The sequence below is a fragment of the Pan troglodytes genome, chromosome 3, assembly GCF_028858775.2.
Source record: "Pan troglodytes isolate AG18354 chromosome 3, NHGRI_mPanTro3-v2.0_pri, whole genome shotgun sequence".
NCBI classification, from domain to species: Eukaryota; Metazoa; Chordata; class Mammalia; order Primates; family Hominidae; genus Pan; species Pan troglodytes.
Window position 1 is genome coordinate 186,267,209 of NC_072401.2, and position 288,358 is coordinate 186,555,566.

At 43.3% G+C, this 288,358-nt stretch overlaps 4 protein-coding genes and 1 long non-coding RNA gene across 64 annotated transcripts; 1 reads left to right on the top strand and 4 right to left on the bottom strand.

The window, feature by feature from the left end:
- Positions 1–2,068: 2,068 nt before the first annotated feature.
- On the bottom strand, positions 2,069–23,883 carry CASP3 (caspase 3). Of its 7 annotated transcripts, none has more exons than XM_016951003.4 (9): positions 23,750–23,872; positions 22,798–22,965; positions 22,548–22,651; positions 12,728–12,795; positions 9,615–9,739; positions 6,596–6,724; positions 6,093–6,268; positions 5,376–5,496; positions 2,069–3,868 (listed from the first exon to the last, which is right to left on the bottom strand). In XM_016951003.4, the coding sequence occupies exons 4-9, from the start codon at positions 12,778–12,780 to the stop codon at positions 3,639–3,641; spliced, it is 834 nt and encodes a 277-aa protein (XP_016806492.1). In that variant the 5' UTR covers positions 12,781–12,795; positions 22,548–22,651; positions 22,798–22,965; positions 23,750–23,872; the 3' UTR covers positions 2,069–3,638. The 7 variants fall into 7 exon arrangements, with proteins under 7 accessions (XP_016806492.1, XP_016806493.1, XP_009446812.1 ...); XM_016951004.4 differs by having other exon boundaries at positions 22,837–22,965; positions 23,750–23,863; XM_009448537.5 differs by lacking the exon at positions 22,548–22,651 and having other exon boundaries at positions 23,750–23,883.
- Positions 23,884–23,989: 106 nt separating this feature from the next.
- On the top strand, positions 23,990–69,407 carry PRIMPOL (primase and DNA directed polymerase). Of its 26 annotated transcripts, none has more exons than XR_679936.5 (15): positions 24,020–24,285; positions 26,397–26,474; positions 31,331–31,566; positions 33,578–33,675; positions 36,010–36,139; positions 40,137–40,284; positions 46,403–46,690; positions 52,598–52,760; positions 56,629–56,717; positions 59,786–59,875; positions 59,953–60,061; positions 65,951–66,033; positions 66,118–66,164; positions 68,662–68,822; positions 68,977–69,407. XR_679936.5 is itself a non-coding variant. In XM_063809227.1 (14 exons), exons 4-14 carry the CDS (start codon positions 33,645–33,647, stop codon positions 69,232–69,234), a joined length of 1,362 nt encoding a protein of 453 aa, XP_063665297.1. In that variant the 5' UTR covers positions 23,990–24,285; positions 26,397–26,474; positions 31,331–31,566; positions 33,578–33,644; the 3' UTR covers positions 69,235–69,407. The 26 variants fall into 26 exon arrangements, 24 of the variants coding, with proteins under 24 accessions (XP_063665297.1, XP_001162592.4, XP_009446919.4 ...); XR_010156372.1 differs by having other exon boundaries at positions 59,789–59,875; XM_063809227.1 differs by lacking the exon at positions 68,662–68,822 and having other exon boundaries at positions 23,990–24,285; positions 40,211–40,284.
- Positions 69,408–69,456: 49 nt separating this feature from the next.
- Positions 69,457–108,575, bottom strand: CENPU (centromere protein U). Of its 5 annotated transcripts, none has more exons than XM_001162336.8 (13): positions 108,450–108,575; positions 105,366–105,414; positions 103,368–103,485; positions 99,416–99,521; positions 91,612–91,672; positions 90,873–91,109; positions 87,427–87,496; positions 84,528–84,636; positions 76,826–76,904; positions 76,552–76,599; positions 75,283–75,344; positions 72,109–72,265; positions 69,457–69,856 (listed from the first exon to the last, which is right to left on the bottom strand). In XM_001162336.8, exons 1-13 carry the CDS (start codon positions 108,497–108,499, stop codon positions 69,743–69,745), a joined length of 1,260 nt encoding a protein of 419 aa, XP_001162336.4. In that variant the 5' UTR covers positions 108,500–108,575; the 3' UTR covers positions 69,457–69,742. The 5 variants fall into 5 exon arrangements, 4 of the variants coding, with proteins under 4 accessions (XP_001162336.4, XP_009446917.4, XP_063665315.1 ...); XM_009448642.5 differs by having other exon boundaries at positions 107,732–108,454; XM_063809245.1 differs by lacking the exon at positions 108,450–108,575 and adding an exon at positions 107,681–107,797.
- Positions 108,576–129,702: 21,127 nt separating this feature from the next.
- ACSL1 (acyl-CoA synthetase long chain family member 1) lies at positions 129,703–201,220 on the bottom strand. Of its 25 annotated transcripts, none has more exons than XM_063808448.1 (22): positions 200,297–200,479; positions 177,700–177,926; positions 162,757–162,871; positions 162,545–162,653; positions 158,073–158,137; positions 154,488–154,589; positions 151,033–151,132; positions 150,633–150,811; positions 147,993–148,025; positions 147,808–147,859; positions 147,226–147,299; positions 144,543–144,620; positions 142,464–142,598; positions 140,756–140,890; positions 140,025–140,120; positions 138,974–139,046; positions 137,286–137,374; positions 136,529–136,645; positions 134,476–134,619; positions 131,922–132,023; positions 131,738–131,809; positions 129,703–131,368 (listed from the first exon to the last, which is right to left on the bottom strand). In XM_063808448.1, the coding sequence occupies exons 3-22, from the start codon at positions 162,808–162,810 to the stop codon at positions 131,228–131,230; spliced, it is 1,950 nt and encodes a 649-aa protein (XP_063664518.1). In that variant the 5' UTR covers positions 162,811–162,871; positions 177,700–177,926; positions 200,297–200,479; the 3' UTR covers positions 129,703–131,227.
- Positions 201,221–265,720: 64,500 nt separating this feature from the next.
- LOC107974504 (uncharacterized) lies at positions 265,721–270,550 on the bottom strand. The gene is made up of 2 exons (XR_001717323.3): positions 270,048–270,550; positions 265,721–266,855 (listed from the first exon to the last, which is right to left on the bottom strand). It is a non-coding gene; the product is annotated as an uncharacterized LOC107974504 (long non-coding RNA).
- Positions 270,551–288,358: the final 17,808 nt, after the last annotated feature.

Consider the following 288,358-nt stretch of genomic DNA (forward strand, 5'->3'; position numbering starts at 1 on the left):
CCGATATTTCACATAGGTTCTTTTCTATTTCTCTAAGTGTTGGCCGGTCTAGAAATAAAGGGAAAGAGTACAAGAGAGAAATTTTAAAGCTGGGTGTCCGGGGGAGACATCACATGTCGGCAGGTTCCGTGATGCCCCCTGAGCCGTAAAACCAGCAAGTTTTTATTAGCAATTTTCAAAGGGGAGGGAGTGTAAAAATAAGGTGTGGGTCACAGAGATCACATGCTTCAAGGGTGACGAAAGATCACAAGGCAGAAGGTCAGGGTGAGATCACAAGGTCAGGGCAAAACTGGAATCACTAATGAACTTCTATGTCCCACTGTGCTCACATTGTCATTGATAAACATCTTAACAGGGTTCAAGAGCAAAGAACTGGTCTGACTAGAATTTGCCAGGCTGGAATTTCCTAATCCTAGCAAGCCTGGGGGCGTTGCAGGAGGCCAGGGTGTGTTTCATCCCTTATCTGCAACTGCATAAGGCAGACACCCCCAGAGCGGCCATTTCAGAGGCCCCCTCCCCTCCCCAGGAATGCATTCTTTTCCCAGGGCTGTTAATTAATATTCCTTACGGGGGAAAGAATTCAGCAATATTTCTCTTACCCATTTTTGGTAATAAGAGAAATATGGCTCTGTTCTGCCCGGCCCACAGGCAGCCAGACTTTAAGGTTATTTCCTTTGTTCCCTGAAAAATCGCTGTTATCCTATTCTTAAGGTGCCCAGATTTCACACTGTTCAAACACACATGCCCTACGAACAATTTGTGCAGGTAACACAATCATCACAGGGTCCTGAGGCAACACACATCCTCAGCTTACGAAGATGACAGGACCAAGAGATCAAAGCAAAAACAGGCATAGGAAACCACAAGAGTATTGACTGGGAAAGTGATAAATGTTCATGAAATCTTCACAATTTATGTTCCTCTGTCAGAGCCTCAGCAGGTCCCTCCGTTCGGGGTCCCTGACTTCCCGGAACACTTCACAGCTGAGTTGCTGCCATTTTTTAACACCAAAACAACGTTGTGATGAAAACCTCATATATAATTTTGTACACACACAGGTGTATGGGTAGGCTGGATTCCAAGAAATGGGACTGCTACTTCAAAGAATAATTTGATAGGTATTGTCAGATTCCCCTCCACAGAGTATTTTACCATATCATACTCCCACCAACGGGAGAGTATACATTTCCCACATCTTGCCAAAAGAATATGTTACCAAACTGGGGTTTTTGCCGGTCTGATAGACAACAGATACTTTAATGTGCATTTCTCTTATTATGATGCAGATCAAGCTGTTTATTGAATTTAAGGGACATTTGGGTTTTCTTTTCTGTGAACTGTTTGTTCATGTCCTTGGCTCATTTTCCTATTGGGTTGCTGGTCTTTTCCTTTGTATCTGAAACCTCTTTACCTAACAGGGAGACTAGAATAAGCCAGATTTTCCTCAACACTATAGAACCACTGCTTTCATATGGCCTTAAAGAACTCATTTATGCTACTCTCTACTCCTCAGAAACAGAAGTCCCCTTTTCCTAGTTAGGACAATTTATTTTGTTTCTGATTTAAAAGTAATATATTTTCATTATAGAAATATTGGAAGAAATTTAAAACCACCCACAACCCCACTTTCCTATATTCCTTTTCTAAGCATATGAGGTAAAAAGACAGCAAATTCCTCTGTCAAAATCCCAGTGCCCAGAGGAGGCCATCAGTAAACATCAACGGCTTGTTGTATATCCTCTTAGGTTGTTCTTCCCATTAGACACTTATCTTGTGGAAAAAGTTTCAAATTCACACATATGGTCATATTTAAGGCCTGAGATCTATGCAAACAAAGTATCTTCCTGGCATTGTGGTCATTTCAGGGTCAGGAACTTCTGCGAGGACTTGGGAAGCATAAGCGATCTGTCTGCCCTGATCTAACTGCCACCACCTCAAAAAACTAGGCTAGGGTTCTGGTGCTTCCTCTTTGACTCTTCCAAATCAAGCTTCTGATTAAAAACATTTTAACTTCCAATTAGTGGCACAACATCAAAAACAACAGCAACAAAAAACTCAACGACATTGGTAATTTTAAGTTTGAATGTATATTTTGAAATAAAAATGGAAAATAACAAATTTGTACAAAATTGTCACATAGAAACACGCTTTAAGATACCATTACATGCTATGTGTATTTACAAAAGTTACAGATCTAGTAAGAAAAAAGAAACTGTCATTGATAAATGCGAGCTCATTTTTTGAGCAACAAGAAATCTCCCGTGAAATGTCATACTGACAGCCAGTGAGACTTGGTGCAGTGACGGCTCCGCACCTGCTGAGGCCTGGAGCTTGCCTCCTGGGCTGGGTGCTCAGCTCTGGCCTCCGGCTGGATGCCGTGTAGAGTCGTATGTGCTCATAGGTCTTTTTCTTTCAGTAAACAGTATAAAACATTACTATTTTCCTTTGATTGTAAACTTCAACAGAAAATAACATACTTAAGAATTTTGCTACAAAGAGTACTATGATTTTTATTGTGACTCACCACCTTTAGAACATTTCCACTTCACAAGTTTCTGATTTGCTTCACTTTCTTACTTGGCGATGGCGCCCTGGCAGCATCATCCACACACACCAGTGCGTATGGAGAAATGGGCTGTAGGCCCTTCCTGCATGGTCCATGGCTCTGCCTTCACGGAACAGGCTGAGTCATGTCTCTGCTCAGGCTCAAACCATCTACTCTCAAGTTACAGGCAGCTCAGCCCATTCATTTATTGCTTTCCTTATATTCCACTGTTTATTATTTAAGTTGTATTTTCATATGTTCCTATAGAATTTATTCACATTACCTGGCTAATAATCAACAGTTTGGGGTTTTTATATAATAGCTCTTCAGATATATTGCTGGTACATGAAGCTCAACTGATATGCATAGGGACAAATCAGAAGATATTTATGCTGGTAGATCAGCTGCATTGTAGCACCTTACAGTTAAAACTCCACCCCTCTATGAATGTTAAGTTTTAGCCTTAAAAGTCAAGTTAGTTTGCTCACACTTTCACATAAAATATTAGTTTCTTTCTCAATATTAAACATTATTATTTTTTTTTACAACAAAAGTGTTCAGGACAAACATCACAAAACCATAATCCCAGATAAATGGTCTAAAAATGCAGTTAAGTCATCTGTGTATATCAATTCTAAAATAAAGGTTTGAGCCTTTGACCATGCCCACAGATGCCTAAGTTCTTCCACATCATCATTTCTATAGTTTGACAAAACTAGAATACACAGTCTTAAGTGGGGGGAATATCATAAAAATTCATTACTTCAATGTTTAACTTTTTCACAATTACTTGAATTCATAGCACAGCATCACTGTAACTTGCTAATCATGAAAGCTGTAAATTAACAATCATTGCCTCTCATAATGACTGCACCAGTATCCATTTTTATTTATTCCTAATTTAATTCAATTGCAACTACCTGACTGGAAGTTTGAGGTAGCTTCATAGTGGTTCTATTTGATGGAAGGAGTATATCTTAAAGTACCCTCTGCAGCATGAGAGTAGGTCAAAATGAGAGGGAAATACAGTACCAAATATACCATCTTCTCACTTGGCATACAAACTAAAAAAAACCACCAACCAACCATTTCTTTAGTGATAAAAATAGAGTTCTTTTGTGAGCATGGAAACAATACATGGAATCTGTTTCTTTGCATGAAAAGTAGCGTCAAAGGAAAAGGACTCAAATTCTGTTGCCACCTTTCGGTTAACCCGGGTAAGAATGTGCATAAATTCAAGCTTGTCGGCATACTGTTTCAGCATGGCACAAAGCGACTGGATGAACCAGGAGCCATCCTTTGAATTTCGCCAAGAATAATAACCTAAAAGGCAAAATACAACCAAAATACCACGGATAGCTGATTTTAGTTGATTCTATAAATTATTATGTAGTCATAAAGGCAAAAATAAGCATAAACTTACATAAGTCTTATTAGTCATACAAATAAAAAAAAAAGACACCTTTGGTTTCAGAAGAAATGATGCTGAAGAAGGAAGAATGTGTGCTATGCATACACCCCCTGCTTTCAGCAAAGCTGGCCGGGGACCAGCTTCACGAACACTGAATTATTGAAAGTTTTACTTTCTGGACTCCCCTTTCAATAGGCAAGAACAGCAAACACGCAGAAGGTAAGATGCAAAAGTAAAGATGTATAAAAAGGATCATTGTAAGTAGCACAGTGTTCCAATCAGATTTCACCTTATTTTAATACTGACTTAGCCAAGAAACAAATTGCTTTGAGTGTCCTACTTGTCTACAGAGCATCTGAATAAAGTATAATAAACACACTACCAAGTATTGGTCCAAAAAGGGAAAATAGTATATTTATCATACTTTTTTTTCTAGGTTAACTATTAGACCTATTGCTTTTAACTTACTTTGCTTGGAAAGATGCCTAGAGGATAAGATAAACCATATTGAGCATATTTTAAAATGCAACACTGCTTAAGAATACATTTACCTAAAGTTTCCAAACTCTCTGACACCCTTAGTTGTGTGAGTAAATGGTGGTATAATCAACAAATGTTTATTTAGATGATGACATGTGCAGCAGAACAGTAAAAACGTGGAGGTGAACGGCATATTCATGTATCGTTTTTTACCTTCTTTATTTTCTCCCACTCCACATCTATCCTCTTGTATACATGTTTATCTTTTTTATTTACTACCTTTCAAATAACTCCTGAGAAACGTACCTCTCTTCTTCTCTAGGATGCAGGAGAAGCTCTGACTTGGCCTCTGTTGCCACATAATATTCTACCTGATATTAAGTTCAATGAATGACATCGTGCTAGTCTACTCTACATATGCATATTTTCTTTTCTTTTTTTCCTTTGAGACGGAGTCTCACTCTGTCGCCCAGGCTGAAGTGCAGTGGTGCGATCTTGGCTCACTGCAACCTTTGCTTCCCAGGTTCAAGCGATTCTCCTGCCTCAGCCTCCCCAGTAGCTGGGATTACAGGCGTGTGCCACCACGCCCAGCTAATTTTTCTGTATTTTTAGTAGAGACGAGGTTGGCCAGGCTGGTTTTGAACTCCTGACCTCAAGTGATCCACCTGCCTCGGCCTCCCAAAGCGCTAGGATTACAGGCTGAGTCAGCGTGCCCGGCTATATATGCATATTTTCTAGCCAAACTTTTGGCTAAAGACAACTTTTTGAGACTTCTCTTTGATGAAGGTTCCGTAAAATATAGACAAGTTTTGATATCTTTAGGGATATCAAAATCTTGACAGTCTCTGAAACACACTTTTCATTGTATAATTCTATAATCAGTCACAGTTAATTCATTTAAAATCCACATGTAACATTCATTATGTGTAACGTTCTCACCAGGTGCTGTGGAGTATGCATACAAGAAGTCGGCCTCCACTGGTATTTTATGACACGCCATGTCATCATCAACACCACTGTCTGTCTCAATGCCACAGTCCAGTTCTGTACCACGGCAGGCCTGGGTGTTAGAAAATAAATATTTATTTATAAAGATTTGTGTGTGAACATATAACTTATTTCTAAAAAATTGAAATGCTATGTAAAAATGGATGTTAATTGGCCGGGTGCGGTGGCTCACGCCTTTAATCCCAGCAATTTGGGAGGCCAAGGCGGGCGCATCACTTGAGGTCAGGAGATCGAGACCATCCTGGCTAACATGGTGCAACCCTGTCTCTATTAAAAAAAAATTTAAAAATTAGCTGGGCCTGGTGGCGGGCGCCTGTAGTCCCAGCTACTCAGGAGGCTGAGGCAGGAGAATGGCGTGAACCCAGGAGGCGGAGCTTGCAGTGAGCGGAGATCGCGCCACTGCACTCCAGCCTGGGCGACAGAGCAAGACTCTGTCTCAAAAAAAAAAAAAAAAGGATGTTAATTATGCTGAGCCTTTTTGATATAAGTATAAAATTAAAATTTACTCTATCTTTTAAGTGGTAAATAAATGAAAAGTAACAATAGTTCATTAGCTTCAGGAAAAAAATTATCCTTTGGATAATTTACAGTTGAGAATAGTAACCCCTGCTTAATCGTCAAGAACCAAATCACTCAGTTAGACATTACCTGAATAATGAAAAGTTTGGGTTTTCCAGTTAGACTTCTACAACGATCCCCTCTGAAAAAGTTTGTTATTTTTTTCAGGTCAACAGGTCCATTTGTTCCAAAAATTATTCCTTCTTCACCATGGCTCAGAAGCACACAAACAAAACTGCTCCTTTTGCTGTGATCTTCTTTAGAAACTGGAAAGACATTTGCAAATAAAAGGAAAAAAAATCCATGACTTTATTCAACAACTTCAGATATACTGTATGGGAACATGATGAAGAAACTGAGACTAAAACTAAGAGATCATCTTAACCTAACCTGGGGCACGGCAACACATCTCAAACCATTTTAGGAAGTTGGCATAAATAACTTTTTTTAAACTTCTTACTAAAGTATGTAAGATTAGGGTTATGTACAGTATAATTCCACAATTCTCATATTTTATTATACATATAATTATTGCTAGACCATAGTATAAAATTAATTGTACAATGAAGTTCATTCTAATTGTTTCTTCTTACCATCACGCATCAATTCCACAATTTCTTCACGTGTAAGATCATTTTTATTCCTGACTTCATATTTCAAGTTTCTGAATGTTTCCCTGAGGTTTGCTGCATCGACATCTGTACCAGACCGAGATGTCATTCCTTGGAACAGAAAGAATTACTTTTAATTGTATGGAAAACAAAGAATAACTACTTTGAAATGAAATTAACCACTCAGCAATTCAGAAGTCCACAATAAATTCTTCCTTTTAAATGGTAAGAGAATTCTAACTATTTTGAACATGGTGAACAAAATTTCTTCAATTTTGTAGCTTATAAGATACTTCATAATATAAGCTCATCAGTGTTATAGCCAAAATGATGTCTTTCACAGCTGTTTAGGTAGTGAAAAACACAAATGTCTAACAATAGGGGTTTGGTTAGACAAGCTATACTAACTTATATAATGGGATATACTATGTTGTCATTTTCACAGATAAAATGTTGCCATGGGAAAATCAGTTTAAAAAAATAAGACTAGAAAACAATACGATCCTATAATACATACACACATCTGTCACACTCAGAGGAAATGCGTTTCTCTGACTCTAACTTCCCAACAATTTTAAGATAGCATTACAACATTTATAGTGCCTTCAAGGAAAACCCCCAAACATTATTACTGTTCATCAGATATTCTGCTATGGCTAATCTCTAATCCTTCCAATCACCATGAGAGTCATATTATTACTAGTTTCACTTGTGCAGATGTGGGACATGTAGTAGAGTTAACAAACCAGTCCAAAGTGACAAAGCTATGCTGGGCCTGTATCCAGGGCTCCTGGACTTTCTACCACTCCTTTAGAGAACCTTCCACATTAACGTACAGATTGACTGCATGATGCACTCAGATTTCAAAATGCTAAATCTTGGTGGGAAACATCCCTCAGAATTGAGTAAATTTGATGGGTATGAAGATTAAATACAGAAAGTCTACACATATCTCCAAAATGTTGTTGATTATCTCAGCTGTGTGACAAGGTCACTGGCTTCTGGTGCTGATGTGTTGGCTGCCTTTTAATTTTTATTTATTTTTATTTTTTACACAGGATCTTGCTCTGTGGCCCAGGCTAGAGTACAGCAACCACAGCTCACTGCAGCCTCAACCTCCCAGATTCAAGCTATCTTCCCACCTCAGCCTCCCGAGTAGCTGGGACTACAGGTGCGCACCACCACACCCTGCTACCTTTTTTCTATTTTGTAGAGATGGGATTTCCCTATGTTGCCCAGACTGATCTTGAACTTTGGTGCTCAAGGATCCTTCTGCCTTGGCCTCCCAAAGTGTTGGGATTACATGTGTGAGCCATGGCACCTGGCCCAACACCAGCCTGCCAGAGATCTCATGAGAACCTGACCTTTACATTGCAAAGTAGGAAAGGAGCTCACTGGGCAAAACCCAGACTGCTGGTCTAAATATGTGGGGGGAGGTGCTGGTGGTAGTGGAATGATATGCTTGTTTTTGGTTTTTTAAACAATAGAGCCAACAGTGCAAAATTCTATAGGAAGGAGGTATCCTAACTAGAAATGTGAGGCAGAATATCTAGAAGTAAATTTTCATATATGCGTAAAGCAAAAGTAAACAAGGTGTTGTGTTTTTAAGTTAATGGTTGAAGGTGGCATCTCAACTTACAGCCAAAAGCAATAAAACTGATGCCATTTAGAGCTCCATTTTCAACTATTCTCTTCTCACTCCTTATAATTAATCTGACACAAACCCTGCTATCTTCCCAGTGTAATCTGGCTTCCTTCCATTTCCACCACCACTCTGATAGGTACTGGCCCACGTTAGATCTACTACAGCTTCTCTAATTAAAAATTAACTCTAATACGATTAATAGGCCAATTCAAAGAATTATCATAGCATCAATTTAAAAGGGAAACAGCCATAATGTTCATTCATACAGTAAATTATTCAAATTAAGTGAATGGTAGTTTTGGGGATGCAGTATTATATAATCATTATAACAGATATGAAAATTATGCAGCAATATGAAAAATGCTATTCCTTTAAGTGAAACAAGCAGAAGACAACATTGCTTATACGTTATGAATAAAATCAAGCTTTAAAAAGAACTGCCAAGAAAAAATAACAATACACCAAATATTAATTAGCTTTTTTGGCACTGTGAAGGATTTTATTATCTATATTTCTAAAAAAACATTCTCAAATGTAGTACTACATTCAAGTTCTACATAGTACAGAAATCGAGAAGGGATCTGGCGACAAGGCCATGGTAAATTTAAAGCAAGCGGCTTTAGTAGTAGAGACAGAAAATGGAAAAAGACTCAAGAAGGAATGGAAACAAATGAAGAGTACAAGCTTGAACTACATGTATTCAAAATTTAAGGAAGAAGGGAAGGAGACAAAATATCAAAGGAATGAAAAGGAACAGAGTAAAAGAAAGGTCTCTCTAAGATGGGGAGCTTTGTAGGGTAAGGGAAGACAGGCAACAGAGCACATGAAGATACAAGGAAGTGAAGCAGAACAGATGGATTCAGAGCTTGGGCTTTGGAGCCACACAGACCTAGCTCTGCCGCCATACTGTGTGACTGTGCGAGGTCTTTAACCTTTCAGAATCTCATCGTTACTTTCCAGGTTGTCATAAATTAAATAAGGCAATGCTTGTGATATGTCTTGCAGTTTCTGGGGAAAAAATAAATACTACCACTTAACTGTTTTTTTGAGAACCTTCCATTGGGATCAAAGAGGGAGTAGAAAGAAGAAAAAGAAGCAAGGGCTACAGAGAAGCCAGGGCAGAAGCAACCAAGCGTACAGATGGGAGGCCAGCAAGAGGAGGCTGTGAAGTTGCGCAGAAGAGTGAAGCGTTCACAGTGTATCAGAGGACCTGTAGGTCCTGCCCAATCTCTACTTCACAGCTAGTCTGTGTCACAGTTTACTGTCTAATACCTCAATAATACTGCTTTTAATATTATATCAAATGTAAATGGCACAAACATTTGAAAAGGATTAAAAATTATGTAAGACACATACCAGTGCTTTTATGAAAATTCTTATTATTAATGATTATACATAAACCCATCTCAGGATAATCCATTTTATAACTGTTGTCCAGGGATATTCCAGAGTCCATCGATTGGCTTCCATGTATGATCTTTCTGTTTAGAAATCAAATAATAGCTTTACAAAGGTAGAAATGACCACGCCTTCTGTTTATATTAGTGCAATTTTTATAACTCACAGTAACAGTTAACACTTGTTGAATGTTATAAACCAGGCTGTCTTCATTTCAATTTCACATCAACAGTTATACAGATGAGAAAATGACCTGACGTGAGGCTAAGTAATGTGCTAAAGGTTATGCAAATATTGTGTCACAGCCAAGAAGGAAGGAAAGCATCTGTTGGACTTCAGAGTTCAGGCTTTTAACTTCCATGTTTTACATTTTCCTCTAAATTCTTCAAAATTTCATCAAATACCTTTATAATTTAAAAATTACTTATTAACTTTGTGAAATATTTTATCCTTTGAGGTAAGAGTAAAAATCTTAAAAATTACCCTGAAATGATGGGAAATCAACAAAATGCAAATATAACTCAAAGCACAATATTTATCACAATTCATAAATTATTCCTTAAACCCCATGAGCTAAACAAATTAGTAATTTATTAATATATAAAAGCATTATTGTAAATAATTGAAAATATCTGTCTGGAAGTCACTTATCTAAAAAAACCTCTGCTATCTAGATTGGGGTCAGTAAACTTTTTTTTTAATGGGCTAAATATGAAGTGTTTTAGGCTTGTGGGCCATCTGGTTTCTGTTACAGCTACTCAATTCTATTCTTTTTTTTTTTTTTTTTTTTTTTGAGACATGGTCTGGCTCTGTCACCCAAGCTGGAGTGCAGTGGTGCCATCATAGCTCACTGCAGCTTTGAACTCTTGGGCTCCAGTGATACTCCTTCCTCAGCCTTCTGAGTAGCTAGGACTACAGACAGGCATGCCCCACCATGCCCAGCTAATTTCTGTATTTTCTTTTTTAGAGACAGGATCTTGCTATGTTGCCCAGGCTAGTCTTGAACTCCTGGCCTCAAGTGATCCTCCTGCCTTGGCCTCCAAAAGTGCTGGGATTACAGTTGTGAGCCACTGTGCCCAGCCATAGCTGCTCAATTATCCTGGTGAAACGGGCTTAGGACAATATGTAAGCGAATGGATGTGCCTATATTCCAACGAAAGTTGATAAAAACAGGCCTTAAGCTTGATCCCTGATCTAGACCAAGAGTCAGGCAAAAACAGGTCTAGGAACTACCAAACACTAACACCTACAGTCCATATACTCATGCACTTAACCTTAAGAGTATCTCACATTATACACAATTCCAAAAATACTGTTGGAAAAAGATTAAATGTAGTAAATTAAAGGAGTCAAGGTGAGAAAACAGTTATGATTTTTAATCAGAGGTGAACAGTCTCACATTTACAGATTGAAGTTAAATCCTGAAAGCGTGACTTGACCTTTGAGTCCTACAGATGATGGATCATGGGACTTACGACTCCCAGCTCCCGACACCCCTTCCCCACGTGCTCTGGGTGCCTCCTAAGGAGGTAGGTACTTTGCAAGCATATGAAAGCTAGTCCACGAGGGGATACTCCTAATAAAAGGCAGAGGCTGTGAAAACCGGGACTGTGAGGGCAACTTACCAAAGGATCGAAACAACCCTAAACCTGTCTGGGGCTCCCGTGCAACTTGTTATTGAAGTGGTGTTCTGCATGACATGAAAAGGTAGGGCCAGGCAGGGTGGTTCATGCCTGTACTCCCAGCACTTTGGGAGGCCGAGGCAGGAGGATCCCTTGAGGCCAGGAATTGGAGACCAGCCTGGGCAACACAGCAAGACCCCCATCTCTACAAAAATGAAAAACAAAAATAACCAGGCATGGTGGCACATGTCTGTAGTCCTAGCTACTCAGGAGGATTACTGGAGCCCAGGAGTGCAGTGAGCCATAATCACATCACTGCACTCCAGCCTGTCTCAAAAAAGAAAGAAAAAAAAAAGTAGTAAGAACATGTGTAAATCACTTTCAAAGGATTTTTTTGAAGAGATGGGTCTTACTTCACTGTAACCTCTGGCGTGTAGCTAGGACTGACTACAAGCACACACACCATGGTGGACTAATTGTTTTTTGTTTTTTGTAGAGACAGGGTCTCGTTATGTTGCCCAGGCTGGTTTCAAACTCTCCACCTCAAGTGATCCTCCTGCCACAGCTCCCACGTAGCTGGGATTACAGGAGCAAGCCACTGCACTGGCTAAAATGATTTAAATGACAACAACAACTCTCTAAAATGGGACTGCATTTTAAAAGTTTACTGTCTAGAAAAATCCCTTTGCTAAACAAAATTGTGAAATCTTTAGTGGTAACTTGTTAATAGTATTTCTGTAATCATACTGTTTAGTAATAAAATTAGTTTGTAATTTTCAGGGCAGCCGAGAATAACAATACTGGGTTTCAGAAATAAACTTTCAGAATTTAAAGTATTACGAGAGATCCCAAATGAATAATAACAGACAAGAATTAAAAAGTGAATTTGAGTTTTATCTTTTTCCTTTTTCCATCTGCTAGTTATTGGAAGCATTAATAAGCAGAATATTCCAAAAAGACACGGGGAAAAAAAGGGTAAAATTCATCCATAACTAGGCAGTTTGTCCCCAGACTGAAAACTGGCATTGCATTTTAGTCGTAAAAACTCATAAACAAGAGGTCAAGAAACTCATCCCAAACCTAAACCCTCTAATCCTATAGAGCGATTCGGGAGGGTAGAAAGCACCGGCGCTTGGGAGTCCTGCCTCCCCTGTGGTGTCCTTTTGGTTCCAGGACTAGGTTTCCAACTATGGGTCACACACCCTACTAGGCCTTTCCTTTCATCTTCCCTTCAGTTCTGTGAAAGTTTTAGCCCCATGTTAAAGACGAGGTTCAGAGAAGAAAAGTCAGTTTATGCAAAGCCACACAGCTGTCTGAGGTAGGAAGTCACTTGGTCTCTCTGGCCTGAAAGAGAGGCCACTCTCTTTCCTCTTTCCCCACTCCTCGAGGTTTGCTTATTACACATCCCCATCTTTCTCTGATTATAAAGAATTCAATTTAAATACTCACGGTTCCAAATTTTTAATGGATTTTGAATCCACTGAGTTTTCGGTGTTCTCCATGGATACCTTTATTAACTAGAATACAAAGAAAATAGAAGTTAATAAAAAATCAGCCATAAAACCACTGCATTATATTAATTATCCCAGTGATTATTTTTCCAAATTAATACCTCAGTTCCCCCTCTACTGTTAAAGGTGTATGTGAGTCAGTTCTGGGGATAATGATTTCTTTGCAATGGTACATACAATTTAGCCTCTCTCTCTCTTTTTAATTGAGCTATGAATTATATATAGTGAACTACATAAAGCATATAGAAAGTATACAGCTCGATTTTTTATATTTACATACCCTCATCAGATCAAGATACAGATTACAGTTTATTTCTTTTGTAAGACAACACGTCGGGTCATTTCTAAGAACTGCAACTCAACACAGTTAAAACAAAAATCAAAAACTTCCCATCACAATGGTATAACTCACATAACACAATTCTACAATGCTTAGATTCCCAAGATACAGTATCAAGATGTTCCAAATCTCCATTAATCTTTATTCTTTTTTTTTTTTTCTTTTGAGGCAGGGTCTCACTCTGTCACCCAGGCTGGAGGGCAGCGGCGCAATCACGGCTCACTGCAGCTTCGATCTCCTGGACTCAAATTCTCCCACCTCAGCCTCCCGAGTAGCTGGGATTACAGGCATGCACCACCATGTCTGGCTAATTTTTGTATTTTTTGTAGACATACGGTCTCGCTGTATTGCCCAGGCTGGTCTCACACTCCTGAGTTCAAGTGATCTGCCCACCTAGGCCTCCTAAAGTGCTGGGATTACAGGCAAGAGCCACCGCACCCGGCCTAGTCTTTACTTTTAAACTGGGTTTTGGAAGCCCAGCTTCTCATTTAGGGTAGTAAAATGGCCCAGGAAATGTAAAAGTAGAAACTAAAGTTTCTGCTTTCATTCTTCCGTCACACAATTATATCTCACAAGGTGAACCAGTTCTTAGAATCAAAGCAACTATCACTTATTGAGCACTTAATATATACCAGGGACTTTGCAAGGCACTCATTTTTAATCTTTTCAAAATTCTAAAAGTCAGAAAACCCAACTTCTGGTGGTGAAGTGACTTTGTCGACAGTCACAAGCTAAGTGACAGGGCCCTCTTCCCACTCTGCTATGCTGCCTCTGAAGAAGCCAGCTCCTTACTACTTTTCTGGAGTTCTACCAGGCATTTTCTGGCTTTTCAAAGCAAAGGTACTTCCCATGGCAATCCACCTCCCTAAACAGAGGAAAACAAGAACAAAGGCAAAACAAAAAACAAAAACAAAAAATACTGAGTGACCTTCTCCACACTCTAGAAACCGACAATGTCAAAAATTCCAGTCAAAATACAACTTTAACCTCACTCCTATGATACAATCAGAAATACCAAAATAATACACAAGCCTATAACAGAACTTGCTCACCCTCAAAAGTCCTTCTAGAAAGTCCTAGGTAACTTCCCCCACTTTTAAAAATTTTAATCTTTAAAACTGTGGTAAAATAGACATAAAATTTACCACTCTTAAGCGTACAGCTCAGTGGCATTGAGTACAGTTACACTGTTGGAATCCATCCCAGGACTTTTTTATCTTCCCAAACTGAAACCTTTACCAAGGTCCCCAATTTCAAGGTATCTTGGAAAACATCATTTCTTCCCTTCTATTAAGACAAAGCTAAGCTCCTTCCTCCCCTCTCTCCCAGTTTTGTGTGCACCCCTGGTGAGGAAAGCTGCAGCAATAATATAGAAGACAGCCAGTGCCACCATCTCAATTTAACCACAGGAGAGGGTGATGTTTGACCTTCTCCAAGAGCCAGTCTATGCTCTGCATTTCTACGAAGACTTTGCTTTTCTACCATCTTACTTCCCGTAGGCTTTCTGGAAAACCAAGGGAAGATGTGAGTATAATTGGGATAAATCATCTTTTAGTTTGTCAGTAAACAAATACTTTGTGCCAGGTATCATCCTGGGAAATAGGACAGAGTGGAAGACAAGACAAAGTTCCTATCTTCCATTAGATCTTACTTTAGATAGAAGAATAATTATACAGTAGTATACCTGTGGGGCAGGGGCAGGGGGTACCTCCCAAGTCCCCCAGTAGATGCTTGAAACCAAATACAGTACTGAGCCTATATGCAGCATATTTTTTCCTATACGTACATACCTATGAAAAAGTTTAGTTTATAAATTGGGCGCAGAAAGGGATTAACAACAATAACTAATAAGGGTACCTGAACATAAGCACTGCCATACCATGACAGTTGATCTGATAATCGAGACAGCTACTAAGTGACCTGCCATTAGTCACTCAGTACATATTACATATTAGTATGTCTTCACATATTAACATATTTATTAACAGTGGCTGTCTGGGTGATGGCATTACTGACAACTTATTTACTCCTTAACATTCCTCTATATCTTCTAATTTTTCTATAACATCTGCATTTTTTTAAAGTGAGAAAACAGTAACAAATATTATTCTATAAAATAATATCAACAAAGGTCAGGATTGTTCTAGCCAATTTCAACTCTTGGCCCTGTTTCAAGAGTGACAAAAATAGGGGTATTCTCCTATCAAAGTAGCCACCCTTCCTTGCCTCTATCATGCTCAGTACCATGTTCCCGTCTATCTGCCTTTTTTTCTTTCATATGTACAATAAACATGTATTAGGTACCAGGAAATCTCAAACTTCCTTGAACCATGAATATCATAGAGACCAACTTGCCCCATGCACATCAATTCAAAGCGGACAGACCACAGACAAAATCATTAGCCACCTGTGGTTGAGAAACAAATTGTGGTTAACTTGATTAACTGAGAGAACAGTACAGGGTAGCTAACAAGTCTGGAAACGTAGGTGAACACATAATAGTTTACTGATATTGCATTATAATCCATGAGAAAATATCTTTGTTTCAAGACTTTATGGCCAATCTATAGAAAATCTAAAGTGAAAATCCAGTGGGCCTCATCAAAGATACACAGACTGCAAATAATGGGAAATGCTAATTAAAGCAACAATAAGGTATCACTACACACCTAGCAGAATGGCCAAAATCCAGAACACCATCAACACCAAATGCTGGTGAGGATGTGGAGCAACAGGGATTCTCAATCACTGCTCGTGGAAATGCAAAATGGTACAGCCAACTCGAAAGACAGTTTGGCAGTGTCCTACAAAACTAAACATACTCTTACCATATGATCCAGCCATATGGTAAATACGCACTCTTTGGTATTTACCCAAAGGAGTTGAAAACTTATGTTCGCACAAAAGCCTGCACACAGATGTTTATAGCAGTTTTATTCATAACTGTCACAACTAGAAGCAACTAAGATGTCCTTCAATCGGTGAATGAATAAATAAACCGTGGTATATCCAGAGAACAGAATATTACTGAGCACTAAAAAGAAATGAGCTAGCAAGCCATGAACACTTTAAATGCATTACTACTAAGTGAAAGAAGCCAGTTTGAAAAGGCCATATATACCGCATGATTCCAACTACCTGACAATCTGGAAAAGGCAAAACTATGGAGACAGTAAAAAGATCAGTGGTTGCCAGTGGCTAGGAGGGAGGGAGACAGCACAGAGAATTTTTTTTTTTGTTTTGAGATGGAATTTCGCTCGTTGCTCAGGCTGGAGTGCAGTGGCGCGGTCTCGGCTCACTGCAACCTCCGCCTTTAGGTTTCAAGCGATTCTCCTGCCTCAGCCTCCTGAGTAGTTGGGATTACAGGCGCCTGCCACCATGCCAGGCTAATTTTTGTATTTTTAGTAGAGACGGGGTTTCACCATGTTGGCCAGGCTGGTCTCGAACTCCTAACCTCGTGATCTGCCCGCCTTGGCCTCCCAAAGTGCTGGGATTACAGGCGTGAGCTACCGTGCCCGGCCAGCACGGAGAATTTTTAAGGCAGTGAAACTACTCAGTGTGACAATATAATGGTGGATACAAGTCCTTGTAAATTTGTCCAAACCCATAGGATAAACAGCACCAAGAGTGAACTTGATTGTGAACGATGGCGTTTGGGTGATGATGACGTGTCAGTGTAGGTTCCTTTATAAGAATGTACCACTCTGGTGCAGGATGTTGATAATGGGGGAGACTATGCACGTGTTGGGGGGCAGGTGGGATACAGGATGTCTCTGTACGTTCTTCTCAATTTTGGTTTGAACTTAAAACTGCTCTAAAAAATGAAGTCTAATTTAAAAACTGGGAAATAAGACTTAATAACTTTGGAAGCTGAACCTGGAGCTCCTGGCAGTATCCTTTCTAGCCCCCAGTCTGCCTCAAATTGGCTCTCTGAATGCATGTGCCAAATGCAGGGTTCACAGTCTGTGCTCAGGAACCCCTAAATGCTGATGAGCTTCCACAGACAACCAAGGACCTAAAGATCTCTTTTGAACACTTCTGCAAACAGTCTAGTAACTCTTACACTGAAATACTGACTTTTAATAAACTTGTGTCTTTTGCCAGCAATAAAATTGTGGGATAAAATTATTCTCTCCTTGTGACTGGTAATGGAAACTTTAAATAGTGACCAGCTTTTCAGAGTACTATAATATACAAATACTATACAAATACTATAGTGGACTTCATTAACTTCATTATTAGTATCTGAACAACATACATTGCCTCAGTTATCAGTTTATTTTGATATACTTCTAAAAATTTATATGATGGTAGATGAAATCCTTACAGCATCAGACATGCGCACATTTGTTCTCTACTTGTCATCATCCGCTTTTTCCATATGAAAGCACCAAACCCACACTCCTGGGAGCAGAGCTTTGGTTCCCGCAAAACTCACTGAAGTGCTGCTTAGCATGACATCACCTCCATTAGCTAGTGCCCAGCGGGGTACAAATTATTCTGAGGATGGTGATCTCATCTTAGAAGGATAAAAAAATCACATCCTAAGGGAAATAGTCACTGCCTTAAATGAAAACAGAAATTTTGCCTGTAATCCCAGCACTTTGGGAGGCCGAGGCGGGCTGATCACAAGTTCGGGAGATCAAGACCATCCTGGCTAACACAGTGAAACCCCGTCTCTACTAAAAATATAAAAAATTAGCCAGGCGTGGTGGCGGGTGCCTGTAGTCCCAGCTACTCAGGAGGCTGAGGCAGGAGAATGGCGTGAACCCGGGAGGCGGAGCTTGCAGTGAGCCGAGATCGCGCCACTGCACTCCAGCCTGGGCGACAGAGTGAGAGTCCGTCTCAAAAAAAAAAAAAAAAAAAAGAAAACAGAAATTTTGGTTTTTAGAACATTCTTATTTGACAAAATATAAATAGGAAAAATAATTGGGATTTAAAAAATTTATCCTGGCATAGCAACAGACTTAACATGAATTGTTTCTTACTGGGCTGATGTGTGTGTAATTCTGTTCATCAATTCAGGATGCTGCTGCTAAGAAAGGAAATTTCTGAACACATATGTTTATGGCAAAGTTCTCAGTAGACCAACTGCTATTACTTAGAAACCTGGAACTCAGGTCTCAGAATCACTTGTCTAGTTCCTGGATCCCTTAACACTTGCCACCAACGCTGTAACAGTCAGGTCTTCAAACACACAAAAATATTGTCAGTATAAATTTACTTCACTCTAAAATAGATACTTAGACATTTCAAGCTGTGTTTTCCTACACAAGTAAAAAACTAGAATGTTCTCCCTATTTACATGGTGGTTAGCCAACTACTCATTACAATACTGAAGTAAAGCAGACTACAACATCTATAGCATTAAGGCAGAGAAATAAAAATTAATTTCTAAAGTGAAATTTCTATATTAAGCTATAAAGTATTAACAATTTGAAACAACCTGTTATTAAAGAGTGAATGTGTGAAAGTGTGCCTGTGGTGGGGAATTCAAAAGGAGATGTTAAATTAGGATTGCCAGTCTCTAAAACTGAAAGAAAAAATAAATTATTTTACAATAGGATTTAAAATATTGTCTATTTGATAAAGATTTCTCAGGGACAAATACTATAGTGGACTTCATTAATTTCATTATTAGTATCTGAACAACATATATTTTCTCAGTTATCAGTTTATTTTGATATACTTTAAAAATTTATATGATGGTAAAGGAAATCCTTACAGCATCAGACATGCGCACATTTGCTCTCTACTTGTCATCATCCGCTTTTGCCACATGAAAGCACCAAATCCACACTCCTGGGAGCAGAGCTTTGGCTCCCGCAAAACTCACTGAAGTGCTGCTTAGCATGACATCACCTCCATTAGCTAGTGCCCAGCGGGGTACAAATTATTCTGAGGATGGTGATCTCATCTTAGAAGGATAAAAAATCATATCCTAAAGGAAATAGTCACTGCCTTAAATGAAAACATTTATGTGCCAGTCTCTAAAACTGGCAATCCTAATTTAAATTTGAAATCTCTAAAATTCTTAATCAGCTCATTAGGCTGTTGCTGGTTCCTGTCCTACAGGGAAACTCTGAGGTAAGAAATAAAATCTGGTCCCTGCCCTAAGGGTTTTTAAATCTCAAAGTGAGACCTAAAAAACAACTGTTAGTTTCTGAATCATGTCCATGAATGTAAATGCTTTTAAGAAACATTTACTAGTAAAGATTTACCAAAACAGTAGCCAAAGGAAGAACAGTGCTGCATGTGGCGTGAGAGCTGTGTGCAAAGCGCTGCGTGATGACTGTCCCTCTTACTGCTGGCTCATACAGGCTAGGTACTGAACTCAAAGTACAAGCGTATTTTTCGTGAGTCCTCCCAATGACACTCTGAGGCATAAGGATCCCCACTGCAGAGTTCAGGTGACTGAGGCTAAGAGAAGTTAATGAACTTTAAAGTGGCACAGCCAAGATTCAAACTAGGATCTTCCCAACTCAAGAGGGCAGACTCCCACTATTCTGTAGACAGCTTAGTACTATATAGGAGTGATAACACTTAACTTCAGGGAAGGAAACAAAAATCCATAATCTCAGAAGCTTTAAATAAGACAAAGAAAATAAATAACATGATAGAAAGTTACTGCAGAGATAACAAAATAACATAATGCACTGAATTCTAATGAATGAAAAAATGGCAAAAATGACTATGGCATTTCTGATGCGACTAGGTAGTTTACTTTTGTGTTTTCTTTCCTTTTCTTAAAAAATTTAACAAACTCCGCATGTGGCATTCAATTTACTTCTAAAGTGAAATAGGCCAGACACAGTGGCTCGCGCCTGTAATCCCAGCACTTTGGGAGGCCAAGGTGGGAGGACTGGTTGAGATCACGTGTTCAAGACCAGTCTGGGCAACACAGAGAGACCCCATCTCTATAACAAAGTAAAAACAAGTAGCCTGGCATGGTGGCACACACCTGTAGTCCCAGCTACTCAGGAGGCTGAGGCAAGAGGATTACTTGAGCATAGGAATTGGAGGCTGCAGTGAGCTATGATCGCACCACTGCACTTGAGCTTGGGTGACACAGCAAGGCTGTTTCTAAAAATAATAATAATAAAAGTAAAATAACTGGTTTCGTGTTCAGCGTTAGGTATATGTCATTAAAACATATTTCCTGTATCTCTGTGTTCCTCCAAAGGAAAAGTGAAGCCTGTCCAGCAGGACTTCTGGGGAGATTACGCTTCTGTCAAACAACTTGAAAAATATCAGGATTATATTTATTACCTGTCAGAGAGGACAAAGTCTCAAAAGCAGTCACGTTTCCAGATTTAGCAAATGAAACAGAAAGAACATCTGTTTCACAATAGTTTGGACAAGAAAAGACTTCAGTTGTGATGTACCAGAGGTTTTATCAAAATCTTTTCCCATCTGGTCTCTGAATTCATTTGAGTACATATAAGAATTATCAAACTGGCTATTGTAACTGGGCCTGGTGAAGTCAATCTTTTAATATTTGTTATGTAATTAAGGTAAAAATATGAGAACAGGAATGTAAAATCAAATACAGAATACATTGAAATAAGTTCCATTGTACTATACAAACAAACCATCCTTTCCTTTCCTCTGGCAAGGGCCACGTGACCAGGAAGACAGTACAGAGCACTCCCCACTATTCAAAGCCTCTGAGTTTATGACACAAGTTAGAAAGAAGGGCGCTTACTATGTGCAAACGATCTGTCTTCCCTGTGCCAGGTGAAGTCCTAGGATGGTGTTTTTGGAAGGACAAAAGGAGAAAATGGGAAAGCCTTCACAGATCTAAATGATTTGTATAAGTGTAAAATGGAGGATCTCGGATGCCTTTTTATAAAAATTACAGATGACTTTAAAGCCTCAGCACTCCCACCAAGGATGACTACTTTGCAGAATCAGATTCAGGTTTAAAACCGCTTGAAGAAATCCTGCTGTCAGGAAGACTGAAACTGCCAAAACTCAGATTCAGTAGCATTTATTCATTTGATATCTGCACCATAACAATTTACTGAACACCAACTGTGTGCAGAGTACTATACTAGACCCTGAGTGTATCAAGCCGTGGAAGAGACAAATCCTATCTCTATGCAGGGCTTATACCGATGCTCACTGGTATTCAAAAGTGGCTCAACAAGGCAGACGCCAGACGGTGTCCAATACATATCAGGTAGCTTGATTTCATTATTGTAATGCAAAGAAGCTCTACAGGCAACATGTGAAGGTAAGAACAAAACATGCAGAGAAAGAATATTATATAAATCTAAGAATTCTCCCATCTTTATTTAGGCCCAAACACCAGTGCTTCCTATCTTTGGGGCAGAGCTTAAAGATCTAATAGTAGGCACCAGAAGCAATGTAATATATCATTCATCAAAATAAAGACTGCTTTGTAGGGGGATGAAGCAGTAGGAGATTGTGTTATACGAGGTTTGAAAACAAAACAGTAAAGAAGCATTATAATTGCCTATATCAGATGCCAGTCTCTTCAAATGGCAAGAGGCAAGGCCTTTATTCAGGATAGCAAAAGCAAATCTGATTTAACTAGGTACAATGTCTAATGTCTCTTACTTTGAACAGGTTTTATTGCCATACTCCAATAAACTGTTCGTCCATTCACTAAAATATTTTTCACTTTCAAAAACCTTCTTTTGCAAAAAGGCAAAGCAAAACCAAAGTCCAAGCATCGGGCTGTGATAGAGATGATTTAAGCTTTATATTTCATTTTTAGAGATTATGTAACCACAGCACGCACATTCACAGTGGCTGAGCCCATTTTGATACAGTCTGGTCTAACACCTTGCCTGGCCCTCTTTCAGCTATCTTGCAGGTTTACATCGTTTCAGTGACTCCGTATGTCACCTCTACCATTTCTTTTCTAATTATTATTTGCTGAATAATCCTAAACCAGGTCTACTTTTTCTAGATAGGGCATAAAAGTAAAAATGCAATGGATGGGCATTCACTGTGTTATGCCAGGCCCCGCATTTGGGGCAAGACACTAAGGATACCAAGATAAACCAAGTCCATCCCTCCTGGAGTTTGCTTGCAAATCTAGCAGGGAAGATAGTAAACAAGCAACTGCAAAGGATATGACACATCTCTCTTAGGGAATGCTGGCTGCAGAAAGAACACAGCATAGGAAGATTTAACCTTAAACTGTTTAATGAAAACAGAAATTTAAGTAGCAGCTCTTCTAATCAAATGTGGTGGCGGGAGAAAGGGAATGCAGAGGTGTTGCAGGCAGACACTAGGTATGAAGGTCAGCATTGCCGTGCAGAAATCGAATTGGTGCTAAAGATAAGGAGGGGTGGGGGCACTCAGGACCCAACACACGCAGGGGTTTGTTAGCCATATTAAGTGCTGGGTTTAACCTAAGGGCAAAGGACGAGCTTTCTAGACTTACATTTCATAAAGATCCCTCTGCCTGTGCTGTAAAAAGTGGACTGCAAAGGAGCAGGCGGGTCTGGAAGTGGAGAGACCAGGGAAGAGGCTGCTGTGGTCAGACGGCTGAAATCAGAGATGGAGAGACGCGGACAGATCTGGCAGACATTTACAAGGTCGACAAGGCTTGGTGACTAAGCAGGAAAAGAAGTGGGTGGGCGAGAGGGGGCTGCGAACGATGTTTTCCGGTTTCCTGCTTGGGTGCCACTTACTGAGAATGGGGGAAAGACGCAGGTGCAGGGCACACCCACCGAAAACCAGAGCGCCGAGTGTGAGCAGGGCTCGCTAACTCCTCACGGCCTGGGATTTCAAGGCGACGCCAACCAGCTGTGGCCACGGATACACAGCCACAGGTACGAGCTGCGAGCACTCACGAAACTCTGCAGGGCCGAAAAGGAATTGGAGTTTAAACCCTGCAACTAGCTCTCTGGAAGAGCTAAACCACATTGTCAACCCGGGATAATCCAGGCCCCAGGCATGGAAGGCAGCAGAGACGGAAGCCTCGTCCAAAATTGGAAGGATCAGCCCCCAGGGCGAGTATCTCACAGTCAGCACCCGGCCGCCCCAGCCCTCGCAGCACCGCTTCCCGGGGACACTCCTCCGCCGGCGGTAGCGCCGTCCGTTTCCCAGCTTGCCGCTGCCTTCCGCCGCCTGACCCGGCCTTCCGGCACTCGGCCGGCCGCCAGGTCTCCCGCCCTCGGAGCTCGGTGCCCCGTGCCCGACCTCCCGGCCCCGGGCTCGGTTCCCCTGGCCAGGCCTCCCGCTGCCTGGCCTCCCCGGCCCGGGGCTTGGTTCCCCCGGCCCGGCCTCGCGCTGCCCGGCCTCCCCGGTCCCAGCCCAGCCTCCCGCCCCCGGGCCAGGTCTCCCCTCCGATGACCTGAGGCCTTTCCTTAGGTTACTCCCAGGTCCCTCTCCCTAAATCAAAAGCCTTAACCCGCTGCCTGGCTTCCCCGGCCCCGGCCCAGGCTCCCGCCTCCGGGCCAAGTCTCTCGCTCCGCGGGCTTCACTGCTCGCCCCCGCCCGGGTGAGGTGGCAAAACAAACACTCCGCCGCCCAGACCGGGCAGGTCCCCGGGCGGGCGCCGGGCCTGGGAGGACGCCGGGAGCGGGGGCCGGGCTGACGGCCCGGAGCGAGGGCGGCAGTCACCGCACAGCCTCCTCATACCTTCCACAACCGCCTCACAATAGCAGCCATCCGCTAGGACCCGCGTCTGCACTGCTTCCGCGGCTCGCCGCCGGGAGATGTGCTCCAGCGCCAGCCCCGCCTCCCGCCCGCCTCCCGCCCGCCTCCCGCCCGCCCCTGTCGGCCCCTCGCGCCTCCTCCGCTGGGGCCCGTCCCCTAGCTCCCGCCCGCCCGAGAACCCAGCCCCAGGCTGGGCCCCGGGAGGCGCCCGCCCACTGCAGCAGGCCCCGCCCCCGCGCTCCGCGTCCTCACGCCCTGGTCCCGCCCCCGCGTCCCGCGCCAGTCCTCACGCTTTGGTCCCGCCCTGAGGCTCGGCCCGGCTCCCCCGCCCCGGATTTGAAATCTAGGTGTTCCTGAGAGGCCGCGGGCTTCCGTTCCCAGCGCGGGATTCTGGAGGGAAATTGAGGGAGACTTGGAAACCGCGCCAGGCCCAACGGGTACCTAGAAGGGAGACAAAGCCAGGCCTGCTGCCCAGTTTGAGCTCTGGGAAGAAGAGGAGCAGGCCGGGACGCCCACCGGTAATTTCTGTCTCCTCTGCGATGACCTGAGGCCTTTCTTTGGGTTACCCTCAGGTCTCTCTCCCTAAATCAAAAGCCTTAACCTCCTGTCACCAGGGTGCCAGGCTAGAAATAACCAGGTCCACGCATGCTGTGTTTTCCACCATGTCAGGCTGCTATGGACGCTCTTTCGATCACAGAAGCCACGAGCTGCGTGGAGTTCCCAAGGAGGCAATTCTCAGCACTTGCTGGTCACTGGGTAGTCAGAGCCTGGACACCCAGGCTCAGGCCGCTCCACGCATCATAGTAGTGTACTTAATCCACATATAAATGTTACAAGTTAAGCATCCCACAACAAAGTAGCATTTAACATCATGAGGAAAAAGAGATGGGACAAAGAGATTAACGAACCAATCCAGAGGGAGTGAAGAAGAGGAAAAGAAGCCTGGTTGGGGCCGAGAGGTCCTTCTGCAAAGACGGCGTCAGTTAAGCCGGCTGTTGGGAGCTGCCCAAGGCCTCATCTTTTATAGTCAGAGTCCTGTGGTGAGAACTGGTAATGGAAGAGAGTGCTTGTTTGTGTCCTTACCTGGTTGGATGCGGACTATTTTTTTATTTGTTTCTTAAAGTATAGTATGCTTGTTGGCAAATGCCTTATGAAATATAAAAATGGGGTCTTCTCCTAAGATGGAGTTATTAATGGTTACGTCAAGGGTGTGCCATACACTGCCCTACTGATCCCCTTCCTATTTTGGGTCATGAACTCATTTCAGACCCTGAAGCAAACTGTGAATCGTTTTCGCAGAAGAATTCACCAACACATGTGAGCACGACATTCTGCATCAGATTTCAAAAAGTTCTTGACATTCAGAAGTCAGATCAGGGACCCCATGGCGGAGCCTGTTTCTAACACTTGCGCCTATTCGACTATAGGGACTATATTCTGCACAGAAATATACTTAGTTTTATATATGGTTACCCCTTGCTGAGTTTATTGCATGCTTTTACATTTTCATAATACATTTGTTTGTTTCATCCTTTCAACAATCCCTCGGGATAGGAATTCCAATTTAAAGAGGATAAGGTTTAAAGAGGTTAAGGCCGAGTTTAAAGAGGTTAAGTCCCGGCGCGGTGGCTCATGCCTGTAATCCCAGGACTTTGGGAGGCCGAGGCAGGTGGATCACGAGGTCAGGAGTTCGAGACCAGCCTGGCCAAGATGGTGAAACCCTGTCTTTACTAAAAATACAAAAAAAATTAGCCGGATGCAGTGGTGGGCGCCTGTAATCCCAGCTACTTGAGAGGCTGAGGCAGGAGAATCGCTTGAACCCGGGAGGCAGAGGTTGCAGTGAGCCGAGATTGCGCCACTGCACTCTAGCGTGGGCAACAGAGCAAGACTCTGTCTCAAAAAAAAGAAAAAAAAGGGGTTAAGTAGTTTGCTGTTGCTAAAAAGACAGTCACAGGAGTTAAACTCAGATCCCACAAATAAGACTTAGGCCTTTCTTTATCCCTCCTGAATTGAGTGAACACCAATGTTTGACAGTCCTTTTTCTGCCTCAATAAAACTGAGAAATAGGACCCACTCCCAACCTTAACAGTGGCTCTGCAGAGCAGTAATTTGCAAAGAGGGGACTAGTGTGGTTGAACTAGTCCTTATCCTATTGTGATGCCCAAACCCCTTCCTGTACTAAACTTTCTTGCCAAATTAGCAAGCATTAGCAGCAGTTTTCTGGTTTCCTGTAAATCACACTAATTTACTTACTCTGTGAACTTTTTTTTTTGAGACGGAGTTTCACCCTTGTTGCCCAGGCTGGAGTGCAGTGGTGCAATCTCGGCTCACTGCAACCTCTGCCTCCCGGGTTCACATGATTCTCCTGCCTCAGCCTCCCAAGTGGCTGGGATTACAGGTGCCTACCACTAGGCCCAGCTAATTTTTGTATTTTTAGTAGAGATGGGGTTTCACCATGTTGGCCAGGCTGGTCTCGAACTCCTGACTTCAGGTGATCCACCCACCTCGGCCTCCCAAGTGCTGGGATTACAGGCGTGAGCCACCGTGCCCAGCCAAACATTTTAATTATAGCCAAACAGTAGGCTGGAGGCAGTGTCTTCTGGCTGAAGCCAGTAATTTCTCTTTACAGAGGTATCCCAGAGGTGACAGAACTTGATCTGGGCCTGGAAGGGGAAGAATTCGGGAAAAGCAACGTGGGGCATTCCAGGTAAGAGAAATGTGTGCTGGGTGCGGGGGGAGGTTTCTGGAGTGGCTCAGGAGAAAGGAGAGGTCATTATCAATTCATTTGGTGAGATGGTGGAAGAGTAAGAAATGAAATAGGTAAATGATTTAGGGCCAGATTCTGGAGGGGAGTTTAGACTTCGTGACGTTAGTTTACCTGTGTGAGTTGAATGTTGCTATGAATCATTATCCCTGTGAAAAGTGATGAAAATGGTTTTAAGGGTGATTGGGCTGGCAGAGTTATGCTGTTTGGACGGGAGATCCTGTGGGGAGGATAGAAAGGAGGAACTGGAAAAAAAAAAAAAAGCACAATATATCGCTGTGTGTTTTCTTACTCCTTAAAGAGGATTTGGGGAAATTTAAATATGAGTTACCTCTGCTCAAGCATAGAAAGGCAAAGTGACTGAAGTGGGAGAAAAAAAGAAAATCCAGTCACTTATACTTAATTTCTTGAGGTGTTATTCATCCAGAAAGTGAACTTATATAATAATATTTTTGTAAATGCTTTTTGATCACATACTTTATAATAAATACTTTAGCACTGGGAGAAATAGTACGAATGCATTCCAAGAGGCTAGAAAAGGGATTATATTAAGAAAATATTGTCAAATACCAGGATATTACCAAATCATAGAACTAGAGTATTGGCAGAAAATGCAAAATACTGATGAATCTAATCTCAGGGTAGAGGGAGAATTTGGAGTTGGGGAATAGGAATTGACCAGTGATGAGAAAAAAAGAAAAAAGAAAAGGGAGGAAGGAAGGAAAGAAGGGAAGGGAGGGAGGGAGAGAGGAAGGAAGGAAGGGAGGAAGGAAGGAAGGAAGAAGGGAAAGAAGGGAAGGAAGGAGGGAAAGAAGAAGGAAGGAAGGAAGGAAGGTAGGTGAGAAAGAAAGAAACTGAGAGAACTAGGCTAGGAAGAACCATGGCCAGGCTGGCTTCAGGTCCCCCCAGAAACTGGTAAATAGGAAGCATGTGCCCCCTCCTTCAGCTGCTCCTGGAATCCAGGCCATCAAGTGTCACAGCTGGGCAAGGCTGGGCATAAACGCAGGGAAGCTGGGGCTACTTAGGTCTGCGTCATCTCTCCCCTTCCATCCCTGCTGCCTCTTCTCCCACTATAGTTACTCGAAAAGAACTAACATAGCCTTTTTTCTAGCTTGACCCCCTTTGTTTGAAAGATCAGTATCAACCATGCTTAAATAATCAAACATGGTTAAACAAACATTCTGTGCAATGTTAAGAATTAAATAATAGAAACTCTTTGAGCCCAATCTTTTATTTTATTTTTTAGTAGAGATGGGGTTTCACCATGTTGGCCAGGCTGGTCTTGAACTCCTGACCTTGTGATCCGCCCGCCTGGGCCTCCCAAAGTGCTGGGATTACAGGTGCAAGTCACCGCACCGGGCAGAGCCCAATCTTTTAAAATACAATAAAAGTTTTCCTTCGGAACTTGGAAACTTACCAAAAATAGTTACAGTCCCTGAGTGGAAAGGAGCTTTGATACACAATTATGTAAAAGAAAGACAACACTCTTTCACCACCGGGAATGAAAAGCATTTCTAATATGGTGACATATTCCCCCAGAGGGGAGGGATGAGGAATGTGATAGTCCCAGACCAGAATGCCAGATGCCTTACTGTTCTCCATTTCCTTTGCTTTTTGTAATTCAACCCTCCTGCTGGACTACACCAAGCCCCAGTTGTCTTCTGATGCTCACCCCAGCTGTTAAAATTTTCAAGCTGTGCAGATATGAAGGGGGCATGACATATACTGAACTTCTCTTTCTTCTTCTGTTGATGCTCATGGTTTCCCCAGTTCAGTGAGTCTTAAGCTGTTTTTTCATTGTGACTCCATGATGTTCCTGTATGACATACTCCCGTGGTCCTACCAAGATTTTTACGAAATCAAACAATTTTTCATGATAAAATTTCAGTGTCACGAAGTACGAATATCCACATAGTCATTTGTAGTCAATTATTGGTAGATACTAGCTAGATTCAGATGTGATTGCATTCTGTATTTATTTTCTTCACTAATAATCAATGGACTTTGTTAAAAGTTAATAAACTTCATGATAGAAAGTCAGTTTCTCAATTAGGTTTATCTAAGTATAGCAGATTTTTAGCTGCATGTGAAGCAGATCAAAGTAACTGAATACTCAGAATCTAGCAATAAGGAGCCATATCACTTTGTATTGACAAGTTAAAGCAGTTTTTTTTTTTTTTTTTTTTTTGAGACAGAGTCTCGCTCCATTGCCCAGGCTGGAGGGCAGTGGCACGATCTTGGCTCACTGCAAGCTCTGCCTCCCAGGTTCACGCCATTCTCCTGCCTCAGCCTCCTGAGTAGCTGGGACTACAGGCACCCGCCACCATGCCCAGCTAATTTGTTTTGTATTTTTAGTAGAGACAGGGTTTCACTGTGTTAGCCAGGATGGTCTCGATCTCCTGACCTTGTGATCCGCCTGCCTTGGCCTCCCAAAGTGCTGGGATTACAGGCGTGAGCCACCGCGCCCGGCTGAAGCAGTTTTTAAAAAAATTGCTTCATCTCCTCCATCCAGTGAATTGATATTTTCCCTAAGCATACCTGTTATGAAATTTATGTTAGTACCTTTAGAATTATATTTCTGTTTCCTAGTATATACTTTATATGTGGATTAGGTATAACTCTGAGAGAATAATCTTTCTTAGGTCTGTTACGATTGATGTCAAATTTGAAATCTGCGGATAATATGCCTTTGTTTTTTTTCTAACAAGGTCATGATGTACTATCCCCTTTTTTTTTCTTTTCTTTTGAGATGGAGTAGTCCCAGCTACTCAGGAGGCTAGAGTGCAGTGTCATAATTTCAGCTCACTGCAATCTCTGCCTCCTGGGTTCAAGCAATTTTCCTGTCTCAGCCTCCCAAGTATTTGGGATTACAGGTGCCCGCCACCACGCCTGGCTAATTTTTGTATTTTTAGTAGAGACGGGGTTTCACCATATTGGTCAGGTCTCGAACTCCTGACCTCAGGTAATCCGCCCTCCTCTGCCTCCCAAAGTGCTGGGATTACAGGCATGAGCCACGGCGCCTGGTCTACCCTCTCGTAATCTTTTTTTTGTTTGTTTTTGAGATGGAGTCTTGCCCTGTCACCCAGGCTGGAGTGCAGTGGTGCGATCTCGGCTCACTGGCACCTCCACTCCTGGTTCAAACTATTCTCTTGCCTCAGCCTCCCGAGTAGCTGGGATTATAGGTGCCCACCACCATGCCCAGCTAATTTTTGTATTTTTAGTAGAGACGGGGTTTCACCATCTTGGTCAGGCTGGTCTCGAACTCATGACCTCATGATCCACCCGCCTCAGCCTCCCAAAGTGCAAATACAGGCGGGAGCCACCGCGCCTGGCCCCCTTTCTTAATCTTCTAGGGAGATTCTGGTTTTCCTTCCAGGAAATACTCATTTGCCAATGAGTTTGTGTTGCTGCAAAGTTTTCTGCTAAAATTCAAGACAATGTTTATCAACTCAATAAGCACAAATGTGTTACCAAAGAAATAGGACTTCACTGTTAAATGATTTAGTACATATTATTTCACTTCAAAAAAGCCCCAATATATCTATTTTCCACATAGGTAAATTATGGCAGAGATGATATTAATGAAGAGAGGAACTCTATTAATTACCTATTTCTATGTCAAAGCCAGCCCCAAACTTACTGGCTTAAAAAAGACAAAACAACCAAATTAATTTTTTTCTTATAGCTCTGTGGGTTGGCTGGGCAGTTTGGTAGGTATCTCTGGGACTCAGGCTTACTAATGAGTTGAATTCAGATGACAGCTGGATGTCCGGAATGGCCCATCTCACATATCAGACTGCTTATGCTGGCTGTTGGCTGCAATTCCTTGGTTCTTTTCCATGTGGGCTTTCATCCTCTATGAGGCTAGAGTTATGGCATGGCAATCTCAGGGCGGGACTCTAGGATAACCGAGTCTGCTGCAAAGGCACTCGTTAAACCTCTGCTTGCTTCACTTTTGTCAATGTGATGTTGGCCCAAAACAAGTCATATGGCCAAGCTGAGAGTCAGTACGAGAGTGAGTTTAGGTGCCATCTCTTGATGGGAAAAATGGCAAAGGGTTTGTGGCTGATTTGGCTGTTTTTAATCTAGAGTGAAAGTTTTCCCACTCTTCTAAAAACCTATTCTTTTTCTTTTGTAAATGAATTATAATCCCAAATTGGAAAATTATTGCCTGGCCCCCTTACTCTGGCGTGGTTGACATGGAAGTATTATATAGAAAGAAAAATCATCCATTACTACAGACATCCAAAACTAGCCCAACTAAAAGTTGTGTTGAGAGAGAAGAGGAGACATGGACAGAAACAGAGGAAAAGGGAACTAAGAGCTGTACATTGCTATCTAGAAATGAATTCTACACTGAGAAATAATAGCACAAGAATGGGTGGACAAGGTCATAGCACGTGATACAATAAAATGGTTATGGTAAAAACCATAATGATACAAAAAGCACATATATTTACATGAGGCTTTGTAATTTAGAGATTGCTTATGTCTTACCACATTTATCTTCAAGCTAAGTATATAAAGTACTCAAGATGATATTGATTCCCATTTTTCAGTTGATTAAACTAAGATTCAGGGCGCTTCATTAACCTGTCCAAGGTCATAACACCATTAGATGAAGAACCAGGATCTAAGAATTTCTGATAACCAGCCTTGCTCTCATTCTGTGGTAAAACTTCATGCAAAGAATAAACAAGAAAATAAGTGTCAGGAAGTGAGTTTTGAAACTTTATCAAACAAAATATATTCTAAACAAAGAAATTAATGGCCTTTTTGTTTGTTGTTTGTTTTGGTAGTAATTGATAGAAATATTACGTGGGATAGGATTTATTCTCTCCACACTTCTGAACCAATGAATAGAAAATGGGAAGCAAAACTGAAGCAAATTGAAGAACGAGCATCTCATTATGAGAGGAAACCGTTGTCCTCAGTGTATAGACCAAGATTGTCCAAGCCAGAAGAACCACCCTCCATCTGGAGACTATTTCATCGACAAGCTCAAGCTTTTAATTTTGTTAAAAGCTGTAGAGAAGTAATTTCCTCCTCTTCCTCTTCTTCTTCCTCCTCTTCCACTTCCTCTTCTTCTTTCTTCTTCTTCTTCATTATAATTTCAGTTCTTTAAAAAAAAAAATCTATTATTTGTCTTCATTTCAGGCCATGTATTCTACCAAGAAAATTTAATGGCAATCTTAATGGCATTTGATTTAGGAAAAATATTCCTGTGAATCATTAACCATTTAATTTATATTAGTAATGAAAAAGAATGACACATCTAGTACCAATTAGTTTTTAAAAATTGTGATGATATTTAAATGAAGCTTTATGCTTAGAGGGAGGGGAACCATATTTATTTCAACACAGTAAGCAAGTAGGAGAAAGAAGTGTCAGCCTTTCAAAGAACATGGTGCTGAAAAATAAAAACCACTGGCCGGGCGAGGTGGCTCATGCCTGTAATCCCAGCACTTTGGGAGGCCGAGGCGGGTGGATCACCTGAGGTCCGGAGTTTGAGACCAGCCTCACCAACATGGAGAAACCCTGTCTCTACTATAAATACAAAATTAGCCGGGCGTGGTGGCACATGCCTGTAATCCCGGCTACTCCCGAGGCTGAGGCAGGAGAATGGCTTGAACCCGGGAGGCGGAGTTTGCTGTGAGCCGAGATCGCGCCATTGCACTCCAGCCTGGGCAACAAGAGCGAAACTCCGTCTCAAAATAAATAAATAAATAAATAAATAAATAAATATCACTAAATCAAGCAACAGATGTGTATTGCACATTCTTTTTTTTGGGGGGCATTGTGGGGAATATAAAGAAATATGAAAGAAACGATAAGATGCTTATATGATAGTGTAAGTGTGCTGTGAGTCTGATCACTGTTGCTGTATAAAATCTCCAAGTGCTGGAAGTTTTAGAAGGACCTCTTTTTCTCTAGTAAGGGTAGGCTTACTCAAATCTCATGAGAATGGTTTAAGAAATACCTTTCTTAGGCATTTTGGGTAAACCTAATTCAAGCAGCAGAAATTAAAATACTGACAGATTCATTTGAACTTGAATTTTAAAAAGATATAGATAGGGGTATGCTTGTTGGACTTGCTAATCACCAGTCTATAAAATTTATTTCAAAAAGATTTTTGTTAGGGTTAAGCAGCTGAGTCCTGTGATTTTTCACTCATGAAAAGAAAAATATGCTCACCAGCTACCTTTAGCTAAGAGGAAACAAAAGAACTTGTGGATGTATTGCTCTATTAGAAGAACCCTTATGGCAGGAGGCATGAGCAATTATATTTAAACAACTACCGCAGTAATTAACCTTTAAAAAAATGGTTCCGGCTGGGTGCGGTGGCTCACGCCTGTAATCCCAGCACTTTAGGAGGCTGAGGCAGGCAGATCACTTTGAGGTCAGGAGTTTGAGACCAGCCTGGCCAGCATGGTGAAACCTCGTCTCTACTAAAAATACAAAAAATTAATCGGGCGTGGTGGTGGGCGCCTATAATCCCAGCTACTTGGGAGGCTGAGGCAGGAGAATCGCTTAAACCCGGGAGACAGGGGTTGCAGTGAGTCGAGATCACGCCACTGCACTCCAGCCTGGGCAACAGAGCAAGACTCTGTTTCAAAAAAAAAAAAAAATGGCTCCTACATACATTTTTTTATGTACTAGGGAATTTACTAATCAATTTTAGCCCAAATCATTTATAATAATAAGTAGTTTTGAAAAATAAGTTTAATTTCATAAACTAAGAAATAAAACTATCATAGGAAGTCATACAAGTAATATTTTAAAGAGTGGTTTCTCTCCTTTTTTCTCTTTGGTCTGCGTATTCTAATTGTTTTCACCTTTTGTATGAATGATTAAAAAATAGGTATAATTAGATTTTGAATGGCATAAACCTAGTGACTATTTGTCTTGTTTTTAATAATACAAATGTTCAAATTACAGTTTCTGAAAACTTGAATGAAAAATTCTTTATGAACATTCAATAGCTACAGTTGAGTTTAGGTTTGCATTTTGTGAATTTTTCTGAATTCTTTTTTGATTTTATGCAGGACGTTCATGTATTTGCTTTGGAATGCAAAGTAGGAGATGGACAACGTATTTACCTTGTGACAACCTATGCTGAATTTTGGTTTTACTATAAATCCAGGTAGGTAGCATGGAGCAGAACCACACATTAAGCTAGAGTTCCATTTCCTTTGCCTAGGAATTTTGGTGAAATTAGTTCAGGCTGAATTGGCTTCCATAGTTCGTGACCACACTATTAGTTGCTCTTAGAATTGAATTCTGGAGTTTTCTTGTCATAGCAATGCTTGAGTATCTCACCAGGTGCTGGGAGAAAATAATCATGCACATACACGAATATATGCGTGTACTCAAAGGGAGTTTTGAAATTTCTCTTTTGCAAACAGGTATTAAATTATACTATTAATCACAAAGGAATATTTATGTTACTTACCTAGTAATGAAATATCTGCTTTATCTTGACTTTATTATTACTATTTTAAATTATTTGTTATTAGCTTTAGTTTTAATTTTTTAATTTTTTTGAGATGGAGTGTTACTCTTGTTGCCCAGACTGGTCTGCAGTGCCATGGTCTCGGCTCACTGCAGCCTCTGCCTCCCGAGTGCAAGTCGTTGTTCTGCCTCAGGCTCCTGAGTTGCTGGGATTACAGGTGCCCACCACCATGCCTGGCTCATTTTTATGTTTTTAGTAGAGACGGGGTTTCACCATGTTCACCAGGCTGATCTCGAACTCCTGAGCTCAGGTAATCCACCCACCTCGGCCTCCCAAAGTGTTGGGATTACAGGTGTGAGCCACCGTACCTGGCTTATTAGCTTTATTTTGACTGAGTGATCTATTCAAGTATTTCTTTTTTTTTCTTTCTTTTTTTTAATTTTTAAAATTTTTTTTGAGACAGTTTCACTCTTGTTGCCCAGGCTGGAGTGCAGTGGCACAATCTCAGCTCACTGCAACCTCCCTGAGTTCAAGCAATTCTCCTGTCTCAGTCTCCCAAGTAGCTGGGATTACAGGTGCCTGCCACCACGCCTGGCTAATTTTTGTATTTTTAGTAGAGACGGGATTTCATTATATTGGTCAGGCTGCTCTCGAGCTCCTGACCTCAGATGATCTGCCTGCCTCGGCCTCCCAAAGTGCTGGGATTACCGGCATGAGCCACCGCACCCCGCCGTATTCAAGTATTTCTCAGACTTGAGTAATGTGTGGAAAAGGAGAGTAAATTGTTAGCATGCCCTATATTGATTTAGAATACTTTTATTCAAATGTTGCTAAGTAGCTTCAAATATGAAACTGGATTTATTTATGTTTATATACATGCAACACCAGTTAGAGTTGAATGAAAATCATTAAGACAACGTGACAGATGTTTTGCTGAAACTCAGTCTCATCTTCCCATGTAAATATGGAGCTGACTGCTACAGGGTGTGTATGTATGTATGGGTATGTGTGTGTTGAGTTCCTCCACTACCTGTACCACCTGATGATACAATTTTCACAAAACTTTTCCCTTTTCAAATTACTAGAAGTCCTTAATTTGTATAGGATGCCATCTGAATATCACTTAGCCCAAATTATCATTTGCAAATTAAGTCAGCATCTCTCCCTATTTAACCCATGTCAAAGTCATTCCTCTTAATGCCAGAAAGAATGTAACTGCAAACATGATCGTTGGGAGCTTATCAAAGTCAGGTGATTCAGAATTTTTTAAGCAATTTTTAAAATATTATCTTCCAATGAAAATACAGAATTTAAAAATTCTCATGGAAAATTCATGGAATCCCAAGAATATGGAATCCTGAAAAGAACATTTTTTTTCAAAGAAAATTTGTTTCATGGTGACACTAAAAACAAATATAGAGGTATTACACAATATCAAACTCATCTGTGAATAAATAACACTGTAAGATTGACTGTATTTTCTAGTTAAATAATGTTACAGGATATAATTGTTGCATTTTGCTTGATGGAAACCCTTGATAAGATGAGCCGTAAACCTATGGTGAACAGTTCATTTTATCATGTTCTTATTTCATACTTGGATGTAGTGAAAGCACAGTTAACACAGTACTTGCAATGTAAGATAGACTGCCATGATTTAAAAGGTATAAGATAGAGGCTGGGCGTGGTGGCTCATGTCTGTAATCCCAGCACTTTGGGAGGCTGAGGCAGGTGGATCACTTGAAGCCAGGAGTTCAAGATCAGCCTGGCCAACATGGCGTAAACCCCGTCTACTAAAAATGCAAAAATTAACCAGGCGTGGTGGCGCGTGCCTGTAGTCCCAGCTACTCGGGAGGCTGAGGCAGGAGAATCGCTTGAACCCAGGAGGAGGAGGTTGCAGTGAACGGAGATGACACCACTGCAGTCCAGCCTGGGCAACAGAGCTGACTCAGTCTCAGTCAGTCAATCAATCAATCAATAAAGGTATAATATATCAATTTAACAATCTTGAATTATTCAATTTAGAAAAAATCTCTTACACTGCTATGAAGTTATTCCTGAAAATGCTGTGTGCAAGCTTTATTTTGATTTGGAATTTAACAAACCTGCCAACCCAGGAGCTGATGGGAAAAAGATGGTTGCATTACTCATTCAGGTAAATGGCCAACTCAAGTTTTTCTTATTTCTATCTATTCATCTCTTCATTGGCTTATTCATTCAGTGAATTCAGCCTACATAATAGTAGGTTCTGTATCTCTTCTTTTTCTTGCTACTCTTCCTTTTGACTTCAGGATTTTTTAATATTACTTGTATGAGTAAACTGTGAAAAGGAAGGAAAGTTCAATTTGTGTTCATATAGTTTGCAATTTTACTGTCTGGTAAAAAAAAATGCTTTGAAAAAGATGTCAGTTTGAAAATTTTCTATATTTTAAAATTATATATTAATTCTCTGACTTCCATTACGAATAGCTGACTTTGGTAAAAGCCAGGCAAAATAATTTTTACTGTAAAAATTGGGTACTGAGATGAACCTCAAGAACAGTGACTACAAATAGTATTAGAATTTTCGAGCTTGCAGGAATTTTGGAAATCATCTTATCTTGTCCCTTTCAAAATGAGGAAATTAAGGCCCAGACGAAACTAATTCCTATTCAAGGTCCTACAGCTAGTAATGGTAAAATCTTGTCTAAAAATATAGTTACTATTTGTAACTAAGAGAAAAAATATTGTAGTTCTTTATTTTTGATTTAGCTGTGTCAACCAGGAAGTTACTAATAAAAGGAATAGCATGGACTTGTGCAGCTAAGTTCTATTAGGATTATTTCAAAAAAAATTTTCAGATTGTATCACAGGAAGTTGTGTTAAAATTGTATTGACTATTATTCAGCCTAAGTGTGGGTACTGACACTTATTGACTAGCTATTTTTCTTTTAAATGTTAACTGAATAATAATGTTATAGATTACCCATTTTATAACTTTTAAAATATATCCAGATTAAAATGTTTTTGATAAAGAATATCTGCTAGTATTCTCTGTTGGACCTCTACATGCTTGATTTTAAATCTTTGTGAAAATGTATGTGAATGCTATTTAAAAAATATATAGAATGTTAGCTTTTTCCTGGCTTTGAAGCAGAAGAAATATATATAAAGTCCCCCACCACCCCCCAAAAAAAACCTCAAATTATATTTTTCTTCAAATAGCCATTGAACCCTTAAAAATAAATTTAGATGCTTATTTCATTGCAGCTGGTAAATTCTGTTTAATTTTAAACCTTTATTATTATTATTATTATTATTATTATTGTTATTTCTCAGACAGAGTCTAGCTCTGTCGCCCAGACTGGAGTGCAGTGGTGTGATCTCAGCTCACTGCAATCTCCGCCTCCCAGGTTCAAGCAATTCTCCTGCCTCAGCCTCCCGAGTAGCTGGGATTACAGGTGTGTGCCACCATACCTGGCTAATTTTTGTATTTTTAGTAGAGATAGGGTTTTGCCATGTTGGCCAGGCTGGTCTTGAACTCCTGGCCTCAAGTGATATACCCATCTCCGCCTCCCAAAGTGCTGGGATTGTAGGCGTGAGCCATTGTGCCTGGCCTAATTATGTTTTTAGTAATTCATAAGTATTGACTTTCTTCTGCAGTCTAAAGTAAGATTTCTTGTGTAGTTTCTCCGTGGGCTACAAGGAACCTCGATTCAGAGATTTTCACTGCCACTTAACACTGCATATTAGCAAAGAAGTACCACATTGCATTAGAAACTAGAAATATTTCTAATGAAATGAACACTGGAGCAAATTTCATTTGTAACACATATTAATAAACACTGGTATGGCAAAGACCATGTAGGTGTTTAGAATTTTTTTCTCCTTATTCTTTATACTACTTTATCCAAATGAGTCTTGAGCAGCTAATCTTCTGCATCAGCAAAACTGTTGGAAGAAACTGTAGAAATCGAAGTTCAAAATTATACAGCATTTTTATTTAACATGTTTACCATGTTGATAGAACAGTTCTCATTGGATTACTTTACTTAATTTAATGCTTTTTATAATGATTACATTGAAATTAATTTCATTTATTGGTTACTTTGTATGCAATAAGTTTATAATCCAGTAAGTACTTTTTCCTTTGAGTCTTACTGTGAGGAGGCATAATTAGGTTAGCTCTTATGTTAATTTAGCAGATGGTTAATGATAATTGGTGATAATGTAAAATACCCTTCGGTTCAGTGGCTAAACTGACACATTTCAATAAGCCCCTTCTCCCCAGTTAGAATGAATTCTGGTGCTAATGTATTTTATTAGGACCACGTTTCAGGGCAACATTATCCACTCACAGAAATTTAACTTCTGGATTTTATAATTTAATTATTTAACTTAAAGTTTTAATTAAAGTTAATCTTGGGAAATAGAATTTAGGAGAATATGATTACTTGTCCTACCTAAAGCATCACTAAATTTATTCTCTGTAGCTCCGAAAGTACAGAAGTCGACTTCATTCATCAAACAGTTTTTAGTCCCTACTAAGTGTCAGGCACTGTGCCCAGGCACTAGGATTACCAAGTGGTAAGTCAAAGAGACATAATGTCTGATGGCATACACTTTGTAGTCTAATGGAGGATAATACATTAGGATAGATTTAGCTGCCATAATAAAGACCCAAAATTAAACTGGCTTAAACAAGACGGAAACCTATTTCTCCCCCAAGTAATATCTAATGTGGCTCTGAAATGTTAGGGACGAGGCTTGTTGCTTTGCTGTCCCTAAGATGTTGCCTTCTTCCATTGTCCAAGATGGCTCATACCACTGTGTCTGCATTCTAGTCAGTACAAATGGAGAAGGGGAGGGCATGCCCTTTGCCTGTTAGAGGATCACTTAGAAGTGGCCTACTTTCCTTCTCACGTCCCATTGGCCAGACTTAGCAGCCACACCCTGCTGTAGAGGAGCCTGGGAAATGTAGTCTTTGTTCTGGATGGCCTCCAATCTAGCTAAAAAATTGGGATTCTGCTTCTACAGAGGGAGAGAACAAATATGGAGGAAGAGCCCCTGTAATACAGAGGAAACATGTCAAATTAATCACATAAATCAACCTAAAATTGTAAGTCTATAAAGAGAAAAAGAGTATGTAGGGGGAATTTGATGTAGAGAGGGAAATCAAGGAAGCCCTCTCTGTGAAAGAATTTACAGAAGAGTAAAGCCAGAGGGCATGAGGGCAGTGTGGTGTTGGAAGAATGCCAAAATATCATTAAAAATACAATTTATTGCATAACTTTTAGGTATCTAAACTGACGGCAGTTCATAAACATTTTTGCTCATGTCAAGATAATATTGCATGGTAGTTCTTAGTAGCTTCATTTTGCAAATGAGAAAATTGAAGCTTTAGGGACTTGTCCTAAGGCTGCACAACCAAGGCTTTTTTAAGCAGTTACATGTGCTAAAAATTTCATTTTCTTGTTTATTCCTTAAAGCAACTCCAAAAGGTAGCTGCTATTATTATTCCTGTTTAGCAGCTGGGAAATGTTAAGGTTTAGATTTGACCAGAGCCATAGAGCTGGCAGATGGCAAAGCCAAAACTGACACTGACCTGTCTCTGACTCCAGCCCCCGTGCTTGCTGCCTTTCTATTGTGCATGGCCTTCATGCCCAGCGCCTTGTAGTCTCAGAGGCTGTATTCTTAGAGCTGGAGTCAGGCTCAATATGAACTAGACACTTTCTGGTAATTAAAACCATTAAAAAAAATGAATTAATGACTTTTTTTTTTTTTTGAGATGAAGTCTCACACTGTCACCCAGACTGGAATGCAGTGGCACCATCTTGGCTGACTGCAACCTCCGCCTCCTGGGTACAGGTGATCTTCCTGCCTCGGCCTCTTGAGTAGCTGGGACTTATAGACACCACGCCTGGCTAATTTTTATGGTTTTAGTAGAGACTGGGTTTTACCATGTTGGCTAGGCTGGTCTCAAACTTCTGACTTCAAGTAATCTGCCCGCCTTGGCCTCCCAAAGTGCTGGGATTACAGGCATGAGCCACCGTGCCTGATCAGAAATTAATGACTTTTTAACTCATAGATGATATATAAAGAGATGCTTATTGCTTATAGAAAAATTTTAAAACAAAAAATATAAATTATTTGCATTTTACTTGTGTTTTTAGTATGTGCGTAAAGCACTTCAAGAGTTATACGGTGTTAATTGCTCAGCTGAAGATGTTTTGAACTTGCATTCTAGCACTGATGAAAAATTCAGCCGGCATTTAATATTTCAGCTCCATGATGTGGCATTTAAAGATAATATTCATGTTGGTAAGTACACGGCTTTTTAAAAATCATGGAGTTGTATTCAAAACTCATATGTTCTTATTCCTCTTAAAATTTTGTATGTACTTATCAAGTTTTATGGTCATTAACTTATCCTAAAAAATGCGATGTAGGCTGAGTGCAGTGGCTCACACCTGCAATTCCAGCACTTGGGGAGGCCATGATGGGCGGCTCACTTGAGGCTAGGAGTTTGAGACCAGCCTGGCCAAGCTGGCGAAACCCTGTCTCTACTAATTAGCCGGGCATGGTGGTGCATGCCTGTAGTCCCAGCTACTCAGGATGCTGAGGCACAAGGATTGCTTGAACCCAGGAGGCAGAGGTTGCAGTAAGCCAAGATCACACCACTGCACTCCAGCCTAGGCAACAGAGTGAGACCCTGTCTCAAAAAAAAATCATGGCAATGTGTTTCTTCATGTTTTCAAGATGTTCCCTTAGCTTTGGACCTGTCTTTCTGTCCTAGACACATCAACCTATTCAGGACATCTTTGGCATTTGCATCTCTAATCCTAGATACTGGGATGGCCGTCCATGTCCAGATAGTGGTTTCTGCTCCAACATGATTTATTTCAGTTTCCTGGAAAGTGCATGAGAGGCCTTTCCATTTCAAGCCTTATCTGCAGTCTCATTTCTGGATTTCTGACCTTTGCTTCGGCCTTGCTTTGGGGCTGCGGTCCCAGGTCGTATCAAAGATGGCTTGTTTATTGTTCCAGGCAGAGCTTCAGGGTTGGGATAATTCTAGATGTACGAGTCTGAAAGTGAAACCAGATTATTTATCTCAGGCCTGGGCCCAGGTGTAAAACAAAGTCAGTCCAAAGGAGAAACACATAGTTAGAATGGGAACACCATATGGAGGTCTGAATAAAAGCCAAATCCTGAGTGCTTATCAAAGCAGGGGTGGGGCAAGGGTCCAAACAGCAGATGATTGACTGAAGCTCAGGTAGCAGGTAATTCAGTTCAGAGCTACTAGTGTCTTAGAGTTTCACAGCCACCTAGAGTAAAAGGCGTGGACATGGTCACTAAAGCACTGGCATGAAAGCCAGGAACCTGATTTCTGGATTAGGGGAAGGTGGCCACAGAGACCCAGCATGCTGTTTTCACAAGGCTCTCGTCACCTGCCTGTTTCCTGGTAGCTCAGCTGGACGTTCCTTCTCAGTCTCTCTCCCTCATCCTGTGAGAAACACAGTCACCCATCCAAACCCAAAGAATGGACTTAGAGGCATGGAGAACAGTGAAAGTGAGACTTTTTTTTTTTGAGACAGAGTCTCGCTCTGTCGCCCAGGCTGGAGTGCAGTGGCACGTTCTTGGCTCACTGCAACCTCCGCCTCCCGGGTTCAAGCGATTCTCCTGCCTCAGCCTCCCGAGTAGCTGAGACTACAGGCGTGTGCCACCATGCCCGGCTAAGTTTTTGTATTTTTAGTAGAGGTGGAGTTTCACCAGGTTAGCCAGGATGGTCTTGATCCCCTGACCTTGTGATCTGCCTGCCTTGGCCTCCCAAAGTGCTGGGATTACAGGCGTGAGCCACCGTGCCTGGCCGAAAGTGAGACTTTTAATAACGGCCTTACAAGATTGGGTGTCTGGTAGACAGGCACATTCAGGGCAGTTACAGCAGGTAATTTATCTCCTAGCACGCAAGTCCCTCCCCCAGTTCCTCATTGGCTGAGTACTATGGGGTTAACAATCTTTCCAGACATCGCCTAAGTTTCATTATCCCCCTTATAAGGTTATACCCCATCCCCTTCCCCACTTGAGTTTTGATTTTCCAATAACAAACTTCCTTTTTATGGGCTGACCCCTCCTCTACATTCTGTTCACTTATTATGACTTTCTAGGTGCATGAGCCGTGTGGTTTGTTACATTTGCAGGCTGGCTGCCGGTACTTAGATTTATCATGGCTTGAAAATGAACCATTTAAAATGTTTTCTCACAATCCTTCAGATATTAGTAATGGTAGAGTCCATCTTTGACCCTCTTCCCACTCTGTCCTCACCCTTGATGATCAGCCACCATCATGGCTTTGATATGCATCTATGTTGATGACTCTGAAATCTTTGTCTTCAGCCCAGATTGTTCTAGACGTCAGACCCATCCAGCCAACTGCCTCTAAACACTCCCCACACAGATGGTTCCAACTTGGCATGTCCTGTGCTGAGCTCCTCATCCTTCCCCAGAGTCACATCTTCTCCGTGATGTGTGTATCAGTGAGTGGTGTCACCAGTTACCCAAGTAGACACGTTGGTATCATCCTTGCCCTCTCTGTGCCTCTCGCCCTACTTAGCCAGTCAGCTGGCTAGAGTGCGCTGATTCTGCCACCTGTGTGCCTCAAACCCTCCAGTGATTATTTGCTGCCTTCAGGCAAAAGCATGGATGCCTTAGCTTGCAAAGCGAGGCCCGCTGTGCTCCAGCCTCATCTTCTGCCACCCTGCCCTTTGCATTCAGCTCCTGTCCAGGGCCACATTTCCTCTAGTCCATGGGCCTTTGAACTTTTTGATGCTGCTGTCTAAACCGTTGTGCCTCCAGATTCACCTGGCCTGTTAGGATTCTGTAGACATCAAGCCATGTGAGAAGCTGTTTCTGTCATATCTCAAACCCTAAGCCTTACTTGGATTAGTGTTCCTCTGGGTTGCAGAGAACGTCCAGGGCTTATGGTGTCAAAGCATTTACCACTTCCTGAGGTCATTTCCTGTTTTCTTTGTCATCTCCTCTATTCTACTTAATGTTTCTCTAGGGCAGGGACTGTTTCTTACTTTTGTATTTCCAGAGCTTAGCCCATAAGAAAAATATCATTATCAATAATATTACTAATAATATTAATTACTAATATTATTAATTATTAAAAGCGATTATAAATACAAGTCGGCATCCTCATCTCCTGCCACCCTGCCCTTTTCATTCAGCTCCTATCATGGGCCACATTTTCTGTAGCGCTTGGGCCTTTGCACTTGCTGATGCTGCTGTCTGACACGATGTGGTCTGTTCACCTGGTCCTCCTTACCATTCGTGCATTCATTCAGAAGGCATTAATAAATACCTTTAGGGGCTTGTCCTAAGGCTGCACAACAAAGGCTTTTTAAGCAGTTACATGTGCCAGGCACTGTGCTAAGTCCTTAGTTTCATTTTCTTGTTTACTCCTTACAGCAACTCCAAAAGGTAGGTGCTGTTGTTACTCCTGTTAAGCAGCTGGGGAATGTTAAGGTTCAGATTTGACCAAAGTCACAGAGCTGGCAGATGGCAAAGCCAAAACAGACACTGAGCTGTCTCTGACTCCAGCCCCCGTGCTCGCTGCCTTTCTGCAGTGTGTGGCCTTCATGCCCAGTGGTATCTGAATAAATCCCTTCCAAATGAAGCGTGAATAGTGAGGAGGGACTGCCGTCAGGGTGTGGAGGCAGAGTGCCAAACAGGCTGTTTCTTTGCTTGCCATTTACTGGTCATCGTCTGCTCCATGGCTACTAGCCACAGGCCGAAAGCTGAGAACCTCTTGCTCAGGAAGAAGGAGGGAATAGAAATTTGTGAGGTACCAGCAGTTTCTGCTACAGGTATCTTCTGAAAGCAGATGGCATTCATCTGGGCTTTCAGTAAGATTTCATTGTATAGTCAAAGGTAAGAGAAAGCCTTTACAGTCAGAACAACATAAGCAAAACTATAGAGATAAGAGTGCGTGGCTAATTTGGGGACAGTGAATGGTCTAGTGTGGCTAGAGAGATGCGATCAGGCCTTGTCCTGGGCTGTCAGCTCAGCCCCTTTCCCCTACAATTAGGAGCTGCCAGAGCCAGAGGTACAGAGAATATGAAGTAATTCAGAATTTTTCCTTGTTTCTTCCCTTAGTGTGTCTTTTGATGACATTTCTAGTTGCTGTTGTCAGCCTTTCAGAAAAGAGAATTCAGTTAAATGTAAGAGATCATAGATCTTGATCTGCCTAAAAATACTCTTCTGCCAGTTTGCTGTCATACCTGAAATTTCTATGACTGACTAGTCTTTTGAGTTATTTCCAGCAAATTAGATAGTTCCTGTCCTCATGAGGGTTGGGGGCAATAAGATCCTGGAAGGGAAGTAGAAAGCAGTGTGGTTTGCTGGACCAGTGTGTTAGCGTTGATGCTGGTGACAGTCATCACGTCATGGTCCTGGCCATGGTCGCTCCATGCCAGGGTTCCAAGACCTGTGGCCTCCCCAGCACTGCCATTGCCACCATTCCTGCAACCATGCACTCTCTTCTCTTATTGTCTGGGGTCAAGTAGCTGCAATGTTAAGTTTTCAGGAAAGTTAGCTTTATCAGTTTAGGTTTATATCGCTTTGTTGTCCTTTGAGATGTTGTGATTTCTTTTCACTTGGTGTTTACTTTCTATCCCTCATTGCAGAAGTAATCCATCCTGTACCAGCATATCACTGCAAGGACCAAATGCTTTTGCTTTGATTTTGACATTTAGTGCTTTAGAAGAAATTGGATTTGTTTCTTTGAGTAGGGAAGTAATTTTTTTTTTTTTTTTTTTGTGAGACAAGAGTCTCACTCTGTCACCTAGGCTGGAGTGCAGTGGCATGATCTTGGCTCACTGCAACCTCCACCTCCCAGGTTCAAGCAATTCTCTTGCCTCAGCCTCCAAGTAGCTGGGATTACAGGTGCCCAGCACCACGCCTGGCTAATTTTTGTATTTTTAGTAGAGACGCGGTTTCACCATGTTGGCCAGGCTGGTCTCAAACTCCTGACCTCAAGTGATCTGCCCACCTCAGCCTCCCAAAATGCTTGGGATTACAGGCATGAGCCACCACACCTGGCTGAGTAGGCAAGTAATTAAATCTAATGTGAAGAAATAAAAATTTGAATTTAGAGTATGCATTTGTTATAATGTAAGGGCCCAAGCCTTTCTGGTAAATAAAGTGAAGAATGAATCTAAACAATAACAGTTCTACAGATTAAAATTAAATTTTTCTTACAGTATTGCATTTCTTGAGTATTGTTACACATGAAGCAACTTAATAGCCACATTATTTGATTTCATGGTGTAAATAATATGTCTGAGTTTGAAGAAGTTCTGGATTTTCTTACCAACTTTTCATGGTACAGATAGTACTGCTGTTACTCCGAGTTCTTAGAATAAATGTTGAAGTGCAGTAAATGTATGGAATTGCTTTTGTTGTGGATGTTAGCTCCGAGGCCCTAGTCCATTGTGTGCCCAGTTTGAGGCAGAGGTAGGAGCAGCAGCCTAGGGGCTGACGGCTGTGAGAGCCAGGGTTTGCAGGGCGTGTCGTGGCAGGTAAAGGAGAGCAAATAAGCTCTTGAGAAATTTGCCAGCGCCCTAACTCCCCGAGATTTCCTCAGTGCTTCTGTCTGTTAGCTGAGCAGCAGTTTCTTCATATAAACCTTCATTCTTCGTTATTATTATTATTATTATTTTTATGATCTCTTAAGGGCACGAGAGCCCTTCATTCTGTAATCATTGAATGTGAAGATGAGTCCTCCCAGTATGTATTAATAAGTAGTGTTTTCTTGATGACAGCCTCTTAGGCTCAGGCCCTACCGGCAGCATTGACGCATCTTCTCAAATGAACTTTCCCTTCTAAGATAATTTGTTTACATCTCACACCAGGCTCCCAAGTCAATGGAATTGAAAAGGTAAAAGATTTCACAAAAGGAAGTCACAGGAGTGGCATGTAACAATTTATAGCAACTCGGTTTTTTTTTTTTTTTTTTGGTAAGATGGAGTCTCGCTCTGTCACCCAGGCTGGAGTGCAGTGGCGCGATCTTGGCTCACTGCAAGCTCCGCCTCCCGGGTTCATGCCATTCGCCTGCCTCAGCCTCCCGAGTAGCTGGGATTACAGGCACCCACCACCACGCCCGGCTAATTTTTTGTATTTTTAGTAGAGACGGGGTTTCACCGTGTTAGCCAGGATGGTCTCGATCTCCTGACCTTGTGATCCGCCCGCCTCGGCCTCCCAAAGTGCTGGGATTACAGGCGTGAGCCACCGTGCCCGGCAGCAACTCAGTTTTGAAACCAGAAATCAAAAAATGGTTTTCTGTGTAAAATTGTCATATGTGGATTCCTGGCTAGACCTTAAGATACGGTGTGTGGAGAAGAAGATCCAGGTGAATGATAATAGCTTTTTTCCTTAGGTAATTTTTTGAGAAAAATTTTGCAGCCTGCTCTTGACTTGCTTGGCAGTGAAGATGATGATAGCGCTCCAGAGACAACAGGCCACGGATTTCCCCATTTTTCAGAAGCACCTGCAAGACAAGGATTTTCTTTCAATAAAATGTTCACAGAAAAGGCTACAGAGGAAAGCTGGACATCGAATTCAAAGAAACTGGAGAGGCTGGGGTCAGCTGAGCAAAGCAGTCCTGACCTTTCATTTCTAGTTGTGAAGAATAACGTGGGAGAGAAGCATCTTTTTGTAGATCTCGGTAAGTAAGATTGACAGCTTTCTCCATCAGACCGCCCTGGTGCTTTCGTGAGAGACGGGTTGGTGCCCGCTCGTCACCGTGCTCGGGATTCTCGCTTCCTCCACTGCCCAAGTCGCCAGCAGGATGCAACCAGCGAGTTCAGGTGCTGGGAATCTGTGAGGTTTTTCTCCAGAGATCTTAGAGGGGTCCAGGCCGGCCTGAGCTCCAGCAGAGGATGGCTGTGGCTGGCTTCTGCTCTGCATGTCCAGAGGATTCCTGCTGAGGGAGTTTTACAGGGGACAGTTGGACCAGCTTCCTCCAGGACTGCTTAGAGGTTAAGTCAGAGTACAGAAATTTAAAAAACAGACTCGGTATAAAAGCGGTACTCGTGTGGCGCGGTGAGCCTGGGTGTTCTCCTCACCGAAGATCTCAGTGGTAGTGGCAGGGCCCATTTCGTCAGCTTTCTTGCTGTGTTCAAACCAGTGATTTCTTAACCCAGTGTGGTTTGCTAGGCCCTGGTCTCAGAGCCTGAGGATGTCAGAAGCCCTGGGCTGACAGGACTTGAGCATGATTCAACAACAGGCCAATCGAGACCCTAACACAACAGCTCCCATTGGTGAACTGCACCTCATTTTTATACTGAGGCTCTAGCTTGTGATTTCAAAAGCCATGACAGCAGCAGGTTTTTTCTTTTTCTTTTCTTTTTTTTTTTTGAGACGGAGTCCCACTCTTTAGCCCAGGCCGGATTGCAGTGGCACAATCTCGGCTCACTGCAAGCTCCGCCTCCTGGATTCATGCCATTCTCCTGCCTCAGCCTCCCGAGTAGCTGGGACTACAGGCGCCCGCCACCGCTCCCGGCTAATTTTTTGTATTTTTGGTAGACGGGGTTTCACCGTGTTAGCCAAGATGGTCTTGATCTCCTGACCTTGACATCCGCCCGCCTCGGCCTCCCAAAGTGCTGGGATTACAGGCATGAGCCACTGCGCCCAGCCTCTTTTTTTTTTTTTTAAGATGGAGTCTCGCTCTGTCACCAGGCTGGAGTGTAGTGGCATGATCTTGGCTCACTGCAACCTCCACCTCCTGGGTTCAAACGATTCTCCTCCCTCAGCCTCCTGAGTAGCTGGGATTACAGGCACGCACCACCACGCCCGGCTAATTTTTGTATTTTTAGTATAGACGGGGTTTCACCATGTTGGCCAGGCTAGTCTCAAACTCCTGACCTCGTGATCCGCCCGCCTCAGCCTCCCAAAGTGCTGGGATTACAGGTGTGAGCCACTGCGCCCGCCAGACAGCAGCATTTTTGCTGTTGGCTGTGAACACCTTGGAGAGCTTCAGTGTGTAAAGGTTGAGGGAAAGTAGGTTTAAATTATAGGTCAGATTCCCAGGCCAACAGTGGTACTGAGATGAGGGACGTGTTTCTGCTGGATTGCATGTTTTTCTAGCACCTCTGGCAATCAAGCACCAGAACTTGGAAAGACAGAGGAGTGCGAGGTCGAGCAGCCACACGGGCAGAGGCACCTTCTTCCAAGCCTGACAGGTTTTGCTTTATTAGCAGAATATCATCTCTGGGTGGGACTAGCCTGCAGTCAGTGAGGGAGAGTGCGTAACAGGAAGTTGATCCAGGGAGAGCGGCAGTGGCCAGTACCTGTCTCTACTTCTACCCCGGTAGAACACAGTACCCCCGGTCACAGCACACCTGACCTTGAAAGTCAGGCTACCGGACTAGCAAGGAAACCTCCCTGGTACTCTTGATACATGTGCCTGGATTTATTTACATATCCAGAGAGGATGGGGAAATCATTTCCTAAACCATCCTTGGAAAAGTTCAGAGATTTCATAATATATGCTGAAATAAGAAACTTTTTTTGTTGAAGTATGTAACATTTATACAGAAAAATATATAATTAATTACAGAATGAACACCCCTTGTCACCACACCACCCAAGACAAGAAATAGATTACCATTACCCCCAACTTCCTCCATCCTCCTTCCAGTCAGGACCCCTCCCTCTGTCCCAGGGGTAACAACTGTTCTGTCCTCTAACACTGTGGGCTAGTTTTGCCTGTATTTTTACTGTGTAATTGGAATCATATACAGTTGACTCTTCAACAATGCAGGGCTTAGGAGAACCAACTTCTCTATGCAGATAAAAATCGGTGTATAACTTTTGACTTCCCAAAAACGTAATTACTGATAGCCTACTCTTGACCGGAAGCCTCACTGATAACATAAACAGTTGATTAACCATGTTTTGTATACGTATTATATACTGGATTCTTACAGTGAAGTAAGCTAAAGAAAAGAAAATGTTGTTAAGAAAATCATAAGGAAGAGGGAACATATTTACAGTACTGTACTGTATTTATCGATACTGTAAGTTTAGGTCATCTGTTTACACGACGAATCATTCATCTGAAACGGCGACAACAGCAGCTGAAACCTCAGTCTATGTACATGTCAAGCAATTCAGCCTTTTCCTGTAAGGTCATGACATTTCTCTGTGTGGGAGCACCTCCAGCATCACGAGTGGCACTTCATATGGTCCCATGGTGTCACTCGAGGTTTACAGTATCGCACTAAACACGATGAAAAATATGTGAGAACTGCAAGGATCACTTTTGACTGTGAAACGCAATTGATTGGTGCGATGACCTGCTCACATGGAGATGATTGGCATCACACTGTGTTGTAAGCAGATACCTGAGCTCACCGCAATAGCAAGAGGAGGCGGCTAAGAAATTATTTTGGCAGTGTAGTATGTACTATGTTTAATCTTATGCAGTTATGATTTAATACTCTATCTTTAAAACATTTGTTTAGATTTTTCCCAACTGCAAATGGCATTATGTACAGTCAGCAAGGGTGTGCGTATGTTTGGATAAATTTTAACTTTTTATAATAGACTTATGTACATTTTATGACAGTAAATGATAACTTAGACTATCCATCTACATATATTTTATGCATTCATGACACACTTAACTTTTTCTAATTATTTTTAATTATTTTCTAACATTTTCCAATATTTTAGGCTATACGGTTCATCTGTGAGTTTTCTCAAATTGTTGTAAGTCCCCCCAAAATTTTCCAATATCCTTATTGAAAAAAATTTGGCTCACGCCTGTAATCCCAACACTTTAGGAGGCCAAGGCAGGTGGATAGCTTGAGGTCAGGAGTTCAAGACCAGCCTGACCAACGTGATGAAACCCCATCTCTACTAAAAAGACAAAAATTAGCCAGGCATGGTGGTGCATGCCTGTAATCCCAGCTACCCGGGAGGCTGAGACATGAGAGTCACTTGAATCCGGGAGGCAGAGGTTGCAGTGAGCCGAGATCATACCACTGCACTCCAGCCTGGGCAACAGAGTAAGACTCAGTATCAAAAAAAAAAAAAAACCAAACAAACAAACAAAAAACCTCACATATAAGTGGTGCCATTTAGCTCAAACCCTTGTTGTTCAAGGGTAAACTGTAGTGTGTGTTTGTGGTTGCCTTTGCACCCTTAGTTGTGTGTTTGAGGAACATAAGTCATTAAATAATAGTAGTAGTCTGATTTTATCAGTATTTTCCTCTGTGGTCAGTGTTTCTTGCATCTTGTTAAAGAAACTTGGCCTATCCCAAAGTCATTCTTTTGCTTTTCTTCCTTATCTTCTAAAAACTTATTGTTTTGCCTTTTATGTTTATGTTTAATTTATTATTTTTTAGAGACAAGGTCTCATTCTGTTGCCCAGGCTGAAGTGCAGTGGTGCGATCCTGCCGCCTTAAACTCCTGGGCTCAAGCAATCCTCCTGCCTCAGCCTCCCCAGTAGCTAGAACTACAAGTGCATACGACCACACTTCTAAATCAATCTTTCTTCCCTCCCCTCCCCTCCCTTCCCTTTCCTTCCCTTCCCTTCCTTTCTCCTTTTCCTTCCCTTCTCCTTTCCCTTCCCTTCCTTTCCCTTCCCCCTTCCCTGCTCCCTTCCCTTCTCCCTTCCCCCTTCCCTTCTCCCTTCCCTTCCCCTCCCCTTCCCCTCTCCTTCCCCCTTCCCTTCTCCCTTTCCTTCTCCCTTCCCTTCCCCCTTCCCTTTCCTTATCCCTTCCCTTCTCCTTTCCCCCATCCCTTCCCTTCCCCTTCCCTTCCCCCTTCCCTTTCCTCTCCCTTCCCTTCTCCCTTCCCTTCCCCCTTCCCTTCTCTTCTCCCTTCCCTTCCCTTCTCCCTTCCCTTCTCCCCTCCCTTCCCCTCCCCTTCCCCCTTCCCTTCTCCCTTCCCTTCCCCCTTCCCTTCCCCCTTTCTTTCCCTTCCCTTCCCCCTTCCCTTCCCTTTCTCCTTCCCTTCCCTTTCCTTCCCCCTTCCCTTCCCTTTCCTTCCCCCTTCCCTTCCCTTCCCTTTCCTTCCCCCTTCCCTTCCCTTTCCTTCCCCCTTCCCTTCCCTTTCTTTCCCCCTTCCCTTCCTCCTTCCCTTCCCTTTCCTTCCCCCTTCCCTTCCCTTCCCTTCCCCCTTCCCTTCCCTTCCTTTACCCTTCCCTTTCCTTTTCCCTTCCCTTCCCCCTTCCCTTCCCCCTTTCCTACCCCATTCTTTTCCCTTCCCTTCCCCCTTCCCTTCCCTTCCCCCTTCCCTTCTCCTCCCCCTTCCCCTGTCTTCCCCCTTCCCCCTTCCCCCTTCTCCCTTCTCCCTTCCCCCTTCCCCCTTCTCCCTTCCCCCTTCCCTTCCTCTTTCCCCCTTCCCTTCCCTTCTCCTTTCCCCCTTCCCTTCCCTTCTCCCCTCCCCTTCCCCTTTCCCTTTCCTTTCTGTTTCCACCTCTCTCTCTGTCTCTTTCTCTCTCTTTCTTTCTAAGTATCATAGAGCAACACAATTTTCTTATTTGTTTATTTTTTGTAGAGACAGGATCTGCTATGTTGCCCAGGCCTCAAGCGATCCTCCTGTCATGGCCTCCCATAATGCTGGGATTACAGGCACAAGCCACTGCACCTGGCGTGGCTTTTATGTTTAGATCTACAGTCCACTTGGAAAGGATTTGCTTATTGGGTGAGAAGGAGTCAAGATTCACTGTTTCGTATGTGGATATCCGGTTGGCTCAGCACTGTTTGTTGAAATGACTGTCCTTAACCTACTGCTCAGCAGTGCTACCTTTGCCATAAATCAGTGGCTATATATATTTTGATCTGTTTCTAGACCCTGTTCTGCTTCATTGTTCTATTGATCTATTCCTGTCTAATATAGTTTTATATATTAGATAGGCACCACACTGTCTAATATAGTTTTGTTATAAGTCTTTATATCTAGGAAAAACAATTCCTCCAAATTTGTTCTTTGAAATTTCTTGGTGGTTATTGACCTTTTGCACTTCCATTTAAATTTTAGAGTCAGTTTGCCGGTTTACACAAACAAATCCTGCTAGAATTTTTATTTGGATTGCCTTGAATCTATAGATCAAGTTGGGGAGAATTGACATTTTTATAATATTGAGTCTTCCAATCTATGCACATGGTAGGCCCATCTGTTTACTTAAGTATTCTCTAATGTTTCTCTGTAATGTTGTATAATGTACTGAATAGAAATCTTATCCATATTTGTTAGATTTATTCTAGATATTTGTTGGTTTTGGTCCTTCCCTTTTCTCTGGAATTTAGCACTGCACAGCTTCACTGTCTTGGAAGCTCTCTGGTTGTCTCAAACTTTCTAGTACCTGCGTCCAGCTTTTCCATTTGTTTCAGTTGCAGAATTGCTGCAGAATAATTGAGTTTGCTGTTTCAGAATGTGGCATTCCTCCATGCTGACTGCAATTTGTTTTAATTTATATAGTGCTTTAATTTTATTTTGTTTACAGCTATATTTAGAAAATAATTATTTTTTATTAATGCTATATAAAAATTTAATATTTGCTGACTATGAAACTAATAACAGAAAACATGCTTTCATATTGTTTTATCAATTTTTAATGTAGGAGTTTATACAAGAAATAGAAACTTTCGGCTATATAAATCATCAAAAATAGGAAAGCGTGTGGCTTTGGAGGTTACTGAAGATAACAGATTTTTTCCTACACAGTCAAAAGATGTTTCTGACGAATATCAATATTTTCTCTCTTCTTTGGTCAGCAATGTCAGGTATGTAGTAGCAGCATCAAACAATTTTGTATTCATGAATATTTATTAAACAGTGAATGGCATTGTATATTACTAAAATGTAAATCATCTAAATTCATTCTACCTTAAGAAAATGTCAGTTCTTACAGCTCCTTTTTTTTTTTTTTTTTTTTTTTTTTTTTTTTTTTTTGATACAGAGTCTCACTCTGTCACCCAGACTGGAGTGCAGTGGCGCTATCTCGGCTCAGTGCAAGCTCTGCCTCCTGGATTCACGCCATTCTCCTGCCTCAGTCTCCCAAGTAGCTGGGACTACAGGCGCCTGCCACCACACCCGGCTAATTTTTGTATTTTTAGTAGAGATGGGGTTTCACCTCGTTAGCCAGGCTTGTCTCGAACTCCTGACCTCAGGTGATCCGCCAACCTCAACCTCCCAAAGTGCTGGGATTACAGGCGTGAGCCACCGCACCCAGCCAGTTCTTACAGTTCTAAGTTAACTTTTCTCTTTTCTCCATTAGCTAAAAGATAATAGTAAAACGTTTATTTGAACACTTAATTTTCTCTATATATCTTTTTAGGATTATATTTAGTATATTTTCCAATTTTTCTAAAATGATTATCACTTCTGTAAAGAAGAAAACAATACTACTGGTATTGCATTTGGAAATATTTTACTATTAAAATGTCTCATTTTCTTTTCATGTATGCACATACATATAATTTGTATAGCTCCTTTAATCAAAAAATATTCTGAGATTATTATTTAAATGATTGTCATTTGTTTTTTCTACTTGATTTTATGAATATTTGTTAAGAATTTGCCAACAATTAATTGTAAATAAAACTTCTAATGCCTATGTAAATTTCCATTATATTGACACTCTGGAATTTATTGTGAGTTCTATTGTTGAGCCTTTAGGTTCCCATGTTTTGATCATTTTTTAAAAGTGTTAATGTTGGCTAGGCACAGTAGCACGTGCCTGTAGTCCCAGCTACCCAGGAGGCTGAGGTAGGAGGATCACTTGAGCCCAGGAGTTCAAAGCTGCAGTGAGCTATGAATGCACCACTGCACTCCAGCCTGGGTGACAGGGTGAGACCCCATTGCTAAAAACTAAAATAAATAAATAAATAAAAATAAAATCTGTGAAACTCATCTTTCAACAGAAATACTATAGTAAGTCTTCATTTGATGTTGATAAGTTACTGGAAACTGAACTTTAAACAAAGTAATGTATGATGAATCCAGTTGTTTTTCTCATCCATGTTAGAAGGCAGTGGTCCCTGAGTCACAGACCAGTGGTCTGTGGTGGGAACTGGACCCCACAGCAGGAGGTGAGCAGTAGGCGAGTGAGCGAGCAATACCACCTTCCCACCTCAGCTCCGCCTCCTGCCAGATCTGCAGTGGCATTAGATTCTTATAGAAGTGCAAACCCTGCTGTGAACGGCACATGGGAGGGATCTAGGTTGCACACTCCTTATGAGAATCTAATGCCTGATGATCTGAGGTGGAACAGTTTCAGCCTGAAACCAGCCCACCTTGCCCCTGCCCCACCCATGGAAAGATTGTCTTCCAGGAAACCGGTTCCTGGTGCCAGAAAGGTTGGGGACTGCCGTTATGAGGAAATGATGTTGAACAAAACAACATTATTCAAAGACCTGCTAGATGTCATTTCTCTTAGAGTTGCAGTTTCCAAGAATCTATCCATGGCCTTAAGTGAGGACTTACTGTATTTGCCTTCATTCCCCGTTTTTCTAGGCTGGCAACTTTTTCAGCCCAAAACATGGTTAAGGTTCAGACTAAATTACCATCAACTTGCCATAATTCTTTTCCTTTTGCCTTTCTAAATATAATTTTTTTTTTGAGACAGTCTTGCTCTGTGGCCTAGGCTGGAGTGCAGTGGTGCAATCTCAGCTTATTGCAACCTCTGCCTCACAGGTTCAAGCGATTCTCCTGCCTCAGCCTCCCAAGTAGCTGGGACTACAGGTGTGTGCCACCACGCCCAGATAATTTTTGTATTTTTAGTAGAGACGGGGTTTCCCCATGTTGGGGAGGCTGGTCTCGAACTCCTGACCTCATGTGATCTGCCCACCTTGGCCTCCCAAAGTGCTGGGATTACTGGCGTGAGCCACTGTGCCCGGCCACTTAAATATAATTTTAAGGAAAGATTCTCTAGAAATTAGTAATTGTCTAAAATACATTACTGTAGGTATCAGGTTATACAGTTAACAGCCGTTACCCAGGAGGATGGAAGATGGATTGTTTTTCTTCATATATATGTATATGTATATTTGTACTCTTTGAGTTCTTTAATAACATGTCTCAGAAGTAAGGTCTGAGTTTCCTACCTTTAAATGGAAGTGATACTAACACCTATCTTACGGAGTTGTCGAGAGGATTTAAAAAGTTAAAACTGCACATAAAACATTTACAGCTGTGCCCAGCCCGTGACATCTGCTCAGTGAATGTTGTTGGTAGCAGTAGTAGTATCCGAGATTCTGAAGTGCAAAGTGCCATAGCAGGAGTGTAAAAACTGTGTTATTCCTGCCACCCCGTTGGCACCAGAATAAGGTCACATTCTTTCTGCCACGTATGGAGAAGTGCGAAAAGCAACATTGTTAGTTCTAGCTCATATGGGAAAAGCAACTACAGCCCGAAGTGCAGGTAATCTCCCGATTACCCAATCTCGTTTCTTTCGCAGTTTCAATATGAATCTTACAGAGGTGGAGGGTTCTTCTACTGAATACAGTTACCTTGTCTTTTGTGTATTCCAAGTAAATACCAGGTAGTTTACTTCTTGAAATAAAGGCTAAATCCTTTATGGTTATGAATGTACCTTTTCTTTCCGTTAATTTTAATCTGTTTTTCCCCTTTGCTCTCACCCCTCCTTCTTTCTTCATTTCTTCCTATAAGTCACACCTCTAAAATTGTTGTAACAAAAAATTCACAGGCTTTTTGTGTTTGGTGCATAGAGTTATATAGTCGTCTCCTGGTGTCTGTGGGTGATTATTATTCCAAGATCCCTGTGGATACAGAAATCTGCAGGTATAAAAGGATGTAGTATTTTCACATAAGCCACACGCGTCCCCCTACATAATACTGTAAATCCTTCTAGACTACCTACACCTAACATAGTGCACGTGCTATAGAGTTGTTATACTATATTGTTTTTAATTTGTATTATTTTTATTATTTTTATTGTTTTTTTATTTTTATTTTCACTTATTTACTTATTTTTTTGAGATGGAGTCTCACTCTGTCTCCCAGGCTGGAGTGCAGTGGTGCAATCTCAGCTCACTGCAACCTCTGCCTCCTGGGTTCAAGCAGTTCTTCTGCCTCAGCCTCCCATGTAGCTGGAATTACAGGCGCTTGCCACCATGCCCAGCTAATTTTTGTACTTTTAGTAGACGGGGGTTTCACTATGTTGGCCAGGCTGGTCTCAAACTCCTGACCTCAGGTGATTGGCCCATCTCAGCCTCCCAAAGTCCTGGGATTATAGGCGTGAGCCACTGCATCTGGCCTATTTTTATTGTTTTTTAAAAAACATACTTTTGATCTGCGGTTGGTTGAATCCGCAGATATGAAACCATGGACACAGGGCTTCAGCAGTCCTAGAGTCCCCTGATCCATTCTGTAATTAAGGATAGTATTATAAGTAATCACCAACCTACTCTTTTAAAAAAATTATTTTCTTTAATTGACAAATCATATTTTTTTATATGTGTAGGGTTTGTGGTTTTATGGGCAAATGTGGCATAAATGTCCTAGAACAATTATCTGCTGAACAAAGGATTTTAATGAGGAACTATTAGGAATTCAGTGTCCTTTCTGTAGCCAGGCCTTGTTAGTTCCAGTGTAATGGTGCTTTGTTTCTTTTACCTATTTCTTCTTCAGGTTCTCAGATACTTTACGAATTCTTACATGTGAGCCATCTCAGAATAAACAAAAAGGAGTTGGATATTTTAACAGTATCGGCACTTCAGGTAAATTTTTTGATGTTTGTTTTTCTTTTTGAGGCAGCATCTCTCATTGTCACCCAGGCTGGAGTGCAGTGGTGCAATCTCGGCTCACTGCAGCCTCCTCCTCCCAGGCTCAAGCCATCTCCTGCCTCAGCCTCCGGAGTAGTTGGGTTTACAGGTGTGCAGCATCACGCCCAGATAATTTTTGCATTTTTAGTAGAGATGAGATTTCACCATGTTGCCCAGGCTGGTCTCGAACTCCTGGGCTCAAACGATCTGTCTGCCTCAGCCTCCCAAAATGCTGGGGTTATAGGTGCAAGCCACTACACCCAGCTACTTCAGGTAATTTTTAAAAAATAATTTCCTATCAAAATGTAAGGGTACAGAATCTGTGTTGCCTTTAAAATCTTCAGTGTTAAGTGTTCATAATCACTGACCTTTCAAAAACTACCTCTAGCCAAGCACAGGAGCTCACACCTGTAATTCCAGCACTTTGGGAGGCTGAGGCGGGAGGATCACTTGAGCCCAGGAGTTAGAGACAATCCTGAGCAACTTAGCAAAACCCTATCTCTACAAAAAATCCAAAAATTAGCCAGGAATTGTGGTGCATGCCTGTAGTCCCAGCCACTCAGGAGGCTAAGGCAGGAGGATCTCTTGAGGCCAGGAGGTTGAAGCTACAGTGAGTCTTGTTGGTGCCATTGCACTCCAGCCTGGACAGCAGAATCAGACCCTGTCTCAACCAATCAATTAATCAATTAATCAATCAGTAATCTACTTCAGGTTTTCTATCTCAAATGGAAAAAGTATGAGAAAGATGTTTATTAAGAAGTATTATTCACTGGGCGTGGTGGCTCATGCCTCTAATCCCAGCACTTTGGGAGGCCGAGTCGGGCAGATAACCTGAGTTCAGGAGTTTGAGAACAGCCTGGCCAACGTGGTGAAACCACTAAAAATATAAAAATTAGCTGGGCATGGTGGCGGGTGCCTGTAATCCCAGCTACTCAGGAGACTGAGGAGGAGAATCACTTGAACCTGGGAGGCGGAGGTTGCAGTGAGCTGAGATTGTGCCATTGCACTCCAGCATGGGCAACAAGAGTGAGACTCCATCTCAAAAAAAAAAAAAAAAAAAAAAGGATTATTCACTAATTTTCATTTTATGGTGTTTTTCAAAAAACTACAAAAATAATGTAGGTTAACAAAATGAAAACGTAAAGTTCTTTTTCACTCTTCTGTCCATGATCAAAGGCAGGTAACCACTGAAATCATTTGCTATTTAACCTAGAAGAGCGTTTCCTATATTTCCTATATATAGAGAGAGATCTTCCTCAGTCTTTTAATGGTTGTATAGTTTTTCATGGTATAGCTCTGTCATAACTTACCCATTCCTCTACTGAAGAACATAGAGTGTTTTTTTCAAAGATTTCTTACATAAACCCTCCAGTAAACATTTTTATACACATATTTTCGTATATTGTTATTTATAATAGCAAAAAACTGACAGCAATCTAAATGTACAACAAAATTGAATTGGTTATATACTATGAAATCCTCTAGCTGTTAAATTTAAATTTGTGAAGCCTGTATAATGTGGAAAACACCCATTTGTGATGTTAAAAGAAAAACTAGTCTCTAAAATTATGTGTATGGTATGATTACAAGCTTTAAAATATGGATAAGTTTTCTTATGTTTATTTTCTTCTGTCTTATATGTATTTATAGACATTGATTTAGAGTCTGCTTCTCACATTTCCACATTAATATATTTTTCAATATTTCTCCAATTATATATATTATTTTAGTAAGTGAAACATAAACTTCATTTAAAGCAAACTAGATTCTTGTCCTTAAAAGTTAAATGATACTGGCTGGGTACAGTGGCTCACGCCTGTAATCCCAGCACTTTGGGAGGCCAAGGCAGGCGGATCATGAGGTCAAGAGTTCAAGACCAGCCTGACCAACGCAGTGAAACCCCGTCTCTACTAAAAATACAAAAATTAGCAAGGCGTGGTGTTGCATGCCTGTAATCCCAGCTACTCAGGAGGCTGAGGCAGGAGAATTGCTTGAACCCAGAAGGCCGAGCTTGCAGTGAGCCGAGATCGCGCCACTGCACTCCAGCCTGGGCGACAGAGCAAGACTCTGTCTCAAGAAAAAAAAAAAATTAAATGATATTTAAAATAGGTCATTCTAAATTACTACAGTAGCTTTTTAGATAGAAAATATAATTGGATTGTCAGTACCTTCCAGCTAAAGGTCTCAGGGCACACACCTATAGCAGGTCAGCTGAGTGTATTGCCAGGAAAGCAATGGTGAGCACACACCACGGGAAACTTCAGTAAAGTGGGGCATCTTGGGAAGAGGGGGTTGGAAAGGACCGGGAGGATTGGATTTGGGCTTGGAATGGGTGGCTTGGGGGAGTATACCAGGAAGTTTGGGGTTTGTTCTGAGTTGGGTGTTGTTAGGGACAATTCTAGGACTGGTTTTCTTAGTAAAGCTTAACTGAAACGAAATCAGAATAGAAATTAACACTGTAATTTGTTAAAAAAACAAACAAAAAAACCAGCAGTTGCTTCTGTTAGCTGGGATCGGGGGTGTTGGTCATGTTTGTGGTTTGGAAGATGTTCCTGTTTTGCCTGTGTTGGGACATGATTACAGAGTGGTTATCTTTGTGCCTTGAGTCCTCATGACCACAGGGGCCTTATCTTTTGAAGTTCTGTGAGATTGCCTGTGTTCACAGGAGAATGCCCGGCTGAGGTAGGCGTGCCAGGCTAGTGCATGGCAACACCAAGACCTGGCTGATGGAGCTACGCCTGTTCTGGATGTGAGGGACTGCCTTTCTCTTTGCCAAAATAAAGACAGCAGTTGAAATTATTTCAAATGCTTTTTATGAAATTAGTTAACATTTGACCTAATTGAGAGGTTTGAATTTTACCTGCTTCCTTGTAGTGTCACAAACATGAATTGACTGAAATTGCAAAGAGTGAGGGAAGGCTGAGAGATTGCAAAACCCGTAATTGTGCTCAACAACATTTAATCAAAATTTAACTTCTCAACTTTCAGCTATTGTAATTTATAAACCATTCTCTCTGTTGCAGTAGAAACCATTGAAGGTTTTCGGTGTTCTCCCTATCCTGAAGTTGATCATTTTGTTCTTTCTTTGGTGAATAAAGATGGCATTAAAGGAGGTAAAGTTAATCTCATCCTTTGTTAACTGTTATATGATAGAGTGATAGTAGCTTTAGAAACATTATTTGCATTTTAGGAATTCGGCGTTGGAACTACTTTTTCCCAGAAGAATTACTGGTTTATGATATTTGTAAATATCGGTGGTGTGAAAACATTGGAAGAGCCCATAAGAGTAATAATATAATGTAAGTAATATTAATGATTTGTGTGTATTTAACCAATATTATATTTTAAATATTTATAACTTTTAAATAAAGTTGCGAATATGAAAACTATTTTGTTTTAAAAATAAATTTAGTTGTGTTAAATTTCTTTTTTTTTTCCAAGACGAAATCTTGCTCTGTCGCCGAGGCTGGAGTGCAGTGGCGCGATCACAGCTCAGTGCAACCTCCGCCTCCCGGGTTCTAGCAATTCTCCTGCCTCAGCCTCCTAAGTAGCTGGGATTACAGGCGCCTGCCACTACACCCAGCTAATTTTTGTATTTTTAGTAGAGACAAGGTTTCACCATGTTGGCCAGGCTGGTCTCGAACTCCTGACCTTGTGATCCACCCACCTCAGCCTCCCAAAGTCCTGGGATTACAGGTGTGAGCCACTGCACTCAGCTGTTGTATTAAATTTCTATTTGTTGTATATGGTTAGCATTACATAATATTTAATTTAAATGTTGTGATTATTGCGTTGCTTCTAGCATGTCAGCTTTATGTATACTTTCTTTGCTAAGATAACCCCTTAGTATATGTGGAGAGGACAAAGGTGGGGTTGAGCAGGGCTGGGAGAAGGCTGTGGGCAGGGAGCAGTGAGGATGGGAAGCATGCCTGTCCTTCCTCTTGCCATTGGCCCTTGCCACCTTATGGACTCTACGTCGAAAGTGCACAGGTTTGGGCAAGAAGGGATCTCCTCAGTTAGTGTTAAGAGCTGGAGCTAGGATTGTGTTAACTCGTTCAAGACACAGCGTGGTACTGAGGGAACTAGTATTTATTGAATGCTTGCTGTATATGCCAGGCCCTGTTTTAGAGATTTTCTTTAAAACGCCCATGGGAAGAGGAGGGAAAGTAAAGGATAAAGTAAAGCCAGAAATAGAACTTTAAAATATAAAAGGATGTGATTAGAATAGAGAGAAATAGATACCCAGTAGTTATCAGTTATGAGGTGAGAAATTTTGCTGTTTTTTATTTCATGTCAAAGCAACTCCCGTATCCTCAAGCATATGCGGCCTGTGTGCTGGCCATGGGGAATGATTGGGAAGCTCTTGCTGGGAAGCTGGAAACACATTGGGTAGCATGGTTCAGTGCCATACTTGATATACTTAGATTAATTCAATTTAAAAAAAGCTTGCAAAAACTATATGCTCAATACACAAAGCTATAACGTAGAAAACACGAAGGAGATACAGTGCCACAGCCGGGGCGTAACTGCAGCTATCAGTTGACGTTTCTTCTGTTCTTTTTTCTATGCGTATTAACTTACCAAAAAATCATTATCACATGGTGATCATAACACCTTGTATTATGTCTCCATAATCTATTCTGTTTTTTAACTGTGGAATATATCATACATACAAAAGTATAGATAACACACTTTTTTTTATTTTCTGAGATGGAATCTCACTCCGTTGCCCAGGCTGGAGTGCAGTGACATGATCTCAGCTCACTGCAACCTCCGCTTCCTTGATTCAAGTGATTCTCCTGCCTTAGCCTCTCAAGTAGCTGGGATTACAAGTGTGTACTACCATGCCCGGTTAATTTTTGTAATTTTAGTAGAGATGGAGTTTCACCATGTTGGCTGGGCTGGTCTCAAACTCCTGACCTCAAGTGATCTGCCCGCCTTGGCCTCCCAAAGTGCTGGGATTACAGGTGTGAGCCACCGCACCCAGCCAATAACACACTTGTATACGCACATTTTAAAGACTAAAGTGACCACCTGTCGTATCTGCCGCCCACCTTAACAACCAGAAGCTGATCAAACCTCAGAAGCACCTGTGGGCCCAACCCCAATTTCCTTCTCTCCCTGGCCCTCAGAGATGGTAGCCAGTATCCCGATTTTGTGTTCATCTTTTCCTCGCTTTTATGATTTCTCCCATATACGTTCATATCTCTAAACAATATACTGTTTTCTTTTTCTTTTCTTTTGTTTTTTGAGACAGAGTTTCGCTCTTGTCACCCAGGCTGGGGTGCAATCGCACGATCTCGGCTCACTGCAACCTCTCTCTCCCGGGTTCAAGCAATTCTCCGGCCTCAGCCTCCCGAGTAGCTGGGATTACAGGCATGCACCACCATGCCCAGCTAATTTTTTGTATTTTTAGTAGAGACGGGGTTTCTGCATGTTGGTCTGGCTGGTCTCGAACTCCTGACCTCAGGTGATCTGCCTGCCTTGGCTTCCCAAAGTGCTGGGATTACAGGCATGAGCCACCGTGCCCGACCATAAACAATATAGTGTTTTCTTTTGCTTGTTTTCGAATCGCATCCTTTCCCTTGCCTTGCGGTAGCATATCTGTGATTTTCACCCATGTTGCAGCATGTAGCTGTTGCTTATTTGTGTCACTATTGTGCAGCATGCCATGTATATAAATATAAATATGCCACAGTTTATCTGTTTCCCACAGTGGACATTTGGGTTGCTATTATAAACCATGAAGGTGGGAACCGTCTTGTACATATCACCTAGTATACATGTGCTAGAGTTTCTCAAAGTGGACTTGCTGTGTCATGGAATATGCACATAATTAATTTTACTAGATCATAAATTGTTTTCCCAAATGGGTGTGCCAGTTTATAGTCCTGCCAGCAGTGTTTTGAGATTTTTCTACTGTTCCATATTCTCACCAACACTTTAGTATTGTTAGGATTAAAAAATTGGTTTTGCTAATCTGGCAGATGTAAAACAATATTGTAGTTTTCTTGGGAATTTCCCTGATTACTAATGAAGTTCGGGATGGATAATCAAATTACATCCACACAGATCAGAAATCCTGCCCAGTGTCAAGCTTTACTAATAATGTAGGAATACAGTGAATGAAAAGGCACAAATGGGGCAGAGTGAGGCCCGGGGCATCTGGCCCGGCTCCCCTGGCCCTTCCTGCTCTTTCTGACTCAGGAGGAAACCCGAGGCAGGCGTGAGCAATCCATGCACACAGCAGGAAGCACCGAGGTTGTGAATCACCTGCATTTTACACTCAAGTTGCATAGCTGGGTGACATTTCCGGAAAGCATGCCTCATAATGCATTGATTCTAGACTTTTTACCAAATGCAGTTCTAAAGTCAGAAACGTCCTACGAAGAGCATTCTGTAGGTAAGGACTGAACTCCTAGCGTTTGGTCCAGACGTTCCCCGATTTTCTTGGTTCGTGGTTCCCCTGGTGTCTTTGTTTCTTCACATTTTCTCTGAGGCCGACAGAAATACCCGAGCTCTGGTAATGAATTTCAAACAACTTGGTAAGTGTTTATGTCCGAACAGTTTAGTAGCAGTTTGAATAATAGTATCCATAAACTAAAAAAAACACCACTTTTATTTCATTCTTAAATATGATTACTTCTTAATGGGATGTATCCTCTCCATTTTTTCATTTTTTTGAGACAGGGTCGCGCCCTGTCGCCCAGGCCTGAGTGCAGTGTGATGGCCCAGGCTTGAGTGCAGTGTGATGGCCCAGGCTTGAGTGCAGTGTGATGGCCCAGGCTTGAGTGCAGTGTGATGGCCCAGGCTTGAGGACAGAGTGCAGCAGCTCACTGCAGCCTTGATCTCCTGGGCTTGAGCGATCTTCCTGCTTCAGCCTCTCACATAGTTTAGACTACAGGTGTGCCACCATGGCTGGTTAATTTTTAAATTTTTTGTAGATGGGATCTCCCTCTCTTGCCCAGGTTGGCCTTGAACTCCAGCCTTCAAGCTATCCTCCCACCTCAGCCTCCCAAAATGCTGGGATTACAGGTGTGAACCACCTCACCAGGCCTATGTATGCACTCTTAAACCCTGGAATCAGATTAGACCCCACCCTCCCCAACTCATACCTTGTTCTCCATTGATGTTAATGGTGCTTTTTTTTTTTTTTTTTTTTGAGATGGAGTCTTGCTCTGTCACCCAGGCTGAAGTGCAGTGGTGCAATCTCGGCTCACTGCAACCTCTGCCTCCTGGCTTCAAGCAATTCTCCTGCCTCAGCCCCCCGAGTAGCTGGGATTACAGGTGCCCACCACCATGCCTGGCTAATTTTTGTTGTATTTTTATTAGAGATGCGGTTTCACCATGTTGGCCAGGCTGGTCTCGAACTCCTGACCTTGTGATCCACCCACCTCGGCCTCCCAAAGTGCTGGGATTACAGGCGTGAGCCACCACGCCTGGCCTGATGTTAATGGTGCTTTTTATTACAACCACACCCCAAAGCCCAGCTCTACAAAGATGGAGCATGAATGAAAGGAATGAAGTCACATGTGAACTGCAAGCAAGGAGTTTTCAGATTGCTCAAGAAATGTCAAGTATCACTGTGTTTTCTAGAAGTATTTCAATATCCTGCAGTGCCCGGGGCACTTTCCTGTAGAGTTTGGGAGCCACAGCATTATTAGCTCATTAATTGGGAGGCCTGTTACTAGAATGTTTAAGGGAAGATTAGACTAAGTCACCTGCCTTTTTTTGCTCCTGGGTGCAGGTCCCTTACCACCTCCCCATCCCACACCTCACCTACTGCCATGGGGAGTGTTAACCATCTTATTTCCTTTTCTGTAAAATGTGGGAACATTTTCAACTATTTAATCAAATCTTTAAGAATTTTAGTGATTATAGGATTGTGTAGGTTTTCTGTTGCTTTTTAAGTTTGCTTAGTTTATTTTTATGTAGTACTTTATTTTACAAAAATTTTCAAAGTTACTGGCAAAAGTTGTTCACAATATTGTTTTCTTAAAAACATATGATGCATTTAATTTCTAATAACATTTGTGTCTTTGCCTTATTTTTAAATCAATTTTACCCTAATTTCATTTTCTTCAAATGTAGGCCTCGTTGATTCTTTTTACTTTTGTCTTTTATGACTTTCTGCCTTTTATTTATTTATTTACTTATTTATTTATTTAGAGACAGAGTCTCACACTGTCACCCGGGCTGGAGAGCAGTGGCACCAGCTTGGCTCACTGCAACCTCCGCCTCCCAGGTTCAAGTGATTCTCCTGCCTCAGCCTCCCGAGTAGCTGAGATTACAGGTGCCCCCCACCACGCCCAGCTGATTTTTGTATTTTCAGCATAGACAGGGTTTCACTATGTTGGCCAGGCTGGTCTCTTTATTCAGTTCGTTGTTTTCTACGTTAGTTACTTAATCCATGTATCTTTAGCTATTCTTCTTTCATAACACAAGATTTTAAGACTATAAATTACCCTCTAAAGGTGACTTTAGCTGCATTTCACATATTTTAATATGTACACTTCCAGTCCACTCAGGTCTAAGCATTTTCTAATTTCCACTATTTTTCCTTGAACCATTGGTTGTTTCAAGTTGTTCTTAATTTCCAAATTATGGATTTCTATTAAGTTTTATTTCTAAAATTTGCTTTATGCTCAGATAATGTGTTCTGTATGAAGTGATGATTTTAAATTTGATAAAATTCACTTTATAGCTAGCATGGAATTGGTTTTATAAAGAACTGCTTCATATTTACCTATTAGATCAAACTTCTTAATTGCTTTTTGTCATTCATTTTTTCTGTATCCTTATTGGACCTTTTTTGTGGTTATTTGATCTATAAATTACTGAGAGTATGTTTTTTAAAAACCTTGATTTATGGTAGATTTATCATTGTGGTCCTGTCCATTTTTGCTCACATATTTTGCAGCTGTATTATTTGGTGAGTACAGGTTGAGAATTGTTACATCTTCCTGGGGGAACTTTCATCAGTATCTACTTTTTGCCCTGCAGTTCATTTTGTGTGATTTTTGGCAACCACCGTTTTGGTTGGTATATATCTATCCTTATCCTTTTACTTTTTAATTTTTCTCCATCTTTAAGTCTTAGGCATATTTCTTGGAACAGCATGCAGCTGGATTTTGTTTTCTACCCAGTCTTGGTATTAATACTACTTTTTTTTTTTTTTAAACATAAAGGATTCTGGTTGATCTGAAAAATGAAGTTTGGTATCAAAAATGTCATGACCCTGTATGTAAAGCAGAAAACTTCAAATCTGACTGTAAGTTACTAATTTTTACATTTACCACAAAGTAAAAATTAGATAGCTGTAATATGTAATAGTTCTGCTATCTTTCTGATTCAGGTTTCCCATTACCTGCTGAAGTATGTCTCCTGTTTCTTTTCAAAGAGGTAAGTACAGATTTTAGTGTCTTTCTCCTTACCAGGGAGTTCTTGGTACAATAGTATACCTGAGCCATGAGTAGTGTCCAGATAGCTTTGAAACCCATTTGGTACCTTGTTTTCACTTATGACTGTATTATAGGAATATATTGTAGTGATTTTCCCATTTCAGCACATATCTGATAATACAAATCTTTTTTTTTTTTTTTTACTGCTGCTTGAGGTGTACAGTTTAATCAGTCCCAGACATTTAAGAAGTTTCCCATATTTTGCTTTTCAAAGTAACAAAATACCCATCTTTGTATTTCTTTGAACATCTGTATCTGTAGGATGAATTTCTAGAAGCAGAATTGTGTCAAAGGGCATATTCAGTTTTAATTTTGGTAGGTATTACCAGGTTGTCAAACCAACATTTTTCTCTTAAAGATTTTTTATTTACCCAAATAATTAACGTGCATTGTAGAATGAATTGAAAATACATAAAATTAGGTCAGGCACAGTGGCTCAGGCCTGTAATCCCAGCACTTTGAGAGGCCGAGGCAGGCAGATCACTTGAGGTCATGAGTTTGAGACCAGCCTGGCCAACATGGAGAAACCCCATCTCTACTAAAAACACAAAAATTAGCCAGGTGTGGTGGCCTATGCCTATAATCCCAGCTACTCAGGAGGCTGAGGCAGGAGAATCCCTTGAACCTGGGAGGTGGAGGTTGCAGTGAGCTGGTATCACGCCATTACACTCCAGCCTGGGAGACAGAGCGACTCTGCCTCAAAAAAAAAAAAAAAAAAAAAAAAAGAAAGAAAATACATAAAATTAGGAAATACACAAGAAGCAAAGAGGAAAGAATCTTCCTTACTCATTTGACCAGAAATAAATGATACACGTTTTGGCACGTACCTTCGAGAATTTATGTATGCTCATTTTTTTTTTGAAGTGATAGCACACATACTATTTCAGTTTTTTTTCTAAAGTATCACAAATATTTTTAGTACCTATTATCAAATTGCTCTCCATAAAAAGTATAGGATATTAGACCTCCACAGATAATTTATGAGAGCACCTATTACCTCACACTTTGCCAGCAGTGCTTGTTTACCTCGAATCACTACCAATCTGGTAGGCAAAATGCAGTACCTCAGTTGTTTTAATTTGCATTTCTGTAATGAACTTTTTTCGGATTCACTATTAGTATTTCTATAATGAAATGCCTGTACCTGTCCTCTGTCCATTTTTCTGTAACTTTTTTGCAGTAATTAAGTACTGTTTTTGACGTATTTCACTTTTAAATTGTAGTTTGTGTTTTGTTTTTTGTCACATCTGTCAGCTTTCTCCTCTATAGTGTTAGTAGAATAAAAGAAGTTACCTGCTACAAGCAGAACAGGTGATTGGGTTTATATTCTAGAAAACTCAGTCTTAACACGTCTCTCGAAAAAACTCCATACGTTTGAAATGGTGGAAATTCCATTCTTGGTCTGCAAGAGCTGGACATAAAATAACTGATAGCCAGATTCTCTGGCAAAATACCAGGTTAAAATGTGTTTTGAAATAACCAAGAACAAAGTAAATTTTAAAAAATAAACTGTCTCCAAGAGGAGGAGGATTGCATCGCCCTTGTTGGTCTGGATTGTGATTTAGATATTCGTGGTTGCAGTGGATTTTTAAGCTACTTTTTCCGCTTATCTACTAACACCTCAAAAATACCAAGTTGAAAGTACCATTGGTCAGTATTACCACTACTTGGACATAACTTGTTAAAGTAAGATATATAATGAACACACATGTAGCTGTCACTTAGTTTTCAGTTAACATTTTGCCTCTCCTGCTTCATCTTGTTTTTTAAAACAAATATTTTAAATTACCAGTTGGTGTTATTTATACCTGCTTTTCTATTGCACTGATATTTCATTGGTCACCTGATTTTAAATTTACTATAAAGGCCTAACCTACAGAAATGTACAAGAATAAGGAACTCTGCTGTCTGTCCTCTATTGAGATCTGCCATTTGTTAACACTTGGCCACATTGGTTTTCTCCCTCTTACTGTATACATACGCATTATTTTTGATGACTCTCTTAAACTGCAGACATCAAAACCCTTCATCTAATATTTAAGCACGTAGCAGAAAGAATAAGACATTCTGTAGCTTTTTTAATGACAGGGGGGTATCATGTTGCCCGGGCTGGTCTCAAACTCCTGGCCTCAAGCAGTCCTCCCGTCTCAGCCTCCCCAGTAGCTGGGATTACAGGCACGTGCCACTGCACTGAATAAGGACATTCTTTACATAAATAATGTATTGGGCGGATCAACTAAATGTCTATACTGAAGACATTCTATGGTAAAATAATTGAGACAATACTATTATGTAATATACAATCCAGTCATATTTTGGCAACTGTTTTTAATCTTTTTTCAATCCATGTTTACGATTTGCTAAATACTTTAAAATTTAAAGCATGGGTACTAAGTCCATTGTCAAGATAGCAAATTTATCTTCTGATTTGTCTTCAGCTGGACTGTCCACTTGTTAAAAAATTAAATCCACCCTTGCTCTTCCGTCGGGGAATATTGAAAAGTATGTGCACAGAACTGTAGGTAATTTCAAATTTGGAGTTTCAAGTGTGTCTGAGCTTCAGTGCAGCAACGTTTGAATCAGTGCACTCATTCCCACGGTGAGATATCGGAGACAGCATTCCTCCTGCATATTCACTTTAGTATCTGTCACTTAATACCTTACTTCAACATAGAGTATAAGGTTAAATCACATATCCTGAGTAAATATTTTCCTATCCCACTCCTCTCTATCCCTTCACCACTGAAATAAAGGAAGAAGAGTTTACAACAGATGAAGCAGATGAAACTAGGAGCAATGAAACCCAGAATCCTCATAAACCATCACCTAGCAGGCTGTCAACAGGTGCATCTGCTGATGCTGTCTGGGATAATGGCATTGATGATGCTTATTTTTTAGAAGCTACTGAAGATGCTGAATTAGCTGAAGCTGCAGAGAACAGTCTTCTCAGTTATAACAGTGAAGTGGATGAAATTCCTGATGAACTAATTATAGAAGTATTACAAGAGTAACTAATTCACTATGAACACTTTTGTCACCAGGCTATAATTTGCCTGATGTCTGTGAGATTTGATAAATATATCATTCAACCTGTTTATATAAACTAAGTTTTATTACTTTGCTTTCCAATTTTTGTTTTTTACTTCTGTAAACCAATTTCATTAAAAATTAGCTTTGGTGTAAATTCAGGAGAAATCGCCTTATTAATTAATCAAAATTATGTTCACATCAACTTAATTTTACAAGTTTATTATAGCTCATACCTGGGACCAATTAAGGTGTCAACATTTTAAAATTACTCAAGATATTAACCAGAAAAGATGATTATGGCCTTTAAAACTATTGGACAAACTGATGCTATTTAACATTGTTCACAGCCATTTAATTTGAATAACAAATTTTAGATTCTAAGTAGGCCATAACTTCTTTGCAAAACAATTGATTTATAAAGGTACAGTTTCAGAAGGTAACAGCATGAGACTAGTCTTCCTATAGGCACATTTTAGTAGACTGCTCTTCTCATCCCTGGTCAAGGAGCTTCTCTAACTGATGGTTGATATTTCGCAGATGGCTTTCGGCTCCCAGAAGTGTTCTTGCTTTAAATAACAGAGCTGGAAGGCTGGATGAATCATACTGTTGAAAGAAAATTATATAATTAGCAATATCAAAAACTTGTAACCTTGTCCTTAGATAGCCCAATCTTATGACCAATGCAAATTTTGATTGAGCTTTCCATTAACTCCTCCTCCTCTCATTTTTAACTAGGACCATTAAGACAATTGGTTTTAATCCATTTCCCTTAGAACATAATTGATCACAAAGTTGCTAGGGAGCTGCTCTGCAAAGCTTGAACTGATCTTCTTATCCCAGAAGACCAGCTGATTCAAAGAACTGTATCATCTCTATTACTGGAGACAGGAAATCACATCTGGGACACGTCAAGGCTTGGTTTGGGCAGGTCTGCTCGTGCTGTGTAGAATCTGCTTGATATCATGTCTATTTTAAAACACAGAAAACTGTAAGACAGGTTTTACTTTAACTGAAAGAACTAATGGAATGAGAACACCAGATCCATAAAAGTTCTTAAGGAAAAAAGAAAACCCAAATCTATCATCTCAAGAAATTATTTATTGGGAGAATCAATTAAATGTCTCAAAGGCTGCCAATCCAAATGTTCTTAATGATTCATGTTAAAATTAGAATACAAACCCAACATAAAATACAATATCCAACTCATGATTTTGAAATAATTAACAAAGTCAAACTTCCAGTTGCAAATTGTACCTAAGGGTGCATGATTAAATTCCTCTTACAGAATTTTGTCATACTTTGATAGTTTGCTGTTTAATAGCATGTTTTCAAGATGACAGCAGAAAAGGTGTCATGCTGTGACTACCACACACATGATAATGGAATTTTATACAAATATTTGACAAACTAATGTGTTCAAGCTCCCACGGGCACCTGCTCTAGGGAGGAATAAAGGGGAAGAAGTCACATTTGTCACTAAATGTTTAGAGTAAGACATATGCCCAAATATCTACACTTAATAAGGCAAAAGGGACAGTTACTACAAGAGGAGGGCAAGAAGGCATTGAGCTCACTCTAAGAACAGGACGCTCATCCAGTGGTGTGTTCCAAACAAGGCAGAGACACTAAACCTCGCTTTTAACCAAAGTATTATGTTCAAGCTGAATCAATGCTACAGATAACTTCCCCAAATTTAGTAACAAACTCCAAATCATAAGCTTTGGACTACTTAGGTAATTAAAAAAATACCTTTAAAAGCATTCTATTTCTGGATCTCTAATATATACACAAACCTTAGGCTCAGGAAAATTAACTTAGATCAGTGTCAAAACCTTAACATTGAATTTAGAAGTGAATACAAATCTGATCATAAAATATGTATACATTACATATAATTATATATATATATTATATAAAATTATATTAGGGCATACAAATACAAATTTCTTTCCTAGAACTTAAACATTTCTATTAATCTGAGGCAGATGGCGTAACAGTAGCAAAGTCTGCAGTAAAAATCCAGAAGCAACTACAAAATGTATTAAAACAATGAATTTGTTTTCCCATTATATTCCTTTTTAATGTTCCTTAACTTTTTTTTTTTTTTGAGGCAAAGTCTTGCTCTGTCACCCAGGCTGGAGTGCAGTAGTGCGATCACAGCTCAGTGCAGCCTGGACCTCCAGGGCTCAAGCGATCTTGCCACCTCAGCCTCCTGAGTAGCTGGGACTACCGGCATACACCACCACACCTGGCTAGTTTTTGTATTTTTAGTAGAGATGGGGTTTCACCATATCGCCCAAGGCTGGTCTTGAACTCCTGGGCTCAAGGGATCTACTTGCCTCAGCCTCCCGAAGTGCTATGATTACAGGTGAGAGCTATCACACCCGGCCTGTTTCTTAACTTCTAAAATCCTACCTACCACTTATATGGGAAAATAGCTTGTTTTTCATATGCAAAAGATGCTGTGAACATGGGCTAGACGAAACAGAAGAGGCTGGTCTTTCGAACATGGCTGAGTGGTCTTACATGAATGAAAACTGTAATACAGCAGAGTGTGATTTTTCAATTGAGATTTATACACAGAATAAAAACTTCCCTTGATGAAATTCAGCTGTCCGAGTGAAAATACCTTACACAATCAGCAATTCTAGACATTACTCCTCCAGCCTTCATTAAGTAGCTAAGAAAAGTGCTGATATAATGAAGTTTCACTGGCTTATAGTGATACTATTTTAGGTGGACTCTGTAATTCTGTATCTGCATTTGTCTTTCCCCAAAGCTTCTGATACTCTAGCATGAAAATGCCCTCCCACAATCATCTTCTGAAGCATGGTAAAAAGTAAAATTGGAGTTACCGTTTCCTTTACGTTTGGTTCTTGAGCTTGAACATCTGAATAATCTTGATAAAGCTGTTTTAAATTAGATAAGAAATATGCTGCATTCCTAAGGGAAGACTTTCTCTCTTTAAGTTCATCATATTTTGTTTGTAGTTGTTTCAGCTGTGGCTCTAACCTAAAACAAAAATAAGTGACAAATAATAAAATGTACCAGCCTATCGTGGTGAAACTGAGGTTGTAAGAACGCTGAGCGAGTGTGAAGAACCGGGGCTGGCCAACTAGATGACTTGCTTTGGCTCTGAAACTACGAATGTGTAAAAGATTCTGGGTTTCAGTTTAAAATGTAGGAAAAAAAAAATCTCTGAAATACAATGCACAATGAATAATTAGCAGTGATATCCACAGAAGAATATTCCTTATAAATGCTGAAATTCATCAAGCCATTCATGTCTTGGGAACTACTGGATCAAATGTATGCCTGGTTGACATTCAGAGGCTCGCGCCAGCGGAGCCAGGCACTACAGTCTAACACAGAAACCATGGAGAAAAAGCCTTCCCAGTGCTCCTTCCTCTTATCAAATCTTGTCCACTTTCCAAAGTCTAATAAAACCAGTGGAAGACTGTCAGTGCCTGGATGAAAATGTGTGACTTGGGGCAAACTGTTTCATCTCTCAGTGGCTGAGTTTCTTCATCTATAAAATAAAAAGGGATAACTTGGGTTTTATGGACCAACAAAAAAATGAGGGGCAAAGGCGGCAAATTTTGTATTTTGCCAAATAAAGATATAAAACACAATTCTCTAATATAATTTCATAAAAACGTCTTTTTTGTTTGTTTTTTTGAGACAGAGTCTTGCTCTGTCACCCAGGCTGGGAGTGCAGTGGCGTGATCTCAGCTCACTGCAAGCTCCGCCTCCCGGGTTCAAGTGATTCTCCTGCCTCAGCCTCTCGAGTAGCTGGGATTACAGGCGCCCACCACCACGCCCGGCTAAGTTTTGTATTTTTAGTAGAGACGGGGTTTCACCATGTTGGCCAGGCTGGTCTCGAACTCCTGACCTCAGTGATCCACCCGCCCCAGCCTCCCAAAGTGCTGGGATTACAGGCGTGAGCCAGGAAAAGTCTTCTTTAACAATTCTTTACACTGAACAAATGCAGCGCTGGGGAAAACTCACTACTGAACTGGCAGCCGTGGTCAGGAGTGCTGGATTTGGAGTCAGTCAGCTGACAGTGAATCCTGGGCTTCCTAGGGCTGCACCTGTAGGCAAGTTACCTCCCTGTGCCTTAGGTTTTCATATGGCAAGTTAAAATAATGATATACCATAGTTTTTCTTATTATGCCTTTTCAAAATACACTTCTCAATTTCTAAATTTATATCTAGAAAAGAAACAAAAGTCAGTCTTTAAAACACGACTCAGGCTGGGCGCGGTGGCTCACACCTGTAATCCCAGCACTTTGGGAGGCCGAGGCAGGCGAATCACGAGGTCAGGAGATCCACAGCATCCTGACTAACATGGTGAAACCCTGTCTCTACTAAAAATACAAAAAAAAAATTAGCCGGGCACAGTGGCAGGCGCCTGTAGTCCCAACTATTCGGGAGGCTGAGGCAGGAGAATAGCGCGAACCCGGGAGGCGGAGCTTGCAGTGAGCCAAGATAGCGCCACCGCACTCCAGCCTGGGCGACAGAGCCAGACTCCGTCTCAAAAATAAATAAATAAATAAATAAATAAAATAAACTTTGTCTCAGTAGTCTCATACTGAAGACAAGTGTAACCAGGCACGGCCTGACTATAGCTATAACCACTTATCTCATAGGACTGTGATGATGATGAGTTAGCATAGAAAGCGTTTAGGAAAGTGCCCTGCCACATAGGAAGCTTGTAAATGTTAGCTTTCCCTATTATATTTACCTTTAGTTTTCTTATTTTGGCCTGGGTCAGTGAAAACCTTACCATAGGCCAGCACCTGTCCAGAGACTCAATTTAGAAACCAACAGATTAGACAACTGCTTTCTCTCACTTAAACTCCTGTGGCAGTCTCTCTTTTTTTTTGAGACACAGTTTCACTCTGTCACCCAGGCTGGAGTGCACTGGCACAATCTCGGCTCCCTGCAACCTCCGCCTCCCAGGTTCAAGCGATTCTCGTGCCTCAACCTCCCGAGTAGCTTGGATTACAGGTATGCACCACCACACCCGGCTAATTTTTGTATTTTTGAGATGGGGTTTCACTATGTTGGCCAAGCTGGTCTTGAACTCCTGACCTCAAGTGATCTGCCCACCTCGGCCTCCCAAAGTGCTGGGATTACAGGCGTGAGCCACCGTGCCCGGCCTAGCAGCCTCTTTTTTAAAACTTAGTTTTGACTGAGTTTTTAAAAGTTTCAACTTTTCATTATACACATTCTTTTCTGATAATATCACTGTCTTTCTCAAGCTATTTTTAAGCTCAGGAGCAGACACCACATCTAGCACTGTTTTACTACCAAGCCTCTAGCTCTCACAACAGCCCTGGCCTCAAAACACACTTGGGGGCTGACAGCTGATGTGCACTCCAGTCTTCCTAACCAGAAACTGGGGGCAGCCCTGGCCTGCAGGGCCTGGTAAGTTCACCTGGCCCACACTTGGGAGTGGATTCACATGCATGTCACTCCAAGGCATACCCTTCGACAATAACAACATAAACAATTGTCAACACTTACACAGCACTTACTGTGTGCGCCTGTCCCTGTGAAGCACCTTCTATATATGTACTCATTTAATTTCCACAACACTCTGTGAAGTATAGGTATGATTATTATGATGCCTATATACAAAAGAGGGAACTGAGACACTGGGACATTAAATAACTTGGTCAAGGTTGCGCAGCCAGTAAGTGGCAGAGCTTGGGTTCAACCCAAGCAGTTCAAGCAGTTTAATGCGTAGATTCTAGAATTCAACCCAGGCAGCTGAATTCTAGAATCTAGGCATTATATCTCTTAAGGCCAGAGCTGAGAAATCTGTGGAGATAGATGAGTGTGGAATTCTCCTTTGCCAAAAGGTGGGGCAACTAAGCAGCATACCCTGCCTTCACTGAGTATCGGAGCTTGAAGATAACCTGGGGCTTTAATACATCACAGCAGCAAGTGTCACTCCCCTAAATGACACACCATCATTACATCCTTTTAGGTAAGTGCTCAAACAGGATTTGACAGTATCTTACCGAAGCAGTTCATCCTGGACTTCAATCATACGCTGCCTTTTCTTTTCGATATCTGAAATCATCTAAGTAACACAATCATTTGTGTTAAAATTAATTTGTAACTGTTTGAGCACTGCCACATAAGCTGCCAGGTAATGAAGTGCAGTGGAAAACAAGACAGACCCAATTCTTACCATCACAGACTTTGGTCTAATGGGGAAGACAGACATTACATAGAAACAGTATGTATTTACAGCTTGTGATATGTAGGAAAAGAAGAGAGAACTCTGGAAAAGAAAAGCAGGGGTATCTACTTCAGAATGACCAGAGGAAGGAAAGCAGGGGCCAGGTCTTTACTGGACCCTGTGACCTGTAAAGTGAGGAGATTTTATCTAGGCATACTAGGAAACTATCAAAGCAGGGGGGTGTTGTGATCCACTCTGTATTTTAAAAGAAATATTTCATATTTTATTATCTCGGCCATTCAGTCACTTTTAGTGACTACCTAATTCTCCATTGTTAGACATTCATAATGTTCCCACTCCGTAATAAGCAATGCAGAGATGACCAATAAGAGATTAAAACTGAAAAACAAAAACATCCCAGAGCTTGCAATCACTGGAAGGAAAACGTATGTATTTCAAGTCCACTTCTACTTTAAATGTAGAGGTGGACTTCCACTCCTGGATTCACCTCTGACGCTCAGAGGTCATTTGGTCCAACCATTTCCAGGTAAGCAAAGGAGACTCTCATGCTGGCTGGCTTGTCACCCACTGCAGACCCAGTGGTATACAGCTTATAGGTGGTATAGCAATGAAGCAGCAGAGCCAGGACTAGACATGAGGTCTCCTGACCCTTAACCCAGTATTCTTCCCAGGCTGTCCTACCTGGGACAGTTCTTTATTCTAAAAGGTTGTGCTTTTCGACATCCACAAAAGCAATAAATATAGATTAATATTTATCCATGTAAGTGGTCATTTTGGACTGGGTAGTTTTTTTAAAGCTAACTTTGTGACATTAATAAAAGGCTTAAATTTCTGTCTTTAATTATAAAAACAATTATTTTGACACTCGTGCAGCCTTAGGAAACAAAAGTGACTAGGATCCCCATTCCTTACCTTGCATTAATAATACCAACCGTATCGACCACAAGATCAACCAAATAAAAGCCTGACAAGATTATGAAATCTACTCACACTCTAAAGGCTGTAAACCCAGAGTCAAGTCTTTGCATAACTCTACATTAGTATTGTGTTTGACTCTATGACTCTAATCACATAAATAATTTACCTTAGCATTCTTCCTTTTCAGATTTGTCAACATCTGGCTTTCTTTAAGCTACACAAAACAAAAAATACATATGTACATTAGTTTCCAAAAGTAAATGTTAATTAGTTTCACATGTGTCACATTTAGTTTAAAAACAGTTATGTGGAATATGAATAGTTCTAATGAGTTTATTACCATACTGCCAGCAAATGCAAGCTTTTCTAAGACAGCAATATGCTGCTACAGGATTAGTGAAAAAAACCTTAGACCAACAAATGCATGTCAGTGAGCTTACCATTTTGATGAATTGTTCTTTCACATTAACATAAAATGTGGCGATGGCTGCCTTACAAACTTTAGATTCTATTCTTTGTCTGTAGAGGAATTAAAAAAAAGTCTAAGTACCATGATGGATTTTGAAAGGTGTTTCATTTGCTTAGCATACAAACAAACATACACATACAATTTGGCATATACCTTTTTTTATTTTAAAAATATCTTTAATCTCTTATTTTTAATAATCTCCATGTTTTAGATTAAGGGGTTTGTTATATGGGCATACTGCACGACACTGACGTTTGGGGTACAACTGACCCCACCACTCAGGTAGCGAGCATAGTAGCCAACAGGTTGTTTTCAGTCCTTGAATCCCTCTGTCTCTCTTCCCTCTAGGAGTCCCCAGTGTCTATTGTTGCCATCTTTATGTCCATGTGCACCCAATGTTTAGCTCCCACTTATAAGCAAGAACACGCGGTATTTGGCTTTCTGTTCCTGCAATAATTCACTTGGGATAATGACCTCCAGCTGCATCCATATTGCTGCAAAGGACATGATTTTGTTGTTTTTTATAGCTGTGTAGTATTCCATGGTCTGTATGTACCATATTTTCTTTATCCAACCCACAGTTGATGGGCACTTAGGTTGATTCCGTCTTTACTATCATGAATAATGCTGCAATGAACATATGAGAGCACCATTTTAAATAACTAAGATGGCAATGTTCAGCCTGAAAAAAATACTGGAAACATGTATCAGCAAAAGAAAAAGAAGATATTTTTCCCTAAGCCCTCTGGTACGGGGTCATCTTAATTCCCTGATACTGACCAACCTCACAGGTGATACCAAGTAAGGTAGAAATGCTTATGGATAATCCCAATCTTTTCCTACTAACTGATAGACCCAGCAGACTTTATTCCCTCCCTCTTTGCCTGTTAGCAAAAGGAGGAGCAACTGTGTAACACATCTGGACTAGCCAAAAAGTAGCCATAAATCAGGTGTTAGTTCTTCAGAAACTATAAAGCTGACTCAAAGAAACTGCCTCAGGTCTCTGTCACTGGGGAGAAGAGATCTGGTGGCCAGGCTCTGATTCTCCTGGCTTGGCTCACTCACCCATTAAGATGGCTATTATTAAAAAAAAACAAAACAACAAGTGTTGGTGAGAAAGTACAGAAATAGGAACCCTTGTGTTGCTGGTGGAAATGTAAAATGATATAGTCACTGTGGAAAACAGTATTGGCAGTTCCAAAAAAATAAATAAATTAAATTAATTAAACACAGAATTACCACATGATCCAGCAATTCCTCTTCTAGGTACATACACAAAAGAATTGAAAGCACGGACTTGAAAATCAATTGTACACCAATGTTTGTAGCAGCATTATTCACAATAGCCAAAAGGTGGGAACAACTCAAGTGTCCATTGATAGATGAATGGATAAAGGAAATGTGTTAAAATCATGACCACATAACAATGTCTCAGTCAACGATGGATGGCACATACAGTGGTAGACCCATAAGACAATAATGGAGCTAAAAATTTCTAATTACCTAGTGACACTGTTGCCATCATAATGTCATAGCACAATGCATTATGCACATACTTGTGGTGATGCTGGTGTAAACAAACCTATAGTGTTGCCTAGCTGTGTAAAAGTATAGCACACATACTTAGGTATACTACATAATACTAGGTAATAAATTACTAAGTGCCCCAAACAGGTGTAACATACTTCATCTTTTTTTTTTTGAGATAAGGTCTCACTCTGTCACCCACGCTGGACTGAGTAGTGTGATCATGGCTCACTGCAGCCTCAAACTCCTTGACTCCAGTGATCCTCCTGCCTCAGCCTCCCGTGTAGCTGGGACTACAGGCATATGCCACCACGCCTAATTTTTAACTTTTTTGTAGAAAACAGGTCTCATTATGTTGCCCAGGCTCATTTTTTATCTTTTATACTGTATTTTTACTGTACCTTTTCTATGTTTAGATACACAACTTACCATCATGCTACAATTACCTACAGTACTCAATACAGTAACATGCTGTCCAAGTGTGTATCCTGGGAGGAATAGGCAACACATCATATAGCCGCGGCATGTACTAGGCTTACACCTAAGCCTAGTACATGCCATCTAAGTTGGTTTAAGTACACTGTTAACACAATGACAAAACTGCCTAAGGATGCAGTTCTCAGAACACATCCCCGTTGTTAAGTGACATGAATGTGTATACATATGACTGAATATGATTCCACCTTAAAAAGTAAATTCTGACACATGCTATGACATGGGTGAGCCTTGAGGACATTATGCTGAGTGAAATAAGACAGTCACAAAAGGACAAATATTGTATGATTCCACTCATATAAGGTACCCAGAACAGTTACATTTATAGAGACAAAGTAGAATGGTGATTGCTGGGGGAGGGAGGAATGAGGAGTCATTGCTCGAATGGGTACAAAGCTACCGTTTCATAAGGCTTTAGTTCTAGAGATGGGCTGCTTAACAAGTTGCACACAGTTAACACACAATAAAAAGAAAATATTTCTACACTTCACACCTATCACAATGGCTAAAATAAAAATTAGTGAGAACACCAAATGCTGGCAAGGATGTAGAGAATCTGGATCATAAATAAGATCATACACCGTGGAAAACAGTCTCAGTCCCTTACAAAACTAAACATGCAATTACCATATAACCCAACAACTGCACTCTTGGGCATTTATCCCAGAGAAATGGAAGCTCAGGTTCAAACAAAAAAAAAATGTATCCAAATGTTTACAGCACTGTGTGTGTTAACAGCCCCAAACTGGAAACAACCCAAATTCCTTCAATGGGTGAATGTCAAACAAACCATGGTATATCCATACCATGGAATGTTACCTAGCAATGAAGTGGAATGGAATCATACAATAGCTTGGATGAATCTCCAAGGCATTATGCTGAGTGGAAAAAAGCTAATCCCAAAAGGTTGCACACGATACAGTTTCATTTATATAACATTCTTGAAATGATGAAATGATAGAAATGGAGAACAGGTTAGTGGTTTCCAGGGCTTGGGGCTGTGGGTGTAGTTATAAAAGGGCAACATGAAGACAGGGGGGGCACGAGAACACAAGGATCCTGGAGGTGATGCAATACACAAACCTATGCATATGATAAAATCCCTATATTATTCCTTACAACTGCACGTGATTCTACAATTATCTCAAAAGAAGACATTTAATTAAAAAAAAAGTTGTAACTTGTTATTACGCATTGAATAAAAAAATTAATGAATAATGAGGTATTTCTATACATCCATGTTCATAGCAACATTATTCACAACAGCCAACAGGTGGAAGCAACCCAAGTGTCAACTGATGAATGAATGGATAAACAATGAATGGAGGAATGGTTATCTGTATATACACAATACACAGCCTTAACAAAGAAGGAAATTCTGATGCAAGCTATCACACAGATGAGCCTTGAGGACATGCTAAGTGAAATAAGCCAGTCACAAAAAGACAAATACTGGATGGTTTCATTTCCGTGAAGTATTTGAAGTAGTCAACTTCATAGAAACAGAAAGTAGAAGGGTGGTTGCCAAGCACTGGAGATGGGGTGGAGAATAGAAAATTGTGATTTAACGGGTACAGAATGTCAGTTGGGCAAGATAAAGAAGTTCTGGAGACTGGTAGCACAACAACGTGAATATACTTAACACTATTGACCTGTGTTCTTAAAAACGCGTAATGGCAAATTTTATGTTATGTGTATTTTAGCACAATTAAAAATTTACATAAGCCCCACTTTAAAAAAAAGAATTTCTAATGTAATATAATATCAAATCATTATTTTCAGATGTTAAAATATTTTTAAAATATAGCCAGTCATGGTGGCACATGCCTGTAATCTCAACTACTCTGGAGGCTGAGATGGAAGGGTCCCCTAAACCCAGGAGTTGGAGACCAGCCTGGGCAACACAGTGAGACCCCCCATCTAAAGAAAGTTTTGTTTTGTTTTTTAAATAAGAAAAACTGGTCAGGCCTCTCTGCATATGGCTTATAATGATAAATCAATGGATTCTTTCAACCACAAAGGTGATGGTCTACACAAGACAGCTCTTCCAAATTCTAGCAACTTAAACATCTGGCAAAATTCAATTAATTGAATCAGCTATAGAATATTCTAAGAGTTTGTAATGTTGCATTTCATGGCATACTTCCCTACTTATACATAAACTGCTTATCATCAGTTCATACTGATATAACAGTGAAGCTATTCAGGTGTGAGTGCTAGGTACAGGATATTACAAACAGACCCTTAAACAGTTGTTGACTTAATTTTGAAAGAGTGAAGTGTTTCACGTGGCTGAGAACACCATATTGTCAAGGAAACAAAATGAGATCAGTGATTCACCAGAATTCTTATTTGGTATGACAAAAACACAAGGTTGTACTGCAATAAGTCTAAGAAAAAATACTATGCCTCTTCTAAATCATTTCTTATATCAAGAACTTACTACCCACTGCAGCAACTCAGACCTCTGTCCCTGTGTCCTTACTACCCACTGGGTGGTAAGTTCTTGATATAAGAAATGATTTAGAAGGGGACAATGCCATTTTCCCTAAAACATCAGAAGTCTATAATAAGCTTCCTATAAGAGATTTGTGAATAGGAAAGGATAACACAAGCAAGATGGTCTTGGGTGTGTTAACAGAACTGTCCTAGTTTTAACAGGAAACTGGCTCTGGAATATAAAGAAGAGTAAAACAGGCACTTCTCACAATGATAATGATGAGTTGGCATGACAGGCTGGCTCCTTTCCCCAAGCTCACCCAGAACTACAGAGGGAATACCAAGAAAATGGAGAAAGCTGTGAAAACCCTGAGGGGAAGGTCATGTAGAGAGGATGACTGCTGTAAGGAGTGGCGCTGTGGCCAGGGCAGGAATAGAGAGCTGCAGGAAACTGACTCCTGCCTCTTCCCATCACCGATCTCATCAATAGTGTGCCTGCTCACCCCTGCTCCCCTGCCCCCTGCAGCAACTGAGACCTCTGTCCCTGTGTCCTCAAGACTGAAACTGGGGTTGGACTTGTGGGGCCTAGAGAAAAACATGGGAGGCTGACTGACTTTGGGCAGCTGTTTCCTCACCCTTCCCCAGCCAAACCCCCATGCTGGAGAATGATGACCCAGAGTCCATCTTTTCTTCCTGCTGCTCCTCTCTGGAGGGCGAGGAGTGAAGTGCTGACCTGACAGGCTGTTTTGTGAGATGAGTCGCTGAGGCTGCCCATCCTAGGGCTTACCCCACCCCCTGCACTGACGGGCACTAACAGGGACTGGGGTTTGGCCTTCTTCTATACATACTGTCTGACAGAAGCTGACAGGCCCAGGGGAAAATAAGCTCAGAGGCTGGAATAACAAGATGCTGGAGGAACCCAACTATTTCAAACGGAAAACACATATTATATCCGAAACCTTACCAGAAGCAGGTATTTTAGAATAGCTGATCCAGTAATTTGAAATTAGCCCAACAGATATTCTAAGGAAGATATTAGCAGCATAAAACATGAATACAAGACACAAAGCAAGCAGCAGAAATAGCTGGGCGCGGTGGCTCACACCTGAAATCCCAGCACTTTGGGAGGCCAAAGTGGGTGGATCACTTGAGATCAGGAGTTTGAGAGCAGACTGGCCGACATAGTGAAACCCCATCTCTACTAAAAATACAAAAAATTAGCTGGGCGTGGTGGCACATGCTTGTAATCCCAGCTATTTGGGAGGCTGAGGCAGGTGAATCGCTTGAACCTGGGAGGTGGAAGTCGCAGGGACTGAGATCGCGCTACGGCACTCTAGCCTGGGTGACAGAGTGAGACTCCATCTCAAAAAAAAAAAAAAAAAAAGCAGAAATATTAATATAAAAGCTAAGTTAAATAAAGAACTCAACAGATGGGACAAATGGCAGAATGGATATTTCTAAGAATAAATTAGCAAATCTAATTTCTTAGATTGAGGAAATCTCCCAGTGAATGAAGCAAAGGATAAGAGAACAAAAAAGAAAATCAGGATAAAAATATTTTAAATTCTTAGAATTAAAAAAATTTGTTCAGCAGCAATAGAATAAAAAAATAAAAAATTAAAAAACCTTGGAATGAAAAGGTCAGACTCAATATAGTGAAATTTAAGAATATCAAAGAAAAAAATAACAGTTTAGAGAGCTAAAGAACAGATCACATTCAAAGAAATAAGAATTAGATAGACATCAAATTTTCCAAAAGCAACACTTGATGTAAAAGAATACAAAGTTTCCAAAGTATTTAAGAAAATAATTTAGAACCTAAAGTATTATATCCAGCTAAGCTGTCATTCAAATTCGAGGGTATAATCAAAATAATCAGAAGGTTTAGAAGTTTTGCAACATAAAGAGTCACACTGAGGTGTTGGATGAAATGCTTAAATAAGAGAAAATACTTATCTACAGGATATTGCAAGAAAATATATGAGATAAAAGTGATCAAATACCTAAGTAAATTTTGTTGTTGTCTTAAAAACAGAGACAGACACACACAACAGAAGGGGAAATTCTATCTACCTTAATTTAGAATTAAAGGTGGGGAGTTATAAATACAACTTTTTTAAGTTAAAAAAAATTCAGAACATCAAAAAGTAGAATAAAAAAGTTAAAGAAGTAACAATATATCAACATATTGTTCAAGATATATCGATATTACAATAAATGTTAATGGACTAAACAGTTGAAATTCAAAGACTGATACACTGTATTTAAAAAGACTAATAAGGAAATTAAAATTTAAGGTCGCAAAAAGGTTGGAAGTAAAAGAAATTAAAAAGAATGTAAAATCTGGCCGGGTGCAGTGGCTCACATCTATAATCCCAGCACTTTGGGAGGTTGAGGTGGGCAGATCACGAGATCAGGAGATTGAGACCATCCTGGCCAACATGGTGAAACCCTGTCTCTACTAAAAATGCAAAAATTAGCTGGGCGGGGTGGCACATGCCTGTAGTCCCAGCTACTTGGGAGGCTGAGGCAGGAGAATTGCTTGAACCCGGGAGGTGGAGGTTTCAGTGAGCCGAGATCTCTCCACTCTACTCCAGCCTGGAGACAGAGAGAGACTCCATCTCAAAAAAAAAAAAAAAAATCTGGCAAATGCTAGCAAAAGAAAACTATGATGCATATTAGTATCAGGTAAAATAAATTTTAAGACAAAGTATGTTTAGGAATAGAGTGGGTGACCAACTAAAATGTTCAATTTGCAAGACAGAGCAATTTTAAACATGATTTTCCTAATAGTCTCTAAATATATACAGCACAAATGAATAGAAGTACCAAGAAAAACTGAACATAGATCCAATAATTAGACATTCTATCTAGATCCAATGATTGGAAATTCCACACAGATCATGTACCAGGTCATGAAGAAAGCCTCAAAATTAAAAAAAAAAAAAGGTATCACTGGACCACGATCTTTGACCACAACATATTTAAGATAGAAGGTTAATACAAAAATATAAATTTAAAAGTCTACATATTTGGGACAAATAAAAACATATGAATTCTTCAAAGAATTAAAGAAAAAATTATAATAAAATGTAAAAATATCTAAAACAATGACAATGAAAATAGTACATAACAAAAACTGTAGGATGAGCAAAAATGGTGCTTCAGGGGAAATTTATTAGGTAAATATACCACATCATCAAAAGACTTACTGATGCTCTAGGTGGGTTTTCTCAAATTCAGGCAAAACAATATTCAACTCCTTGATGTCACTGGTTTTCATTCCTTCTGGACACCAAATGTGCACAATGTCAGAAGTATCTAGAATATTAAGATAAGTTAACATGCTGGTTATTCATATTTTGGCTGTAGGTCCAGGGTTCTGAAAGCCTGACACAAAAATAGTCTCACCAAATTGTAAAAGATAGCTACAGCTGAACAATCAGAGAGGAGGCGCCGTACTCACTTCTTATCCCTGTGCACAGTCTCGCAAACCCCTACATACACTTTCACTCTAACTGCTGTCTCGCTGGTTCTCCTATTTCTGCTAAAGCAACCAAAAGCATTGCTGCCTTTTAATCACCTTACTGCATCTTTATTTAGTATTGTGCTGTTATTTAACATTACTGGGGATAAGCTCTTCATTGTTAGCTGTATTTTCTGAATTTTAATCTATCTGATAGGCCACTTGTAGGATACAGCAAGATTACTCAGTGTATTAATTTAAATAATTGTAGTAATATACAGTAATATACCAGACAGGAATCTGAAGACCTTGGTTCTAGTTTGAGCTTCTTTCTTACTAGTCATAAGATCTCAGGCAAGCCATTTAACCTTCCAGAGGCTGTTTCCTCAATGATAAATGGAATAAAACAATGCTCTCCCTTTTATTGAGACTCAAGCAAGAAAATATCTGTGAATGCATTTACAAAAACTATAAATTACTATACATCTGTAAGGTGTTATCAATTTGCAAAGCATACCCCAATTTTTTTTCTTAAAAAAAATTTTTTTTGAGACAGGGTCTCACTCTGTTGCCCAAGCTGCAGTGCAGTAGCACGCTCACTACTCATTACAGCCTCGAAGTCCTAGGCTCAAGTGATCCTCCCACCTCAGCCTCCCAAGCAGCTGGGACTACAAGTGTACGCCACTATGCCTGGCTAGATTTGAAAATTTTTTGTAAAGGTGGGGTCCCACTATGTTGCCCAGGCTGGTCTTGAACTCCTGGGCTCAAGAAATCTCTCACCTCAGCCTCCCAAAGTGCTGGGATTACGGGTGCACCCACCATGCCCGGCCCCCAATTTTCTGTATGTTAACATAAGCCATTGGCAGGATAGTCTACTCTTCTTCCGTAATTAATTCCTTCTTTAATATCTCCTTTTCCTCTATTTTAGGGGGGTGGGTGGATTCACTTTTAAAATTTTATTTTTAATTGACACATAGTAATTGTACATATTTATGGGTACGGCGTGATGTTTCAATACATGTATGTATTGTGTAAAAAAATCAAATTAGGGTATTCAGCATATCCATCACCTCATACATTTATCATTTGTTTGTGGTAAGAAGACTAAAAATCCTCTTTTAGCTGTTTTGAAATGTGTAATATTAACCATAATCACCCTACTGTGCAACAGAACACCTGAACTTATACCTCCTATCTAATTCTAACTTTGTACCTGCTGACCAGCCTCACCCTCTCCCCTGCTCCCCACTAGCCTCCCCTAACTATTTTAAATTTATTCACATGAAGTTATTCATTATATTCTTAGTAACATTTAAACTGTGCACTTAAACATTTAAACTTCTGGTAGGAGTATAAAACTATATTATACAACCACTTCGGGAATGCAGTTTGCAAAGTTTGGCAGTTTCTTGTAAAATTTAACATATGCCTACCCTATGACTGAGCAATTTCACTCCTTTTCATTTACCCAAGAGAAATGAAAACATATGTTCGCAAAAAAATGTGTATAAAAATGTTCACTGGCTGGGTGCGGTGGCTCACACCTGTAATCCCAGCACTTTGGGAGGCCAAGGCAGGCGGATCATGAGGTCAGGAGATTGAGATCATCCTGGCCAATATGGTAAAACCCCGTCTCTACTAAAATACAAAAAATTAGCCGGGCATGGTGGCGTGGGCCTATAGTCTCAGCTACTCAGGAGGCTGAGGCAGGCGATTCGCTTGAACCTGGGAGGCAGAAGTTGCAGTGAGCCGAGATCAAGCCACTGCACTCCAGCCTGGCAACAGAGCAAGACTTAGTCTCAAAAAAAAAAAAAAAAAAAAAAAAAAAAAAAAAAAAAAGTTCACAGCAGCTTTATTCGAATAGCCAAAACCTGAAAACAACTCAGTTGTCCATCAATAAGAGACTGGATCAACTGTGGTGTAATCACACAATGGAATAAGCTCAGTAATAAAAATGACACCAAACAACATAGATGGATTGCAAAAAAACTATGCTGAGTGAAAGAAGCCTTACACAAAAGAGTACACACTATGTGATTCCATTTATACAAAATCCCAGAACAGGCAAAACCAATCCATGGGCAGAAAAAGCGTCCCTGAAGCCACTGCCTCTGGAGATAATGGGGTGGGGACTGACATGAAAGAGGCATGGGGGAACTTTCTGGAGTAAAGACTTTACATGTTGACAGTGACTTGAGTTACACATTGTACTGTATGTACATTTTACATTCAAAGAAAAAACTGTAAACACACACTGAACTCCAGTTAATCATGTGCATACTTACGTATTCCAGAGGAAGTACTGATGTCTACATTATTTTAAAATGCCTTAAAAACTGGATTAATGGATTAATACTTGCTTTACTACCTATCTAATAAAGTAAATAATAAAATGTTAATTGTAAAATCTAAGTAGTGGGTATATGAATATATACTATAAATTTTTTTTCACCTTAGTTGCATGTTGAAAATTTTCATGACAAAACGTTAGAAAAAAATGTTACTCCAAAGTCACATATTCCTAATTTTTAAAAGTGGCAATTTTATGTACTTACAATTTACTACTATAACAAATTAAGAATAGGGTCTTATTTCTCTTATGAAATTCCTGAATGAGTGACAAAGTATAAAACATCATTCTCTACCTGAGCCTACGGCTTTACTTCTTGATTTCTTCCTTTTGTCATGAGACATCTTCCCTTTTTTCTGAGTTTTCTACAAAAAAAAAAACATTAAGTTTTTAAGAAAAGTTTTCTTTCTCTTAAAACATTAGGATTAAGACTGTCACCAAACTGTCATTCAATATTTTAGCTGCGCACAGTGGCACATGCCTGTAATCCCAGCACTTTGGGAGGCTGAGGCGGGCAGATCACTTGAGGTCAGGAGTTCCAGACCAGCCTGGCCAACATGGTGAAACACCATCTCTACTAAAAATACAAAAATTGGCAGGGTGTGGTGGTGCGTGCCTATAGTCCCAGCTACTGGGGAGGCTGAGGCAGGAGAATTGCTTGAACCTGGCGGGAGTCGGAGGTTGCAGTGAGCTGAGATTGCGCCACTGCACTCCAGCCTGGGCAACAGAGCAAGACTCCGTCTCAAGAAGGAAAAAAACTTTAGCTACAATTCTCATTTAGTTCTAAAACAGATTAGTTACATAAATTATCTACAGTAATACAAGGAAGCATTGCAAACAAAACTATCACAAAATAAGAGAAAATAAAACTTTCAGTTGACTTTTAACAATTGTTGCCTTGATGGAAAAGCTGAACTTTTATTACTTAAGGTAACAACATGTGGAATCAGCTCAAATTTCTGTTCCAGCTATGGTGAAGTAACAGCTTCCAAACTAGCTCTCTTGCCATAAACAACCATAAAATGGGGGAATACGGGTGGCAATTTTATTCAGGCACTGGACAGTAGGCAACACAAGACTGAGTTCCTGGAGAAAGGGGAAACTTGGAAGGTGAACCCCATGACTACCACCCCCACTCCACACACATACAATTTCTAGATGGGGTATAGTGAGCTGAAGTCTAAGCAGGGCATGACAATCCTACCCAGCTGAGAGGCACCTGGAATAAGCTGCTCAGGAGAGCACAGGTGCCTGTGGGGGGTGTCCTAAGAGTCCTTGTCTGAGTACTGCCCATGTGCCAGGTTGAGACCACATAAAGCCTACCAGAAGCACTATCATGGGGATAACAACATAATCGATAACAAAGGACAAGCAGCAATGGGGGCACAGGACAAGGTAAAGGTACATGGGAAAGAGACAACTCACGGCTCATCAGAAACCATGGCGACCAGAAGACAACAGAATGGTATAAAGAGCTGGGAAATAAATCTGTCAACTCAGAATTCCACGGCCAGTGAAATATCCTTCAAAAACAGAGTTGAAATAAAAACACTTTCAGAGAAACAAAATCTGAGAGAATTTGTCACCAGCAGACCTGCCATGAAAGAAATGCTAGAAGATATTCTGTAGGCTGATGGAAAAAGATAACAAATGGAAACTAGTATCTACAGGCAGGCAATCAGTGAACTGGAGAGAGGGACAGGTAAAAGACTATAGAGCTGCTGCTTCTCATACTTTTCTTAAAAAAACAACTCTTTCAAGCAGAAATGACAATACCGTAAGGTTAGACTTGTAACACAGAAGTAAAACATATGACAAAACAGCACAGAGGATGGGGATGGATAAATAGAATTATACATAATATTGTTATGTAATTACATGTATGTAGTGGAAGGTAGTTAATTGTTAAGTAGAATGTATGAAGTGATAACACACTGATTCTAAAGAGACTTTGCTAATTTAAGGATGTATATTTTTAACTCAGGAGCAACCACTGAAAAAAATTTAAAAAGGTATAGCTAAGAAGCCAATAGAGAAAATAAAATGGAATACAAAAACAACATTCAACTAATGCAAAATGAGTTCTAAGAGAAAGAGAAAATAGGAGCAAATGGAAAACACAGTATGGTAGATGTAAACGTCACCATATTTAAAATTACATCAGAAGTCAATGGACTTTTAGCAGAAGTTAAAAAAATACCTCCTCTATGTAACTGATAGATCAAGCAGACCATGCCCCATCACCAAAAACATAACAGTAAGGAGACCAAATCTCTGAACTACACTCTCAATCAACTTGTCCTCAACTGACATTTACAGAACACAAGTGCACATGGGATGTTCACCAAGACAGATCAACAACAGAGATCATAGTTTGCTTCAATTTGTGTAAAGACAGGAAATAAAAATAAAAAAAATTCATATTTGTTTACATGTACAAAAGGAAATTTGAAGGATATATAAGAAACTATAAGGTTACCTGTGTGTATGTTTAGCAGGTGGAAAGGTGAAGAAGACAGGGTGGCAGGGACAACTTATTATACTTCAAAAAGTTTTCAAACATTAGCATAAATTATTTATTCAATTAAGCCCAAATGAATTAATCACATATTAAGAACTTGACCAAAAGATATTATATGTCAAGAATTTTAGAACCAATAAGACCCAGAATTCTTTGTTTTTTGAGACAGAGTCTCACTCTGTTGCCCAGTACAGTGGCACGGTCTCAGCTGACTCCAACCTCCGCCTCCCGGGTTCAAGTTGATTCTCCTGCTACAACCTTCTGAGTAGCTGGGATTACAGGCACGCGCCACCACATCCAGCTAATTTTTGTATTTTCAGTAGAGATGGGGTTTTGCCATGTTGGCCAGGCTGGTCTCGAACTCCTGACCTCAGGTGATCTGCCTGCCTTGGCCTCCCAAAGTGGTAGGATTACAGGCATGAGCCACCGTGCCCGCCTAAGACCCAGAATTCTTATCAGCAGTTTTTTTCTAAGGAAATGATCTAAGGAATGCACAAATATTTAGCTACAACAAAATTCATCAAAGCACTTATAATTTTTTAAATAGCAATTCTTGATTAGTAAGAGATTAACTATGGCATATCCATGAATGGAATGTTATGCATTGTTGAATACTTAATAATATGATCTCACTTAGGGTAATTAAAGCTCACTGAAAGGACTGAACAGCATAGACCAAAAAACATGGTGGTTATTTTGGGTTATGGAATTACAGATGATTTTATCTTCTTTTCCATACCTTCTAGTTTTTTTTTTTGTTTGTTTGTTTTTTTTAAGACGGAGTCTTGCTCTGTCACCCAGGCTGGAGTGCAATGGCGCAATCTCAGCTCACTGCAACCTCTACCTCCTGGGCTCAAGCAATTCTCCTGCCTCAGCCTCCTGAGTAGCTGGGATTAAAGGCATGCACCACTCCATCCAGCTAATTTTTGTACTTTATTAGTAGAAACGGGTTTTCGCCATATTGCCCAGGCTGGTCTTGAACTTCTGACCTCAGGTGATCCCCCTGCCTCGGTCTCCCAAAGTGCTGGGATTACAGGCATGAGCCACCTCGCCCGGCCATACCATCTAGATTTTCTAAAACAAACATTTTTATTACATTAAGGAAAATATAAAATTTATCTTTGAAAAGATCTGAAGGAAAGAGAAAATGCTTCATTTTCTTCCCCAAAATTTTTCAATAAACTTTTTTTGCTCTCCTAGGGGATGGCAGACGTTCTTACCGATTGACTTTCTATTGCCAAGTTCTCTTTTTCAACAGAGGGCTGGGCACTAAGGGGTCCTGTCTTTTTAGAAGTGACAGACTCAGCTGGTTTCTCTGAAAGTTCTGAAGATGCTGTGGTTCGAATAACCTCATGACGTTGTGTATTTATTTTCTCTGCTGATTTAACTTTTATCCTTGTATCACTTTCTTCAATGCTTTCAGAGTCATCACTAATGGGCCTGAGCATTCTTCCTGGCTGTGTGAAAGAAAAAACAGCAGTACTTATGTAGAAAATAGAAATGCTTATAATTCTTACTGTAATAGTAGAAAACCATATATATAGTCCACATTTCTCACTTCTAAACTTCAAAATTGAACATAATAGGAAGATGGCAACTTAATTAGTGGATAGGACAGGAAACCTAAATCAAAGGTTACAATAATCACTCCCAACAATTCACTCTGCCTTTTAAAATCACAACCTAACCACAGTACAAGAATGCTATGAAAATTGACAAAGTACATAGAGATGTGAGACCTCTTTAATGAAAAACACTTCAGTTACAAAAATATTTTGGTTTTTACTATAAAAGTATATTCTAAAAATAGAACTTTATGAAAAATGGTGCTACGGAATGTTTTCTCTATTTGCATCCAATCTAAAGAGGAAATGAAATATTTTACAGAACATTTTCTGTATTTGCATCCAATCAAACTATATTACAAATTAAAGTAGAAGAGTGAATACTCCTACATACCTTTTTTGCACTAATTTTTACAGATTCGATTTCACTTGCTTCATTTCCAGAAGTGTCTGAACTGTAAAAAGTACAAGCCATCAATATCTTGTACACATTCCATTTATATTCACGTCTTCTCTAACTTGCTCATTCAACATGAAAACAGACTCAATTTAATGAGGAAATATCCTATTTGTCACATACAAGTCTGCCACCTTCCCGGGTTTACTGCTGCCTCCCACATCTTCCCATACCCAGGCCACATGAGTTTATCCCAGGCAAGCAAGTAACCTGTTCCATTACTGCAGCACCTGTGGTGATGTCTGAGAACTGCACTTTTCTCCAAGTTACCAGTCCCAGGAATACGGGCCATCATTTGTACTAAAAGCTAATCCACTAGGCCCATCCTTAGGTGACAGAAAAGGGAACACCTTCTTTTATCCTTTAAAAAGGAAAAAAATAGCCCTAACTTCTGATGGGAGATGAAAACTCATCTTTTCATTCTGTTCAATACAACAAATTTATTTAACACCAACCTCAAAATGCAAAGCACAGCGAATAAAATTACTTGAAAATTGAGAGGCTTTCCTTCAAAGGGTTCATTGTCTAGTGGGAAGGCCAAAGACAGTGCAGAGTGATGACCTGGCAAGCATCTGACAGAGAAGATGATGTGGAGACACGGCTGGGGTATTAGGAAAAGCATCACAGTTATGACACTTGGCACTGACTGGTAAAAAAAACCTTTTTCAGGAAAACAAGTGTGAAGAAGGACATTTAAAGCAGATGGAAAAGTTAATGTAAAAGCATGGTGGTGTAAAACAGCCCAGCATGTTCAAGAAACATGCAACGGAGCACAGATAGAATGTATTTTCTAAGAGAAAATAACGAACGCTAGGGAAGAGTCAAAGGCTATGACTGATGGGCTGCAGGGCACCCACATAGGCATGCTGCATGGATCTCCTATGGTCAGTGCCAGCCTCCAGCTGCAGCACCTTCTGCACCCACTGTAGCACCTTCTGGATCCACTGCAGCAGCTGGGCAGAGGCCACAGCTGTGGGCAGTCTCTAGCCAACAAGTAAGCACAGCAAGGGTCTGGGGCCTCGACGTTTCTGCCCAATACAGGCCAGGCCTCCTTTTAACAGCCCTCATTCCTCCAGAGCTCTGCAGTGGGCTGTTCAGAACCGTAGGCACTGCAGTGCAGTTTGAGGCCACCTCTGCCCAATCCTGCTTCTTCCAACTTTACCCTTCACAGATAACACTAATAAACCCCTTCCATTCCTAACTGCCTCAGTGTCTACTCACCCAAGGATCCAAACTGGCACAGGGGCCCTCTATGCCATGCATACAGGCAAAGGGGAGCCCTACCAGGAGGTGGACGTAGGAGTGAGATGAGACTGGGGTTTCAAAAGATCACTCCGGAAGGTGTATGGGAGGGTAGGCCAGAGAGAGCTGGCACAAGAGACAAGGAGACCAGACAGGAAACTACCGCAGGAATGCTGGTAAGAGTGAAGTCCCCAAACCATGGCAGCCACAGGGAGGTGGCAGGGGTGTGGAGAGGAAAAACGGATTTTCAAGGCAGTCACAGGCCAGAAAAATAGGACTGGCCAGACAGAACATACCAGGACTGATTCCCCAGATTGCTGGATTGGAGGGGAGTGGGTGAATGGCAAGACTATTAACCTAGAGAATACCAAAGAAGTTCACTGACACTAGATGAGAAGGAAAAGGATGGAGCTCAGTTTTGCCTCTGTTGAGTGAGGTGCCTGTGGGCATTTAGAGAAATACGGCCAATGTGCAAAACATCCGGGAACTCAGGAGAAGGGCTGGACAAGAAACTTGAGAAACGGTGGCACACAGGTAGTTAAAACCATGAGCGTGAACTGGGGTTGGATGGAGAAGAGAGGGCCGGAGAAGAGAGGGCTGACAGCAGAATCACCTACACATAAAGAAAAAAACAGGAGAGGAAACAGCCAGGAGCAAGATGGCTGAACAGAGGGCTCCACTGATTGTCCCCTGCAGGAACACCAAGTTTAACAACTATCTACACAAAGGGAACACCTTCACAGGAAACAAAAGTCAGCTGAGTACTCACAGTGCCTGGTTTTGACTTCCCACTGCTGAAAGAGGCACTGAAGAGGGTAGGAAAGAGTCTACAATCGCTGATACCACCCCTTCCCCATCTCCCAGCAGTGGCTGCGTGGCACAGAGAATCTGTGCTCTTAGGAGGAGAGCGCAGTGATTTTGAAGCTTTGCTTTGAATTCAGTGCTGTCCTGTAACAGTGGAAAGCAGAACCAGGCTGAACTAAACTGATGCCCACACACAGAGGGAGCATTTGGACTAGTCCTGGTGTGAGGGGAATCGCCCATCTTAGCAGTAGGAGCTTGAGCTCTGACAAGCCTTGCCACTATGGGCTAAAGTACTCTGGGGCCCTAGGTGAGCCTGAGGGGCAGTCTAGGCCACAAGGATGGCAACTCCTAGTGCTGAGCTGGGCTTGGAGCCAGTGGACTGCAGGGGCATGCGACCTACTGAGACACCAACTGGTGTGGCTAAGGGTGTACTGGCATCACCCCTCCCCCAGGCCCAGGCAGCACAGCCCATGGCTCCAAAAAGAGACCCCTTTCTTCTGTGAGAGGAGAGGAGAGGGAAGAGTGGAGAGGACTTTGTTTTCCATCTTGGATACGAGCTCAGCCACAGTAGCATAGGGCACCAGTCAGGGTCATGAGACCCCCTAATGCAGATCACAACACCTAAGTCCTTTCAAATATCTGGAAAGCCTTCCCACAAATGATGGATCCAAACAAGCCCAGACTCCAATGACTACAATAAATACCTGACTCTTCAATGTCTAGACACTGATAAACATCCATAAGCATCAAGACCATCCAGTAAAACATGACCTCATCAAATGAACTAAATAAGGCACTAGGGACCAATCCTGGAGAAACAGGAGATACATGACCTTCTAGACAGAGAATTCAAAATAGCTGTTTTGAGGAAACTCAAAGAAATTCAAGATAACACAGAGAAGGAATTCAGAATTCTATCAAATAACTTTAACAAAGAATTGAAATAATTTTATAAATCAAGCAGCAATTCAGTAGTTGAAAAATGTAACGGACATACTAAAGAATACATCAGAGTCTCTTAATAGCAGAATCTATCAAGCAGAAGAAAGAATTAGTGAGCTTGAAGACAGGCTATTTGAAAATACAGTCAGAGGAAAGAAAAGAAAAAAGAAAAAACAATCGTGAAGCATGCCTACAGGGTCTAGAAAAAAGCTTCAAAAGGGCAAATCGAAGAGTTATTGGCCTTAAAGAAAGGTAGAGAAAAGGGGGTAGAAAGTTTATTCAAAAACGTAGTAACAGAGAACTTCCTAAACCAGAGAAAGGTATCAATATCCAAGTACAAGAAGGTTATACAACCAACACCAAGCAGCTTTAACCCAAAGGAAGACTCCCTCAAGGCATTTAATAATCAAACACCCAAAGGTCAAAGACAAAGAATCTAAAAGCAGCAAGAGAAAAGAAATAAATAACTTACAATGGAGCTCCAATATGTCTGGCAGCAGACTTTTCAGTGGACACCTTACAGGCCAGGAGAGAGTGGCATGACATATTTAAAGTGTTGAAGGAAAAAAACTTTTACCCTAGAATAATATATCTGGTGAAAATACCCTTCAAACATGAAAAAGAAATAAAGACTTTCCCAAACAAAAGCTGAGAAATTTTATCAACTCCAGACCTGTCCCAAAAGAAATGCTAAAGGGAGTAATTCAAGCAGAAAGAAAAGGACATTAATGAGCAGTATAAATCATCTGAAGGTATAAAACTCACTGGTAATATGAAGTACATGGAAAAAGATAACACTGTAGCTGATGCATGTAAACTACTCTCATTGTAAGTAGAAAGACTAAAAGATGAACCAATCAAAAATAATAACTTTTCAAAACATAAACAGTACAATAAAAATAAAAACAAAAAGTTAAAAAGTGGGGGAGCAAAGTAAAAGTGTAGTTTTTATTAGTTTTCTTTTTGCTTGTTTATGCGAGCAGGGTTAAGTTGTTAATGGCATAAAATAATGGGTTATATGGCAGTACCTGCTAGCCTCATGGTAACCTCAAATAATAAATACAACAAATACATAAAAAGAGCAAGAAATCACACTGCCAGAGAAAATCACCTTTACTAAAAGGAAGACAGGAAGGAAGAAAAGGAAGAGAGGGCCACAAAACAATCAGAAAACAAATAGTAAAATGGCATGAGTAAGTCCCTGCTTAGCAATAACACTGAATGTAAATGGACTAAATTCTCCAATCAAAAGACATAGAGTGGCTGATTGTAAAAAAAAAAAAAAAAAAGACCCAATGATTTGTTGCCTACAAGAAACACATTTCACCTATAAAGATACACACAGACCGAAAATAAAAGTATGGAAAAAGATATTCCATTGTCAATGGAAACCAAAAAGAGCAGAGTAGCTACACTTATTTCAGACAAACTAGATTTTAAGACAGAAACTGTAAGAAGAGACAAAGAAGGTCACTACATAATGACAAAGGGGTCAATTCAGCAAGAGGATATAACAATTTTAAATATACATGCACCCAACACTGGAACACCCAGATAGATGAAGCTAATATTAGAGCTAAAGGGAGAGACAGACCCCAATACATTAGCTGGAGACTTCAACACCCCACTTTCAGCACTGGAGAGATCTTCCAGACAGACAATCAATAAAGAAACAGCAGACTTAATCTGCACTGTAGACCAAATGGACCTAACAGATATTTACAGAACATTTCATCCAACAGCTGCAGAATACGCATTCTTCTCCTCAGCACATGGATCACTCTCAAGTACAGACCACGTGATAGGTCACAAAACAAGTCTTAAAACATTTTTTAAAAACCGAAATATCAAGTATCTTCTCTGTGGAATAAAACTAGAAATCAATAACAGGAGGAATTTTGGAAGTTATACAAACACAGAGAGATAAAACAACACGTTAATGAAGGACCAGTGGGTCAATTAAGAGATTAAGAAGGAAGCTGAAATTTTTCTTGAGACAAATGATAATGGAAACACAACATACCAAAACCTACGGGATACCACAAAAGCAGTACTAAGAGGGAAGTTTACAGCTATAAGTGCCTACATCAAAAAAAGAAAAACTTTAAATAAATAACCTAGTGATGCATCTTGAAGAACTAGAAAAGCAAGAACAAACCAAATCCAAAACTAATAAAGATCAGCTTTTATAAATAAATGTATAAATTTACCTCAACCCAATAAAGATAGCAACTTTGCTTTTAACAAGTAGCTCTTAAAAATCATTATTAAAAATAATGAGAAAAGCTGCATTTATATATAGAAAAGATCAAGGATTTTAATATAAATCATAGAAGTTCTAAAAGAAAACACGAAGGGAGATGTCTTCCTAACTATGACTCAAAATCCCTAAATGCTAAGAGTGATAAATATATCGCTGCATCTAAATAAAACTAAACATTTTCTATGTTGAAAAAAAAACCACCACCATTAGGTGTTTTGTCACAAGAGAGATGAACCAGTAAAAACAAAACAAAACAAAAACTGTAACATAGGGCTAATCTCACTAATGTTTAAATGAAGTCATGAAGAAAATGACCAACATCAACTAGAAAATAAGAAAAAGGATATAAACAGTTTGCAGAAAGAGAAATTCAAGAGCTTTTAAATGATTGCTGCTCAATCATTCCTAAGAATACAAATTAGAACTAGGCTGGGATAGCATTTTTGACCTATCACATTGGCAAAAATCCAAGTTTGATCTCACTTAGGTGGCAATGTGGCAATAACTATAAAAAGGACAAACACATTTCATTTGACTCAGAATTTAACTTTTATGACTATATCCTATAGATACACAGGCACAAGTGTGAAATGGCACTCCCAGTGGCACTGGGAGTGACAGCACAGACTGGAAACAGCCTGACTGCCCATCTACACAGAACTGGATAATCACACTAAGGAACACCCATGCTGTGGAAAGGGTAGAAGAATGAGAAAGCTCCATGTGTATTGATATGTAAAGATCTCTAAGATGTAGTAAGTGAAAAAACCTAGGTAGCAACCTATGCTGCCTTTTGTACACAAAAAAGGGTTAAAATGTGTATTCATATTTACTTTTATATGCACCAAGAAATTCTGGAAGGACATATGAGAAATTAATAATAAGGGAGAGGGAAGAAGCGGGTTCTAGGAGCTAGATGGATAGTAGACATGATATGAAGACTTACTATACACATTTTTATATTTTTAAACCATGTGAAGGTGTTACCTACTCAAAATATTCCTGTTTAAAAATTACATTCACCACTGTTTAAAGTAGAGCACATGTTTTCCAAATGTATGACTTTTACTGATTTTCAGTAACATATAAAACTGGAGTCAGCCAGGCACGGTGGCTAACGCCTGTAATCCTAGCACTTTGGGAGGCCAAGGCGGGCGGATCACGAGGTCAAGAGATCAAGACCATCCTGGCCAACATGGTGAAACTCCATCTCTCCTAAAAAATACAAAAATTAGCTGGACATGGTGGCACGTGCCTGTAGTCCAAGCTACTCGGGAGGGTGAGGCAGGAGAATTGCTTGAACATGGGAGGCGGAGGTTGCAGTGAGCCAAGATTGCGCCACTGCACTCCAGCCTGGTGACAGAGCGAGACTCCATCTCAAAAAAATAAAAATAAAAATAAGCTGGAGTCTCCAAAATAACCAAGTACTATAAAACTTCCCTAGTGTAGACAATCTCAAAATGACTTCTCAGATTTCTGCCCAGCTGGGATATTTGTTTTAAAACTGCAGTTTTGGCCGGGTGCAGTGGCTGACGCCTGTAATCCCAGCACTTTGGGAGGCCGAGGTGGGCGGATCACGAGGTCAGGAGATCGAGACCAGCCTGGGTAACATGGTGAAACCCCGTCTCTACTAAAAATACAAAAAAAATTAGCTGGGCATGGTGGCGGGCGCCTGTAGTCCCAGCCACTCGGGAGGCTGAGGCAGGAGAATGGCGTGAACCCGGGAGGTGGAGCTTGCAGTGAGCCCAGATTGAGCCACTGCACTCCAGCGTGGGCAACAGAGCAAGACTCCATCTCAAAAAAACAAACAAACAAACAACCAAACAAAAAAACCCTGCACTTTTGATACTTGCTAAATACATTTAGTAACTAGAACTGACCTGTTACCCAAGAGAGGTCCCTAAGTCAAAGAGCTGCTCTAGATAATAATTTTAAATGAGTACTACAGTTATTGAAGAGTTCTGCATTATATAACTTGCTCCCAAGTTTTCTCTATGAAATCATTTTTATAGAGATTCTCTGGACCTATAGCTTCACATAAATCTCAAAGACTCAAACCAATGCACTTCAGGGACAGTGCATCTGAAACAGGCTTTTTATTGCTTTGTAATTATCACCTACCATATACAAGGAAACATCTCATTTGTGATAATTATAGAGAATTTGTAAATGAAAGAGACCTCCCAAAAATCACCTAACATTCTATGCTTGTAAAATCTTTCCCTCCTTTCTTATTTGACTCAAAGCTAAACTATCTTCCCAAGCATGATTTCTAGGATAATCAGGTGTGAATTCTGTCAGTTATCACAGCTATTATAATTATCGTGTCAATTATTAATAAAGTTTTTATGCCTCAGTTCTCTTGAGAAAAGCATAACAAGTTGGCTCAAAGGATCTTGAAATGCTTTTGTTTTATTAGCTTCTATCTTAAAGAGTTTCTCAGAAATCCCATTAACCATGAATAAACAATTGCTTGAAATACACCAGTACCTTCTTTTTGCTTCTTTTCCTGGAGGAGTTGAAGAGATAGACAGTCCACAATGTTTGGAGAATTCTTCTTCATCAGCATATATAGCTGTGCTATGTAAAGGAGGATCTTTCAAAAGACAAAAAAGAAGCACAACTTTAAAAGTCTGGCTATTTGGGCAGTACTGTAGTTTATTCCCTTACAATGGAGTACAAAACAATCTTTGTTCAACTAACAAAATCAAAATCAATTACACAGGCCACTTCCCAAATGTTTTTGATCTCACACCTCAACAATAAAAATTGTAAACCCTATCACCAATAAATACATGAATATTTATGAATAATAAACCTTTATTACTGCACTTACATGGAATTATTTTTGGTTTTTGAAACAGGGCCTCACTCTGCCGCCCAGGCTGGAGTGCAGTAGTGCGATCTCAGCTCACTGCAGCCTGAAGCACCTGGGCTCAAGCAATCCTCCTGCCTCAGCCTCCCAAATAGCTGGGACTACAGGCACATGCCACCATGCCCAGCTAATTTTTTAATTATCTGTAGAGACAGGGTCTCACTATGTTGCCCAGGTTGGGGAAATTTTAATGAAATAAAAATATAAATCGGAAGTCCAACATTTTCCTTCCTCATCCCTGTCAGGCATCATACACTCTGCATGAGAGACCACTGCATTAAACTATAAACTCAACAGGCCTAGAGAGGTCACCTCACAAAGTACCCTGCATATAGTGGGCCCTCAGTATTTTTGAATGAAAAGCCCTTTGGGGAGATTCCAGGCCTCCCTTACTTCCTCTCTGCTTTACTCTGGGATGCCAGAGCCTTTAGATAACATAAAAAGATACCTTGAATGAGGAAGAAGATAAAAGAGAAGGAGAGCAAATGAACTTGGTGGAAAGGCACAGAAAGGAGATGCTAAGAGGAGAAAGATGCTCCTAGCGGGTGCTCAGGAAAGAGGAGTAACAGGAGAGACCCAGGACTTAACGCAGGGGTAGAGAGCTTGGAGAAGAAGAGGTGGCCAGTGGTGACAGAGCTGAACTGCTGTAAGGGGGCCTGGTAAGAGCCAAGCAACCATTTCTTCATGCTCAAAGTTTAGCATGACAGTGCAAACTTCAACATTTTTTCAACTAAACAGCTGCTTAAATAATGAACATATCAACTGCACAATTTTTAAGTTAGTAGTATACTTTGTATTGCCCTCAACGAGGCAAAGGGATTTATTTACTCTATTGCTGTGAATAACAAGGGGGGAAAAAAGAAATAGAACAATCCCAAATGTCCACAGATAACCACTCATATAAACTGGATTCTTACAACTTCATAATAAAAAGACAAATAATCCAATTTAAAAACGGGCAAAGGGTGAACAGAAACTTCTTCAAAGAATATACAAATGGCCAATAATCATATATAAGAAGGTCAAAGGGGAAAAAAAAAGCAAATGGTCAGCCATAAGTACACTGAAAACGTGCTGAACACCATTAGTAATTAGGGAAATACAAATCAAAACCACAGTGAGATAGTACTTCACACCCAAACAAACACCCAGAAAATAGCAAGTGTAGGCAAGGATGTGGAGAAACTGAAACCCTTGGGCCCTGCTGGTGGGATCACAGGCACTGTGGAAATGGTGATTCCTGAAAATATAAAATATATATGATCCAGCAATTCCATTTCTGGGTAAATGTCCAAAAGAGGAGAAAGCAGGGACTCAAACAGATATTGATACACTCATGTTAGTATTAATAGCAGCATTATTCACAGTCAAAAAGCAGAAGTAACCCAAGGGTCCATTAACAGATGAATAGATAAATAAAATGTGGTACATACAGACTGTTCTTCAGCTTAAAAAGGAAATTCTGGCTGGGCACAGTGGCTCACGTCTGTAATCCCAGCACTTTGGGAGGCCGAGGCAGGTGGACCACCTGAGGTCAAGGGTTCAACACCAGCCTGGCCAATATGGCAAAGCCCCATCGCTACTGAAAAATACAAAAATTAGCCAGGCGTGGTGGTGGTGGTCCTGGGGGGTGGGGGGGCGCCTGGAATCCCAGCCACTCGGGAAGCTGAGGCAGGGAGAATTGCTTGAACCCGCGAGGTGGAGGTTGCAGTGAGCTGAGATCGCGCCACTGCACTTCAGCCTAGGTGACAGAGGAAGACTTCGTCTCCAAAAAAAAAAAAAAAATTTCTGACTCAGGCTACAACACAGATAAACCTTGAAGACATTATGCTAAATGAAATAAGCCAGTTACCAAAGAACCAACTATTCTATGTTTCCTTTTACATCAGATTCCTAGAAAACAGAATGATGGTTGCCAGGAGTTGAGGGGAGGGAAGAATGGGAAGTTGTTTAATAGGTGGAGCATTTCAGTTAGGAAAGATGAAAAAGTTCTGGAGATGGATGGTGATGATGGTTGCACAACAACGTGAATGTATTTATCTGCTACAGAGTTAATACACTTAAAAAAGGTTAATATGGTAAACTATATTTTACCACCCATGCCCCCCACACACACTCACACCCACAATGAGGTGCTGGGATGGCTAGAATAAAAAACTCAGTAAGTTTTGGTGAAGGTGTGCAGAAACGGGAACTCTCATATACTGCCATGGAATTGTAAAGTGGTGCAGCCTCTTTGTAAAACAGTTCCTCAAAAAGTTAAAAATAGAATTACCATAGGACTCAGCAATTCTGCTCCCACTATATGCCCAAGAGAAGTGAAAAAAGTCCACACAAAAACTCTTACACAAATGTTCACAGCAGCATTATTCATTGTGGCCAAAAAATAGAAACCACCCAAATCTAACTGATAAATGGGTAACAAGCTGCGGTATATCCAAACAATGGAGTATCACTGAGCTATAAAAACTTATAGGAATGAGGTAGATACACGCTACAACATGGACAAACCCTGAAAACTAAGTAAAAGAAGCCAGTCACAAAGGACCAGAGTCTAGGATTCCACTGATATGTCCAGAAATGGCAAATCTGTAGAGACAGGAAGGAGATTCATGGCTGCCAGGGGCTTGAAGGAAGGGGGAAGAGGGAGTGACCACTCATGGGTACAGGGTTCTCTACAGGATAACAATTTTCTGGAATTAGATAATGCAGACGGTTGTATAACCTTGTGAATAAATTAAAAACCAATGACATGTACACCTTAAAAGGGTGAATTTTATGGTATGTGAATTCATTTCCATTTTTAAAATTATGGGGTTTTAGGTTCAGATCTTTTAGATTTAGATTTTAGACAAATAGGACATTTTTATCAAGTCATAATAAAAGACATTATTCTGGTGAATACATTTCACCTTATAAAATGTATAATATTTTCTTTAAACAAAAAATTAAACCAAAAGCCTTCAAAATTCTCTTAAAACTTATTCCAGCAAAAATGCCTGACCACTGCAGTTCTAGATGTGGGGGCACATGGCATTTTCTCTGTCATTTCTGGCTTCTGGAGTGCCCAGTGACACAAGCAGCCCACCCTGACAACTCACACACTCCTGGCCAGCCTGGTACTGGCCTTTTACCTCACACTCCAAGGAACACAGGTGAAGCTCTCCCACTGGCTCTCCCGAGCATCCCCTGCCTCCATGAGTTTAGGACAAAGGAAAATTACCCATACCCTTCTCCTCCCTAAATTAATGGCTCTATCAAATGGTAGAGTGAAGTGAGAAATGTATGCTATGTTCCCCTTATTACAGAGTACTATAGTAAGTGTCCTCATGTGACCAGATTGTTAACGAATACTACTAGAAGAGTGCCGCTTTGATAATGTTCTTAGTTTCAATGTACCCATAAGTGAGAAAAATTAATTCAAATTATCAAGTACTCCCCAGAGAACATTATATTTACATGCAGGCAACTAATTTTTATATTTGAAGATACCTCTATTTTTTATTATATCTGGCCTAAATGTTGTTGCTTTAGAGTTATGTTAGGACAAAGATTTAAAGTACTAACCAAAGGTCTCATAAGTTTCTTCATCTTTCTCATTTTCACCCAGCCTGCCAATGCTTGAGACATCAGAATTATCAGGAAAGTCGAACACGTCAATAGGCTTGCACTTTTGACCAGCTTTCTAAAAGTGAATAAAGTTGAGTCATTGAGTTGGCTCTCACAAAGAACAATAGGTTGATTTACACAGCAAGAATATTCTTGTAATCACTGCTGCCTAAGGAAGCAATCCTTATGCATGGGGTGATGGATTCACTACCTACCCTGATTGGGTCATTATACAACATAGACATGTATGGCAAGACCAAATCAGACCCCACAAATGTGTACAATTACAATGTTTCAGTTAAAATAAAAAGAAAGAAGCAAGCTAACACTTTTTGGGGACATAGAATTTTTTGATAACCTAAGGCATGGATTGGCAAACTTTTTCTATAAAGGACAAGAAAGTAAATTCTTTTAGGCTTTGCAGGCCGTAAGGTTTCTGTTTTGACTACTAACTCAGCCACTGTCACATGAAAGCAGACAGTAACCACACAGAAAAGAATGAGCATGGCTGTGTTCCAATACAATTTGACTTTTGAACACTGCAATTTGAATTTCATATCATGTTCACATATTATGACATAGTCTTTTTATTTTATTTCAACCATTAAAAAAGGTAAAAACCATTCTTAGCTTGCAGGGATATACAAAAACAGGTGGCAGGCTAGATTTGGCCCATGGGCCAGTTTGCCTAAACCTCTGACCTAGGGAAAGTGATGGGTCCTGTCTCCGGAAATATGCCCATATACCCAAAAGTTCATAAACAGTTTTAAGGGTACACATGGGTAAAAACTCCTGACTAAAGGACACCAGGGTTTAGAGTTCAATATACTGATACACCCATGAAGTCTGCTACCTCAAATCTAATGAAACATGAAAACATATATAAAATGAGAAAAACTTTCATGGTAGTTCCAGAAAATGTGGAAGGGTACTATTAACAGATACAAAAATAAGAAAATTCTGGAAGGTATAAAGGAGGTCAAATAAAATTGGCAAACCATATAAAAACTTGACCATTCAGATGCCCCCAGTGAAAGAATCATTCCTGGAGTGCTTGGGGGTGGAATGTGGAGAGAGCTGGCAGGTCTTCCAGCCCCTCCCAAGGCATAGGGGGCCTCCACCAGGGACTGCCTTGCAGAGGGAAGGACAGGAAAGCTGAATCCATTCCAGGCACTCTGGGCTTCCAGCTAAGGCTGGAGCTTAGAGAAATCCCTCCGAGGCACACTGTACTTTGGCTACCAATGGCAGGGGCAAGGCAGGACAGCTGAGAGAAATCCACCCAAAGAACCCGTGAAGTAATGCTGGGGTGGGAGCAGAGCGCTGAGCAAAACCCTGCAGGGGGATCCCAGGGTTTCCCAGAGGGGAAGACAGCTATAGTCTGCAGGCTGGGGTTAAGGACTATGCAGGACAGAGAAAGCCCAGGGCAGAACAAGCAGAAGGAACTCCTTCCGGGGTGCCTGGCACTGTCATACACTGTTAATGTGAGATTACAATGTCAATCACACAAGCCACTGGAAAACAAAATTGGAATTAGCTATCAAGAACGTTAAAGAAATGCACATGCCTTTAACATACATTTATTCTAAGACTCTAAAAAGTAAACCTGTAATGTGAACTAAGTGGAGTATCATGAAATCATAAACAATTCTTGAAAAGTACAATGAGGAGAAATGGCTTTAAGTGAAAAAAGCTTACAGCACTGTACAATTTTTACATGAAGTCAATTATCTAAATGAAAATAAAACCAAACTCGGCTCAGAAATAAAGGAAATTCTAAAACATTAACAAAAGTCATTTTATCCACTATACCGGAAAAAGTGTGAGGAAAATGAACACACTTTTTCACTACAATAAACACTGAACTTGCCAAGTGAAGTCTACAAAACTGAGGTACCCAAAAAATGTTATTTTGTACTGTCAATTTTGAGAAAACCACAACACAAAAAGGTAACTTACATCTTTCATGGAATGTGTTCTTTCTAAAGTGTTCTTTGAATGTCTTGCGCTATTAAACAGCAAAAAAACACGAGAGTCAGGAAATAGTTAAAATAACTGAGGAAACACCATAGTTATGACTCTTTCCACGCATTTTTACCAAAAAAAAAAAGAACCCATATTCCACAAATTTATTTTTTATAGGTCAAATCCTATCACCAATGTATAAAATAACATACCTCTCCCACTCAGGGACATGGAAAAGTTGGAATCCTGCTGTTAACTTTTTCCCTGAGGCCTTAATCAATCAGCAGTGATTGACTTTCTCTGCAGAGCTGAACAAAGGGGAGGTAGGCTAACGCTAAGCCCCGACACCTGCTCCATCCTGTGCCTGGCTCTCCTACGTCCTTTTCTCATTTAATTCTAACAGTCCTATAAGGTAGAAGTGAATCCCATGTTACAGATGTATGCTTGCCCACAGCAACACGGAGCCAGGAGGGAGACAAGCCTGCATTAAAATTTACATCAGTTCAAATCCAGGGCCTGCCCTCGACCTCCCTTGACACTCTCTGTTGGACCACAGCTTCAAATGATAAAGTTGTATATATATCTTCAACAAGCTTCAAGAAAACAAATGTAACAATGGTGACTAGAATAAAAACGGGAAATAACAGTGGCAGGATTATATATTATTATTACTAATAATAGTGCCAGGAGTCAGTGAATATGTACAGACTATCCTCCACCAACTAGGCATCGTACAAGGGTACGGGGGGGATACTCCAGGATAATACAGTACATAATTAGACTTTAAAATATGCCATGCAGATTGCAGCCATATTTTTCTCATTTGTAGATAGCAAAATCAGCTTAGTCTAAACCAATGTTTTAGTATCCTTTTATCTGACATAATTTCAAGCTCACAGAAAAGTTGCAAACATAGTACAAGGACCTTCTGTATGCCCTTTACTCATGTGCTCTGTGTGTGTGTGTGTGTGTGTGTCTGGAGATACTGTGCACTTCCACCCCTAAATACTACAATATGTCTTTCCTAAGAGGGCATTATACTGCATATTCATGGTACAATTTCTAAAATCAAGAAATTTAACACTGATACCATAATCTAATCTACAGTCCATACCCAAATCACATCAATTGTCCTATAATGTCTTTTAAGATTGCCAGGCCAGCATTTTTAAAAAAACAAACAATAAAAAAGGAAAATATAAAATGAAACATTGCACTGGATATACTATGTTCACAAGCCTTTTGTTTTATGTGTGGATGTGTGCACACGTGTACTAAGTGTGATGTAAAACATCATTACTGTGAATCACAGTTAAAAAAAAAAAAGTTAGAAAACTGTTCAGAGCGGTGGTTCCCAGACTTGAGTGTCATCAAAATTCTCAAGAGGGCTTGTTAAACAGGTTGCTTGGCACCACCCCAGGAGTGTCTGATTCAGTCCATCTGGGGTGAGGTCTGGGATTCTGCATTTCTAACAAGTTCATGATTTATTTATTTAATTCATGAAACCTAAGGAAGCAGGGAAGACAAGTATTGGTTTTATGGCAATTTTATAGATGATGATTCCGGGAGTCAGAAAATTTAAGTGACTTATCAAGGGTCACATAGCCAAGTAACAGAAACCCAGCTACACACTAGACCACATAAACTTCTTAACCTAAACTCTTTGAGCTGTCTTGTCCTTTCTTGGGGGGGGGGAAAAAGTCAAGGTTCCTCCTTGCCTTAGGCTGGAGTCAAGGTGGGGCTTCTGAGAGACAGAAACCTCTGTGACAACCCACAGGTAAAATTTCTGGGCCAGGCGCGGTGGCTCATGCCTGTAATCTCAGCGCTTTGGGAACCCGAGGAGGGCGGATCACGAGGTGAGGAAATCAAGACCATCCTGGCCAACATGGTGAAACCCCGTCTTTACTAAAAATACAAAAATTAGCTGGACGTGGGGGCCAGCGCCTGTAATCCCAGCTCCTCTGGAGTCTGAGGCAGGAAAATCGCTTGAACCTGGGGGGCGGAGATCGCGCCACTGCACTCCAGCCTGGGCCACAGAGTGAGACTCCGTCTCAAAAAAAAAAAAAAAAAAAAAATCTGTTGTATGTGCGTAAGTGTGTTTTGGGAGGAGGCATGAACAGATTTCATGAGTCTCAAACCCAAAAATGTTAAAAAAATAAAAAAAGACAACAAAAACCACTAGCCTTTCAGATAAACTCTTTTCAGCTGACATTGAAGGCTGACGTTCTTTTCTAATCCTTTTTTGCACTAGGGGAGTCTTCATTCTCCTCCACTGGCCACAGGAGTCTGGTCTCGGTTTCCCCACCCACCTGCGGTGTCCTGCTCCAGCTTTTCCACCCTAACCCCGCATCTACCAGCACCTCCTTCTCCAGGCAGCCTTCCCAGGCCCGGGGAACTCCTGTTCTCTTCAGATCGTCTTGGCGTATGGCTTTGTGCACCGTCTGCAGCAAGCCGAGACCCTTCCCGCCAGATCCAGGCCGGGCCTCGGATGGCCATTCGCCAACCAATCAGCGACCAGCATTCTAGAGCGCGTTTTGCAACCGACCAAACGCTCGCTTTCTTGGGTAAACAAAAACCGCTCGACCCATCCTGGAGAACCGCAAGCGGCAGCTTGGTCCCCCAGCCGGATTTATGCTCCAGTGTACGGTCTGTGGTTTGCAGTAAGAAAACACCAGGGTCTTCAAAATAAGAAAACTGATTCCCAGTCAGAGAGTAAAACTCCACTAACAAAGTCTGGCAAACCGTAGGCAATACGTATTTGCTGAATATTTTGCTTTCAAGCTAGCACTTTGAGACTCACTACTTTGGACGGCACTCCCCCCCCCCCACAAAACGACACGACACTGGCTAACGTCTCTCCCACCCGCCAGGCAGTGTTAGGCCCCGACAGGCCCGTGCGGGTGGGATCACTGTTATCCCCACTACACTGAGCAGGAAGCCGGGGACCCGGGCGATTGGCCACTCGGGCGACCTCCACAGTGGAGCACCAACAGCGCCGGGAGGCGCAAACCACGGCAGGCGAGGAAGCAGTTCAAGCTGGTCTCCGGCCCCGCGCTCCCGAGGGTCGGCAGTACTTACCCCTCAGACCTGTGAGGCCGCGCCCGCCGCCGCCGCCCCCGCGGGGCCATGGTGCCGCTCTCCGCTCTCGAGCGACTGGAAGCTCCCGCCAAGCCCCTCGCCGCTCCGAGCAGCCAATCCGGGCCGAGCACGCGCGCGTGCGCAGGACTTTCTGAGCGGCCCCCGGGCTCCTCCCTGGCCTGGAGCGTGAGGGAAAACTGGGCCTGGTTATTACAGCGCAACGGAGCTGGAGTCCATGCCGCACAACCAGTTACCTACGGTCCAAAACATGACAAAGTTTTCCGGGCTTTCGCGCCCACCCGCATCGCCAGTTTTCCAGCGCCGGAAAGCCCGGGAGCCACGTGGGACGGCCCCTTGTGGGGTGGGGAAAGGGGAGGAGCTAGTGTCCCTGAGTCGTGGGCAGGTAAGAGGGTGGGTGCAGACCCGTGTTCGCAGCTGTTGTCGCTGAGGCCGCAGTCATCTTTCCAGGCCTACAGGATTTGGCTTCCAGCCCCTGCTGCCTTTATCAGCTGTCTGAGCTTAGCATGTTACCTTACTGCTATCCCAATACCTTCATTTGTAAATGGACAGGGTTCCTTTTGTTCTTTCATTTTGTTTGTGTTTAAAAATGTGTAATGCAGAAGAATGTAATTGAACCCTTACCTTACACCGCGTATAAAAATTAACGCAAAATGGATCAAAGACCTAACTATAAAGGCTAAAATTAAAATTAAAACTCTTAGAAGAAAACAGAGCAAAAACTTCATAACATTGGACTGGGTATGATTTCTTGGATATGATACCAAAAGCAGTTTGGGATGATGAAAACGTTCTGGAAATAGTGGTGGATGGATGCACAAGGTGAAGGTACTTAATGCCACAATACTGTAAAGTTAAAAACGGTTAAAATGCTAAATTTTGTTATGTATATTTTACTATGACAAAAATATTACGTTTCATGCATATGAAAGAATATAACGTGTAATGTAAAGATAAAAACAAACATCCGTGTAACCAGCACTACATGGGGATATGGATCATTTTTATATATAACTCTTGGGTACCCCTCTGAATGGCATCCTCCTCCTCCAAAGAATAACCACTCTTCTGATTTTATGTGTATCATTCCTGTGGTTTTCTACCTTGATATAGCTCCAAATAATGTATTGATTATTGTATGTTTCTAAACTTTATATGATATTTGGTAGGTATGCTGCAAGTGCCCTTTCTTACTAAAGCTATTGCTTTTATTTTTTATTTATTTTGTTTTTCCATAAATTATTGGGGTGCAGGTGCTATTTGGTTACATGAGTAAGTTCTTTTTTTTTTTTTTTTTTTTGAGATGGAGTCTTGCTCTGTTGACCAGGCTGGAGTGCAGTGGCCTGATTTTGGCTCACTGCAAGCTCTACCTCCCGGGTTCATGCCATTCTCCTGCCTCAACCTCCGAAGTAGCTGGGACTACAGGGGCCCGCCACCACGCCCGGCTAATTTTTTTGTATTTTTAGTAGAGACGGGGTTTCACCGTGTTAGTCAGGAAGGTCTCGATCTCCTGACCTCGTGATCTGCCCACCTCAGCCTCCCAAAGTGCTGGGATTACAGGCGTGAGCCACCGCACCCGGCCTATTTATATTTTGTATTTTAATTTCTTTTTTTTTTTTTCAAGATGGAGTCTTGCTCTGTCACCCAGGCTGGAGTGCAATGGCACAATCTTGGTGGGGGGGACTATCTTTTCTGGAATTTTAGGATCCCTCCTCAGACAAGCAGGCCTAACAAAAGCTATTCCTGAAGGTATGCTATGAGGAGCCTCAGAAATTGTATCCTTCCTATTCATGTAAGTGAAGATAAAAGGTGTCACTCTTCCAGCCTTGGACATCCCTTCCCTCCCTCAGGGTATGGCCCTCCACTTCATTTTTGGGGCATAACATCTTTATAGGAGAGGGATAAAGTCCCAATACTAACAGGAGAATGCTTAGGACTCTTAACAGTTTTTCGAGAATGTGTTGGTAAGGGCCACTAAATCCGACCTTCCTCGGTCCTCCATGTGGTCTGGGAGGAAAACTAGTGTTTCTGCTGCTGCGTCGGTGAGTGCAACTATTCCGATCAGCAGGGTCCAGGGACCATTGCGGGTTCTTGGGCAGGGGGACAAGCAAAACAAACCAAAACTGCGGGTGGTTTTGTCTTTCAGATGGGAAACACTCAGGCATCAACAGGCTCACCCTTGAAATGCATCTTAAGCCATTGGCACCAATTTGACCCACAAACCCTGTAAAAGAGGTGGTGTCTGCCCTGCAGGTTGGCACCAATATTCTCTCTCTGATGGGGAAAAATGGCCACCTGAGGGAAGTACAAATTATAATAGTATCCTGCAGCTTGACCTTTTCTGTAAGAGGGAAGGCAAATGGAGTGAAATACCTTATGTCCAAGCTTTCTTTTCATTGAGGGAAAATACACAACTATGCAAAGCTTACAATTTACATCCCACAAGAGGACCTCTCAGCTTACCCCCATATCCTAGCCTCCCTATAGCTCCCCTTCCTATTAATGATAATCCTCTCTAATCTCCCCTACCCAGAAGGAAATAGCAAAGAAATCTCCAAAGGACCACAAAAACCCCCAGGTTATCGGTTATGTCCCCTTCAAGCTGTAGGGGGAGGGGAATTTGGCCCAACCCGGGTACATGTCCCCTTCTCCTTCTCTGATTTAAAGCAGATCAAGGCAGACCCGGGGAAGTTTTCAGATGATCCTGATAGGTACATAGATGTCCTACAGGGTCTAGGGCAAACCTTCGACCTCGCTTGGAGAGATGTCATGCTACTGTTAGATCAAACCCTGGCCTTTAATGAAAAGAATGCGGCTTTAGCTGCAGCCTGAGAGTTTGGAGATACCTGGTATCTTAGTCAAGTAAATGATAGAATGACAGCCGAAGAAAGGGACAAATTCCCTACCAGTCAGCAAGCCATCCCCAGTATGGATCCCCACTGGGACCTTGACTCAGATCATGGGGACTGGAGTCGTAAACATCTGTTGACCTGTGTTTTAGAAGGACTAAGGAGAATTAGAAAAATGCCCATGAATTATTCAATGATGTCCACCATAACTCAGGGAAAGGAAGAAAATCCTTCCGCCTTCCTTGAGTGGCTATGGGAGGCCTTATGAAAATACACTCCCATGTCACCCGAATCACTCGAGGGTCAATTGATTCTAAAAGATAAGTTTATTACCCAATCAGTTGCAGATATCAGGAGAAAGCTCCAAAAGCAAGCCCTGGGCCCTGAACAAAATCTAGAGGCATTATTAAACCTGGCAACCTCAGTGTTCTTTAATAGGCACCAAGAGGAACAGGCCCAAAAGGAAAAGTGAGATCAGAGAAAGGCTGCAGCCTTAGTCATGGCCCTCAGACAAACAAACCTTGGTGGTTCAGAGAGGACAGAAAATGGAGCAGGCCAATCACCTGGTAGGGCTTGTTATCAGTGTGGTTTACTAGGACACTTTAAAAAAGATTGTCCAATGAGAAATAAGCTGCCCCCTCGTCCATGTCTGCTATGCCGAGGCAATCACTGGAAGGTGCACTGCCCCAGAGGACGAAGGTTCCCTGGGTCAGAAGCCCCTAACCAGATGATCCAACAACAGGACTAAGGGTGCCCAGGGCAAGCACCAGCACATGTCATCACCCTCACTGAGCCCTGGGTACGTTTAACTATTGAGGGCCAGGAAATTGACTTCCTCCTGGACACTGGCGCCGCCTTCTCAGTGTTAATCTCCTGTCCTGGACGACTGTCCTCAAGGTCTGTTACCATCCGAGGAATCCTGGGACAGCCTGTAACCAGGTATTTCTCCCACCTCTTCAGTTGTAACTGGGAGACTTTGCTCTTTTCACATGCCTTTCTTGTTATGCCTGAAAGTCCCACACCCTTATTAGGGAGGGATATATTAGCCAAGGCTGGAGCTATTATCTACATGAATATGGGGAACAAGTTACCCATTTGTTGTCCCCTACTTGAGGAGAGAATCAACCCTGAAGTCTGGGCATTGGAAGGACAATTTGGAAGGGCAAAAAAATGCCCGCCCAGCCCAAATCAGGTTAAAAGATCCCACCACTTTTCCTTAACAAAGGCAATATCCCTTAAGGCCTGAAGCTAATAAAAGATTACAGAATATTGTTAAATATTTAAAAGCTCAAGGTTTAGTAAGGAAATGCAGCAGTCCCTGCAACACCCCAATTCTAGGAGTATAAAAACTGAATGGTCAGTGGAGACTAGTGCAAGATCTTAGACTCATCAATGAGGCAGTAATTCCTCTATATCCAGTTGTACCCAGCCCCTATACTGTGCTCTCTCAAATACCAGAGGAAGCAGAATGGTTCACGGTTCTGGAGCTCAAGGATGCCTGCTTCTATATTCCCCTGCACTCTGACTCCCAGTTTCTCTTTGCCTTTGAGGATCCCACAGACCACACGTCCCGACTTACATGGACAGTCTTGCCCCAAGGGTTTGGGGATAGACCTCATCTGTTTGGTCAGGCACTGGCCCAAGATCTATGCCACTTCTCAAGTCCAGGCACTCTGGTCCTTCAGTATGTGGATGATTTACTTTTGGCTACCAGTTCGGAAGCCTCATGTCAGCAGGCTACTCTAGAGCTCTTGAACTTTCTAGCTAATCAAGGGTACAAGGTGTCTAGGTCGAAGGCCCAGCCTTGCCTACAACAGGTCAAGTATCTAGGCCTAATCTTAGCCAGAGGGACCAGGGCCCTCAGCAAGGAACGAATACAGCCTATACTGGCTTATCCTCACCTTAAGACATTAAAACAGTTGCAGGGGTTCCTTGGAATCACCGGCTTTTGCTGACTATGGATCCCCGGATACAGTGAGATAGCCAGGCCCCTCTATACTCTAATTAAGGAGACCCAGAGGGCAAATACTCATCTAGTAGAATGGGAACCAGAGGCAGAAACAGCCTTCAAAACCCTAAAGCAGGCCCTAGTACAAGCTCCAGCTTTAAGCCTTCCCACAGGACAAAACTTCTCTTTATATGTCACAGAGATAGCTGGGATAGCTCTTGGAGTCCATACTCAGACTCGTGGGACAACCCCACAACCAGTGGCATACCTAAGTAAGGAATTGATGTAGTAGCAAAAGGCTGGCCTCACTGTTTAAGGGTAGTTACAGCAGTGGCCATCTTAGTGTCAGAGGCTATCAAAATAATACAAGGAAAGGATCTCGCTGTCTGGACTACTCATGATGTAAATGGCATACTAGGTGCCAAAGGAAGTTTATGGCTATCAGACAACCGCCTACTTAGATACCAGGCGCTACTCCTTGAGGGACTGGTGCTTCAAATACGCACGTGCGTGGCCCTCAACCCTGCCACTTTTCTCCCAGAGGATGGGGAACCAATCGAGCATGACTGCCAACAAATTATAGTCCAGACTTATGCCACCTGAGATGCTCTCTTAGAAGTCCCCTTAGCTAATCCTGACCTTAACCTACATACCGATGGAAGTTCATTTGTGGAGAATGGGATACGAAAGGCAGGTTACACCATAGTGATGTAACCATACTTGAAAGTAAGCCTCTTCCCCCAGGGACCAGTTCCCAGTTAGTAGAACTAGTGGCACTTACCCGAGCCTTAGAACTGGGAAAAGAAAAAAGAATAAATGTGTATACAGATAGCAAGTATGCTTATCTAATCCTACATGCCCATGCTGCAATATGGAAAGAAAGGGAGTTCCTAACCTCTGGGGGAACCCCCACTAAATACCACAAGGAAATTATAGAGTTATTGCATGCAGTGCAGGAACCCAAGGAGGTGGCAGTCTTACACTGCCAAAGCCATCAAAAAGGGGAAGAAGAGGGGAGAACAGCAGCATAAGCAGCTGGCAGAGGCAAGGAAAGACCAGTAGAAAGGAAAGAGACAGAAAGTCAGAGAGAGAGGAAGAAAAAGAGAGACAAAGAGAAGGAGTCAAAGGAAAGAGAGAAAGAGACAGGAAGTCAGAGAGAGAGAGAGGAAGAAACAGAGACAAAAAAGGAAAGAGAGGAAGAGACAAAGGGGGAGTCAGAGAGAAAGAGACAAAGAAGAAGTCAGAGAAAGAGAGAGATAGAAATAGTAAAGAAAAAACATAGTACCCTATTCCTTTAAAAGCCAGGGTAAAGTTCTGTCTACCCAGCCAAGGCATATTCTTCCTATGTGGAACATCGACCTACATCTGCTTCCCCACTAACTGGACCAGCACCTGCATCTTAGTCTTTCTAAGTCCCAACATTAACATTGCCCCAGGAAATCAGACTCTATCAATACCCCTCAAAGTTCAAGTCCATCAGTGCAGAGCCATACAACTAATACCCCTACTTATAGGGTTAGGAATGGCTACTGCTACAGGAACTGGAATAGCTGGTTTATCTACTTCAGTGTCCTACTACCACACACTCTCAAAGGATTTCTCAGACAGTTTGCAAGAAATAACGGATCTGTTCTTACTCTACAATCCCAAATAGACTCTTTGGCAGCACAGACTCTCCAAAACCGCTGAGGCCTAGACCTCCTTACTGCTGAGAAAGGAGGACTCTGCATCTTCTTAGGGGAAGAGTGTTGTTTTTACACTAACCAGTCAGGGATAGTATGAGATGCTGCCCGGCGTTTACAGGAAAAGGCTTCTGAAATCAGGCAATGCTTTTCAAATTCTTATACCAACCTCTGGAGTTGGGCAATGTGGCTTCTCCCCTTTCTAGGTTCCGTGGCAGCCATCTTGCTGTTACTCGCCTTTGGACCCTGTATTTTTAACCTTGTCAAATTTGTTTCCTCTAGAATTGAGGCCGTCAAGCTACAGATGGTCTTACAAATGGAACCCCAAATGAGTTCAACTAACAACTTCTACCGAGGACCCCTGGACCAATCCACTGGCACTTTCACTGGCCTAGAGAGCTCCCCTCTGGAGGACACTACAACTGCAGGGCCCCTTCATCGCCCCTATCCAGCAGGAAGTAGCTAGAGTGGTCATCGGCCAAATTCCCAACATCAGTTGGGGTGTCCTGTTTAGAGTGGGGATTGAGAGGTGACAGCGTGCCGGCAGCCCTTGCTCACTCTCAGTGCCTCCTCAGCCTCAGCGCCCACTCTGGCCATGCTTGAGGAGCCCTTCAGCCCGCCGCTGCACTATGGGAGCCCCTCTCTGGGCTGGCCAAGGTCGAAGCCGGCTCCCTCTGCTGGCAGGGAGATGTGGAGGGAGAGGCGCGGGCAGGAACTGGGGCTGCGCAGTGCTCGCGGGCCAATGTGTGTTCCGGGTGGGCCTAGGCTCGGTGGGCTCCACACTCGGAGTGGCCAGCTGGTGACACCGGCCCCGGGCAGTGAGGGGCTTAGCACCCGGGCCAGCAGCTGTGGAGGGTGCACCGGGCCCCCCAGCAGTGCCAGCCTGCCAGCACTGCCCTTGAATTCTCACTGGGCCTCAGCTGCCTCCCCGCAGGGCAGGGCTTGGGACCTGCAGCCCACCATGCCCAAGCCTCTCCCCGACCGTGGGCTCCTGTGCGGCTAAGCCTCCCCGACAAGCGCCACCCCCTGCTCTGTGGCGCCCAGTCCCATCGACCACCCAAGGGCTGAGGAGTGCGGGCACATGGCGCAGGACTGGCGGGCAGCTCCGCCTGCAGCCCTGGTGTGGGATCCACTAGGTGAAGCCAGCTGGGCTCCTGAGTCTAGTGGGGACTTGGAGAACCTTTATGTCTAGCTAAGGGATTGTAGATACACCAATCAGCACTCTGTGTCTAGCTCAAGGTTTGTAAATGCACCCATCGCACTCTGTGTCTAGCTCAGGTTTGTGAATGCACCAATCAGCACTCTGTATCTGGCTCATCTGGTGGGGACTTGCAGAACCTTTATGTCTAGCTAAGGGATTGTAGATACACCAATCAACACTCTATGTCTAGCTCAAGGTTTGTAAATACACCAATCAGCACCCTGTGTCCAGCTCAAGGTTTGTAAATGCACCAATCAGTGCTCTGTGTCTAGCTAATCTAGTGGGGACTTGGAGAATCTTTATGTCTAGCTAAGAGATTGTAAATACACCAGTCAGCACTCTGTGTCTAGCTCAAGGTTTGTAAATACACCAATCAGCACCCTGTGTCTAGCTCAAGGTTTATAAATGCACCTATCAGTGCTCTGTGTCTAACTAATCTAGTGGGGACTTGGAGAACTTTTGTGTCTAGCTCAGGGATTGTAAACGCACTAATCAGCACGCTGTCAAAACGGACCAATCAGCTCTCTGTAAAATGCACCAATCAGTAGGATGTGGGTGGGGCCAGATAAAGGATTAAAAGCAGGCTGCCAGAGCCGCAGTGGCAACCTGCTTGGGTCCCCTTCAACACTGTGGAAGCTTTGTTCTTTCGCTCTTTTCAATAGATCTTGCTGCTGCTCACTCTTTGGGTCCGCACTGCCTTTATGAGCTGTAACACTCACCACGAATGTCTGCAGCTTCACTTCTGAGCCAGCGAGACCACGAGCCCACCAGAAGGAAGAAACTCCAAACACATCCGAACATCAGAAGGAACAAACTCCGGACACGCCTCCTTTAAGAACTGTAACACTCAGTTACAGTTACAGTGGCTTCATCCTTGAAGTCAGTGAGACCAAGAACCCACCAATTTCAGACACACTGGGAGCCTGGTCCAGAGCTTGAAACCCGGCAGCCATTCCATGTCTGTCTGAATTCTACCATTCAGGGAAAGAGACTCCGTATCTCCCAGCCTTCCCAGAAAAAGGGCTGCCACACCTACCTGTATTTGGGCTCTCCAGAAAAGCAGAACCAATGTACATATGGGGACAGCGGGCAGAGATTTTAAGAACTGGCTCATGCGAATGTGGAGGCTGGCAAGTCTGCAATCTCTAGGAACAGGCCCACAGGCTGGAAATTCAGGTAAGAGTTGACGTTGCCATCAGGAGCCCAAAATCCACAAAGCAGGCCCAACAGTCTGGAAACTCAGGCAGAGTGTCTGTGTTGCAGGATTGAGGAGAATTCCTTCTTCAGGAAACCTCAGTCTTAAGGCCTTCAACAGATTGCGTGAGGCCCACCTACATTGTGGAGGGTAATGTGCTTCAGTGAAAGCCTACTGATTTAAATAGTAATCACACCTAAAAAATGCCTTCCTGGCAATACCTAGACTGGTGTTTGACCCAACAACTGGGCATCATAGCATAGCCAAGTTGACACCTAACATTTACCATCACACTGTCCCTGAACCAATCCCTGTGGCCAGGGAAATGGAATACGCTCATTAGCTTCCTAGGACCACTTGATTCCCGCTGGAACTGGAGTGGCGAGTAGGGGGCTATAAATTGGGAAAGGGGGAAATGCATGCTGCGGAAACAGATAAATCCGTGACAGAAACTCACCCAGGGTTGTAGAGCTATTCATAGGGAAGCTAGATTCCAACCCACTCCTGCCTTTGTTCCATGCTGCTTCCGCAGTTAGACTGTCAGCTTAGAGCAATGATTCTCAGCTTGGGTGAGGGGAGGGCAGAGGGAAGAGGAAAAGGGGTCTACCAGGATGCCTGGGGCGGGGTAACCTGATAAAGCCAGTGGATGCTATCACAGGAAGGAGACTCCTGGGGTGCTCTGGGCAGAGGTTGTGTGAGAGCCCTACCTACGATTCTGACCCAGAAGGGCCATCTCAGAGTTTCTGTAGTGATTTGTGTTGTTGAGGATGGAAACCACAGCATCTCTGCGCGCTTGTAGATATGGAAAGCCAGGTGGGGAGCCTGGTTTGGGTGGCAGGAAGAGAACACAAAGGCTCATTATAAGCCCTTGATAAAAATGTGGGGGCTGGAGGCTGGCCATAGGGGAGAAGGGTCTGTAGAGGGGAGAGGAGGTGCCCGGCAGATTCCAACCAATCAGAAAAGAAACTCCCCATGCCCAGCAGATTCCAACCAATCAGAAAAGAAACTCCCCGCAAGGAGAACGATAGGTTACTTTTTAGGGAAGCCATGGCCAATATTTTCCATTTTAAGATGGTGCCTGTGTTGTGCTGGTCTCTTTCCACCAGTTAACCGTTAGTAAAGTTTGCTAAACTCCACAGCCTTGTGTGTCTAAGGGGCGGTGAGGAAGGAAGGATCCTTACAGTAGGTAGTCAGGCAGACGTGAGCAGGGCAGGAGAGGGCCCCTACAACCAGGAAAGTCAGGCAGCCATCAGGGGATGGTCAGGCGGCTGTTAAACTGTTTATTTTAGACCAATAATAATCGGTCACAGCCAGCACGAGGGAAAGGCAATTTCCCAATAGAAAATATCTGAAGCTGGTGATTAGCAGCTTCCGGATAAGATCTGAGGATTTGGGTGAGTGAGCTCAAGCATACACAGTAAGAGGCAAAATGATGGTGTTTAATTGGTAGATGGGAGAACGCCTCAACTGCGCATGTGCACAACTTCAGTAAACACGTTGCGTTTGTGGCTCCTCCCACGTGCTGGCAGGCCACTGCGCATCAGGACAGCCCACCCCAAGGGAACAATCCAGGGAGAGGCAACACCGCTCCCTCCCTCAAAGCATGCTAACGTATAAGACCCCAAGTCAAAGGCCACACAGCACTTGAATCTCTCCTGTCCCCGCTTGGCCCTCTTCCAAGTGTACTTTACTTCCTTTTGTTCCTGCTCTAAAACTTTTAAATAAACTTTCACTCGGCTCTAAAAGTTGCCTCTGTCTCTCACTCTGCCTTATGCCCCTTGGTCAAATTCTTTCCTCTGAGGAAGCAAGAACTGAGGTTGCTGCAGACCTGTGTGGATTCGCTGCCGTTAACGAGATAGTGTTCAGGGTGGGGTGAAGCATGCTCATTGGAAGGGATGGGCTGAAAACGCAGGAGTGGAGGCAGCGGGGTCAGGAGTCCTAAAGGTGACCTGGAGCAATGTGAGCAACTGCAAGGAACTTCAGGGACACCAGAGGACCAGAGGCTTCAGGACACTGGAGGACACCTAGGTGGTGGGTCCTTAAGTTATATGCTTTCATATTTGGGAAATGGAAAAAAAAAACAAACTATTGCTTTGATTATACCAACTATAGAAAATAATGACAAAACTTTAGGGAGGCTTGGGATAAACTGAGTGCTTGGGCCTGGACACTTCCATGTGGAAATATATCTTCCCTGTGACGGAGGTTGATGTATATATGAGTTCCATGTTTTGGAATTGTTAGTTTGATTTTGATTGATTGATTGGACTGAGACAAGATCTCACTCTGTTGTCCAGGCTGGAGTGCTGTGGTGACTTCATAGCTCACTACAGTCTCAAATTCCTGGGCTCAAGCGATCCTCCTGCCTCAGTCTCCCGAGTAGTTGGGATTACAGGCACATGCCACCAGGCCTGGCTAATTTTTGTATTTTTCACAGAGACAGGGTTTCGCCATGTTGTCCAGGCTGGTCTCAAACTCCTGGGCTCGAGATCCACCCACCCTGGCCTCCCAAAGTGCTGGGATGACAGGTGTCCGCCACCGCGCCTGGCCTCATTAGCTTGATTTTAAGTGAGAATATTATTTGGTATCTTACAGGATTCTCATGAAGATAAGAGAAGAATGTAGAGGCCCCTCGATACACAGAAGGGGTGCCATTTCTTATTGGACTCAGCTTTTCTCCAGGGAGCTTTTCTGTTGAATTTTCTTTTCAGCACTGGGTCCACCAGGGGGCAGATGAAGAAAGGGCCTGGAGATTCGACGATGTCATTGGAGCACAGAGCTCCTCACTTTCAGACGTCGTAAATACTGCTTCAAAGTCAGTTCAAGAAGATGAATTAGGCTAGACATTTTAGTTGCCCTTGCTTAACCCTTTTCCTCTTTCACATAAATGATATTCTTCCACAATTTATCCAATCCATTCCTGTCAATTTCCCATAAGGCAGAGTATGATTCTCGATGACGGAGAGGAAAAGAACTGATGTCTCAAATTTTCCCACTTTCTTATATAACTTCCTACAGCAGTTACTAATTATTGAGTGCACAGGAATATCTCACTCAACTTGGCAGTTTAATGAAGTTATCTGTTTTAAGCAGACCCATTGTTCAACCTCTGTAACTATGACACTGCAAAACAGACTTAACACATCCCAGGAGGGCAGGCATGGGGGAGCAGAGGATACTTTCTCTTGGATGTTCCCTTTAAGAAAAAGAGGAAATAAAATCCAGAAAGGAAGCACTCCTCGCCTGTTACAGTTAGAGGGCAGAAAGATTTTTTGTAGCAAACAACGACATTAGATCTCTTCTTATGTCACATGCTTTTCAACATTTCCTGGGTGCTGTTACCCGGCTGCTAAACTTATTTGCTGTGTAACTAATGTTGTTTTACTTTTTCCAGACCTAACTGGCACTGCTCCTACCCAAGCTGCAATCACATGGCTAAACAGGTCTGGTCAGTACATCATGACCATGCAATGTCTCATGCTTCAGATTCCATTCTCAGCTCCCCGAAGGGCCAGGAGAGTCTGGTGCTGGGATCCTGGCAGGAGCATGCTAGCAAAATTCAGGATTTCTTTAGCCAAGGAATGGCAGACTTCCAACCTGCATAAGCAGTAATTTTATAACTGAAACAGATGTAAAAAACCGAGTGCATAACCTGAGAAAGAGAAAATGGAAGGACATCCCAGAGAAAAGGTGTTTTTTTTTTTTAAGGAAATAAGGACAGAAAAATAAGAAGTAAAATGTCTACAGCAGAGTCTTGTGTCTATAACTCTCCCTCAAGCTGTGGTTGGAAAAGAACTTTCTTAAAAAGGTTTTCACAACTCTGTAATGAACTTGCTCACTCTGACAGCACTTTTGGTTGACCTGAGAATACACACAGCTGTGAGGCTGACCTTGTTTGGCCAGTGTCCTGACCTCAGGAGCCCTTACTGCTCAGGCAGGAATGGACTCAGCAGATGGCACCTGGCAGAGGCGCCTCCCAGGTGACGCAGCAACTTTCTTCATAGAACCTGCTGTAGAACGAAACCTCTGGCTGCTGCCCTGCACCTCATAGGCCAGCTCTCTCACCCCTTATCACTGAGCATAAAGATCATTCTCACCCAGGCCACAAACATGCTCTTTGTTTCCTGGGCTTAGAGAGTCAGGGAAGGCTTCTGAGCAAAGTGCCATCTCCAATCCTGTAGGAGCAGCCAGGCCAGGGTGAGAGTGCTCTGGGGAGGGAGGCCAGCCTGTCCAAAGGCTTTGCAGTGAGCAAAAGCAGGATGCACTTTGGGAGCTGGAATAACTGAGGCATGGCTGGAACAGAGTTGGGGAAGTGTCAAGAAATGAGGCCAGGGAGGCAAGCAGGGGCCCTTCAGTTCCCTACTCCTCAAAGTGTAGCACAAAGACCGGCAGCACTGGTGTTCCCAGGAAGCTTGTTAGAAATGCAGAATTGCAGATTTAGTGAATCAGAATCTTCATGTTAAGATCCCCAGGTGGCTGGGCAAGGTGGCTCATGCCTGTAACCCTAGCACTTTAGGGGGCTGAGGCTGGAGACTCACTTGAGCTCAGGAGTTTGAGACCAGCCTGGGCAACGTGGTGAGAAACAAAAAAACCAATAAATTAGCCAGGTTTGGTGGTGCACGCCTGTGGACCCAGCTACTTGGGAGGCTGAGGCAGGAGAATCCTTAAGCCTGGGAGGTCAAGGCTGCAGTGAGCTGTGATCATACCACATACTCCAGCCTAGGCAACAGAGCAAGACCCTGTCTGAAAAAAAAAACAAAAAAATTCTGAGGTGACTGGATGCACAATCAATTTCGAGAAGCCCCCCGTCTCACTCCATTAAGCAGTTCAGACTAGGGAACAATAGGAAGCCTCTGGACAATGAAGCAGGAGAATCACATGGTAAGACTTGTGATTTAGAAAAATCTTGCTTGCTGCAGGATGGGTAAAGTAGCAGGGACCAATATAGGCAGCAAGGGGGCCAACTAAGAGGCTGGTGCAATGGCAAGACGTGGCCTCTGCCCTAAGGAGTGGGAATGGGGCATGGTGAGAGGTGGCCAGATTTGGTAGCCAATAGGAGACAACAGCAACAGGAACTGGTGGCTGAGGCTGCCTGGAGCAGCCCTGGAACTTCTCCCAAATGTGTGGCCCACTGACAGCTGGGCCCCGGTGAGGCCCAGGCGCTGGCAGCAGCACAGCGGGGTGGGGAATGCAGTATCAGTGGGTGTGGGACTCCAAAACCAGAGTCCTTCTGTGTCTGCACATGTCGCCCGGTGCAGAATGTGAGCAAACTGGTTTTCACATATGCTCAGTGTGTGTCCCATTCACTGCACGGTGCTTTGCTGTCCCTGCAGCTGGGCTCTGGGGTTGGTACTTCTGTTGCTCACTCTCCAATTGGAACAAGCCACATGCAAAGCAGGAGGCCTGCCTGGAGTTCTTGGGGAGAAACACTGCAGCGTTAGTTAGTATCGAGCAAGGACAATTTCGGCCAGAGAAATTTGACAGTCAAACCCACTCCCCTTAGCCGATAAAAGTCTCAATAAAAAAGTGACTAAGAACTTATATGCAAAATATGTTTATGAAAAAGAAATCCTGTTGTAGGCCAAGAACAGAATCCCTCTGCACCTGAAGAACACTGCTTAGAAGCAAAATTCCTTTAGCAAGACTTCTACCTTTGAAGCAAGTCAACCAAGCAAAGGAGTTCACTGAGTCCAAAGGAAAACTCTAGATCGCTGTTTATGCCAAATACATGAATAATAAGATGGGAAAATTTCCCTAATTACTCTTGCTGAGTAAAGAAGTGAGTTTAATCTGAACCAACACATAGCGAGGCATCTACTGCAGGGTACAGTGGTGAAGAGTCAGCCAGGGCAGGGCACTGGGTCAGGGGTCCCTTTGGCAGGCTCCAGACTAAGCTGGAGTGGAGGTTTCTCAGCACTGGGCACCAACACTGCTCTGCTGACAAGAGTTGGAAGGATTGTCTCTATGCTGGGAGCCTAAGGAGAGTTCCCTCCAGTCAGATTCTGGGCTGCAAAACCATTTTCATAATAAAAGAAGAGGGGGCTGGAGGCTGAGGAAGGGGAGGGATGCTGTGGGCCTGACCAGTCGAACTGACCCATGGCCCTTGCCTGTTCTGGCCCTACTGGGACCTTCTGCTCTTTATCCACCTGTTGTGCACCGATGGGGGTCAGTGGCAGGTTTCTCTTCTGCCTAAGCTGCTGTGAAATGAAACAGCAACTGGAAATATGAAAACATAAAAAGGAACTTCCAGAGTTCCTGGCATTTATCTTCCTTCACCTTATGGCATGACTAACATAGAACTGCAAACAGGTATAATTACACTGGAAAGTTACCTGCACCTGATTGGCTGCTTAAGAGAACTTACTCAACAATGATTGGGCACTCAGGGTGCTCAAGGCATTGGGCTTTGCATCAGAGGGGAAGCAACAGCAAAAAGGTGATCCAGGCGCTCAGAGGCCTTGGAGTCAGAAAATCCAGCTCAGCCACTTACTAGCCATCTGAACTTGGACAAAATAGCTGATCCCTCCAAGTCGTTTCTCATCCGTAACAAGGAGGTAATACTTAAACAAACAAACAAAAACAAAAAACAGAAGTACCGGCCAGGCGCGGTGGCTCATGCCTGTAATCCCAGCACTTTGGGAGGCCGAGGCGGGCAGATCACAAGGTTGGGAGTACGAGACCAGCCTGGCCAATATGGTGAAACCCCATCTCTACTAAAAATACAAAAATTAGCCGGGCGTGGTGGTGGAAGCCTGTAGTCCCAGCTATTCAGGAGGCTGAGGAAGGAGAATTGCTTGAACCCGGGAGGTGGAAGGTGCAGTGAGCCGAGATCGGGCCACTGCACCCCAGCCTGGGCGGCAGAGCGAGACTCTGTCTCAAAGAAAACAAACAAACAAACAAAAAAAGACACAGAAATATTCAGATAGCTCCCTAATCTTTCCACCCCAATCACCATGGGTCTACCTGACATCTAACCCACATTGCCAAGTCTTCTCTTGTTGTAATGGAAGAGTCCCTATCAATGGCCAGTCTCGCCACTATCGTTCAGTTCTAACCCTCCCCACCTCTCGAGCTAGCCCTTTCCTAAATCATTCTCTTTCTTTGCTGGATCACTCCCACCAGCATGTCATTCTACTCCAGTATCTCCCATCTTAGAAACCACCACTACCTGCAAGCAAAAGCGAACCTCTCAACCCCACATCTCTCTGCAGTTATCCATTCATCTCCACTTTCTTCACAGCAAAATAGAGCTATTTACCCTTTGTCCTGACCTCCTGGGAGTTCATTCCTCAATGTGCTCCAGCAGGCTCTGTCCTCCCTATTCTGCTGGAGCAGTTACTGGCAGGGTCACCACCACTGCTGAATGCAGTGGACTATCCCCACATTATTCTACCTTAAAAAAAAAATTCTACAGACAGAGGTCTTGCTATGGTTGCCCAGGCTGGCCTCAAACTCCCGGCCTCAAGCAATCCTCCCGCCTCGGCCTCTCAAAGTGTTGGGATTATAGGCACGAGCCACCGTGCCTGGCAACATATTCCGCTTTTAACAGCATATGCCTTAACCAGTGCCCCTTAAGCCTTTCCTGCAATGCCTTTCTGCCTTGGCTGCAGGGACACTGCACTCTTGGTTTTTGGTCGTTCCTGCAAGGCAGGTAATTCTCAATCACCCTTGCAGGCTCCTTCTTTAACCCACTTGTCAGAGGGCCCCAGGACTCTGTCTTGGGTCCTCCTCTACTGCATTTCCTTTCTACACAGCTTCCCCAGGTTACCTGATAAGGTCCCACAGCTCTAAATCCCTTCTCTAGCTGATGGCTTTCTGAACTGTTCTCTCCAGCTGGAGCTGTCTCCTGAGTCAGAGCCGCAGACTGGTGTGTTATCTTCAAGTGGTGGTCTGACAGGAACCTCAAGGGAAAACTTCCAGTCCAAGCTCTTCATCCCCTCCTCCTAAACACATGCCTCGGCATCTTCCCCGCCTCAGTAAGCACAGCCCCACCATCTACCCCAGTATGCTCATACCCCAAGCCTTCTCTGCTCCTGGTTCCTCCCATGCAGTGGTTCTACCTCCAAACTGCTTTCAAATAAATTCCTTCTCCAGCCACTGCCACTTACTTGGCTCAAGCTGCCCTCGCACACTATACTATCTCCACCTGTCTCTGTGCCTCTCCTCTTATCCCTCAGCAGCTGTTCCCAAAAGGGGAATTCAAGGAATGTCACTCCTTGCCCCAAACCCTTTCCTCCTGAACCAGTGGAAAACTGAGATTCCGTCTAGGGCGGCAGGGCCTGGTAACCTGCCCCCACATCACCAACTTCTTTCCAGTCCACTCTTTCCCTTGTTCATGATGCTTTAGACACATCGGCTTCCTTTCAGTTCCTTGAATAGATCGAGCTCTTTCCCACCCCAGGGCCTTGCACCCACTACTTCTTTTGTTGGAAAACGTTTCCTCCAGAGCTTTGCAAGGCTTTCTGTTCACTCTTTGGCTTATCACCCCAAATGTCACTTCCTCAAAGAGACCTTTTTCTGACCACAACACTTAAAAATGGGCACTGTCAATACAACTGCTTTCTTCAAAGCATCCATCACAATCTGCAGTATTCGTTTGTTTTCTTGTCAATTGCCTCCTTCTATTGGGAAGTAAGCCTCCCAAGGGCAAGGATCTCGTCTGCCACACTCACTGCCGCACCTCCACAGCATACAGTAGCACCTGGCACTTAGTTGACGGTAAATACATCATTATGGACCGGCCACTCATCTAACAGGGGTTTTGTGAGAATTAAATGACAGCATAAAGAGCACAGCATAGCATACTGCCCGTTAGCAAATCCACAATACCTATAGCTATTACTATCGCCATGCTTGGTGATTCGTGGACGTTCTGGGGAATCACATGAACCTGCGTATCTGTGACTCATGCATATGTTCCTCCTAATACAGAGTATCTGTTTTGTTTTTTTTGAGACATGTTGTTGTTCCGTCACCCAGGCTGGAGTGCAGTGGCAGATCATAGCTCACCGTACCCTTGACCACCTGGACTCAAGGAATCCACCCACCTCAGCCTCCCAAGTAGCTGGGACTACAGGTGAATGCCACCATGCCTGGCTAATTGTTTTATTTTCTGTAGAGATGAGGTCTCACTGTATTGCCCAGCCTGGTCTCAAATTCCTGAGCTCAAGCAATCCTCCTGCCTCGGCCTCCCAAAGTGCTGGGATTACAGGCGTGTGCCACCACGCCTGGTGAACGGTGTTTCTGTCAAGCTTTTGTTCTTGATGGATTTAGGGTTTCATTTTTGCTAAGTCATAAAACCAGAATAAAACTCTGGGAAGTGGCATTAGCCTCTACTGGGGCAAGGCAAAGTCATTAGACTGGAATCGAAACCATTTGTACTGAAGCTTGGAGGCAGAATTGTTGGCACCAGGCAGTCCAGGTCTTGTCAGGAAGTTCAGTGCCAAAAACACACATGAAGGAACAGCAATCCACAGCACGAGGTTTCGAGTGCAGTCTCTGGAGGCAGATGGCTAGCTCTAATTCTGTCTGGGGGCATGACACTGACAAAATTATTGCCGTGCTTCCATTTCGTCATCTGTAAACTGGAATAATGGCGGCATGTGGCTCAAAAGTTTGTAAGTATAAAATGGATAATCTATGTAAAATATTCCTGGCGTGCAGCAACACATTTTAATTATTCCAATAATCTACAAATAGGGAGTGGGACAAAACTATTTAATGACCACATGCCAAAGAGACTTAAAAATAGATTGCTTTCTGAGTTTAGATGTAAAATGAGGGTATGGCAGAGCTGGGGCCTGGGAGGGGTCCCTGGGGAGCTCTGAGGGCAGCAGGGTGGCTCTTGCCAGACCCTCACTTCCCCACTTGGGCCTCCTGACTCAGGCCCTGCTGGAGACTTCAGCTGTCAGGGAAGTTGCGGAAATAAGTGGTATTAGCATGCCAGGGGCCTGGACGGAAGAAAGGACTGCCACACAGCCAGGCAAACAACCATCTTGGAATCAATCATATTTTTTCTTTTCTGTTCTGGCTGGAGAGAGACCACTGGGCTTTTGAGGTGGTTTCGATTTGAGGGAAGAAGCACCATCACATCTGTAGTGCTGTCGAGGAGGCACTGAACCCAAGCAGGGGAGTGAAAATTAAGAATTAAAAACAGTGTTTAGGGATTAATATCTAGAATATATAGAGAACTCCCACAGCTCAATAACATAAAAACCCCAAGCAACTCACTTTTTAAAAATGGGCAGAGGATTTGAATAGACGTTTCTCCAAAGAAGAGATACCAATGGTAATCAAGCATGTGAAAAGACGCTCGACATGACTGATCATCAGGGAAAGGCAAATCAAAACCACAGTGAAACAACACTTCACACTCATTAGGATGGCTACTTCTGAACATAACAGAAAACAAGCGTTAGTGACGATGTGGAGAAATTGGAACCCTTGTGCGTTGTTGGTGGAAATGTAAAATGATATAGTTGATATGGAGAACAATATGGTATTTCCTCAAACAAAAATGAAACATAGAATTACCATATGATGCAGCAATTCTACTTCAGGGCATATACACAAAAGAATTGAAAGCAGGGACTCCAACAGAATTGTACACTAGTGTTCACCACAGCATTATTCACAACAGCCAGAGGGTAAGAAGAGTATGAGTGAGTGCCTATCGATGGATGAGTGGATAAACAAAACGTGGCCGATACATACAATGGAATATTATTCAGCCTTGCAAAGGAAGGAAATTTCTGACACATGCTACAACATGGATGAACCTTGGGGACATTATGCTGAGTGAAATAAGCCAGTCACAAAAGGACAAACACTGTATGATTCCACTTATATGAGGTACCTAGTCAATTTAATAGAAACAGAAAATAAGTGGTGGCTGCCAGGAGTTTAATGGGAGGGGAGAACGGGGGGTTGCTGTTTAATGGGTACGGAGTTTGCCTGGCAAGATGAAGAGCTTATGCAGCTGGATGGTAGTGATGACAGCACAGCAGTGTGGATGTCCTGAATGCCACAGAACTGTACACTGAAAAATGGTGACGGTGCTAACTTTATGTGAATTTCACCATGATTTTAAAAGAGCCCAGTGTTTATTATCAACTTCATTGCAAGAGGAGCTTTGTTCAAAATTTCAAGTATTTGTTCAAAAGGTTTATTTAATGAACATCTATTAGTTTCTAAGCCCTGTGTTCAGTGCTAAGGGAGAGGGGAGAAAGGAAAGGCCTTAAGAACCTCACACTTCATCAGGAGAGAAGGGGAGGAAGGTAAGCTGAGAAGACATGAGAAGGATCTTCATTAAAAAAAATTCCTGCCAGGCGCAGTGGCTGACGCCTGTAATCCCAGCACTTTGGGAGGCTGAGGTGGGCGGATCACCCGAGGTCAGGAGTTCGAGACCAGCCTGACCAATATGATGAAACCCTGTCTCTACTAAAAATACCAAAATTAGCCGGGCATGGTGGCATGCGCCTGTAATCGCAATTACTTGGGAGGCTGAGGCAGGAGAAGAGCTTGAACTTGGGAGGCAGAGGTTGCGGGGAGCCGAGATCGTGCCATTGCACTCCAGCCTGGGCAATAAGAGTGAAACTCTGTCTCAAAAAAAATTCTTTTAAGGGGCAGGCTGGACTCGAACTCCTGGGCTCAAGGGATCCTCCTGCCTCAGCCTCCCATGTAGCTGGGACTACAGGTGCACGCCACTGCCCCCTGCTAAGATAAGGATCTTAATAAATAAAAGTGGAAGAATGGACAAGATAGCATCTGCACATGGCTTGATGTACACATCATCACACCAAACAGAATTTAAGACAGGAAACTAGATTTAAACACAACAGGCTTGGAAGAAATTAGGGGGTTGATTCATTAATACCTGTGGAAAAGAAAATCTTTAAAATGGTAACAGAAGGAATAGGGTGGAGATAGAATAAAAGAAACAAGAAAAAGTTGGCTGCTATAAAGAGACATCTGAAATAATTCTACAGTAAGAGAATGACTAAATAGTGCTAAAATACAATAGTGGGATTACATTCACCACAGAGTCACCAGTTACAGCCAGCGTCGCCTGAAATATATTTTCCAGCAAGGAAGCTGCATTTTCAGGACCTTCTCTGTTATTCACACCATGACTTTCTTTTCCACAACCAGTTAGGACTTTTGCCACAGACAACCTGGCGGGAGGCTCGGGTCAGTGTCTGTCAGTGCCTGAGGCCAGCTGAGTTAGAGGAGGGTGACTAAGGAGAAAAGCAGACAACTGGGAAGGATTCCAGGCCCAGGGCCGTTCTTGCTCTTCGCTTGTGCACATTACAGGCTGTTCCGAATATTAAACATGACATTAAAAAACATGCCTCACTCACCTGAAATGCAGAAATATTTATTTTGGTTTCCTTCATTGTTTTTGGAAATTTTGTTTTGGTTTATAAAACATAAAAATAGCCAACACTTAAAGCAAACATTCGAAACCCCAAGGTGACAAATTATTGACTTTTTGTGCAATTAAGAATACATATATGAAGTTAGGCTACCAAATAGTGTTATTACAATGACAATTCTTTAGTGCAAGCCCTGTTGTGCTTGTATATAATACATGTACTCTCACAGACCCCAAAACAGCTGCTTTAAATGTACAAATGACAGCTCAATTCAGTCAAATGTGGCAAAGACTCACAATAAATTAACTGCTGTTAATTTCCCAAATTAACTTTAAAAAAATCCCTGGAGAAGTGAATCCCAGGAAATGAACTTTCCAGATTTCTACATCCTAGAATTTTGGCTTGTCAAACACATTTCATAGAAATCAGGTAGCATTATAAGAACATTTGCTTATTACTGTCCATTTCAATAAGTACTCAAGTATATACTCCCTTAATAGCTTTAAAGAAATGCTTGCCTGAGAGTTTATTTTTTGGGGAAAAAGGCAAGTTAATCCCAACATGATCTTTTGATATGAAAACCACATTAAAAATCTGTTGGCCTTTACACAGAGTGAGTGGTTCAGTGAAGATAAAGTAGACAGTTATTCAGGCGTCACAGCTGAGCACGGCTGATCCAGGTAACTCTTTCTTGAAATGCTTGTCTTCACTATAGAATCTAAGGCAGATTTTTAAATAACCCCTGAAAAAGGATGGAGTGGGGGAATCAGGCCTGGAGAACCGAGTCCAAGAGCATTCTGCCATGAAAGAGAATCCACGCGTTCTGATGAGCACCCATTTGCCAGAGGCTCCTTATCTGCATGGTTCTGAGTTGGATCTGCCCTCCCGCTTACTGGAAACCTTATGCTCCAACAGAAACCACGGGGGACTGGAGAAGAACATGAGTTTCGTAACCCTTACGAATCAGAAGGGTTCTGTGAATGCCTGTGAGAAGGGACAGTAGCAGGGATTTAAAAAGATCTCTGGTCCGCTTGTGAGATTCTCCAGCCAGGACAGTTGTTCTTATTTTTAAAGGGAACACTTCCCTCTAGTGCACTGTACTCTTTAGAGCAGCAGACAGCTGCAGAATTTGCAGCAAGTAGCAGACATCTCAGAGATAGCAAAGTCCTAACCCCTTGATTAGAAAAACAGGGAGACAGAAGATTTAAAACCCACTTTTTAAACTGAGGAAGTCTCAAATAACTTAGCACATTTATAGTATACCCTTTACAATTTTTAAGGCTCATTTTGGAAAGTGTGTATTACCATAAACATGGTCTGCAACACGAGGTGACTGTAAGGCAGTGTTCTGTTTCCTCTAGCATTCCTATGAGAAGAACCCCGAATGGACAAGTCAAACACGAACGCTTCCTTCCCTACACTTGCTGTATTCAAAATTAACAACATGAAGGCCATCAGCAGGAGAAGAGATTGTGGAACTGTGCCATTTCCTCTGAGCTTTCTTCTTCACACTAAACCTTGATAGTGGAATAGAGTTCATCTATCTGCGACCTGAAATAGTTCCGCATCTCTGGCCTTTTCGCCTTCATTGTTGGAGTCAGAAGGCCATTGTCGATAGAAAATAATTCAGGGTGCAATGTGATGCCTTTGACCTGCCAATAAATAAGGCAGTTAAAAGAGGAAAAAGGACACAGGCCACCAGTCTCAAAAGCACGTAAGCCTTGGAGGGGATCAACACTCTACAGCCATCCAATCCATCCTCTCATTTCAGCCAAGCTGCACCTTCTCAACAAAGGACAGGCATCCTATTCTTAGGATAGGATTCGGGATCATATTCTGATGCCCAGGAAAAGAGAATAAATGCTTTTGATTTAAAAACCTTTCCCCTGTCAAACCACTCCATTATTTATTCCTCATGTATGTCTTTAGGTCACCCCATATGTTTATATAATCTACCTGTAAAAAATTCTTAATGGAAAATTTGTTTTACAGGAATTCACGCACTCAGATGAAGGTCATACCTGTTCAAATGGTTTCAGACCAGAATCCTTCCCAAGTCTCACCATATCTTCGAGGATAGCTTTTTTGACATCCTAAAAGGGTAAGAAAAATAAATTACTTCCTCTGTTGGAAGTCCCTGAATATCTACAGGTACATTTAATGCCAAGTTATGATGAGGACAGACTGGACCCTTCAGAACCTTACCTTATTTCTGCACAGTTCCTCAAACGACCCTTCAAATCCTCTCTTTTGGGCCCAGGAACATAATGTCTCAACATCTGGTACCACAATTGCAATGAGAAATGCCTTTAACACAGACAAATGAGTTATTACATAGCTTGATCCAAATGCTCTAAAATAGTGGTTCTTTATTTTTCCATCTTGTGGCCCCCTGGGAGAATATGATGAAAGTTATGGCTCATCTCTTCAGAACATACTACCCCCCTCCCCCAGGAGTTCACTCAGCCCAGATTAAGAACTCCTGGCTCTAAAATGTGGTAAGCGTCAGGAATTTTGCAATTAATGTTTTTAAAAAACCACTGGAAATACCAATCTAACAAATCTCTAATTTGTATTTACTTTTATATATTTATTTTTTAAAAGCAGGGTCAAATAAACAAGGTGATGGATATCAGATAACTGCTTTTAAAAAAAAGGAAAAAAAGGAAGCCTGTCTCATGCTTGTAATCCTAGCACTTTGGGAAGCCAATGGGGATCACTTGAGGCCAGGAGTTCGAGACCAGTCTGGGCAATATAGTGAGACTCCATCTCTACCAAAAAATTGAAAATCAGCTGGGTGTGGTGGCTTGCACCTGTAATCCCAGCTACTCAGGAGGCTGAGGTAGGAGGATCCCCTGGAACCCAGCAATTTGAAGCTGTAATGAGCTATGACTGCCATTACACTCCAGCTGGACAACAGAGTGAGACCCTATCTTTAAGAAAATAAATAAATAAAATTTATATAGGTTCATTTTTAAAGAAAAATCTCTAATATCCCATTCTTTATAATCTACTAACAATAAAATTAAAAATCAAAAGAATGAGAAGATTCTAGATCAAACGAAAATAGCTGCAATCTCAAAGAAAAATAAGTGCATTCTCTTATAAGAAAATATCCTAAAATAATTTTAAAATCTAACAACTTTTTCTTTTTTTTTTAAATTATACTTTAAGTTTTAGGGTACATGTGCACAACGTGCAGGTTAGTTACATATGTATACATGTGCCATGTTGCTGGCTGCACCTGTTAACTCGTCATTTAACATTAGGTATATCTCCTAATGCTATCCCTCCTCCCTCCCCCCACCCCACAACAGGCCCTCGTGTGTGATGTTCCCCTTCCTGTGTCCATGTGTTCTCATTGTTCAATTCCCACCTATGAGTGACAACATGCAGTGTTTGTTTTTTTGTCCTTGTGATAGTTTGCTGAGAATGATGGTTTCCAGCTTCATCCATGTCCCTACAAAGGACATGAACTCATCCTTTTTTATGGCTGCATAGTATTCCATGGTATATATGTGACACATTTTCTTAATCCAGTCTATCATTGTTGGATATTTGGGTTGGTTCCAAGTCTTTGCTATTGTGAATAGTGCCGCAATAAACATACGTGTGCATGTGTCTTTAATAGCAGCATGATTTATAATCTTTTGGGTATATACCCAGTAATGGGATTGCTGGGTCAAATGTCTAAAACATCAAAAGCAGTGGCAACAAAAGCCAAAATTGACAAATGGGATCTAATTAAACTAAAGAGCTTCTGCACAGCAAAAGAAACTACCATCAGAGCGAACAGGCAACCTACAGAACGGGAGAAAATTTTTGCAACCTACTCATCTGACAAAGGGCTAATATCCAGAATCTACAATGAACTCAAACAAATTTACAAGAAAAAAACAAACAACCCCATCAAAAAGTGGGTGAAGGATATGAACAGACACTTCTCAAAAGAAGACATTTATGCAGCCAAAAGACACATGAAAAAATGCTCACCATCACTGGCCATCAGAGAAATGCAAATCAAAACCACAGTGAGATACCACCTCACACCAGTTAGAATGGCAATCATTCAAAAGTCAGGAAACAACAGGTGCTGGAGAGGACGTGGAGAAATAGGAACACTTTTACACTGTTGGTGGGACTGTAAAGTAGTTCAACCATTGTGGAAATCAGTGTGGCGATTCCTCAGGGATCCAGAACTAGAAATACCATTTGACCCAACTTTCCAAAAGGTTAATTTTCAGGAAACCAGATCCTCTCTTCCTTGGCATCATCTGTCCAACATTTTGGCAAATACCATACATGTTTCACTGCAATACTGATTTTGATTTTCAACTTTGAGTATTCTTGGTTCACAACCACCATTTGCTCAAAAATGATTAGGAAGCATATCATCAATAGGCTGGGTTCAATATGTTTGAAAATTGTAAACTTTCTTATAACCCAAGTCAATATTTTCTTTCATAATTGGAAACATATATTACCCATGCCCCTGTCCCCCAGTATGTTTATCCAACCTCCCCTTGGTACATCAGACCTCTCTAAGTAAAATAAAAATGTGGAAATTAAAGAGAACAAATTTTTCTGAGTAGGAAATGCCAAGCAACAAAAATCAGTAACAGGTCAGTGATATTCTAGCAGATTAGACATGAAAGCCAAGTGATAGGCGTCTCAAACTTCCAATCACATTTAAAGCCCCTGGAGTACCAGGCAATGGCAATGTCTATGCAGCAAGATTCAAGACCCAGAAAGCACATACCTGCAGGCTTTCTCCGTGGACAAACACCTGAGCAACAGGCTCACTTCGCACGTAGATATTTTCAATCTTTTCAGGGGCTATGTATTCTCCTTGTGCCAGCTTAAATATGTGCTTTTTCCGGTCGATAATTTTCAAGGTGCCATTCTGTTGATCAGAGGGGAGGGGGTTATGAATGGGCTGATGGCTGGTTTCCAACCAGGATGGATCCCAGTACAACACTGAAAGGTATTTAATACACACTATTGATTAATTCTAATAACATCCCACAGAGGTCAGTTATGATCCCATTTTACAGAGAGGAAAACTAAGGCTTAGAGAGACTGAGGAACTTGTCCAAGGCTATTTGGCCAAGTGCAGAGACAGAGAAGGGGTCCTAGAGCCCGTGCTTATTCAGCGTCACCACTTGGCACCACTGACTGGTCGACACTAGCAAGGCTTTGCTCGCTCATTTAGCCTCCTGTCTGAATTAGGCGCATACACATCTGGCTCACCAAGTGACTCAAGTTCCTTAATAGCAGGAACACAACTTTTCCTTCCAAAGTGCTCTGCACAGAGTAAGAGTTCAAGAAATGTTTCCTACACAAAGGCCAAATTCCTGTTTTCTTCCTCGATGTCTGGAGGGGTGCTCTTGGCCCTTTGAGAAGAGTGAGTCAACTGTGGAAGTGCTCTAGCATCTCTGGACCAGACCAGCCACATCCCAGTAGTGCCGTAAGCAAAACCCTCGTCCCACTTTTACCCCATCCCCACCCCGGGGCCACTCTCATGCCTCCAAAAGTCATCTGTAGAAAGTGTCTAGGGTTCTTTTGTTCCACGCCAGTTCTCCATTTTCAAAAGGAGCAAACCAAGGTCCAGAGAGACTATGGGATGTGTTCGTGAGTGCCACAGTAGAATTGGAACTGACATTTAATCTCTCTTGAACCGGAAGAGGGGGACTTAATTTAGCTCTAAATAGTTTGGGTATTGCAAAATCTGAAGTAATTTTGGGAGGTATTTTTCTAATCAATACAAATTCCAGAGAAATAAGCACCTAAAATCTACAACAATCTGCCAATACACAATAATAAAAATTATATTTGTAATTTTAGGGCTTGCAATCAGCATCATAATAACTTCGAAACAGCAGGTTACTGGTCAAACCAACAGGTAGGACAGGTCAGGCTTCTTGCACAAGCTTCTCACTCTTAAGACAGACTCTTCAGAATTTCTCTACAGTAAATGGTTCTGAGACTACATTCAACTAAATTCAAGGAGTTCGCCTAATGTGTGAAACACCCTATTTTTAATGAGATGACAAACCTAAGAAACACATTTATTCCCAAATCCTTACCCATCCTACATTGCTGGAAGTCTACCACAACTTCCCCCAGATCTTATTTAACTGAGGCCTCAACATCACGGGCTCAGTACGGATATTGTAAAAAAAGCCACTGTCTCTTTGTAATCCAGTTGAGAAGCAACAACCAGAATTGATGTTAAGCATCAAAACGGGCCGGGCGCGGTGGTGGCTCACACCTGTAATCTCAGCACTTTGGGAGGCTGAGGCGGGTGGATCACCTGAGGTCAGGAGTTTGAGACCAGCCTGGCCAACATGGTGAAACCCCGTCTCTACTAAAAATATAAAAATTAGCCAGGTGTGGTGGTGGGCACCTGTAATCCTAGATACTCGGGAGGCTGAGGCAGGAGAATGGCTTGAACCCGAGAGGTGGAGGTTGCAGTGAGCCGAGATCACGCCATTGCACTCCAGCCAGCCTGGGCGACAAGAACATGATTCCGTCTCAAAAAAAAAAAAACCCCCAAAACACAACAAAGAAACAAAAAAGCATCAGAATAAAACATACTCGCTGAAGTGAAAGTGAAAATCCAACCAAGGATGCTAAGTGTAACCCTGTCCCCTGCAGGAAATGGAACAGTCTACATCATACCACTCACCAAGGAGGAAGGGAAAGAGAAAATTCAGGGTGCCACTGCCACATGGCAGCTGCACAGTAGATAAGACATTTTCTTCCCTACAGTGGAACTGAACTGTTTGTGACCTGAGGAGGCGGCAACTTACTGGTAACCATTTTCCAATGTCCCCTGTGTGTAACCAGCCGTCTTTGTCCAAAGCTTCTGCTGTTTTCGCTGGGTCCTTCAAGTAGCCCTGAAATACATTTGGCCCTTTCACACACACCTAAAGAAAAGATCATCAGTGAACAGCATTTACTGGGGTTTTTCCAGAGAAAACTGGTGTGTGCATGTGTGTACGTGTGTGTCTGCCCCAACCTTTAGCTGGAAGCCCTAAACTCCAGGATGCAGAGGGAGTTACCAGAGCCCCACCAGGGTCTGCGAGGGATCTCCAGTGCCCCTACTTCCCTTCCTGAATTACCTCAGCTCTGGCCAATTTGTAGGGAAAATGCTTGCCCTAGGTTCTGGCTCAAAGCTGTTGGAAAGCCCCGCAGGGGATGAAATCACTTTTAAGTAATTAGGCTTCCCATCCAGTAGCCAGCAGCTCACTGATAGGTACCCAGGGCAATCAACAGGCAGGACCTTCGTCCCAGGAACTGAAGCCAACGGGCCTTTCTTTGCAGGCTCTCGAGCCCAAATCCCTATGAGGCCTGGCAGAGGAAGACAGGCATCAGTGTCCCTCCTGCCCACTCCCCGAGAGCTGAACATAAATGTACCCTCAGAAAAAAGCCTGGCAGACTCCAGGATCACCAATGAAGTCAAGTTCAATGGCTTTATTGAGCTGTTGGGAAATACCACAGCATTCGCAAAGGCCAGCGATCACAGGAAACGGCAGCGAGGGAAAATGACTGACGGTTTTCACTCACCTCGCCCTCGCCCTCGGCAGCCATGTAATTCATTTCTTCCACATCAACAAGTTTTATCAAATTGCACGGCATCGGGGCCCCAACATGGCCTGTATATTAAATAAGCAAATGGTCATTCCTAAGGGAACTACTCATAACCTCAGGTCAAATTATTTTGATAGCAAACAGGATTCCACATAAGAAAAACGGCTGGGATAAACTTCTGATTTCTGCAATTATAGCCATTCTCTTCCTAGTATAATTTAAGAGAGGCTATTCTTAGACTAGGGAAGAACATATTTAGTGTCTTCAGGACCTTTTCCAAGTGTGATGCTCTGAGTTATTTATGAGTAATTTGGCCTCTATGTGAGAAGGTTCCTACAAACACCTGGAAGCAGCCTCTCTCAAACCTTCCCTCGGCTTCCACCCTCCGATCGCCCCCACCCATTACTTGCACTCATCTTACACAGAATTCTTAGCATCCTGTTCTCTGTAAGAAGAGAGAACATATGCAGCTTTGGCAAACCTCACGCACCACCTGGTTCTGATCAACACGGCCTTTATTTCCTTGCGTATGAAGAAGCATGTCTTACAGTTTTTACTAAGACGGGACAGTGCTTATTTCTGCAGCTAACTTAACTCTCTTGCCAAAGGCTGTTAATACTGGGCTGTCTTTTCCAAAAGCAGCAACAACAGACATTAGATATGTTAGATATCACATTAGATATCACAAATAATTCTTCCTATGTTTTAATAATTTGAGCTTCTAGAGATCAGTATTCCAAATTCTCTGTTAAGGAAACTGAGGTTAAAAATTAAACAAATACCATAAAGAAGATTCACAGACTGTCTGCGTCAATTCCAGTAGAATGATGTTAGTGGACAGTGCTAGGTTCTAGAATATATGTTACTCAATGGTGCTAATACTTATAATACTCCAAATAAGCTGGGAGGTTTATTTATCACAGTGTAGAATTTACTACTCAGGTGACACAGAGGAAGCACAGAAGCTCTGCAGTCAGGCCGGGGTTGAAATCCTGGCTCCAAAGCATAATGCCGCGTAAATTCTCATACATCATTTATGTGTTACTGAAGCAACAATCTATAATTTCCTCTGAGAAGTACCAGAACTTATCTCACAGGGACGCTGTTGGGGTTACCCTGACATTAGGTACATCCTAAGCGCCCATCACAGGGGCTTACCCATGACAGATGCGCAATTATTTTTGTTTGTCCTCCTCCTTTTTCCTTTTGAGAAAAGACTCTTTGAGAAAAAGGACTTGTATTTATTCCTATCGGTAGTCCCAACACCTAGCACAGCACACAGTACAAATTTAATAACTATTTGTTGTTTAAAATGACCAGCAAATAACGAGACCCTACTCAATTACTAGGAAGCTCTGTTGGGCCAGACACTCTCAATCTGGAACACAGGGCCCCTCTCAGATGTCACTAGTAGAGTCTAGGCAAGTCTCTGCTGCCACCAGCTTTACAGTCAGATCCCCAGCGCCACCCCTCAGTTGCAGGAGGTGTTCTCCCCACAGTGCCCTGACTTACAAGAGTGTTTGCCCCCAGAGCCTAATGATCAGAAACATAGCACTTTTGTTTAAGATGGTTAATGAACCAGTCAGTGATTAACCCAATTCCAGACATACCAATAACCCAGTATGAATAACAAAATTCCAAAAAGAAGCCTCCCACAGCCATACCTGCGGTCCAGTCTCCAGGCATGGTCAGGCAGCACCCGGCAGCGCACTCGGTCTGTCCGTAGCCTTCATAAAACTGGGGCACCAAGAGACGCAACATTATTAAGGAGAGCACAATCACACCTTTGCTGGAAGTGCACAAGCAATGAAGTCTCACTAACTCCCAAGTCATGGCTGACTGGTGAAATCTCATTTCAAATGGTCTGTTCAGTAAGTTTATTCAATGGTCCAGTGTGCTTTACGCCAACACCAGCCGTCACCCAGGTACACCTTCTATTTAACTTCCTGTGGCCAAGCGAGGGAGAACCCCTATGTGACTGGTCACCACCCAGCAGCAGTGAACTCCCTTGGCCAATTCACAGGACATGTACCCCACACATGCCCTGTCTGCCACCAAATCCTCCTTTCTCCCTTTACTACAGGTTGTCAGCATGGTGTGCGGGTAGGCTCATCACCTGTGACCCATTCCACAGCTGCATACCTGCTTCTAAAGGTTGTCTTGCACCTGATCCTAGAGAAAATTCAACAAATGGCAGACACACACATTCCCCTGCCTAGGGTAAAAAATATACATATGGTTGCTTCTCCAAGCAACCTAATAATAACATATCTTCCAAACAAACATAACACACACACACAAAGTAGGGGGTGGGAAGGATAGGGGTGATGTTGGTGAAAGGACACAAAGTCTCCATCAGGAGGAACTGGTTCAAGAGCTCCATAGCACCACGTGGTGACTACAGCTAACAACAATGTATCATATACTTGAAAACTGCCCAGAGGGTAGATTCCAAGTGTTCTCACCACGTGGGGAAAAAAAGTATGGGTGGTAAGACACATGTTAATTAGCTTGATTTAGCCATTCCACAATGTTTACATATTACATACATCAAAACACCATGTTGTACGCCATAAATATAGATACGCTTGTCAATTAAGAAAGAACTCACACACACACACACACACAGACACACAGAGTACAGATGACTTTTGGTGCAGAAGAGGACTGGGCATCCTGGTGCGGGAGAATCAGGCGCCGTGACATCCACCTCACCTGACAGCCCAGGGCTGCTCTGAGGAACGTCAGCACAGTGGCAGACACCGGGGCGGCTCCTGTCACCATCAGCCGGACTCTTCCGCCCAGGCTCGACTTTCAGGGAGGGAGAGTGGGAGAAGGTGAGGGTTACACACCTGGAAGTCGGCGGCCTCTCCGCCAAGGAGGCCTGCTTGGAACCCCGTTCCCTAACCCATAGCTGCAGGCCACACGGAGGCCACACGGAGAACTCACAGCCCTCACGACCGCAGCACAGGGCTACAGTTTGTTTCCACCCGTGACTGCCCTGTTCCCTCCCAACGGGGATGGAAGTCAGCCCCACCTCTGCAGAAGCTATTTCAGGGAATTAGAACACGACTGGGCGGATCTGTGGCAACTACCACAATTCTGGCCTTCTGGGGGGCATGATATTGTTACGCGTTATCACTCATGCTTGAAAAATTACCTCGAGAGTGACACGCTTGTTCCGGAAAAACGCAACAAAATGGAGAATGAGAAAGGCTCCACTACCCTGACTCCTTTTCCCCCTAGATGGCTGCAATACTATTGATCTTAGAAACTGAGGCCTCCTTAATGGCTTTGCCTTAGTTTTTAAATGTGTGCCAGAATTAACAAAAACATGTTATTCTCTCCCTTACCTTCATCTCTCCCTGTCACAAGAAAAGCCCTCCCAGAACTCTGAAAAGCGAAGCCGGCTTCCATGGGAGCAGTGGCCGTGAGTCACGTGTTACCTGTACTTTGTGGAAGATCAGCCGGTCCCACAGGCTGTTGTTTCTGATGATGCCGCTGCGAAGCTCTGCTTCTTTCCTCTTGGAGGCAAAGTCCAAGAGCCATCGCTTCAGCGTGGTGTTTGCTTGTCCGAAAATCTAATGAGGCAAGACATGAGAAAGTTTTCACACCTACTAGGATGGCCAGAGTCAGAGTGTGGAGAAATCAGAACCCTCACACACAGCTGGGGAATACAAAATGGCACAGCTGCTCTGACAGTCTGGCCGGTCCTGTAACGGCCCCACATGGTCAGCACAGGACCAGCAATTCCACACCTCGGTATACACCCAGGAGCGACGGACACATACATCCCCAGATGCCCATCGAGTAGGAATGCGTAGGCCAGGTGCGGTGGCCCACGCTTGTATTCCCAGCACTTTGGGAGGCTGAGGTGGGCAGATCTCCTGAGCTCAGGAGTTTGAGTCCAGTGTGGCCAACATGGTAAGACCCCATCTCTACAAAAAATACAGAAATTAGCCGGGCATGGTGGCACATGCCTGCGGTCCCAGCTACTCAGGAGGCTAAGGTGGGAGGACTGCTTGAGCCCTGGAGGTGGAGGCTGCAGTGAGCCATGATAACACCACTGCACTCTAGCCTGGATGACAGAGAGAGAGACCCTGTCTCAAAAAAAAAAAAAAAAAAGGAATGGATAAATAAAATGCGTTATACCCATACAGTGGAATACCATTTGGCCGTTAAAAGGAATGAAGTGCTAATACGTGCTACATGGATGCTTGTGAAAGACGCCAGTCACAAAGGAGCACATATGGCATGATTCCATCCACAGAAAAGTCCAGAATAGAGAAATACACAGATTTAGAACACAGATGAGCGGATGCTGAAGGGTGGAGGGGGTCGGGGAGCTGATAAAGAATAGGTAAGGGTTTCTCTTGGAGGTCATGAAAATGTTCTAAAATTGATTGTAGTGATGGCTGGAGAACTCTGTGAAAGTACTCAAAACCTTTGAATTACACACTTTAAATCAGCAAATTATACAGAGTATTATATGTTGATAAAGTTGTTCTTTTAAAAAGAACCATTAAAAACATAAGAAGGTTCTGAGAGATAACAAAAGTCCTGCCTCAAAATAAAGAGTAAGTGAAAACTCTTTCTGGAGATTGCTCATGCCCCTCGCGCCTGGCCCTGGCTGTGCGGTCCACGCAATGATACCCACCGCAGAGGGGCTGGTATTCTCTTGGGCTCTGCTGTGGCTTAGTCACTTCTTTCAGTGTGGCCAATTAAGTAATGTTTTACATGTCCATGCAAGGAGCTTTACAATGAAGAAAACCATTTCATAGTTACTATTCTTATGTGATCCCATTAGCAACTTTTGGAGACAAACAGTAGGAGAGAAGAGGTAAACAGTCCGTGTTACACATGAGGAAGCAGAGGCTCAAAGTGTTTATTGTAAAAATAAAATGACCTCCCACATTATGCTTGTGTCGTGACCATGGTTTACAAAGTGTGTTCATGCATTTTCTCTTATAATCCTTATCAGCAACTCTGAGAGGTAAACGCATTCTAACTTTACAGATGAGTAAACTGAAGTTCTGTAAGATTGGGAGGATTGTCCAGGGTCATACAGATGGCACATGGCACAGCCCAATTCAAGCCCAAGCCCCTGCGTCCAAGTCAGTGCTCAGTCCTGGGACTTCGCTGCTTGGAACTTACTCGGTCAAACATCCGGTTCAGCAGTCTTGGAACCACGGGGAAGACAGTGGGTTGAAGCACCTTGAGGTCATCCATGAGCAGCCTGATATCTCCTTGGAAAAATCCGATTTTAGCTCCATGACACAGCATTACACACTATAGGGGTAATGGAAAAAACAAACATTTTATCACCACAGCAGGGGTTACACAACACATGGACAACATCCAACATTTCAGTTTTAGCATTTCAGGCCAGTTTCCAGAAATCTTAAATTTCCTAAATATAGGTAACTTAAAAAAAATGTGCATTTACTAGTCATTGTACAACATGGAAATGTGGTATTTCTCTTGGTTATCCTGAAGATACGGGACTCAGTAAAAAACCAGGCTATGTTGTTTTTAGTGATGACCACAGAGGTTCTACTCTTTTAGTGCGGTGGTAAGTATCTGTTCAATGAATGACATGGTATTACATATTCTAAATATTTTTAGTGGCTGGGCGCCGTGGCTTACACCTATAATCCCAGCACTTTGGGAGGCTGAGGCAGGTGGATCACTTGAGGTCAGGAGTTCCAGTCGAGCCTGGCCACGTTACGGTGAAACCCCATCTCTACTAAAACAAAAATTAGCCGGGCTTGGTGGCGGGTGCCCATAGTCCCAGCGACTCAGGAGGCTGAGGCTGGAGAATCGCTTGAACCCAGGAGGCGGAGATGGCAGTGGGCTGAGATTGTGCCACTGCTCTCCAGCCTGGGCCACAGAGGGAGACTCTGTCTCAAATATATATATATATATATATAGCCTTCCAGAAACTTTACATTTAATTTATTCTCAAAATAAAAACTTAACTTCTTGCCTAGAGTCCAAGTTTGTTAAAGTCTCACTTTCTTTTGTTTGAATCTGACTGGAAGTTTCTGAAAGGCCACCAAGTATGATGAATTTGTGATACCAGGGTATCTAATACCAGAGTGGCGTGCCATTCAGCTAGAATACACTGCATGATTTTTTTCCTGTCTAGTACAAACCATGCTGGCAAGCCATATGGACCTGACAGTTTGCCTATTTTAAAATTTAAAAAGAAAAGATTCAAAAGATGACACAAGGGAAGTACAAATGTTCTCTGTCTTAGAAGCAGAAACCACGAGAAAGGTACACCATGGTTCACTGTTTAACAATTACAGCTCAGAAAGCTTTTGTTCAGTGTGGCCTGCCTTCTAGGCACACCTCTAAAACTCGTTAGGTACAGCAACTCATGTGAGATTGCTTTATAAACCCAGAAGATCCTGAGGTGTGCAGGAAGTAGAAGGAACAGGTGGCAGATGGGATCTAATCGCCTTCGATCCTTTGGGATGAGCAAATCCGACAGGGCAGCTGTCATCCAAAGCATCGGCTGATAGTCACCTCTGTCTCCAACACAGCAGAGGGCACACAGCTACAGCTCAGTAACTACTCACTAAATGAATGAATGGTGCTCATTGGTTTTTCCTACAGCATAAAATCCAAAATTGTCAAAGAAGGAAAAAAGGTGGTTCTTGGTCAGTTTTAAAATTAGTCACACAGTTGATTACAGGGAGCCTAGGCAAAGGTCAACTCAAGGATCATCCCCTTTTTCCAAGGGCACTTAGAATATTGCTGAAAAAATTAGTCGCAAGCCAACTTGTGCATTAGGAACAAGCACAATCAAAAATAGAGACTTCTCACAGAACGGAAGCCTCGCTGGGCTTTGTAGAACTGAATTAATAATGACTTTACCTTTATAGTTGGTTTTTCTGGACTCATGTCCACATTAGTATCCTTCAAAAGTCTGAACTCCTAATTTTAAAATGAGTGATTAAATTCCAGTATCCTGTTCATACTCAGAAAAAGAATTTATATTCTTTCAAATAATCTGCACCATTTCTAAAACGGGGCTGAGCAGAGAATTCTCTATAGGGATGACAGTCCGCACGCCACACTTACCTTCAATAACTGTTCATACATGTGAGCAAGTGGTAAATATGAAATGTGTGTGTCACTGGCACTCAAGGGAAGTGCTTTCTGTAAAACACAACAACTTAGCAGAACATACACAAACAAGCAAGGAAAACAAAATTAAATGCCTACCTCTACAACTCTCTCAAACATATGGGCGAGAGGCAAGAAAGATATCAAAGTATCATCTGGGCAAGGATTGACTGTATTCTGTAAGCAAAGACACCAGCAAGGCAGAAAAGCATTAAGACTCCCAGTGAAGGGGAACATCGCACACCGGGGACTGTTGTGGGGTGGGGGGAGCGGGGAGGGATAGCATTAGGAGATATACCTAATGCTAAATGACAAGTTCATGGGTGCAGCACACCAACATGGCACATGTGTACATATGTAACACACCTGCACGTTGTGCACATGTACCCTAAAACTTAAAGTATAATAATAATAAAATTTAAAAAAAAGACTCCGAGTAACCTTCCATTTTATTTCTGAGCACATAGTACCTCAACACTGAGGAGAAACAGCTTTTGCTTATGGTCTCCAATTTCTTCTCACCAAAGAATAAAATGAAGAACAAGGGGCATGGTGGCTCACGCCTGTAATCCCAGCACTTTGGGAGGCCAAGGCAGGCAGATCACTTGAGGTCAGGAGTTCAAGACCAGCCTGGCCAACATGGTAAAACCCCATCCCTACTAAAAATACAAAAATTAGCCAGACATGGTGGCACATGCCTGTAATTCCAGCTACTCAGGAGGCTGAGGCAGCAGAATTGCTTGAATCAGGGAGGCGGAGGCTGCAGTAAGCCGAGATTGCACCACTGCACTCCAGCCTGGGCAACAGAGTGAGACTCTGAATCAAAAAAAAAAGCAATACTTTAATTATTCAAATAAAGTGGAAGTCACTCCCAATGACAAAGTAAATCCGCTTCAGGGCTTTAATCAAAACAAGGAAAATTTTGCTCAAATTGGAAGGTTAAGGGATTATATGCTCTAATCAGTTAGTATTTCATCACTACAGTATCCTAGTACCCAGCAAGTTCAATTTTACCTTAAGAAATACAGGACCCATTTCAACATAAAATTGCATTTTATGTTGTTAAGGGAAAGGAGGAAAGAAGATAAAAGAAGGTGGATTTCCAAGGTCCTTAGAGTATTTTGAGTTTGATCAATATTTTTAATACCTTAAAGCCCTACTTTACATATCACAATTTGTTTAATGCAACCTCAGATCTGGCACCCAGGAATTTGCTCTCCTATAAAATGCTGATCATGATGGGTCCACAGACAGATTAAGTTTGGACATCTGGTTTCCCTCAGAATGGGCCTTACTTAGGGCAGGCACAGTGAGGGTTTGTATAGAATATTCATGTTATTAACATAAAGAATTCTGGCCAAAACAGGGGGTGTGCAACAGCAGCTGCTGTCATACCAACTAAGAAATGAGGGCATTGTCGTTACCTAGGGGATGATATACCAAGTTCTGAGCCATGCCCCTTCCTTTCCTAAAGCTGGGTCACCCTTAATAATAATGTGACAATGGATGAAAGCATCAATCCTGAGCAAACACAGCAGCCCCAGAAGCACTGGATGTGGGCTGAGCATGCTATAATCTCAGCTTGATTTTATTCAAGTCTGACAGGCATCCCAAGTAGTACTTCTCAGGATGAAATTGTTATATTAATATAATGAGAAATCGGACTCCATTCTATCTATACTTTTCAACTTTCTGACTTAGAACAAAAATATTGTCCATTATCATGATTAGACATCTTACAAAGCTGAGAAGATACTGATATTGTAATTGATTTGATATTGTAACTGACTTTAAACAAAGTTCTGTAATCATTTGCCTCAATGAGCCACCAATGCATTTTAAGTTTTCTTTGAAGGCCAATTAGGAAATTAAAATTTCACTTTGGTAAGGTACTAAATGTTGAACTCTGTTTAGAAAGTATACACCTTCAAAAACGGCATTTGGAAAGTGTGAGCCAAGTAAAGTAAGTGGCAAGATCCCTCAAAGATCAGTTTTCTGCAGCCACCAAACATGTCCATTCCCCAAAGCCATTAAGCTCAGGCTCCTGCTACAAAAATCAGAGCTACAGAATACTTCCAAAGAGACTGCAAAAGCCAATTACGGTAAATGTAAAAAAGAGTATAAGGAAAAGGAATTATATGGTTCAATAAGCACCTTTTTAAAAGGCAAGTTTGGAATAGGCTGTTGGTGTTATGGACTGAATCACATCACCCCCTTCTAAATTCGTATGTCAACATCCTAACTCCCAATGTAGATGGGGCCCTGCTGTGACTGGATAGACTAAGACACTGGATAGTAAACTTTAAAAGTATGGGAAATTAGCTGAAGTGCAAGGCTTTACTACTTCTAGTGCAATGGAAGTCACACTGACCACAACAGATAATAATCATTCAAAAACTTTTAACATATCATTGCCAATTTAAAATAAATTATTTCCCAAATACAGGGACACTGGATAAAAACACAAGAGAGTCCATCTCTTCTCTGTCCTTTCTTGGACATGTTTCTAGGGCAATATCCAAAGAGAGTTTCTCTATATAAATGTTGCAGTGAACTTCATCTGTCAATTCACCTTAATTATCATAAGGCAAGGGTTGGCGATTAGGTTCAAAGTGAAAAAAGAGAGAAGGTGGACTTGGGCCTAAAGTTCTGACCTTACCCATATGTCACATCGTTTCTAAATGCCACATGGACCTAACACAGTGGTGCCACCTTCAGCACTTTCATTCTCAAGGACTAATGTCAATCAATGAGGAAAGATGACGACATCCCAAAAAGTTACCTCTGTTGCTTTCACAAAAGCTGAACAATCGCTCACTATGTTTCGATGAGTGACCATTGCTCCTTTGGGGTTGCCTGTGGAGCACATATGAAGCAGAACAAAGTCAAAGAATGACAGAAATGAAGGAGGCCCAGAAACCTCACATAATTAGGGCCTCAGACACCTCTACTGTTAGATATATCATGAAAGCCAAATGTTGAACACTAAATTCCTAAGCAACCTGCAATCCTTACACTGACTTATCTTTAAAAACCTTTATTAATATGGGCACATTTTAAAGGGTATATACGTAGTCATAAGAGAAGAAAAACCAGAAATTTTCTTCCTGGGAGCCACCGATATAGTCTGTCCTAGGAAGACAGGTGAATCTAATATCACCCTTAATAAATGTTTGAGGAATTATCCGGCACTCTTGGACTCTGAGAAGATCTTACAGAGCAACAAGAAGACAGCACTTGAACCACTTCCTTCTCTTCTGCTTTTTGTCCGTCTACTGTTAGCTGATAAGTCATCCAAAAGAGGCAGGGGAGAGTCCAGACCAATGGCTGCCATATGTAGAAGCAATTCTATCTAAAAGCTCACCTGTAGTTCCACTTGTGAAACAAATTACTGCAAGATCTTCAGGTGCTGGAGGCTAAAGATTAAAAAAAAAAAAAAAAAAGCTGGTATAAATCAGAACAGAAAAGAGAACTATAAGCCACAAGGTACCAGGCTAGATATTGAAAACTACAAAGAGGACAGAGCAGGGTCTGACCCGGTGTGCTTACCTTGGGCTTCCGTCTGTTGGCTCTTCCCAGGTCCTTAATTAGAAGAGAAAAAAAGTCTTAAATGGAAACGTTTTCTAACTGTAAAGGATAAGGTCACATCGAGTCACTTAAAGCTGGCTTTACTGTGGGGTTCATTCACACCTGGCTCGAAAACAGCATAATTTTCTAATTAAAGAAACTATGGCAGTTTTAATTAACCAGAACCAAAATATTTATTCATTGTTCTGAGAAGCCATTTTCCAGTTACCTCTTCTCTTACATAAAACTACATAAACGGTATTAGGACTGGTCTTTGAAATAGGATGTATTAAAAAAACAGCAGCCAAAGTCTTTACCATGCATTTCTGGTCCCCACTTCCACTTCTTATTAGGGCCTTTAATAAAGCCCTGTTCTTAATCATAACGAGATACTGCAGATACTCCGTAGGTTCCTCAAATCAGAGCACAGCACTACCTCACCCCCACATTCTGCACAACTGACATCTGCAATCTGGGAAGAAGAAAAATCAATCTCTGCTCGATTGAAATGCTAGGCATTTTGGAGAGGCTCAAATATCTGCTCAAATATCTCCCCTCGTAGAGTGGAGATAGGATTTGGGAGCCCCCAATTATAAAACAGGCCACAGCAGACCCTCTAAGACTTCTTCCTGAATGGACTTGAAGGTTAAGAATGACAGAAGCATTGCGCAGGGACAGCATTTCCCAGCGGCAGGCTTCCAGTCACTACCACTGATGGGGTTCGGTTTACTGCATTAGGGCAGTCTTGGTGGCCACTTTAATATCTATTAATTTTAACAAATGAACTATTTATATTCTTTTCCTATTCAAATGGAACAGCTTGAATGAGGATATGGAATGAACATGCCATTGAACACGCCATTGAACATGTTCAATTCACGTGGAAATTAGATGGGTGTGCTCAGGGCTTAGTGAGTTTCTGCCCAGCATACATTAAGTTTTCAATCTTAATTACATTTTAAATGATGTAGTGACAGACCACCGATTAAGAACAGGAACTAATATATCCAATTAGAGGTCAGCCAAAAGCTAAAGCAATAATTCTGTACATTTTTTTCAAAATAACTTTTATTAGCTCCAGATTTCTACTTGTCTATTAAAAATTCTTACATAACTTCTGGAGATGCCCAATTCTTCAAAAACTGACATTAAATAAAATAAAGCACCAGTTACATACAATTTGGCTCTTAATTTATTGGGAACAAACATTATCCAAATTAGTGCACTGTTGCCGCAAAAGTTTCACAGCCTTACATCTCTCTTACAGTATCACTTAGGAAAAATACTGCAATTATTATTATTTTTTGAGATGGAGTCTCGCTCTGTCACCCAGGCTGCAGTGCAGTGGCGCAATCTCTTCACCTTTTGCTCAGAATATTTTTAAAAACTAAGTATAGATCATATTAAGCAGGTAAGTGTAAAACAATGTCTTCTATAAATTAATATTTTAATATAAACTTTATATTATAATCTTCAATCAACTAAATAATTTTTAAATTTCAACATTACTTCTTTATCATACAGCAGTCAAAAAACACCAGAAAAATTCCTCCATCTGTGGGAAGGTAAGGGAAAAAGAGATTACATTATAGTAAAAGAGGGTTAAAAGTAAAAAAACAGAAGTGGGGAAACACTAGGTAAGAAGCTATAAAACCCCAATTCAACAAGGAAGCACCCGGGTCAGCACTTGTGGAATCATGTTCGATGCTACTGAGAGAGAGAGTTGGGCAGGGGCGCACACATGCACAAGAAAGAAGGTTCTGTTAGAACACCCGTGCTTCCCTGTGCCTACTGGGCTCCTCAGGAAAGGTTCTACAGATCCTTACTTATAGCCTCAAATTCTTTGTAGGAGGAGGAAAACTACACATAAAAATTTAAAATCCTATCTATAACAGTTTCAGAAAAATATTTCTAACACCTTCAGAAAGAGAAGGACTGACTCTGTTTTCCTATGACTTGTTATGATATGTATATGAAAAGATCTTCCTCCGGCCATGTTCCTTGGATGGAACTCTAATCCAAGTCCAACTGACGGGGATCAACTTCTTATATCATCTGACATCAAGCACCCGAGCTGAGCATGGACCACGCTCATTCTCCCGGAATGGCTGCCTTTAAACTTGTGATTGGTAAGACTCTTGAAAGAGTCAATATGAAAACAAACCAAATCAAACATGTATGTTGGAAATTCACCAACACTCTCCATGAGCCATCCAGGGAAAAGAACGATGAGGCTGATTTCTATACTTGGCTTGGCATTAGAGACAAATTAGTAAGTAAAAGGCATTAAAGCCCAAAGAAGACACAGAAACTGAAAGTTCCACCTGCCTGAAGCTGTAATTCCCATTTCTGGCATTTCCGGGCACAGCTTGTCAGTGCTCTGGAATAAATATTGGAGTGCTGAAAGCACTTGGGTAAGGTGTGATGTGTTAACACTGGGCACACCTGTAGAATCCTTTTTCCAGCAATGAGACAGAAGTTTCTGCTCTCTTTCATGGGTTGTGGAGGCAACCAGCCAGTGCTGGGACTGCACGATAGCACTAGATAGCACTGGATAGCACGTGTGAGCCAACACGGCCCCAGGGAAGGCCTTCAGAGAAGGGAAGGAGGCGGGGCACTCACCTCCATCGCCTTCATGCTGGTGACTTCCACCCCACACCTCTGGCCTCGTTCCACCAGTTCACTGCCGTAGGCATCCATGACAACTATGATTTTAAGGCCTGGTATTAACTTATTTTCTACACCCTCTAATAAGAGTTTGGCCTTCTCTGGCTTGTCAACAAAAACCAGAGAGAGTTCAGCTGTAAATGAAGAGATACAATGAAGAATAAGCTCTGGGATGTTAAAAGATTCACTCTGTCATATCCAGCACAAGGATACTTGAAGTACTACATTCTTTGAATAAAAAGGTAGATATATATTTACATGTAAAATCTTTGTCAAATCAAATGTGAGCAAATGTAAAGTCACTGAACCTAACCAATAACTATGCCAATAATCCAGGCAAAGATCACAGACGTACCTTTGTTGACTATGTACGTGATGGCTTCATTTCCAAGGGTATCATAAAGTGGAACGATCACCATCGAATAAGCAAAGCATCCTTGTTCAATAATCACCCACTAAACAAACAGTAAAAGTCAGGGAGAGAAAACAGGATGTCATCATGTAATCAATAAGGAGAACAATACTCAAGAGAGATTCAAAGTGAAAACATTTGACGCAGCAAAATTAACATCTGTGTTAGCTACTACTCTGTGCCAGGTGCTATAAGGGATTCAGAATGAGAACAAAACACCTGCCCCCTTCTTAAAAAGAAATTAAGGCCAGGCACACTGACTCACACCAGTAATCCCAGCACTTTGGGAGGCCAAGGTTGGGGGAATCAGTTGAGCCCAGGAGTTCAAGACCAGCCTGGGCAACATGGCAAAACCCTGCCTCTACAAAAGTTATCTGGACATGGTGGCACACACCATGTCGCAGCTACTTGAGAGGCTGAGGCAGGAGGATTGCTTGAACCCAGGAGGTTGAGGCTGCAGTGAGCTGTGATCACACCAGTGCACTCCAGCCTAGGTGACAGAGTGAGATCCTGTATGTATGTATGTATGTATGCATGTACAAAGAGAGGGAGGGAGGGAGGGAGGGAAGGAAGGAAAGAGAGAGAGAGAGAAAGAAAGACGAGAGGACAGAGAGAGAAAGAGGAGAGATTGAGAAAGAAAAGAAAAAAGAAAGGAAAGGAAAGGAGAGAAAGAGAGAAAGAAAGATAAATTAAAATCCGCCTGAAGAATTGAGGCAAATATGTTAAAAGATAATTAGCAATAATTATTAGACAGGGACTGACCCAGAGATAAGAAAGCCCACCATCGGCCAAGGTAGCTACAGATGCTACTGGGAGGGTGTAACTGAGATTGCCTTTGGAAAGAGAAAGAAAGAGAGAGAGAGAGACAGAGACAGAGGGAGGCAGGGAGATGCTAACAGAGGGGATGGCAGGATCAAAAGCAGGGGTAGTGAGAGCGATCTGACTGGCACAGATGGTTCTGGCTGGAGAGCAGGGAGCAGCCACTGAGAGTTTCTCAGCAAAACAGCCGCTGTGGGGCTCAAGGAAGACCCCTCTGGTAGCAGGGCACTGTATGCCCTGGAATAGGGGAAGAAGTACCTTGTCTAGCAGCAAAACTGTTTTGATAAAATTCCTCTAGAAAAGTGCAGGAAAGAAGTGAGACAATAACTGGCCACACTGCCACATGCAAGAGGCAGTAAGATGTGTCTGAAGGCACTGGCCACATAGCCACTTGCCCTACCTAATGGACAAAGGTGAAAGATCACTCTTTCACTACCATACCCAGGGGTACCCCACTGCCTCTGGCTGCACCTTTCTAATGAAATCATCTGCAGAACTCTGACACACAGGACAGAAAAAGGCACAGCCGGGGGAAGGGGGCACAACCCACTCACATCCACTTGGCCTGGAACTAGGCTTCTGAGTTTCGGTTTTTTCCCAGAAGGAATTTTCAGCCAACAACATAGAGATCAGGTCCCAGCTCCTTAGGCACATGTGACGCATAAGGAAGGCTGTCTTTCCTGCCACTCCACCACATGAAAATGCTCCACTCCCAGACACAGGTGTGAATGTGGGCATTCCCTTGGCCTCCCCGCCCCTATTTCCTTCGAGATTCTACTCAGGTGCCACCTCCAGGGAGCCCTCCTTGACTGAGCTCCCATAATCCTTCTGCCCTGCGCCCACACTTACCACTTGACAGAGAAAGCACCGGTGTTTAGGTCTGTCTTGCCTTATGTGGTACCTCAGGAAGAGAGGCCGAGTCACTGTGCTTTGTTACCCCAACACAGTGTCTGACATATAGTGGGTGCTCAGCAAACATTTGTTGAATGAACTCATAAATACAGGAAGGAACCTATTTCTTATTTGTTTTGCAGTTCTAGATTCATGATAAAATTCCATCAAAACAAACATTTTGATGTGTTCATTTGGGATGAAAAAAACTAAATTCTACAAGCCCAGTCACAGTCCAGTTGTGGAGAATGCTGTTTTCCCCTTGAAAGACCACAAAACTCTAAGAAGCCATCTTTATTTATAAAAAAAAAAAAAAAAGTCAGTAGCACAGGGATTGAGTCAGCATGTCTTCTGGACACAAACAGGTATAAGAATAAATTCGATTTCTTCAAGCCAGATGCTTCCATTTTTCTAAGCCAGCTAGATCTACTAATCTGTTGAGTCTTACCATAAGCAATACTTCCAAAAGAGCTGCTCATTTAAACTCAGTTTCTGATATGTTTTGGCTGTGTCCCCACCCAAATCTCAACTTGAATTGTATCTCCCAGAATTCCCACGTGTTGTGGGAGGGACCCTGGGGGAGGTAATTGAATCATGGGGGCTGGTCTTTCCCATGCTATTTTTGTGATAGTAAGTTTCATGAGATCTGATGGGTTTATCAGGGGTTTCTGCTTTTGCTTCTTCCTCATTTTCTCTTGCCGCCACCATGAAAGAAGTGCCTTTCACCTCCTGCCATGATTCTGAGGCCCCCCCAGCCATGTGAAACTGCAAGTCCAATTAAACCTCTTTTTGTTCCCAGTCTCAGGTATGTCTTTATCAGCAGCGTGAAAATGGACTAACACACTTTTACACACTGGTTTACAGAAACCGTGCTGGGCTTAGACCACCAATGACAGACTGCCCAAAGGAAGGCTGGCTAGCAGTGAGTACTGTCCCCATCACCCATGGTATTTTAAACTCTAGAAACCAACCAGAGGGAAAGCCTCATACCTTTCAGAAAGGAAAAAAAGGAACTGCTACTGACAAAAATGTATCTAAGTCTCTCTATAACTTATTAGTGCCATTTTTCTAACCACAGAGGTGACTCTTAAAGTAAAAAGACTCCTTTGTTAGTTATCTGTTCTAAGGATTTTATTTGGGAACCTGGTTTAAAAAAACTAAAATAATCCCCCCAAAAAGGTGATTTCTTTTTTCTCTTAAAGGCGATTAAAAGGCCCTGGTTCAGGTTTTCCTTTCTTTTTTTTTTGAGACGGAGTTTCGCTCTTGTTGCCCAGGCTGGAGTGCAATGGCACAATCTTGGCTCACCGCAACCTCTGCCTCCCAGATTCAAGCGATTCTCCTGCCTCAGCCTCCCAAGTAGCTGGGATTACAGATGTGTGCCACCAGGCCTGGCTAATTTTGTATTTTTAGTAGAGATGGGGTTTCTCCATGTTGGTCAGGCTGGTCTGGAACTCCCGACCTCTGGTGACCCACCCACCTTGGCCTCCCAAAGTGCTGGGATTACAGGCGTAAGCCACTGTGCCCGGCGGCCCTGGTTGAGGTTTTCATATGTGTAACTTTCTAAGGTGTAACGTAAAGCTATACTTTTAGTAGAAATCAGACTACAAAATCTGGTCTCTAGCAGAAGTTAGGCTCTTATATCTGAGAATTCTCAAAATCATGCACAGCAAGTACCTACTGGTTCATACCTCAGGTCTATTTTGAGCAAAGATGCCAATGAACTGATCTGGGGTGGTCTTGAAGCCCTTCTGGATCAGTGCTGAGCCTATGCACTCCGACAATTCTGCAACCTAAAATGGAGAGGAAAAAGTCAGAAGCAGCATTGGGCCCCAACTCCAGAAACAAAGCTGACCAGACGGCAGGCTTGTATCTCAGCCAGCAAGCAATGCTGCACACAGAAAGGGAGAGGGAACATGCAGGTATTCCTTTATTGATAGATTTTTTGGTAAAACACAAGGTTTTATTCACAAGAAATCAGAATTAAGAGAACTGACCGCAGGGTTCCTTCTGCAAAGCAAATTAATCTTATCCCAATGGCTGCAGGTCACAGATAATTATATGGCAGGGCTATTTATACATTTTTTTCTATTTTAGTTTTATACAATTTAAAAAATAATAGAGAGATGGATTTTTTTTATTTATAAAGCAGCCAAAACTTGCTTATTTGGTATAAACACAGAAACAGCAACTTTTGAGAGACCTATAAAAAATAAGAGCAAGCTCTTATCCTTAAGTTCTACAATTCCATTCTTGAGAATGTATTCTTAGGAAACAATTCAAACTCAGGAGGAGGTTTTTAAAAGCCTACATACAGGCCAGGCACCGTGGTTCACGCCTATAATCCCAGCACTTTGGGAGGCCGAGGCAGGCAGATCACTTGAGGGAGTTCGAGGCCAGCCTGGCCAACATGGTAAAACCCCGTCTCTACTGAAAATAAAAAATTAGCCAGGCATGGTGGCGTGAAACGGTAATCCCAGTTACTCAGGAGGCTGAGGCAGAATTGCTTGAACCCAGGAGGCGGAGTCTGCAGTGCACTGAGATCACCCCACCGCACTCCAGCCTGGGTGACAGGCGAGACTCCATCTCAAAAAAAAAAAAAAAAAAGCCTACATATAAACAATATGCAAATATTTCAAAATTATTGTATTAAAAATCTCTAGGGTAAAAAACCTAATCACGGCTGGATGACTAAGTAAATGATGGTAAATCACTAAGAAAATGCTACATAGTAAATATTATAATTATGAAAACTATATCAAACTTAGGACAATATTACAATGATAAGCGACACATGTAAATATAAAAATGCATATTATAATAACTAAGTAAAAATTGATAGGTTTGCAAAATTCAGCAGGGTTATCCTATCCTCTCCCTGTTCCTACCCCAAATAAACTAAAATTTTTAAAAAATCTTAAACTTTGCAGTTCTTTTCTTTTCCTTTTTCTTTTCTTTCTTTCTTTCTTTTTTTTTTTTTGAGACATAGTCTCACTCTGTTGCCCAAGCTGGAGTACAAGGGCATGGTCTTGGCTCACTGCAACTTCCTCCTCACGGGTTCAAGAAATTCTCCCTGCCTCAGCCTCCAGAATAGCTGGGATTACAGGCACCTGCCACCACACTCAGCTAATTTTTGTATTTTTCAGTAAAGACAGGGTTTTGCCATGTTGGCCAGGCTGGTCTTGAACTCCTGACCTCAGGTGATCTGCCCCCATCGGCCTCCCAAAGTGCTGGGATTATAGGCGTGAGCCATACCGTGCCTGGCCTGGAGTTATTTTCTTTATTCTCAGTTCGCAAATTCTCAAGAGTACTCTTAAAGCACACCCATACCCGTAGGAAATAAGGCCATACCTACTCCTGGCCTGGAACCCTACTGGTTCTGGGCCTTGGCACCATCCTGGCCCTGCCTATGAGGAACAGACTGATCGTGGTAAGGTGACAATAGGATGACACAAACAGGCTCATTACTACTCTCTCCTTCACAGACGAGTTCAAAAGTCTTGGTTGCATTTAAGGAATCAGAGCCTGAGAAATGCCTGCAATTGGATGCTATATAGCTGGTAAATATGATTGAATAATACACGCACATTTATATTTCTAGATCGGTCATACATTCTTAAAAAAAAAAAAAACAACCCTTTAAGGCATTCCTAGCCACCAAAAGGTCATATTCATTGGATGATTGAAAAAAAAAAAGATTTGAATGTACAAATCCAAAGTTGGCTTCAGTTTTGTATCTTCACCTGCTTCCAAATGAAGTGTGCAAGTCATAGATTCACACCTTCAGAAACCCCAGTGATTTTCAATCTGCCTTGAAAACGCCTATCTGCAATGGACGTGTCTTCTCTCTTCCAGCCACTAAACAACAGAAGTAACCCAGGAGGCACAGAGGATTCCATGATGCCTCAGGACCATCACACACAACACACACATGTTCAACACACACAGGCTGTTCTTACACTTGTGAAAATGAGGGATCCTGGAAACTACTATTTGTGCAAGAAACTACTATTTGGCTCTGACAGGACAGAATAAAAATGGGAAATTCTTCCAATCATGTGAGATACTGCTCCTAGCTCCTTCTACAGGGGAGGTGTGAGAAGTTGCTTCCCCTTCTCTTGAGAGACAGATGAACACCTCTCAAGCAAAGCCTTCTGCATCCTGTCGACCCCAGAGGACGGACGGGGAGAAATCATGCACTTCAGTCTGAGAAGAACCAACAAGCACTACTGCAGGAGTGTGGCTCCGAGGCTGCAGAGAACGATCCCTTCCACAGACGCACCCCAAAGACACCAGCTCCTAAGCTGCCCTTCACACAAAACCCAGAAGGAGGAAGTGCATTTGTATTCATGAATCCACATGATTACCTGCCCCTAGAGCAGAAGGGGGGCCAGGGACGGGAGCCTTTCCTGGACAGCTGTGTGGAAGCAGCAGGCAGCAGAGCTGGCATGTCTGGAGCACGTGCCTGTCCCGGGGTGCTGTGTGGACTGGGGAAGAGCTGTGGCACCCACATTCATTGTAATCATGATAAAAAAAAAAATAAACAGCAACGTCTTCCTGCACTGCTACTGCCACTCATGAGCCGCTGTTTCAACAGCTGTAGCCGTCGATGGGTGGGGACTAGAGACCAACAAGGGCCACCATACTCAGATCCCAGCTTCCTTTGTGCTTATACAGTAACACAAGTGCCTTCCCCGAACATCTGTGTTCCTCCCTACAGCTGCCTGGGGGTAAGTGTCACACAGGTGGTGAGTTGGCCAAGGACAGCTTTGAGGGTCAGCAGCACGCACTAGGAAAGCCTACACAAGAGGCTGCAGGCCTTGCTTCTGGTCCTGGTTCTGCCACTAACCAGCTATGACCTTGGGTGAGTCACCTCTTTTCCTGAGACAGGTCCTCCTCATCTGTGAAATGAAGACGTATTCCCACGTTCCAGCTTCTGAGTTTTTCTAGTACCCCTCAAGTGGAGAGAAATAATGCTATGCCGCCAGGGGGACCGGGAGAGTTTCTAGAATTTTATCTTACAAATTATACTTGACTTCACAATGTATCCACATCAGCTTTGAAATACAATGCTTTGAACCACCTGTTAAATTCCTTAACTTGTTCTCCCCAAACCTTTGTGTCAAGTTTCTCCTTGGATGCCCCATGCTTACGGCAAGGCTCTGAGCTGGTCCAGCACATACACTCTGGAGAAACCTTCCGGCTCCAAGAATTCACATACAGAAGCACCCCTGCTTGCAAGAGGAGTCCACAGAGCCTGTCTCATACAAACTCACCTGTTTATATGAAAGCCATTCATAGGGTTGGTCTGGTTTCCGAGAGCCTAAACAAGGGCCATTATCTAAAAAAAGAGAAAAAACAACAGATGGGCTGAACGTACATAAATATTCCTAGATTTTAATTTGTATCCCAACCCCACTCTACTAAACATCAGCTAGACTCTACTTTAGTCCTCAGATAAGAAATGGCGGCTTCAGATTGGAAATGTTTTCTCCCTCAGTTTTGGTCTGATTTTGTCTTTGCTTGTTTATTTCTGTTTTGTTTAAGTGGGGCAGGAGAGGGGGACAGAGGGGAGAAAAGGCAATATCCAACTCTTAAGGGCACTTAATTTGTGATTCCTCTTTAACACCCTACTGGTTTAGACCAGGAGTCAGCAGATGAGTGGTAAAGAGAAGCTGCTGTAGTGGTAAACAGATACCTTTTCAGAAGAGGTATTCAGCAAAACTTTTCAAGAAGTCTAAAGCATTCTAACTCAGAATACGGAAAGGAAAATATAATTCTTTATGTGTCCAAATTTTGATGACCAAAGGTATCAAGAATTACCTGGAATCCTGGTTACATGGGTGAAGTCATGATTGCAGAAAAACAAAAACAAAGAAAAGATGCAAAATGAGGTGACGTGAAGCGGTATCTGTGAAGCAAAAGTTAGGAAATACCGAGATGTTTCCCGATTCCTATTCAGGTTTCAAAGAAGCAAAAGGGGACCATAGTGCATCTGGCTTTAGCATGTTAGGTCTGAGTGTTCGTGAGGAGGCTCTGATTTGACGTGAGGACCTAAAGAAGTAGGATGGAAGGCAGGGCTGGCCCCATCACACAGATCATGCCCCAGACAACGGCAGTGTGCTGCACGTGCAGATTCAGGAATCAGCCACGTGGCTGAGGAGGACGCAGGCTGGACACACTGACTTCTTTGCCATCCCTAAAAACAGTCCTGATGAAAACAGGAAGAGCTATTCTCGGACCCTCTCCAATTTACAGAGACTGTAACAAGCACCATACAAGATGAGTCCAATCAGATGTTGCTTCCAGATGGGAAAAAAATTGCACTAGCCATATGAAATGATGCGATTTTATTCCTCAAAAACAGAGACGGGCACACTGCAGCCAAGGGCCAAATCAGGCCCACTGGCTGTTTTTGTAGACACAGTGATAGTGGCACACAGCCACACTCATTCATTTTTGTTCTGTGTGAGGCTGCAGTTGAGTAGTTGCAACCAAGACCATATGGCACCAAAGCCAAAAATATTTACTACCAGGCTTTTTACAGAAAACATATGCCAGCTCCAGCTCTAGAACTAGCCGTTAAGCTGCAGGCTCACCAGGGGAACTTGATACTATACCAGGTTCTATTACACCCAGGCTCTAGAATTTTTTATTCAGTTGAATAGGGATGGGGCCTGGGCCTCAGTATTTTTTAGAAGCTCCCCGATGGCACAAAAGTGCAGCTAGAGATGAGAGCCACTGAGAAGCAGGGAGCTCAATCTTTATAAATGGCTTCCTTGGTGCAGTTTTAAAGTACTAGGTTTAAAAACTCTAGGCGGGCTGCTTCTATCATTCAACAAACTTCTGACCCCTTATCCAAGTGCTGGGTCTTGCTCTTTTGTTTCAGTTTAATTCTACAGTAGCCTAAAAAAATCAAAGCCTAGAATAAAAAGATCTTCTGGGGGGGAAAAAAAAAAGGAAGCAAATCGAGACCTGCAAAGCAGCTCCCTTCAATGAGTACAGATCAAGAAGACTGGACATACTTTCCTTCACCTTCTCTGACACATCCATAAAAGGACTTTCATTTTCCAGGGGGAGCAAGCGACCAAAGAAACGTTATGTGACTTGTCTTCAGATCAGAGGAGAGTCAAAAGCATAATGTAAGTCACCATGCTCCTCAATGAATGTATATACATTTACATGTATACAGCAGGTCCTCAAATAACGGCATTTCATTTGCACGTTCTCCCCACATCTATGTGGTTTTTCCTGGGAACTCTGGGTTCCTCCCACATCCCAAAGCTGTGCCTGTGAGGTGAACTGGTGCATCTCTACGGTCCTAGTGAGTGTGGGTGAGCGGAGTGAGTGTGTGAGTGTGAGTGGGTGTGAGTATGAGTCTCCCTACGATGGGAGGGTGTCCTGGCCAGGGCAGTTCCCACCTGACATCCTGAGCTGCCCAGATGGGCTCCAGCCGCCCATGACCCTTAACTGGAATAAACAGGTAAATATCTTACTTATTTTTATCAATTGTTCCTAAATGTCTGTATCGCTCATATTTATTTCATGTTTAACATAAGAAGTGTGGTCTTTATTTAGAAGTTTGGTGATGTTTTTGTGACTAGAAATACGCTGTGGGAATTTAACTCTTGTTCGTATCAATTAACCTGTGGAAAAAATTGGTTTCATTATAGTCGTTTTCAAGTTGCAGTTTCCAAGAACCTATCAAAGACATTAACTGAGGACTTACCGTATACGTGCTCTGTGGTGGTGGTAAAGCGCACACACACACACACACACACACACACACACACACACACTGTTTCATGTGCCATATGTTAGGTTGATCCACCTGATGGATATTTACTATCACAGACAAACCCTGACCTTGACACCAACTTTGAAAATGTTCATAAATTAAATAATACACAAGTAAGCTTGCTTTTCCTTTGTAATAGGGCTTAATGCACGTGCTATGGGAACACTGGGACAAACTCGCCAAGCTGAGACATCCAATGTTACCAGTGTCAAGTAAAAAACAATAGTCACTTTTTTTTTTTTTTTTTTTGAGACGGAGTCTCGCTCTGTCACCCAGGCTGGAGTACAATGGTGCAATCCTGGCTCACTGCAACCTCCACCTCTCCGGTTCAAGCGATTCTCCTGCCTCAGCCTCCTGAGTAGCGGGGGTTACAGACATGCACCACCACACCCAGCTAATTTTTGTATTTTTAGTAGAGACGGAGTTTCACCATGTTGGTCAGGCTGGTCTCGAACTCCTGACCTCGTGACCTGCCCGCCTTGGTCTCCCAAAGTGCTGGGATTACAGGTGTGAGCCACCAGGCCTGGCCAATAGGCACTTCTTGAGTGCATATTACATGCAACGTATCATGAGGGATAGAGCCAGCAATACCACATGGTTCCTGACCATAAAAAGATTACAATGTAGCTAGCAGTGAGTGGCCCAAATAAAAGCTAAGCATCAGAGGATTTAAATAACAAAGCACAGATTCCAAGACCATTTTTAGAGAAGTACCTGGTACAAGCAAAAATGAAGTGGCTAAAATAGAAAGAGGGGTGGAGAAACCAGAGGTACTCCCTCCTTCACTGAGGATGCATTAGTGGGGCGTTCACTGTGTGCCAGGCACTGTCAGTGCTGTGAAAAGAGATGACTGATAGCCACCCTGTTCTCAAGGAGCTCGGGCTAGGGGGGCAGAATGCCAGGTGAACACCTCTGTGCCATCAGGAGTTATGCAGAAAGAATATAATGTGCTGGGAGGGAAAAGGGAAGAAATGCTTCACTCGGAGGTAGGGGATGAAAATGATAGACTAGGAAGGTTTTAGAGAAAAGGTGAAATGCAGTGAGTTTTGTAAGATTAAAGAATACATCAAGCACCCAGGCTGGGGGTAGAAAGAGACTTTATGATCAAGAAAAAGAAGTGCACGGCCGGGCATGGTGGCTTGAGCCTGTAATCCCAGCCCTTTGGGAGGCCGAGGTAGGTGGATCACCTGAGATTGGGAGTTTGAGAGCAGCCTGACCAACATGGAGAAACCCCATCTCTATTAAAAAATACAAAATTAGCTGGGCGTGGTGGTGCATGCCTGTAATCCCAGCTACTCAGGAGGCTGAGGCAGGAGAATCACTTGAACCCAGGAGGTGTAGGCTGCGGTGAGCCAAGATCATGCCATTGCACTCCAGCCTGGGCAACAAGAGCAAAACTCCGTCCAAAGAAAAAAAAAAAAAAGTGCACAAGTCTGGGCATGGTGGCTCACACCTGTAGTCCCAGTGCTTTGGGAGGCTGAGGCAGGAGACTCACTTGAGGTCAGAAGTTTGAGTCCAGCCTGGGCAACATAGCAAGACCCCATTTCTAAAAAACAAAATAGAACTGCACAAAGCCTCAGGGCTAGGGGAGAGCAGAGGTAGTCGTGGCTCTGCAGGAAGTTCAGTATGACCTGAGGGCCCTATACAGGAGGCCTGGGAGGGACAGAGGCTGGAAAGGAGGTATGCTGGATATCACAGGGTTTCTTACACTACAGTTAATAATTAAGGGTAATCCCATGAGCCAACATTTCCCAAGTATCTTTAACAGAACACTGCCATCCTGGGATGTCAGTATTTCTTTCTCAAAATATGGGTCTCATGGTCAAGTAAGCATGAAAAGTGCCGGATTGGGCCCAGTTCAACAGACCTCTTTATTGCAGGAAACGTCAGAGCCTATTGTGCACTGGTGTAACATGTGACTCACCATAAAATACAGGATGTGACACTCACATATTTGACCATGGAGCCCCCAGGGCCACAGGGAACATCTAGAGGGTCCAGTGAGCTTTGGGACTGACTCTGGGAAAGTTACAGTGGACACAGTGGGGCCTGAGCGATCCTAAGGAGGCGAAAGATAGGAGCAAATGTGCATTTCTGAAAGGCCACTCGTTCTTCATGAAACACGGCGAGCAGGAGCCACGCAAATGCAGGAAAATGCTTACTTGACACCTGTATTCCCCGCTGGAAACCTTCGTATAATGTTGTGACATCATCATAGAAATACACCAAGGGCTCGTCGCTGTCAAGTAGTGCGGATCTTCGTGCACCACCACTACCCTAACAAAAAAGAAAGGGGGGCAGGTTAGAAGGCAGTGAAACATCTATGCACTGTGGAATGCCTAAATCAAGCTAATTAACATATCCATTCCTTTACATTCTTGTCACTTATCTGTAGTGAGAACACTTAAAATCTATTCTCTTAGTAATTTCAGGTATATGGTACATTGTTATTAACTACAGTCACCAACTAATAGTGAACATAGTCACCATTTTTATTAAAAATAGATGTCCTGAACTCGTTCCTATTATACACCATAAATACACATAATTTGTATTTGTCCATTAAAAAATAAAAAGCTTAAAAATTAAATATAAAGTCTAATATGCCCCTGTGGTATCCGCACCCCTCTAGGCGGCCACCTGCGGAACAGCTGCCCAGTGAGTGAGTGCTGAAAGACTGCAGTGCAAGATGTGCTGATGTAAACCAATCATTCGCCTGGAGGTAAACACAGGCTTCGGGGAACCACGGCTAAGTCAGAAAGATGCCTGAAGAGAGAAAACAGGTTTACAGACCTACAAGTGCTGGTCCTGCCGGATAAGGCCAAAGAGAGCAAGAGAAGAGCCACAAACTGCCACCACTACACACATTGACAGTTCTCAAGCCAGTGCCATCCACAGCACAGAGGACTGATCCTGTTCAGCTCTGGTGGAAATGAAACCCCATTTGGTTATACTTCTAAAATGTTACCTATATTCTTTTTGAGACTATTTCCACTACTTTATCTCCTCACCAAGCGCAATATCATCTGTTAGAAACTTCACTTTCTTGCATAGCATCTCTAACAGTTAAAATCATCAGCTACAACAGTTAAAATCATCAGCTCTGCACATATGCATGTGCAGAGACAGGTCTTTATTAGTTTTAGGTGCAACATTTATAGGTGTGCAGATTTGACATCGCTGTGCACCTTTCTCTAAGTCGTCTTCATCTGTTAGCTTCCTGAGTATATTTGCTATGTGCAAGAACTCCTAATGATGGATAAGGCGGCAGGGCCTAGCCTCTCACAGTAGCAGCAGTAGTCTTTACAGGTAGCAGGTCTCCAATGTGAGCTGCTGAGTCCTCTGGGGCCAAAGGACACTGTAAGGCATCCAGACATCCACAGAAAGCCAAAAAGCACTCTTTAGAGACTGATAAATAAAAGCTCAGTGACTACGACGTTAGAGCCTACCTTTTTTTTTTTTTTTAATTTCAGAGAGGGGCCTTCACTTTTACAACAGTCTGGAAACCCTTGGAGAAATTAGACTGTGATATGATAACTTCTGGTACCAACAGGAGAGAGCTGTCCAAAAGTGGAAGAGATCATTTCTGGCTTAAGGTGTGATGAAACAAAACAGGAGACACCAAAAAGAAGTGTGGAAAAGCTAGGTCTCAGAGTAGGGCGGCAGGCTGAGGAGGGCAGCGCTGAGGAGGAAGTGGATGGGTGCCAGGGGGTGAACTCACAGGGAGACCCTTTAGAAGGCGATGACTGCCTGATCTGTTTCCATGGACTCTTCTATTTTTATTAGGATTATCCATTTCTCTTCCTACAAGCTCTTTTGCTTTTTGTCCACCCTTAAGTTATAATGTATATACTGTTTAAAAAACATTTAAGTGATACAGAAGTATATCAAGGAAAAATGATTACTATTAGTAGTTTGGTAAATTCCTCCCAGTCTTTTTTTTATGCTTATACATTTATAGACATTCTGTCAATATCTACTGTGTGCTACATATGTGTATTTCACTCTTGATCCCAAACTGCGAATAGTTTTCTGGAGTAAATATGACCTAATCATATCTTTTAATCATCACAATGTCTTCTCTCTCGGCAGAAGCTTTCTAACACCTATGGCTGTGATTCCAAACATACTTACTAACTACAGCACGCTACTTTATAAAGCAAAAACGTTATTCTTTGTGTGCATAAGAATGGGAGAATATCTTTGCGTTAGTGTCACACATTATTGTTACTTAATCGCTGAGTCTGTTTTCTTTTCTGTAAAATGGAGACATCATGAGTCCACTTCCAGGGTTATTTTTTGTTAAAGAGGAAATTTCCTGTAAAATATGATTGTGTAGAATATTACTTGTGCACCCAATAACATGCTCTAACTACAGTACAAGTCCTCCATCACCTCAATCTTGACTCCAACAAATAGCCTGAAATTCAGAAGCAATTTTGTGGCTTTGTAGTGAATATCAGAAGCCTTTTCAACCCATGAAGCCACCAAACACACCGAAGGCACCAAGGCTAAGGTAGGAAGAGAAAGGGGGAAAGGACAAAATGATAGAAAACAGGAAGAATGAGAGGGTGTGAAAAGAGATAAGAAAAGTACCAAGTATGATGGTGAAGTGTGGTTGTCTCAGCATGGCCTAGAGATACAGGCAGCCTGGCCGCCCGAAAAGTACCAACTATGATGGTGAAGTGTGGTTGTCTCAGCATGGCCTAGAGATACAGGCAGCCTGGCCGCCCGAAAAGTACCAAGTATGATGGTGAAGTGTGGTTGTCTCAGCATGGCCTAGAGATACAGGCAGCCTGGCCACCCGTAAAGTACCAAGTATGATGGTGAAGTGTGGTTGTCTCAGCATGGCCTAGAGATGCAGGTGGCCTGGCCGCCCACAGGGAAGTCCTCACGATGCTCTGCTTACAAAGGTGCCTTCTATACCTCTTGACACAACAGAAATGCATTCATGGTCTTTTTCAGTGCTCTCTCTTCAAAAGCAACACCACTTTCTGCACTCTGCAGAGGAGTTCCCCTAGCTGTGAATGGGCAGATGGGGATAAGGTGAACAAGACACAAGCTTGTTCTGAAGGAGCCCACGTCTTCTCTCTAAGTGACCACAGGGACTCCAGGGAACCCTGGCTGAGCAGAAGAGTGCAGGGAGAGTCAGGATGAACAGACAGAAGCAAGCCTGAAATCTCAGGTGCACAGGCTCATTCTAGAGCCAAGGTTCTCAAAGTGTGCTCTGCGGAACACCTGGCACTGGTTAGGAAAGCAAATCACACCAGACCTGCTGAATCCAAAACTCTGAGGATGCGATCCAGCAATCTGTGCTTTAAGAAGCCCTCCAGGGGATGCTAAAGTTTGAGAAGCACCTTCCTAGGGACAGCAGGTTTCCAGCAGGGAAGTTTTCAGCAGGGAAGTGGTGAGGATGGGCTAATGGGTTAGAAAGAAATCTACAAGAAGTGTAAGCAGTGTGTGGAACAGGAGGGAGGGAAGAGACTGGGGAGAAACCAACTCCTACAGACCTGGATACGGCAGTGGGAGTTGGGAGCCGGGAAGGACCAAGGCACTGGGCGTGCTGCAGCACTCAGGAATAGGATTTGACAGGTAATGGGGTGTAAGCAGAAAGAAGGAGGGCTGAGAAGAAAAACTGTCCCCTTTAATCAAATAGAAGACTGGGTACTGGGGGTAGGCTTCAGAAAAGAGATGAAGGTTAGCTTTAGACATACAGAGACCATATCCCTTCAAGACAGGTCAACCACCTTGGTCAATGTCCCAAATTTTATTTTGAGAACCACTGCTCTGGAGGACCATTTTATAACAAACTTTTAGCTAAATAATTTTTTAGTTAGGTTTAAGTTTTTGGTGGTGTATAATCTTCTGGAATCCGAGAAACATGGAGGCAAACAAGCTAAATCAAAGTTAAAGAAGTGAATGATATCCCCAATAAAGCAACATCTTGACATGTAACCTGGGGCAAGATATTTATTATTACCCTAATTAGCAATTAGAATAATGAGAAAAGCTTGAAAATGAAGCAGTAAATGAGACATCTGCCAAAAGGAGACACTAATTGAAGGCTCGATGATACGGGATAAAAGGTCACACTGTCACTCAGTTGTCAGACATAACTGTAATTTCAAGAAAGGGGGTTGAATAAGAAGGGGAAGGGCACAAAACATTAGGATCTGTGCTTCAAAATCTGTGGCTCTATGAAAAGACCACACATTCTAATAATGAATTTTTTTTTTTCCCCGAAACAGGGGCAGGCTCTGTCGCCCAGGCTGGAGTTCAGTGGCATTATCAGAGCTCACTGCCGTCTCAACCGTCTGACTGAGCTCAAGCAATCCTCGCACTTAGCCTCCTGAGTAGCTGAAACCACAGACACGTGCCACCTCGCTTGGCTAATCTGTTTATTATTTGTAGAGGCAAGGTCTCACTATGTTGCCCAGGCTGGTCTCAAACTCCTGGGCTCAAGGGATCCTTCCGCCTAGGCCTCCCAAAGTATTGGGATTACAGGCATGAGCCACTGCGCCTGGCCCAGTGTTGCTATTTTTTGAACAAAAATGCTATATTTAAAACTGGGTGTTAGCAACCTTAGTTATATCTACATAAGCAAGGGGTTGCAAGCTGAGTGCTGGGAAGCAAAGCTGTAACAATTGGAGTCTAAAATGCTTGTAGGTTTTACAAGACAGAATAACTTCAAAAGCTGGGGACTTAAATACTATATTAGATAAGTCCACGTAGCTATTTCTAGGGACGCCTATTTAAATGAAAAATAGCTTAAATTTGGCCCTTATGGCCTTCTGACATAACCTACTGATCAGCAGGCAGTGTGTGGAGGTCGCTTAGGCTCAAGAAACAGGGCAAGCAAAGCAGACAACCCCAGCTGAATGTGTAGGAAATCAGTCATGAGCCAGCGAGTCAGCAGGCATTATGAGTCTTTTATTCCTCTTGCTATAGACCTCTCTAATGTGGTTACATAGTGTTCCCAGTTAAAAAAAAAAAAAAAAGATGGTGAGTCAAACCCACTACAGTGAAATCGGTGGTCATGAGTATATTCCGCAACATCTCTACAAGCTCAGGTTCCTCCTGAGGTCAGTCTCCCCACAAGGGCTGAATTAGGCAACAAGTTCAAGTTCCCCTTGGGGGCAGGAAGGGCAGGAAAACCGTGAACATCTGCATATCAAAGGTTTCCAAGGCCAGAACTCTCACCAATATTTGACTAACAGGAACACGATGGCCAGTTATTTTGTGCCACTCCCCTATTTAAGTGCAAAAGCAAATGATGCCGTTGAGGATTTCTTGGGGGTAGAGAAGCCCAAGCTTTACCACTCATAGACTCATTCATCTCCATCTCCAAATGGGCATCTGCCAGCCATAGCAGTTAAATGCCCCTTGTGTTGCTATTGTTTATGCAGGAGAGGGATAGGGAGGTGGACGCAGGGCAGAAGGGAGAAGGGAGAGTGAGAGGAGGGAAAGGAGCAGAAGGGGGAGAGGCAGGGCCAAGTAACTTCTAAAGAGACTGCCAAAGACGTGGCTGGGTTCTAATGCGGGATATCTCTAGGGTGCAAAGAAGCATGTAGTACCACAGTCCGGGGGTAAAAATGATTCCTTTTTGTTCCTTCTAATACCTAACACGTGGTCTATACAGCTGTTCCCCTTCAGGATACCCAAATCCAGATGCTCAAGTCCCTGATATAAAATGGCATAGTATTTGCATATAACCTATGCACATCTTTCTGTATACTCTAAATGGTCTCTATATTACTCACAATACCTAATATGATGTAAATAAGTAGCTGTTATACCGTATTGTTCAGGGAATAATGACAAGGAAAAAATGTCTGGCAATGTTCAATAGACAAAACCATCCATTTATTTCCATGGAATATTTTTAATCCATGGATACAGAGCGCCAACCGCATCCTTCTCAGCATTTACATTTTACACACATCTTAGCCTGCTCAGAACTCCGTCATGTGCTTCTTTTTGTAAACAGACACAAAACTACTTTTCCATCCAGTGACCTTTCAGAGAGGAACTCTGGCCATCAATTCTCGTATCTAGCAGCCTACATCTTTGATGTATTACACTAGGTGTTTTAAAGGCCAGCCCCTGGGCAACTCCCCCTCCACAATAATTTCTAAATGACAATGGACAGATATTTTTAAAATTCCCAGATTCCCCCCAATACAGTGAACTGTAAATGTCACAAGGTAACAATGAGGCCTCACGCTCACTATTCATACTCACTATTGAACTAGCTGACTTCCCAAGATCCTTTCCTCCCAGCTGAGCACAGAAGGGCAGAACTATCCTGACACCGGCGTGCAAGAAAGATGGAAGGTGAGTGAATGTGTATGGAGCCTGCTAGAGGCCAGCCCCTCTCCAGATGAGGAAGCTCAGACTTGGGGGGCCGCTTCCCTTCTCAGTCCCATGTCCACCACATAGTGGAGCAGAGCTTCGAACCCAGCTCAATGAGACATCCAGATATGTCAAGGTTTGCTTGACGGTTCACAGGCAGGTCCCAAACATGCCCACACCTCCTTCGTCTGTGTGTGGAGACATCCTTCATCCTTGAGGAGGCGGGGTCCAGGTCACCTGTGCCTGGCTGGGTTTTCTGATTTTTCAACACTTGCTCCTAACCCTCAGAACCTTTTTTCTTTTCATTCCTAGTCCATCTCCAGTTTCCAACTTCCCAGCTCCCCACTATCCCAATCAGAGGATTTGCTGAAGAGGGACAGGGGGTAGGGGTAGGAGGCTGACACGGTACTTCGCAAAACATCTCATCACCAGAAAAAAAATCAGCTGACCACAAACCCGCCTCAATGAAAGGGAAGAAAATTTGAAGTCACAATGTCCAAATTCCTACAAATACACATTGTTCCAGAAAATAGGACTGCCAGTAGAAATTTTACATGCCAACCATTTGAATATACAAGGCATCTGCTTCACTTCTGCCTAGTTCCCCAAAGGGAGCCACGTTCCTATCTACTACCTTTGGTCGGCTTTTGGACAACGGGTGCTGAAGGTGTTTTGTCAAGAAACACAGCCTACGCTGGTCATTTTTCATTTGGCACCAGTTGGTTCCATTTGGCTATTTTTAAACATAAGTAAATATTACAGCACGCATTTCTGTCCTTTATGCGTTTCTGTCATCAAACACGTTCTCTGTTTAATGAAGCCTGTGAGAAGCGACATCATTTGTACAAAATCAAATTGTGTTTTCAGACCTGCTTTATCATATTCCCTATGTATCTGTAGGGACCTTTAGCTTTTTCTTCCTGGGTAAAGAGAGCCCGGAAATAGTTTTTTAAATATAACAATCAACCTCTTTCTTTCTTTAAATTCCTAAGCCAGGCACTTAATACTCCTGTGGCCTGGTCTTGGCATAAAGATCAGAAACTCTGCCTTCAGTTCTCACCCTGCAGGCCACCCCACCCAACCACCACTGCTCATTACCAGCTCTAACACTTTCCCCACCTAATTCAGCCACCTAAAAGCGTCCCTAAGTCAGCAGACAGGTCTTACAGTCTCTTAGAAAGCAACTCAATTGTTTCCTGTAATGGAGATTTGTAAGAAAAAGTAATTTAGCAAGGTTTTTCATAACTTGTTATTAAGAAGCTCATTAAGTTTTAGAAAAGGTGCTCAAGTTACCTCAAGGGATGAAAATGCTGATGTTTGCACCCTGCCAGAATAACATTTCTAAATAAAAACACCCCCTCTAAGCATAGTCTCTCCATCCCAGCTATGCTGGTTAATACTGAGTGTCAACTTGATTAGATCGAAGGATATGAAGTATTGATCCTGGATGTGTCTGTTGAGGGTGTTGCCAAAGGAGATTAACATTTGAGTCAGTGGGCTGGGAAAGGCAGACCCACACTTAATCTGGGTGGGCACAACCTAATCAGCTGCCAGCACGGCCAAAATAAAAAGCAGGCAGAGGAATCTGAAAAGACTAGACTGGCTTAGCCTCCCAGCCCACATCTTTCTCCCGTGCTGGATGCTTCCTGCCCTCGAACATCAGACTCCAAGTCCTTCAGCGTTGGGACTCGGACTGGCTTTCTTGCTCCTCAGTTTGCAGATGGCCTACTTTGGGTCCTTTTGATGGTGTGAGTTAATGCTCCTTAATAAACTCCTATATATCCATCCTATTAGCTCTGTCCCTCTAGAGAACCCTGACTAATACACCACCCCACTGCCCCAACTGCCAGGATTGCTTGCCACAAATGTCCTCAAATGCTGGAATACTTTTCAGGAATTCTCTGAGCACCATGTCAGCAAAGTTGCTAGGGGTAGAATTAAAAGGGGAAATCTTTGCTCCCATCTTCATTTGACCATTTGCACAATTATGTTGCTATCAAGACCATGGAATAACAGGCCATGGGGAATAGTGACCTGGAATCTGCAATCACGTATGGTAATAAATGGAAGTTAATGCCTAAAAACAGCCCAGATTTCCATAAGGATGAAGGATAGGGATGTAACCAGAGCATTGGATCAGGAGATTCTTCTGAAGTCTCACACAGGCTTCTAGTTAAATACACATCGGATAACTGATTTCTGTTCCAAAGCTTCCCAGAGATGAGAATTAGGTTTACATTTACAAATGACTGTAGAAACAGTATTTATTAGGTCATATTTACAAATGACTGCAGAAACCACCAGATGCTACTACTGTTCCTGATACTTGTCCCTTCCTCTCAGTGTTCACCTGATACCTCCCACCTGGTTCAAAATCATTCATCTATTGCCCCCCCTTGCAACTGACTGTGACAGTCCTTCTTCAGACCCATCAGGCTGGTGTCAGTGAGGGCGAGTGACACCACCATCCAACTCAACCCCAGCTGCCCTTTCTGGACAGCTCCCTTCCTGCCCATTCCTGGCAGTTTCCACTAAGGCTTGTCTCTAAATGTCTGCCTCACAGACACGTGTAATCCTGCCCAGATCAACAACAGCTCCCGCTCACAGCGGGCCCCAGCCACTCAAGTCCAGAAGGGTGTCTCGCCGCCCTTAGCGTTTCCACTGGCATTGATCCCTATAGACCCACACTTGCTTTACCTCCACAAGTCTGGTGTGAGTCTTCATAAAAACTTATGAATCAACGAGCTGCTCTCTTCTCCTGCAAAAATTACTTCTCCCAGTTTGCAAGTGGGCCTTTACATGCATACACGTGTGAAGTATGGTTATGTGGAAATGAGGGATTCCACCAGCCACACGGGGAAATCCTACTTGGTAATATGCTCCATATACACCCTCTAAACATGGATGAAGGATGCCAGTCCTTGTTGCAGTGTGCATGTGAGCTGGAGGTCTGTGGTTTGTTCATGCAGGCCATGACACTGAGAAGGCCTCTGGTGGAGTGTGACTTTTGAATTGTAAACCATGCTGTTGATTGAGCATGGCTCCCACAGCCTGGATATGCTGCCTTTAGTTTGCTTCTTCCAAATCCTTACCTGAGAATGAACCCACAGCTGTAGTTCTATGGCATGAAAACAAGTCACTTGCATTGACTGCTCTAGTCTCAAGATGGCTCTCACCCTCTGCCAAGGACAAGGGGTCCGAGCGGTACTTCCTGCTGGCCTGGAGCTCCCTGAGGGCAGCAGCCTTCTCTGCCCTGGTACTGTGCACATCATGCCAGAAAAACTCAAGTCCTTGCTGAGTGAACATAGATCTGATAACTATTCTCTGTGACTTGTGGAGAATGAAACCCAAAGCACCACATCCTCTGTGGCAAGGCTTTATGAAGCACAGGATTAAAATGCTAAAGCAAGTCGCTAACCATATATATGCTAACATATGGATGTATAAATTTCAATCTCTCATGCAAAAGGGCCACCGGCCAGCATGTGACCTGGAGGTCAAGAGATCGTTTGGTGTGGAATTTAGTCATCCAACTAGGAAACGAGATCAGTTATACCCAAGGAACTGGTTCTGTGTATTATAAGATTTGAACCCACGCTGGAACCAAGGTCTGATAACAATCTAAACAGTGAATCTGTGATAGACTAACTGGGTTAGTCACCAGAAGTAAACCTTAATCCAGGTTCTGATATTCTTAAAATTAAGTCTTAGAAAAGACGTGAAGGCATAAAAAAGTTTTTACTTGCTAAAATTTATTCCCTTCTCCAATATCTAAAAACAAACAAATAACACATATCACAGGTTTTTGTTTAAGTACATTATGATCTTGTAGTAGTCAAAAATCTTTCCGAACTAATTTGACCAGTCAGTCATCTCAATGCCCATACCACGGCTCTCATAAGGAGAGGAACTCACATATTCTCTCTGGAGGGTCTCCATCCCGCTGGCTTAGAAGGAGCAGGTGAAGGGCAGATGCCACTTGCATGGGGCTCATCACCAATGGCCCCCTCTGGCAAACAGGGCCACACAGCAGCCATTCCCATTCCCGGGTGACCCTAAGGCCCAGTATCCAAAATTCCAGTGGTTCCCCTCGGTCCAGCGAAACTGCTTCCACAGCAAGCAGCCCTTGAGGATGCCTCCAATCCAGAGCAGGGCCAGGCTGGCTGTGCCAGCGTAGCACTGATTGTGATCATTGGAGTTGTAGCTGCAGACGGAGATAAGGTAGCCTGCAGAGCATCTCAGACATTCTGAACTTCTGTGAATGTCACAGGGGTCCGTACTAACTGGGAGCAGCAGGTCTTGCACACAGGACTTGCCTGCACTACTACCTCCTTCAGCAATTACAAAGGTTCTCATCTATATTCATAATGGTTCACGGCCTAAATCTCTCAAACTCTGATAGGTGAACCTGAAACCACATCAACACCAACTCCTGCTCTGATTCCATCTCTGTCTGACCTGGTTCAGGGATAGAGGATGAGGGAAGGACAGAGTCACTCAGGTTTTCACAGTCCTGTGCCCCTTTCATGCCAGTCCTCACCATTACCTGATTCTTTTTTTTTTTTTTTTTTTGAGATGGAGTCTCGCTCTGTTGCCCCCGCTGGAGTGCGGTGGTGCCATCTCGGGTCACTGCAACCTCCGCCTCCCAGGTTCAAGCAATTCCCGTCTCAGCCTCCCGAGTAGCTGGGATTACAGGCACACGCCACCACGCCTGGCTAATTTTTGTATTTCTAGTAGAGACGGGGTTTCACTATATTGGTCAGGCAGGTCTTCAACTCCTAACCTCAGGTGATCCATCCACCTTGGCCTCCCGAAGTGCTAGGATTACAGGCGTCAGCCACTGTGCCCAGCCCACTACCCGATTCTTGACAATTTCTGATCCTATACCCAACAGAACTTAGACTCTGTTTTTATTTTACCTGTCCCTTTTGCTCCTTCCATTTCCATCACTACCTTTAGACTCATTTGCCTGCATATCCATTTTCAAAAGATCCTGCTCTAGGCCAGGTGCTGTGGCTCACACCTGTAATCCCAGCACTTTGGGAGGCCAAGGTGGGAGGATTGTTTGAGCCCAGGAGTTTGAGACCAGCCTGGGCAACACAGCAAGACCTCATCTCTAAAAAATTTTTTTTTAATTAGCCAGGCATGGTGGTGCATGCCTATAGTCCTAGCTACTCTGGAGTTAGAGGTGAGAGAACAGCTTGAGCCCAGGAGTTTGAGGCTGTAGTGAGCTATGACCACACCACTGCACTCCAGCCTGGGCAACAGAGCGAGACCCTGTCTCTAAATAAATAAACAAACAAACAAGCCTGCTCCTGGGTTTAGAGGCTCAAGCCACTGACTCTTCATATTGATCTGGACAGATCCAAACTTTCTATCCTGGTTTACTGCCCCCTTCCCCAAAGCCCTAGTTATAATATACAACTTTCTACTACTATAATGAAGGCAGCATAACAGAGTTCTGGACCTTCTACTAACTGTATAATTTTACCTCTTTGGACTCAGTTTTCTTGTGTATAAAATATGAAGATTAAAAGACAAAGGGAAAAAAGTAACATTTGCTGCATAGTTATTGTGGGCCAAGCAGACATTGCGTAACTCTTCAGTCCTCTTAGCAACACTGAAGGAGGAAAGGTACTGTCACTTCTGTTTTCCATATGAGGAATCTGAAGGTCAGAAAAGTCTGGTGAACTTGCCCAAGGTTGCCTGGTCTAAGTTGGAGTCCAGTCCCACATCTGCCCCATCCCTCTTTTCCCTGGTCCCTTTCTGCTCCAACATGCTCCTGTACTTTGCTTAACTGCAACCACGTGTGTCTGGGCTCCGACCAATCCAAAAAGGTTTCCAGTCACTCCAGTGAAGATCGTTTTCACTAGGGGGCCATGGGGCTTCAATCTCAGAGAACAGGCTAAAACATGTAGCCAGGCTAAACCGGAACACTGGCTAACACCGGAAATCTTGCGTTATCTGTGACAGTGATGTAAAAAGAAAGCAAACCCACAAAATCTGCTTCCATCCATTGCTCAAAGTCACAGAGCAGCAGCAGCAAAATCCTTCAGAAGATGGAAGCTCTTCCTTGGCACGCAGGGCGTCACAGTTATGACTGTGAGCTGCCACTACAGACACAAGGACGTGGTTCTCCAGACAGGGCCCTGATCAGTCCAGGCTCCAACACTTAGGAAACACTTTTTGGATTCTGTTCCTGACCCAGCTTGTCTGTCCCATTCTCTAATTTAGGTCTTCATTAGAGGTGACCAGCATGAGTGTTAACCTCCTCTTTACAACCCTGATTTTTATTTTTCTTAGGGACAAGGTCTCGCTCTGTTGCCCAGGCTGGAGTGCAGTGGCACAGTCATAGCTCACTGCAGTGTCCAACTCCTGGGTTCAAATGATTCGTCCACTTCAGTCTCCTGAGTAGCTGGGACTACAGCCATGAGCCACCACACCCAACTAATTAAAATAAAAAAATTTATAGAGATGAGGCCTTGCTATGTTGCCCAGGCTGGTCTCAAACTCCTGGCCTCAAGCAATCCTCTCACCTCGGCCTCCCAAAGTGCAGGGATTACAGTCATGTGCCACTGCACCCAGTCCTACAATCCTGATTTTTAAAAGGAAATTTCAGAAGGTATAATTTACAAAGAACCTCTGTGCTACTGCCTTAAAAATCAGTAGCTGGGAAACAGCCAGCGTGGGTTGTGATGAGAAGTGACCAAACCAAAAAGTGCGGATTCTTCTCATTTTATTATCCGTGTAAACTTTATTGGACAAGGAGGGTGATAAAAACTGTGCATGTGAGATGGGGGTGCAGAATGAGGGTGGGAACTGGCAAACCCTGCTTACTTGTTTTCAAAGTAGGAACACAGCAACAATATTCCACTCCGGCCACCAGCCCCCCGCAGCAGTGCCAGATGCACGGGCTCTTCACCGGTACCTTATGAAGTGAATCAAATTCCTCTTTCCCTGCCCTAGGTGTCCACAGGATGATGCTAGCTATATCAAAACATCTGTAATTATTAAGCACCAGAATTCCAGAGCTACTTTTAAATTTAAACTTTTAACTTCTTTTTTAAAAAGGCAAAGCAAGCTCAGTATCTATTTCTAAGCCCCACAAATTCTGAAAATCAGAGCTAAATCAATGTCTATAAACAGAGAAAAATCAGGAAGCCTCTATACTGGGCAGTAAAATTATAGATTTTCATTTCTGGCTGCATACCTCAAGTTTTAAACTGTTCTAGAGAGAACATATGTAATTATTTTAATAAGGCACAATGCCTTTACGCTAAGCTAAAGTCTTAAAACCACATGTAAGTGCCCCCACAATTTCTCATATAATAGGAATTACTCATTTCTTACAGTTACTGCTAAGTTATACATCTCTTAACACTGCACTTGCCAACAACTCTTCATGGAGATGGCAGCGCTGCCGTGACACATCAGGTACTCTGCCAGTAGAGAAGGAATGCCAGAACCTCACAGGAATCCCTTAGGAAAAGGGAGATTCCACTCATTCCCCAGCCTATGGGATTAGCTGAGGTGAAATATTAAGGTACCCTGACCTTCTAAATAGAAATCAAGTATAAAGTTAACTTTTCTCAGCTGTAGTTCAGTCATTCTATATTTATATTTTGGCATGAATTAGACTGAAGAATCTTTTATATATTTTAAGAGTTTCACATTAATGAATCCAAGAACTTGTCTAAAATAAAACAAAGACCTAGAATCCCATAAATAACAAAAATGCTGACTCCAGCCAGGGCTTTATGTGGAAGGGCACACACTCCCTCTGCGGCCGTCAGCCCGGGGGGGGTGGGGGAGGCCTTCCATCTCTTACATCTGGAAGCAGTAAATGGGGGGATCTTGTGTTTCACAATGTTCTTCTGCCTATCTGCTGAATGCGGGAAACACTGAAGGGTGACTGACTTGGGTAGGGGAAAGCAAGCGACCGCAGAGAAAACCAAAGAACAGGTGAGGAGTGGAAGCACCAGTGAGCATGCAGCCTCTTCATCTTCTCCACACCCTGCCTTTCTCACTAGGGAAGGCAGGGAGAGCAGGAGCACTAAGAATCTTCCTGAAAGGATCCTAAGGTTTCCTTACGCCATCCCTCCTATTAAGCCCTAATTGCCCGCGTTCCAGTTTCATTTTCCTAACATGAGAGCACGGCCTGCAGTTTGCCCAGGTCACACACAACCACAGCGCTCAGCAGCCCAGCCAGATGCGCCTCTTGAGGGTTGTTTCTTCATGTCCTGCCCCGAATTCTGCAGCCGTGTTCTTCCGTCAAGCTCTTACTCCAGCCCTATTCTATTTGAAATCCCAAAGTCCCTTCCAACAGGCTAGGGATATGTTCTAAGCGTCAGATGTACCACGAGTGCATTCTTTTGGTAACATTTGTTTGAAAACTCTCATTCCTGCCAGAATCTAATCCCTGTGAGAACAGGGGTTCTGTGCTGTATTTTTCCTTATGGAATCCTCCAGGCTGACCACAGTGCCTACCACAGCGTAGAAACTCAATGTCATTTCTAGAATGATCTTCCATGTGACGGGAGGTAGACACCCAACCGACACCCTCTCATCTGTCCCTGTGCCTATATTTTGCCCTGTACCTCTATTTACCACCATCAGTAATTTGGCACATTTCCATTTACAAAGTGCAGTTATAAACAAATATTTGATCTTGATGGCTATCACATTCAACAGGGCTCAGCTCATCTGGGGAAATGCGGAGAAAACGCACGAGGCAGGCTGGGCCCTCCACTCACCGCCACTTCCACTGACTGCATGGAGAGGTCGCATGGCGGCTTCAGGGGTTTGGGTCTCGTGGCGTACCAGAAGGTGGTGAGTGCTGCAAAAGCTCCGAAGCCCATAAGCGTGTTGGTCGGAAGAGTACGCACGTACTGTCGGAAGTCAACCAGCTCTGGCATTCGAAAATACCGGAACAGCTCGTGGGCTTGCATTGTCCTGTGTTGATAGTTCTCTAAGCTGAATTCTGTTGGGAGAGAAAAATGTCACGTTCGTTCCAGGGAAGCAGGACCCCTCTCCAGAACTCCAAAATTCCACCGGCCAGCCATCTAACTGGGTAGCTGCTCGGCCAGTCCAGGCATGAAACCCACAATCTAATGATCCGGGGCTTTTCCTGGCTGTCAAGTGTCATTTTTCTAAAAACACTTTAGGATTTCATTTTCATTCTATTTCTCCATGACCTTGTATTGAAAAAACCCCATTCTCTTCCTTTCATTAACCATATTAAAAAGATTTTACTCAGGAAGAATTCTTCCCATAAAAACTCAAATAAGTAGATTTAAGTTTCTATTTTCTTCTTTGCTACTATGTCTCTGCTCTCGTCCATCCACCTAATCAAAAACACTCGACTCTCATTGTCAAGGCTAATGGGAATATGAGTGAAGGGGAAGTACAAGCCCAAACCACCTAAGGGCCATCAGTTTCTATTTCTTCCAACAGATCTCAGAACAAGTTCCCAAACTGGTTAAACACACCAATGTAAATTTCACCTTCTGTACTCCTCACACGACAACAGTGGCAATATAAATGCTGGGAAACCCATAGTTGGCTATCTGGTAAGATGAGTTTCTTTTACACTCCCCAAGACATTATAGCCAAAAGAAACAAACAGATAAATTGGTGTGCATAAACTTTAAACCAACCACCAGATATCTACAGAGGGAATACAGCACAGTGTTGGAGAGAAAGTACAGAATAGTATTTGAGATCCTAGATGCAGCCTGTAATCCCAGCACTTTGGGAGGCCGAGGCGGGTGGATCACCTGAGGTCAAGAGTTTGAGATCAGCCTGGCTAACACGGTGAAACTCCATCTCTTCAAAAAATACAAAAATTAGCCAGGTGTGGTGGTGGACACCTGTAATCCCAGCTACTCAGGAGGGTGAGGCAGGAGAATCGCCTGAATCCAGGAGGCAGAGGGTTGCAGTGAGCCAGGATCGTGCCACTGCACTCCAATCTGGGCAACAAAGTGAGACCCCGTCTCAAAAAAGAAAAAAAAAAAAGACCCTAGATGCTAGAGCCAAATTCTGCCTCCCTGGCATATGAGCTGTATGATTTGGGACATATGACCTCCCTTCCCTGTGCCTCAGTTTCCTCATCTGTAAATGGAGAAGGAAATAGCACCTTATCTCACAGGGCTTTTCTGACTGCTAATTGACTCACGTAAAGAGGTAAGAATGATCTCACACACGTTAGAAAGTGCTCAAAAATATTAGATTTTATGATTATTTCCTGTACCAATGCTCTGTGATTCATCCTGAGTGCAGAACAAGTAGAGCACGCAGGTGAAAACACTGCCTACAAGGAGTGTTCAGACAAAATTAAGAAGCTTCTGCACAGCAAAAGAAACTACCATCAGAGTGAACAGGCAACCTACAGAATGGGAGAAAATTTTTGCAATCTATCCATCTGACAAAGGGCTAATATCCAGAATCTACAAAGAACCCAAACAAATTTACAAGAAAAAAAAACAAAAATTTACAAGAAAAACAACAAACAAGTGGGCAAAGGATATGAACAGACACTTCTCAAAAGAAGACATTTATGCCACCAACAGACACGTGAAAAAATGCTCATCATCACTGGTCATCAGAGAAATGCATTGTGGTTTTGATTTGCATCTCTTTTTCTTTGTTAAAATACAGAAATTTTCTGCTAAAATTTAAATTTAAATGAAATTAATTTTAAATTTAATGGTCTCTGTTTTACAGGCCATTAATACTACCAGAACCAACATAATGTATTTGCTCTGCTCATTCAATCTCTGCTACAATGAATCCATGTAAGTGTACACACACACACACACACACACACACAAACACACACACGAAATTTCAAGGTTTACCATGACAGCAAAGAAAGAACAGATAAGCAGATTTCTTCAGGCCATGGTTCTGGAAAGAAGGCACCAGCACTTAACAAAACCACTCACCATCTGTGCCACCAACAGCTGACTACTAGGTGACACCCCACTGCAGACACAGAAGAGGGCAGTGAGCCTGGGAGTGGGTGGGGGTTAGCAGGGCTCAGCCGCGCTCCCCCAGCCTACCAAGGTCTCTCAGGGCATAAGTCACATGCCGAGCCCCACGCTGCTGCCCACTGGGCTAAAGGTAACTAGCAGACAAAATCCACACTTGACTTCTCAGGAGAGCAGAGGGTGGAGGATAGGCCAATGGGCAGCCAGCAGCAAAGTCACCCCACTGCTCCACCCATGGGCAGGGACAGGCATCAGTGAGTGTTGCTGCCAGGACCGGTTCTGAAAACAGACACTGTTTTCTTTCTGCTCAGCTTCCCAATAAGAGACAATGGGCATATATTTTTTAAACCACTGAAATGAAGGATAGGATGCCGGGTGGTATGTTTAACCAAGGTAAGGCATACCAAGAAAGAAACAGATTGCCCAGAGCATGCTGACAGCAGATTTATTCTAGACGAATACATAGGAATTGAGCTACTCCCGTCACTGCATATCTGAGCACCTAGTGTGAGCCAGGCTTTGGCCAGGCGCTGGGAAGACAGTGTTGATGACCTGGTCTAGGCTTTCAGTGGGCTAACCTTCTAGCAGGGAAGATAAAAATCAAACAAGCAAGGTCTGCAAGGCACTGGGGAAGGCCTTTCTGAGGAAGGGATGTACACCAGGCGGGATAAGCAGACAAATCAAGTCCATGTCCTATTGACACTGAGTGTTCAGATTTCAGAAACAGTATTGCAACTCCACAACCTCAAAGCAGCCTTGGGAATATAATGTGCAAACTTGCCTTGCCCTCATATCCTTCCACCTCTAGTTGTCTTCATCACCCTGCAGCACTCCAGGTCTGAATAGGAAGTACTCACCCCAACACACACTGCCATGCCTTTCTCTCTTCTCTCCCCAAAGCTCCTACAGTAACTCCCATAAAACCTAGATTGTGTGAATTTGCAGGTGCTGTTCAACAGGATCACATCCCCGAGTGAGAATCTTAAATAATTCCTCTGTAAACAAATACAGTCAGACACAGGGGATTAATTCGTCTATTTTAAGCATCAGCAGTAGCCATGCTATAGACTGCTTTACACCAAGAAAGTTTATTAAATCTAAGAAAGAACACTTTTAAAAAAAAAAACTTCAGAAAATTATATATTTAGTAGCATGTGTACAAGAACATTTCATTAGATACTAATCTATAATACTAAGGGTTTGAATCCAGCCAAATTCCTATATTTAGTGGGTGATAATGACAAACTATAGCAGTTTAATTCATGCCTCTTAAATGGCAGCCAGGTAACAAGCTGCAGGCCAACTTCACTGAACAAACTGATTAATGCTATACATAGGAAAACTATAGTCTATGCATAAAGAACTAAGACAATAGCTCATTTAGATATGTGTGAAGAACAGCTCTTAAACAGACACTGATAGCATTATAAATCTTTTCCCTTCTATTAACTGCTATTAAGGAAAAGGCACTTGGGGTATTTAAAAATGGAGGCACACCTACATCCAAAGAAAATCAGGCACAAGAAATAGTCTTTCAATGCTGTATGTGAACATAAGCATTAGACTAAGGGGTCTCTAAGAAGGACTAAGACTCATACACTTGCTAACAAATGGTAAAACTCAGACAGATTGTATTCTTATTCCAGTAGTGTTCTGGTTTGAATATTTCTTTATTCTTTCAAAATCAAATTTCCACATAAACATCTAAGGAAATTTATAGCCTGGGCATGTAAATCATGCTGCTGTTTGCCAAAAATATAATTCAATTGGCTTAAAGGCTTAAGGAGCCAGTATTTCCCAGCTGGGAACACATAAGGCTACTGACAGCCAGCTTCTCCTTCCTCTACAGCCACTCCTGTGCACCCTCCTCCCCACTCTTACAGAAAGTGGGTTTGCTCAGCTGGGTTTTCTGTAAACCTGGAGTCTAAAACCACAGAAGGATAGGGAAGGTAACAATGGCCAAGGAAATCTGGGCACAAGCCCAGTGTAAAGATCCAGCACAGAAGATTCCTTTAAATAGACCTGGGCAGAGACAGGCATAGCGAGGCAGGGTGATGGAAACTGAACTGCACTGACTGTCAGAAACCGAAATCCTGGTACCCGTCTACCCAAACTTTGGATAGAACTAAAAATGCAATTAGCATTTACTTAGTGTTTTGGAAAGGCTTTCATATCCAGTGTCTTATCTGAACATCACAAAAGCAAAATGATGAGGAAGAAACCAAGGCCAGAGACTTATAAGCCTTCCCCAGGATGTTAGTCAAGAACGGGACACCAACCAATGTGACTCTAAATCCAACCTATGCTAATAATTCTTAACTCTGCTAAGCCACTGACCCTCTCCCCTGAGAACACACATAACTATCACAAGTCTCCTTTAGCCTAACCCAGGTTAGGAACCATGAGGTCAGGTTTCTAAAGTCCTTCCAGTACTCACACTCCCAGGTATTATGACAGCTCCCTCCTGAGGTCCACCTAAATGCTCAATGTCTTACAAAAACGTTAGCATTTATTGCATCACCCTGGCCTCTGAACACGTGGTGAGTTCAAGGCCCACTATACACAAAGGTTCACCTCTTCACCATTTTATTTGTACCATGAAAATAGTGGCTCAGGGCCAGAGGTGACTCACAAGGACATCATTCTCTTGAAGATACACATACACAAACATACACACACACACACACTGCCTCTGCAGTTCTGCAAACTTTTACTTACATTAACATTGTATTCTCTTCATGTCATTTAGAAACCAAAAACCGGGTGGTCTGGATGTTTCTCTCCTTCTAAAGTTCCTCAAGCTTTCATCAAGATGAATAATGGCAGTTTGATGGAATACTTCACTAGGAATGCAGCCCTCAAACAAACCCACATAAATAACACCCTTGCCCCTGCAGTGGCAAATTAAGAAAGCCTGACATCTTTCCTTAACGCAGCAACCCAAGCTGGCAAGATGCTGCCATTCCGTGCCCCGCCTCCTCCCCTTGTACAATAGGCTATTTACAGAGGCTGAAAGCGCCCCCTTTGTCCTTCACTAGCTGGGCAGAGCTCAGGCTTCAGGGAGGAACAAGAGAGCAGCAGCCAGGCCATTTGCTGCTCTTTCAAAGCACCACTCCAAACCTGTTGGATTCGTGCTCCTTAACCCTGGCTTGGCAAATTCCCTAAAGTTAGATTTGCTTAAGCCATTCCCTTTTGAACCAAAAGAGCAGTCAGGCTCTCCCTAGAGAGGGGGAGGTACAGCAGCTCAAAAGAGATGCCAGTCTCCCAGCTGGAGAGGAAAGCAGAGGTTGCTGTCCAAACCCTATCCCACTGATCTCCCTGACTGTGGTCACTGCTCTGGGCCCATCTCCTCACTCTGAGCATCAGGAGAAAGATTTGGGGTAACTTTGGGATCCCATAACAAACATGCAAGTGGTTCCACAGGGAGTCAGTTATTCCCACCCACTGCCTTGTGGCTTTTTCTTCCCAATTAAGTATAATAAATCTTAAACCCACTTAATTTTCATTAAAGTGATCTTATAGATCACCAATTGAATTTCCTAAGGACGTAAAAAGAAGAAACAAAGCAGATGCCCTGATTTTATTAATCTGACTTATTGAAATATTCAAGTCCAGCTGAATACTTCTACACTTAAACCACTCCCTGCCCATCCCCTTATAAAGTTATCAGAGAAAGAGTGAGACACAAAGCTTTGAACTGTTAACCAGTAAAATGAGGACCATACCTCAACCATTCACATTGGTCACAAATATCATATATGCCCCCCAAAATAAAGAGATCTCAAACACAATATGTCGAATTTGAACAGATAAATTTTTAGGATGCAGGGTCAAATATCTTATAGCAGTTTCTGTATTCATTAAACTACATCTCCAGTTAAATCACATGAAGAACTAAATTACTTTAGAAATACTGTTTTAAATTCACATTTCATTAGGCCGGGCGCGGTGGCTCACACCTGTAATCCCAGCACTTTGGGAGGCCAAGGCGGGCGGATCACGAGGTCAGGAGATCAAGACCATCCTGGCTAACACGGTGAAACTCCATCTCTACTAAAAATACAAAAAAAAATTAGCCAGGCGTGGTGGCAGGCGCCTGTAGTCCCAGCTACTTGGGAGGCTGAGGCAGGAGAATGGTGTGAACCTGGGAAGCGGAGCTTGCAGTAAGCTGAGATCGCGCCACTGCACTCCAGCCTGGGCGACAGAGCGAGACTCTGTCTCAAAAAAAATAAAAATAAAGTAAACAAATAAATAAACCACATTTCATTAATACGTTATTTGAGTTCTTTGAATATGCATCTTCAAACAGGGTTTGGGGCATCTCTACAGCCACTTTTTGAGGCATCGAATGGTTTTCTGTGGCATACATTCACATTTTCCTCTTCCACTGAAGTTGTTGAAATTGAAGCAGTTTTTGAAGTCATGTATGTGCTACTAGTGAAAAAATTCTCCCAAGTCACAAGAACACATTTGAATGACATTAGAACAGGAGAAATTTTGTCCTATGGGTCCACATTTATCAAACTAAACCTCATACTCTATTTATTGCTTTTTAAACTGATTTTTAAATGCACTTTTTACAGTAACAACCAACATTTGCCTTTGTAAGGTGAAACCGTAAGAAATAATTACCCAGCTAGCATTACATTTGCTGTAGAAAAAGTCGAATTCAGCTAGTTGACCTGTACAAGGACCCATGACTAGGACTGGTAGAGACAGTTTCAGGACAAGGTGCCTTCTCTCCCCGAGGCCGCTCCAAATACAGGGGCTGAGAGCACCTCATACTATGACAGCCTTGGTAAGACTTAACTAGGAAGGCTGAAGGAGAATTTTGGGACACTTTCATCTTATATTGGGACAGGAATCTTATATTGGGCTTGGAATTAAAAGACATAACATAAATGTATACACAAAATAGTGGATAACAGAGTAGCAGTAAGTGCAAAATGAATTCTGACAGGGAGCATTTGCTCTTAGGGAGGGTTGCATGGAGAAGGCACAGCTGAGCTGGTCCTTGACAAATGAGAATCATCTGGGAAAATGAGCTATCCTTCATGCCCCAGGGACAGAGACAAGGCTACTAGAAGTGCCTCCTGACCTCAGGGCTCGCACTTTCGCACATTAATCTGGAACAAACGATAGGGCTCAAGCGGATAGGATAGGATAGGATAGGATAGGAAAGGGGAAGGAAGATGTTTGGGGAAATGGGCTTAGCTATGATTTTGTTAGGAGCCACTGTGCTTAAGCACTTGCCGTGTGTCAGCTGCTGTGCTAAGGGACTGCGCACAGGGCTAAATGCGTCCTCGTCACAGTCCTTACTGCACGGGGTTGTTACTGCCTTCCGCTCAAAGATCAGGAAACTGTACAGGAGTCAAATGTCCTGCCCTAGTTCCACATGAGAACAGGATGAGTGCCTGGGTCTGAAGCCAAAGCCCACAGACCTCAAGAGCTGAGCACATCAGCCCAGTCATGCGTGGGTGTTCAAGTCTAAACAGAGGGCATAGGTGACACTGACAATGACAAGCCACGATGCACAATGCTTTTTTTTTTTTGAGACAGAGTCTCACTTTGTCGCCCAGGCTGGAGTGCAGTGGCGCAATCTCGGCTCACTGCAAGCTCCGCCTTCTGGGTTCACGCCATTCTCCCACCTCAGCCTCCTGAGTAGCTGGAACTTCAGGCACCCGCCACCATGCCTGGCTAATTTTTTTTTTTTTGTATTTTTAGTAGAGACGGGGTTTCACCGTGTTAGCCAAGATGGTCTTTATCTCCTGACTTTGTGATCTGCCCGCCTTGGCCTCCCAAAGTGCTGGGATTACAGGTGTGAGCCACCGCACCCAGCTGCACAATGCTTTAAGAGCCCAGGATTCAAACCCAAATTTCCAACAACAGATGAACGGATCAAAATGTAGTCTATACAATGGAATATTATCCAACCTTTAAAAAGAAGGAAATTTGGATACATGCCATGACATGGATGAAGCAAAGGACAAATACTACATGATCTCACTTCTAGGAGGTACCTAGAATCAGCAAATTCACAGAGACAGAAAGCAGCAGAGAGGTTACTGGGGGCTGGGCAGGGGGAGGAGGAATGAGCGTTATTGCTGAACGGGTACAGAGTTTCAATTCGGGATGATGAAACATTCTGGAACTAGATGGTGGTAATGGTTATACAACCCTATGAATGTACTTCATACCACTGTGTAACTGTATACTTAAAAATGATTAGCATGACAAATTTTATGTTATATATATTTTACCACAATAAAAAAAGTTTAATTATTTTTAAAAATTGCTTAAGTGGATACAAATGGACAAAAGGAAGTAAATTTTGAGCCTGAGAATGAATGGCAAAACACTGAAGAGACACTGGGAGGAGGAGACAGGAGGGTGATTTGTGAGCAACCGGCCCAACCTTCCAGGGTCCTCAGGGCCCTCCTTCATGTGGGAGGAGGCGGCGGTTCCACAACCACCCAGAAATCTTACACAATCCCCTCTATGAGAAGCAATCAGTCCTTCCTCTGAACTCCAGGACTTCTTTATTTGTAACCCCTGTGTGGTACTTAGCACCTCCTGTCTTACACTTACAGCGAGTGGTACTTAGTACCTATGTAGATGCTTCTTCCTCTCCCCAGCCAGGGTCTCCTCCCATCTGTCTTTATATGCCCTTGGTTCTTAACACAGTCCCCAGCCAAGGACAGGTGCTTAACAAACAGCTACTGAGTCATGAATGACCCTCTGTGATTCTGACCGTGTCAGACCCTCTGTGATTCTGACTGTGTCTCTGCGGCAAGTCCCTGGAGGATATATTCATAGAACAGTGATTCTCCAAAAAGAAAGGGGGTATTAAGCATTTTCCAACTTCAGTAGCCTCCTTCTACCCACCAGCAGACTCCTATACAGCACAGCAGAAAGGAGTAGAGAACATCTCCTGGCTGACTGGGGGAAAAGGAACAGGGTGCGAGCCACTGATTTAAAGGGGACATAAAAATATTCTCTTGCTCTTATTTTGATCATGTTTTATATTTCTCAAATTGTTTCACTTATGTAGAATGTCAGCCCAAGACTGCCGTCAACTCTAAGGGCTAGTGTCTTTAGAAGACGCTGAGATACAGTGAGATTTGGACAGACGACTGATGATTCATTTAAAACAAATCAAGGCTGCCCCGGGGGAAGGGAAGAGATCAAATAAGTACTTTTCTTAAGTAAAACAGCAAATATCAGAAAGGCTTGAGCCCAGAGCCCCATACCAGGGCTGGACTCCAACTTCTGTGAGTTTTCTATGACAGAAAAGAGAATCTTCCAAACCAGGGAAACAGACAAGACTCAAGCACAAGATCCAGAGTCCCATGCGAGGGCTCTAGTGAGGAGAATGCTCCCAGAAACACAGAGCTAGTGGGCAGCCACCTGAGATGTACGGAATGCTGACAACAGGATATGCCCAACATTCTCCAGAGCAAACAAAACAAAACAAAACAAAACAAAACATATAGCTCTCCTCCCTTCTCTCTTCACACACAGCTGCAAAGATCTGTCATGTACATCCACTTGAGAAAATGATGATTATAGTTAGGACATGCCCCATGACGACATCCAGGTCATGTACAGCCTTTGCATGGGACAGCAGGGCTAAATTTTGGCGGTACATATTTAAGAGGGCAAGTTTCCATTCAAAAAATTTCCTATGAGAAGAAAGATGATTCCACTTGTCTTCCAATACTGATTGAATAAGGCTAAGCAACTGTTGTAGATATGTCACAATGAGGCAGAGAAGTTTACTGATAAGAGCTAGAGAAGGCAGCCGACTTGGGCAGATAGCCTCCGTCAACAGCTTTGTGGCAGCGGATGGAGACAAAAAGTTCCACTTTTTAGGCTGACGCAATCCTTCTGCAAAGAGCAAGACAGAAAAGGCTTGTGTAGACTAAACTTCTCACTCATGAACTGGATCAATACGGCATGTTATTTCAGCTGATGTTCAGCACAGGAAGAGTCGGAATTGTGTCTCTATGACCGCAAGTTGAAGAACATGACAGCATGTTCTAAGGGTATTAGGCAAGACAAGCAGGGCCTGTTATTACGAAAGCTAAAGAAGGAAATAAAAGGCTTTTTGCCACGGAAATAATCCAGAAGACTCTTCACCTTACTGGACTCAGCTAACCACAAAGTAAGCCCTGAAGCAAGAGACCACACCAGGAGAAGAGAGCACAACTGAACAGCAGAGAGGATCAAATGTCCTTTCACAGTAGCCAGAGCTGGCCCCAAGCTATGCAGGCACTTTCCTCCTCCGAGGGCCATGGATGGAGAGGAAGCTCCACTTGTTTGAGAAACTGCACGCAGAGAAGGTACCTAGATCCTGGGGTCCTCTCAGGTGCTCTGCCCAAAGTCAGGATATTCCCATCTTCCCATGGTGACTATGGAAATAAACAGAATGTGAACATGTATGGCCGGGCACGGTGGCTCACGCCTGTAATCCCAGCACTTAGAGAGGCCGAGGCGGGTGGATCACGAGGTCAGGAGATCAAGACCATCCTGGCTCACACGGTGAAACCCCGTCTCTACTAAAAATACAAAAAAATTAGCCATGCATGGTGGTGGGCTCCTGTAGTCCCAGCTACTCGGGAGGCTGAGGCAGGAGAATGGCATGAACCCGGGAGTCGGAGCTTGCAGTGAGCCGAGATCGCGCCACTGCACTCCAGCCTGGGCGACAGAGCGAGACTCCGCCTCAAAAAAAAAAAAAAAAAAAAAGGAGAGTGGGAACAGAGGAGAGCTACGCCTCTTTCCATCATGAACATCATGGTAGCTTCTCCAAGACTATGTAAGAGAAGGGAAAAGATGGCCACACAATCCTGGCGTCCAGGACTAAACAATCAAGTTTCCACCTAATACCCAAAAGCCCCAGGGAACAGTGATATATGAAGAAAAGAGTCAATGTTAAAACCTTCAATTCTATGTGGCGAGTCTATGGGTGTTTTTACTACTATGTTGTTGTTCTTTGTATGTTGCTGTATTTTTCCCAATTTTTTACTATGGAAAAATTAATATAAAACTTGCCATCCTAACTATTAGCTGTATTTTTGAAAGTTTCTCCAGATAAAGAAGCTATAAGTGAGTCAGGTCAGTTAATGTCCTCCTGTATTTATGTATTTCCCACCTGCTCCACGAAGGATTTAGGCAGTGACCTGTCCTCAGAACAGAATGACAGATAGGATATAAACCCCTCCTGGAAAATATGTAGCTATGCTTTGCCCCGTCTGCCCACGCTGGACCCGGCTCAGCCACTGACCTGCTATGTGAGCCACTTCCACTTTCATGCCTCTTTGAAAAAGGAGTCACACCACAAAAAAAGAAGCAACACTCTGAACATTCCAGGGGGATAACCAACTCTCCTTAGTTCCTGACAATCAGAAAGCCTGAGGATAAAGTACTTACAAGGTTTTCTTTGCCTTCAGCAAGTTTAGGATATCAATGAAGACAAACACACCTGCAAGAGTTAACAGAGCTACAGAAGACAGATCTGATAACCACGGCAGGTAGGGCCCTGGTGCTCCAGGAATCTAGGGGAGGGAGAAAACAGTACGCATGCACCAGGCATCCGAGGGAGGGCTGTCCAGAGAGCTGAGGGTGGAACCAGGCCAAGTCTGAACAGGCAGAGACAGAAGTGGGTGGAGAAACACCAGCAACAGCCAGACAGTGCTGCGAGCAAAGAGGCAGGGAGGAGGCCCTGAAGGAGCGGCAGGTGGGCTGGGGACTCGCAGCCGCATTGTAAGGCAACCGTCAGGAGCCTCTGCCTCTCTCTCTCCCATGACAGCATTCTTGTCAATGTCTTGGCTGAGTAAGAAGCAGCTGGCTAAAGGAGGCTCGCCCTCACCCAGTGGGTGTTTAGTTCACAGAGCCCTCCTGTCCCCTCCAGGACCCAGGCCTGGGGTGGGAAACTGGGAAGAGCAAGACCCAGTCCTTGTCTTCAAGGAGTCCACACCACCCCACAGCTCGCAGAGGTCACAGCTATCACATATCACTGACCTGGATAAGAAGGTTAAAAAGGGCAAAGGTTGGGTAGAGTTACTCACACCTCTTAAAATAGACCAAGGTTTCAGAGACTGATAACCACAGAAATGGCTTAGCAGGACACGGGTGAGAAGACAGGACACAAAGACCTCTCTGCCCAGGGAGAAGAAGATCAGCCTCTCACGAGTTTGGAGAAATCCACGTCTGAGTTGAGTTTTTACAGATTTCAACAGGTACCTGCTGTTACTTTAAAAAGCAGAGATGAGGCCAGGTTTACAGGTTCATGCCTGTAAACCCAGCACTTTGGGAGGCAGAGGTGGGTGGATCATCTGAGGCCAGGAGTTCAAGCCCAGCCTGGCCAACATGGCGAAACTCCATCTCTACTAAAAATACAAAAATTAGCCAGGCGTGATGGCACACACCTGTAGTCCCAGCTACTTGGAGGCTGAGGCAGGAGAGTCGATTGAACCTGTGGGGGGCACAGCGGCAGTGAGCCAAGATGGCACCACTGCGCTCCAGCCTGGACAACAGAGACGCCATCAAAAAGAAAAAAAAAAAGCAGACATGAATGGAATCTAGAAGATAATCACAGGCTATGAGGTTCCCCAGGACTGGACACAGCCTGCAAAAAACATGGGACCCTGTTCTGACCTCTGAATTGTGCCTGTTATGTGGAAGACCTCAGCGGTGTTGGAGGAAGCAACAAGTGAAATAGCGAAAAGGTTAACCAGGATTTAGCTCATCGTATTGGGAAGCAGAAGAGAGGTACTGGTGACAACCACGAGACATGAGCTAAAATTACACAAAGAGCTCAGGTAACTATAAAAAGAGGTGACTGGCTCTGGGGAAGCCAAAATCAAAACAAACCTAACAAGTTGCAGAAGATTATAGAATAATGACCAGTGTTTAAAAGACAGAAAGAAAAAGAGACTATGCAGTTCGGCCATTAGCTGCTCGGAATGGGTGATACTAGTTTGGGGTCTCTATATTCCCTTTATGTTTCACTTAAAATTTATTATGAAAATTCAAATCTATTCAAAAGTAGACACAGAAGTATAATAAAACTATATTTTATGTACCCGTGACTCCAACTTCAGCTTCAGTAATGATCAACATTTTGCTGTTTCATTATACCCACTTCTTAAAAAATTACTTTAAGTTACATCCCAACACCCTGTCTCTCAGGTGACATTTCTGAGGCCTCCACGGCTCTATGGTTCTACCGCGTGGGGGTATCATGTGCAGGACAGTAAAACTGACTGGCATGTAGGCTGCATCTTGCCAACTGCCCAAAGGTTTAAACAAAAGGAGGCAACCTGAATATTGACTTGAAGCATCCAACTCAGCATAATACTTAATTATCATGCAAGAAAAACGCCCATATATTCAATTTGCAAATATTGAGGATATGCAAGTCAGCTCCAGCCTCAGGGGATATGATAGTAAACAAAAGAGAAAAAAATAAAACCCTGATCCCAATGAGGCTTCCACACTGCTAAGTTTTGGGACCAGAGACAAAACATACTCTGGAGTTAACCTGACTCTCCTTAAGTCACAGGCCTATTTGACATGAATCACAACCTAGCCAGAGAGCAGTTTCTATTCCCCTTTAATTGACAAATTCTTTCCTTTTTAAAAAATGGCATTCAGAGATCTCTCATGATACTGGTGCTAGAGAAGGAGTTAACTTTCTGGTTCTCTAGACTTCTGATGATGTACCCCAATAAATAAATGCACCCCTCACATTAAATGCTTTTATCTATAAACTATATACATGTACATTCTGCAAGTATTTTCTGACCATTAGAAAACACACAAATATGAATTTAAAAGATAGCCAAAAAATAACTATCCATAGAAGTTCTAATGTTTCTATTCTATTCTACAATCTAATGGATGGTCTAGGCAGCCACTATGGGGCATACACCCCACTCTGGAGACAGTCCTTCCATCTCCTGAGCAGCCCTGCAGCCTCTTTGGTGGCTTGCCTGCCTTGTGTCTCCATCTGTTCCCCACCATGGGCAACAATGCATGAAACTGCTAATGGAGGCACCCTGAAATGCGTGCCACACCTGGGAGGCAGAGGGACAGTGCCTGCAAAAGCCTGCAAAAAGGGACTGTCACATCAAAGAGGGAGGAAAAGACACTCAGCATCACCCAGTGATGAAGGGAAGCATGCCAGAGAGAGCAGGACGCTACTGGTGACTGTCGCCTGGCCTGCCTGAGAGGGTGAAGAGACTGAGCCGGCCTCTCTGCAGGACAGAGAGGCTTGAGGCCGAGGCCCACGCCAGGCTCCAGGGCTGGCCTCCTCTGAAGGTCTGTCCTGGACACCCTGAAGCTTCAGCCCTGACCCCAAGGACAAGGATCTTCACCCTGCCTGAACTCTAGGGAGGTCTTGGCATCGGCAGAGTTTGCCTCTGACTCACATCAGGAGAGAAAAGCACAGACTGGCTGTCTTCAGAGTCTAACCTGGGAGTCTGGGCTGCTCAGCCACCCCCTCAAGAACTCAGTTCCGTCCACTGTGAGGTGCCTGGCTGGGCTGCTTGACAGATAAGGTCCCCTGCCAGCTCCCCACCCTGGGATGCCTCAGAAGCTTGCCTGAGGCGCAATGCAGGTAACTGTCCTACAGAAGGAACAATGAGCCATTTGACCATTTCACTAGTGGCACAGAAACAAGGGGCAATTTGAACACAAGAATACCAGGTAAAGGAAGACTACAGTAGAGTTATGTAACATTAGCTGGAGCTCAACACTAATCTCCTCCCCTCTCACACCCTGCAAAGACCACAGCCACCTGCTTCTCCAACACAACTGAAACTACACGGAAAGAAACACCTCAGATGTACTCCGAAACACAAACTTCACCCAGTGAAAGCACAGGCTTAGGTCCACAGACTTTCGATGCCTTGATCTTGGCTATAAGATCTACGTTTTGCACAGTATCAGAACAGACAAACCTGGAACATTACAATGTATATTCTTGTTAGGGACCACCTTCTATGGGACATCTGACCATCGGAACCTGCCCTACCCTCAATCCATCATTAGATAATCTTACATGCTTACTAGCGGTAAGGCCCTGTATTAAACGCTGCTGAAAACACAGAGATGACAATGACTAGGTCTCCCATGGGCCCAGAGCTTAGAGTGTGGCTGGGGTGCCAATCTGTGGAAGCCAGATATGCACTCATGAAAAGATGCACGTGGGACAGAGGCTGGGATGCTCATCAAAATATTTAATAGCCAGTACGGCCAGACACCAACCAGCCAGAAAAGACACAGGCCAGTGCACCAAAACAGGGCTCCAAAGTTCCTCTACTGCCCCATGTATTAACCCTTTAGTTTCCACATGGGGGGGGGGGCACTTGGGTAGCAGCTATTCTCTAGCCAGGATGGGAGTATTTCGATATTTTAACCACTAGCATGAGCGCTGGTGCATCTACAGCTGAATGACAGTGAGCGTAGTTGAGGAAGGGGAGAGTCACTCCAGGAAAAGTGCCTCTGAGGAGCAGGGCTCTGTGGGACAAGGAATGGCATTCCAAATAGGCCGACATGGGCATCGTACCATTTAGATGTACTTTTTTTTTTTTTTTTTTTTTTGGAGACAGATCCTCACTCTATACCCCAGGCTGGAGTGCAATGGCACGATCTCGGCTCACTGCAACCTCCGCCTCCCAGGCTCAAGGGATTCTCCTGCCTCAGCCTCCTGAGTAGCTGGGATTACAGGCGCCTGCCACCACACCTGGCTAATTTTTGTATTTTTAGTAGAGACAGGGTTTCACCATGTTGTCCAGGCTGGTCTCGAACTCCTGACCTCAGATGATCCACCTGCCTTGGCCTCCCAAAGTGCTGGGATTACAGGCGTGAGCTACCACACCCAGCCTAGATGTACTCAACACAAACTTTATCCCAGCAAAAGCACAGACTTGAGTCTAGAGATTTTCAGTGTCTTGATCTTAGCTATAGGATCAAAGACACCATCGGACCAGGACACAGGAAGGTCAGTCAGGCAGATGACAGCACCCAGGTACAGTGTCTTGGGTACACAGACCCATTAACCCCATGCCGCCAGAGTTTGCTTTCTAGAAGCCTCAGGATATGGTGGTTTGGAGAGGAGTGGAGATAGCAGGTAGGAAGCAAGCTGCAGAAGCCCCTGACAGGCAAGGTAAGTAAACACCTGGAGCCTTATGGAGGGGAGCCTGGAAGGCTTCTGCTTAGGAGGGATTTGATCAGAGCTGTGATTTAGAAAAAGCAACCATCCCCCTCTGCACCCTGCCCCTCTTCCTAACAAAGGCCTTCACTGTTTAAATTGGAGGTGACAATTCTGGTTCACGATGGCAATACTGAGAAGGCAAGGAGGAAATGCATGTGTGTTGGGCAATACTGCACAGAGAGGGTCAGAATAAGCAGAACTGCTGACTGACTGGACTTCAGGGCAGAAACCAAGGGCAATACCGTCGTCCAGCCATTCTTTGAACAGGCACAGGGCCCGGGAACAAACTCCACACGTGTGCATGGCCAGAGGGGCAGGCAGGTTGTGTCACCTTGGCCAAGTCACCCCCCTCCGATCCCTGCAGACTCCCAAGTAGCTGGGACTACAGGTGCCCACCACCATGCCTGGCTAATTTTTTGTATTTTTAGTAGAGACAGGGTTGCACCATGTTAGCCAGGATGGTCTTGATCTCCTGACCTCATGATCCGCCCGCCTCGGCCTCCCAAAGTGCTGGGATTACAGGCGTGAGCCACTGCACCCGGCCAATCATGCGTCTCAATTGTTCTCCAGCCTTACAAGACCAATGTCCAGGGCAGGCAAAGCCTTTTATTTTTTAATTCTCTAGGAAGTCACAGCTACATAGCAAGTGATCTTATCACTCCCTGAGCCAAGCTGAATCAAAATTTGTGGTCTCTTTCAGCACTCTAGTGGTACAAAGAGATAATTCAAGGCAGAGTGTAAATGAGATGGGGGTAAAATCAAGGAGCAGTGACACCGAAGGAGACCCAGCTCTGTCCTTCCTGTCTTACTGCCAGCTGTATAACCTGGAACTTTCTTTTTTTTTCTTTTGGAGACAGAGTCTCACTCTGTCACCCAGGCTGGAGTGCTGTGGTGCAATCTTGGCTCACTGCAGCCTCCGCCTCCTAGGTTCATGCGATTCTCCTGCCTCAACCTCCCGAGCAGCTGAGACTACAGGCACGTACCACCACGCCCAGTTAATTTTTGTATTTTTAGTAGAGACGGGGTTTCACCATATTGGTCAGGGTGATCCACCCGCCTCGGCCTCCCAAAATGCTGGGATTACAGGCGTGAGCCACCGCACCTGGCCTAACCTGGAACTTTCTAGGCCCTCCCGGACTGAGAAACTTCTAGCTCTGGAGGGGCAGTAGAGCCCAGCAATTAGGAGCACAGACCCTGAAGCCAGACTGCCTAGGTTCAAATTCTGGTATGGGGAACTTAATCTTTGCACCTGTTCCTTTATCTTGTGTACAGTAAGGATAGCAGCAGGACCTACCTTACAGGGTTACTGAAGGTACTAATGAGTTAACCCATCAGAAGCTTAGCAGCACCTGGCTCTGTCTGCTGCTCTCATCACTGCTCTGTTCCTAAGCCTGGCCGTGTCCAGGCTGTGGCTACCACCTCGGTCAGCTACCACAGCCCTGCTTTGTGGCAGACACCTGGACCCTGAAGGAGAAACTAGCTCCGGAAGCACTTTCTCATGACTCTGCTTAATAAAGGAATAAATAGTATTCAGAGTGTTTCAGTCCTTCTTATATGGACATTTCTCCCACAACAAACCTAAGGGGAAAGTGCCCATTTCTATAGCAGCCAAAGCTGTGCTAATGGATAGAGCCTACATTTATCAGAAGTCCCCTCCAGAATGAGGAAATGGTCTACAGGCAGGCCCCGTTTCCTCCTCTGATGCCCTAACTTCTTTCCATTTCTCTTTCCAAACCATGAAATCCCTATTTCAACTGCTTTTGACTAGAATACATGAACCCAAAAGTCCATTAAACCTATTCATTAGTAAAAACACTTTTCAAATTATTGTTAATTTCAAGAGTTTTAAAGCAGAACATCTTTTATTTTTTAAAGACGTATTTAAACATATAGCAAAGGTGGGTAAACTGTTCTGAAAAATATCCAACAAATGGGGAGAAGTAACTAAATTATGGCCCATACAGCAAATAATGCAGTCATCTTCAGAACTTATTTTTTGAAGAATATGTAACAACGTGTAAAAAAGCCCACAACATAACTTATGTGATAAAGTTAAATTGTCAAAATTGTAATCTTTAATTAACAATGTATGCTTAAAATTTGTTTATTGTATAGGGAAAAAAGACTGGAAGGAAATATAACAAAATGTTAATAGTATTTAATCTCTGGAAGAGCTTCATTTTTCCTATTTCCCAAATTTTCTCCAGTAAGTATGTATGACTCTTAAAATATGAAAAACAAATACAGCTTTTCCGTGGCAAGTGGTTTTTAGATATTAGACAGATTTCAGAATTTTATTTAAACTTGAAGACCAGCAAATAATTCATAAAGAGAATCAGCCCAGGCACCTATATGGAACCACCAGTTTTGAGATTTTATTTTATTGTTTTTACTTTTTTTTTTTCTAGAGATGGGGTCTTTCTGTGTTGCCCAGGCTGGTCTTGAACTCCTGGCCTCAAGCAACAAGCTATTTGCCTCCAGATGATCACATCCTTCTAAGGCAGGCAGCACAGGAGAGCAGGGCCCTTACTCACCTCCACTTAAGTTTTTGTCCAAGGGTGACACCCTCCAAGCCAGCCACACTTCAAGGAGTCTCCAATATTTCACCCGCCCCTCTTGATTCCTCAAAGGTCATAAGTGAATCAATACTGTGTTGTTTCTAACATGAAAGAACATGAAAGTGGGCTGGGTGCAGTGGCTCACGCCTGTAATCCTAGCACTTTGGGGAGGCCAAGGAGGGCAAATCGCTTGAGCCCAGGAGTTCGAGACAACTGGGCAATATGGCAAAACCGCTTCACTACGAAAAAAATATAAAAATTAGCTGGGCATAGTGATGTGCGCCTGTAGTCTAAGCTACTGGAGAGGCTGAAGTGGGAGGATCAACTGAGCCCAGGGAGGTGGAGAGGCTGCAACGAGCCATGATCATGCCTGTACTCCAACCTGGGCAACAGAGTGACACCTTATCTGGGAAAAAAGAAAAAAAAAGAAAGTGAAAATGTCATGATGTAGAAAATGAACATAACTCAGATTATGTGATAGTTTTCTCTTCTTGCCATTATATACAACCCAAGGCTTGCCACAAACTGAAATTTCTTATGCATTGACATTCAGCATTTGATGTAAAATGACAATCTTAGAGTCGCTGCCACAAACCCTGGTAAAACTGCCCCTGCCTTCTCCAGTTCACTAAGTTCAGCTACTCCTTCAGGGCTTGTGCTCCTTTAAAACTTTTCAGAAGCCCCTTGAAGTACCAACATGTTGAAACTCAAACTCAACTGCCTGCAGCTTCAGATCAGCTCTGGCCACTGAGAATTCTTCTCCAGGCCCCAGTGTCAAAGGCACTTTTGACCATCATGTGTTTGTCTGACTACCAAGTTGGACTGCCAACCTTCACTAAAAACTCCGGCACCTTTATCTACCTCCTGTCAGATCACCGCCTGTCAGAGAGGGAGGCCTAAAAAGGCTTCAGGATATCAACAGCTTTGAGCTGCCTTAGAGGAACTTCTTTTCTATTTTGTAGTACAGGAGCCTCATGCACTGCATCATCCAAACAAGACTCTCCACAAAACATTACTAATGGATTCTAATTGAACAGAGTTTGGTTACAAGAGACAGTAAACACAAATGGGCACCTGTTTTAAATGGCAAACTTACACAATAAATTCAATTGATCTTAAAAACTAAACATTCCTCTAAGGTTACTGACTATAAATATCTAGAAATTACTACTCCTATAGTCTTGCTATTTCCAGACAAGTGAAACTGGAAGGGAGAGAGGAGAAATACCCAGTTATAATGACAAGACAACCTTATCTTTTCTCAAAAGCCTCCCCAAACACACAACCATTTTCCACAAAACAGTTACATCAAAAAAGATGTAGCAAGACCTAGACATTAAGCATGCTAGAAAGTAGGGACAGTTTTACCAGTGTTTGTGGCAGCAACTCTGAGATAGTCATTTTACATCAAATGCTAAATGTCAATGCATAAGAAATTTCAGTTTGTGGTAAGCCCTGGGTTACATATAATGGCAACAAGAGAAAACTATCACATAATCTGAATTATGTTCATTTTTCTGCATACACCATGCATGCTGGTACACTTTCAGTTAGCCTAAACTTCACCCAAAAGAAGAGGTGGCTATGAAAACTCTACCTGCATGGTATAAATAGATACCTATCCCTACATGCATGGGTCACTTGTATCTACCTCCTAAATACCAAAAACTTAGAAGCCCAGATTTCTTTTCAGTCAGGCTGCCTGCGATAATAATAAAAATACTGCCAAAATAGGAACAACAGAGACAGGAAGGAAACATGTCAAAATGCTTATAATTGTGGGGAAGGGTAATTTTTTGTTTTGTTTTGTTTTTCATAGAGTCCTGCTCTGTTGCCCAGTCTGGAGTGCAGTGGCGGGATCTTAGCTCATCACAACTTCTGCCTCCTGAGTTCAAGCGATTCTCCTGCCTCAGCCTCTCGAGTAGCTGGGACTAGAGATGCATGCCACCACGCCTGGCTAATTATTTGTATTTTTAGTAGAGATAGGGTTTCTCCATGTTGGTCAGGCTGGTCTCGAACTCCTGACCTCAAGTGATCTGCCCGCCTCGGTCTGCCAAAGTGCTGGGATTACAGTGAGCCACCACGCCTGTCTGGGTAATTTTCTTTTTTAAGTATTCTGTTTACAGTAAATTCAGAAAACAGAAGTCTTTAATATGTCTATTTTAAAGGGGAGAGGTATAAGGTGTGCTGCTAACAAGTTTATTTTTCTAGTCACAGAATTTGGACTCATGAAAGATTTTAGTCTAATGTAGTTTGTTCACAAATATAAGGAGGGGGGCCTCAGACTAGGGAGGTGTTTTCCGAGTTGAGTCAGAACAAGAAAGTAAGTCTCCCAAGACCTGGTCCTTTTCCACTATATCACACTGCACTGTCTGGCTCCAATCTGATGGCGAGCAACGGTTCCTTAAAAAGCTCCATCTTCTCAAGTCTACCCAGCACAGACCTACAACTCAAACTTTAAGTTTTAGCCAGCCTAACCTTCCACGTCCACTTGAAAAAAGAAAAAAAAGAAAGAAACAATCAACCAGAAGCCTTTGATTTTTTTGCTAGCAAGAAGCCAATAATTGTTTTCTTTGGGACAATCACAGGTTAAGTTGTGAAATGTGTGGCAGAAACTGCAAGATTTAACCAGTTTCTCTCAACGCTAATCAAAGGTCAAGAAAATAAAAGACAGGGCAGTGAGAGTCGCGGGACTTTAGACACTCCTGCACCAAGAAGCTTAAAAGTCTTAGCCAGGGCACTAGAGAACGCTTTTAGAATGGTCACTCTTACTTATGCTCCATAACCTTGAAATTGGACTGAGTGGGGAAGGGGTTTCCACACTCTCACAACGCACTGACTGGGGGAACGCCTGTCCCCAGACTCGAATCCACGTGTCCATTCAAGTCATCTACCGCCACTCTCCGTCTACGCTGCCAGGTGACAGACATCATCTTTGCTTCTCAATTTCAAAAAATGCCAGCACTCCTCAGATCAATGACTCCACGGCCAAGTGCAAGGGCCACGGGCACTCCTCTGGAGTCACCGAGAGAATGTCTGCCTCTGGCAGCGGCCTCTGAGCTGCCTGTGGGCCTCGTGCCGGCGCGCTGCGTGGGGCCGGCATCTCAGCGGGCGCGAGTGCAGTCTCGCCCCACGCGCGGTCCGAACGCCCGCGAGCCCGGCCTCTGGGCAGGCGGGGGCCGCGGACGAGGGCAACGTCAGCGGCCCAGCTGGGCCACCTCCTCCCAGCCGAAGCGCGGCCTCCGGCTGCTTCGCCGGGCCGGTCCCCGCCGCCGCACACACAAGGGTCGGTCCCGCGCGCATCCCCGGCCGCGCACCAGCCCCGCGCCCGCGCCGCCGGCAACTCAGACACAGGAAGCTGCGGCAGCACGGGCACCCTGGAGGCCTCCGGCTGCCGAGGGAAGCGGGGCCGCGGGCAGGAGGCCGGAAAGGCGGCGCGGCCCCACGAGCCTGGGGTGGCTCACGCGCCTCCGCGGCGGCCGCTGCTCCGGGCTCGGCCCTGAAGGGCAACGTCAGCCGACGCCTCGGCCGGGGCCCGGGCACCGCCGCGGGAGCAGGCGCGGCTCCGCACGGCGGGCGCACTCACCTCCTCCGTGGACCGGCCGCTCCGCCGCCGGCTGTCACTGCAGCCCACTCCCTGCCCCGCGCCGGCTCTGGATGCTATTTAAGGCGCCGCTGGCGCCGCCGCCTCGGCCCGCTGGTTGCGCCCCCGCCACCGCCGCGGCTGAGCCAGGATGCTGCTGGTGCGCTCGCCGCGCCGGCCCCGCCCTCCCGCGGCCCCGCCCTCCCGCGGCCCCGCCCCGCCAGCAGGCCCCGCCCCCGGCAGGCCCCGCCCCGCCGAGCGCCCGGCCGCCCTCCAGTCTGGGCGCGCGTGGCTGGCGGGTGGCCGGCGGTCTAGAGGCTGCGGCGGGCGAACGCCGCTGGAGTCGCCCAGACTGCCTCGGATTTCATAATGAATCTGAGGAAGGACAAAGGGTACATTGGACCGCCTCAGCTCAGAGGCCCCGCGGACCCTGGGCCCCGCGATGCCCGAGGGGCGGGCGGCGCCCTCCGGATCCTGCACCCTCAGCCCGTGCCCCGCTGGCCTCCTGGCAGGCCGGGCAGAATTCTGCTGCAAGGGCCCTGGAGGCAAGGGCCTTCCTCTCCGTTTTTCCTTGACACTGACGGGCGCGGCCCCACAGGGTTTCCCCACGCTCCCTGGCCGGAAGACCTTTTCTGTCTGGTGTCTACAGAGCCTGACGTGGGCAGCGCCCGCAGCTCGCGCCGGTGCAGGGGAGCTGAGGGCCGACTGCGCGCTGCACCACGGCGGCCACCTGCTGTGCGGTTCTGAGGGCTTCCGCGTCCCTGCCATGCCCATCTGGGGGCTTCAGAAGCCAACACGATGGTTTTCGGGCTCACATCCCAAAGGCTGCTCTTCCTTTTAGCACCTGGGACCTACCAGGAACCTCAACCTCTAACAACATTGGTCCCCGTTACCGTGGGGTTTGCGCCCAGCGTTCGCTGGAGGGCCGTTTGAAGAATGATTGTTGTCATAAAGGCCTTTGATAATAATAGATACTGTTTACCCAGTGCTTGATGCCAGGCATTGCTACAAACACTGCGTACACATTATTCTATTTAATCTTCATAACCCGGTGGGGTAGGTACTGTCATTACTGTCCTTTCACAGAAGAGGAAGCTGGGGCACAGAGGTTAAATGCTAGTGAGGGCAGTACCACACTTGGCACTCAGGCTGCCCCCAGAGTGTGAGCACAACCAACGCAGGGCTATGCCTGGGCTGCAGGCAGGGGAAACTGACCATGGGTTCGCTCCAGGCCTCAGCCACACTGCAGTTCACTCCCACAAATAACTGAAGGACTTTCCCTGGGTGTCTCCCACAGTGTGCTGGGCGCAGTGGTGCAGTGGGGTGAGGACAACGCACACACCAGCAACCTCTCTAGCAGCTCAGTCCTTTTAGATCTCCATCTTCCAGATCTAGAAAAAATGGACTCCACGTTCGTTTTCACTGGTTCCCGCTTGGCTAATCCCTGGTTTTTCTGTCCAGATCTCGCCTCCCCATCCGTGATTTTGTCGTCTTTGCCTCTCCTTTTTCCTCTTCTCCAACCGGTCCCTCAGCCCCAGAACCTCTGCAGGCACCTCCCAAGTTCTGTGGTCTATTTTTTTCAAGGGCTGCTGGAACGAAGTACCACACACTAAGTGGCCTCAACAACCGAAATGTATGGTCTCTCCTGGTTCTGGAGACTAGAAGTACAAAATCACGGCGTGGGCAGGGCTGGCTGCTTCCGAGGCCCATGAAAGAGCATGTGTGCCCGGCCACTCTGGCTTGCAGATGCCCATCTTCTCCCTATGTCTCCTCACACCATCTTCCCTGTGGTGTGTGTGTGCAAATCCCTTCTTTCTATAAGGACACCAGTCATACTGGACTAGGGCCCACCCGAATTGCCTCATTTTAACTTGATGACCTCTGTAATCATGAGGTAATGTCCAAGTGAGGTCCCATTCTAAGATACCTGAATGCCCAGGCACGGTGGTTCATGCCTGTAATCCCAGCACTTTGGGAGGCCGAGGCAGGCAGATTAACTGAGGTCAGGAGTTCAAGACCAGCCTGGCCAACATGGTGAAACCCTGTCTCTACTAAAAATGCAAAAATTAGCGGGGCGTGGTGGTGCGTACCTGTAGTCCCAGCTACTCGGGAGGCTGAGGCAGAAGAATTGTTTGAACCCAGGGAGGTGGAGGTTGCAATGAGCCAAGATCACGCCACTGCATTCCAGCCTTGGAGACAGAGCAAGACTCTGTCTCAAAACAACAACAACAACAACAACAAACCCCTGAACATATGAACTTGGGGAATGTGGGGGTGACAATTCAACCCGTAACATGTGGATGGTCGTCACTGGCTGTCTCACCTTATCTCTTCTCCTCAAGACACTTTTCTCTTAAACTGGGTGCCTCTCCCTGGGCTCTAGCCCTTAATGAGGTGATTTCCAACTCAAGGCTGGGAAAGGCACACAACCCAGAATCAGACCTGAGTTCACACTCCTTCTGGCAGGAACTTCTAGGTGACATTGGGAAGCAACTTCATTCCTTAGAACCTAGATTTCTCCTCGGGCTATAAGGGGGCTTGGCTAAATAATCTCTTAGGTCTCTTTCAGCACACACACTTAAAAAAAAAACAAAAAAGTTTTTATCTAATCAGTCCAAAAAGTTTTACAATGTATGGGGTTGTCTTGTGGACTTGAGATAGAGACTTTGATGGGAGGCAGTATTGCATAGTGGTTAAGAACACAGGCTTTGGGGTGGGTGAATCCACATCAAGCCTCATTGCATCCTCCTTAAATCAGGAATAATACCTACCTCAGACAGGTGTCATAGGATTGACAGCCATGCCCTTGGTGTTCTCATTAAATGAAGATTCCAGACTCTATAGTTGGGAGTTTGTGACTTAGGTAAGAAACCAGTCTCTTTTTGAGACGGAGTCTCACTCTGTTGCCCAGTCTGGGGTGCAGTGGTGCGATCTCGGCTCACTGCAATCTCTACCTCCTGGGTTCATGCCATTTTCCTGCCTCAGCCTCCCAAGTAGCTGGGACCACAGGCGCCCACCACCACACCCGGCTAGTTTTCTGTATTTTTAGTAGAGATGGGGTTTCATTGTGTTAGCCAGGATGGTCTCGATCTCCTGACTTCGTGATCCACCCACCTCGGCCTCCCAAAGTGCTGGGATTACAGGCGTGAGCCACCGCACCCGGCCTTTTTTTTTTTTTTTTTTTTTTTTTAAATGAAGGACATGATTGTTTTTAAAAATTGGGCCAGGTGCGGTGGCTCACACCTGTAATCCCAGCACTTTGGGAGGCAAATGCAGAGGATTGCTTGAGTCCGGGAATTCAAGACCAGCCTGAGCAACATAGTGAGACCCTCTGTCTCTAAGAAAAAGTTTTTTAAAATTGTGTCACAGTGATCACAATGACCACTATTCACATCATAATGGCTTTTCTTTTGGCTATTAACACTGCAGTGTTTGTGTATACTGAAATGTGTCTGTGGGACCAACAGCATTAAAGAATAAAGATCCTAGATGAAAATAAACACTAATAATCCTGGTGTCCTCTCCAATAGAATTAATCTAAACTCCTTATGAATCAGTAGCATTATAATGTTATGTAGTTATGAGGAATAGAATTCTTTTAGAAGCAGGCAGCATGAACTTATACTTCCTTGTACTTACTTCTTTAAGAAACCAGTCTTAACCCTCCTTTCTACTGTCTTTTTTTTCAAGCATCTCTCTAGCCAAGGGAATAAGAGCCAATTGGATATTGTAGTGGTGCAAATTTCCTAGCGGAAATTTGAGTCTTTTTTCGGTCGCTCCTGCCCTTGTTACATTTTGGCCTGATTAAAATGTTGTGGCTAATTCTGGCTAAATCCACATTGACATCTGCCTAACACCAATTGATCAATCTCCTGGAGAAGCTAAAGAGAATTGGGCCGGGTGCAGTGGCACATGCCTGTAATCCCAGCATGCTGGGAGGCCAAGGTCGGCGGATCACTTCAGCCCAGGAGTTTGAGACCAGCGTGAGCAACACGGGGAGATCCTGTCTCTACAAAAAATACAAAACTTAGCCCAGCATGGTGGTGTGCACCTGCAGCCTAAAGTCCCAGCTACATGGGAGGCTGAGGTGGGAGGATCTCTTGAACCCAGGAGGTCGAGACTGCAGTGAACCGTGATTGCACCATTGCACTTTGGCATGGGCAACAGAGCAAGACCACGTCAAAAAAAAAAAAAAAGAAAGAAAGAAAAGAAAAAAAGAATTGAACTCTTTCTGGGTCAAGCTGATTAGCAGGTTTACAGTGGCCTTGTCTCAAAAGTTCCCACTTGTGATTAGGAACTACAAAGCTGTGATTATTATTAATCTTCTGCACCTATTGCTTTTGAGCATGGCTATCTGAAGTATAGCCACATCAATTAATAATGGCCGATGAGCTTTTAATTACAGACCTCGGTAATTGGCTGGTTAAAGGAAGATTGGCATCAGTAACTGAGTGCTTTTTGTTCAATCCATTTTGGGACTGCAACTATATTAGGCATACATCCATGCCCCCATGAAACTGTAAGGGACTGGAAGAAGGCAGTGTGTCCCGTGAATCCTCATGAACCATCCCAGTCTTTCTTACTCCCCTGCACGTCCTCTTCATTTACACAGAGTAGGTATTCAGTTGTTGAGTTGGACACATTTTTCTAACTACTCAATGTCAACCAAGGGTAGATCCACGTTTGGAGCCTTAAACTTACGCAGTTTAGGGAACCTCTATAAGAAAATTACAAATACAAAGTTGGATACAAAAGTGAATGTTTCCTTTAGAATTAGAACAGAAATCACAGTAAACTACAAATTTTAAAAGTTTGGGCTTTCTAGGGCCTCCGGCAGTAGGGAAGGGAAAAATGTTGCCCACATAATTGCAATCATAAATTTCACAAAATCCAGAAAAAAATCACCTAAAAATTTTATTAATTCTTTTTTCCTACCACTCTAATAAGTTTTTTTCCTGTGTTTTGGGCTGTGTACTAATGAATGTTTTCTTCATGCGACATTTTAAATAAACTTTATAAAACAGTTTTGGATGTATAGAAAAATTGCCAAGTTCCATAAACCCCCCCACCCAATTTCCACTGATTAACATCTTAGATTAACATTTGTGATGATGACTGAGCCAATATTGACACATTATTATAACCAAAGCCCATCCATTGTTCAGATTTCATCCGTTTTTACCCAGCGTCCTTTTTCTGTCCCAGGATATCAACCAGGATATGGCATTGCACTGGATCCCAACCAGGTTATGGCATTGCGTTGGATCCCAACCAGGTTATGGCATTACATTGGATCCCAACCAGGTTATGGCATTGCATTGGATCCCAACCAGGATATGACATTGCATTTACTCATCACGCCTCCTTAGGTCCCTCTTGGCTGTGACGGTTTCTCAGACTATCCTTGTCTTTTAGGACCTTGACAGTTTTGAGGCATACTGGTGAGTGTTTTGTAAAACATACTTCTATTAGGAGTTGTCTGATGTTTTTCTCACGATTAGACTGGGGTTATAGGTTTTTAGGAGGAAGGCCACATGTGACATTTTTATAATATAATTTTCTACAGGAAGAAAATTCGGACTTTTCTCTACCATGATTGATGGGCTTTTCTTACATTGTTAGTTTTGATTCAAAATCAAAACTATGTGGATGGGTACCAAATTCATTGCTTTTCATTTTAAATGAATGCTGATGGCAAAAATTTTCAGTGGTAAACCTACTGGCTATGTCCATTTCACTCCGTGTTTCTCTTCCTCTGCCCATCTCCTAAGATGCCTTAGGAGAGGGGAGATATGATCTCTGGCCTTGAACCTCCTGCCAGGATGCTAGATAAGTTGACAGAGAGGGCGGAGAAATATCCCTGAAGGCATTCCTGTGCGGAGAAAGCTAGAGCTATACATGCAAGTCCCTGTGAATTCCGTAACTACATCTCCCCAGACCCAAAGAAATGTATGTTCAGCTCCAGCTCTTGTTAGCTGGGTTCCAAAGATGACCTTGGTCACTTCAGCACCATAATGGGATGAGGTGGTGACAGAAGAGACTTTGCATAGAGTGCACCAACTGTGCTATGTGCTGTATCAACTGATTGCAGCTACGTGGTCTTACTTTTGCAAATTTTGTGGAAACATTTAATCATGTGACTAGGTTGCCAGAGCCCCTCCCGAGGTCTCACAAGGGGCTTCTATAAATGAGAAGCCCTAAAAATTAAGCTATGTGAGCCTCGCAATGAATCTACTCCCGTTGGCAATGCTTTTTGCACTGTTATGATGCCACTGCTTGGACTTGCTAGTACAACTCTCCTGGGCTTCAGCGGTAGTGAAGAAGAAGCATTTCCACCAGGCCGACACTGTTCTAACACTACTGATAATTATCCTGTGGTCTTCAGTGGCCCTAATGAAGTCATAGTCCCTTTCTCCACACCCCTTTTAGTTTTAACATGCACTTGATCCACTGGCTTCATCCACTCCGTGTGGGAGAACAATCCACAGCTGCTTAGGCCGCAGCTGCCCAGGGTTTCCCCTCTCTTTTCTGGGTCGGAGGACTCCAGCTCTCCCAGACTCACTGCTCAGGCCTTCTCCGGGCATTGCAGTTCTGCCCCAACACAGAGCTGACAAACCAGGGCTTCTAGACCCCACCCTGTGTCCGCACAGCACTCTATTTTTTTGTTCTTGGAAGTGATATGAAGATCTTATGTAGTCAATGTCAAAAAGAAATGATAATTACTTCATTTTTCCCACTCAACTGGCCACTTATTCCCAACTAGTAAAATTCAACCTCTGCAAGGGTTTCTAAGGCACACTTCATAACCTGACCCTGCTTTCCCCACCAACAAGTTCATATCATTTTCCTCTCCAGCTATCTGTAGTCAAGAGTAAAAAGTCTGGAGTCACACAGGTTGGAACCAATTCCACTACTCACTAGTTCAGACCCAAGGCAAGTAACTGTCAAATCCCTATCTTTCTTATCTGCTGAGTGAATATAATACTGTATTGCATCAAATCTAAATCATCAATTGTAAGATGCACTATTAATTTATATAGCCCTGATAAAGAAAAGAATTTCTGCTGATTTTAATTGCAAAACATTGTCCTTTGGAAGATGCACCCTCTATCTATTCGCTTTTGCTGTATGACAAATCACATCAAAACTTAGTGGCTTAACACCACAATCGTTCATTAGCTCATCATTCTGTGGGTCGGCACCTGGGCTAGGTTCAGCTGGGTGGTTCCCCTGCTGGTCTCTCTTAGGCTCAGTCCTGCAGCCACCAATAGCTGGTGGATCAGCTGGGGCCAGATGCTCTGGTATAGCCTCATTTACATGTTTGATGGTTGGCTGACAATTTGCTGAGGCTCCTCAGTTCTTCACATGGCCACCCTAGCAAACTAGCTCAAGCGTGTTCAAATAGTAGTGTCACGGCTACAAGCACAGCAAAGGGGACAAGCCTCAGGGCATAAATGCTTTTCAAACCCCTTGCATCATGTTTGTGTGCTTGAATCCAGGCAGTCTGGTTCCAGACCCTTGACTCTTAACCTGCAGAGAGTTCCGTCTTGCTGGAGAGGGGAATGAGAGCAGGGATGGGTCCCATTGGCTAAAGCAAGCCATATGACCAAGTCAAGACTCAGTATGGGAAAGAGCTACTGAAGCACATGGGTACGAGGAGGAGAATTTTGCTGGTTATTTTGCAATCTACCCACATCCTGACTGTGTACATAAAAAAGTCTGAAGAAATTTGTACTAAGAGTGCACAAGTACTAAGAGTAGTAGTGTTTGCCTCAAAGAGTTGAGTAGTAGGGCTCTGTGAGATAATGTCAGTAATATCACTTAGTACAGTGCGTGGCCCCTGGTCAATGTTCTGTACGTACTATTACTATCACATTTGTGTCTGTGCTTCTTTCTACCAGAAAGCTGGTAAATTCATGTTTATCCTCCCAATCCTAACTCAGACATCACTTTCCCTAGGACACACACACAATTTGTTGCTCCCAGAGCTGTGCCACCCTGTACTTTACACACATTGCCTTTGTTGCAGCAGGTTGTCATTCTTGTGCTTCTGTGGGCCTGGCTTTGGGCTTTTTGGTAGCAGATATTCTGTGTCTAGACAACTTCCATCCCCAATACAGTGCCTGGCACTTGATATGTGTTTATTTAATTGAAGTGACATGTTACTCCCAATAGAACTGCTTCTCATTCCCCTGGGTATCATCTTCCTTTCCTCTGGGGATGCTCCCACAGCACCCTACCATCTTTCTAGTGTAGGACTTGTGACACTGAGCTGTGATGACTTGTTTGCGTAACATGCACACATAAAGAATTTTCCTTATTTCTTTATATTACACAGAGCTCCCCAGTACCATGACTAGCGGTAGCAGCAAATACTCTATAAATACCTGTTACATTTATTTATTTATTTATTTATTTATTTATTTATTTATTTATTTATTTTTGAGACCGAGTCTCACTCTGTCACCCAGGCTGGAGTGAAGTGGTGCAATCTCAGCTCACTGCAACCTCCACCTCCCGGTTCAAGTGATTCTCGTGCCTCAGCCTCCCGAGTAGTTAGGATTACAGGCACCTGCCACCAGGACCAGCTAATTTTTGTATTTTTAATAGAGACAGTGTTTCACCACGTTGACTGGGCTGGTCTCAAACTCCTGACCTCAGGTGGTCTGCTCACCTTGGCCTCCCAAAGTGCTAGGATTACAGGCATGAGCCACTGCGGCTGGCCAACACCTGTTAAATTTAGAAAACAGAGTTTTCAATCTCTGTCTTACACCCAAGAAGGCCTGTGGCCCAGAGATCCGGAGTAAAATTAGATTCAGTATTTAATCCATCAATAGCTGTTTCTTACTGCATCCCTAGGGTATGAACTCTGCTGACTTTTCTCTCCTCTTTAGATCACAACCCAGTGACATCACCACAGCACAGAGAATCATTGCAGGCCCTATCCATGTCTCCGTGGTCTCTCTGATCCCCCACCCCCACCCCAACACACACACACACACACACACACACACACACACACACGCTCACAAACGTCAGTATTTTATGTGAGTAGAGTGTCTATAAATACCATGGACACTGGATGGGACTTGGATCAGGTCTTTTGTCACCCTATGATACCCTATGGGGGCAGGACCCCAGGACCCCATAGAGTTGGTATATTGGCTCAGAGGGATGTTGAAACTGTGAGTGGAACAACATACCACCATCCTCCACTTCCATTTGCACCCTCTACTTCTGTCCTGCAGCAGGCTGACGCCGGCCCAGAGCCTGCATACAGCCACAAGCTCACTTCTCAGCCTTTTGGAGGCCATGCACCACCTTGGGAATGCAATGGAAGATTCAGACCCTCCTCATAAACGTTTCCCACATGCTTTCTATGGGTTCCCTGGGGTCCCCAGTTAAGAGCCCTGGTGGAATAGAAAGGGCACTGGATTTGTACTTGCAGAGATCTAAGATCAAGGTCTGATTCTACCTCTCACTAATTCTGTGGCTGATCTCTCTGAGCCTCAATTTCTACATCTGAAAATGAGGTATAGCCAGCACTGCAGGTTGTAAGGGGCCTGCTACGTGATAGGTCCTCAGTTTTGCCTTCCCCGTCTCAGCCTCCTAGGTACCTGGTTACAATTTGCAAGAGCCTGGAGCTAACAGGTGCAAGTTTCATTCCAAGTTCAGGTCTTCATGCAATCACGTGAAGCCATTTACTGAGCATTTATTATGTGCTAGCCACAGTGGTAGATGCTGGAATATGCAAGTGTGTGTTTATACCTGGCTGTGAAAGGTATACAGAGTTGAACATAATATGAGACCTCAGGGAGCTGGTAGTATGATGACCTAGTGCCCATCTATCCACAGAATGCAATTTGCCTAAAACGTTTAGCACAAAATGTTTTACCTGATTAACCCACTACAAAGACATCTTATTATTGATACCTCCAGCATTTTGGCTGTGGGATCAAAGTCTGGCCTATGTTTGACACCCGTATATCTCTGTGAAAATACATTCTCTTCCTCGAGTCTATTAAATTCAATGCCAAGAGCCTCCATTAGGGATATTCTTGTGTAGTCAAAATTGAGTGAGATGTCTTTGGCATGAATATATTGAATGTACAGCTTTTGAAATTAGTTCACTATGGTAAATATCAATGTTTTCACTGACTGAATAAAATTGATTATAATATTGCACTCTACACAGCTAAAGATTATTAACTTTTGGGGAAATGATTTTTTATCATGGCTAAAAATCCATTTTTAAGATGCTTGTCAGGCTGTTCTTTTCAGCATAGTTCTCGATTGAAAATGTAGACAGCTCATGGCATTGTGGGCATTTGTGCTCACTGCTGAACACATTTGAATACCTCTGCTCTCACAGTCTTTTCTTCAACTCAAACAGTCTACCAGAATGCACTAAGCTCCCATTTTGCCAAGAACCTGGCTGTTTGAGAATAATCTGGAGAGATTCCTAAAGACTTTGATAAGTGTAATTTTTTGAAAGCTCTGTCTCTCTGGTGTCATTCCTACTGAGGCTGCTCATGTCATTCAGGTTCCATAATTTGGATGTTAAATGAAAAAAAAAAATGAAGCACAGTGGTCTAGTTTACAATTTAGGTTAATTGGCCTACTTCAATGTATCTCATTTTCAAGTATTTTCACCTTTACTATGAACTCCTACTTACTGAGCACCTACTATTTTGTACAGTTCTGGGCCAGGAACTGCTGTGAGTATGAGACACCTGCCTTCTTGATTGTGAGCAACAGAAATCCACCATGAGCAATATGAGTAGATATAGAATTCACTGAAAGGAAATTGGAGACTTTCAGAGACTGAAAGACCTGAGCTGGTGTGTGGTCCAAGAAGCAAGAAGAAGAACCACAGCCATCTCTTAACAAGAACAGGCTGCTCAGAAGGCTGCCGGCCAACACAGCCACAGTAACTGCTACCAGGCTGGGTCCACTGCAGGCCACAGCTGCTGCACAAGGAGGTTCCAGCCCTCCTTTGATCTTTGCCGCACGCACCCAGGAGTCAGAATTCTAGGCAAGAGCTCCTGGTTGCCAGTCTTTGGTCCTGCGCCTGTGCCCTGGCTGCTGGGGGTGGAGTGAGGAAAAGGATGCCTTTGCTTTGTTGTCTGTAGTTGCAGACAGGGTGACATGACCCCTCCAAGTAGGAAGAGGTTATTAAATACTGGATAGTAAAATATGACAAAGCTCCACCACATTCTTTGTTCAATGATAAGACAAGTACTAGCATTAGAATTAGTTTAGACAAAGGGAATTAAATTTTTTTTTTTTTTTTTTGAGTCTCGCTCTGTTACCCAGGCTGGAGTGCAGTGGCGCGATCTCGGCTCACTGCAACCTCTGCCTCCCCAGTTCAAGCGATTCTCCTGCCTCAGCCTCCCGAGTAGCTGGGTTGACAGACGCATGCCACCATACCCATCTAATTTTTGTATTTTTAGTAGAGACAGGGTTTCACCATGTTGGCCAGGCTGGTTGGTCTCAAACGCCCGACCTCAAGTGGTCTGCCCACCTCGGCCTCCCAAAGTGTTGGGATTACAGGCGTGAGCCACCACGCCCAGTGGGAATTAATTATTTACTGGAGAAATAATGGTAGGCCTTCAAAATAAAATTTTGAAGGAGGAATGGATAAGAATTACCATGCAGATAATGATAAGCCCAGGCATAAATGCGGATGTATACAGAGGCCCAGATGTATGAGACAGCATAGAGGGTGAGGTTGGAGGAGTAAAGAAAGGAGACAGGGCAGAAGTGGCTGCCCTTCTCAGCCAGCTGAGACCACTGGACAGTGGTACAGAGAGAAACTGGGCAGTTTTAGACAGAGGCAGGTCACATTTACCTTTTAGAAAGCTCACCTTGGTCCCTCTGCGGAGAGTGGATGGCAAGAACTGGTGTGGGTTGTGGTAAGCCAGGCTCGGGGAGACCAGGTTTTCCCATTCTGGCTTTTTCTCCAATTAGCTGTGTGATCTGGCCTCCAACTTGATCTTAACCTGTCCCATTATTTTCATCTTTTAAAGTGCTTTGATTGGAAAAGACAATTCTAATGTGGTCCATTCTACCTTCAAAGTTTAGACTTTGTTACTGTAAAGGCAAATTGGAGTATGACTATTAAAAAAAACTTAAGTTGCAGGATAAATTATTTGAACTACTTGTTTACTTATTCAACAAATACTTTTATTTTTATTTTATTTTATTTTTAGAAACAGGGTCTCACTCTGTCACAGGCTGGAGTACAGTGTCGTGATCATAACTCACTACCGCATTTAACTCCTGGGTTCGAGCAATCCTCCCACTTCAGCCTCCCAAGTAGTTGGGATGACAGGCGCATGCCACCACATCCTGCCAAGTTAATTTTTTTTGGTAGGGGTGGGTAGAGACAAGGGTCTTGCTTTCTTGTTCAGGCTGGCCTCCAACTCCTGGCCTCAAGTGATCCTCCTGCTTAGGTGTCTCAAAACACTAGGATTACAGGCATGAGCCACTGCGCTGGCCTCAACAAATATTTACTGACTATTATTTATGTCTCAAACACTGTTCTAGGCTTCAGAGAATTAGCAGTAAATAAGAAAACTCCTTACCACTATGTGAGGTCTTTTGAATGAGAACTAGATTCTAGCAAGAGGAGTGGGGGGCAGTCAACAATAAAGAAACGACTGTCTAATGATATAAGGTGGTGGTATGTGCTATAAAGAACAAAGCAGGTTGGGGGGATTTGGGAGTGACCGGAGAGAGGCAACTCTTCATAGACTGGCAGGGCGGCCTCTCAAAGAAGTGAAAGAGATTTTAAACAGAGATTCAAATGAAGGGAGGAATCAACTGAAGATAGGCAGGAAGAATTTTCCAAGCAGAAAGATCAAAGAAATGGCAAGTGGGAAGGTCTCCAGGCATGTGAGAGGAAGAGCAGGCAGGTCAGTGAGGGCGGAGCACAGAAGAGGGAAAAGCAAATACAAAGGCTCCGAGTCATGTTGAAGAGAAGACAAGAATATCTACATGATGTCATGGAGGGGCCAGAAAAGGGTGACAAGAGATGACTTCAGAGAAGTGGCCAGGGACCAACCTTCATTCGTGGATTGTTGATTGTTTCATTCTTTCAGTGCAAGAGGCACTGTGCTAGGATCTGGGAATGCAACCATGAACTGGCCATGCCTTCAAGGATCTTAAACCCCTTCCAAGGGGCTCAGAAGACATCAAACGTGTCTTGATTTTTTTTATTTTTATTTTTTAAGACAGAATCTCACTCTGTTACCCAGGCTAGGGTGCAATGGCGTGGTCTCAGCTCACTGCAACCTCCGCCTTTCAGGTTTAAGCAATTCTCCTGCCTCAGCCCCCCAAGTAGCTGGGATTACAGGCACGTACCACCACACCTGGCTAATTTTTGTATTTTTAATAGAGATGGGGTTTCACTATGTTGGCCAGCCTGGTCTTGAACTCCTGACCTTGTGATCTGCCTGCCTCGGCCTCCCAAAGTGCTGAGATTACAGGTGTGAGACACCACACCTGGCCAAAAGACGTCAAACGTATCTTCTCTCGTCAATCTTTCTTTCCATGTCTCCATAGCTTGCCAACTCTCCTGCAGTCACACTTTTCTGGCCCATTGAGCTTTTGCTAAGGATGTTGGCTTTGCCTGGGTTTGCCCTTGTTATCACCTCACACAGCTAAATCTTCCTTAGCCTGTAAGATTCAGCTCAAGTGCAAGTTCCTTGAGGAAGTTTCTAATACCCCAGACTGCGAGAAGTCTCTACTGCTCTATGTCACTCACCCATTTATCTGTTCATCTGTCTATTCAGCCATCCTTCCATCCATCCATCACCTTCATTGATCTTTTCCCCTCCAGTCAGTAACAGGCCTGTCCTGGGTACCACTGATGCCACAGTGGACAAAATACAATCTTGCCTTTGAGTAAGTCAGAAAGCAATGGCAAAGTCAGACAAGAAAATGAACTTGAAATATAGGGAAATATTACAGTGAATTATTTTTTAACGGGCACTGCTGTTTGTTCAATGTCATATGGAGCACAATAAATAATAACGAAAAGTGAAATATCAAATCCTGACTTTAAGCATGGCTCCTGTTTTACAAATGGAGTTTGTAAATAATTTTTCAATGTATAGGATAGATATTAAATATTGGCTTATCAAAGATTTAATATACAGTCTAAATGGTAGAAATTCAACTGGACAATTTGCTATGATGACAACAGTAAAATAATTGTCTCATCTTCTCCTTTATGGCTTTCACTGACATAATGTAGTCAATTCCTCAAACAGTAAATTTCTTTTTCTTTTTCTTTTTCTTTTTTTTTTTGAAACGGAGTTCTACTCTGTCATCCAGGCTAGAGTGCAGTGGCACGATCTCAGCTCACTGCAACCTCTGCCTCCCAGGTTCAAGTGATTTTCGTGCCTCAGCCTCCCGAGCAGCTGGGATCATAGGCACGTGCCACCACGCCGGCTAACTTTTGTGTTTTTAGTGGAGACGGGATTTGGCCATGTTGGCCAGGCTGGTCTCGAACTCCTGACCTCAAGTGATCCACCCACCTCGGCCTCCCAAAGTGCTGGGATTACAGGCGTGAGCCATCATGCCCAGCCCAAATAGTAAATTTCTATGTAGATAAAGTAATTAATCAAAAATTGGTATGAAACACTCTACCAACTAAAAATCTGTGGGAGAACCCTTCTCAAGGCATTTATATTATATAATTGTGGGGATAAGACTCAGAAATGAAAAAGTAATTTCATTTGTGAAATGCATTTTTAAAAAGGCAGTAGAGGATAAGAACCAAATGAATGGTATATAGGAAGTCAGTGATATGAACTCACAGAAGTATTGAGGAGGGAGGCTTTGAATTGGTCCTTTCGTGATGAACAAAATTCAGAGGATAAAGTAAGTGGAGGAAAAACTTCACATTGGGGAAATAATGAAAGCAAAGGCCTGATTGAGAGCTGGTGAAGGGCTGAAAATCATACAGAAGAGTGTGGAGTTCGTTGGAATTTATGAAGTTGGTGCTAAGTTGTCTTGTTTACCATTATCCCCAGCACCTAGCATATAGCTTGGCATAGCTATGTGTTGGATGAATGGATTTTTTAAAAATGAATGAATAAGCCATAGGGAGCTACTGCAGATTCTTATTTACAGTGACTTAAAGAAAATGGTGCTTATGGGAGATTAACCTGGCAGCAGTGATCATGATGAGCTGGACTGAATAGAGAAGACGGTGAAGAAAGGACCACCTCCTGGGAGGTCACGTGAAGTATGGATATATGGATCTGCTCCAGGTGGTGCCTGCAGGTTTAAGAAACAGTTGAAGGAACACATAAGAGTCACCAACGGAGATGAGTGGTCAGGCAGAAAGAGGAGTCAAAGATGACTGGAAGAATGGCGGTGTGTTTATGGGGTCTATTGAGTTGTAAGAGAGGAGGGTGTTTCAGGAGGATTGCCATAGGAGAAGGTGACATTTAGGGGCAGGAAGAGGGAGGGCATGAAGGTGTGGAGTCCTTAGTCTAATTGCAGAGAGGAGCATCAGAGTCGTCTGCTCTTGTGGGCAAAGGCCTCACGTGAAACATTCAGGCTCCTAGTCCTCCGTCTTCTTGTAAGCTAAGTTAATTTCCTCTGCAATTCTGTAGCAATACAAACTCATTAAATAACCAAATCAGGAAAGTGTGTCTGTGAGGTAGTTCCATCATCTTTGATTTCTCCTTCGTTTTTCTGTGATCCTGCAGAAGAAGGCTATCTTTTGTTTTGTATGTTCTAAGTAGGGATGAGGGTTCTGCTTTGCTTGCTTCTGAACTGGAGAATGCTGTTGGGGAGGTCCCCAAAGGCAGCAGGAAAAGCCCTGGGGTGGAAAGTGATGCTTGCTGTCGTTATTGTACCCGCTATTGTACCCACCCTGTGGGGAAGGCTATGCAGCCAATGAGTGGTCTAGTCAAAGCCTAGGCCTGCATGTCTCTGGACCCCACATCTGTGGAGGGCTTTATAAAGGGTAAATTTCTGTCTGGACCAGCCAAGTGAAGACTTGCCGAAGGCAGGTGTATATTTAGAGGACTGCCTCCAGCTGTTTCCCTCCCACAGTGGTGTCTCTGTGGAAGTGCATCTGTTACATGCGGATCAAAGTCATCTTGCCATGCAGTTCATAGCATCCATGCTTTTGTCTTTATCAGAAACATAATAACGGCTTACAGAATTCTGATAGTGGTGGCAGCATCACCTGGACAGTCAGAAATAATGCACGTGAGAGATGAAGGGGGCTTATCCCTAGGTGATCACAGTGACAGTGGAAAAAGTGGATGTAGTAGCAATGGATGTTGCAATGGGACTGTTTCTTTTCTTTTCTTTTCTTTTCTTTCTTCTTCTTCTTCTTTTTTAAGACAGAGTCTCACTCTGTCACCCAGGCTGGAGTGCAGTAGCATGATCTCGGCTCACTGCAACCTCCGCCTCCTGGGTTCAAGTGATTCTCGTGCCTCAGCCTCCCGAGTAGCTGGGATTTCAGGCACATGCCACCATGCCCAGCTCATTTTTTTGTATTTTAGTAGAGACAGGGTTTCACCATGTTGACCAGGCTGGTCTCGAACTCCTGATCTCAAGTGATCCACCTGCCTCGGCCTCCCAAAGTGCTGGGATTACAGGCATGAGCAATAGGACTGTTTCTTGAATGGATGGGATTGGGTGGTGGTGATCATGGGGGAAGAGTAGGAAACTAGAGGACTCAAGAATGACTTCTAGGTATTTGCCCTGAAAAAAAACAGATGGATCATGGCGCCATCTATTAAGATGAAAAAGACTTAGGTAGGAGCCAGTTTGCGGGGAAAATAAAAAATTCTGTTTTGGAGATGTGAAGTTTGAGATGTCTATTACTCATAAGTGGAGTTTGCAAGTAGGCAGTCAGATATACATCTCAGGGGAGTTCAGGGCTGAAGATTCAAATTTGGGAGATGGATTTTTGTAAATCTCCCACCTCCTTCTCAGGCATTAGTTTAAGATAAGGAGAGGGTAGAACTGCTCCTTGACTTACCAGAAATGAGGAGCAGATGCTATTTGTTCACTTGTACTTTTGTCCATCCCTCAAATATTTATGGAGTACTTTCAGTGCTAGGTACTGTGCTGACTTTTATGGACTGGATGAGCAGATACAGGTACAGACACCGCTCTCATTGAGTTTGACATCCAGGGCTGTGCAGTAGAAAGTGAGCCTACTACGTAAGCTGAATTTTCTAATGGCCATGTTGAAAAGGTCAAAAGAAAGAGATGAAGTTAATTTTAATAATCTATTTTATTTAACCCAGTATATCAAAAATTAGTATCATTTCAACATGTAATCAATATAAAATTACTGAGATATTTTATGTTCTTTTTCTCATACTGTCTTCAAAATCTGTTGTGTCTCTTACACACAGCACATCTCAATTCAGACTTAGCCGCATTTCAAGTGCTCGATAGCCTGGATCTAGAGGATGCTGTAGAACTTGGCTCCCTGATGTCTAAACCCCTCCCTTCTCTCCTGCCCATTGGTGATCTCCAGACCCTCGGGGACTGTTGGGAGCTCCAGTGTGCTGTAAAATAGTGAGGTGTAAACCTTGGGCACACAGCCCCAGAGCAGAACCCCAGTCCACCTTGCCCAAAGTGCCAGCAATGGCAGCCTGATGATAGAGGTGCCATCATCACACAGATCAGTATCCAGCTGTTCCTAGCCACACCTGGATTAATTAGTGACCACTGGAAGATAACTGCTGTGTTTTAAAACTGAGAGCATTGCCACCATGTACCATGGTAAATATATTTGTTAACAAGATAAAAAAGAAATGTTTTTTAGTAAAAGCAACTTCAATCCTGGTGTCTCCCCCGACAACTCCCCTTGTCCTGTTTTCCTGGCACTGGGTGCTGACTACTAGGCAGCACTTCTTCTCTGAATCCCACCGCCTGGGCACAGGAGAGATCAGAATGTGTTTGGTGAATGAACGAGCTCAAGAATGGGAGGCTTACTCTGTGACTTGCGGGAGGAGAATGTGTGGGATTTTTGACATTGGTTCCTTCTTCAGATGACAGATACAGACAATGACGAATGCTCTCTCTTCTTATCAGGAGAGCTCAACATGGGCGTTTCTTTCTGTAACAAGTATGCATCATGGCTGGCTGGCTCCTCCCCATAACAAGCAGTTTAAAGGTGAACGAAAATGGATCTTGACAACAGCAGCTTTTGGAAGCCTAGGCGCGGCACAGAAGGTCAGACAGGAATGGCTTGTCTTCCACTGCAACATGGGGCTTCATCGGAAGCACCGCTGCTGAGGAACAACCACCTCCTCCCGACCATCGCAAGCTGCCCAGGCAGACATGCTCATAGCAGTGTCCATTTCCCTGCCTAACTTTCCACCAGAAGATTCCTCCATGTCTACGGGCGGACCCAGGCCGATCTTGGAATGCATGTTTAAGTTTGTCTGACCTTTCTATCTTTTGCCTTCCTCTTCACTAGAGAACCTGAGCACTAGGTTGTCCTGTATTATTTATTTTATCTTATTCTTTTTTTTTTTTTTTTTTTTTTGAATCAGGGCCTTGCTCTGTCACTGAGGCTGAAATGCAATGGTGTGGTCATAGCTCACTCCTCGGCTCAAGTGATCCTCCAGCCTCAGCCTCTAGAGTAGCTGGTATTACAAATGTGCAGCACCACAGCCAGCTAATTTCTTTTCTTTCTTTCTTTCTTTTTTTTTTTTGTAGAGATGGGAGTCTTGCTGTATTGCCTACGTTGGTCTCCAACTCCTGGGCTCAAGTGATCCTCTTGCCTCAGCCTCCCAAAGTGCTGGGATCACAGGTGTGAGCCACCACATCTGGGTAGATTCTTCTTCAGGTTCCTGAGCCTGGAGAGATGGCCTGCAGGGGCATCTGCTGCAAAGGAATGAGATAAGCTGTGATAATCTGGGTCCTCCAAGAAGCAGAAGCCATAGATTTTATCAGGGAGCTGGAAAAAAGTGGGATGACCATTAGACTGCAGTGCAAGTCTGACTCCAAATGAAGGAGAGGAAAGGTTGTATGGAGGCCTCCTTGGCTCTAGGGAAAGTTCAGCAAGGCAGAAGAGAAGTGTTGAGACAACATTCTAGGCAGAGGAGCCCCATGTCTCTCAGGAAGGGGCCTGCCTAGTGCCCCTGCCATGCCCCATCATGGGTGGGGAGCAGCCCGTGGAAAGGGGGGCCTCAGCACAGGCCAGGATGGATTCAGAGCATGGAGTGGCAGCTGGTGCCCTGGGCCAGATGTGCTCCCAGCTGGAGGCACTTTCTCACAACCGCTGTGTAGGCCTGGGTCCACGTTGTTTCATGAGGAAAAGCCATGCGGGTGCTGCCTGGCACATATGTAGAGCAAGTGCCATATGACAGGTGGAAGGTGCCCTGGAATTGGCATCAATGTCCCAGGTCAAGTCCCTGATCCGTCATTTATTATTAGTTCATGATCTTAGGTGAGTCACTAAACCTCTCAGAGCCTTGGTTTCTTGATCTTAAAACAATACCTGTCTTACAGTATGGTTGTAGAGTGAAACTAGCTCTTGTGAGAAAGAGTGCTTTGTATAATGTTGACACAAATGCACACGTGGTAACAAAAGCAACAAAGCACAACTATTAAAGACCAATGACAGGAGCTCTGGAATTTTGCTATAAGCAGTCTGTGGCAATGATAGAGATTTGTCTGTCTCTGTGGTTATACTTGCACGAAACTGCACACCATGCCAGTATACAAATTCCACAGTGTCTCAGTCACTTAGCAGATGTCAGTTGTCTTGACTGTTCTGGGCAGGTATTTATAAAAATAAAAAAAAAAGCATTTCAGAAAACCCTATTTTTTTTTAAACAAAAGATGGCTATTCCGCAGCTGCTGAATAATTCAAAGTCAGCAGTAATTCATAGTGAGTCAGCGGTAGCTTCTTACTGCTTCCCACTGCTTTTTCTCCTTTTCTGCTTGTAAGATGAAGACACTGGCGATGAAAGGGCAGAGATGTTTTAGTTCCCGGAAGTCCCTTGGTCTTTTTTTTTTTTTTTTCTTTTGAGATGGAGTCTCTCTCTGTCTCCCAGACTGGAGTGCAGTGGTGCAATCTCGGCTCACCACAACCTCCACCCCCGGTGTTCAAGCAATTCTCCTGCCTCAGCCTCCCAAGTAGCTGGGATTATGGGCACGTGTCACCACACCCGGCTAATTTTGTATTTTCAGTAGAGATGGGGTTTCTCCATGTTGGTCAGGCTGGTCTCGAACTCCTGACCTCAAGTGATCCACCCGCCTCGGCCTCCCAAAGTGCTGGGATTACAGGCGTGAGCCACCATGCCTGGCCGCTCGAGTTTTGTGCTAGCGAAATATTGAGATCTGTAGGCTGTGGAGCAACCTGTTAGCGATGATGGGTGAGTTCACAGGCAGAGGCAGTGGCTCCAAGGCCTCATCCAGAGACCCAGATCCCAGGGCAGTGTCACTCATTTTGTCAACGATTCTAGGGGATGGGGAGACAGGAGCTGGAAAAATAAACCGGAAAGACTTCATGGGTTTATTTCTAAATAGATGAAGGTTACAGAACAAGGTAAATTTTATGCAGGAAAAAACGGTGGCAGTAGATGATCTAGTGTTAGAATCTCAGCATGGCCCTGGGGCTGGGAGCAAATGAAATTAGACGTGGGATTGGCAGGAACCGGGTAGCCAAGGGTGGAGGCCTAACCAGAGTTGAGTGATTCACACCATTAACAATGACCAGCTGTGAAGAAGCAGATCACCCCACCTGAGGACAGCCCCGAAGGAAGACGTGCTTTTACCACCACCCAAGGATGAAAGCAGTGATTTCTCCTTCAAATCCAGCCCCAAAGCTGTGGCTCTCCTCACCAGTTTTCCTTTCCTTCTGGCCATGCAACTTCTTCTGCTCCATGGCCAGTTCAGAGGACACATGACTCCAGCAGGAGGGGACAAACCAGTCACCATTCAGGAGCCTGACTAAACCAGGGCTTCTGACACTGTGGGCCTCAGACTACCCACATCAGCACCACGTGGGCAGCTTGTTAAGGAGGCGACTGCATCAGCCCACCCAGATCTGCCCGTTCAGAATGTCTAGAAGGGGACTCCAGAACCTGTGTGCCCCTCCCGCATCTTCCTCAAGGCATTCTTTTGCACACAAACATGTAAGAATCACCGGGCGCGGTGGCTCGCACCTGTAATCCCAGCACTTTGGGAGTCCGAGGAGAGCGGATCATGAGGTCAGCAGTTTGAGACCAGCCTGGCCAACATGATGAAACCCCATCTCTACTAAAAATATAAAAATCAGCTGGGCGTGGTGGCCCACACCCGTAATCCTAGCTACTCGGGAGGCTGAGGCAGAAAAATGGCTTGAACCTGGGAGGCAGAGGTTGCAGTGAGCTGAGATCCCACCACTGCATTCCAGCCTGGGCAACAAGAGCAAAACTCCGTCTCAAAAAAAAAAAAAAAAATTGTGAGACTCAATTAAATGATCTCTAAGCTGCCAGATCAAAAACACTGTGACTTCAGAATCCCAGTTTGAGAAAAATGATCTTATTTCTCAGTAATTTATAATTTTAAAGGTTTAATCTTCTTTCTCCCCTAAGTATTCTCTCTCCATCTTTAAGTCCCAACAAATTATTTATAAAATAATGTATGGGCTGGGCGCAGTAGCTCACACCTGTAATCCGGGAGGCCAAGATGGGTGGATCACCTGAGGTCAGGAGTTCGAGACCAGCCTGGCCAACATGAAGAAACTCCATCTCTACTAAAAATACAAAAATTAGCTGGGTGTGGTGGCATGTGCCTGTAGTCCCAGCTACTCGGGAGGCTGAGGCAGGAGAATCACTTGAACCCAGGAGTCAGAGGTTGAAGTGAGCAGAGATTGCGTCATTGCACTCCAGCCTGGGGGACAAGAGTGAGACTTCGACTCAAAAATAATAATAATAATAATAATGATGATGATGATGTGTGAAGTTTATTATGTGCAAAAACCTATGTTTTGCATGGAAGAAAAATATATGAGGCACCCTGCCCTTAAGGTACTTCTAGGCTAGAAGAGGAGCTGAAAAGGTGTGCAACCAACTTTGCCGCAAGGCAGGGCTGATAATCCCAGGGCTGATAATCCAGGAAGCTTCCCTTCCGGGTTAGTTGATAAATATCCTAAATCTCAATCCTGGCAATAAGTACTGTATAAATGATAGAATCAAAGGTCTCCAGGATTTCAGAAGAGGGAGATAGGAAAGCCGACGGGGGCAGTGAGAGAAGCTTCAGAGAGGAAGCAGCATTTGAGAGAGGCCTTTAAGGATAAGTCGTATTTCAGTAGGCAGAAAACATTCTGGAAGAGATGGCATGAGAAAGCCATAGTGGTGGGGAATTGCAAAGTGTACTGCAGAACAGGGGAAAGCTCATTTTGGCGTGAGTGGAGAGGGATTTCACTGGAAAGCTGGGATGGTGTATCAGTTATCAGTTGCTGCATAATACACCACTCCAAAATCTAAAGGCTTAAAACAACAATAGTCATTTCTTTTGCTCGTGGATCTACAGCTTGTCTGTGTTCCACCCTGTCAGCTTAATGGGACCTGGAGAGACCCCTTTCAAAGTGGCTCCCTCACATGCCTGGGAAGTTGGAGGGAGCTGCCTGTTCCTTTTGTGGGCTTCTCTATGGCTTGAACTTCCTCACAGCAGTTTGATTTCAAGAGAGCCAGGTGAAAGCTGTATTGCCACTTATGACGTAGCTTTTGGAGTCATAGTATCACTTCTGCTGCGGTCACAAGACGACATCCAAATTCAAAGAGAGGGAGCAAAGTGTCCTCTCAGTGGAGGAGCGTCAGAGTCATCATAGGAAGAGAATGTGGGAAGGGAGGTATTATTGTAGCCAATTTTGGAAAATAAAACTCTTAACGCATGAAATACACAAAAACTCTCATCAGGCATTAAATAATAATATAAATTTTTTTAAAAAAACACAAATTTCATTATATATCACAATAACCCTTCAAATAGGCAAAGCAAATATTATTTGTATTTTGCAAATAAAGGAACACAACTGAGAATTGGAGTAGAAAGGTGGATTTGCAATGAATTTAACGAAGTTTTCACTTTTAGAGGCCCTCACTAGCACTGACACCTTCTTCCGAGGCCCCAGAGGGGACCCAGAATTGTGTTCACGTGGTCATATGTTTCGTAAATGTTCAGAGGTAAAGTATCTTTACTACAACTAGTTAAGTCTGCTGTACCTTCACTTCAGCCTCCCTTCCATCACATCCCCTTGTGTCAGGTGTTACTGGGCATCTTGGAGACCCAGTTAAGGGGAAATTGAGTTATAGCTATATTTAGTTTTGGTGGAGTAGGTTATAATGATGTGGTTTTCAGTAACTTCAACATATGGTTAAGTTATTACTGGGCACCCCAGTGTAGAAATGACTTTCAGGAATGCTCCTATGGCTTAGTGACTAACTCAAACAGCATTGTGACACTAAAGTCCAGGACCAGAGGCCATACTGTGGTATGACTGTATCTTCTAGTACCCAGAATTCGCATGAAAATATATGGGTAGTGGAGAAAAACAAGGTTTGAAAAGTACATCGCCAGAAGCTAGTCTGTGGAGAATTCTTCCAATCAGATATAAAATTACAAGGACAATACCTTTGTGTATAGTTCTGGCTTTTAAAATCTTTTGAATGTTTCACATATTCAAAGAACAAACATAAAATGAATAAGGTCCGGCAAGATTACAGGATTAAAAGCAATGTACAAATATTAATTGTATTGTATACAGTAGCAATGAGCAAACCAAAAATGAAATTAAGAAAGTAATTTCACTTAAGATAAAAATTCTAAAATACTTAGAAGTAAATTTAACAAAGATGTACAAAACTTATACTGTGAAAACTACAAAGCTTTGTTGAAATAAATCAAAGAAGAAACCAAATAAATGTAAAAACAGTCTATGTTCATGGATTGGAAGATTTAAAATTCTCAAGATGTCAGTATTAACATAACAAGATGTATGTTATACTTTAGTTTTTAAAAAATGGCCAAAAACATGGTGGGATAGTTGAATATGATTCATCCTTCCCAGACCCACATGACCTGAACACTGTGATGCGTTATAATGGCAGGGAGAGGAATTTTGGATTCAACCTGATCTGAATTGGAACCCTGGCTTTATTATTTACTAATGTATGTCTTTCCTCATTTTTTCTTGATGTTGCCGGTTCTGATTTTCTTCATTTGCTCAATAAGGATGATAAATAGCTACTCGTCAGGGTTGCTGTGGGGATCAGATATGATACAAGTAAAGGGCTGGCACTACTGGTTTCCTAAACCCAACTCCCTTCCATCTTGCCCACGTCCCATGCAGGTATTGGAAAACCCAAGCGTTGACTCTCCAGACCAGCCTCGCACCTAAGAACGCCGTGGGATGCAGTTTCAGACAGTGAGAAATCTGCTGGGGATGCCTGGGAAAGGGACATACCTGGCAGGTGCCGCTCCACGGCCTTCTTGCTGCCTTGAATTGGGACATGAGCCTGAGTCGCAGCAGCCGTCTTGTGACTGAGAGGTGGCAAGCAGGAGGAAGAGGCTAAGAGAATAGAGACACTGTTGAGCTGCTGAAGCACGGCAAGCGTCCACTTCTCTATGCTTCTTGCTATTTGACTGTTAAGCTAGTGCAAGTTACTCTTCTGGTCAGAATGAATTCATAACTGAAACATGCTTTAAAGTATGACTATTATTATTAAATGCAGCATAAGCTTTCCATAGCTGCTACATGATCACACCCACTGCTGTCTCAGACTGACCAGTGGCCAACTAAACATGACAGCAAGTACTGTTGCCAGCCTCTGCCTTCTTGTACTTGTGGAGTTTGTTTAAATCTAAATTCAGGACTCACCCTGTTAAATTTTATCTCCTTAGCTTGTCCCCTTCTTTTCAGAGATTTGCAATTCAAATTAGTATTATAACCTCGATTGATATATGGCTGTGGACCAGTCAGGAATCATTGAATCATCCCCCACTTTGGAAAGCATAAGAGCCTGTAATTACATCTTATATCAACCCTGTCCTAAGCCCTCCCCGTCACATGCGTCAACATCTCTTTTCTCTCAGAAAGACCTCATCTTATTTGAGGTGATATTTGAGTACATAGTTCCTTTTAGGGTACTGGGGACCTTTTTGGTGGTAGGGTGGAGAGTGTGCACCACAGAGACTAGTCGCCAAGAGTCCCTGCAGTCAAGTCTGTGTATCCTGTGCTGGTGAAGGGTGGATGGGCTTTATGCAAATCTCTGCTTGGCTGCAGAATCTCCCAGTGAGATGAGCAAGGGTGCTTTGAAGTCAGTGTTGAAACCCCAGAAGAGCAGGAAATGATGCTGTTCCTGCCCAAAGGCAGAATGAAATGCAAGGAAAGGAGAAAAACATTATGACATAAGTATTAAGAAAGATGCTGTTTATGGGAACTCTGAAAGACTGGAATTCAGAGCCGCTACCAATTAAGAAAGTTAATGATGACTTGCAGCAGGTTTGCAGAAAGTGAAAGGAAGGTGAGGCTATTTAATTGCCACCATAATAGAAGAACTTGTAGAAAATAGGAATGGGATCACAATCATTATTAACTCATAAAAAATTTATAGGGTGCCATTTCTAATACGACACTGTGCAGGGATACTGCAGTCTAGCGTTACCTCCAGTTTAGACAGGCTGAAATACATACAGTTTCTCATCTGTATGAGATAAGGTGATATAAAATGAAGCTGATCGGGCTAGTTTATTGGATAAAACCAACAACGAAGGGAAATAAGTAACTATTTATACAACATGGTAACTATCTACATTGTTCATTAGCAGACGATGTTTGTAACTGGAGATGAAATGCGTTAAGCATGTTTGGGAAAGGAATAAATGGGATGTAACCATGGAAGTCCCATGCTTAACCAGGGTGGGGAGGGAGGCAGGGATATAGAGAACTTCAACTAGACAGGCCCGGTGGAGAAAGTGTGTGTCTAAGAATTACTTGCAAAGTGAGCTGTGTCAGGGAGCATCCTGGTGCATGCTCCAAGATATGTTGGATAACAGTTGAGTACAACTCATGATGGAATTACAAAACTCCAAGATACAGTTGGGTAGTTGGGTAACAGTTGAGCGTAACCACGATGGAAGAGATGAAGAGACTTTTTGAATGTGTTTGAGAGGAGTGAAATGAATCCTACAGTGATAATAATAATAATTGCTATTATTTTTTCAGACACTTGTGAAACCAGAAAAAAATAAATTAGGTGAAAGAATCTTCATTCCTGGTGACACCTTAGAAGAAGAAACAGACAATCTTGGATGGATTTGTTAAAGATCAGAGGATCCATAATGTCATGCAAAATGGTGGGATTGGGGGCAAACAGATCAAGTTGATGAGTGGGGTTAGCAACAGTGAGACCTGAAAGAGAAAACAAGTTAACAGAAGCCAGACTAAGTGCAGGACTCACCTGCACCCTAAGAGGGTGCAGGCTCAGGAACCAGTCCATGAGGAGTTGCACCATAGTAAGGGGTAGAGATGAACTGAAGCTCGCTCAGGATTATCAGCGGTATTGGCCTCTCCAAGAACTAAAAATAACCTCCTTCTTTGTCTTGCTGTTACTTCCAAGCCACAGCCGAGTTCTCTCTCTATACTTACACCTCAGATGAATGGGCAGTGCCTGTGGCTGTGGCCAGTGTCTTTTATTCCCACCTGGTTCCTCCCAGTCTGTGTTCCATGTTGTCACTGCCCCAAGTGCACAAGCCTTTTCCTAGTCCTCAATCTTTTCTCCCCGCAGCAGCCCTGGGCACAGTAGACCTCCCTAGGCTTTTGAGGAACCTCTTCCTGTTACCTGACTGCTGTGGTCTACGTGACCATCTTACCTCTGCATTTTCCTTGTGTCTGTCACTGACTCTCTCCCGTGTCCCGCTCCCCAACTGTGGGTGCCCCAGATGTGTCAATCCTCATTCTCCGATCTTCTCTCTTTATGCTAGATTCTAATTCACCTTTATTCATCTATACTCCCAGAGTCAAGTTTTGATGATGTATATATAACCATATGGCATATATCTCTATCTATCTATCTATCTATCTATCTATCTATCTATCTATCTATCTATCTATGCCATCTCATTTCATGTCTTCAGGAAATATCTGTTAGCTGTTTTTCTCCAGATTATCATCCTTAAGTGCTGTTGTGGTAGCAGTGGTGGTGGTAGTAGCAGTAGTAACAGCAACAACCTCTATCATATAGTAAATGCTAACTATATCTCAGGTGCTTTAGTAAAATCTCATTTAAGCCTTTCAATGTTATACATTGATATTGCTGTCGAACACATTTTATAGAGGAGGAAACAATCTCAGCAGGTTTAACGGTGGTTCCCAGTCACACAGCTAACACAGAACACGGCCTTGAACTCAGATTTTGTCTGACTAAAGTTTGTCATCCTATTTCTGTGCTAAAGCTTCTACAGCAGTCCCTGTTGCTTACCAAGTGAGGCCCAGCATCCTCACGGACCATCCTGGATCTCCGTAACGTAGCTCCACTGATCTGCTCCAGTGACTGCCTTCTGCTCCCAGAGTGGCACCTCCTTAACCACCCTCACCTTCCTACGCAGTGAATGAAGTGCAGACATGAATCCTGAGTCTGCCATTTAGTACTTCTCTAAAACTGACTTCTTGTATTTGTAAAATACCTGCCTCGCAATCTCAGGATTTCTGTGAGCATCGTATATAATGAGTGCAAAGGGCCCGGCATAGTGCAAGGGACATGATAGGTGCATAACGAATAGGACCCACTGAGGCTGTTACTCATATTTCTGCTCTTGTGCCTTTGTTCGTGTTATTCTCTACATATGAAATGTTTGTACTTCCTATTGCTCTGGCCTGACAGTCCTTAAGGGCTAAATTCCATCCTTACTAAATGTTTCCTTGGCTCTAACACACATTGATCTCTCCCCTCCCCAATTCTGAATGCACTTTCTTTTTTCTTTTTTTTCTTTTTTTTTTTTGAGACAGAGTCTCGCTCTGTCGCCCAGCCTGGAGTGCAGTGGCGCAATCTCGGCTCACTGCAAGCTCCGCCTCCTGGGTTCATGCCATTCTCCTGCCTCAGCCTCCCGAGTAGCTAGCTGGGACTACAGGCGCCCACCACCATGCCCAGCTAATTTTTTGCATTTTTAGTAGAGACGGGGTTTCACCGTGTTAGCCAGGATGGTCTCGATCTCCTGACCTCGTGATCTGCCCGCCTCGGCCTCCCAAAGTGCTGGGATTACAGGCATGAGCCACCGTGCCCGGCCCTCTGAATGCACTTTCTATATACACCAGGTGGCTGGTGTTATCTACTGTCTTATTCTTGAATGGCTTCGGGTAAGCGAGCCTCATAAGTTACTGGTGAGCTTGCTTGTATTGCTTCTGTGCTCCTCTCAAAGCTACTGGTACACTGTACCAAAGTGATTTGTTCATTGATTGATGGAGAAATGTAAACATTGGGACAAATCAGAGAGAAAAAAGGGCAAATTGGACATTATCTTGTTCGATTTCAGTTGGCAGTCAATGGTTTGTGTTCAAATTATCCTACAGAGGCTTGAACCAGGAGGGGAGGTTCAGAAAACAGATGGTGGGAAAGAGAACAGATCTCTGTATTATGGAGCTTTGACTTTAAAATTATTTCTCTTAAAGAAGAGACAGACCCAAAAGGAAAGATCTGAGATAAATTTCCAGGGACCAGTAAGACAGAAGTACCACTAAATATGAAGAGGCAGTGGGCTGGGAATAATGAGAGAAGACCCAGGCAATCATGCCTGTAAGTTATGATAAAGAAAACAGGAAGCACATTTCGACAGAAAAACCATACTTTACATTAAAGAAGTGAGACTGTGTCTGTTGCAAGAGTGAGAGGGAAAGCCCGCAACGACCTCAGGGACCCAGTGAATTAGCTCACGGGAAGCCCAGGGCCTCTTTTGCTAGCTGCTAATGAAGGGAATTAGATAACCATGTTATTTTGAAAGAAAACAGATTATGTTTATTGAATGATCTAAAAGAAGCGAAAAGGGCTAGGTAAAGATGCCATGTTTTGGATTCTGATGTTGGGTCACACCAGGGCGCCCATTCTTCTGTATTCACGAAATGCCCAAATAGGGAGAGGTCTTGCCAGGCGCGTGAACTCGCCACTGTGGCTGAGCAACAAAGGTACATTGAAAGGAAGCGTGTGTGTTTGTGGCTTTGAGCCCCTTTTCCTATTCTGCTGAAGATTAGGAAATTATAGGTTATACTGCTTGAAATGAAGACAGAGTAAATGGTAGGAGGGTTGTAAATCACCTGCGAAGCACCGTCTTTGACCATGCCATATAGAAAGGCTACCCAAAACACTCCAGTCTCTAATTTGTTGAACTTAAAGGATAAGAGGGATATGTCAGTCAGGGCCTGCTAACTGCTGTATCAGACAACCCCAGATCCCTAACGACTTACCTCACAGTCATCAGGGACTAGACAAGCGACCTTCCACACGATAATTCAGAGATACTGCTCCTTTCCTGTAGTTCTCCAGTCCTCAGCACAGGGTCTCAAGATCATCTAGCATCGGCCAGTCAGCAAATGTCGGAAGAGGAAAGACAGCTTCCTTAGTCCCTAAGAGACAGCATCTCGTTTTCACTACATTCCACTGGTGAGAACTACTCATATGGCCACACCTAGACGCAGCGGTGACTGCAAAGTTAATTTGATTGTGTTTCCAGGAAAAGGAGATAGGCTTGGTGAGTCAGTCTCTCTAGAGGAAAATATGGAACTGGGTTGGATTAAAAAAAAATCCAGGCCGGGCGCGGTGGCTCATGCCTGTAATCCCAGCACTTCGGGAGGCCAAGGCGGGTGGATCACCAGAGGTAAGGAGTTCGAGACCAGCGTGGCCAACATGGTAAAACTCCGTCTCGATTAAAAATTAAAAAAAAAAAAAATTAGCCGGGTGTGGTGGTGGGCGCCTGTAATCCCAGCTACTCAGGAGACTGAGGCAGGAGAATAGCTTGAACCCGGGAGGCGGAGGTTGTAGTGAGCTGAGACTGCACCACTGCACTCCAGCCTGGGTGACAGAGTGAGACTCCGTCTCAAAAAAAAAAAAAAATTCAGGTAATGATTTCTATGTTTCTATCAAGCAATATGCCTATAAACATGGAATGATTGAATTTTCAGTTTCAAATACATGTTTTTGGGTTGTGAAGACTCAAAAAGCTTGTGGGTCTCTTTGTTTTTGTCAAAGTATATGAATAAACGAGGATTGCAGAAGTTTACTTGTGGAATGAATGCATTAGTAAATTAATGAAGCTTTCTCCTGTACTGAAAGAAGAGTATAAGGTCATGACTCATGGTCATGAGGTAGGAAATAATTCTGCTCACCAAGAAACAAGGACATTTTAAATATCTAAAAAAGCAGAAATGAGAAAGGAAGCATGAAAAATAATCATTTAGCCAACAGTTACAGCACCTACTGACAGACAGAAAGTACAGGGCATTGACATAGTTTAAATCCAGTGACTTCCGTTTTTCCTAATAGAATCAGAGTGATAATGCATTTTAAAGGTTATTTTTATTATTTCATGTCTCCAAACCATTTTCAGAGGGAAATTATCATGGCTGTCACAACAGTAGCTTAATACACAAGGTTGATGGTATTTTACAAAAGTGTCACAAGTGGATTTTAAAGTTAAAAAAGAAAAGGGGGGCTGAGTGCAGTGGCTCATGCCTGTAATCCCAGCACTTTGGGAGGCTGAGTCGGGCGGATCACCTGAGGTCACGAGTTCGAGACCAGCCTGGACAACATGGTGAAACCCCGTCTCTACTAAAAATACAAAAATTATCCAGGTGTGGTGGTGCGCGCCTGTAATCCCAGCTACTCTGGAGGCTGAGGCAGGGGAATCACTTGAACCCTGGAGGCAGAGGTTGCAGTGAACTGAGATTGCACCACTATACTCCAGCCTGGGTGACAGAGGGAGACTCCATCTCAAAAATTAAAAATAATAAATAAGGTTAAAAAAAAGATCAGTATGATATAGCTTATATGAATAGAAAAGATGATTCTCGAACAATAGCATGAGGCATATGAGTTGAAAATAAAGACTAGAGGTCTTCACCTACAGCAGAGAAAATTTTCACTCTCCCTCACCCCCCAGAAGACAGACAGACCTACCCCAAAATTAAAATGACATTAGCCCCATAAGCATGTTTCCCTCCTCAGGTAACAAAGAAGATACCTCAGTTCTAAATCCACACAGTTTTAAAGATGTCATATATTTAATGCTCTTTTTTTTTTCTTTTTTTTTTGAGATGGAGTCTTGCTCTGTCACCCAGGCTGGAGTGCAGTGGCGCGATCTTGTCTCACTGCAACCTCTGCCTCCCGGGTTCAAGCAATTCTCTGCCTCAGCCTCCCGAGTAGCTGGGATTACAGGTGCCCGCCACCACATCCAGCTAATTTTTGAATTTTTAGTAGAGACGGGGTTTCACCATCTTGGCCAGTCTGGTCTTGAACTCCTGACCTCGTGATTCACCTGCCTTGGCCTCCCAAAGTGCTGGGATTACAGGCGTGAGCCACCATGCCCGGCCTAATGCTCATTCTAACTAGAAGGAAGTAAAGCCTCAGAACAGTAAAATGATTTGCCACATGTCACAGTTGCAATAAACAGTTCAAGTCCACTCCATAAAGAGATACTAGCAATGCTACGGTTTGTCGAAAGCCAGGCTTCTCGGATAACAAAATATTCTAGGTTCTTTGACAAAATGGGTGATGGGAAGTAAGGAGGAGGGCCTAGTTTCTGAAGCTGCAGGTCATGTAAGGAGCTTGCCCTCAGGCTGGCAAGGCCTAGGAGCGGGGGGTGCAGGCGGCCTTCAAGTGCCTGGGGGCCAAGAGGAAGTGCTGCTGTCCCCTGAAATCTTTTTATGGGAGGAACTGACACTGTGGGTCTGTTCAAGTCCCCAAAATGGGGACAGGCTGGGGGCTGAGGACACAGACTCAAGGCCCCTCACTGGCAGTCATGGCCAGGCCAAGGAGCCCAGCTCAGGGCTGCTGGCTTATTCTCAAGCCCCCCAGGGATGTGAAGAGGGGTGCAGAGACTCACGTTTTGCACCCACGGAGTCCAGGACTGGGGTGTTAGAAGTGGGGTAGATTTAGTGGACACAGCAGATCAAGTGCATGTGAAGAGCGCCGCAGCAGCTCTGCATCTCCCAAAGGTCCCAGCTGGTCCTCTGAAGACCTGGGATCACAACTCCACATCATCACCTTGGGGTCCCAAAGGTCCCAGCTGGTCCTCTGAAGACCTGGGATCACAACTCCACATTGTCACCTTAGGGTCCCAAAGGTCCCAGCTGGTCCTCTGAAGACCTGGGATCACAACTCCACATTGTCACCTTAGGGTCCCAAAGGTCCCAGCTGGTCCTCTGAAGACCTGGGATCACAACTCCACATTGTCACCTTGGGGTTGTAGACCCAGGCAAGTTGTTTGTACTCATGACGGTGCAGCTCCTTTCTTTGAAAGGGGGGAATAAGACAGCTGATCAGTAGGCCAGACCTCAGTGAGCTCACTGTGTGCAAAGTTCACACCTGGAGCAGATGGCAGAGTTGCTGGAGGCTCAAAGGCTCTGAGGCACGTGGAAGTGGCTTCAGGGCAGGGCAAGAGAGGCTGTTACACTTTCCAGTCACCTCCTCTCTGGCACCAGCAACCCATTCTTCCAGATTTTTCCTCACAGTTCCATTATACATTTTCTCCCCATATGATAAAGTGTTGGGTTAGACTGAGGCCATTAAGAAAGGGCTACCTACCTAGATAATATCATAACCTCTATCTATTTAAGTAAAATGTTACTGAAATGTTACTAACAGTCAACATTATTGAATCTTTCATCAGTTGCCAGGTTCTACGATAGATGCTCTTTTTTTACCTTCATTACCCCTCCTTCGGTAACCCCACAACCTGGTGTCTATGACTAGCACCAGTTTACAAATGGGGACATTGAGACGCACAGAGGTTACAACCATCAAATGGTGGAATTGGGACTTGAACTCAGGAAGCCTGAGCTTTATAACCTCCAAACTACATAGCCTTCCTTAGAGAAAACTACTAGATCATGAACAAGTCAGAACAGAGAGTAGAGAAGAAATTTTCCATGGAAGAGCTGATAATTGGAGATTTTGGGGAGAGGGAGATGAAAAGAATTGAAATGGAGAAGAAAAATCCGTTTTTGTGGGGGAAAATATAGAAAGTAAGATTTGTCTTGGAATGAGATTAAAATGAAACCATCAGAGCTGGTTTTATTTATTCATCATATACTCATAAATTAAACATCCATTCATTAGCTAAAATTAAACATCCTATCAGCCTTGAGGGGACTCACAGTCCAAAAACCAGATGTTCCTACACTTCCAAAATCTAGTTCAATGATGAGAGAGGTTTCTGACAGAGAGGGAGTGGAAGTTACTGCCTAAAATAGATCCCTAGGCCAAGGGATATAGAAGAATAACAGTAGCCAAAGATGCCAGGGACCATCGTGTGGATCCCTTTCATCTCATACTCCTGGGGCTCAGGCTGCCAGAGATGAGAGAGAGCTGTGGGGTCTGAGGGATTCCTCCTATCTCCGCACAGAGGAGGTGGGGCATGGGGCGGTGTCCCTTTGCAGCCATGATCAAGGAAGCAGAGTTTCATTCATCTGGGTCAGACTGCCTCTCCTAATATTAGCCAAGATCAGACAAGAATGAACAAAAACTCAGGGTCAATTAGTTGGGTATGGAGAGGAAATGTAGAAATGAGGCCACTGGGGACTTTTTGCATTGCAAAGCCCTGAAATTCTCGGTTTTGCTATGTTGCAAGAGGAGCCCCAAATTAGCAACGATTTCTTGGAGGAAAGGTGCTCAGCCCTTTCATTTATTAACCTCTGCCTGATATTTTCAGACAGCTTTTCGAATATCTAGAAGGGTTATGGCCTGGTATAAGCAGAGGAGGGGTCAAGACAGTTATCCAAGAGCTATTGCAGGACTATTGTTAAAAGAATAAAAATCCGGGAGGCTGAGGCAGGAGAATGGCGTGAACCTGGGAAGCGGAGCTTGCAGTGAGCCGAGATCGCGCCACTGCACTCCAGCCTGGGCGACAGAGCGAGACTCCGTCTCAAAAAAAAAAAAAAAAAAAAAAAAGAATAAAAATCCTAGCACCAAAAAAAGAGAAGCTCTGGATCTTTTGAACACCGATGTAAACACCCACTGGGTGGAGTGAGGGGGATTGACAGATCACTAGAATCCGGATGCCTCTGGAAGCCAGAAAGCCCAAAGCATAGTCGGGAGACAGCGGGATGGCGGACTGAGCAGGCGCCACTCTCTTGCTCCGTAAGTTCCGATCCTCCTGCATCCCTCCCTCATCATCATCGGACCTGGTCCTCTCTGTATTGATGAGGTGTGTGCTCACGGCATAAGCCCAGGAGGAAGAGGAAAATTAACAATCATCTCAGGCCAACATTGATTTCATAATTGCCTCCCTTCTTCCATTTATATTTTCCCCATACATAAAAATACAATGCCCATTGGAAAGATTTGGAAAATATATAAAGGGGCAAAAAAGAAAGAATCTTCTTATAACCCCAGTGTCCGTTACCCCCTCCACTAGAGCAAGGGGCTGTTTGTCTTGTTGACCAAGCTCTGTCCCCAGAACCAGAAGAGTAACTGGCACAAGTGGGGGCTCAATAGAATTATCTTTTTTCAGTGAATCAATGAATCAATGAATACTCTGAGATTACATCTTAATATCTCATTACACATTGTCCTATATCTCAAAGCATGTGTTTTAAAAAAAATCACGTACACGGTTTTTTTCTACGCATTTTCTATTGTGGTAAAATATACTAACATAAAAGTTACCATTTTAGCCACTTTCAAGTGTAAATTCAGTGGCAGTGTTTCTTCACAATGTGGTTCAACCATTACCACATCCAGTTCCAGAACTTTTTCTGGAAAAAGAAACCGAAACTCTGTACCCACCAGAGAATAATTCTCCATTGGTGCTTCCCCCCAGCCCCTGATAACCTCTATTCTACTTGCTGTCTCTAATAATTTGCCTATTCTAGGTAACTCCTATAAGTGGAATCATAGAGTATTTGTCGTTTTGTGTCTGGCCTATTTCAGTTAGATAATGTTCTCAAGGTTTACTCATGTTGTCACATATAGTGCCATTTAATTCCTTTTAAAGGCTAAAAAATGGCTGGACGTGGTGGCTCATGCCTGTAATCCCAGCACTTTGGAAGTTGACCAGGTGACTCTAAAGTTTATGGGAAAATTAAAAGGACCACAAACATTCTACGCATGTTTGTGCGTGGATCATCTGAGGTGGGTGGATCATCTGAGGTCAGGAGATCGAGACCAGTCTGGCCAACGTGGCGAAACCCCATCTATGCTAATAATACAAAAATTAGCCAGGCATGGTGGCGCATGCCTGTAGTCCCAGCTACTTGGGAGGTTGAGTCAGGGAGAATCTCTTGAACCCAGGAAGCAGAGGTTGCAGTGAGCCAAGATTGCACCACTGCACTCCAACCTGGGCGACAAGAGCGACACTCTATCTCAAAAAAATAAAATAAAAAATAAAGGCTAAAGAATATGCCATCGCATGTATGTCAATGCTACGTGTTGTTTCTCATCCATCTGCTGCTGGTAAGCGTTTGGGCTGTTTCCGGTGTATCCAGTTTGCATCTCCTTCTTTCACTTTATAATTACTAGCATTTCTTCATTTTATTAAATTGCCTTCAGGAAACATTTCCTCTGATTGACTGCAAGTCTCACTATAGGTGGACACGGTAATCTAATCATTTTGGTGTGTGTGTGTGTGTGTGAACATTTAGGTGATTTCATACTTTTGCCACGGCAAATAAGGCTGCAGCACCCTCAGACATAAAACTTTAGCCAAGTGTGTGATCAATATTATTTTCAAAGGATAGATTCCTAGAAGGTGAAACACTGTGATGGAGGATATGAAATTCTAAACATCTCCATGTTTTCTTTCCAATTGGCTTGTCAAGTGGCTTTCCAGATAGGTTGTACCTGTGTGCACTCTTCCAGGTGTGCATAAAAAATTAGTTTATTACACTCTCGCCAGCATGGAGTGTTATCATTTATGATGTCTTTGCTAATTTGATTGATGGAAAATGGTGTTCTGTTGATTTAATGTGCTTTAGATTGGTTACTTGACCTTCCTCTGGGGTAACTCCTTCTGTTTGTGGTCCTTTTAATTTTCCCATAAACTTTACAGTCACCTGGTCAACTGCCACAAAAAATAAACCTGAAACTTCTTTTGGTTTTGTTTCTGTTTCTTTTGAGACGGAGTCTTGCACTGTCGCCCAGGCTGGAGTGCAGTGGCGTGATCTTGGCTCACTGCAACCTCCACCTCCCGGGTTCAAGTGATTCTCCTGCTTCAGCCTCCAGAGTAGCTGGGATTGCAGGCGTCCACCAACACGCTCAGCTAATTTTTGTATTTTTAGTAGAGACAGGGTTTCACCATGTTGGCCAGGCTGGTCTCGAACTCCTGACCTCAAGTGATCTGCCGGCCTTGGCCTCCCAAAGTGCTGGAATTACAAGTGTGAGCCACTGTGCCCAACCTGGAACTTCTTTTGACTCTATAGATTAATTCATGGAGACTGACATATTCTATATTACAATATAGAAGCTACTAACCCATAAACATGATATAACTTTTCACTTATTATGTTTTAAAATTTCTCTTAATAATATTTTTACAGTTTTACTGAAGATGTCTTACATGTCTTTATTTAGGTTTATTTTTACATTGTTGATGATAAGTTTAATGCTATTATAAAAGGTATAATTGATTTTTTATATTTTTGCTTGTTGTTGGGATAAAAATATAGACTTGGTTTTTGCATCTGTATATCCAGCAACCTTGGTAAACTTAAATTTAGTAGTTCATCTGTAGATTCTTTGGGATTTTTTCTTCTTCTTCTTCTTCTTCTTTTTTTTTCAGACAGGGTCTCCTTCTGTCACCCAGGCTGGAGTACAGTGGCATGATCATGGCTCACTACAACCTCAAGTGATCCTCCTGCCTCAGCCTCTCGAGTAGCTGAACTACAGGCATGCCACCAAGCCTGTTTTATTGTTTTTTTTTTTTTCCCTAATTTTCTGTAAAGATAGGGGTCTCCCTGTGTTGCCCAGGCTGGTCTTGAACTCCTAAGCTCAAGAGATCCTCCTGCCTCAGCCTCCCAAAGTGCTGGGATTATAGACGTGAGCCACCACGCCCAGTGGATTTTCTGTGTACATCACTAAGTTGCCTGTAAATAGGCACAGGTTTGGTCCTTGTGTTCACATTCTTCTGCTTGCTTTCTCTTGCTCATCAGATTGGCCAGGACACTCTTCTCTATTCTCAATTTCAGAGGGAAAGTTTTTAACATTTAATCAAAATGTTTATGTAAGTTTTTTGTTGGTGCATTTTATCAGATTCAAGCAGTTCTATCTACATTTGCTAAAAGATATGATCGTGAATGTATATTGAATTTCATCAAATTCCTTTTCAGCATTTATCTAGAAGGCAGTGTTATGTTTTCTCCTTTTCTCTGTCAATGAGATGAATTTTACGTTTTCAAATATTTAACCATTCTTACTCTTGAAATAGGCCAATTTGGTCACAATGTATTCACTTTTTCAGACATTACTGTTGTAATTTTGCAAGAATGACAACAACAAAAAAACCCCACAGGCCAGGCGTGACAGCTAGTTCCTTGAAAAGATGAGCAAAGTCATAAGTCCCTGGTGGGATGGATCAAGGAAAAGAGAGAAGGTGTATATATATATATATATATATATATATATATATATATTTGATTTGTTTTCTATTCCATTTAGTTCTCCTCTTTCATACTTTCTCTCTTTTACTATCTTTGAGTTTAACTTGATATTTTTCTAACTTTTTGAGACAGATGCTGGGATATTACATAATATATACAATACATACATAATTAAAACATATATGTGTAGGTTTTTTTCCACAGCTCCTGTCTCATAACTCCCATAGCTCCTGTTGTAGTCGTGTAATAATGTTGGGGAACTTCAGGCCTCAGAAGCAGGACTCAGAAAACAAAATCTCTCTCTTTCTCTGACCATCTCCTGCCCTCCTTTCACTTGCTAGAAATGGAACCCCCAGGAAGGAAGATGATTAGGTATAAATGAAAAGAATCAGAGTAAAGAAAAAGGCAACCTACAAAAGAAAATATTAGGAATCATGTGTACATGAACTTAACATGTTTGTGTTTTATATAAAGAGCATAAAATGAACAGAAGTGAAACATGGGTATAGTCTCACAATATTTCTTTTATCCTTGATTACACACACACACACACACCCCTCTATAACAATGTCCTTACTTTTATACATTTACCTCGGAAGTGTAAGGACATTTGTCATATAAACCCAAACTGTTAAGGTATTAGTGAGAAACTTAGAGGAGAAAAAGGAAATTATATGCACTGCAGTTACTGAGGCAATGAAACAAGAAAATAAGATGCAATTGGTCAATTATTAGGGGACAAAAAGATTGTCCTTCAAAAACTGATCATTCCATAGAAAGATGTGAGAACAGTGAAAACCTAAAATATACAAATTTGGGTAACTGTATGGTTGCTGTGAGAGGGGGAAAGAAAGCCAAACTAAGAGTAAGGGAATACCATCAAAACAAAAGCACAGCAGTGTTTTTTTTTAACAAAGAAAGAAATCTTAGAAGAAACATTATCATCAACAAAAATAATGGAAGATGAAGTAGTCATAAAATAGAAATTAATGAAAGTAAGGTCCTTAAGCAGAAAACTCCCTTAAATATAAATTCTTGTTGAAAAATCAGTTTTGTATAAGGTAATCTGTTATTTCCTGCCTCAATAGTTACATTTGAATATCACATATTTCAACAGCTTTGAGTGCTTTGAGATTTATAATCAGTTCCTTAGGATCACCACTTTATACCATCTTTCTTATTGAATGGACGGAAATATAAAATGTGTATGGGAACAGGATGAGTTTATAGAGACCTAATTCATCCTGAACGATGTTTTTGGAATAAATTCCTGATATAATTTTTATTTTCCTTGTATTGGATTCTTTTTCATTTAAAAAATCCACTTACAAAAGCATTCCAATGAAGTGGTTAATCAATGATTTGAAATAAAAATAAAAATCTAGAGATCAGGTATGTAGCTCACGCCTGTAATCCCAGCATTTTGAGAGGCCAAGGAGGCCGGATCACTTGAGGTCAGGAGTTTGAGACCAGCTTGGCCAACATGGTGAAACCCCATCTCTACTAAAAATACAAACATTAGCCAGGTGCGATGATGGGCACCTGTAGTCCCAGCTGCTTGGGAGGCTGAGGTGGGAGAATTGCTTGAACCTGGGAGATGGAGGTTGTAGTAAGCCAAGATCATGCCACTGTACCCCAGCCTGGGTGGTAGTACAAGACTCTGTCTCAAAAATAAATAAATAAATAAAACTTTCAGAGGTGAAGCAATTTGGTACTATGCTATAAAATCATCAAAAGATGCATTTATAAATAGGAGAGAGGAAAGGAAATAGAATTAGTGAGGATGGGGTGTTAGAAGCAGTTGAATAAATATTTTAGCTTGAGTCATTCTTTAGTGAATGATGGTGAAAGCAATAGTAGCCAACCAAGGCTAAGATGCAGGAGCATCGTAATTAGTCTACTCGAGAGTCAAAGAACATAAATAACAGCACTGCAGGTGCTTATGCTAGGTGCATTCTAGAAGTCAACACAGAGCATCAAATGCTAGATAGACACAAGAATGTTGAGCTCTTTGCATCTTGCTCTTGTAATTCAAGAATAGTTTGATATTTGGAGTACATTAAAAAATATGTAGTGTTGTAAAAAAAAAAACACTCTGGTGTATGAAAATGGAAAATTCGCTCTAAAAAAAACTGTATACACACAAGTCATTAAAACGAGACCGAAATATGAGTGAAAATGCATAGACTGCACTCTCAAAATGGGATAGATGTTTCAAAATCTGACTTTGTGACTCAGGACATCTCCTCTATGGGTTTCCTTCCACTTATTATTGTGAAATGATTTGGTGCAACATCCACTGTATTGATCCGGAAATCCTGCTCAAGAACAATTGGTTGATTCTTGCGTTTTGCCTTCCATCAAGTTGAGTCCCATAGCGCCTGTAAAGCTCCTGTCTCTCAGCTTCGCGCTTCCCTTCTGTGTTCTGCTTGCGATGACTGCACACATCCTTTGCCTGCTGGCTCCCTTTTGCACTCTGCCAATGAGGACCACTAGAGGAAAACCAGCAGGCAGGAAGAAGGGAGAGGGATCTGCCCCTTCTTGGAGCTTCTTGTTAGCTTCCTGTCTGTTTCCTGCCTCGCCAGCATTGCTTCCCACCCCACTGCCCAGCTCTCACCCCACGCCCCCGCGGCCGCACTTTACTGTGGATGCAGTAGTTTGCGGTTCTCCCCACCTTAAAAGAACCTGCCTCACTGGGCCCCTCCAGAGACACCAGCACTAGCCATTGGCATCTCATTCTCAGAAGTCTGGGTTTCTGCCCTGTGGAGTCCCATTTTGAAGGTTCCAAGTTTTAAACATTCCAACCTCTTCTCTTCATGACTTCAACCCTAGGGGAGGTTGCGGCTTCCTGCAGTTGCTGATTCAGTCCATAAATTATGATATCTTAGAGTTCTGTTTTCGCTTGTTAGTTACTCTTTTAGAATAACGGTCCTCTAAAGAGGCCTACATCCTAATCCCCCAAACCTGGGAATAGGTTATGTTATATGGCAAGAGGGACTCTGCAGGTGTGATTAAGTTAAGCACTGAGAGATGGGAAGATTACCCAGAATTATCTGCTTGGGCTCAGCGTAATCACAAGGGTCCTTATGAGAGGAGGGCAACAGGGCCAGAATCAGAGAAGGAGACGCGGCAAGGGAAGCCGGCTGGAGCGATGGGGTCCATGTCACAGGAAGTGCAGGTGGCCTCTAGAAGCTGGGAGAGGGAAGGAAATAGACTGTCCCCTAGGGCCTCCAGAAGGAACACAGTTCTGCCAGCACCTCGATTTAGCCCAGTGAAACGATTTCAGATACCTAACCTCTGGAACTGTAAAGTAATAGATTTGTGTTGTCTTAAGTCACTAAATTAGTGGTAATTGTTACAGCAGCAATAGGGAACTACCATTCACCCAGTTAATAATACTTTAGATCAAATTTTCCCTAATAACTGCTGTGGTTTGTTCTCCTGACTTGACCCTAATTGAGTCAAGTAGAATCTGCCTGTCTGATTCTATGTTATTTTTTTTAGAGACAAAGTCTTGCACTGTCAGTGAGTGCAGTGGCACCATCATCACTCACTGCAGCCTCGAATTTCTAGGCTCAAATGATCCTCCCACATCAGCCTCCCCAAGTAGCTGGGACTACAGGTGTGGGCCATGATGCAGGGCTAATTTTATTTTTTTTTTTTTGTACAGATGGGGTCTCACTATATTGCCCAGGCTGATCTGGAACTCCTGGCCTCAAGCAATCCTCCCACCTTGGCCTCCCAAAGTGTTGGAATTTCAGGCATGAGCCACTGCACCTGGCCTAATTCTGTATTATTAAAAGATCAAGTACTGCTCATTTATTTAATTTGAATTCTCAGGTCTCAAATATATTTTTCAAGGTTAACATTAGTTTGCAAGGACATACTTAGCATTGAATTTTTGTTTGTTTGTTTGTTTGAGACGGAGTTCTGCTCTTTCACCCAGGCTGGAGTGAAGCGGTGCAATCTCAGCTCACTGCAACCTCTGCCTCCCAGGTTCAAGCGATTCTCCTGCCTCAGCCTCCTGAGTAGCTGGAATTATAGGCACCCAGCACGACGCCTGGCTAATTTTTGTATTTTTAGTAGAGAAGAGGTTTCACCACATTGGCCAGGCTGGTCTCAAACTCCTGACCTCAGGTGATCCACCTGCCTTGGCCTCCCAAAGTGCTAGGATTACAGGCATAAGCCACTGCACCCGGCCAGCATTGAATTTTTTTAAAAGTAGTTTTCCTACTTGTAAAAATGGTCCTTTTACCTTGTAGAATGTAAAATTAAAATATATGCACTAAATTAGAAATTAAAGCAAAGGGCACTTACATATCAGGTTGTAAAGTTGTCATGGTGATCAGGAAGAGCTGATGTCAGATCCGTGGCACTGATGATGGGCCTTGTGTGGGAAGCCAGGCAGGATGGCCTGGACCAGCTGGAGCTGGGAGTCTGGCTAATGACAAAATGAGTGAATGTTATTTATCTGGGCATGAAGGCAGAAAGCCCAGGAAGGCTGGGACTTGGAGTCTAGTGCAAGGTCCAGGAATTTAGTGAATGTATGAAGTTGTAACTGTGTGTGGTGATTCAGGTGGTCGAGCTGAATCCAACATTTAAGAAATCCCCAATGGAATAGAAGCAAGGCTGCCATCATGGTTTTTAGTAGGCAGAGTTCATTGTCCAGGGACATCTTCCAAGGCAGTAATGAACAAATGTGTCCACAAAAGGGTTGCCAGAGTAGGAATTTTGACCTCCGCTCTCAAGGCAGATGCACGAATAGACGTACAGTAGGTCCTCCTTATCCATGGGAGATACCATCCGAGTCCCCCCGTGGATGCCTGAAACCATGGATAGTACCAAGTCCTAGATATATTGTTTTTTTCTTATGTATACACACCTATCATAAAGTTTAATTTATAAATTAGGCACAGTAGGAGATTATAATAACAATAATAAAAAATAGAGAAATTACCATAATATGCTGTAATTAAAGTTATGTGAATGTGGTTTCTCTCTCTCTCTCCTCTCTCTCTCTCCGAATACTGTAATATTTGTAGACCGCAGTTGGCCATAGGTAATCGAAACCATGGAAAACAAAACTGTGAATAAGGGGGACAACTGTATTATTTACTCTGATTTCTGTATTCAGGATGAAGCTTTTTTTTTTTTTTTTTAACGCAGGCAAATGAGCACTGGTAGCAGACAGATTCCACTAATAACAAAAGTGAGGGGCTGTGCATTTTAGGAGGTTCTGATTGCGTTACATTGTGCAAAGCTCAGCACACAGACTTAGCAATAGTTCTTTTATTGCCATTGGAAGAAGATGGCTCAGAATCATCCTAGTGAAGCCTCCAGCTCATGGTAAAGAGGACCACGTAGCAAGTGCCCTGAATTGATGTACTCTTAGAGGTAAATTCCACAGTCATGTGCGCAGCTTTCTTTTCAATATGGGTGAACACTTCATACGCTGAAATCACATTTTCTGCCTTCCCTCGAGTATTGTGGTTCGTTGGTATATTGGGGCCATGTCAAGGACCTAAATGGCTGGGCCTGTGTCTTTGGCTAAGTACAGTGGATGGTGTCAAGAACTGTAAAGACGCTAGGAATTTTTCCTACTTGCAAGTTACCTTGCCACAGTTTCGTGGGTGCTGGTGGAACCTATGACATATGTCATATGTGAAGATGTCAGAGACTCGGGATTTCATTACTCACAGCAAAAGCAGTAGGCTGAGTAACGTTTTTTACGCCAAGTCCTGGAGCCCCGGTACCCATAGGGCAGCACAAACAGAGGCAGGTGACAAGCGGACGTGCAGTGAATAGCATTACTGGAGGAGAATTCTGAATTTAGGAAACTTGAATTATAACAGGCCAGCTTGATCTTCGCCCTCAGGGAACCCTAACATTTGATGGCCAGGTTACGTCTATGTGACACTAAAGCAGCCGATCAGCCAAATTAGTTTAATCAATGTAGTAAAAAAAATTAATTGAATGAGTCATCAAAGCCTATGTAGAATGGGGCTTGCCCACCTAGAACATAACTAAAACACATGCTAGCCCACCTAGCAACTCCAGGAGTCTGGTATGAATGAATTAAATACACACACTTTGAATGGCATCTCCCCAGTGCCTGGTTCCTCCTTCCCAGGAATCCTGCTTTCCTACACACCCCCAACTCTCCCTTTTCTCCTCCTGTGACAGTTAATTTTAGGTGTCCACTTGACTGGGCTAAGGGATGCCCAGTTAGCTGGCAAAACATTTATTTCTCTGAGAGTGTCTGTGACAGTGTTTCTGGAAGAAATCAGCATTTGAATCAGTGGACTGAGTAAAGAAGATCCCCCTCACCAATGCGGGTGGGCATCACCATTCCATTGCAGGCTCGAATCGAATGCAAAAGTGGAGGAAAGGCAAATTTGCTCCCTGCTGAAGCTGGAACATCCATCTTCTCTTATCCTTGGACATCAGCACTGCTTGTCCTTAAGCCTTTGGACTTGGACTGGGACTTCTATCACTGAGACAGAACCACACCACTGGCTTTCCTGGGCTTTGAGCTTGCAGACTACAGATCATAAGCCTTCTTGGCCCCCATAATCACAGGAGCGAATCCCTTATACTAAATCTCTTTTATCTATCTATCATCTATCTATCTATCTATCTATCTATCTATCTATCTATCTATCTATCATCTATCTATCTATCATCTATCTACCTATCAATTATCTATCTATCTATCTATCTATCTATCTATCTATCTATCATCTCCAATCATTTCTGGATGAAATGTTTCATTTAGAAGAAAACTGACTAATACACCTCTCCACTCTGCTAAGAATTTATTCTTCATGTCTGTAATTCACAGCATTTAGATGAAGTTTGCTGCTTAACATGAAACTAACCTTGAGGATTTCTCCCACATGTTAGTAATTGTACTTTTGGTACCTAGTGATTAGGGAAAAAAAGCAAAAACAATCAAAAGTTGCAATGAATTCGGTAACATTTTCAAATGAATTTGTATTTTATTAATCATAATGATTTTTTATCTATATTGGAAAAAAGACTAGTTATTATCTATTTAGCCATATAACTATAACCTACCAAGAGTTTTGCTTCCATTTAGTGTCTATCACACCAATTAGGGAACTGTTAAAGACCAAACACCTTTTGGAACACAAGAGAAGAAAACAACCATTCTGGGACAGCAGGAGCCAGTGTTAGTATTTTGATAGCAGGGTCCTTGGCCTACATTAAAGAATAGTTTCAACCCAGAGCTGCAGGGAAAGGTTCATGCTGAGTTGAGAAGAAGGGCTGCTTAGAGACCAATGCTGTCCCACTATGTTTCTATTGTTTGTTCTATTCTATTTCTCCCATTAGATTGTAGGCAGAGAAAGGGTAGGGGTCATACCTGTTGTATTTCCAAGCCCTCGCACAGTTACTAATACCTGGTGAGTGTCAACAGTTATTATTTTGGATAAACGAATGAATCATAAATCTAGTCTTATACTACTGAGGCTTAGTATAGTCCTAATGATCTCTTACCAATGCCATTGGTCAAATTGGTGACTTCTTGCGATGGCTGCATCCTGTTCTCAGCCCCTACTCACAGAAAGAAATAAATGAAGGTATGTCTTACTCCCTCTGAAAATCTTCTAACTCTGGATATAGGCAGGATAATGCCTTGGTCCCAAGGTTGATGTTACTGACAGAAATTATATTGTTATGTAGAATAATAATAAACCCTACTGAAAATAACTCTATGGCTATTGCCTGTAAGATAAAGTCTAAACTCCTTGGTCTAATAGAGGCCTGATAAACCAGTCATCGCCTTACCCTCTGGTCTTCTTGGCCATTCTCTCCTTCCCTGGCCTTCTCCTGGCCTCCAGCTAAGACAAGCGGCTCGCTGTTTTCAAACAGGCCACCCTCTTTACCCCTCTCCACCGTGGCATTCGTCACGGTCCTTCAGAATTGCGTCCGTGCAGCCAGAGGCCACCTCCCGTTTTCAGTTCCCACATCACCCCATCTATGTCGCGGAACAGCTTTTGCAGACTCTGAATTGACTGCAATCGTGTTGAAGCCAAGAGATTGTATTTGCTTATGTTTATATCTCCAAGCTGCCGTACAATAGGTGCTTGATAAATGTTTATTTCAGGAACAAACTTATACATTTATAAACTTTCCACTGTCAGAGGAGAATTCAGATAAAACTTCTAATTGTAGAGAAGTGCCATCGTGACCTCCCTTGGATGTTTGCTTTACATTTTGCTCCCTTTGTGCCTAATGCCTGGAAACATGCCCTCATATTCAAAGGCCTTTAAACAGTAAGGAACACCCTTCCTTTTCACTTGCCTCAATACTTAATTGGCATTTTATCATCTTCTTTCTAACTTTCCAGCTGCACTGATTTCACTTTTCCATCAAGACCGTTTTGTGAAAATAAGGAAATATTCCCTCCATGGACTCCTCCAAGGATGACAATGACTATCCAAGGGTCAGATTTGCAACTGCACAGGCCAGCTACCTTTTCCCTAAGGGAGATTTGATCTCCATGATGACCTCTGAGTTTGATGTCACTAAAGGAGCCATCAGTTTCCCTTGTACTGTTTTACTGAAACTGTTAACAGGAACACGCACATTCTCAGAATCCTAGTATCTATTTAGATCGCAATGGAATAGAGTATCTGACTGTCTGATGTTCGCTGTAGTTGGTGGTAGCATCCATCATTGCAAAGAGAGGGAAAAAACATAGAAATACACACAAAAGAAAATAAAATGTACTATGGAATGTTTTTATGCCAATAAATGTAGCTCTAACTTGTGATTTTTTATGACTTCAGAGGTTTCTATTTTATAACTTTATAACAACCCAATCCAAACTACATTCTTGGACATTTAATTTTCTCATGCTATACACATCTTTTGTAGATGGTTTTGAACTCTAGGCTGATCAAGAAAGTTAACACAACAACAAAACGGAATCCGGTGCCTCCTCTTTTATCCAGGGTGCCTGATAACAGTGATTGATTGTGTTCAACTGGCCTCCACCAAGTGGTCTTAAAGCCAAGAGCCTGGGTGGTCACACAGCAAGGCACTGGCCAGGCTGAGAAACCTGAGCTTTGTGTCCAACTCTGCATCTTGCTCTGAAACCGTGGTCTTTCTTAAGACATCAGTGGTGTCTCAAGCCTGAGGAAATAGATCTCCTTTAAGCAGAGTTCGCCTTGTGATGAAAGATCTTGGCTAATGGAAATTTGCTGGAGTAAAAAGAATCTGTAGAAATCAGAATGTGAGGTTGCCAATTTCATGAAAAGCAGTTCCAAAAGCAAGCAGCCCTTTGATATATGGGCCAAAGAGCAGTCAAGAGCCTAATCTTCCAACATCCCCTCTGACAATTTGGTATAAAATGTAACTCTGAAATGATTAAAAGAGTTCTTTTGTAGTGCCTGCAGTTTTGGTGTGCTCTATTCTTGCTATCTCCTTATTATCTCTTTTATCGATGTGAAATATGTGAGCATCTTTTCAAAGTAATTTCAGTACTTTCAAACTTTTCGGTTTTACCACAGTCTATATTCTGCCCCACGGCTCAGCTAGGTCAGAAAGCTTTTCAGGTTTTTAGAGAATTACAGATGGGAGTTTATCATGGCTATAAAATCAAAAATAATATTTGGTATCACAGTGAATAATGTGCTTGGGTTTTCTCTATAAAAACATAAATTATTATATTGCATATGGCCATGTGTTTCTTTAAAAAGGGAAGAAAATATCTACTTCCAATTCAGGCAGGATTTTGAAGGGGACTGTAGGACTGTGTCATTCTGAGGGTGCTTTTTGGAATTTAAGTGCTTATATAGGGAATGAGGGCGAAATGCTGGTGAAATTCAGAAGCTAAACCTATTAAATTGTGGGGAAAATCTGGCAAGTATTCAAGCCATAACAACCAAGCAGGGACAGTCCCTTCAGGGGACAGGACAGGACCTGCATTTTAGAGGCAGGAAGGACCTTAGAATATGCCTGGCACAGCCCCTCATAGCAGAATAACACAGCCCACAGGACATGCACCCGACACCCAGCTGGGCCATCCTTCCTCCACCTGCCCGGGGGGCCTCATTCCCCTCTCAGCTGCTCCTCTCTGGGAGCAGGAAGAATTCTAGATACAGACTGCAATATATTTCCAGATGGAAAATATGGTGTCTGGGATTTCCAGGCAGTTGGGGGACATTGGTGGAGATATAGATGAAACAAAATTAGTCATGAGTTGATAATTATTAAAGATGATAATGGAGCCAGGCGCGGTGGCTCACGCCTATAATCCCAGCACTTTGGGAGGCCGAGGAGGGCGGATCATGAGGTCAGGAATTCAAGACCAGCCTGGCCAATATGGTGAAGCCCCATCTTTATTAAAAATACAAAAAAAAAAAAATTAGCTGTGTTTGGTGTTGCACGCTCATAGTCCCAGCTACTCGAGAGGCTAAGGTGAAGAATTGCTTGAACCCAGGAGGCGGAGGTTGCGGTGAGCCAAGATCGCACCACTGCACTCCAGCCCGGGTGACAGAGAAAAAAAAAAAGGTTGATATTGGATACATGGAGGTTATTATACTATTCTTTCTACTTTCACATATGTTTGAACATTTTTGTAATAAAACATTAAAAAAAATTTTTTAAGAGCACGGTCTTGCTCTGTCACCCAGGCTGGAATGCAGTGGAATGTGATCATAGCTCACTGCAGCCTCGAATTCTTGGGCACAAGCAATCCTCCCAAGTAGCTGGGACTACAGGCATGCACCACCACACCCAGCTAATTTTTACATTTTTCTGTAGAGATGGGGTCTGGTTATGTTGACCAGGCTGGTCTTGAACCCCTGGCCTCAAGTTATCCTCCTGCCTTGGCCTCTCAAAGCACCAGTAGTACAGGTGTGAGCCACTGTACCCAGCCCATAAAACATTCTTTACAAACTGTGAGACAGAAAAAAAAAGGAAGAAAGAAAGAAAGAGAAAGGACGGAAGGAAGGAAGGAAGAGAAAGAGAAAACGATGCTCTGTAAAAATCAGTGAGAAGAGCTAGGAATGCCCTACAGATCACTGGTCTGGTGTCCTGTACATGACTTTCGGTACTATGATTAACAGAGGCAATGATCACAACAATAACATGTGAAGAGACTGGCAGAGAGAAACTGGGTAGATAGGAAGTGCAGTCCAGGAACCTACCCTTGTAACAAGCACTTCAGATGACTTAGATACAGGTGGCATATGGACCACAGTTCGAGAAATGCTTCAATAATGAGTTAAATGATGTAGCTTCATTTTTAGCACAGCAGTATGTGGGCAAAAAAAAAAGGAGTTCCTGGCACAGAGTTCCCTAAACCCTTGGCATTGCCTAAGTGATGGGAGTCTTTTTTTTTTTTTTTTTTTTTTGAGACAGAGTCTGGCTCTGTCACCCAGGCTGGAGTGCAATGGCGTGGTCTCGGCTCACGGCAACTTCTGCCTCCTGGGTTCAAGTGATTCTCCTGTTTCAGCCTCCCAAGTAGCTGGGATTACAGGTGCCCACCACCATGCCTGGCTAATTTTTTGTATTTTTTGTAGAGACAACATTTCACCATGTTGGCCAGGCTGGTCTTGAACTCCCGACCTCAGGTAACCCACCTGCCTCAGCCTCCCAAAGTGCTGGGATGACAAGTGTGAGCCACCTTGTGCAGCCAAATTATTAATATTTAATACCAAGACAATAGATGTAGCTTGGAACTGTTCTAGATAAACCAGTCCCCATGGTCACTCTACGTAGAGGGGGTAAGGGATAGGGCTTGGGGACTAGAGTAGCTGGGGAATTCCCAAAGTGCATCTTGTTGTATTGCTTTGACTTTGGAATAATGCACGTGTATTACCTATTGGGAACAATAGGAAATTTAGAAAATGCTGGGAGGACCATAGTCAATGTAAAATTTGTTGCTGGACTTTAATGGTCCCTCACGGTGGATGAGCATTTAATGGTATCTGAATTCCCTATTGACAGTGCTTGAAGACAAAACTGGAGCATGCATCACTACGCATCTACCTTCTCACAGGTGAATTTTCTAATTAAGAGCTGAGGATATTCAACCTTTACTTATTCATCCATCCATTCAGCCATTCATTTGACTTTCAGCAAATATTAATGGGGCGCTACGCTAAGCACTGGGGACTCTCTGGTGCTCAGGATACATCAGTGCCTCCCCATGGAGCTCTTGGTCTCATGGAGGGTACAGACAAGTACACAGGATGTCAGAACAGATGGAAAAGTGCAGTCACCAGGGAAGTAGTAGCCGTGCTCTGGGCACTGCGTTTCCCTCAGGGGATCACTGGCCAGTTGAATGAATGAGCAAATGGATGAATGAATGCAATGAAATAAAATGACTGCTTACATTCCTTCCAAATCTGCAATTCACTTGTGTAACATACAGGGTTTCCAATATTTTGGAGAAACAAGAATAGGATTAAACTCAAATTGTTCTGCTTGGTTGCAGAGAGGGCTTGCTTCACCATTTTGCATATGTGAAGCACATTTTCTCTAGGAGAAGGTGTAGGTGTGAGGCAGGCATGGCATCATGAAGAGAGATGGGGCCTAATAGAAAAAAAATCAGCTTATTTCTTTTGAAAAAGTCTTCATAGTTTATAAGGCAGGGGGATTTTTTTTTTTTTTTTTAGGCTGAGTCTCTCTCTGTCGCCCGGGCTGGAGTGCAGTGGCGAGATCTCAGCTCACTGCAACCTCCGCCAGCCGGGTTCAAGCGATTCTTCTGCCTCAGCCTCCCGAGTAGCTAGGACTACAGGTGCATGCCGCTACACCCAGTTAATTTTTGCATTTTTAGTAGAGACAGAGCTTCAGCATGTTGGCCAGGCTGGTCTCAAACTCCTGATCCTAAGTGATCCATCTGCCTCTGCCTCCCAAAGTGCTGGGATCACAGGCAGTGGTGAGCCACCGCCCCTGGCCAGCAGGGGAAAAAATTAATCCAATAGCAGAAGTCCTATTAAGAACAGAAGTACCATTTAGGAAAATACTTTGATGCTATAAAATTTCAGTTACACAGGAAGAATAATTCAGGAGGTCCATCGTACAACATGATGAATACAGTAAGAAGAAAGAGGGGGTAAGGAGGTAATGATATAAAATAGTCCAGAGCTCTGCGTTCTAGTCCCACTCTTCCACTGGCTTACTGTGAGACTTTAGGGATGGAAATGAGCCTCTCTAAACTTTTTTTTTTTTTTTTAAATTTTTGAGATGGGGTCTTGCTCTGTCACCCAGGTTGGAGTTGAGTGGTGCAATCATGAATTACTGCAGTCTTGACCTCCCAGGCTCAAGCGATCCTCCCGCCTCAGTCTTCCAAGTACCTGGGATTACAGGCATGCACCACCACTCCTGGCTAATTTTTAAATTTTTTTGTAGAGACAGGGTCTTGCTATGTTGCCCAGGCTGGTCTTGAACTCCTGGGCTCTAGTGATCCTCCTGCCTCAGCCTCCCAAAGTGCTGGGATTACAGGCGTGAGCCACCGTGCCCGGCCTATACTTTAGAAAATATAAACTAATGGTGTTTGGCAAGTTGTTGTCTGTGGCTCCTCTTAGATGCCTAATTCTTTGTTCTACTTGTGGATTTTTTTTTCCCGGTATCTCCCTCTCCTTTGGAAGCAGACATTTAATTTCCCATCTCAGGGCCGTGGCGCGTGCCATTGCCTCCACGTGGCCTGGCCTTGCTCTCCATCTTCCCGCAGCCAGCTCCTCCTCACCTTGCAGGTCTCAGCCTTGCCTTTCACAGAAGTCTCTATCAAAGCTGGTCGCTCTATCAGAGTTCAGTGCCCTTGTTATTTTCTGTTTCATTCACAGTTCTTATTGTATTTTCCAGCTTTTCATCTGTAATTATAAACTTAGTAAAGCAAGTTTAGTGAAGCAAATGTCCAGTGTCTAGCACCTGGAAAATAGTAAGTTCCCATAATGATTTGTTGAATGAATCAATGAAAAATCCTTCCATTTGCTCATATTCTAATTTCCTGAATGGATTGGAAGGTTGCATAGATAACCTCAAAGGTCCCTGCTTCCAGCTTAAACCATAGCTGTATCTTGCCCAGATTAAGCTGGCACCATCTCCTCGAATCCAATCACCCCTACTTTGCCAGGAGGGGAGCACTCACATTTGGGCTGCTGCAACGCTTAGGTGATTGCAGATTGTGGGGACAGATATTGGAGGCAGTTAATTGTTTCCAAATCTGAGTATTTCAGAGATGTAGCTCCCACAGGACACTAGAGTTTCTCTCTGGATATAATTTTTGCCAAACCAATAATTATAGCAGTTTATGCAACTGACATATAATTCCGCCAGGACTGAAGTGGCAGAGTTGACAAGAAGCTCACCAATTGTGTATGATTTGGGGCCCGTCTGCATAGATCTATTCTCTAAGAGATCAAAAATGTCTTTCTTTGGGCCTCTTCCTTTTTGTGATTTTTTTTTCCACTTCGGCTTTTGAATTGGACGTAACAGGCTGCAGCTAGCTTAATTTTGTCGTTGCCACTCAGGGCCTGTCACCCTCCTGAAGCACTGACTTCATCTTCCACTCACTTTATCAATGACATCCACCCAGGCTAGAAATAAATGAGGAAACACCAGTCAAGGGGAATATGAAAAATTTGTAAATTGCAGAATTGGGCTCTGCAAATTAATCATAATTTGGAAAATGTTTTCATGGTCACTGTTCATCAGGTATTGTCTCCTCTTGCCTTCTGCAGATGTCCAGGCCTCTTAGCATGCCATAGAACCATGAAACAACACCCACTCCAAAAACTCACTTTGCAAGTGACGGCAGAGAGATCCCAATGGTGGAGTGATTTGCCAACACAACAGGGCATGGCCATGGCCAAGGTGGGAGCCAGAAAACCTTGCCCGCCCTGCTAGCCATCCTTAGCTGCTCCACCCTTCCCCAGCGGGCCCATGTCCTGCCATATGTACCCCAGTTCACCTCCACATCCCATCCGTCGGCATCAGTGCAACGTGAGGTCTGGGTTTCTCTTTTCTACCCAAGTCAGGCTGACTACCTTGTGAAGAGGAAGTTTCCCATCTGTGTTAGTTTCCTAGGGCCACTGTAACCGAGAACCATGAACTGGAGGCTTGAACAACAGAAGTTTTTGTCTCTCATTCCTGGAGGCTGGAAGTCCAGGATAGTTCAGGTGTGGGCAGGATGCGTTGATTCCTCCCCAGAGCTATGAGGAAGAGCCTGCTCCATGCTGCTTGCAGCTTCTAGTGGCCCCAGGAATTCCATGGCTGCAGTCACAGAGCTCCAGCCTCCGCCTGCATCTTCCCCAGTCGCCTCGTCCCTGTGTGTGTCTTCACCTCAGCTTCCCTCTGTGCATGTCTGCCTGTGTCCATGTTGCCTCTTTTCATAAGGACACCAGTCACATTGGATTAGGGCTCACCCTAATGACCTCATTTTAACTTGATGGCCTCTGTAAAGAGCCCATTTCCAAATAAGGTCACATTCTGAGGTACTGGGGGCTAGGACTTCATATCTTTTGGGGTGAACATAATGTAACCGATAGTATCATCTGAAACCCTTTCTCTGTCAACCGATCTGCAAAACCCCCACCTGACAGGGAGAAGATCGATAATGAAATGCAGCCAAGGGGAGGCTTCCTAAACCGAGGTGGAGTTTAAAGAACTGAGCAGATAGGGGCCGGGCGCAGTGGCTCACGCCTGTAATCCCAGCACTTTCGGAGGCCGAGGCGGGTGGATTGCCTGAGGTCTGGAGTTCGAGACCAGCCTGACCAACAGAGAGAAACCCCATCTCTACTAAAAATACAAAAATTAGCCAGGCGTGGAGGTGCATGCCTGTAATTCCAGCTACTCGAAAGGCTGAGGCAGTAGAATTGCTTGAACCTGGGAGGCAGAAGTTGCAGTGAGCCGAGATCCTGCCATTGCACTCCAGCCTGGGCAACAAGAGCAAAAAACTCCGTCTCAAAAACAAACAAACAAACAAAACCCTGAGCAGACAGTAACTTAAATTTAAAAGTAGTATAGTATGATTGTTATTATTGTTGTTCTTGTTATTTACTTTAAACATTCTCCTTAACCAAGTTCTCTCTCATTCACTTATTAATTCATTGCAGATTGATTGCATGCTTACTATATGTAGGCACTATTCTAGGAGCCAGATACATCAGCAAGCAAAGCAGACAAAAGATCTGATCCTCATGGAGCTACATCCTAGTTATGGAAGATCGACATATATTAAATATGTACTTAAGTCAGATTATAATAAATACTATGAAGAAAAAGCAAGGAAGGAAGGGTAAGAGTGCCAAGGGAGGAGAGTAACCCAGTTTTAGGCCAGGGGGTGAGAGAAGAGCTGACCGAAGACATGGCATTGGAGTAAAGACCTGGAGGACAGATGAGGAAGCTGTTGGGGGTACCTGGGGAAGTGCATTCCCAGCAGAGGAACAGCAATCATGAAGGCCCTGAGGTTGGCGCATGCCGAGAGCAGCTGAGGACCAGCAAGGAGGCCAGTATTGCTGGAGCAGAGGGAGCAAGTGGGGCAAGGGCAGCAGGAGGGAAGACTGGGGAGGTGCAGCATGGAGGTAGGTGCACAGACCATGGGCCTTGCAGGACATTGGAAGGATGTTGGCCTTTCGCTCTGAGAGAAATGGCAGCGAGGATGGGCTTTGAGTGAGGAAGCATGCCATGGTTTGGATATGGTTTGCTTGGCCGCACCAAGTCTCATGTTAAAATGTGATCCCCAGTGTTGGAGGTGCGGCCTGGTGGGAGGTGTTTGGTTCCTGGTGGGTGGGTCGCTCATGAATATCTTGGTGCTGTTCTCAAAGTAGTAAGTGAATTCTCACTCTGTTAGTTCATGCAAGAGCTGGTTGTTAAAAAGAGCGTGGCACCTCTTCTATTTCTGCTGTCTCACCATGTGACATGCTGGCCCCTCTTCTCCTCCCACCATGAGTGGAAGCTTCCTGAGACCCTCCCCAGAAGCAGATGTCAGTGACGTGCAGCCTGCAGAACCGTTAGCCAAATAAACCTCTTCTCTTTATAAATTACCCAATCTCAGGTATTTCTTTGTAGCAACACAAAATGGACTAAGACAGAGTGATATGATCTGACTTGCATTTTTAAAATAACGCCTTTGGCAGCTGCACTGAGAGCAGAGTCCAGGGCGCAAGGGTGGAAGCAGGGCAGTCAGCCCAAGAGCCGCAGTGATGAGCTGGGCAGGAGGAGCGGAGACTGGACCTTGGTGGACAGTGGGCGTGGGGAAAAGCGGTTGCATTCTAGAATCTAGGCACGCTGGGAAGGTAGAGCTCATCTTTTTTCGTAATAGATTAAACTCAGTTTATGAAAGAAAGGGAGGGGACAAGACTGACTCCAAGATTTTTGGCCTGGCGAGTGGGAGGATGCAGCGGCCATCAGTGCATCCCAAGATGTAAAAACCTGGGATTTGGAGCTCAGTTTAGAACCACTGAAGTTCAGGATGCTTATTAGACACCCATATGGAGATGCCAGAGTGCCTGTGAGTAGATTGTGCCTATAGGACAAAACAGCTGCTTGTTAGGCCCTCATGGCCCTGCATTCATCAGTCCCACCCAGTTACCCAGTGTGATTCCCCCACTTCTTCCCACTATGAACCGTGGCAGTTTTCCTCCCTCTCCCCACTTATTTGTGCCCCTATGACTTATCTGGTATTTTCCCTCTTTCTAAGAATGTCATCTCAACTCGTTTCTTCCTATCTGAATTCAAACTACCCCTGATTTTCTATTTTTCATGCGACAAACACTTACTCTGATCCAGACACTGCAGAGGCAGAAGTCCAGTGGGGGACTGTGGGCCCCTCGGCGCCTTTCTCAGCTGCCTTTAGCCACACTGCTCTCCTCTGACCTTGGCCCTGACTGAATCCTGGCTGTCTGGAGCCTCCTTCAGGACTTGGCTGCACACAGCTCTGAGTGTTACTTAACAATTTGGGGCAACTCCGCAACTGTCTAATGAAGATGTAAGCTGTCTGCATTGAGCACTTGGTCCATGTTCAGTGGCTCCTTGTGGGGCTGAAGTTGCAGCTCTGGTTTGCTTGTTTGATCTACAGAACCTTGCTTTCCAGGTGCACCTCCAGACCCAGCCCAAGCTTCTCTCACCTCCCCAGGGGTCTCATCTCTCCTGCACTGGTAAAGGAACAGGAGGGAGGAGGGGAGGGAAAGGAGGGAAGAAAGGGTGTAAGTGGTCAGTACTGGACTCTTGGCCTTGATCTAATGGGCTGTGGGCCTTTGGTTCTTCTGCTCTGGCTCATGGCCCTGTCCTCCAGATGCAGCTGATGTATAGCATTGCTCTGAGGAAGGTAGTGTGGTATCGTATAAGCAGCACGAGCTTTGCACTCGAGCCGATTTGGGCTTGAATGCTGACTCCACTACCTGGCAATATAAAGTAACTCATTTCACTCTATCAGTCTCATCTTACTGATCTCTAGAATGGCATACTCTTCAAGGATTTTGTAAGAATTAATACATATATATATAAAACAGATAGCACAGTGCCAGGCGTAGCAACCATGCCAGGGAAAAAATGCCACCTTCCCGGAAAAGGTCCACTGGGACCTTCTCTGGTTCCTGTGCTGGACCATGGTCATTTGAGCATGGCCAGTCCCTTGGCTCCAGGCTTTGGCCAATTCCAGAGGATCATGTCCAGCTTGAGATACCTGCCCCACAGTGGGGGGTAACTGATACGTCCCAGGGTCAATTAGGGATGAGAGAGTTTATATGGGGGAGTCACAAAGGAGCTATGGGAATTCCATGTGGAACCTCATTCTAGACTCTTGGCCTTGGTCTAACGGGCCGATCAACAGTGAGAACCTCTTTTCTTAGATCTTGAGCTTCAAAAAAGCTGTGTGTGTGTGTGTGTGTGTGTGTGTGTGTGTTTCAATCAAGAAATAAAAGCTTGGGGAAATGTTAGTGAAAAAGATAAAGATGCCTTTTCTATACTGACCCTTGAGCAATGCAAGACATGCCAGGAAGTTCACTGCTGATCAGGCCCTTGCAGTGGAGGAGTGGAGGTGTGGGGGTTGGGGCTGCAGTGCAGGCCAGATATGGGGAGGGTGGGGAGGCGGGGATGGGGAGGGGTGCTCTGTGAGAAAATCTGACCATTTTCCCAGCCTTTTCATTGTCTCTGTTTCCACTCACTCCAATTTAAGAGTCCAGCTCTCTTCTGGCCTTGTCCAGTTAGTTTTCTCACTGTCCTTGCCCCCATCTCCTGGCCTTAGCCCCTCTCATTGGCTCTCTCAAGGCTGCTCACCTCCCGCTTGGGTCCGTCTTGCCCCCTGGCCTGATCAGTCAAGCAGAAATGACTCCATCTGGAATTGGGCCTGGATTCTCAGCACTGCTCAGAGTTTCCTGTAACTGCTACCAAAGGCCTTAACCTTGCAGGTTTGGAATCCAGCATCTTAACCTTAATCTTGTACCTATTAATGGTACATGCTAATAATTATTCCTTGGGTAATTAGCACCTAATAAAACTTTCTTGAACAAATATAGTTGTGAGACAGAGTAGCAAATGTAAGAAGCTGCATTTTCTCAATTTGCTGGCCAGCATAATTTCACAAAGCCCCTGACCCTGTGGCGAGTGTAGCTCTCCGGAGGGATGCTTTGAAGACATGGCAGGGTAGAGCACACGGCTCCCACATCTCTTGCCTGGGTCACTGTATTCCAGAAAAGGTAAGCGACCCTGGTCTTTGCCCTTTCCTAGACATAAGACAACATCTGGTGTGGTTAATGATTATGCCTCTGTGACCCATAATCAGATGTACTCTTACATCCTCACCTTGATGTATTTCTGCTTTACTGTAACTTCTGAACAAGTTTGGTGTGATTTTGCGTAAACTATGAACTAAAACACTGCTTTGGAGAAGTCTGACCTCTCTGAAAGACTCCTCCCAGGCTGTAGTCCTCAGTCCGTAGTCCTGAGTCAGACTTCTGAACAAAACTAACTTTAATTCTTTAAAAGCTCGATTTTCTTTTCTTCAGTCAACATAATACCAGAGCCCCAACACTTCCTTTGAACTAAGCGGAAGCATGATTTGATCAGAAAGAACTTTTGAAAGGTACTTACTCCAACTTTCTTGCAACACACAATCTTCTCAATAAATATTTATTGAATAAATGAACATCTCAATACATTTGTGAATAAATAGGACACAGAAGTTTTTCCTACCAAATACATAAAGTTTCAGAGCGTGCACTGACACTTTGCATAATGGGGAACCTCATACATTTGGAAGCAGCCAACCCTGCTGCTGCACCTTTTTATTCTTTCAGGCTCTTTCTTAGGTTGGGCCAGCATGTTCTTGCTGATGAATGGCTTTTGAGGACACCTGCTCCTTCTTCTCTAGTAAAGCACTTCAGATATAGAGAGACAGTTGCCGTAGCCCCGTCTCCTCTTTTCCAAACCAGGATCTTGCTCTTGACTCATGATGTGTTGCAGCCCTTCATTTCCTGGCGGATGATATCCCTATCCATATATGGTCCTCAGAGGCAAACACAACTCCAGTGAGTTCTGCCCAGCACAAAGCCCATGGTGTCATTCGTGATCTTAAGTAGCTACCATGTTCATGGACAGGCAGCCTATGATTCTGAGAGTTTTTTTAGTAACCAACATTATACAGTTGGCACACAAAAGTAATCAGTCAACTCCAACATCTTTTTAAAAAATCAACTTTTCTCCCTTGATTAAAAAGCAATACATTGTGACTATTGAAGGCTTCATGGAAAATACAGTGAAAGTAAGGTCACTTATTATCAATCTGTTTGCTAATCCTGAGTTAATCACAGTTAACAGTTTCTTATATTTTCTTACCATCTTTTTTCTGCATATGTGTTTTCATATACTTAGTATCCTAAAGTGTATGCCACTTCGCATCTTGGTTTTGTTTTGCCTTTACTCCCTTCTAAAATGATTTTCACATAGATTGGCCCCACACTCAGTCAGAATCTCTGGGAAAGGATCCTAGTCATGTGATTTTTCTTTTTTCTTTTATTTTTTTTTAAATTCCCGGGGAAATTAAACTAAATTAGAAGGCATGAATATTTTTAAAATATGTTTCCCTGTTGATTCTACTGCACATCCAGGGGTGAAAATCATTAACAGAATCTTATGGGCATTTATTTGGTTTTGTTTATCATCTATTTAGTTAGCATTTGCTATTTGGTTGTAAGTATTTTTCCCGCATTTGCAGATCTGATCAGCATGCTTTCTGTGCATTACTCATTAAGTTGTCAGTTTGACCATGGCCAAAAACAGAGACCTAATGATCTCGCTCTGGCTAGCACACTGATATTAATCAACTCTGAGGAAATACTCATTCAGCAAGCTATGTTCTTAATTAGTTTTTCACCTCCCTCCTACAACAAGATCATGTGCAACTCTATAATATAGTATTTTCTACAGAAAAAAAGGAGTTAGTTGAATATGACTTGACCATGATCATTTCAGTGCCTGGACAATCAGCAGAATGCTAGCCTCTCTCTCTTGCTCTAAGAGAGTAAATGTGGGATTAGACACAGGTGAGCTATTGCTAGAAGAACCAGCCACCAAGCTCCTGAGGGACAGTGGGGTTGGTCACCAGCCTCAGTCCACACCTGCCTAATCAAGCTGGGTATTCATTCCTCGACTCAGCCAAGAATATCTGAATAGCCAAGAAAGAGGAAATGGGTGGTGGATGTAAATTATAGGAGAATAATTCTCTGCAATTCTTTCAATGCACTTGCAAAGATACAATTTCATTTACTTCTTATTCCTCTCTGGGATGTGTATTCCCCATGTTATAGATGAGGACATTGCCCAGAGCAGTGGGATAGCAGAGTCAACCAGGTTTTCTGACTGCAAGACTAGTATTCCTCCCCTCTCTATCTTGGCTCCCATACAAGTCTCAATCTCCCTCTTCCCTCCACGAGTCTAGTGGCAACTGCCTTACTGACTGAATTGCACATTGTACTCCCTACCTGACTTTTCAATAGGATGACTTATGTAACACCTTTTAAAAGCCCATTTTCCTGGTATTTATGAAGAACTGGGAGCTTGGCCATGGGCTATGACTTTCCTCTGCTTGAGTTATCCAATATGGGATTGCCAAATCTGGGTAAATACGACTGCTTTCCCCAAACTGGCAGGAGCGAGTCAGAACCTCACATCTCTTTACCCTTCCTTTTTTATAGGGTACAAGGGTGAAAAGTCTTAGCCTTGCAGAACTTCTAATAGATGAATATTTAATAGAAAAGAGCACTGGGCTAAAAGTCAGTGCAAAGTTCTGCCTGGTCAGCAGCCTTCACCTTTGTCCCTGCACCAATCCCCTTAACTATCCCAAATCTGCAGGCTCAACCCCCATCTCGCCTCTGGGACCACCCCTATCTATGGGCCTAGCGGGGTTGGCCCAACACTCAGACACCTTTTTCTGGACGCTGTGGTGTTTCTTTGCCCCCTCTCCCTTCATGAGCCCCATCTTTGACGTGATCATGAGGTTCCAGCCCTATTTCTTAAACCTGAATATCCATTTATGCCTCTTGCCAACAACTTCAGTCCCCGTGGGACTGAGCTTCTGACTTTTTTAGTGCTGGATACCCTCCCAGGGGTAAGAGGCCTGTTCCCAAAAATGGGGCCCAGTGCCTGCGGCCTGGATACTAAACACCTCAATCTCCGACGTCGCCTGCTCCCAGCTTCCTTTCCTGGGTTCCAACAGCAGTCGATTACATTGCCTCCTTCTGCAGCCACAACATTCAAAGATTTCATTCTGTTTCTCAGGCTGCACTGCTCTTGGCAAAGGCCTCTCCATGTGTTCCCCAGGTGCCTTATCTGAGTTCTGACCTACATAGTCTGACCCTCCCGAGGGATAACCAGGGAACCAGGGCATGCTAGCCATGTCCCAAGATGGGAGGGTACAGAGAACTGGTTCTAGGCCTGGCTCTTCTACCAATTGTCTGAGTGGCCTAGGACAAGTCACAGGGCCTCCTGAAGCCTCCTTACCCAACCTCAGAACAGGTCTCTATACCAAAGGGGGTAAGTGGGGGTGGTGGATGGACCTAGAAACATACTAGAACATCTGCAGTTTGAAGATTCTTTTAAAGTCATTTATGCAACGGGTAAGAGGGAAAGCCCTCTTTCTCTAAACATACACTTGCACACTCTTGACTTGTGTCGAATTCTGGTGTGTCTAACAGTGAACAAAGAAGCTTGGTTGCCACAGGCTGTCAGCCAAGACCCTCCCAGGGGAACTTCAGGCCCAGGAGAAGGGAAAGCAGCTCTGTGGAATGGGTGCTCACTACTCTCCCTGAGCCACGGCTCGCCTGAGACTCACCTTCAACATGGCACTCCCAGCAACCAGAATCAAAAGACCACAACACAAAACTTATTGCTGTCTTTCCCCAGAGCAAAGCCCACTGCGTAGAACCATTGACAGAGATATTAACTCAGGCGAAATTAGATGCACCCCAGAGGCAGCCAGGAAGGGGCAGGGCTGGTACCAAAGGACAAGGGGTACTGGTGGAGGCTTGAGAAGAGGAGAAGGGGGTGTTCCTGCTTCCCACCTGCCCCCTTCCTGGGGTTGTACGTGTGTGTGTAGGAGTGAGCCTCCTTCTCCCCTGTGTTGCTTTCAGAGCCACTCCTTGTTTTCTGGAGGACAAGGACACATTCCCTGCCAAATCTCCTTCGTTTGGTAAAGCTATACCCTAGGTACCTTTGGGTCAAGGAAAAGAGATTCCTCATAAATTCATCTAAATTGCCTGTTCTGGGCATTTCCAAAGTAAATTTCTTTCTTCCTTTTTTTTTTTTTTTGAGACAGAGTCTCACTCTGTCGCCCAGGCTGGAGTGCAGCGGCACGATCTTGACTCACCACAAACTCCACCTCCCAGGCTCAACTGATTCTCCCCGCTCAGCCTCCCAAGTGGCTGGGATTACAGGTGGGTGCCACCACACCCAGCTAATTTTTGTATTTTTAGTAGAGACGGGGTTTCGCCATGTTGGCCAGGCTGGTCTCGAACTCCTGACCTCGAATGATCCACCTGCCTCAGCCTCCCAAAGTGCTGGGATTACAGGAGTGAGCCACTGTGCCTGGCCTCCAAAGTAAATTTCTTAAAACTGATTTCACTCCTCACACTCAGATAATTGTATAGATTTTAGTTTATAGACCAAAAGGGGGCATAATTTTATATTTGTAAAAACTAACAAAATAGGTTGGCTTATAAATATGTATTTCAGTTTATTTGACTAGCTAGAATATTTGTTATTTATTCTTCAAATGCAAAATGCCGAATTCATTTTTTAGAACAACAATAATAATGAAGTCCCGTGTGTGCCAGCCAGGGAGTGCGGGGGCTGGGTGGGGAGGGTGTGTTCGCATGGTGGGGGGAGGCTTCTCTCCTGCAGGCTCACCGGAGGTCCCAGGGCAGCCCTGCCCAAGCGTGACATACGTTAGAAAGAAACCATTCCCATCATTCACAACTGTCTTGTGAGGTGGCTTAGACAAGTGTTGTTCTTATTTTACAAATGAGGAAATTAAGGCTGGAGAGGTTAAAGGGCCTTTCCACGATCTCATGACTCGTTATGGCTGGAAACAGAACGTGGTCCCCTGGCTTTTTCTGCTGCTTTCTCAGGGACTGGCAGCTATGACAGTTCTGCTTTGATATGGAGTGTGCCCCTCCACTTCTCTCCATCCCAAGGGACACATTTCCACGCAGTGAACATCAGTGCACACCAGGGACCCTTCTTCCTCACCAGCCAGCCCCAGATGAGTCCCCCTGATGAACTGATGCTCTGAGGAACGAGTGAGGGACCACAGTCAAAGATCATGCAGCAGGGAGGCAGGGTGAGAGGTGTTCATCCTCCGTGTTGCCAGACATGCCTGTACCCGGAAGACGGAATCAGATGCAGGGTTTCAAAGGGAGACAGATGCAAGAAGTCCATTCAGATGCCTGTAGCTTCCATTCCATGCCTGCAGCTTCCCATTCGGATGCCTGTAGCTTCCATTCCATGCCTGCAGCTTCCCATTCGGATGCCTGTAGCTTCCCATCGCATGCCTGCAGCTTCCCATCCCATGCCTGCAGCTTCCCATCCCATGCCTGCAGCTTCCCATCCCATGTCTGCAGCTTCCCATTCTCCAGTTTCTTACCCACCACTTGTTGCCGAGTGACCCAGACAAATCAATGACTCTCTCTACACTTCTGGGTCCTGGCCTGTCAAACTTAGAAACCAAGAAAACTCACCTTGCAGTGTCATCACAAGGGTGAACTGAGACAGAAGCACTTTGTAAACAGTAAACTGCTGTCACAATGTCACCATTATTGTTGTTAGCTAGCTGGAGTGTGGGATATAAAAACAACAGATGGTTTCTGCTTCCTTCCGAGGAGATTACAATCTAGGAAGCACGTGCACTATATTCACATGAAAATATTTAAAGGTAACCACGTTCCGGAAGAAAGGCATCATCCCAGATGTGCCTAATCTAAGTCTAATTTTCCTATAGATAATCATAAGACAGGAAGGGAGTATGTTCTCAGAGTGACTACATCTAGATTCATGGTATACTTGCTTTAAAGATGCTTCAAAACACTTCCTAGCAGAATCTCTTTTATGTTGCAGAGTCTTTCTCCCAAATTAATGGCTCAATGGATCACGGCCAGTGACAGGCCTTCTTCGTCTATCACATCTAATGTCACTTCATACCACAGTTGGCCCTCGGAATCCAGGGGTTCAACATTCTCAGATTCAACTAACCATGGATGGAAAGTATTCAGGAAGCAAACGAAAAAAGATGGTTGTGTCTGTACTGAACATGTACAGGCTTTTTCTTGCCATTATTCCCTACGCCAAACAGTGTAACAACTATATACATAGGATTTATATTGCATTAGATATTATAAGTAATTTAGAGTTGATTTAAAGTATATGGGAAGGGGCTGGGCATGGTGGCTCATGCCTGTAACCCCAGCACTTTGGGAGGCCAAGGTGGGTGGGTCACTTGAGGTCAGGAGTTCGAGATAAGTCTGGCCAACATGGTGAAACCAGTCTCTACTAAAAATAGAAAAAAAATAGCTGGGTGTGGTGGCATGTGCCTGTAATCCCAGCTACTTGGGAGGCTGAGACAGGAGAATTGCTTGAACCTGGAAGGTGGAGGCTGCAGTGAACTGAGATCGTGCCATTGCACTCCAGCCTGGGAGACAGAGCTAGACTCCATCTCAAAAAAAAAAAAAAATGTATACAGGAAGACGTAAGTAGGTTCTATGCAAATCCTAGGCCATTTTCTATCAGTTAGTTGAGCATCACAGATGTTGGTATCCTGGGGTGGAAGGTGCCAGGGGTCCTGGAACCATTCCCCTGTCATACTGAATGGAGTATAATTTACAGCACGTTTTCAGTGCCACTATATTATAAAAGCTTACATGATACTTTCATAGGATAGAAAAAATATTAAATTATTAACACAATGAATTTTAAAAAAACAAAAAAAAAAACAGCACTATAGCCACAAAAATCACTCAGGAAAACATCTGCTTTGATTCATTGTACCACTCTCTGTCACACCGACCAAGGCCTGTGGAGGTTTCCCTGTGGAGGTTTCTGTTTACCACAACTGTGGCACAGCCACCAGACCAGGGTCCAAACACAGTGTAAGTTTCACTGGCTGTGCTCTGGATTTGTTATGCCATTCTGGATAAATCAGGCAAATTTGGAGGAATTTGGACTATTGCAAATGTTGCCCATTCTGAAATTGAGCAATCTCCAGTAGTATTTTACTGCTATTTTACATAGCATTATTTAAAATTTGCATGATTCAAATTTGCCTGAAATGTGAGTGTATTGTTCAAATGACAGCATCTTAACAGAGCAAACAGCATTCAAATGACCTCCATATCAGTGGAATAAAGGTGGGAACAACTGACTTGCAGGGGGCTGACTAATGGGGGAAGCACTTTTTGAAGGATGAACATTTTGAATATGTTGAATAAAAATACATTTTGAGTATGTTTGAATAGAGAGTGATTAGGAATGTGCTGAATAGAAGACATATTCTAATTCTATAATATACCACTTCTTTGGTACCACTGGAAATGGCTCAATTTCAGAATCAATAGTTCTGACTTCTGCACTTTAGAAAGGACTTTGGATGATTTCTTTTTTGAAAAGCTATGCCATTGTCATCCTATGGGTTTCACTCAGAGGCATGATAAACACCCAGGGTGGGGAATGAAGACACCCTCAAAGAGTAGGGAATTCTGCCTCAAATTCCTGAGGGCCCCAGAGTGGGATCTGCTTCATCAAGCACAGCACATGAATTATGCAATATTTTTCAATAACTAAAAGTAACCATTAATATCTGCCTGAAAGAAGCTTGACCTGGGAGTATTATCTTTGGTTGCCAGAGGATACATTCAATCTTTTTGGTGTTTGTTTGAATAATGGAATAGACAGTTTAGGTTGCTTAGCTGAACACAGAGCACATTTTTATCCTGAAAGGGAAATTAGAAATCCTGACTTTAAAACAAAGACAGGATTCCTTCTCTGCTTGGATCAGCACATTAATCAGCTAATAAACAAATATTTATTAAGTTCCTGCAATGAAACCTTTGACTCTCCTGTGTAATAACTTTTGACAAATTCTCTAATATCCTGGCAAAGAAAATATTTTCTCTACCAAGTCATCTTAAAACATGTTTATTTTTCCATTTCATCTTTGAACAAACTAAAGGTGTTTCATTTTTTTGCCCCATAGAGATGGGTTATTCAATTACATGTCTCTTTCCAATTCTAAGTTACACAGCCTTCGGTCAGCAAAACAAATTTATTTTTCCATGTTGAAAAAGATAAACTCATAAGATAAGATCACCTACCTAATGGTTCCAAAATCTGATTTGTGCGTTAAAATCACCCTATCGATGTATAATCAAATGCTAGCTAATTTGCCATTAGTCCAAATTTCATTTTAGGGACCACTGACTTCATTTTACAGGCAGGGAAGTTGAAGGTAACACAATTTGTGGCAGAGTTGGCCAAGAGACCCCAAATCTCCTCCCAGCATACAGTCCTGTTTTCATTCTACTGAACCTTCCCTTACATGAAACAACTTCCAGGATTAAAGAGATAAATATCTGTCAATGAAATTTTAAATGGATTTTTGGACATATCTCTTCTATTTGTTTCCCCTGAATTTCTACTTTCTATGAGTACATTGGATGTCAAGTTCCTTAATAGCAAGAACCTTTATGAAAAGTGACCAACAGCACAAAATCCTATACTAAGTACTGGTCAGAACAAACTTCGAAGACCCAGTTTCATCCATTAGGAGCTTATTTACTCAGCATTTACTGAAGGCTCACTCTGTGCATACTCTCTGCTAGGCCCTCTGGGGATATAAGAACTTTAAACAGATTTGCTTCAAAGGAACGCGCAGTCTCATCGAATAGAGAGGACCCAAACATACAAAAAGGTAACTTAACCAATTTGCGCAGTAATAGCTCTTGTCTCTGGGTGTTTTAGTTAAAGTAGCTGCTGTAACCCCCAAAACTCCCAAATGTGTGGTAGAAATTCCTGATGGGTGGGTAGTTTTCCTCCAGGTGGTGACTCAGGGCTCCAGTCTCTTTCCATCTTTTAGCTCTCTCATCTTCAACACGTGGTTCCCGGGGCCATTGTGTTTTTTTGTATCAAGTTGATAGAAGGGACACAGCAGTGGGGAATCTTTGGGAGGTGAATCATCTTCTTTCTTTTCTTTCACACTCTATTGGCACTATTTCACACTTAACTGCAAAGGAGGTGAGAGTGCGATGTGCTGTCCTCCTAGAAGAGAAAACGGAAATAGAAGAGAAACTCATTAGCTACCCCACAAGGGGCTTTGGTGTTCTTATCAGTAAAAGAGATCCTTGTGAATGCTCTAACATTCTCTTCTAGGTGGGGCTTCCCTTGGGCCCCAGAGGACCCCATCTGGAGATCATTGTAGGTGAAAGGAAATCGTTCTGGAGATCATTCTAGGTTAAAGGAAAGAGTTGCACAAAGAAGAGGAAGGGTTGTCAAATAGCAGGCACGGCAAGCCTGAGGCCAGTGTTCAACTGGAATGGCAGGTGATGTGGAGAAATAGGCCCAAGGCTATATATATATATTTGTTGGTGTTGGCTTGTGGTGGCCTTGAATACGAGGCTAAGGAATTTTACCAACATTTTAGGATCAAACCAAAACTCGTTTAGACTTTATAAAGTTGGGCAAGGGCTTTTTAAGACCCAGCCCTAGTTTCCTCCTCTCTGGGCGCTGTTCAGTTCGTAGTATTGACTGCCAGCTTCTCAGAAGATAGCAGCAATGAATCTGGCAGCTGGAACGTGTCTCTGTCCTCTCTGCCTACCCCAGGAGATTGTGTCTGCACATGGCTGTTGTTGGACTCTGGGTGAGTTTTCAATTATTGGTTGACAGTGTTTTAAGAAGGTTACAGTCCATCAAGCAAGAGTGCTTGCTTCATGGTCCTCTCCTCACTGAATCAGCTCTAAGGTGACCCTCTGTTTGGGATCCTCCTTAACCACTAGGAAGCTCTCAGCTGAGTTTCCCATCCAACCTTGGTAACTCTGCAAGGCCTTACAGCAAGTGTTCTGCACACTAATTTCCCCGGCCTCCTTTTCTTCTACTTTTCTTCTGATTTATTTTTAACATCTTATTACAGCATAAAATTTTATAAACCAATACTTATAATGTAATAAATAAAAGCAAACAAATGCTAGCATACCATCTTGAAGCCTGTTCTAATGAAATACAATATGCATAGGTAAATATATAAAAATAAACGACATCGCTATTGAATCCAAAGAGAACTTGGCCAGCCTGTCTGCCCATGACGTTTTTTAACCCAAGTGAACCAGTAGCTGAGTGGGAATGTCAGGCTCTCTTCCTGGACTGTGTGGTGACTGCCTTCCTATGCATGCCTTCCTAGGCCATGGAACCACAAGGGACAGAGGTCTTAAATGGGTTCCCCTTTGAGGCCAGGCAATAGGACCTAACCTTACCAACAGAATTACCATTAACACACACATAAAAACAAATGTCTTCTTTTTTGTAGGATGGGGAGGGGCAGAGAGAGGATCATTTACAAAACAGATTAAGCACGGGAAAGCCTGTTTTTAAAAATAGTGTCATAATAGGGAAGTTCTTCCCTGAAAGCATGTGCACAGCCACTCTTGCTAATATGGTAACAAGATTCCACCCTTTCCTTCCTGAGACTAGGTCATGCAGAGAATTTAGTGAGTAGATATTTTTTGAGGATTCTTTTTGGCTCTTTCATGGGCCCCTCACGGTCCTGACATGGGTGACCACCCAGAGATGAATGTGAGGAGATGACACAGGATTCTCTGGCCAGATGGAATAGTGCTGGATGTATGCATGCATACCTGCCATTTCCACATGTATAGTGCTTTTTTTCTGATTATGCAAATAATGTATGCTTACTGTAAAAAAATTATGAAAAATGTAGAAAGGTAAAAACTATTCCTCACCCCATCTTCCAGAGACAAACTATACTTCACACATCTCTTTCCTGCTTTTATATATATACATATATCTCACCACAATGCACTATCATTTCCTGCATATATATGTGTGTGTGTGTGTGTGTGTGTGTGTGTGTGTGTGTGTGTAGGAAAGAGATGTATTAAGATGTATTACAAATGTATAACATTGTATATGTCTTTTGTCATCTGCTTTTTTTGTATTCAATTTTATATCATGAGATCTTTGACCATCTCACTGAAAAATCTTGAAGGACATTATTGGTGAAGGCTGATAGAAATGGACCATGATTTCCCCAGCCGTCTCATGTTGCTGACCATTTCAGTTGTTTCCAGTTTTAAATGCAACAGGAGAGAGCGTCATGTCAGTAGCTAAGCTTCTGCAACACACCTAAAGGAAGCATGTTGCTGAGTGCCCTGCTCTGATCCCCTTGGAGAAATGCTGAGGATGGATTTGATTTCAAATACTGTAAATCAGGCCAGGTGTGGTGGCTCAGGCCTGTAATCCCAGCACTTTGGGAGGCTGAGGTGGGTGGATCACCTGAGGTCAGAGTGTGAGACCAGCCTGGCCAACATGGCGAAACCCCGTCTCTACTAAAAATATAAAAATTACCCAGGCATGATGGTGTGCCTCTGTAGTCCCAGCTACTTGAGAGGCTGAGGCATGAGAATCGCTTAAACCCTGTGAGGTGGAGGTTGCAATGAGCCGAGATCATGCCACTGCACTCCAGCCTGAGCGACAGAGCAAGACACTGACTCCAAAAAAAAAAAAAAAAGCCACAGTATGGGTTTCTATGCACATATGGCAGCGAGTCCATTCATTGACTGTCAGGTAGCATCTACATATAATGGAATACTATTCAGCCTTTAAAAGGAATGCCATTTGGATATATTCTACACCGTGAATGAACCTTGAAAACATGCTAAGTGAAATAAGCCAAATACAAAAGGAAAAACATTATATGATTCCCTTTACCTGAGTATCTGAGATACCTAGAGTAGTCAAATTCAAAGAGAGAAAGTAGAGCAAAGGTCGCCAGGGGCTGCAGGGGTTGGGGGGAAAGGGGAATATTGCTTAATGGGTACGGAGTTTGTGTTTGGAATGATGAAAAGTTCTGGAAATCAGTGGGGTAATGGTTGCACAACATCGTGAATGTGCTTACTGCCACTGAATTGTATACTTGAAAATGGTTAAAATGGTAACTCTTATGTACATCTTTCCGCAATTTTAGAAAGCCACAATGAGGCAGAATTACAACACAGGAGGGTAAATACTAAGGTTCCGCCTACAGGCTTGGTCCTCCTCGTGGCCTTGGATGACCTCATCCCCCTCGACGGGGACGCCCGGGGACTTTCCCACCCTTCTGAACCCGGCCTTCTCATTCTCTGATTTTCATCCAGGCTCCCCCATTCCAGCACAGCCTCCATTTCCTCAGGTGTCTCGTAAGTTCACCCCCAACCTCTGAAGAGCTCCACCCCTTCTCACAGGGCAAGCTCACTCCTCGGTTCTTCTTCCCTTCCAGGGCTTCCATTCTTATCCCGAGTTTCCAGCTTCAGCCAGGTGCCCAGGGATGCTTGCTGTGGCCGGATCCAAAGGCCGAGGCAGGAGGAAACAACGCAGCTCTCTGGGGACAAGGGTGGGCGGCATCTCCCAGTCGGGTTTCCTTTTCAGCATCTGCCGGGAGGGCTGCAGGCCGGCTGGGTATTTTCATAGCTGATCTACTCAAACAAACACATCTCCTAAAGACAAATGTTGGTTATGTTCTCTGGAGACACTAGAGTTTAAATCCACATTGGGGAATTCCCCCACTAGCCAGGCACCTGCTCTGCTCTTGAAGTCAGTGGGTCCCCATCCCCGGGCACAGGAGCTTTTGGTTTCTGATGTTCTCCTCCTAAGGCTGCTGGAATCACAGAAAGACCTCATTCCCCTTTAATGTCAGCTTTCCCATCCCCTGCGTGTGGTCTCAAGACCTTGGAGCTCTTTCTTATAACAGGTGGGTGGGGGCGGGGGGGCAGGGGAGGGGTGACAGTTTCTTCTGTCATATAAACATAAAAACTTCAGTAACAGTGTCTGATTGTGTCAAAGCTGAGACCCAGATATGCTGGAATGTGGAGACAGAGACAGTCCTGGTGTGCTGGTGTGGGGGAGGTTAAGGGACATCAGACCAGCTGTTGAACCACACCCTTCATTTGCCAAAAGCTCCATGGGGAAAAACGGGAATCCTGTCGAAAGCTTGCACATATTCTGACACATGCAGATATGTCTTATGGGCTTAGCAGGCCCCGACAGAGGCAGGGATTGAGCACGAGGTTCGTGAATGTCTGACTCCCCACAGGCAAAGAAGGAAGAAGGCTGAAGGAGCCACGCTCACAGCAGGACGGGAAGGCTGTGGGTGTCTGGAAGGCTGTGGGTGATGTGCCTTGATTGCCCCCGTGGTGGAGCCCAGCACTCCAGGAGGGAGAATACTTGTAAAGAATTAAATGAGAATGATTTGCCTGGGAGGTGGAGTCAGCAGCATAAGGAGACTGCTAAAAGGGCGAGAGCAGAGCGTAGTGAGAAGTTTCTATACAGGTTGGAGATCCCTGGAAGCTAGTGGTGGTGGAGTGAGAGAGGAGAGAACAGACACGTCAAAGGCCAGGGGCCGTCGCTGGTGGCTGGACTAGGTGAGCAGCTCAGTGTTAGGGGGGCAGGTGGCCTCCGTGGGAGCGGCTGAGGGTAGCAGGATGACCGGGGCCACAGGAAGCAGCTGGGTTATTTGCAGACAGCTCCCACCTGGGCTGCATCCATCACCCACGCACTGTCTTATCCTCAGAGACGCAGGCCAAAAACGATTGCTTCTTTTCAGTGGCTACATTTTGAATCAGGTGATGCTTGATAAAAATGAAACATCCTGCTCTTCTTCACCCGACCTGCCTTTTCACCTACCCAAACAAACAAAAGCAAAAATAAAACAAGACAATAATAGCAATGAGGCAGAGGAAAGACCGAGTCCCATCCTACAAGAAGGGAGGCCTCCGTCTCCCCACAGCCACTCCTATCACCCCAGATCATCGCTGCCTGAATGCTGCCTTTACCATCTCAGCCCAAGACACTGTGTTCTTGACATTTTAATCATTGGCATCATTATGTCATTTCTTTGGCAATCGAAAGCAATGTTCCTGCTCCTGTGTGGGTTTAAACAAACAGCCCAAGGGGAGAAATAATGAATTCTCAAAGGAGAAAAAGTCTGTTTCTCATCTCAAGCACCTGGAAGGCTAAGGCGGGAGGATTGCTTGAGGTCAGGAGTCCGAGGCTGCAGTGAGCTATGTTCACACCACTGCACTCCAGCCTGGGTGACACAGTGAGACCCTGTCTCAAAAAAAAAAAAAAAATCCTGTAAGCAATGAGACACACAAGGAGTAATCCAGCACACAGAGCCTTAGCACACACCCCAGCCTGCACACTCTGCAACCTTCTGCTCTTACCTCAGTGTCACAAGGTGTGGCTTGAGCAGCTCTTGCCCAGACAGATAAAAAGCAGGTGTAACATAGTGACCCCAAGGGACCCAAGGGTGCCCATGGTTTGCAAGAGAGGAAAGAACAGAGAGAGCCTGAACATTCCCAGAATTGTATTGCTCACTAGCCAAGCTGTGGCTTCCTTGGCACATGTAGCTGGCATGGGCTCCGTCCACAAGCAGGCCTGGCTGAGCAGAAGGCAGCTTCCAGGAACTCCAAGGTACAGTTATTGTGTTGATCCAACAGGTGCCCAGGCCAACACCAACGTGGGGCCTGAAGCTGCCTGCCCACTCCTCTCTGGCCTCTCAACCCTGACCAACAGCCACCCTCACAGCAGGATGGGCCAAAGGGTCATGGGACAAGCCACAAATGCAGTTGACACAGCCAGGGTACATCATGCACAGCAGGGTCCACTCTGTTCCACCATCAAAGACCCCTGCCTCCTAATTGGGCTTAAGAGCAGGCAGGACGCACCTGTGCTTTAGTAGTGCAGCTCCCGTAATGGCTGGATTGTCACATGCTGGTATCTCAGTACAGCTGCCCAGATGTCCTAAACATGTTTTAGTCATCTTTCTAGAGAAGGTAGAGACTGTGGTTATAGTAACAGGAAAAGTATGAAACAGGGGAAAGTAACAGGATGTCCCCTCATGGACTGTCACTACTAGCCGTCACTACAGAACTTTTATTCATTGTTTCATTGTTTTTAAAACGTGCATATGTGCAAGGCCTCAGATCTTTCTGCTATGAGTCCCTCATCGTTGACTTGGGACCACAGACTTCGGCTAGACAGCTCACTGTCATGCTGGATGAGGGCATGGCTCAGGCACCGTGGCTTATCGTTTGGGCTGAGGACAGATGTAGCTTTCACTGAACTCTCTTCCAGTGCACCAGTGCAGTTTTGGGTAGCGGGGACATAGAAGTGTACTCAGAAGTGCTGAAGACGTTTTGCTTTTTTTGTTTTTGTTTTTGTTTTGAGACGGATCTTGCTCTGTTGCCCAGGCTAGAGTGTAGTGGTGCAATCTCGGCTCACTACAAACTCCTCCTACTGGGGTCAAGTGATTCACCTACTTCAGCCTCCCAAAGTGCTGGAATTACAGGCATGAGCCACTGTGCCTGGCCCAAAGATGTTTTTTAAAGAGAAATAGAGGGAAGAGCAGCTGCCATAGGGAATGGAAATGTGGGAGAAGAGAGGCTATTTAAGAGGATTTTTTTATTTTTTGAGATGGGGTTTCACTCTGTCACCCAGGCTGGAGTGCAGTGGTGCAATCTCGGCTCACTGCAACCTCTGCCTCCCAGGTTCAAGCCATTCTCCTGCCTCAGCCTCCTGAGTGGCTGGGATTACAGGCACGCGCCACCATGCCTGGCTAGTTTTTGTATTTTTAGTAGAGATGGGGTTTCACCATGTTGGTCAGGCTGGTCTCGAACTCCTGACCTCAGGTGATCTGCCCTCCTCAGCCTTCCAAAGTGCTGGGATTACAGGCATGAGCCACTGCCCACCGCCCGAGGATTTTTTTTTTTTTTTTTTTTTTTGAGACAGAGTCTGGCTCTGTCACGCACGCTGGAGTGCAGTGGTACAGTCTCAGCTTACTGCAACCTCCACCTCCTGGGGTCAAGCGATTCTCCTGCCTCAGCCTCCCAAGTAGCTGGGATTACAGGCAACTGCCATCATGCCCAGCTAATTTTTGTATTTTTAGTAGAGACGGGGGTTTCACCATGTTGGTCAGGCTGGTCTTAAACTCCTAACCTCCAGTGATCCATGGCCTCAGCCTCCCAAAGTGCTGGGATTCCAGGTGTGAACCCCTCTGCCTGGCCAGCTTAAGAGGATTTTGAAGGGGCTTTAGTGATTCCATGTTCCATGTGACCAAGAAATCACCATCAAAAATCAATATATGTTTTGTCGTAACAGGGAGATACACAAAGGGATAGCGACTACCTCTGCCTCAGGAGTCAGCAAATACTTCACTCAAGAACTGATCTTGAAGGATGGGTGAGAATTTTCTAGAATGAAAAAGATGGATAGGTTCGTGTGTCTCAAAAGCAAGCCCAGGACAGATGCCAGTGGTTACATTTTCACTGGTCTGAAAGGACACGAGAAAAATAAAGACCAAGTAGGAAGCTTTTCAAAAAGCTAAATTTATCCGATTGAAAGGAACTTAGGTTTCGGATGATGTACTTTCTACTTTTGGAGGGTTGCTGTTTTTCTTTCTCTTATGAAATCAAGCTGAATATAGGTGATACCATCTATGTTATCATTTACATTCTCTCTTACTTAGCCTAATAAAAACATCACGTTTCCCACATTTTTTAAAAAAGGTACTGACCTTTGAAATGCAGAGGTCTGAGGGCTACCATAGCACACTCTAAGCCAAGGTGCTGGATGGTGCAGGCTGCCCCACTGGGCAGGCCATGGTGCATGTGGAGAACTGGGAGGAAGCCAGGGTATGTGGAAGATGGGACAGAGCAGTGGTTTAGGGTTAGATGGAGGACGGTCTTTCATAGGGACCTTGGACTTCATTCTTTAGGAATGATTTGGGGTTTATAAATGAAGGAGAGAGCAGATTATATTTTACTGGAACCCAGGAAGATTAACTTTGGTTCCAGTAAAGTAGTGGACTGGAGAAGAAAGAGATGAGACAAAAAGACCGAAACCACTGATGCAATTTTCCAGGGATAAGACGAGGGCATTCATTATGATCAGTGGCGATATAGACAAGGAAACCAAGCAAGATTCGAGAAATTCCTAGGACAGCATTGGCCTCAAAGACATTCGTGTGATGAATGCTTTAGAGCCCTGTCAACTCATAGACACAACCAATATGTGTATTGTGTTATACAACCAGGATATCTGAGGAGATCTCAGAGCTGAGTCTTAAAGACCGATTAGTCCTTGGGGCCTACAAATCCTAGTTCCTGAGCCAACTCAAACAACTCAAACGGGGTACCACCCGTTCTTAGTGCCACCTAAGAACATAGGCTTTCGGGTCCACTGGCCAGTACATGAATCTGACACTTTTAAAAATAGGAGATGACAGATTTAAAAGACTCTGGGGCGGGGGGAGGTCAGGCAATTTAAAAGAACAGAATGGATTTGCAAGTATAGATGAGAAACTACAATGAACACTTGGTCTCAGTGAGAGGGCTGCAATAGGGAATGACAGTGCCTGCGGCAAACTCAAGCTCATGTGCCCTACCTAAAGGGGGCAGCTGCCATTCTACACCAGCTAACTCTTGCCACGTAGGAATGGAAGCAGATTTTTGAAATTTTGAATGAAGCTGGAAATCTGAATTTTTGTTTTCTGCTAGTTCAAGTTTTGAAACATAACAGCCACACCATGTGAGTTGAAACCAATTTTGTTGGCAAGCTGAATTTGTTCCACTGACCTCCAACCTTAGACCTTTGGCCCAGGAATTAGATAACTATTAGGCTAATGCACAAGACCTCATACCAGAAAGAGAAACATGAAGATAGGTAGTGATAGAGGTGAGATATGAATCATCTGTTAGAAGAAAGCAAAGAGTATGAGACATTTTTTAACTTACAATGAATAAATCGCTATTCACAATTCTCCACTTCTGTTACCAGAGGATGTAATAATGGGTTTTGGAAAATAGGCAGCACTTGTAACCGTCAAGCGATGCCGTTGCCATTGTCACATTTGTCTTTCACAGTTGTTTCATACGAAGGAAGAACAGGTATTGTTATCCTCATTTGGCTGTTGAGAAAACGGAGGCATGGCGAGGCCTGCAGTTCCCTAAAATCACTGAGTGGTAGTGGCAGGGCTGAGTCTAGAACTTTGTCAACTATCACCACCTCTGGCATCGGCCTACACAGCCACTTGTGAACAGGCCCTCTTAGAACAGGACATTTCAGCAGCTGCTGGTCTCTGAAAGTGCCAGAGAGCCTCAGCGCAAGGAGGCAAGGTGGGAGAGAAGTTGCAGAAAGCACCACAGATGCTCCTGGCAACGCTCACCGTCCCACGCTTGCTCACGGCCCCAGCAGAGGCAGGACCGTGGATACCAATCCAGGAGTGTGAAGAACAGCATCTCTTGTCTGCACAATCCCTCAGCGGCTCCGCTGGGGACTTTACTGCACTCAGTTTTTCTCACCTGCAACTTGTCAAACAGCATTCTCTTTTTGTCTTCATCGCTATTTTCATTGGAATTTGGAAGGAGCTATAGCTTATAAACAGAAAATGGCAAAATAAAAAAATTTTAAAAAGAATTTGGAAGTGGCTGGATTTAGGACTGCTGGGTTGTTTCTTAGGTTCCTAACTTTGGGGTGACTTATTTTGAAAGTCACTTTATTGGGGCTATTCCCAATACTTGCATTCACCTTTGCAGACTAGCTTGAAAACATATATAATATTTGGAAAATATGCATACACTTAAGCAACAATTTTTAAATGTACACTTGGGAAACTTGTATAAAATCTGAGAAATGAATAAAACATCAAGGAGGCAGAATATTATAGTAGTTTGGAGTAGGGATGCCAGGGCATGGGTTTAAACCCTGGATTTATCATCTTCTAGTTGGATGACCATGGAAACATACTTTCCTCCGGCTTCCAAATACATTTATCTATGTTATAATACCATTAGGAGGTTATATGATGTACAAGTAGGTTACCTGGGAAACAGACTGAATGGAAATTAGCCTGCAAGATTTTTACTGGGGGGTGCTTTTGGGATCTACTCCTTGTGGGGGAAGGCAAAGAAGCAAATCTGGACAGAGGGAGAAACTGGGTTGCAATTTAGTCTCATCGAAGGCCTCAGCTAACCCCATGAGAAGCTCTGAGCTTGCAGAACCTTGAAGAGTTATCCTGAGCTTGGATGAGGGGACTCTATCTTTAAATTCCCATGTGGATACAATGTCTTTGGGTACAAGCTGCCTCTGGGAAGGCAGTAAGTCTCAGGCAAAGTGGCTTCCTCCAGCCCAGAGCAACTCCTCAGGGGGACTGAGACTTGAGGGCTGTTTGCAGGCATCATGCCTGGCAGCTGGGGGAATAAGTCCTTCATTCAGAAATGAAAAACTGGGCAATGCAACCTAGCTGTCACTACAGTGAGACAATCTACACAGCAGTCCACACACCATTTCACACACGCATGGAAGAATAGTAGAATCGACTGACGCATGATAACTTTCAAGTATTAAGGTCATTTCCTTACTTTCAAAGCACAAACAAAAATAGTGCATAATCAGAGAATAATGGAATCATACAAGCTGGGAGGCATTTTAAGGTTTATCTCCTCCAATTGCTTTATTTAAAGATGAAGAACAGAAAAGTTTAATGACTTGCCCTAGGTCACGGCAGAGTCTAGATTTAAATTCAGGCCATTGGGCTTCAAGTTCAGTGCCCCCTCCACCATATTACGATAAAACACATTGTAGGCCAGGTATGGTGGCTCGCGCCTGTAATCCCAGCTCTTTGGAAGGCCGAGGTGGGCAGATCACCTGAGGTCGGGAGTTCGAGACCAGTCTGACCAACATGGAGAAACCCCCATCTCTGCAAAAAATACAAAATTAGCTAGGTGTGGTGGCGCATGCCTGTAATGCCAGCTACTCGGGAGGCTGAGCCAGGAGAATTGTTTGAACCCGGGAGGCGGAGGTTGAGATGAGCCGAGATCGCGCCATTGCACTCCAGCCTGGGCAACAAAAGCAAAACTCCGTCTCAAAAAAAAAAAAAAAAAAAGAATGAAATTGTAATGGGAATAGCAAATAGATTTCATCTTTTATGCCGACTCTAATGAATTGGTAGTGACTGCCTAGATTAATATGTTGAGAAGAAGAATCAAATTAGAAGTTTAATAGAACCTAGACCCTCATTCTGGGTTCTATAAACTCCTTGGCTCAGAGATGAACACAAAAACGCCAAATGAGTTCAAAATGAGATTTCTAGAGAAAAGTGGACCACTATCCTAGAAGAGAAAATGCCACACTTGGTTTAAGTTAAGCTTTAAATCTAGCTGGATTGCTTTTCTCTCCATGGAAGATGGTTCTTTGAGTTATATTCCCTCTTTCCTCATATGCAAAGCCATGGCGTTGTGCCACATATTCATGGAAGCTTTTTACAGCTGTCCTTTGAGTGTATCCAGAAATCCCTACTGATGAGATGAGTAATCTGGGTTGTGTCCTGGGGCCACTGAGAAGGCTGAGAGACATTTCTAGATGCCTGGGTGATTGCATGAAGGTGGGCAAGGACACCCATCCTCATCCTTATTCCACATGGCGATGTGAGGCACAGACTCCAGAGTTAAAGCCCTACTGGAAGAAGACTGAAAAATGTTTTTACTGTACCAAAAATATACATTTTAAAAATTTACCATTTTAACCCATTTCAAGTGTACATTTCAGTGGTGTTATGTCCATTCACAACGTTGCACCAGCATCACCATCCATCTCCAGAACTTTTGCATCATCTCAAACAGAAACTCTGTATCCATTAAACAACTCCCAGTGTCCACTTTGCCCTAGCCCCTGGTAACCATTTCTATCTCTGTGAATTTACCTATTCTAGGTGCATCATATGAGTGGAAACATAAAATATTTGTCTTTTTGCATCTGGCTTCTTTAATTTAGGATAATGTTTTCAAGGTTCATCCAAGTTGGAGCAGGTACTTGTACTTCATTGCTTTTTAAGGCTGAACAATGTTCCGTTGCATGGGTAGACCACATTTTGCTTATCTATTCATCTGTGGATGGACACTTGTGTTGCTTCCCTTTTGGCTATTGTGAATAATGCTGCGACGAACGTTGGTGTGGGAATAATACTTTTTGCACCCAGTTCCTGCTTGAAACCTTAGAATCATGACCTCCTTAGAGGCTATGTAGCACAGCTTCTCATGTTGTAGAGAAGGGAACGATGGCCCAAAAACACCAAACCTCTCGCCAGTGGCAGCCCTAAAAGAAGGCACCAAGGCCACGGGATCTAAAATTTGGGTTCACCATTTGGTTGAATCTTGGTAAAATGAATTCACTATTTTCGACAATCCATGTTCAGCATGGTTTCTGGCAGATAGGTATCATATGTCTTTAAAATAACATAACTTACTTTTACTAGATATCCAGTTTTGTCAAACCAAGTGGTCCAGTTATGTGTTGTTTTATATCAAAGTACCCTAAAATTACCATAGAACAGCAACTATTTTGTTATGCTCACCAATGCTTTAAATCAGAAATTTAGGCCAGAAACAGTGAGGATTCCTTATCTCTTTTCCACAGTGACCTGAATCCCAGCTAGGGAAACTCAAATAGCTAGAAGCAACTGGAACTGGAACAGCTGGTACTGGAACCACCTGAAAGTGTCTTTACTCATATGTCTCATGCCTGTGTCAGCATGCCTCAAAGCCTGGCCCAGCTTGGACTGTTGATCATAAACCCACAACTGACCTTTCCACATAATACTGAGCTTCCACACAGCATAGTGCAATTAGGGTACTCATACTTCTTACTTGGCAGCTCATGGCTCCAAAAATGAGGATTCGAGTGAACAAGGCAGAAATAGCTTGATTTTTCATGATCTAGCCTCGGCAGTCACATGACATCATTTTCACTCTATTAGTCAAAGATACACATGCCTGCCCATTTTCAAAGGGAGGGAACGTAAGCCCCACCTCTCATGAAGAAAGCATTAATGAATTTGTGGCTGTAATTTAAAACCATAACATTTAGTGAATATTGTCCCCTTGAAGTGGCCCTGTTGGGATGCCTTTTTGGAAAGCCAACTAGACTCTGCCGAATATCCTTTGGACTTGCTGCTGGTGGTAAGTCTTCACCTTTGAAGGTAGAGCTGACTTGGGGGAACTCGAGTGATGGAGGGAGATGGATCTCTGGACATTCATGAATCACTTAGTGGAATACCAGTATGTGCTGGGCACTAGGGAGAGGTGCATCAATCTAGGGCTCAATTTTTAGTTAAAAACAAACAAACTTGAAGGGTGATTTCAGAAACTAATCAGATTGTCTTGTATGTCTAGTAATCAGATACTAGATTTTCCAAAGTACTACCTTAAAGCAACATTTATATCTTCAGCAATAACTGTGCCTTCACCCTACCCCAGCCCATGTCTGTGAAAGGTGGCCATCTTGTGGATAGGTAAGTTCTGGTGTGTTTGTTAAAAACAGCATCTCTCATGATTATGTAAATCATACTCTTCAGGGAGGCAGCAAGTTAACTGGACGAGAAGGATGTGATTCTCTGTGTTTTCTTCTGGATTTATCCAAATGGAGCTGGGTAATGGGAAACATGGACTGCGTGTTCTTTCACTCAAGCAAATCACACCAGATCTGTGATTTGTTCTCATGCTAAGGGTTGCACAGACTTCCCGAACACGGCCTCGGGACTCTTGTGTTTTAGGTAAGAATGCCTGTTCTGCCGACATTGGCCCTGGTGTCCTCACTTCCTGTCTATTTGGAGCTCTGTCCTAGAGGGCTGTCGTGTTACTAAGGCAACCAGCAGTCCTCTGTGAAATGTTCCTAATCTTTCCTGTGGAAACACAATTTGTGTCTGTGCTGTGTGATCCAACTTTTTACATTAGCCCATAGAATTTTAGCAGTGCTCAGGTTGAAGAGGCTAATTTCTACCTCCCAAACTAAGTGATACCCCAGAAGACAGACCAGTGGGCAGAGTGTACAGGGATGGTAAACCCACACTTCCTGCCCCACCCTAAAAGTACTTGTCATCCCTGTGCTTTTCAAGAGAGCCCAGACTACCTCACACCTTCAGAGGACATTATGTCCTCTGAAGTCTTGGAGATCCACCTCTCCAAGAGAACTGTTTAATTTGACTATGTCTTCAACCACACCAACTAGGATCCTTATCCCTTCCTGTCTCTTAAAGGTGATAGAGTGGTCCAACCAATGTTCTGGGTATTATCCCTAAATGAAATAGGAGTCCCAGAAAACAAACAACTGGCAGTGTTAAGGGATGCCCTTTTCTAAGAAGGCCATCTAGCCAGCATGTTAGCCTGAGCCCTTGGCCTGTCGTGGTACCTCTAGAAAAAGATGTATTGCTGTAATAAGGGCACTGGGGTAAGAATAGAGTCCCGCCTGGCCTTACTCCACAACAGTTCATCCAAACACACAATGACATATGTGTTCATCTGAACACACAATAAAAATTGATGTGGAAGGCCGGGCGCAGTGGCTCATGCTTGTAATCCCAGCACTTTGGGAAGCCGAGATGGGTGGATCACCTGAAGTTAGGAGGTCAAGACCAGCCTGGCCAACATGGTGAAACCCCATCTCTACTAAAAATACAAAAATTAGCCAGGTGTGGTGGTGTGCGCCTGTAATCCCAGCTACTCAGGGGGCTGAGGCAGGAGAAACGCTTGAACCTAGGAGGCAGAGGTTGCAGTGTGCTGAGACCGTGTCATTGCACTCCAACCTGGGCAATGAGAGTGAAATTCTATTTCAAGGAAAAAACAAACAAACAAAAAAAAAGAAAGTTGATGTGAAGACACATCAATGAAAAGTGTGTCCATCTGAATGCACAATGAAAATTGATGTGAACACACATCAGTGAAATGGCAATCGTAACACTGACTTCACACGGTTGCTTTTAAAGTCCTTTGTAATCTTTGGTGCATTCTACAAGTTTTATTTAAATCTATAGGACTGTTCATCTTAAGGAAAGTATTAGCAAAGTTTTCTAAGGAAAAAAACAAGACAAAACCCCCAAAAGTTGTTTTTACAATTTAAACCTTCCAAAGAACAGGATAGTTGTGATTCTCATACGCCTACCTGTTGGGGTGATCAGACCCAACACCAGGTCGTGGGAGTGACAAAGTCCGGCAGAGTCAAAGGATTGAGAAAAAGAGTTTGAGAGAGAAAGGTGGGACCAGGGGGCCATCACTAGTGTATGGAGGCTGCGCAGTCCCCGAGCTGTGGGAGTCCATACTATTTATTGGTAATCCAACAAAGAAACAGGTGGTGAGAACGTGGAAGTCAAAAGGGCAGGTGCATGATCTACAGCTGTGATGGTTTAGCATGTATAAGGAACATGTTCTGCTACTTGAGATAATGGGAATACGAGCCTAGGAGGGCTAGCAGCAAGGAGCCAGCAAGTCTAGACACGTTTCAGAGGACATTATGTCAGTCATGCAAGCCCTGCCTCAGTCTTTTTCCCAATACTCAGCTTTTTCCCAACATGCCCCATTTCTCTTTTTTGAAAACGATAAGGTATCGTTATTACTGTCATTATTACTAGCATAAAAGGTGGCCTCTTTTAATTGAGCAAGACGATTGCAGGCTGTGCAGCCCTTAATTGCCAGTTGGTGATCCAGCTTCATTTTTCTTAGCTCTTATTCAAACTGGAGTCGCTCTGGTTTGAATGCTTCCCACATATCTCCCCTTTCCCTTTTACAAGAGGACCCTTAATCCTAGGGGTTGCAGAAGGATGAAGGTCCGTCTTCTGTAACTTCTTCATGCTGAATAGGGGTGATGATATTCCTGCCTAACTATTAGGGTCTCTTGTATTCAGGGTAGAGGGGAGCTGAGTCACCAAGCATTGGTCTATTAAGCATCGTGACTCTGGTCGGTCCTCATTCCTTCTTTGCATTCAGATTCAACTGGCTCATGGCTTGTACTGGGGGGACCCGGTCCAAGGTTGGGATCTATGGGTCCCTCCAGTCTCCCATTCCATGGTCATACACATCTTGAGGGCATCCACACAGTTCATTCATCTCCTGCAAAAACACAAGCATAACCTCACCCCCACGTTAGTAAATCTACTGAAACAGAAGCAAACACTTTCGTGGCTGTAGCTGGGAGACCACTGATAATGAGAAATAGGCCCCTTCTAACAGAAGGCACAGGGAAAGCAAATCGAGGCTTTTCAAAACTTCAATTCGCATTGTACAGCTGGGTCCACTAGATGCTATGGCTCATGATAGATCTTCAGATGTTTGGTGGGCACCCACACAGGCACCTGATTGTCATCTGGAGATACACAAGCAAATCCTCTTTGCCATATAATTATCTTTCCTTTTTCCCAGCTCTTTGTTTGTGACCATATCTTTTTCTAAGGCCTGCGGCATTAAGATGAGTTAAAGAATGGAATGCTTGTGCATCAGCAGAGACTGCAGACACCAGTGCATCCACCCTTTGATTAAGTTTAGTTAAAGGACCAAAAGGTCCTGTTGAAGAGAAAAGAAAGAGCATTTTTATCCTCACCTCCATCCCCTCTATTCCTTTTATATTTGCCCTCCTCTCAGATTTTGATTGGATTTTGAGCCATAGCTAATTTCCATAATTCAGAATGTTCTTGTCTGTCCCTGTAAATCTCTGCTAGTCTTTGCTAGTCTCTAGTTTTGTACCTCTCTAGGGCACTGACCTTATATTGCTAGTCTTTGCTTTTGTACTTCTTTAGGGCACTGATCAGTACCTCTTTAGGGCACTGACCTTATATTGCTAGTCTTCATCTATCTCTCTATGTCCATCTCTCTACTTATCTCTATCTCTCTACTTATCTCTACCTATTTATCTCTATCTCTATCTCTATATTTATCTCCCTTATCTCTACTTACTTAGTTCTACTTACTTAGCTTTACATCTTTCCTGGAAACCTTTTTTATGACCCTGAGTAGAGCTCAGAAATCTACCCTTTAAGCTTCAGCAAGAGACAAAACAGGGACCCTGGACCTGGTACCAGATTGAAAGGAACAGGAAGTGCTCTCCCCTCCCCAAAGCAGGAAAACCAGAGTTTGGCCCTTGCAAATTTCCACTCCACATCAGCGTCATCCTCAATTTCCTGGAATGAATTGTTGATCATGGCAGTTAACATACTTAGCAAAACAATGATCATTGTAACATTATAGACTCCATAAAGAACATAACCAATGTTTTCAATGAATTTGTGGTTATCATTGTAACCACTGATTTCACTTCAGAAAGTCCACATATAGCCCAGAACAGTGTCTTAAAACTCTGTTGTGAAGGCTTCATTTTGTCTTGCACCAATGTAGGAGAAGAGGTTGAACATTCCCATCATAAAGACCACAAACAGCACAATGAACACATTCAGCCCATATCATGCCTGTGTGCTCGTTAAATCTGTTTTTCTCTAGCAGAGGCAGGTTAACCATGAAACTGAAGCTTCAAGATGACTTTACTTGCTCTACGCAAAGCAGCCTGTGATTTATTTTTTCCGGGACTACTGCCAACCAGGCCTGTGTGTCAATCTGTAAGCATCCAGCAGCAGGTCTACTGTACATGTAGGTCGTCAGACACTTGATTAACCCAATATACAGCCTCTCCTGTTGGATTAGTACTACCAAAGCCTCCTGTTCTTTTCACCAAGCTGCTTCCTAGCTTTATATCAACAACTGAGCAATTCTTTCTCCTAGGGAAGCAGACCACAGAGTTGAGGAACTAATAACTAATTGAATTTCTCTGGTATAATCAGAACCAATCATTCCCGTATGCAGAGTGACACCTCTAGCTCTTTCAAGTAATAGACCGACTTCCTGAGGGCAAGAGTTCCCCAGCTCCTGTGGGGACCCTCTCTGGTGGCGCCCCAGGAAGCAGGGAAACGGGGAACTGTGCTGCAAAGGTTCACAGCAGCAATGCCCGCTGCAGCGGGAAACAATTGTTGCCGTTTGTAAGGGCCCTGGCTGTGCCGGATGTGCCTCGGTTTATTGAGATGCTCTCTAAATAAACAAGCCTCAGATTCCACTGGGTCTTCATACTACCAATTGCTCCAGGTTTTAATGTTGCAACTACAGGAAAGGTAAGTTTTGCAGCTAATTCATTTACTTGCCCATTAAGGGGAGAGAGAGGAGGTGGCCATTCACTTAATTCAGCAGGTGGAGCCCACGGGCTACTAAAAAATACTTTTTTCAGATTCCCTTTGTTTTCTTTAATTTCCTCCATTTCCTGTTCCTCACATTCAGAATCTGAAGTTTGTTTTTACACTCGTCCTCCTCTTCTTCATCTGAATCTGCCTCATCATCCGTTTGAAATGGCTCAAGAGCTGCTTCTGTTAGTGCCCACATTGACCAAACTGAGACTAGAATTTTTGCTCCATCTTTATACACTTTTTAAAAATCTCTGCCAATTCTCTCCCATTCATCCAGCTCCATAGTCCCTTGTTCTGGGAACCATGAGCAAAACTGCCTTACTGCGCTAAAGAGTGAGTGATAAATTCTGAGCACTAACTTTCATTCCCCCTCTTTGTAATAATGCCTTAGGAAATTTAAACAAGCAGAATGTCTGCTTTCACTTTGTCCCTTTGTTACCCTGGTTCTTGTGAGTGCTCAGCTTTCCAGCCAAGCTTCTTTTCGACATCCTCAGGTGTCCTTTGATGAGGCGTCCTTTGCTTTCATATGCTCTGGTGTTCCTTCACCAGGATCTTTGTCGCCCCACATTGGGCGCCAGAAATGTTGGGGTGATCAGACCCAACACCAGGTCGTGGGGGTGACAAAGTCCGGGGGAGTCAAAGGATTGAGAAAAAAGACAGTTTGAGAGAGAAAGGTGGCACCAGGGGGCCATCGCTAGTGTATGGAGGCTGCGAAATCCCTGACTCTGGGAGCCCATGCTATTTATTGGTAATCCAACAAAGAAACAGGTGGTGACAATGTGGTGGTCAAAAGGGCAGGCACATGATCTACAGCTGTGATGGTTTAGCATTTATAAGGAACATGTTCTGCTACTTGAGATAATGGGAATGCAATCAATCTGGAAGCCTAGGAGGGCTGGAAGCAAGGAGCCAGTTAGTCTAGATACATTCTGGAGGACATTAGGCAAGGCCTGCCTCAGTTTCCCTCCCAACACTCAGCTTTTTCCCAACACCTACCAACCTCTGAATATCAGATTCAGCATGTTTCTCTCTAAAAATCTTAAGTACAGAGGCTAATTCATAAGGTTTTTTTTTTGAGGCAAGATCTCACTAGGTCACCCAGGTTGGAGTGCAGTGGCACAACCTAGCTCACTGCAACCTCTGCTTCCCAGGCTCAAGAGATCCTCCCACCTCGGCCTCCGCAAGTCACTACACACAGCTCATTTTTCAATTTTTTGTAGAGTTCTCATAGTATTGCCCAGCCTGGTCTTGAACTCCTGGACTTAAGCAATCCTCTTGCCTCAGTCTCCCGAACTGCTGGGATTATAGGGTTGAGCTACCATGCCTGGCCAGAATTAGCAGTAGCTGAGATTTATGTATTATGTATAGCAACCCGGGAGCTCGCTCAGATGTTATCCTGCAATAAGTACACAAGGCTGCCTTGAGAATTGGACAGAAAGCACAAGCAGAGACATAGAATATGTGCCAAGCAAACTGGACAAACAATCTGGTAAGTCAGTTTATTTTGAGTCAGGTGAATCTTTGACATGGGTTAAAAGATATTAAACAAATTATTTTTTAATTTAAAAAAACTGCATAATAATATAAATAAAACCAGCCTACTTGAATCCACTTAAGAAATATAAATGCTTTCTTAAGTTAGAAGGATCATCTCTTTCCTTGAATATAAAATGAAAGATTAAATTTTTAAAAAGTTTAAAATTAAATTCACTTATTACACAATGTTCTTAACGTATATTTTTCCTGGCAGGTAAGGTGAGGCGAAAAGTTCATTTGAACTAAGACTTGAGTTCAAGTTTTAGTTCCAGCAGTGATCAGGTGTGTGTACTTTGGCAAATGATTTAACTTTTTAGAGCTTTATATCCTCTGATGCCTATAAAATAGCTTTAATTGTGAAGTGGTTAAATGAGATGGCATTTATTAAGGTCAGAGCTGACTACATATTTTGTCCAGCCCAGTGCAATATAAAAATTCAGGGCCCCTTGTTCAAAAAGCAGGAAAAAAGCTTTCTCCTCCTCCAGTGTTCACTGTCTCCACCTGTCTGGGTATTTTAGTGACAAACTCCCTTAGGCACAGATAGATTCATCATAGGGTGGGCAAGTGAAGACCCCAGCACGCTCCTCATACCCAGAGAACAGGGGAGCACAGCCAAGAACCCAGCCCGGGGAGGTGGGAGGTAGGATCCAGTGAGTGTAGGCACCAAGCTCCCCTCCCAGGTGGGGCCCCAATTGTCCCCTGCCCAGGAAGCCAGCCCTGGGCAATGGATGTTCTTATCATAGGGCTCTCCTGGCATTTAGACACAGAGATTGAAATGTTAATTTAGTGTCTCCCACCCGCCAGAGGATTTTGTGAAGATTACAAGAGATAATATGCTTGAAATGTCCTTTGCAAATTGTAAAGCACTCAACAATGTAAACTATTGTCTTTTAAAATCAAAATTTGTCTGAAACGGATAGCATTTCATTTTCTGCTTAGCAAGGCAGTGACAGAGAAAGTTTGCAGTAAGAGAAAGTTGCATTTTAATTTTACAAGAGATATTTTTAAAATATCTCTTGTTTTAAGGTCTTCTGTGACGGAGAATGAGAAACACTCGTTTTCTTTTTTCTTTCTTTAAACTTTTAGGTTCAGGGGTATACATGTGCAGCTTTCTTATATAGGTAAACTCATGTCACAGGAGTTTATTGTACAGATTATTTCATCATTCAGGTACTAGTGTGTCTGGAATTGGTTCCTTCTTGTGGGTTCTTGGTCTCGCTGACTTGAGAATGAAGCTGTGGATCCTGGCGGTGAGTGTTACAGTTCTTAAAGATGGTGTGTCCGAAGTTTGTTCCTTCAGATGTTCAGATGTGTCTGGAGTTTCTTCCTTCTTGTGGATTCATGGTCTCGCTGACTTCAGGAGTGAAGCCACAGACCTTCACAGTGAGTGTTACAGCTCTTAAAGGTGGCGCGTCTGGAGTTGTTTGTTCCTCCTGGTGGGTTTGTGGTCTCGCTGACTTCATGAGTGAAGCTGCAGACCTCCGCAGTGCGTGTTACAGCTTATAAAGGTAGTGCACACCCAAAGAGTGAGCAGCACCAAGATTTATTGTGAAGAACGAAAGAGCAAAGCTTCCACAGCGTGGAAGGGGACTCAATCAGGTTGCCAATGCTGGCTCTGGTGGCCAGCTTTTATTCCCTTATTTGGCCCCGCTCACATCCTGCTGATTGGTCCATTTTACAGAGCGCTGATTGGTCCATTTTATAGCATGCTGATTGGTACATTTTTACAGAGTGCTGATTGGTGCATTTACAAACCTTTAGCTAGACACAGAGTGCTGATTTGTGCATTTTTACAGAGTGCTGATTGGTGCATTTACAAACCTTTAGCTAGACACAGAGTGCTCATTGGTGCATTTACAATCCTTTAGCTAGACAGAAAAGTTCTCCAAGTCCCCACCCGACCCAGAAACCCAGTTGGCTTCACCTCTCAATCCCCCCTCTAAACAGGACACCCCAACTGCTGTTGGGAATT

Excerpts from the sequence above, each read along its gene's own strand:
- CASP3 (XM_009448536.5), bottom strand. The coding sequence starts at position 23,779 with ATGGCTGCTATTGTGAGGCGGTTGTGGAAG. Across the intron at positions 6,269-6,595 it reads TGTGGAATTGATGCGTGATG|TTTCTAAAGAAGATCACAGC; the intron begins GTAAGAAGAAAC and ends ATGTCTTTCCAG. Across the intron at positions 5,497-6,092 it reads CCAAACTTTTCATTATTCAG|GCCTGCCGTGGTACAGAACT; the intron begins GTAATGTCTAAC and ends TCTAACACCCAG.
- PRIMPOL (XM_001162592.8), top strand. The coding sequence starts at position 31,387 with ATGAATAGAAAATGGGAAGCAAAACTGAAGCAAATTGAAGAACGAGCA. Across the intron at positions 60,062-65,950 it reads CATAAGAGTAATAATATAAT|GATTCTGGTTGATCTGAAAA; the intron begins GTAAGTAATATT and ends TTAAACATAAAG. Across the intron at positions 66,034-66,117 it reads AGAAAACTTCAAATCTGACT|GTTTCCCATTACCTGCTGAA; the intron begins GTAAGTTACTAA and ends TTTCTGATTCAG.
- CENPU (XM_001162336.8), bottom strand. The coding sequence starts at position 108,499 with ATGGCCCCGCGGGGGCGGCGGCGGCGGGCGCGGCCTCACAGGTCTGAG. Across the intron at positions 103,486-105,365 it reads GAACACATTCCATGAAAGAT|AAAGCTGGTCAAAAGTGCAA; the intron begins GTAAGTTACCTT and ends ATTCACTTTTAG. Across the intron at positions 72,266-75,282 it reads GTCCAGGATGAACTGCTTCG|GTTAGAGCCACAGCTGAAAC; the intron begins GTAAGATACTGT and ends TTTTTGTTTTAG.
- ACSL1 (XM_016950997.3), bottom strand. The coding sequence starts at position 177,894 with ATGCAAGCCCACGAGCTGTTCCGGTATTTTCGAATGCCAGAGCTGGTT. Across the intron at positions 140,891-142,463 it reads TGAACCGGATGTTTGACCGA|ATTTTCGGACAAGCAAACAC; the intron begins GTAAGTTCCAAG and ends TTGCCTCATTAG. Across the intron at positions 136,646-137,285 it reads CTGCCGAGGGCGAGGGCGAG|GTGTGTGTGAAAGGGCCAAA; the intron begins GTGAGTGAAAAC and ends TCTTTTCTTTAG.